The sequence below is a fragment of the Gopherus evgoodei genome, chromosome 17, assembly GCF_007399415.2.
Source record: "Gopherus evgoodei ecotype Sinaloan lineage chromosome 17, rGopEvg1_v1.p, whole genome shotgun sequence".
NCBI lineage: Eukaryota > Metazoa > Chordata > Testudines > Testudinidae > Gopherus > Gopherus evgoodei.
In genome coordinates this window covers 16,099,605-16,328,391 of record NC_044338.1, presented here as the reverse complement: position 1 = coordinate 16,328,391, position 228,787 = coordinate 16,099,605, and the positions used below count along the sequence as shown (strand labels likewise).

Below are 228,787 nucleotides of genomic sequence, written 5' to 3'. Positions count from 1 at the left end.
CTGGCCCAGTCTGGGCAAAGTCACCCACTGGACCTAGAAGCTGGGACTGGCTGATGGGAGGGATCACTCAAAATCGCTCTGTTCTGTTCATTCCCTCTGAAGCATCCGGCACTGGCCGCTCCTGGGCTAGATGGACCATTGGTCTGACCCAGTATGGCCGTTCTTATGACCAATCTATAGTGTGTCTGAGGATTCAGGGTAACTGGCTGCTCCGGAGCCTGAGGATGCCCAGAATGAGGAAGGTTTTCACTCCTGTGTTGGTATCAAGGGTGGGTTCAGTTTATCTCACCTCCAGGCTTGAGTGAAGGCTCTCCCAGTGGCCTCAGCGCTGCTCTGGCTCTGCTGCCCATGGGATGTCCTGGAGGGGGTCAGGGAACTGGAGATTAGAGAATGGTGGCCGGCGTGCGGCATTGTTGGAGCGCTGGTTCAGTAGTGCCCATGTGCTGCTCACCCACAACAGCACTGAGTGAAGTCAGCCAGGCCTCCCCTGCCACCCACAGAAGAAACAAAGGCTCAGCCGTGGCGGGAGGGAAGACTGAGCCCTGCCTTCAGGAGGCTGTTGCTGCCAGGGCTGAAGTAAACCTGGCCGAGGGGGATTTCAAATCCAGTTCTCTCGCAGGAGCGGACACAGCAATCGACTGATGACATTTCCATCACCCCCATTCCCAGAGCAGGTGAGCACCTACCGAGCCTCACCATACCGAGGGATCATATCCTGCTGGGAAACTGAGGCAGAAGTGGAAGTAGGGAGCAAATAATTGCACCTGGGTTTGCCAAGTCTGAGGCTCGAGTGCTGAGCGCTGGACCAGCCTTCCTCCCTCAAACAATACTTGGGTGCTGCCGGCCAGCTCCCCCCTGTTCTAATAATGGGCTGAAGGCCTCTGCCGTGAGCCCCACGGGCACTGCACTGGGCTCGGGGCTGTGTACATCAAGACGGCGCTCGCGGGAATGCCAAGGGCGGGCAAACACCCATGAGCTGTGACAGTCTCTTATGCTCGCTGTGAAGAACAAGCCATTGGCAAAGACCCCCTGGGAGAAAATCTGCTGCGTCCAAACATCAGCCTCCCCCGCCCCCATCTAACCACCGGCCCGTGGGAAAACCAGGCATCCAGCTGTGACTGAACCATGCAGCCTAATGCGCCGTTTATAAACTTCGGTTTGCCAATGCTCTGAAGAGCCACTGGGGGGCGCTGTGGCCCTTCATAAAATAGAACTCTTGTTTTCTTAGGGAGAACAGGGCAGCCCCTTAGGTGTCTTTCAGGCCACGTTCAGACTAGGAATTAAAATCGATTTTAGATACGCAACTTCAGCTACGAGAATAACGTAGCTGAAGTCGAATTTCTAAAATCGAGGTACTCACCAGTCTGGACGGGGCTCCATCGATGTCCGCGGCTCTCCGTGTCGATTCCGGAACTCCGTTCGGATTGATGGAGTTCCGGAATCGATGTAAGCGCGCTCGGGGATCGATACACCGCGTCCAGACTAGACGCGATATATCGATCCCCGAGCAATCGATTTTAACCCGCCGATGCCGCGGGTTAGTCTGGACGAGGGCTTAGAGAGTAAGATCTCAGCCCTAGGTGCTGCTACATGCTGCTGTATCCTTAGAAAGAAGCTGATTAAGAAGAACCTTTCCATACACTTCAGTCTGAAAAGACTTGCTCTTCCATTATATTAATCTGGGAAGGATTCTGGAGCATGAAGCCTGGAGCATGAAAACTCTTCGTAAAACAGCTCCAGTATGAGAAGCACGGAGGGGAACTGCTTCTTCGTTACCCTGTCTCTCTGCCTTAACCCGCCTTGGAACAACTGCTGGGGGCACCATGGGTGCTCGCCCTTCAGGCCCTGTTCAGCCACTGGCTTCCCTGCTGGAGCAGGGTTCACAGGAGAACACTGATGGAGATTCTCCATTGTGTGGACAGCTGTCCCCAAGGTAGATGTGACATCACCAGTTAATTTCCCTTTCCCCATCAAGCAACCATCATTGCTCCCCAGAGCAGGGTAGGGCCATTGTGTAACTTCCCCAACATCTCTGGATAGCTAGGTGTGAACAGGTTTGGCAGACCAGCAGCCAGATTTCAGGGGACATGACTACAGGAGGGCAGAATAGCAAAGGACAAGAATCATGAACTCCCTGCTCCGGGGAAGGCGACTTAAAACCTCATCCTTCATTCCACTCCACTTTGCAGTTCATCAAGTGCATATTTACCATCCAGGGCCCCTGCACTGGGCAGTCGTTACGCATAATACTGTGGCACAAGTCCTTGTTCGCAGACATGCATTTTACTGCTGTTCATCGAACAGTGAAGATTAATAAAACACAAAGTTTAAAGATACCTAAATGACAGTGGGGGAGTTGATAAGCTCTCCAAACAAAAGTATTTCATTTTATTTCCATCCTAGCATCAAGTCGAGCTCGAGCCATCTGCCTATTAGGATGAGTATGGCATTAGGGACATTCAGTTTAGCGATGCAGGACCCAACTGCATGTGAACAATGGCGCATTCCCATGGCTAAAGAGGCTGCAGGATCAGATACCAAGCTGCTGGGCAGCAATATGAAACCTTACAGCAGATGATAGGATTGGGTAGGTGTACATGGGATGGCTTTTCGCTAGAGAACTATCCTGCTGCAGTGCCTGTAACCATTCCCAAACCGCCTCTGCTTGGGCACAAGGGTTAGGGTGCAGGGCTGGGCACGAACAGGGCACATTTCATAATCAATGTACCAAACCTCCATAAAGGGGCACCTTTCGAAATCATCCCAGTGCAAAAGTACGGTCCTGCCCCCGGTTAAGCAGCCTTTGCAGGATCGGGCCCCTCTGCACCCCCTGGATCAATCATGCTGGGGAAGGTCAATGGGCCCTCGGACTCTGCTTGGGAATGAGTTTATCACTCTACTAGGATCAGGCTGTAAAGCAACTGGATCAGGAGCTCAGTTTGTTGTTGAATAGAAGATACGGCTGCTATGGGGGTAGAGAGACATCCTGTGCCTTCGCAGGGGCATGAACTCCATAAGCCACTCCTCTGCATGGTACCATGAACAAGGAGAGCCTCTAGCCCATAGTCGGATGAAAACAAGAAGTCCGATCTGTCCCAGCCCTCACTGGCAGTCCCACTGGGTAAGGGTTGGCGGCTCTGTGCAAAGGCCAACTCTGGGATTTGCAGGTCCGTGGATTCCCATTGTCCCCGTTGCAGGGTGAAACGGCCCACGCCCTGCCTGCTCAGCTGCCGCCCACCAGGACCAAACCACCCCAGGTTGACCTCTGTAGTGAGACATTGTTCGGCCCAGGGGGGTGTACAGGAGAGTGTAGGTAAGAGCTGAACTATTGTTACATTAAATAAGGAGCATTAGACCAGAGAGCCGCTAGAGTCCATGAGCTTTTTATGTAACCCCTTTGGGGTTTAGAGAGCATGGCCCCTTTAAATCTTTTTTCCTGAGTAGGGGGCAATGCTGATTGTTACAGAAGCAGGAAGTGCTGGCCAGAGTGGGGGAAGACAGAGAGAGACGGGGGAGCAGCAGGGTGTGTGGCTGGAGCTGCAGACAGAAGGGCTGCAGCAAGCAGGGCCTCACAGAGTGAAGCAGCGAGAACCTGCCCAAAGCCTGGGAGGGACAGAGCGGTTGCCAGGAGGGGCACCATGCCAGAGAGGATTCACCTGAGTAGGACAAACCGGAGCTGGACCCAGTATCATGGCTGCCCAGAGATGCATGGGGCTGGGAGTCGTGGCACTTTTGACTTTGCATTGGGAATAAGGAGGGAGACTGCTAGCTAGTTAAGTGGGGAGGTGGTCGCTCTGTGTGGCTTTGCAGAGAGCAGCAGAAGAGGGCACCGGAGGGGTTTGTTGGGGGAAAGTTCACTGGTGCTGAAGATGACCAGGAGCATGCAAGACTCATCACTGGACTGGAACTCTGCCCAGGACTCCTGAACTCTGTGTACATGCACATTGCTCAGTGTCTGCCCTTCCAGCCTGGGCTACCACAGGGCCCGTGGGGTCTTGGTTTGGATGCAACCCTGTTTTACTGCTCCCCCTAGATTCCCCCTGCTGTTTTTCCCTCTGTGAATAAATAGAGAGAGAGAGAGTGTGTGCATGTGTGTGTGTGCGTGCGTGCGCACGTGCTCGTTCATTTGTTCTGAGGGGTTTGGAACAGGTGCCCCTGGAGTGGAAGGGACTTTCACTGCTGCATTCCTGCGCACACCTTTTCTTGGCCAGAGCTGCCTGCTGATCAGACTCCATCTTGGCCACATAGGCGCTAAAGTTACAGTTAAAATACATAGCTTGAAGCACATGAATTTTACAGCAAAAATACTATTAATAAAGAGGAAGAGTGATCGCAGGACCAGTCCCCATGAAGTCCTGAGTTCTAATCCCAGCTCTGCTGCTCACTCACTGGGTGGCATTTAGGAGTTTAAATCCCATTGGCAGCCAATGGGACTTTGGCTCTTAAGTCCTGAAATCCCTTTGGAAAAATGAGATTTAGGCTCCTAAATCAGGTGTTGCAATGTTGAGTGAAGCAACCCCTAAACACAGATCCAGGCCTTAATCCCTCTTTGAAATGGGGATGATGAGCCTGCGCTGGGTTTGTTCTCCTTCCCTAGCAGTGTTGCAGATAGGTGGCACTAGAGAGAAGATAAAAAGGCAGGTGTGAGAAGTTGCTACTGTGCCAGTAGTTGGAGCTATAGCTGCCTTATGGCTTGGTGGGCATAAAGACATGGTCTCACCATGTTGGTTCTTATATCTGTGATGATGCATCAGAACTTGTCTGCTGTGCCTGGGCATTATTACTGTGCTTTATTATTTGTGTTGTGGTAGCTTCTAGGAGCCGCAACATGGCCCAGGACCCTGTTGCGCTAGGTGCTGTACAAATACAGAACAAAAAGATGGTGCCTGCCCCAAACAGCTTCCACTCTACGTAAATTGTGAGGGTAGCTCATGTTTCTGCAGCAGTTTGGGGGTAAGGCGCAACTATTACTATTATTAAAATAGTTTAAAGGGGCACCCCGAACAAAAAGGGATGATTTGCTGCATCTAAAAGCAATGGGCCTAATTCTGATCTCACCAACGCTGGCTTCCCTAGTGTAACTCTACTGACTGGTGAAGTTACTCCTGATTTATACTGGGGTATGTGGGATTAGAATGAGGCCCGGTGTTTCCAATGAGATTAAACTGGTCCAGTCCCGTTCCAGATTCATTAACGGGGGATAGCAGCTGCTGTCCATTCTAACCTGAACTGCCCAGCGCCTGCTAGCTGAAAAGCTGTGCCTGTAAAAGATTGGTGCCTCATAGCTGACAGGGTGAAGTCCTGTTCTGGATGCGAGTTCTATGTAGGGTGACCAGATGTCCCGAGTTTATAGGGATAATCCTGATTTTTGGGTCTTTTTCTTATATAGGCTCCTATTATCCCCTCACCCCCGTCCTGATTTTTCACATTTGCTGTTTGGGTGCCCTAGCTCTATCTGCGTGGAGGTGTTGGCATTCCTCTGAGCCATAAGGCTGGCTTAGCCAAAGTGCCAGGGGCTGCCCTGCCTTCTCTTTCCAGGATACCACTTGGTGACCAAGAGCTGGCTGGCTCATGACATGGCAGCAACTCGGACACTGTTAAACGCACCCCAAGCTATGCTCACCCGGCAAGCCAGGCTGTCAGTCCGCATCCGCATTCACTCAGAGCACAAGGTTCAGGTCGGGACAAGAGGTGGATGTGGAAGCAGAGTGTGAGGTGAATTGGCCATTTGGGGGTGGCTGCACCTGCCTAGAGAGAGATCTGTTGGGAAGGGGTCGAGAGCATGGACACAGCAGAGTGTGAGGCACCGCCCTGGGGAGGTGGCAGAGTGTAGAGTGATCACTGGCAGCGGTCTTCTGGCAGAGGCACAGCACAAGTGTGTACAAGCAGGAGATGTATCCAGACCAACCCAAGAGCTGTTTCCCGCCTGAAACACACACATGACCCATTGGCGGTGCCCTACCTGTGCACTACAGTGCCGGTGCAAGTGGCATCACATTGTGGAAAGCAGGGAATTTAGAGGAGAATATGCCAGGGCGGGGTGGCAATGGCGTACTCCTTTCTCCATTCTGAAAGCGCTGCCTCAAGCTGAGCTGCTGCCACCTCTCAGAGGTCCCTGATACCCTGGCCAGGTCTGTGCCTCTGGAGCCTGAGTCTGTATCAGGGTATCAAACATCAGCCTAGCTGACCCACTGATGTGGCCCTCATAAGCCAGCTAGATTCTGCAGAATCGATTTTCAGGGTTGCCAAGAAAACTTTCCAAATGTGACCCAGGCCTAACTGATGCAGTGAGGCCCTACCTACCCAGGGAATTTTTCCACTGATGTAGCTATGCCAAGCTAGCTGCACTAGTGAAACTCCTAGTGTAGAGGCCCTGCACTCTGCAAAAAGTGGCTTGCACAAGTGCCATTTATGTGAGCCACACTGATAATGGTGCTGGTCACTTCTTATACCTGCACTAGGGGTTTGCACTGGTGTAGCTACGCCAGGGCAAAGAGCCCCTGGATAGGACCAGGCTTGAGTCTGCAGGCAGCCTGAAGCAATGATTTGCTGAGGTATGAACTCCCCCCACTACTGTTTATCTCACTAGGGTGTTAAGTCTAATAACAGATAAAACACAGATGTAGTGACCACAGAAAGACCATATTCTCCCCTTGAGCAACGCTTTGTTTGGTGTGGATGGAGAGTTGTGTAGAGCCCTAAACATAGGGCCATGGACCAGCTTTAAAAGTATAGTTCAGCTCTCTCCACAGACTGAGTTTGACATCCCCTGGCTATATATTGAAAACCCAGGGGCTGAGGAGTTTGGCTTGATTAAGCAGAGCAGAATTTAGGGCCTAATACTTAAATCACAGAGCGAAAAGCTGCCCTCACCCTTGTGAGTATATTTCTTCCCCCCTTCTCTGCTCTCTAATGAGCATCTGTGCCAAAAGAGCTAATTTCCTTGCAGAACAAAAAAGTCGCCTGAATACATTTGGAAGCTGTGTTACACTATCAGAGTAATCAGAATTTAATTTGATGCAGTCAGGGCTCCAAAAGATGTTATCAAGGGGAACATCAAAGCTAGATTCCTGTGCTTGGAAGTGCTGCTGGAATACTTAGTCCGGATATCTCATTGTATGGTGGACTTCTAAAATATCACTCTGAATAACTAAAAAAATGAATATTAAGTGTGTTGGCAAATTAATGCCTTTTGTAGCTGAACAAAAGCCACTGTCAAACTACCTGTTTTACATGTCTGGGACTTTCTCTAATTAAACCATAATTATAGAGTTTTGTTGTGTCGCCTCATTTCTGCACTGGGAAGAATTAAAACCGAGATTCATTTCCATACATGTTGCACAACATCAGGCTGGAGGTCTCTGAGCCTGCAACGAGAACCTGAGCCCATTTAAGTCATTGGGGCTCGGGGGGTATGCAGGGATCTGCCCGGGCTGAATTCATTGTGGGAGTGGGGCTGATATTTTTATCTGACATCTAGTTTCTGTGTCATGTCATAGAATCATGGCAATGTAGAGCTGGAAGGGACCTCAAGAGGTCAGCAAGTCTCTCCACATGTGCTGAAGCTGGATTAAGTATACCTACACCAGGGGATCTCAAATTCCTTGCACCATGACACCCTTCTGACAACAAAAGTTACTACACAATCCCAGGAGGGGTGACTGAAGCCTGACCCTGCCTGAGCCCCGCTGCCCAAATCCAAAGCCCCAGCATCACCGCCCTAGGTGGGGAGGTTCAAAGCTGAAACCTAAGGGCTTCAGCCCCAGGCGGAAGGTCTGTAATCTGAGCCTCATCACCCAAAGCTGAAACACTTGGTCTTCGGCCCAGGGCGGTGGGTTTGGGCTTCGGCCCCAGCAAGTCTAACACCAGCCCTGGTGACCCCATTCAAATGAGGTCATGACCAACTTTGGAGTCCCAACCCACAGTTTGAGAATCGCTGATCTAGACCATCCCTGACAGGAGTTTGTCTAATCTGCTCTTCAAAACCTCCCCTGGCGGGGATTTCACGACCTTTCTAGGTTGCCTCTTTTAGTGTGTAACTCTCCTTGTAGCTAGAAAGCGTCTCCTCATATCCAGCCTAAATCTGCCTTATTGCAAACGGAGCCCATTACCTCCTTGCTACTCTACACCATTGACAGCTCTCATGATATTGGCAGTGAAGCCTTAGGTCCCCTGGACAAACGATTTGATCAGAATCTCAACTTTCATTTTTTGAAAAAGTAAGTTTCTAGCCCTGGTGGTTTCAGAGAGAGGCCTGGAAGCACGACCCAAGTGCACTCTAATGGCTCAACCTTTTGTTATATCTAGTCACTGTTTTGTATTATCCTACAGCAATAAAAATATAATTGAAAAGAAAAACCAGGCAGGAAATAAAAGGAGCCCTACATTTATTTATTTACTTAGTGTAAATATCAGGGTTTTTAAGCCAATCTTGTGGCTTCTCTGTAGCCCATCTTCTGACTGTTCAACACTGAAATGCAGTTTATGATCTTTTTTTAAAGTGCAGTTCTGCCCTGAAAAGTGAGTAGGTGAAAATGGCATCGGATTAGCTCCCTTTATTTGCAAAAACAAATCTGGTTAGAGCTTTTATCCCTTTCAGCAACAGTTAGCCCTGCAAAGCTGACCCAGCTCTGGGCAGCAGAGCTGAGCTACGTGTCTCCTTGTGCCTTATCAGCAGAGCTGTTTTATTAATTCCTATCAGTGACAACTGTGCGACCCCCAACAGATGGATTGCATGTGTGTCAATCAGGGCATCACTGGAAGATAATGGAGCCCAGGGCAACTGGGGGCCTGGTTTGGCACTCGCAATCTTTAGAAGCAGTTCTGAGGCAGCAAAAGCAAAGAGCCCAGTTTGACTACTAGCACCCAGGCTGAGTTTGTAGGCCAGGCCCCTTGTAAAACAGCAACACCCAGGTCCTTCGCTTGCAAACAGAGAGCACTTGATAAACAGGGAACGTTCTAGAACATTTTCTCAGAGCAGAACCGGGCTTGACCCCCAGCCTTGGTTGTCCCAAACAGACAGTTCTCAGCTGCCACGTGAGGCCCCTTCAAACTGCTACTTTCCCCCAGCTGCCTGGCGCTACGGGTGTTGTGTGTCAAGCTGGCAATGGAAGGGGAGGCTCTGTCCGCTGTGAGGGAAGAGCTGCATAGGCGGCAGGCAGCTTCTGCTCTCCTGGGAGCCTGCCGCGGCCGCCCTCTTCCGCGCTCCGTAGGGGTGCCGCAGCCCCCTGGTACAAGGGACGACCCTGATTTTTTTATGCCTGTATAACAAGAGTGGGAGTTGCTGCAAAAAGCACCAGGGAACCCCCTTGGCGCCCATAGGTGAGTATGGCTTGTTGTTGTTGATAATATAATAGCAGGAGGAGGCGTGGGGCGGGGGTGCTAAGAAAAGTCCCGTAGTTTTTAAATACAGACTTGGCAACTGTACCAGTGCCAGGGCGCAGGACGTGTGGGGCCGGCCAGTCAGCTGCCGGTGCAGGTGTGCCACGCTGTGTCCCTTGCCCTCCAACTTCTCAGCCCTCCCTCCAGCCTCCTCTGCCCCTGAACCGTCGCCAGCAGTTAGTGGGTTAGCTGGGCAATCAGCAGCGCTTTGGCTCCCGGTCGCCTATGGATTTAAACCGTTTCCCCACCGATACGAACTCAGTAAAACTGTGGCAATAGAGAATGGGGCTGGACAGGCACCGGGGCTTGTGCTTGCTCTCCAGCGGGTCTCAGCTGTGTGGTATTCCGCTTACCAGGCAGGAGTCAGGAAGGGTTGATGTCTAGTGGTGGGGGAAGCTCAGTCTGCTCAGGGGTTGGGTGTCCTCCTCTGTCAGCACACTTTATTATTTGTCTTCTGGTGGCACCGAGGAGCCTTAATCATGCCCCCACCCCCAGGCCTCCATTTGTCTAGGCCCTGTGCAAACCTAGAACACAAAGATGGCCACCGCCCTGAGGCGCTTTAGCTTGAGCTGCTTATTCAGGGCCTGAGTCACAGCCCCTGGGGGTCAATGTTAACAAGCCTGTTCACGTCAGTGAGCTTTGCCTCAAGCCCCTGGTGAGGCGCTTCACTGGCACAGGGACCGTCGGGGTCAGATTTTAAAGGCATTTAGGCACCTAAAGACGAACAGGTGCCCAGGCGCTTTTGAAAATCCTCTGCGGTGTCTAACTCCTGGTGAAACCCACCTGCTTCCCGCCCCAGCCAGATGCAGTAGGGCAGGCGCAAATACTCTGGAAAACGTTCCCTCAACACTTTTTGTTTAAAGCAAACTTCTTGTTTTTAAAGTTTGGTTCCAGGTTCAGTTTGAGATCAGATTTGAGTGACAGTTCAGGGTAGGCAAGTAATGCTTTTGAAACAGATCTCCACTCCCCAGCTGGGATTTCTATGAGCAGGGCCAGCTCCAGGCACCAGCCGAGCACGGTCGTACTTGGGGCGGCAGATTCTAAGGGGTGGCTTCCCTCCAATCCTTTTTTTTTTTTTTGCTTCGCCACTCTGGCTGCCCTGTAGGGGGTGGCGGTGCGGAGGAGGGGAGCGCCCTGTTGAGAGCGGGCTGCGCACTCCGTCTGCAGGCGGAGCGGCAGGAGGGGCGATGTGGCGAGAGCCCTGACTGAAGAAAGCTCTGGCCGACCCCTGTTCTCTCACCCCCTTCTTCCCAGCTAGCTGGGGCGTGCATCCCTGCCCACTGGCTCTGGCTGCCTCGCAGTTATTTCAGTTTTTTGTTTGTTTTTTTTTTGCTTGGGTTGGCAAAAAAGCCAGAGCTAGCCCTGTCTATGAGGTAAGAAGTACGTCTAATAGTTTAATTAGGAGAGGAACAGACCAGAGATGCACAGTCTGTTTCTGGCTCTGCCACAAACCTGATGTGTAACCTGGAATAAGTCTTTTGCCCACCTTGTACCTCAGTTTCCCCACTCCGTTATGGGGGTGACAGTTCCGTGGGTCCACAGGCATGTTTGAGAGGTTTACAGAGTTAATATTTGTAGCGAAGCGTGAAATCTTTTGCTGTGAGTTGCTAGAAGAGTGTGACTCATTGCTAAACATTACTACCAATGTCTATCATAATTCATTCCCCACCTTCTGTGTTAACCCGAGGGCTGCTGCTTCTCCACTGTAAACTGAGGCTCGAGCATTTTATCTTGGGATAGATATTACTGTATATTATTTCATTGGGCCCTTCATGGAATTACTGCCTTGGTTGTGAACTACTGAATAAACATAGACTCTGCTCCTTGGAAGGACCTAGTTCCTTTTCCTAAAGCAAAACCTGTAGCGCAGTAGCGAACCCAATGAAACAATTCTTAACAGGAGTTTGGCTAAGTGCAAGTTAGGAGCTTAAATAGTTTTGTCCAGCTGGGCCCATCACCCTGCATTCAGGAGTCAGGAGAGCTGGGTTCAATTTTTGGTTTTGCTACAGAATCACTGTATCACCTCATGTTTGCTGCCTAGTGCCTCAGTTTCCCCACCTCCTAAAACAGGAATATTGATACTAACCTTGTTTTGTAAAGAGCTTAGTGAGCTGTGGATGAAAGCACTATGCATGTGCCAAGTATTTGGTCAGATGTTAGCCTCTTCTAATTACCTCCTCCCCTTCCCAAGGTGAATAGATAATGAACTGCTCCTAATTCTGGCTCTTCTGCAATCTCTGAACATATGTGGGAGTGGGTAATAGTCTAGCTTCTCCATGTCTGAAGACAAGAAACATTCCTGATGATACCATTCTGAGTGTTTATATATATATAATGGAGAGAGAGAGAGAGAGAGAGAGAGAGAGAGAGAGGGACAACTGAGCTTTGCTAAATATGACAAGCTCTGTTCACACAAAGAGATTTTTCACACCTCTTGCTTTGTATTGTCATGCTATTGACTTGCTGATTGTCAAGAGAAGTGTAAAATCCAGATCAGACCGTGTACAGTGTGTGCGCACACGAGTGCTTGTGTGGGGAGGGTGTTGCAAGACACTTGTGTTGCTCTAGCCCCCAAAACTGTAGAGGGGAAGCTTTGGGGTAAGTGAGGTTCAGTAGAACTTCCTTAGGGAAATAACACAGATCTTGTATTTAAACCTTTGAAGTGTTAATTAAAAAGAATTATGCAAAGAAGTCAGGATTTGAAACATTCATTTGAATCTCAATAAGGCATCTATTAAAATAGCAATGGGATCAACTAGAGATATAGCCATTTTATAATAAAATAAAAACATGGAAAGTAGTTTCTCTCTCCATTTGATATAATATACAAAGCTGGTGTAGGTAGACTGCCATGTGCAAGGGAACCCAGGTAGACTGGCCATACTACATTTTGCCCTCTCCTTTGTGAGGCACACAACACAGTTGAAAGTTTTGAAATACAGCATATTGAGGGTCTGAAAAGACCCCCCACTATTTGTCCCTATATTTAAATAACTTGACAGCGGTTCATTTAAAAGACCCTAGGGGACTGGAGATGGGTCATGGAATTAATAGACAGCTGCAAAGGGCCTGGCTTTCTATTCATCACACCCTCTTAGACTAGTGTGTAGCTCTAGTGACTCCAGTGGAATGACCCTTGATTCACAGGAGTGTGAGTGGGGGGAGCTTGGGGCCTGTAGCCTCTCCTCTATAGGTCGAAGGTTCAAATCTAGCAGAGGTAGAGGCCATTGAGTGGCCTATGTGAAGTGAGTGGTTGACCTCTAGGAATCGGGCTGAGATCTAGGCCCTGCTTCTCTGAGCTGCTTCGTGCCCGTGGAGTCTGGTTTACCCACAGAACCCTGCTGAACTCAGTGGGACTCTGCCCGCACAGAGGAGCATGCAGTCAGGGAGCCAGTCTTATCCCTGTTCCTTGGGGACACCAGTTTATTTTACATAGGCTGCTCCATGGCGTCTGTGTCACAGCTGGCCTTCTCCTTGGGACTGCATGGAGAATGAACTACCTGCTGGCCCCTGAGGTGTCCTTCCAAAGCAAGGCTGAGGTTCATTAGCAGGGCATTGTGAGTGAAGTTCATCAGCTTTTCCACTGGCCTGTGCAAATGGCTCCATCCAAACTTACTGCTCTCAATAACTGTGGGGAGAAGACCCAGTCCGTGACTTTCGTTGTTTCAAAGAAACCTCAGTATCTAGAGAGCTCCTCTTTGTGAAGGCGCCTGCTGACTGCACATGGACTGCACTGGTTGCTTCCCCACCCGTGTGCGGCCGTGCAGATGTGCTTGCACAGGGTTAGCTGCAGTCTCGCACCAGATGCTCTTTAAGCACGTGCTCTCTGTAGCCAGTGTATTCCTGCACGCTGATGGGGCTGGCTATTCATTAAAACCCAAGGCATGCCCTGGTCCCATCTCACACTAATAAAAAGCATCCAGGGTATTAATGACCAGACAGAGCTGATATAGACATGATGTTTACTTTTGGTATTGTGAAGATCTGATCGGAATATCAATGTGTTGCTTTCGAACCGTGGCAGCTCAGTCCTTACCTCTTTGCAAGGGCGCAAGCAGGGATGGAAATGTCCTTCGGAAGACTTCAAGCAGCTCTTGGTTGGCTGCACAAAGGCTAGTGAAGCCTTTCACGTTGGAGTCACCAGTTCAAGTCCGGCCTAGACCATCACCACCTGACAGGCACTTGGTGATCAGTAAGGTATACAATGAATCTAGGCACGAGTGTCCAGAAATAATGGACATCCTTGCTGGCAGTCACAATGCAGAGACCAAAAATTAAACGGGCCACAGACAGTGAGCAGTGGGGGCAGGACAAAATAGGGCTTGAGGCATATTGGTGGAGCAATGTGGGGGAAGCCTGTATTGCATGGCCTGTTCTGTCCCTGCTAGGTGAATAAGAAGGAAACCCTGGGAGCTGATCTTCACTGGTGGTGAGTGTCCACAACTCCAGGAGAAGCCAATGGCGCTGCCAGGGCTCAGCATCTCTGAAAACTTGGCTATTGTTGTCTAAGACGGTTTCTTTCACCAGCACCTAGGGACAGATTTTTTAAAGGTATTTAGGTGCCTAACTCCCATTGAAATCAATGGGCATTTAGTGTCTAAATATCTTTAAAAGTCTGGCCCAGACTTGCTGCCTTTGGTTTCATTCATGTTGGGTTAGACCCTGATAACTCAGTCCTTTATTCCTGCTATGAACAAGGACCCACAAAATAGAACCTGGTAATTGAAGCTCCAAGAAGGGAATTGTTCTCAAGAAAGCTACTGGGGGAAGGAGTAGGAAAGCAGAAGAAATGTTAGGGGGAGCCCTTCCCATCCTTCTCTGGTACCACAGTATACAGGGTCCTTCTGTATCTTCCCTATCCAATCTCTAGCCCTTTGTGGCAGCTTTAAATAGCACAGAGTCATAAGGAGGCATGTGAATTGTACCTTCATAAATTGCTCCAGTCAGTAGGAAGGGAGGGGAAAGCCTCTGTCTCATTTACGGTCAATTTTGGCAAATCTCCTGCCTTCCCTCTAGGATATGGCTGTTAATTACATGGAGATTTTAAAGGAGTGAAGGAAACTTCAGCTGTAACCTTAACCGCAGGCTTTATTAAAAATGTATCAATATCATGCCGACCTTGGGTGCTTTTTTTTTTGCTTTCTTTTTTTTTTTTTAATTCCAGAGCCTCATCATCAAGGCTTTTCCATCTGGAAGTAAAAGCCACCTTCAGCAAACACTCGGAGTCCTTGCTCAAACCGCCATTTTGAGAAAAATCCCAGCTGCAGCTTCATTCTCTGTTGTATTTCAAAAGAAGCCTACTTCCAAGCTGGGTTTGTGGAGCTGGAATCTCCCCTGCCCCGTCTCCCTTCCCCCAGCTTGCCTGGGTTTTTCTAAGTGGGGAGATGAGGTAAAGTCTCTGTCTTTAGCCCACATGCTTCCTTCCTCTCTCCCACTTCCTGTTGAAAGACAGCACTGCCCTTGGAATAGCCTCCCGTCCCCACCAGAGCTTGGTGGCCTTCTCTACTTCAAGAGTGCCAAGCTCAATTTCTGCTTCCTCAGGATGCCTTCCTCAGGATGGCTAAAGGAGTCCTGAAGGGGAAGGTTCCATCAGCAATCCTGGTCTTAGGTCACCTGGAGAACTCGGTGGCGGCTGGAGAACAGGACAAATCAACACTGCTAGTGACTGTAAGCCAAATGATGGACAGGTTTGTCAGACCGTTTAAAACTCTTGTGGTTCCTGGCTAATAATGATAGTATTTAACTCTCCCTTTACCACAAATGTGGGAGAAAGGAGAGCCTTTGTTAAAGAGTCAAGCCTCCCCCCACCCTGTCCTTTCAATAATGGTGTGAGAGCTTACAAGACACATGCTCTGAAACATCCACGGAAATCTTCCAGCAAAAGTAGGACAAAGCAGACATGATGTTCCTGATACTTAAAGGGAAATGACCCCCATGCATTCATATCACAAAGAAGCAGAAAAAAACATAGCTCCTCTATCCCATTCCCCAATACTTGCCCTACGTAGACAAACCCAGTAAGCTACCTGCAGTTAAGCCCAAGTTTACAAAATGCCCCCTGAGATGGAGTGTCTCGGTTCTGTGCACGTTCAGTTTGAGATACTCTGGGGCTTATCGTTCAGAAGAACTGAATCCCTGCAGCAGCTAAGGACTGGAGCTGAAGTCGTGGGGGTCAGCACTTCTGGAAATAAGGCTCAAGTGTCTCAAGTTGGGCACCCAAAATCTGAAGCATTCAAAATTAGAGGCCACTTGGCTCTGCCTCTCCATGTTTTGCTTTCCCTTGGGAACTGTATCCCTCATGCAAGGGGAGATGTGACTCCTGATGGCAGAGCCACGCAAGGGGAGGCGTGACTCCTGATGACTGAGCCCTTGTAAACTGCTCAGAGAGTCTCAGGCGGAAGGTGCTTTAGGAATGTGCAAAGTATTGTACGTTTGTCAATGCCAAGACTGCTTCCCCCATTGTCTGGCTTTCAGTTTGCCTCTTTCATCTCACACTGGTATCCCAGTTACAGAGTTAGCATCAGGCACCTAATCTGCTCTCCTGCCTTATCCCGTGGAATTACTCTTGTATCTGGGGGATTTAAAGATGGGTAATGATCAATTGCCTTGGTTGTAAGCTGATGTTGCAAAGCATCTCAGGATGCGACTCCCGTGACACCCGGGGCTGGCTCATAAGGCAAAGTAGCACATTTTTGGCAGGGCCTTGGCAGCTTTTCCTGCAAGTTTATCTGCTTATGTTGAGAAATGGCTCACTCTGAATTATTCACCAGTCTATTTCAATATGCGGCTAAGTCATTGCTGCACCTCACATGGCTCAGGACCATTTTAGATTTTTTTTTTCTCTCTCTCTGTGAGAGAAATGGGCTGCATACAAATGGGTCCTTTGCAGAAGTCAAAGCAAGAAGAATGGGAGCCTAGTTACCTGGCAGGATAGACAGAGGTCTGCACAGGTAAAGTGAGGACTCATAGACTCATAGACTCTAGGACTGGAAGGGACCTCGAGAGGTCATCGAGTCCAGTGCCCTGCCCTCATGGCAGGACCAAACTCTGTCTAGACCATCCCTAATAGACGAATACCTTTCTTTAAAATAATTGCTCATGAGGGGGTGACGGCATGAGTGCTGCCTGCTTTCCAAGTCCCTGGCCAGCAAACAGAGAGAGAATCCTCTTGCTTAGAACAGAAGACACCCTCTCTAGTGCCAGATGATGAGAATCTCGCTGCATTCCAAAGGTAATCTCCAAAGGATGGCAACTTTTAAAAAAATCAGAACACACCCCCCCTCGCCCCGAAATCTGACTGCTAATGCATCAGTCTCCATGAATCTATCTTCCTAGGTGTCCTAAAGCTGCCGTGTTGTTTCTGTAGGGACCTCATTAGCATGGAAATAATTCAGCCAAGTTAATGCAGCACAGTGTGGAAGAAAATATGTATCCATAGGACTAAAGCAAACGAACTTTGCACGGTAGTGTTCAAACAGCTGAGCACTGCAACAGGTGGCGATGCAGATAGGGATGCCAAGGATTAAATGGAGGCAGCCCAGGAAGGCAGCGGGCAGTGGAATTGAGGGGCCTTCTGATCCCTTATTTCCCCAAATGCCCAGTGTGTTCAAGAGTGAAGAGCTGTTCTGTTGGGGAGATTTTTCTTGCTAATTTTGCTTGATTGCATTTAAAAAAAAAATTCAGCCCCAAATTATTCTCCTTTTGCTGGAGTTATAAATCACAGAAGTAAGGAACCCCTATGGGAGGTGTTGACAGCAAACAGAAAGCATTTCAAATGCGATGCTGGAAAGAAATATATCTTATCATCTTGACAGATTCCATGCGGTGCATCCAAGCACTCTTTCTTTGTGGACAAGTGCCAAAGAGAAAGCACATGTAACATCAACCCCTGTTCTGACCTCAGCCCATATCTAAGGCGTAGCATGTATCTGTATAGCGTTCCACTGTAAGAGAGGGAAGAAATCTTCATGACGTTACTTTGACCCCTTCATTAGGGTGACTAGATGTTCTGATTTTATAGGGACAGTCCTGATTTGGGGGTCTTTTTCTTCTATAGGCTCCTATTACTTCCCAGTGCCCACCCACTGTACTGATTTTTCCCACTTGCTGTCTGGTCACCCTACCATTTCATTGACACACTAAGGCCTCTAGAAAAGCAATGGATAAGATGAGCAAGCTGTGAACTGACATTCCAATGCAGGAAGCTAGAGTCACCTCTTCAAATGCAGATGGTATTAACCTGTCTTTGAGCTTTTAAGGGGTTGCCAGCCCAATCATCTCACCTTTCTGCATGTACACCCAGCCCCCTGTCTTGAAATGGGACAGGCACATGGTATGAGCCAGCTGCAGAGGAAAGCCAGTGTCCGGACTCTGAATTAGAACCCGGATAACAAGAAGCTTTGCCATTGAGTTGAACGCAGTAGGGTCAGGGCACCAAATGGGAAGAACCTCCATCCCCTCTCCTTCCGGCTGCCTCTTGGCTTGGGCATGCACCCTTGGGGCTTCTAGAGGGGAGGAGCATTCTGCAGTGCATAGGCAGCATAACTATAGCCATCTTGGGCTTAAGCCAACACGGCAGTTTTGCCGTGTTGTTTTCACTCTCCAGCAGCATCCACTGTGACTGGGAGCTAGAGGACAGGGAGAGTGAAGAGGCGGATGAAAGAAGCTGCCCAAGGCTGGCTGAGTCCTGACCTTGCTGTGATTAAAGTCAGCATCCCTGTCCTAAGCTGCAGGTGTGGAATGGCTGATCCACTCCATTCGGGTGGGAGTAAAAGATTGCACTGAGCTTCCTCGGTAAGGAGACGACTGGTGCTGGACTGCTCTTCAGTGGTATTTCTTAGGAGAGCCTGTCTCCAGCAGTGACTTAAACTGCAGCCAGTGTCCCACCCAACTTCCCTTTAGCTTGAGCATCTCCGTTCCCAGGAACGGGCCCCGCTCCTCCAGCGAGATGGATTCTCTAGCCTGCCAGTGTGACAGCTGCAATCTGCATTCTGATATAATCAATGCGACTGGCAGGGATGGCTCGGAGGGCCCTTGCAGGGTTTTTAAGCATCCTAAGTGCATTAAGAAAAAAACACAAAAGCATTTCCCTGCATCCACAAACCAAGCTTTGGGAAAGAGACCAAACTCCCTTTTACAAGCGTACTGTCTGCCAACCTGTGCACCTCACTGGATCTGGCTGAGGGTTCTTCCTGGCTGGTGGTTCAGTTGTAGCCTGGACCAGCAGTGACCCAAGTCGCTTTCACCACAAAGATCAGTTCTATTTTTTTTTCTTCTTTTTATGAAAAAGCAAATCAGCCAACACCACACTGCAAAGCTCTGCTAATCCTGTGTGAAAGTTACAGATTGCTGATCAGATCCCAGTGCCAGCTGGCTGCTTTGTTAATGCAGAAAACTCCCTGAGGCAGAAGTGGGCGGGGCAGGGGAGGGCAGGGCAAGTCTCTAGCTTGGTATCGAAATACTATTTTGGGAGGTTGGGGCTATGCTGTCTTACCATTACTCTGAACTCCTGAGCATGGACAAGTTGAAACCAGATATGCAGGCTTCTGACTGCAGCTCCCTTGATGACGACAATGGTTGGAGCCACCGTTGTGACTTTCCTTGTCTAGCATAAGGATTGTGGGAAGCTGAGTTGCCTGTGGAGTTGAGCGTGCAGCAGGAGCCATGCCCCAACTAGCCAGCGTTACCAGGCAAGTCAAGGAATGGGATGATTGGGAGGCAAGCCAGCAACAGTGTCAACACAGTGTGATGCTCAACAGTGAATTTGGCAGGTGCCTTGGTCTTAAACTGTCCTGTGTATTCAAACCCAGCACAGCCAATTGGTTATAGCCAGGCCAACCGGCTGAGACCAATGAGGATCCTCGGCTGTGACTGAGCAGAGAATCTGGCCCCAAGATGCAGCAGAGGAGAGTATATCAGCCCAAAGTAGGAATTGTTTGGCTATTGGTGATTTGCATCTTGGCAAGAGAGACTGGAAAAGCCAAACTGGAGCTTCTCCTAAACCCAGTTGGGTTTAGAGCCAAGGTTTATTGCTGGGTCTATCTCTAGGCAAATTTCTGCCTCTGGGCCTCAGGCCAGATGCCTTTTGGTGTGACACAATGCGATAGCCGTATGGCAACGATTAAGAGATCTCTGTCTGGAGGCTAGGGAGAAACTGATTTTCAGAGATACAGAAAAGATGCAGCCATTTTGAAGGAAGACATTTCTTCATGGAATCATCTGAAGAACATGATTCTGCTGAAGGATAAACTTTCAGTTATGGAGAATAACTGAAAAAAGTCCATTAATAAAAATAAAACAAAACAAAACAAAAATCAAATGTAGCCTATGCAGAAGATTTCAGTGGCTTTTAACTGGCTGGGGAGTTTGAAGAGATTATTCTTTTATTAAGCTCATTAGAGATAAAAAAAGAGTGGACACAGTTGCTAAATTTCATAAAGGAGCTAATTTTTAATTTTAACTAATAAACTAGCAGCTGTCCTTGTTCATTTTTCAGACAATTCATTCTGTACTCAGCAACTGCTCTAACTTGGGGGGGTGGAGGGGATACATGCATTTTTTCATATGTAACAAGGAGGCTGAATGCAACACTCAAGTAAGCTTCAGCTATGGAACTGCAACTGGTGCCTCTGTAATTAACCTACTACTGCTACCTGCTAAGGGAGTTATTCCTTTTAGCTCAAGCAATAGCAAAAACACAGCTGTATCACTGCAACAAGATGGGAGCTATTTTCTACTTGTCCCCTTGCTTCTTAGGAATGAAGGTCCTGGGTTCTAACCTCACTGACAGCCGAAGTGGGGTCAGCTATGTATAGGTAGGAATGGCACTTGCAGAAGTTCTGTATGTTAAACTGGCTCACCAGGGAGTGGGGTGGCAGGAAGAGATTATATGAAAGGCTCAGCCATTCCCACCCTTGCCTCCAGGAGGGGTGTGGTCCCTAGAGAGCACTCTGACCCTTTGCAGATGCACATACCCAGCTAAAATGCTTTCCATCTCGCAAAAACCACTGAGTGCAGCTTCCTTGAGTAGCTCAAGAGAAGCAGGTAGAAAATAGCACCTGCCTCCTTGCACCGTCACAACAGGGTTTTTGCATCCTTCAATGCCCTGGGCAGGGATTTGTAAAGTGACTGACTTAAAATCACGTGTCCTCCATTTTTCATTCCACTCTGGCATGGTTTGTTCCATAAAAACACAGCATTGCTGCTGGGCAACAGGCCACTGGCCAATCCTGCCTAGTGTCTTGAGTCTGAAGGGACTGGCTGCTTCAGAAAATCTTCCAACAGATCTCCTATCGAGCACTTATCTGTGCTACTGACTAATCCTCACACCTGGGGAGCTAGGTACTCTCTCCAGTAGAAAGGCAGGGAAATGCAGGCAGTGTAACTTGGCCAAGGCCGCAGGGTTGGTTTGTCTCAGAGCCTGGTGGCTCCTGGTTCTAAACTGTGAATCATTTTGCAGTTACTGTTGATGGAGAGTGAATCCTTTCCCTGCTTGAGCTCAGCATGTCCTGAACTAGGAGGATTGATAGCCCTGGGAATGTAATCCCCTTCACAAGGAGTAACTACACACCTTGTTCCTAGTCTCAGAGAGCCTGATATTCAAAGGGGCCAAGCAGCCAGCCGTTCCCACTATGATGGCTCTGGCTAGACCTTAAAAAGAGCGAGGCCACAGCAGCAAGTCTCAGTCTGCATCAGTTGACTTGGGCTTGAGCTCCGGAGCTAAACTACCAGTGTAGATTTTCCCATTTGGGCTGGACCTCGAGCTCAGAGACCCTTTCCCCCCACACGGGCTCTGCCCCGTGCCTGAATGTCTATGTGGCTAGTTTTAGCCTCATCGCATGAGCCCCGCAAGCCTGGGTCGCCCCGAGCTCTGAGGCTTGCTGCTGTGGGTCTTTTTTTGGAGTGTAGCTGTCCCCTATGGGTTTTATTCTGCTGCCTCTGAGCCTCTTCCCTGTGAAAATGGCAGCAACAGCAAAGTCTGCTGAGCTTTAGTGAAAATGTGGCCTTGATCCTGTCTACTGAGCTCTTTTGAAAATGGACCCCACACTGCAGATCTTGCCTCCTCCTTTAAAACTATTTGCCTCACTAGTATCCAGTCTGGTGAGGTCCACAGGTCTTTTTAGAAAGGCCTTAATGAGTTCAGTGTATAACTGAGACACCATTTTCTTTCAGGCTGACGATGTTGGCCAGCAACCTGCTATAGAAAAAGAACACTGCTCCCTTTTCTAGACAAATAAAAACCTCACTATTTTAATTAAATTCCTCATGAACCTACTAAAACTTTTTTCCCTATTCCCTGTTCTAAAGAAGCAGCTTTCTTATGATCTCAGATTCCACTGAGAGAGAGAATAAATCAGCATATCAGAGAAAACAACTATGCTTGTGATGCCCAGCAGTCACTAATTAACAAATTGTTTAAAAAAAATCTTCATGCAGATATAATTGTTTTCTGGCTATGTTGCCTTTTGTCAGCATTGTGACAAGGACATTCTTTAATTTTACAGATAGACCAGATTAAGACAGCACTCTCAATTAGAATTTGTCTCGTTCAATGTTTTTGTACCGCTCATTGTTTCAGACCCTAAATAAAAGCTCCTGCCCACACCCTTTTGTCTCACTACTTTTGGCAACACTTTGGTACGTCCCTCTTAGATAGTAGAATTGCAAGAGACTGCCTGAGCCACCTAGCACATCCTCCTGGTGTATTGGTTACAAACAGAGGAAAGATGCTCTTGTGGTTGAGACACTGGCCTGGGACTCAGGACCAGAGTGAAGTTTCAGGGGGGATACAGTTTATTAGCTGAAAAATGCAGCTATTTGCAAATAGTTTCAACCAAATAAATAAATAAAAAAATTGGGGGACTCGGGCGCTATTCGCAAAATGGTTGGAAGAAGAGGAAGTAGTGGTGCATCTGCCCCCAAATGTTCAATTCACTGGCATTTTTGTTGAGGAGGAGGGGATATTTGGAATCGGCTCAGCGCAAAATGAATTTTTTTTCTTTTACCCAAACTGCCAGCAAACTGAAAAATTAGCTGTTTGCCCAGCTCTGGGTTAAACTCTCAGCTCTGCTACATAGCTCCTGTCTGATCTTGGCCAAGTCACTTAATTTCACAGGGCCTCAGTTCCAGGGTAATAATACTTCCCAACTAACTTATCTATTTAAATTGTTCATTCTGCAGGGCAGGGACAGTTTCTTACTATGTGTGTATAAAGAGCTTAGCACAACAGGGCCCTGATCTTGGCTGAGGCCTCCAGGTTCCATTGTGATATATAAATAACAAACAATAATAAGGATGTTTTTAATGTCTACTTGTTGTATATAGCACCAGAATCATGATAAGGCATTTAATGTAATGAATGATTTCAGCACAGCCCTGGGAACAACATCTGCATATTAGTGTCTGTAGCAGAACCACCAATGGCAGAAAAAAAAGCACTGACTTCTTTATTTTGTATGGTTTCCACGACTAGTGGTTTCTTTTCATGTCATAAATGTAAAGAGGTTCATTATTAAATATTTATATTAGAGTAGTGCCTAATATCATCTAGCTCTGCTACTGCACTTTTCATCCATGGAGCTCAAAGCACTTTACAAAGGAGGTCAAGATCATTATCCCCATTCTATAGGTGGGGAAACTGAGGCACAGAGCAGAAAGGGACTTGCCCAAGGTCACCCAGTAGACCAGTGGGAAAGCCTGACAAAAAAGTCCTGTCTCCTGCATGCTAGTCCAGTACACTATTCACTAGGCCACACCAAGAGGTGTCAGTCAGGCTCAGGGACTCCTTTTGAACAATGGTGACAAATACATCAGATGACATGGGCCCTGCCCCAAGGCGCTCACAGACTAAGGCCTTAATTCTGCAATGAGTTCATTGGGTCTCTGCAAAATCAGGGCATAAGAGGAGTCCCCACTGCAGAACAGAACAATTTTAAAGGTAGGTCAAATTTTGGTCTAGTGGCTAAAGTACTGGTAATGTGCCTTTCTAAATGCTAGTGTTCTTAAAAGAACCTCAGAAAAAGTGTTGATGCTGCAGGATATTTACACTGATGATGAATCAAATATATATGAGAGTTTGTTTAATAATAAGAATATTGATACCTTCTTGTTTGTTTAACTAGTATGTAAATGTTTGCTTAGAAATATTTATCTCCTATTGCTAAATGTTCTAGCAATGCTGTTAATACTAGTGGAGCTAAACTGCCATTTGGAAGCAAAGGTCATGCAAACCCATGATGGGGACCCAGCAGCACAGTTTAAAATGATGGGTCAGGTTTTTCAAAAGCACCTCTACCACTTTCAATATGACTCGTGCTCTTAACATTACTTCAAGGTGCTTGTGACAATAGCACCTTGTCCATAACAAAACAGCCCCCTGTGATGCAGCCCCTTCCAGGGTGCTGAAGAGCAGTCAATTAGCACCTGGTACATTATACAACTGTGGGTGGTGGGGAATGGGAATTTCAACTAAGGACACGGGGATAAATCCCTGCAGTGATCAAAAAATAAAAATTGACATGAGTTCCCCAATGTCCATGAAACACAAGGCTGGTTTTCAGAAGTGCTGAGTACCCACCAACCCAACTGATGTCCTTGGGTTGTCAACTCTTTGCCTGGCTCCTTACTGTGTTAGCACCTCACACGATGGGGTCCTAGGCCGTGTCTGGGGCTCCCAGGTGCTGCAAGGCAAACAGTAAATAAACTAGCTCTGCACTCTGAAAGTCGGGCTCTCCGTTTTCACTGTCTCCTCTGAAAGATGTGCTCTGGCAAAGTGAAATTGTCCAACTATTGTCTTGGCACTGTTGTTCCCTGCAGCAGACTTCCCTGGCCAACTGCTTTTTGTTTTAGGCAGATAGAGTTAAGATGGGACCATTAAGTCACACCAATGTGCTAAGGAGTGTGAATCTCTGAAGCAGTTGAAGAATATTAAAGGAATTAATGGCGGAAGTCCAAGAAAGGAACAGCTTTGAAGCCCTTTGCAGATGTCTCTCTGTGTTGTTAGACTCCCGTGTTCAGATGACCTAATTAAATTAAATTTGTTTTTTTGCTCTCGCTTTAAGATAATTACTCCAAAAGATGCCCTGGTTTCTTCCTTCTGAGTAAGATCTTTCATTTCATTATGCAGACACTCGCCTTTCCACTTCATATTGTAATTAGAGCTTATGGGTAACAACCATCTTTGTACTGTACTGTGTTAATCTCTACCCATGACAATGACTGGGTTTCCTCATGGCTTTCTAGCTGACTTGCTATGTCTTTGAAAGACATGTGAGCCATCAGATGGGATGGAAATGTCACCCATGAAAAGGTTTCTGACCTTGTAGTTTCAACCTGTGCATTATCTTTATCTGAGCTGTGAATGAAAATCTACGCTTTTAAACTAATGCTGCTGATCTGAAGAGAGTGGAAGGTTTTGGCTATGACTGTAGGAGAGCTGAAGATGTGTTCTGATGAAGAATTGCTACCTGTTCTCTGTCTCTTTCACAGCTCCTTCTGAAGCAGGACTCACGTTAACTCACCCATGTGTCTAGAGAAAATGAACACAGGATTATAGGTCAGAATCTCCTACATCAGAGGGGTAGCCGTGTTAGTCTGGATCTGTAAAAGCAGCAAAGAATCCTGTGGCACCTTATAGACTAACAGACATTTTGGAGCATGAGCATGAATACCCACTTCGTCAGATGCCACAGGATTCTTTGCTGCTTTTACAATCTCCTACATTATGATCCTGCCTTTGCCACTGACTTGCTGCATGACCTCAAGCAAGTTCCTTAACCTCTCTGCTCCTTACTTTTCTAATACTGTATGCAAAATAATAATACTGGCTCTGCCAGTGATTTGCTATATGACCCTGGGAAAATTACCATCAGTAGCACCAGTTGTATGTATGGCGCTCTGCTGACAAATCAGTGGGTGAGCACTCAGAACCCAGTCTCTTGCAATCTAACCTAGGAAGAGAACTTCCCGAGAAAATACAACAGACCAGGAATGCAGGAAAGATGGCAAGAAAGCAAGGAAAAGTGCTTTTGTGAAGGAAATGAATTCCAGTCTCTTAACTGGCGTCTGTTTCATGCTGTCATTGTTTGTGCTTGATTTGTTTATTTTTTTTACATAATGAGGGAGGAAGATGATCCTGAAGCAGAGGTTAGTGATGGAAAGCAAGACGAAAGGAGCAAGAGTTTAGGAGAACATGAAAGAGTTGAAAGGAGAAGGTAACAGGTGCGGAGGGTGGTGCGGAAAAGGCCACTCAAGGAGACTAGCCACATGTGGGCACCAAAGCTGAAAACCCCTTGTATTTATTTATTATTCTTAACACAGCATCCACTTGAGAATCCCATTTCCATCTGAAAATGTTGCATCTGCTACACACAACCCCTAAAAATTACCAGAATGGACAGAAATGAGAGAAAAGTAGATTTGCTCTTTCCCAATTTCATCTGAGTAGCAGACAGCACTCTGGGAACCATCAGTTTCCTGATGATCGATTGTGTTGTTTGTGGGTTGCCCAGGACTCCCGTGGAGAACAAGAAGCAGTACCAGCAGCAACAAAGCTGACGCTGAGGAGGCAGCAGGCAGGCATGTGCAAAGAGAGGAAAAGAAGGAGCCTAGACCTGAGCGTGTTTGGTAGTGGTGATTGAGCGCACAATCAGAAAGTCTGAACAACAGCAGGGGAGCAGAAAATCCGTTACCTTTTTTGTAAGGAATAAAAACCAAGTGGGACATAAGGTTTAAACAATGCTTCCCCAGAAGATTGGGTCAGTCAGTATCAGGGCCCTGTTCTGCCTGGGACTGTCCAAACAAAGGTACAGTTGTTGCCTCAGAGCACTTACAGTCTAAGGCCAGGTCTACGCTACAAACCTAGATTAGTATAACTACATGGCTCAGATGTGAAAAATCCACACCTCTAAGCGACATAGTTATGATCAAAGCTCCCGTGCAGATAGTGTCATGTTGATGGGAGAGCATCTCCCATGGATGTAACTATTGCCTCTTGGGGAGGTGGATTAACTATCTCGACGGGAGACGCTCTCCTATCAGCACAGGAGCGTCTTCACTTAAGCGCTACAGCGGCGCATCGGTGCAGCGTTTTCAGTGTAACCTGCCCTAAGAAAAGTGACGTGAAATGCTGTGGAGGGAGGGATATAATCAAATGGATACAATTCTCAATTACATTTACTTTCTTAAAAAAAGAATTGTAACCCGTAGCGCTTTTCACCCACACATCTCAAGTCACTTTATAAATGAGGGCAAGTATCACTATCTTCCCTTTACAGAAGACGGCAAAGCGACTTGCTGAAGGTAACACAGCAAAGTGTGGCAGAACCCAGGTCTCCTGAGTTATAGTTCATCACTCTATCTGCTACGCCACATGGCCTCTCATACAGAGACTTTCTCCTATTTTCTTCTCTTATATCCATACTTTCCCTGACAACTCTCTTCTTCCTGTCCTGTTTCTCGATGGGCGTAAGTTACCATTTCAGGTTTACAATCGTTCTTCATTACTAGGTTGTCCTTGTCTCTGGCCTAGTCCTGCCTAGACACCATTGTCTTTTTTAAAATGTTATCGATGCTTTCGTGGCCAAATGGCATAACTTACCCCGACAGCATTAATGGCCACAGTTACCACTGAAATAGTATGAAATAAGAGCTGGAATGTCAGGATGGAACCTCATCTTATTTCTGCAGAGACAGAGAGAAGCTCATTTGTGCCAGGCAGGAGACTTATGCAAGAGCTATTGAGCTAGGAAGAATTTGGCTGTCTGGTCCATCTGACAGTACCTCTTAATGACCCACTTCTGCTGTGCTGCTCATGGTGAATCCAGTTTCATAAGGTGACTACCATTCCCCAGCCACCTACCTTTTGCCTTCGTGTCTATCTTTAAGGATCTGAGCTCTTTAGTGTGGGGAAAGCACCACCCCTCCCGAATGCATGGAAAACACCTAGCATGTAGCCGCTTGTACTGTAAATAACTGGCCATCAGATGGAGCATTAATGAAATGGTGCACCTGTGTGCAGGATTTTCCTGTTTGAATGGTGATTGTAATGGTTTTTTTTGGTAATAGAGAAGCAATTAGCTAAACCATAAGCAACAGAGAAGAGATCAAGCAGCGTGTGTTTCAAAAAAATGGAAAAGACTGTGTACGATAAAACAGTGGCAAATGATCCATTCTATCTGATCGCCGCTGCCTATGTCTAGAGCACCTTTCATCCTGAAGGATCCCAGTGAGTGTATCTAGCGAGACAGCTTCCCACCTGCCACTGAAATGCAGCCATCTCTGGGCAGATTGTCACCAAGTGATCTCTAAAATGGAGCCAACCCAGCAGGAACTTATGGCTGCTTTGTTCCTCAGCTGTCGTCATGCTTCTGTCATGAGTCAGAGGTGATCCTGTACAACCTTTGAAAGGGAGCAGCACATATTTTCCCTTGTCTGATGCCAAGAAATAGGGGAGCAATCGCTCCTCCTTATGAGCTTTGGAGAAGTTATTCCCCATGGTGGCCCTTGAGCGCTTGGAGTGCAAGGACCACAGTACCTTTATCTGTGGAGGCAGAAATGAGGCTTTCCCTCATATCAGGTATGCTCTATGTCTTTATACATGTAGAGTTAGTTAACAGATCAAGCACCATCTACTGGCATCTTATGTGGAGCACAGTCCCTAGCATTTGTAGGACCAGTAGATGGCTTCCTTAATGCAGCTCTTAACACTATGCGCTGGGCCTGAGAGCCGTGTGTGCATGACCCTTGCTAGCTTGTCCTGCTGTTTCTATCGGCATGTTGGTCACCCTGTGTGAATGGCAGTTTACTGGTATGTGGTTTTATTCCAAATGACACACAACACCTTTAAAAACCGCCTGTTCCTTGGGCATTTTGGGCAAATGTCTCAATCATGGTCTTTGTGAACAGCTGTGAATCCCAGTGCCTGGATTCCCCCTTGGAGCCACAATGAACCAAGCAGGGAGTTGAAAATAACAAAACCCACCCTAGCCCACATCTCTTCCTGTCATCACTCTCCCACACTCAGGAACTATACAGGCATTGCAGCGTGTCCTCAGGGTCAATACATAGGGGCTTGTTCAGACTGAGGCAGTGGTAGTGGGCAGGTGAATTCAAGGCCAGGGGCCTCGAAAATGCCCTTGCATGAGCCACCTTCCTCTGATCCCAAGGGCAGCTGCAGCTCAAGAGCTTCTGTGACCACAGCTCTGGCAGCATGGCATGGGGGGAAGGGTGGTTGTTCTGGTAGGTGAGTCCCAGGTCAGGCAGGGCCTACAGTGCACAAAGCAAACACCAGCACTGCCAACTCTCATGACTTAAAGCCCCCACCCTTTGAAGGGCTGGGCCTAGGTGAGAATTGCAGCTCTCACTTCAAGTTTCTAGACCTCCTGGCTGCAGAGAGAAGTTTGAAATTGTCACCCTCAAGTGTCCTCTGTAGGCTCCAAAACCCCAAAGGCAAATCAAAAGGACCAAATGTCTATTTTTATTTTAATCTCATGATTTTCAAACACTTGGACTGACAAAACTGCAATCCGACAAACACCCTCCTGTAGGCTGCTGGGGTGGATAAGGGACCTGATGCGCCTGGTGTCTACACCTGTGCAAAGTGTTGGGGCTTTACACTCTGCGCGGCTCGCAGTGAGAAGAATGTATTGCAGTAGCTTAATGTCAACTTCCTGGCCAGCTGTAGATGGGGATGGCAAAGGGAAAGCTACCCTGGCTGCTGCTGTACATCAAACGACTGTAACAGGTAACACACACTCCTCTATACAAGGGCCAGAGATAATCCTCTCCCTGGCTCTAGGCTGCTCTCCACAAGACAGCAACATCCCTTCCATCTTATCCCACTTTAGATGGACCCTCTACTGGCTCCTCTTGGTGGGAGAGGCTGCTTACTTAATGGCAAAAAACTCTTGAGCATGTTCTGGTAAGTTGCAGAAAGATTGGATTGCACTGTGCCCCTCGACCCTGCAACTCTTGAGGGTTCCTGGTGAAAAATCTTGTCTCACTGGGTTTGCACAGCAAAGCTGTTTGCGTATTCTAGTTGGGTTTGCACAGGGCGAGTGGGATTGGATTGCTGGAGTATTTCTCTGCGCTGATGGAACTGCACTTCAGGCAGTGTTGTTAACAGCGTGGTGGAGACTAAAAATCCTTCTGTGCTCCAGAAACTTAAATTCATTTCTCTTAAAATGTTTTTTTCCCCTCCCTTTGGCCCTGGAGCAGTAATAAATCATCACGTATTTAAAACAAAATCCAGCTAATGGAGCAGCTGCATAATATATGGTTGGAAGAAAAAAAAGTCAGCAGTTTTTAAACTTTAGAGGTTAAAACGCTGTTGAGTTATTTTTTTAAAATAGTTTTTGATTTGTTGTAACTTCCCATCACTTAATACCCAGTGAGAAGCTTGAAAATAGTAATTTTTCCCCAGTAATTTTTCCCCCAACAGAGAGTCCTTTCCCATTTGGCAAACACTGACTTATTTTTTCTTGTGGGTTTTTTTTTCTTCAAAAGGAACATGGCATTGGATCAGAGAGGAAGTCCGAGGCTCTCCCTAGGGCATTACAAAACAAATCACACCTTCCCACTCCTCGCTGATCTGAATAAGCATTGCTTAATAAGAATGAGCAGCTTCCATCCCAAGCCTCTCAATATTTGCACTGCAGTAGCACTCCCAGGCCCCATAGTGCTAGGCTCTGTACACACACACAGTAAGAAGGAGTCCCTGCCTGGAAGACCATGTATTTGAATAGACAAGACAAACAAAAAGTGGGAGGGGAACAGAGGTGCAGAGAGGGGATGAGACTTGTCCAGGGTCATCCAGCAGGTCAGTGGTAGAGGCAGGTACAGATTCCTAGATTTTAAGGTCAGGAGGGACGATTATGTTCCTACAGCCCAGGCCAAAGGACCTCATTCAGTAACTTCTCTAACAAGCCAGTAACTTCCATAGTGTCTCCTTTAGAAATCTATCCAGGCTTGATGTAAAGACTGCAAGTGATGGAGACTTCATCACAGCTCTGAATCAGTTGTTCCCATGGCTGATTTCACCTCATGTTAAAAATGTCCAGACTTCCTGTCCTGTGCCCTATCCACTCCCTCCCTAATATGTCACGCTACCCTGGCGGCGGTCATTTTTCACTTCAAGGAGTCACTTCTTGTCCAGTCTTAACCTCTTCCAGCTCCTACTTCCCACAAAGAAGTGACTAGTTGGCATTTTGTTTTCATCTCCACCATCCCAGCTACTCCACGTCTCCGCTAGCTGTGTTCCCCTCTGGCACCATAGGATGGTCACGTTTGTGTAATATGACTTCTTATTAGTAGATGGACGCCAGGAACAGACTCACTCAGGGGGTCCCCAACGTGGCGCCCGTGTCCTTGCCAGTGCTCGAGCATCTGCCAAAATGCCACTGAAATTTGCCGGCGATGCCTCTCGACGATGTCGCTTGCCGCCAACAAGCGACGTCATCGAGAGGTGTCGCTGCCGAAATGCCGCTGAAATTCGGCAGCATTTTGGCGGATGCTCGACTGCCGCCACGGTCCTTCTTCTGGTGTCCGCCAGACGAAAATGTTGGGGATCACTGGCCCAACTAATATTGGCCCCCTGCAAAGAGACCTGTAGTGACTACATGGAGAAATTCGTTCTCTGCCTCCCAGCTGCTGGTCCTACCCATGCTGCTCTTGAGGGTTTCACTGTGTCATTATTGTCTCTCTCTCTCCAATGCTAATGATGGGGGTAGTTTCAGGTTAGGGCTCAGTTACATTTCCTTCCCCTTGGGTTTTCTGGAGCTCTGTGTGCAACTGCTTCCTGATCTGGTGGTGTCTCTTTTCTAGGTAATGATACTCTGTCAGCAAACCCCCTAACCTTGGTGGAAGGAACCTGTTTAAGACACAGGTTTACAGACCCCTCTCCAATTTAACTGGGTAAAAGTGAGGGCTGTATCTGAGCAAGATCTCTAGTTACCCACCTTGCTGAAAATGCCTTATTGCTGATTGGCCAAGGGAAAGATCTGTCATTTGAGATAGAATCCAAGACATCCCAAGGGAGTCAGTGGTTATGCCTATTCTGATTTGGACTTATGATCCCATGGTCCCTGAGCTGCAAGAAGGCTAATATCATCCAGGGCACATGGAAGCAGAGAAATGTAAGCATGTGGAGCTGGAGAACGGCTGGTTTGACTTGCTGTAAATATACAAATGGAAATGTTCCAGGTTGCTTACAGCGTCGCATCGGGGAGCTGTAAGGAGCTGGTGGTGTTTCATGATCTGGCATCTTACCTACAGGCTTTCAGGCCTTTGCATGTTGGATAATGACATTATAGACTTGGAGTGGACTGTTGTGGTCATCCCTTTGAGCTGCAGCGACTAAGAAATGCTACCTTTCCTGTGACTGGGAAGCACAGAGGCATCTCTGCCCAACATGGCTGCCTGGGGGGGGGGCAAGTGGGGCAATTTGCTCCAGGCCCTGGGCCCCGCGAGCTTCTCTGGGTTTTTGGCGGCACTTCGGTGGCGGGTCCTTCAGTGCAGCGGAAGGCTCAGAGCGAGTGAAGGACCTGCCGCTGAAGTGCTGCCAAAGCCTCGGAGCGCCGCCCAGTGAGTACAAGCACTGCAAGCGGCAGGGAGGTGAGTGGGAAGCCACGAGCAGCGGCACTTAGGCTGTTCTACTGCCACCGCTTCATTCTTTGGCGGCAAGTCCTTCCCTCCAAGAGGAACCTGCTGCTGAATTACCACCAAAGACCTGGCCCTGCCCCAGGCCCCCTGGATTCTCTGGGTGGCCCTGCTGCCCAGCCTGAGGAGCTGGTATACAGATAATCTTAGGATTAGTTGTGATGTAATGTTCATGAGAAACTTGTACTAGCTTTGAAACCAGCAAAAGTTTGCCCATGGCCACAGTGTCGACAAGAATAATTCCCTGTAAGGTGTAGAGTTGTTTCCAAGACATATACCGGCAGTCAAATATATTTGCACTAGAGTAAATCTTAGATGGTTGCTTGACCTCCTCTCTGAGTGTGGATCATGTGGGAGTTATTCAAGACTTTGCTGTAATCCATTCCTAAAATAATACCAAACAGGACTATCCTTCAAGACAACTTGGAAGTTAGTACAGAATGTGGCAGCTTGCTTGCTCCAAGGTGTTCCTGGCACCTCTGTGTTTTAGCACGCACTGGCTACTAGGTGTAATAGATAGTGGTGTCTTGGATCTCAAACATCAAACAACTTTAAGCCCAGGCTACCTGAAATACCTGTCTATCCTCCTTTTCCAGCTGTGATCAGTTGACTTGTTGCTAATGGTTCCTTTTGATACCCCAGTATTGGAGCTGTAGGGCATTTGGTGGGAGAGCAGGAGCCTCTGGACTTGAAATTGTTTCCTGTGTTAGCCTGGTAGAGCCTGATTTCATTTGTCTTCCAGAACTGTTCCAGACTTTCATGTTGACTTTTTCACTCCCTGTTGGCTGGAGAAGGCTGTTTGCAGGAGGGATGAAGTACTGAGTGTGTGAGTTTGTGGGGCGATTGCTTCCTGAGGTCTTGAGATGAGTTGCTGTGTCAAGCTAGGTGTCTTATGTGATTTTTAAGGACTGTGTAAATGCACCGAGAGGTGGCGATAGACACACTGTGAAACAATAAATAGATACTGTGCACTTGCACCAAAGCTCTCTAGCTATCCTACTGCCCATCACTTCACAGACATCTGCTTTCCCTGCACAGGCAGAGTTGGCGCACAGCTGCTTCAGCCCATCGGTGCTGTAGAAACCCAGGGCCGTGCCCTCTGTGGTCACTGCTTGGATTCCAATGCAGGCAGAAACGCTCCCCTGGGAAAGGGAGGCAAGATCTGGAGCCACTCCCTGTGCCCATACCCTGCAATCTGGGGAAGGGTTGATATGGTCCCTAGGCGCTGCCTTGTAATCTCTAAGCTGGAGAGGCAGCCCTGTTCCCAGTGGAGGTGCAAGAAGTGCAGGCATAACAGCTGTGGCCATGACAGTGCCCCTCCAGGCACTCTCCCAAGTTCCTTTTATACCGACTGACTCCTTTTCCAGAGGTTAAAGCAGCCTGACTAAGGAGATGGTGGACACACTCCAGCTGCAGGGGAGCCCTGCTCCCCCAGGCCAGGGAGAGGAGAGGAGCCTGCAATGTAAATCCCTCCCCTCCCGCTGTTGCGTCTCCCTGTTTTCAGGGCCAGCTGGGGATCCCTGTCGGAGTTACAAGCCACTACTGCAGAACACCTGACTGCTGGCAGGAAGGGGTGGTCAGCTGGACTGTTGGCAGTGGCAAGAGGCTGACTGAGGGCACAGACACCTCAGGGATCCCTGCCAGCCCCCCCAAAGCACATCCTTCCCCCCTAAAACAGCAAGGTGACCCTATGCCCAGGAAAACTGGTAGTCCCTATAGCTGAGCCTGCTTCAGGCTTATACCCAAAGCACCCCCCTCATGTCCCTGTTTCTCTTTGCAAGTCGGTGCACCCCCATGCCGCCAGGCTGGGCAAGGGGGAAGAGGCAGGGAGACCAGCAGGCACCCCTCCAAGGTGCCAAATGCCACCTGCAGCCTTCTGACACCCCACCCTGGACTCACAGCTCCCACCTCCACCCCGTGACCTGTCCTCCCGGCTTTTCTCAAGGCGTCCCTCCCACTCCCCTCAGTGCCTCTGCTCCTCTTCTCCCCCAGGTGTCCCACCCTCGCCCCACTACACCCCTTCCAGGGGTCCCTCAAATGGGGTGTCATAAGATTATTAGGTGGGGCTCACGTAGGGTGACCAGGTATCCCGATTTTATAGGGACAGTCCTGATTTTTGGGTCTTTTTCTTCTATAGGCTCCTATTACTCCCCACCCCCATCCTGATTTTTCATACTTGCTGTCTGGTCACCCTAAACTGTCGGCCTCCAAACCCCACTTCACCTCCAACATTTATAATCGTGTTAAATATTTTTTCTAAAAAATGGGGTTTTAATCTAGAAGGGGGGGTCGCACTCCGAGGCTTGCTGGGAGCAAGGGGACACCGGTACAAAAGTTTGAGAACCACTGACCCACTCTGCCAAGCCCCCCGTGCTCCCTGTTCCTCCTCCCCGGCCCCCCCGGCGGCCGCCCCTCCCCGTGGCGCCGGGCCATGCGCAGGCCCCCCCGCCGGGCTGCGGGCTGGCTAATCCTGTATGTAAATGGCAGCCAATGGATGCTGCTGTTGAGCGGGGCTGGGATTAGCGCCGGGGCGAATGGCTGGCAATCTTACTGGGATTACAGAACAAAGAGCCTCTCTCGGCAACCCCCCGGAGCAGGGGGCCCCGGCCGGCCAGCCCTGCCCAGCCAGGCCGGGAGGGAATTATCCCGCTTCCTCCGCGGCTCGCAGCTTAATCCAGGGGCGGCCGGATCCGGGCGGGAGCAGCCGGGCGGCGGGCGAGGCTGAGCCCTGCGGTAAGAGGGAAACTTTCGCCCCTCCCCCTCTTTTCCCGCCCCGCGTGGGTCGCGCGTGGGCGCTGGCTACATTGTATCGGGGCGCGCGGGGGAGGCACGTGAACCGGGGCAGGTGGGATTAGGGTTCGCGGCGGGGAGGGGTCGTGCACCCCCGGAACGGGACCTGCCGCTGCCGGGAATGAGGTCAGTGACCGGGAGGAAAGCGGGGAGCGGGGGGTTTGCTGGTCCCGCTGCAGATCACTCGCCATCCCCCCCGGCTCTTTGCAGCGCCTGCTTCCTTCCCCCTTCCTTTCTCCCTCTGCTGGGGGGGGGGTCTCGCAGGGACCCCTCCCCTTCCTCCCATCCCCTTGGATGGCCGGAGTTGAGGACACAGAATCTCTTGGGGGATCGGTTTTATTTTTTGTTGGGTGGGGAAATGGCTTTGCTCCCGTCTGCTTCGAACTGACGTTTACACTGGCTGGATTGGCGTCTGTCAGATCTGGGCCTTTGAAGCCGGAGTTCTCGCCCGGTGAGGGGTCCTTGGGCAGAAAGATGTGTAGATGCTGATGGGACGTCACCTGCCCCCAGGTAGGTTTGGCCTGCTGGGAGGTGGCTGGGGCTGCTGCGCTTGGCAAGGAAGGAAGCTGTTAAATATGGACTCACCAGCCAGCCGAGGGTGGCATTTTCCCAAGCTCGGTGCTGTGAAAGGCAGCAGCACAGTTTAAAATAGAACCCCCCCCCCCCGCCCGGGTTACCTGGAACTGCCAAGCTTTGGCAAAACCAGCAACCAAATGCTGATACACATATGGAAGAGGCTTTTACCCTTTGCACGTGAAATGACCAGTGAGCTCTCTTGGCCCTGCTGCATGAAGCAGGGGGGAAGGTTCTCTCTCTCTGCATGTGCAGGTGGAAAGGTGCGGGATAGAGTGTTTTCTCTTGGGGAGACTGGTGCCCTATCCCTCCAGTTTGTGGGGATAGTGAGGAATCTACTCCGGATAAGCTATACATCTGAGTGGTCCTATTGATTGGTCTTGTGCTGGAGCCGGCTGGCTTCATGTGTTCATGGAGGTGACTCTTGCTGGTGTTGGAAGTCTCCCCAGCAATTCCCCCTCTGGGTCGAGTTGTTTATTGGTGGACAGTGGACTTGCAGTTGGGAAGCATGGAGGTGGCATTTCTCTGTGGCCTGAAGGCAGGAGTGACTGGAAGATCCAGGCACTGAATGCAAGGTGGATGCATTGTAGAATTGAGAATCAGTGTTGGAGAGGCAGTGTGGTCTGGGGGAGAGGACACTGGATCGGTAATCAGGAGACCTGAAGTCTCTTTTTGGCTCTGATACTGACCTGCTGCATGACCTCAGATAAGTCCCCTCATCTCTCTGTTCCTTCCTCCTCCATCCCTTGTCTGTCTTTGTCTGTTTAGAAAATAAGCTCTATTTCCTCTTAAGATGTCTATACGGTGCCTCATACAACAGGGTTCTTGAGCTTGGTTGGGGCTTCTAGGTGTGACCCTTCTACTACCAATAATAACTGATGAACCAAATGTAAGTACTCCAGGTGAAACTGACACTTTCTGGGGGAAACTGACATCTTATTGTATATCAGACCTTTAATCTGGAAGGATCCCAAAACTTTAGAATCTGACCTGTTGTTGCTGGGCCAGTTCGGACAGCTTTGACTCATCAAGGCTCCATGTACTCCATAGCCCTGTGAAATCTGCGGCAACGTTTGCCTTTTGCTATAGAACTGTGCTCCAGTTTCTTAGTTTCCATTTTAAAAATGATCCAGAGCCTAATCCTAATTTATGGTTGGGAAGGAGACATTCCAGATGAGATCAGGATGTCAGATGATGTAGTCTTGTCTTGATGAGTATTCAGAGACCCTGAAACAATAGCTCTGAGAGTCATGAACTGTCCTATTTATATCTGTAACGTGCGAACGCTGAAGCCTAACGATGTCAACACTGTTACTTATTTCACTGATGAATCTTTTAGCAAAAACTCGGTTAATGTGTTTATCCCACAATGTCAGATGACTTCCCATTCCTCTCCAGTGTCTGAAAGCCCTAGCTGTCCCTTATCCAGCTGCCAAAATGTCAAGCATCTGCTCCTGATAATGTCTGTAATACAGTTATGCAGGACATTGACAATTGCCTCATTGGGGACAATGCAAAGTAAACTTAATATGAAATTTAACACAAGGCATAATGTATGGATTACATTACTGATTCATAGTTCATTCCCAGAGAACCTCAATTTTAAAAACCTTACATAAACCTGCCACAGTGTTTCCTGCATGTCGCCTCGGTTTACCATGGAATACCACTGAGAAGGGGGAATTTGCCACAGAAAGCTGGCCAAGAGTGCCACACAGTGTGTGGGGCTGTAGCTGTACATGTTACCTATTACTTTTCTTTTCCTTTTTCCCTAAGATACTCGTTGCTTGGGTCTCAATCCTGCTAAGACTGAGTGTGAGTGTTACTGTATGCCTTGACTTCAGTGAGGCTACTTGTGTGTCAAGTGCGTCTGACGAAGTGGGAATTCACCCACGAAAGCTCATACGTCTGTTAGTCTATAAGGTGCCACAGGACTCTTCGTTGCTTTTTACAGATCCAGACTAACATGGCTACCCCTCTGATATGTGTGTAAAGTTGTTTGTGGACTTAAGTCTTTGCCAGCTTGGGGGCTTTACTGAGAAAATAACTTCTTGGGAGAGGCCAAAAGTGTTTGAGACTTGTCACAGGCTCACTTCATATTTATAATTTGGCTAAGTCCTTGCTTATCTGCGGGGTTGAGCCTTTAGTTCTGTTGGTGCAAGGATTCCAGGTGAAATTTAGCCGTGAGGCATTGCTGGGAAGTCTCAGAGGTAGTGAGCACCAAGACTGACTTTTCCTGTGTATTTACGCATGACAGGAGCTGCTGGGATGCTCAGCCTACCTGGGTGAAATTTTCCTGGAGACTCCTAGTGGAACTAGGGTATCCATCTCCAGTTTCAGATGTTCTGTTTCTGGAGTATTGTTTGGTTGTTGATGGGGGGGAGTGTGGGTAGCCTACTGCTTCATCTTACTATTGATTAAAGCAGGAAAGGCTGCAATGGAGTGATACTCATCCTTGTGAGCAGCAGAATCAATCCCAGAACATTGTTCAGTGGGGCTATCGTTGAGACCTCAGGGCTGTTGTCTGGGGAGATTGAGGCACGTAAGAATTGTACCTTTCCTTTCTGTGGGACCTGCCATGTCATATCAGTCAGTGGTCCGGGTAGTCCCCGTGCCAGCTGCTCTAGAGCAGTGGTTCTTGATCTTTTTTCCCCAACTCCATCTAGCTAGGATCCTCCTCCATTTAGCACTATTGGAAGGACTCTGCACCTACAGGATGCTGTAAAACTTTCCTGCTTTGAGCTGGGCATTGGCTTCCTAGGGGCTAGCACTTCTGGGTTCGTTGTGTAAGTAGAAATCCTTACCCCTTGCAGTTAGACTCCCTAGTAGAATCATTTATGGGTCTTCTGCCCTCTTTCAGCTTGATACAGTTTGCTAATGTTTTTAAATGTATTGTAGCCTATTTAATACAGTTGAAAATTGTGATATTACACAGGTTGCATCCCAAGGTTGGAAGATCTGCAACCCTACTTGAGCCTACTGAGGTTAATGGAAAAAATGGAATATTTAAATAAAGCACATACCACTTCCAGACTGCCCTCTACCAGAACACTTGACCAAGTTTCCCCACAAGATGACAAGGCTAGGTGCATTTGTGGATGCAATCCTTGTCCCATGGATTCTCATCTTCTCCTCCCCATTCCTCATATTGCCTTTGGTGCCAGCTTGTCCCTAGGAATAGAGTCCTGTGCTTGTGCCTCCTCTTTCGTCTTCTTTGCTGCAGTCTTCCCTGCTAGGGTTTACCTCCAATTCAGAGGATCTCATGCCCTTCTTCAGTTAGATTGGCTTAGACCAGAGTCAGAGTAGGAGGGAGGAAACCTTTTTAACTCATCTCCTGGATTTGGAGAAATAAAGAGCTCTGTATGAGTGGAGCTTGATGAAATCATAGAGGCTCACCCATGTGCAGCTCCTTGCGTGACTGCTGCTGGTCTATATGATCATGCAATCATCCACTAGAAATAGCTCTGTCACCCCGTCTCCCAGTTGGTTTAATCCGAATTCATGCAGGCTCTCGACTGCTCAAGCATGCAGTCCAGCTATGGCTCAAGAAGAGTGAGACTACACAGGGCTTCTGCAAAAGTGTTTCTGTGTTTCTCTGCTTGTAAGGAATATGCTTGCTGCCTGGCCCATAGGACAGGCTTGTGTGTTGCCTCACTATTGTGGAAAGTTGCTCTTCCAGTGGAAATTTTTGTCAGATTACACAGAGAACTTGCGCTTAGAAATTTTTTTGAAGCCAGCTGCTTATCCTTGAAAGCATCCTATATATATTCAGCATATGCAATTAAATCTTTTCAAAAGGAGCTGGGGCAAAAATACTATTGTCTTACCCCCTCCTCACTCTGCACCTTCTCTCTGACGATATTGTTAATTCTGCACTCTTCACTAGTGCCAGACTGACTTGGAAATTTCCTTTCGGCTGGGGTAATAGTCCAGTTTAGAGGCTTCCAAACATTTATAGCTACAAAATTGCATTGTCCAGGCTGAACTCTGCATCTGAAGGGGAAGAATTCTTTGATGCTGGGCTAAACAATGGTAGCATGAATCCAGATTGAAAGTTTAGTCTAAAACTGTTTGATTCTTGTGTTCCTATTCACAAGGCAAAGTTTTTTTTTTTTTATTCCACCTGTTTTGCAGCACTGAAAAGCCACAGGCCTAGGATCACTCCTGCATCGACCCCCTCAGCCAAATTTCTCATTAAATGTCATTGTTAATATAGCTGCTGTTCATTTAAATCTAAACGCCACTGCTCCAAAAAAGAAAAAAGTGTTGTTGTTGGAGCTAATGGGGATTTTCTCCATAATCCAACATGCTGTTCCCACAGGAAATGGCTGGAATTCTTTTATACCCTTATCAATACAGTGTATTTCCTTTGGGAATCTTGTCAGTTGAATCCAGAGGGACACATTCTGCTCTATGACACTGTAGTAAAATCTGTAGTAACTTCATCAAAACCAGTGGATTTACACCAGTGAAATTGAGTACAGAATTTGGCCCAAAGCGTTCACAAAAATCTTAGTGCTAGCAGTGGACTGCTTGGAGGTCAGTAGCCAGGGTGGAAAGCAGACACCAAGGTTTTCCATGTCTAAATGAGTTGATTCCCCTTGCTTAGGGAAGACGGTATCCAATCAAATGGTGTGTGGAAATATTGTTGTTACATTTCTTTCTGCAAAGCTGATTGATTATGGGTGTGGAGAAATGCTGATTGCTGTTAGCACAGCTAATGAGGCCACTGGCCAAGTGTCTCGTGCTACCTTCTGGGAAAGGTTCAACCTATAGGTCAGTTGGTTACACTCACGCATGCTGCAGTTTAGAAATATGTCATAACAGTTGCTACAAGGCCCTATGTGTGGGGTGTGTGTGTGTGTGATTCCTTAAGCACCTCTATGTATTAGTGTCCTTTTCTAGTGCTAACCCACTTTCTGAAACTTCAAGGAGAATGTTCTCCTTTAGGTGAAAAATAGTGCAGAGGTTGGGTTTTCAAGCTACCAGAATTGTTGATGTGACAGATTGCACCAGGCAGGATTGTAAGGGAGGGGTGCAGGGACATGCTTACAAAGGGCTATCTGTGTTGGAAGTCTCCGTGTCGAGAACGTGAAGGATGGGGTTTTCAGAAGCACTCTGTGTTGGCCTCACTGTACTCGATTGAAATCAGCTGGAGTTTTACCACTCAGTGGGAGCAAAGGGAAGCCAGTGCTTGAAAAACCCCAACTGAAAGCTGTAGAATGACTGTTGGCTGTTCTTAATGGGCACCAAGTAGTTCATGACCCTGAACATCAGGAGCCCATGCCACCCCACAAGGGGGTGTTGGGAAGGGCAGGAAGTGTAAATGCTCTTATAAGCTAGACAAAGCGTGACCTGAACTCTGTCTTGACTCCAGATACCACAGTGGTGGACACAATATAAATAGCTGGATGAAATTTATAGACTGTGGTTTTTCCCTAGTTTCTTTCTCCACACCACCCAACATATGGGCTCCTTCTGGGTGTCTCTGCTTGCTTGCAGCCTCAAAAGAGAATTCCAAGCTATTGCACGTGCACCATGTTCAAAGTCTGGGCTGTGTCATGCAGAACCTGCTGAGGTTCTGATCTTTCCTACATTTTACCGTCTCATGCCTGCTCCCAAGCCCGCAAAAGCTCCCATTGACTTCGTGAGGCATTGGCTCAGACTCCTCTTCCTCGACCTGAGAGCTAGCATTTTCAGAAGGGCTCATCACCTGCAGTCAGGTCCAGATTTTTCAGAAAATCTCTGCCTATTGGATGCTGAGCTCTTTGATGATCTGGCGGTAGGAGTAATTCAGAAAATCAAGCAGGTTGCCCTGGATCATCCGGCAGTGCCCAAGTACATTGTGGGCACTACTGGAAACAATCCATTAGGCCACAGCTTTCTTGATGACCAATGGAAGAGCAGGTTTAAACCGCTCATGTGCCTTTTAAAGCAAGTGTCACTTGCTTCTGCTCCTCCCTCATGTCTTACAGTAGGATCCACTCCATCCCATCAGCCCTAAGACTTTGCAGCATGGTGACTGGTTAGGCCATGTGAAACCGGGATAATTCTCATAAGCTATATATTGTGGTTCTCATTCAGTGGGATACTTAGGCATGTGCATAGCTTTGACTGTGCGAATAGTCCCATTGACTGGCGTTGGGCCAGTCACAAGGTTGAAGCAGGGTCACTTGCTTAAGTAGCTTGCTAAAGCGCAAATGGAGAGAGAAATTTATAGGTTACGGTTTGGAAAGTCTTTGCATCAGGGTTGTTCTAAGGCGGTAGGTCTCCACTCCCTTGCGAGAGTCATTGCAGCCATATTTTGAAGAGGACATCCAGATGCTGCAGCCATTTCCAAGGGATCTTACAAACTCCACCAATAAAGATATATTTTCCTTCAGTAAAAATATCACTAGTGCAGGAAACATCTTTCCAAAAGCTGGCTGCATCATACTTGGATTTACAGTTATTTCTACAAGCAGCCACTGATCAAACTTTCTAATATTCTATTGTGTTGTCTCTGCTTGGGGCTAAAATCCTACGATGCCCATTTTAAAAAGAAAATTAACTTCAGCCAGATGAATAGGGGACCACAGGGCACTAAGCACCATCTCCTACCTGTGCTAATTCACGAAGGTAAAGTGGTCATTTACCCAGGACTCGCTTCATCAAGGTAATCTGTGCCCTTCACTTGAGTCATGAGGCTACTTTATCTTTATTTTCTCCAGGTTCGCAACATCATAAGGAGAAAATATCTCTTCAGTCCCAGGCTTATAAAAACCAGGCAGGGACTGAGTGAGATGTCATTTTTTAGAAATAAATATTTAATGAAGACCCCTCTGCAATTTTCAGTCTCTTTGGTCTTCACAATAGCCTCTTCACGCTTTCCCACAGAAGTTTATGAAGTACAAAATCAGCCTCCCTTTATTTCTCTCTCTCCCCCTACCTCCTTAGCCTCTGGGTCTTTGTCGAGTTGGGTCGGCTAGTGGAATTGGTATCCTGGGTCAGATTTGCAGAAGAGCTCAGTTCCCATTTAGGCCAGATTTTTTTAAGAAAAGCTCTCTGTGTTGGGTGCATGGGCTCTTCTGAAAATCGGGCCCTTGTTTAGGACAGCCAGAGCTACATTAGCAAGGATTAAAACAAACAAACCCCAAACACCCCCACTCCCCACCAGAAAAAAAAATATTTAGAAGGGTTACCAAGCCTGATTCTTCAGGGCATAAATCAATCTATAGCAGATGAAGGTTAGGAAGACACTTTCCCTATGGGCCAGTTATTCCATAATTACGTTTATAGAGTGTTCCCTGTGCCTTTCTCGGCAGCATCTGGTACCAGCTGCTGTCAGAGGCTAGATTGGCCACTGGACTGTTGTGGTCCTGTCTTTCTAGGAAAATAATGCTCCCACTGAAATGCTTGGGAGCAGGGACTTTTAAAATTGCAAGATAATTTCTTTTGGGTGGGTACCATCTTTCTGTTCTGTGGTTGTACACTCCCTAATGCAGGGTCTGGGGCTCCTAGGTACTACAGCAGTAGAAATCGCTAGCTGTGTTAATTTTAACAAATGGGTTCATTTTAAAGAGGCTGAGTTCTATCTCTGAAACAGAAAAGAGAGATTTGGAGACTATTTATTCAGCTCCCTACGAAAGGGAGGCGAGAAGAATTTTTTTCCCTTATCTCCAAGAGACTTCCTCCAACAGAGAGAGGGGCAGAGTGGATCTGATTGTAACAGCAAACGTCTATTGAAAAACAAAGCAGCACCACACTTCCTTATTCCATCTCCCAAATAACACTATGACAAAGAGTGGCGTCCCGAAATGCTAAACTCCATTGCAAACTATTTCCACTTAAAAAAACTCAACCCTACACAAACCCAAACTATTAGTCTATTAATAATCCTCTGATACCACACCCACACACGTGCTCTAAAAATCTACCCCTGCCTTACACATTTGTTCACAAACCACAATCTACAACTTGTTCATGTTGTTTAAAACATCCACTTCTAACCGCTCCACACGGTCAGAGTTAAAGGTTGTATGTTTTGTGTGGAGAGGAAGGGAAGTGTGGCAGGGTGTGTGTGTTTGGGGGTGACATTATCTGGGGAAGACAATATCCTGGTGGTTGTAGATTACAAGGGATAGGTGAGGACTTTCTGGTTTTGTGGTGGTTGCACTGGGTTTATATGCCAGGGGTGGCCAAATTTACTAATCCTCCAAGCCGCGTACGATAATCTTCAGAAGTTCAGGAGCTGGGCGCACCTACTGGTGCTCAGGGCTTCAGCCCTGCAGGGTGCACCTGCCGGGGCTTTGACCCCACTCTGGCTGAAGCTCCGAGTCCCAGCAGATACCTCCCGCAGGGCTGAAGCCCCAAAACCAGGGCGGGGGGGTGGGATAGCTCAGTGGTTTGAGCATTGGCCTGCTAAACCCGGCATTGTGAGTTCAGTCCTTGAGAGGGCCATATAGGGATCTGGGGCAAAAATCTATCTGGGGATTGGTCCTGCTTTGAGCAGGGTGTTAGACTAGATAACCTCCTGAGGTCCCTTCCAACCCTGATATTCTATGATTCTGTGACCTCCCTTCCTGCAGGGCGGAAACCCCAGCCTCACCACTCTGCCACAGGGCAGAAGTCCTGAGCTCTTACCCCCCTTCCCCCAGTCTTGTAGGTGGAGGCATGGGGACCTCCGTGAGCCACACTTCAATTGTAAAAGAGCCACATGTGGCTCTCAGGCTGTGGTTTGGCCACCCCTGGTATATGCCCTTGAACAATCCCAATAGGGGTGTTGCATGTGTCATGGAAAAGCTTTCTTTTAATTAGAGGTATCTCTGACCTTACCCAGTGAATTAGCTCTTATGCCACAATCCATTCATGTTTTTACTGTTTAGCGACCCAGTCCTTCCATTACGTGGAAGACTCGCATTGTGATCCCGTACGAGTGAACAATCAGTCACTTGTTTGTGGTATCAAAGCTAGTCATTGTCGCATTTAAGGAGTGGCCCTTTCAGCCTTCTCCTCGCTGGTGAGCGCCAAAGTCTGTAACTCAGGAAAGGCTCTGCGCTGTTCGCTGTGTGGGAAGATGATTTATGGAAGGGGCCAAAGGTGAGCTTTTTAGGGCAGTCGAAGGAATGCTGATTGTGGCTGGGTTTGAATATTTGTGCAAAGGTATGCACAGATGTAAGATGCAAACAAGGTTTTGTTTCTAATTAATTGTAGCCCTGGATGTTGAAATTATGCCCAGCCAGATATTAAAGTCCCGTACAAATATCAGGATATGTAAGGTCCCTACACCCAGAGACTTCTAAAGTCTTGAGAGCCCATGACACACAGCATTGATGGCTGCATTTAGGAGCATTGATTCCCATCCACTGGCTCACAAATTTACGTCTTCTCTGTTCCCTCTCCCTGCCTTTTAAAGGCCGTAATACAATGACTTCTGGAGTCCATGGAAAACCTCCAGTTCACTTTAATAGGTTTTGGATCAGGCCCCAAATTAGCTTCTGTGCTGAGCTCTTGCATCATAAATACCATCTGGAAATTGCATGGTGGTGGGAAGGAATACATATTAAATAGTGTGTGTTAGTATTAATACACAGGTCTTACAGTGGAATTGAAAAACTTAAGCACAATTTCAATTTGGTAGTGGTCAACTAAGTTCTAACTTGACCTGGGTAAATGGCATCTATTATTTGTATTACAGGAGCAGAGAACCCAACTGAGACCTGGGCCTTGCTGTGCTAGGGGCTTTACATACAGATAGTAAGAGACAGTCCTTGCCCTAAAAAGCTTACAATCTATATAATCGAGAGAGAAAGGCTGGGAGGGAGAAACAGACAGAGGGGAGAACAAATTAGGTGCTAGTCCTGCAAAAATTTGCACATGTTTGGTGTGTGAGTAGTCCCACTGAAGTCTATGGCACTACTTGTGAGTGTGAAGTTAAACATGTGCACAAGGTTAACATGTATTTTGTAACACCCTGGGGCAGGAGCTTTGTCCTTTTTTATGCACAGTTCCCACCAGTGGTGTTACTTGAATAACAGTGCAATCTAATGCCATTTTTAATGCAGGATTCTCCAGCCCAGGCACAGAATCGACCAGCCTGCCCTACTGCTATGATGGAATAAGTAATATTTTACATACTTGTCAAAGAAAATTCCTTACCCTGGGCAAGCAGGTGGACAGAATTTTGCGAGGTGATTATAATATTCTGTGGTAAATAACTGGGCAGGGTGGGGGCGGTCTCAGGGATGGCAGTGAGTGTAGAAAATAAAAGATGACATTTCTCCATCTAATTGCTAAGCGCCTGATCCTCATTTACAGTATGAAGTCCCTTTATGCTGTTCTGGCAGTGTAACATGGCCTTTCAAGGGTGTGGATATTACACACCTTATTGCAGCTCTTCCTGCGATCCCCAGTCAGGAATCAGGACCCCACTGTACAAGCACAGAACAAAAAGGCAGTCTCTGCTTCCAAGATCTTACAGTCAAAATGCACCCACACTAAGGCCCTGGCCGCTGTAATGGAGAAACTGTGTTCATACCATGCTCATCGCTATGTTAGCTGACTTACAGCCTTCTGTGTTTTAGGGCTTATCAGTGAATGAGGATATATGTAGACCTTCAGGGATGTGTGTAATTCACATGATTTTTAAAGTTTTTTAAAAAAAATTAGCTGCGTTAACGTGGTCTATACAAGTATAAACTTAAAATCATCCCTCTCCTGCTGCATGTCGTTTGATTTTTGACTCCTGGATTGTTGAAGCACAGGAAGTGGCTACTGTCTTTGGAGTACTGTCTCTTTACTGTTAGTGGGATACTTGCAAGGTACATTATAAATAATGACACTATAATATACCACCTGTTAAGGCGCTCCTGAATGCAGAGTTAATACAATCCGTGCACTGAGTGATGGTGATTGGCTCGGCTGTGCCATTTCTCAGTAACTGCTTTGTTTATGCTAATAGAAAAGTAACCAAACTCACTGGGGTGGTCTGGAGACATGGTGCCTGATCTTGCTTTTACTGGTGTACACTGAGCCTGACTCCGTGGAGGTGAGTGGAGTGAAACCAGCGTACAAATTCTGTAAGAAAAATACCCAGGCCCGTGGACTTGGGCCCACCCAGCTGGCTGTCCAGGATACTTGTTTGATCACATGTGCTGGGGTAGAACTGGCCTTTTCCTGTGGCCATCAGTGAGAACACAGAGGCCTTGTCTACACTACAGAGTTGCAGCGCTGGTGAGGGGGTTACAGCGCTGCAACATAGGTGGTGTACACACATGCACAGCACGGCCAGTGCTGCAACTCCCTGGTTGCAGCGCTGGCTGTACACCCGGTCGAGCCTCGGGTGTAGAGGATCCAGCGCTGGTGATCCAGCGCTGGTCAGCAAGTGTAGACACCTACCAGCGTTTTTATTGACCTCCGTGGCATAAGCAGGTATCCCAGCATACCTTGGAAGCCTCTCTGGTAATCATGCAAACTCCACTGCCCTGGGCTCACCTGACCCCTCCTTTAAATGCCCCGGGAATTTTAAAAATCCCCTTCCTGTTTGCTCAGCCAGGTGTGGAGTGCAATTAATCAATCAATCACTCAGCAACCATGCCTCCACGCACCAAACGAGCCCCAGCATGGACCAATGCAGAGCTGCAGGACCTCATAAGTGTTTGGGGAGAGGAGGCTGTGCAAGCACAGCTGCGCTCCAGAAGGAGAAATTATGATACCTATGGGCAGATATCGCAGTCCTTGATGAGAAGGGGCCATGAACGGGACGCGTTGCAGTGCAGGGTCAAAATTAAAGAGCTGAGGAGTGCTTACTGCAAAGCTCGTGAGGGAAATCGCCGCTCAGGAGCTGCCCACACGACCTGCCATTTTTACCAGGAGCTGGATGCCATACTTGGGTGTGACCCCACTGCCAATCCTAGGAGCACGATGGAGAGTTCAGAGCAGGGAGAAGTGGGGGAGGTTGTAGAGGACGGCGACAGTGAGGCTACTGGCGTGGAGGGAGACACCCCAGAGTCCCAGTACACATGCAGCCAGGAGTTCTTCTCAAGCTAGGAGGAGGCTAGCCAGTTGCAGCAGCTGGAAGTTGATGGTGAGGAAGAAACTGAGGATCGTGCTCAGGGTAAGTAGATTTTTATGTTTTGGGAGAGGAGGGTTTGGGTTATGGCTGCCTGCATGCATGCCTAAACGTGGAATAGCCCATTGATTTGCTCTATCACGTCTCTGTCATCTGCCTCGGTAATCTCTTGAAAAGTTGCAGCAAGAGCGTTTGCAATTTGCTTTCTCAAGTTGAGCGGGAGAGCCACTGTGGTCTCTGTCCCGGTCAGGCTAACTCGTCCGATCCACTGTGCAGCGAGGGGTGGGGGGACCATGACTGCACACAGGCAAGCTGCATAGGGGCCAGGGCGGTATCCACATTCCTGTAGAAGACCCTCCCTCTCTTCCCAGGTAACACGCAGCAGTGATATGTCTGGCAGTAGGAAACCCTGTTGAGAGTTTAGGGATACTTGAGTGCAGGGCGCCTGGTTCGCGTTTCCCCAGCCCATGGCGCTCTGTTGTTAACCCCCCCGCTCCCAGCACGTAGCCAGCCACGCCATGTGCTCCGGTGTTCCCCACCCCCCGTCCCAGCACGTAAGCATCCACGTGGTGTGCTCTGGTGTTATGCACCCCCCTCCAAGCAGGCATCCAGCACCGCAGTGTGCTCCGGTGTTCCCCACCCCCCCTCCAAGCAGACATCCAGCACCGCAGTGCGCTCCGGTGTTCCCCACCCCCCCTCCAAGCAGGCATCCAGCACCGCGGTGCTTCCCCCCCCCACCAGCAGGACGGCGTGAACGCGGACCAAAGAACAACCCCTCCCCCCAAGCAGCTCACCACCTTCCTGTTCACTACTGTCCCCTCTTCAGGACACCAGCTACCTCCTGTACCCATTGCTGATAAACCCCAGTGACCCATTGGTCAATTCCCACTCCCAAGGGGAAATCGGGGCAAAACCACTCACCCCGTTGCTCGCCATGACTTAGCTTCCCTGCCCTCTCTGTGTTAAGCGAGGTATGTGAGAAGGATGCTACCAAAAGTCTAAGAAGTTCTTCAATGTGTGATAATAAACAACGTAGCCTCTGTGTATTACATGGTTCTATCTCTCTTTTTTCTAGTGACCTTGACTACTGCAGCCGGATCACCGGCCTCACGTAGGTTGCAGAACTTGAGACGGAATCCTAGAAAATCAAAAGAGGAATTGATCAAATCTGTTATGAGCCACTACAACAGAGAAAGTAGGAAGACACAGGAATGGAGAGAGAAGATGTATGAATGGAGACAGAGTGTACATGAATGGAGGCAAACAGAAAGCAGGAGAAAGGAATTGTCTGCCAAAAAAACCACAAAGCAGATGATAAGCCTCCTGGCTCGCCAAACTGAGTCTTTCGAGTCTCTTGTAGCCATGCAGACAAATATGTACCGTTGTAACCCACAGCCCTCCCAAAGCTCTTTTCCTTGTTCCCCAGTATTTCCACAAAACAACTTTCTCCAGCAGCCAGTTCCTTATTATCCCCAGCTGCCCCCAACACCGGTACGATCACCTACCAGCCCTGATAACTACAATTCTTACCCTGTTCACTCCACCCCCATTATTCTGCAGCATAGTAATCCTGAAGTGCAGCAGACATTGAATAGTGATCAAAATAGGACATATTCAAACCTGTGAATGTACAGTCCACCACCCCAACCCCCTTGCCTGTTACGTACTGTATGTTGAATAAAGGTTTTTTTTTCTTTTTCACTACGTTATATTATTGCTGGAAGTGGTAAATATTATACACCAAGGTAAAGCAAAGCACATCAAATGCATCAAACATTACTGTTGGCTCTCAGCATCAAATTGCTCCCTTAAGGCATCCCTAATCCTTGAAGCCCTTTCCTGGGCCTCCCTATTAGCCCTGCTCTCTGGCTGAGCAAACTCATCCTCTAGGCGTCGAACCTCGGAGGTCCATTCCTCACTGAATCTTTCACCCTTCCCTTCACAAATATTATGGAGGGTACAGCACGCGGATATAACAGCGGTGATGCTGCTTTCCACCAAATCTAGCTTCCCATAAAGACAGTGCCAGTGGGCTTTCAAACGGCCAAAAGCACATTCCACAGTCATTCTGCACCGGCTCAGCCTGTAGTTGAACCGGTCCTTGCTCCTGTCAAGCTTCCCTGTATATGGTTTCATGAGCCAGGGCATTAAGGGGTAAGCGGGGTCTCCAAGGATCACAGTGGGCATTTCGACATCCCCTAGTGTGATCTTGCGGTCTGGGAAAAAAGTCCCGGCCCTCAGCCTCCTGAACAGGGAACTGTTCCTAAAGATGCGTGCATCGTGCACCTTTCCAGGCCATCCTGAGTAAATGTCAGTGAAATGCCCACGGTGATCCACAAGCGCTTGCAGAACCACGGAGAAATACCCCTTGCGATTAATGTACTCTGATGCCAGGTGGGGTGGTGACAGAATAGGAATATGCGTCCCATCTATTGCCCCTCCACAGTTAGGGAACCCCATTTCTGCAAAGCCATCCACAATGTCCTGCACGTTCCCCAGAGTCACGGTTCTTCTTAGCAGGATGCGATTAATGGCTGTGCAAACTTGCATCAGCACCATTCCAACGGTAGACTTTCCCACTCCAAACTGGTTCACCACCCATCTGAAGCAGTCTGGAGTTGCCAGCTTCCAGATTGCAATAGCCACCCGCTTCTCCACTGGCAGGGCAGCTCTCAATCTCGTGTCCCTGCACCGCAGGGTCGGGGCGAGCTCAGCACACAGTGCCATGAAAGTGGCTTTTCTCATCCGAAAGTTCTGCAGCCACTGCTCGTCATCCCAGGATTGCAGGATGATGTGATCCCACCACTGAGTGCTGGTTTCCCGAGCCCAAACGCGCCAGTCCACGGAGCTGAGCAGGTCTGTTACTGCCACAAGCAATTTACTGTCTTCACAGTGAGGCGATTCAATATCATCGTCTGACTCCTCACTGTCACTGTCACGCTCACTTTGCAGCTGAAGGAATAGCTCCACTGCCATGCGTGATGTGCTGGCGACATTCATCAATAAGGTTGTCAGCTGCTCAGGCTCCATTTATAACAAACATTGCAGAAAAAGCGCTGTAGAATCACAATGCCGCCAAACTGCTAGGAATGTGTAGCAAAGCACCACGGGGCGTTGGAACAGGAAGCGGAAAGACACTCTCACTTCCTTCCCCTTCCCACAAGCCACAGCGCCGAAGTGGGACGAGGTGCTCTGTGGGATAGCTGCCCACAATGCACCACTCCCAACAGCACTGCAAGTGCTGTAAATGTGGCCACACTGCAGCGCTGGTAGCTGTAAGTGTGGCCACTCTGCAGTGCTGGCCCTATACAGCTGTACTAACAGCTGTAACTACCAGCGCTGCAAAACTGTAAGTGTAGACATGGCCAGAGTGTGACAGGAATGCGACTTGTGGCACCTTAGAGACTAACAAATTTATTTGAGCATAAGCTTTCGTGGGCTAAAACCCGTGTTTCATCAGATGCATGCAGTGGAAAATACCGTAGGAAGATATAGATACGCAGAGAACATGGAAAAAAATGGGTGTTGCCTATTAACTCTAACGAGACTAATCAATTAATTAATTTTTTCGTGTTCTCTGTGTGTATCTGTATCTTCCTACTGTGTTTTCCACTGCATGCATCCAGTGAAGCGGGTTTTAGCCCACGGAAGCTTATGCCCAAATAAATTTGTTAGTCTCTAAGGTGCCACAAAGGCTCCTCATTCTTTTTGCTGATACAGACTAACACAGCTACCACTCTGAAACCTGTCAGGAATGCTACTGTCCTGTGTGCTGTCATAGAATTTCAGGTCAGAAGGGACCTGCAGTTCATCTAGTCTGGACTTCTGCCTATCACAGTCCATTAAACCCCACGCAGTTACCCCCTTTCGCAGCTATTATACCACCTGCTGGCGTTGATGATAGGCAGACCTGCAAGTTTTTATTCCTTTACCTTAGCTACCAATTAAGGGCTTTTGTCTGCACTTAAAACACTAGAGAAGCACATCTGTAGTGCTTTTGTGTAGACCGGATGGGGAGGTATTTTCTTGTCACTGTGGTAGGTAATCCACCTCTCTGTGGACGTGACACTGTCTACATGGGGGAATTAGGTCATCTTAACTACATCACGGAGTGTGTGTGTGTGGATTTTTCACACCCCTGACAGATGTTAAACTGACCCAATTTTCTAGTGTGGACCAGGCCTAAGTCCTGGTGATCACTGGGTAGCAGACGCAGAGGAGAGCTACACCTGATTTGTTTTGTGGGACAGATAAATCCACTGCTTTACTTATTTATGGACATGTCCGGCAGAAATCACAATGCAGCAGTGGCCTGGGGTATGTGCAAGAGGCGCTTATTGATGACAAGTTGAGATGTACTGTTCTGTACACAAAATCCAGTAGTACAGGGTGCACTCTTACAATGCTGAGAGCCAAGGAACTGAAAGATCCTTTTGTGCATTAATTAATGAAGCCTTACAAGCTCCCTTGATGCAGAGAAGTGGCATTATCCTCATTATATAGAAGAGGAAACTGAGGCACAGCAGCTGTGTCAGAACCTCTGAGCAACTATAACTCCAACAGAAGTCAACGGTGCTCAGTTCCTCTGCAAATCAGGCCCCAAGTGACTTGTCAAAAGTCAGAGTGAGTCAGTGGCAAAGCCTGGAGTAAAATCCAGAGAGGCTGACTCAGGTGTAACCATAAGTCCATACTCCCTCCCCTACAATTTTGGGTTTGTTCCTGTATGTGCTATAATGTAACGTTAACCCTTTGTAAACCGGTACTCATGTAGGGCCTGAATCAACTTGCATTGTAGTCTTTGAAATGACCTGGGAGCTGGGTTGCACCCATTTGGTAAATTCTTCTAAGACAGTGCATATGATGGATGGTGTAGCCAAGAGAGGCTCACAGGACGAGAGGGTTGGAAGGGACCCCGAGGGTCATCTGGTCTAACCCACCTGCCAAGATGGAGGGTTTGTTGTGTCTAAACTTTAACTGTCCCAGACAGATGGCTCTCCAGCAGCTTTCTGAATGCTTCCCGTGAAGGAGCTTCCACGACTTCCCCAGGCAGTTTTTCATTGTCTTGCTGTTCGTACAGTTAAGAAGTTTTCCCTAAGATTTAATCTAAAACCGCTAGGCTGTAGTTTGAAACCACTGCCTCTTGTCCTATCCACTGTGGTGAGAGACAACAATTTTTCTCCCTCTTATGGCATCCTTTCAAGTATTTTGAAGACTGCTATCATATTCCCCCCCCCCACTTAATCTCCTCTTTTCCAAACTAAACATACCCAGTTCCTTCAGCCTCTGCTCACATGGTGTGCATTCCATCCCGTTGATCATCTCTGTCACACGTCTCTGGATCCTTTCCAGTTTTTCTGCATCTTTTTTAGAGAGCGGTTACCAAAATTGGACACAGTGGTCGCTTCTCCTTTCCCCATCTTTACCTGGCAGCCCTCACCCCAGAGGGCTGTCAGATGTGTGGATTTCAGTTTCTAGCAATCAGAGTTTCTAGTAAAGCACAGCAGGGCTGTTTTCAAACTCTGCTTTGTCAGCCCTTCTCTTCAGGTTCTGCCTTAGGTTTGGAGATGAGTCTCTCTCCCGGTCTCCCGATTGGGCCCTTTGTGGTGCTCTTGCATGGTGTACTGAAAATGGGAGCCCCTCTGAGCAAGAGGACAAGGGACTGCATGCAGGACCAGCTGCATCCCAGCATAAGGGAGTGGTTCTGAAGGAATCCATCCCTCTTCGAGATAATTAATTACATCGAGTGATGAGCATGGAAGGAAAGACAGGAGGGGAGCCAGTCTGGCGGAAATCAGGAGCTCTGCTTCCCTACCCTGCCTGAGGCAGATGCTGTATCCTGCCGAAAGGGCCCTGTTAGAAGCCTGTGTGCCATCACCGAGAAGGAAAAATGGCCTTTCAGTTTGTAAAATATGGTAGGAACTTTCAGGAGCCTTCTGGCATTGGGCCTTTAAATAAACATCCTTATTGGGGCCTGGGCTTTGCATCCGGCACAACGCAGATTTGGGACGTGAGTGTATTGGTGCCCTGAGAAGTGCGCACATTGACAAGGTTACAGATTAGCTTCATCATAGGAGGCTTGCTGAAAATAAATTGCTCTGCACCCTTTAGGGGTATCACAAGCTGTAATTTCATCTTGAGTTTCTGGGGCTGAACACTTAGAAAACCCCCTGGATGAAATTACCTTCAACATCCAGCCTTCCTGAAGGGGGTGTTTTGTTTTGATGTATATTTTATTATTACTATCCAGTTTTAGCTTTTATATAAAACAAGTTGGTTACAGGAATTGGTAGGCACTTGCTATGGCAGTGTTAAAACCACTGTGTAAACTGTGATGCTAAAAGCAGGATTAGTTTGGATTTATTGCTGTTTTTTTTAGTAAGAATCTGTATGGGCTTATTAACTTTCTAATGCATGCACCAAATAGTCCATCTTTTTTCTTTGTGTCCGTGTTAATCTGTGTGTTTCCCCTGCCGTTGCGCTAACTGGCTGTTTGCCATTGTTCTGCTTGACAGTTTATTATGTAGTGCATTGTGTGTTTCTTCTTTAAATACATCACTTGGGAGAAGTGTCTGCCAAACATTTGAAATCCTGATGAAACAACACAGTTAAAACCAAGTGGCCCATGTGCTATTAATACAAATCTGCAGTGAGAACAGTAGGCGGGCGACCTTTAACGACATTAAACATTTATTAAAACCATTAGAATTAGTGTCAGGTTGTATTTATTTAAAAAAGTCGACTCAGCTAGCACAGAAACATGAGTGTGAAATGACAGCCTTGAAAGATGCTTGAACTGGTTTAGTTTATTTGGCCGCCCGTGTCCTAGGCACACAGCCGGCACGGGAACCTGCCAATCTCCAATGGGTAAATTGGCACAGTGCTCGATGGCTTCTCGTTAATAACAGGCCCAGTCTTAGAAGAAGCCGAGCGCCTCATGAAGATGGCTGAGCGTCTCACTGAAATGAGCAGGGACTCAGCAGCATTTCACAAGACTGGGCCCTGCAATTCCAAAGGAAAGTGCCATGGCATCAGACCCAGACTGGAGGCAATTCTCTTGCGCCTGTCTTCTGACTTTGGAGCGTGACTGTCAGAAGTGTAGAGAATCCAAACTCCAGCAGCTGTCAGGGGTATTAACAAGAACTCAGCACCCCTGAAACTTAGCTCTGCAGAAGCTGAAGTTTGATATTGTTTTCCCCCTCTTGCCCCACCCCCGATTATATTTGCAGAAGGAACATACTTCTCAGGTGCTGCAGCTTTTCAGTGGAAAGGCATGATGGGAAAACACAACTGAGCTCTGTGAGTAGCATCCTCTTCACCCCCCCTCTGTTGTACAACATTGTTGGCAGTTGGGAGAACTTCCTTCTGGTCTCGACATGGGAGGAGAAAATGCATCAGAACACCCGTTGCAGGGAATGGGTTTTTCCTGGCAGGGTGGGGATAGATTTGAAGATGAAGTAGGCCGTTTCCAGCTCTGGGTTTTGTGTCGGTGCACAGACGTGCTGTAGGAAACACTGGGCGTAACCTGGAATAGCTGAAGGATGCTCAAATCCACTGATCTAGGGCTTGGATTGCTAAAAAACTGCTGCCTGCAGGTCACTGCTGCAGCAACCGAAGCTGCTGTTTGCTTAGTGCAGCCGCTGGCTCTGCAGGCCTCCCTGTCTGAGATCTCTTGAGTGGGGCTGGGCAGTGTTCCTCTCAGCTGGGGGCTGGCCTCGCCTGTTAGATAAGCCCTGTGCAAATAACACCTGACTTGGTCCCTGCACAATAATGTTGAATACTAAAAAATAAACAGCGCCAGTTTAAAATGGCCACATCCATTAAGGGAATAAATAACACCCTGGAGGCGGAGGTGTTCTGAAAAGCATGGCTCATTAACCCACTGTGCTTTGATAGATAAGGAAAATCGTATCTCCTGCACTGAATCTGAGCATGTGGTGCGACAAAATGTGCTGGGGGGGAGGCAGGCAGACATCATTCCTCCTGGGTACTCCATGGCCTTCGCTGCATCCTCAGCGATGCAGCCAGACTCCACTTGTGCCACAGCCCTCCAGAGGGAGGAGGAGTTAGTGGATTCACTCACCTGGCCACACCTTGAAGCTCTTCTCTGGGGTGTGGCTGTGGGCTCATAAGAGGCAGTGTGGCCTAGTGGATAGAGGACTATGACTCAGGAGACCTGGGTTCTGCTACTGGTCTGCTGGGTGACCTTGGGCAAGTCATTTCACCTTGCTGTGCTTCAGGCTCAGTCTGCACTGAGAAGTTATGTCGACATAGCTACTCATGTCAGGGGTATGGAAAAAAATACACCCCTGACTGTCATACTGTGCTGACAGAACCCCAGTGTAGATGCAGCTGTGTTGATGGAAGAGGGCTTCCATCTACATAGCTAATCTCGTTGAGGGAGAGGATGTTCCCACCCTGACAGAGTAGGCTGTGTCTACACTAGGGGGCTCTGCTGGCAGAGCTATGCCACTATAATCTCTGTAGTGTAGACATACTCCGCTATCCCATCTATGAAATGGGGATAATAATGACCTCTTTTTGAGACCTATTGATGAAAAGTGCTCTGTAAGTGCTAGGGAAGGTTGTTATATTCAATGCTGGCCTCCCACCTGTGCTTTCCTCACCCACACCGTGGCATTCAGGGCCCCTGTTGTGTCCAGGAGAACAGGAGTTCTTCATAAATTAAGCTGTCTTCTCTGTATGGGAAAAGGTCTAATCCATAGTGTCCTCAGCCCTACACCAAGGGTCTCTTTGCTCTTTCTAGCAACCATCTCCATGTTGCCCATGCCCTTGTGAGTTTGTCACGGTACTTGGAGGTTTCTCATCAAGCCCTAGCTTCAGGAGTCCCGTGAATACGTGACAATCTTGGCTTGCTTTTGTTTTGTTAAGTTTTCTAGTTTTGTGGTTGCAGAGAAAAGCTTGATAACATGATGTGAGTGCCCCCTAAAGGCTCAGAAACTCCTATAAAAAGCAAATAAAAATCCAAAATTTATTGTTTGTTTGTTTGTAAAATCTCAGGGTTTTTAAGCCCGCTCCTAAGATTTGACTCCAAACTGCATTTTGATCGCTTGGGGTTGGCAATGCTGCACCTGCTGGCCAGGCTGTTGTTACAAACCAGTCCCTTGGCTTGTAGGGTACAGCTAAACTGCAAAAAAAAACAACAAAACCCAACCCTACGACTGGCTGCGAGTCTCTGAGCCCGGGTCTACAGATGCAGGCTTGTGCTTCAGTGCTAAAACTGTCCGTGTAGACGTTCCTGCTTGGGTTCTGAGACCCACCTCCCTCACCGGGTTTCAGAGCGTCAGTAGGAATGTCCATACTGCTGTGTTGAGCACCACAGCTCAAGCCCTACATGCCCAAGTCTGTAGGCTCAGGTTATGAGACTTGCTGCCATGTGGGAGTTTATTTTAACCTGCAGCTTGTGTAGATGTACTGAGCTAGCTTGAATCTTCCTGCCTTGGGTACAGCGGCAGTGCACCTGCGGCAGTGCGAGCTACTCGCCCAAGTAATTACCCAGGGTAATTATCCGGCCCACGCTGAAACCCATGATTCTCTGGCTTCACTGTTCTAGTACCCCAGCCAGCTGGATTAAAGCTAGCTTGGGTCAGTCTCCACTAGCCACAATCACAGCCTGTGATCGCTGCGTAGGCATACCCATAGTGAGCAGCACTCAGAGGCTGTCTGCATACACTGCTCCTATGAGGTCAGAGGAAATGAGTCTGGACCAAGCAGTGCTTCTGACGCTCTGTGGTCTCTAGAGAACTTCCACACTGCCCATGGAGAAATGGCTGGCCACGTGGTGCTGGTTCCTTCTTGCTCCCTGCGGTACAGTCACATTAAATGCAGCTGAAATGACATGCAGCACTTTGCGCATGGTACTTTTGCCTCACGTAACCAATGGCTGTTGGTGCAACAGGGTTGTTGGTGCGATGGGGCTGTGGTACGATTGGTGCAAACTCACTAAAGGAGAGGGGAAGTGGTTTGCATAAGCCCCAATGGGAGCTGAGTTGTCCAGCAGACAATCTGTCCGGGAGCCTGTGTTTCCACACTGTGAGAGAGCGTGTGAAGCCCTGCACTACGGGGAGACTGGGCTGCTCTGGTGCTCTCCTGTTATAGGTTGGGCCCAGGTAAGCAGACATGAATTGTATTTGGTTGACCCTGCTGCTGCCCCCTTTGCGGATCCCAGATGGAGCTGAAATCCAGCTCTGAGGGATGACCACTTCACCCCATGCATTGGCTAGACTTTGAGTTGGGGTTCCTACCTCTTAACCCTCTCCTCCTGTGCTGGAAATGAAGAGGGAGAAAAGCAGAAGGCAGCACACGAGTAGAGAGATCAGGCACAATGTATGAGTCTGTTCAGGAAATCAGAATTCCATGGCTCTGCCTTTGAAAAGCAGAGTGAGTCTGCCCTCCTCCTCTGAAGGGCAGCAGACTGGGAAATGGCCCAGGAAAGTCATGTAGAGCAAGAAACAACCATGACGTGCTGTAAAATAACAAGCAGGGATTGAAACAACTTTCGACTTTATGGGGCTTGTGAGATGCAAAATTCTGAGCCATTTCCCCGGGCCCCTCAAATGCATGTTGTGTCTACCCCAGCAATAGTTTTCCAACCCTAGGATTGTGTACAAGAGGGGGAAGATTTGAGAGCATTCCCTGGTCATAGGCAAACTGCCTGCTACCTTTCAGTGTTCCCTGCCATCAGCTTCCTCACAGTCAGTGCTGCGTTTGAGGTTCTGATTTGCCAGGCAGCTACCCCAAGGATTAAGCACTTTCTCGAAAATGTCTTTGTTTTCTGATGTTTGCTATTGTAATGTAGGTATGATGTTGCTGCTTGTTTGAAAAACAAGGTCTTTATCTCTGTGGGAATTACACCTGCCTAAATACAGAGGTATCAATGGATACACGCATAAGGCACTTCACGATAAAAGCAGCCTTCGCTGCCGTTGCAGTGATACAAAAGTTTATTTTGCCTTAGCTGCCAGCTAGACTGGAGATCTCCTCTGCTCCATGCTTTGGAGTATACAAATACCTGGTCCCAAGGGCTCTTTGAAAGCAGATGGGGAGCCTTTGTTATCTCAGTGCAGTTAAGATGTTTTTATTTTTTGTTTCCCCCACAAGGTCGTCATTGTTGTTACGACTAGTCAATATTTTGTTACCAGTTGATTTTATGATTATTTTTTTTTCCCCGTGAGTTTGGTGACCTTCCAGGCACACTGCAGAAGACCTTGTTTGATACGACTTTTGGTGAGCGCTGAGGATATGCATCCCGTAACAATGAAGGGGAGGAGAGGAGTGTATTTGTACTCAAAGAAATACAATCCCAGCAACATTCATCAGTGATGTGTTAGTGCACCTAGAACCCTGGCTAGGTATCTATTTTAAATTTCAGTAAATAAATAGAAAATAAATAACCTGATGATCTTAGATCTTTTGGGTGGTCATTGTTTTGATGTGATGGCAGGCCAATTTTCCAAAGAACTTGGACCCAGATCTTAGGTTCCGAACTGCCACTGAAATCCAATGGGTGTTAGGAGCCTACGTCCCTTTGAGGATCTGAGATTCAGCTCCCATTTAGGCATAAGTGTCTGGTTTTCCAAAGCATCCACCATCCAGCAGCTCCCTCTGGGAACGCAGGGTATGTCTACACTGCCTGACCCATGCTTGTACTCTCTGTGCTTGAGTGTCCACACTGCATCCTGCGTCCATGCTCCACCAGGCAGACCTTCTGACTTGGATCTGCAGCTTGATCTGCATCCACACCACAGAATGGCAGGGCTTGCACCCTGTTCACCGTGGGACTTGAGCTCTGACCCATCTCCCTAGCAGGGTCATACAAGGCAAGTCCTGAGTGCTTGCTGATCTTAGACAGGTTTGCGTGTGGACATACGGAAGAAGCTCAAACCTGAGTCAGAGCCCATGCTTTGTGCGCAGAGTAGACACAATCTTATGGGGCAGATTCTCAGAAGAGCTCTGCACCCAATGTTTTGTACGTTCAGCACTGGGAGCTCTTTTGAAAATCTAACTCAGTGGTTCTCAGCCTGCGGCCCCATCAGCATATTGCTGCAGCCCATGTGACATCCACAGGGCCAAACAGGTAGTGTGTCTATTGTGTGGATGCAGCCCATGTAACAGAGAGAGTTGCATATGCGTCCCACAATGGTAACTACTGTGTATCCTGTCTTTTGTCAGACGAAAAAAAATTTCCCTGAAGCCTAATCCTAACTCCCCTGCCCCATTTACATTAGTTCTTGTGGGGAAATTGGATTCGCTCAACATTGTTTCACTTCAAGTCGCATTTTTCGGGAACATAGCTACAGCGTTAAGCGAGGAGTTACTGTAGGTTGAGAACCACTAGGGTGACCAGATGTTCTGATTTTATAGGGACAGTCCTGATTTTTGGGTCTTTTTCCTATATAGGCTCCTATTACTCCCCCACTCCAGTTCAGATTTTTCACACTTGCTCTCTGGTCACCCTAAGAACAGCTGACCTAGCCCCATTTGTAGCCTTTTTTTCACAATTCTGGCCATAATGGCTCAAGCCGTCCTCTCCTTTTTAAACTCCATCCCTTTTCCTTTGCCATCAGGGCAAGTGCTTTCACTGGTTTGCCCTGCTGCCGTTCTGTATTTGCTGCTCTACCGTGGAGCAAAGCCCAGTTATTTTGCTAGGCAGGAAACACTGTACTCGTGTAGCCAGTTATTCGAGCAGCCATGCCAGTGTCCATCAGCAATTGGAGGGAGTCGTTTAAGGACGTTAAAAGATGCAGTGGGGGGTGGGGGAGATTAGAGGAACAGGAAAGAAAATATCTACCGGATGGCGGGCACAGACAGCGGGGGTTGGGTGTGGAAAGGGGGTGGGAATCTCCCCTCCTGAAGATCTTGCTGCTGGGAGCAGTGGGGTGGGTGCATCTGGTTCATGAGCACAGAAGTGAGCATGAGCGGAAACAAAGAACATGCTTGCCTGGCTCCCTGCTTCCCCTGTAGCTAATCAGTAATGACTGTATCGCATTCAGAAGGGAATGGCAAGACATTCGGAGACTTTGAATGACAAATGTGCGGAGTGTCTGAAGTTACCTTCCTGTTCCTAGGCGGTAAATTTTGTAGCTATATCTCTGAAGAGCCAAACAGCAAATGCAGTTCTTCTTGAACTGCAGTGTGTTGTGGGTGGGTCCTCCCCCCCCCCATGCACTAACCTGCTCTTAGCTAGCGATGTTCCAAAAAGCATTTAAGGCCAGAACGTTCACTCTGGGTATTGATTTTTCTGTCTGGCTTGAATTTGTTGCCCTCGCTCTTCTGCATGTGTTTGAAAAGGGAATGGGGAGGACTAGACTTTAATGGGTGCTTCTGTATGAGCTGAGTGTTGCTGGCCTGTGTGTGGTGCTGTCCGGAGCTGTGGCTTAGTTCTTTGGTTAACTCTGAGAGTTAGTAGTTGGAGCCAGATGTACAAAAAAGCTCAGGGTTAGATATTCCAAGGCTCAGCACCCATAACGGTGGCTAAACGTTTCCAAAATGCTCAGCAACAGCTACCGTTGTGACTCCTACGGCCGGATTTTCAGAAGAGCTGGTCACGCAATTTTGGTGACCTTTTATTTATTTATTTTTTTGTTTAAAACAAAAAAAACCCTGCCACTTACTTTGGTTCCTAAATGGGAATGGAGATGGCTTGAAAATCAGCCCCTACATGTGCTTAATTCTTAGTATGGTGTTGTCAGCAACTGATGCTTGTGGAGGGCAAAGAGAATGGAGGAGGACTGGTCACTGGGGCAGCTTGTGTTTTAGGTGTTGATACTTGCGATGTGCAATAGTGTCCTGTCGTCTCTGCTGCAGAGGGAAGGGGAAGCCAAAACTCATTTTGTAAGAGCAGAAAAAATAGGACTCTGGAGATCTCTATCTCTCCTCTCCCTACCTTCCGAGATAGATAAGGGGAATGTAACAGAATTAAATTAAACGAAGGAAAATTTAGCCTGAATATCAGGGAAGAACTACTCACAATGACCTCTCTTGGATTGCAGTGGTCCTCCAAGAAAAGTGATGGAGGCCCTATCACTTGGTCATTTAAAATTGTGCTGCAGGTAACAAACCTTCACTAGCAGTGGGATCTTATGCATCTATCCCATCAGTCCCTAGAGCACCTGTTGCATTAGTAATTAGCAGGGTCCTGCTCTCATATCTGTGAGAATATATTTTAGTAATAAGTCCTAATCACTGTATCTTGGACTCAATTCAATTCCAGATCTCTGCTTGGATGCCTGTCCTCTGCCACTATGGAGAGCCTTGGTCTGATCCTTCTTAGGGCAGGGACCCTCCCAACAAAGCACTGACCTGAAAAATACTGAGCTCACATCTGCATGGGTTAGGCTACTTGTTTAAAGGTGCTTTGGTCGTAATTTGGTTTTGGAGCTGCTCCCTTATCTCCTCGTCTCTGTCTTTCCAAGGTCAGATTGTTTTACCTAAGAACAGCCATACTGGGTTAGACCGAAGATCCATCTAGCCCAGTATCCCATCTTCTGACAATGGCCAATGTCTGGTGCTTCAGAGGAAATTAACAAAACAGGCAACAATCTAGTGAGCCATCATCCGCGATCACCCATTCCCAGCTTCTGGCAAACAGAGGCTAGGGACACCATGCCTGCCCAGCCTGGCTAATAGCCATTGATGGACCAGGTCAGGTTGTTAAAACTTGAACTGACAAACGCCAGAGTTGCAAACTATGAAGTGATGATGCACGAATGCCAGCCCGTGTGGGTTTTCACTGAAGGCAGATAATAGCAGGACAGCTTGTCGGCTGCCTTGCCTGCTCCTGAGGTTTCTAAAGAGGTTAAGGTGTTGCAGCTGAGTAGATGAAATAAATGACTCTTTAAATATTTACTTTTACATTATAAAGTAGCTTTGTGTTTACCCACTTTGAGGCTCTGTATTGTGTGTGAAGAGCTTAGCAAAGAGCTCTCTAGCTTCCTTTAGAATGACTCCCTGAGGCTCCCGCTGCCATATTTGGGCTTGAAAGCAGATTGGCAACATCGCTGGTGGGTGACTTGCTCAGATTACCTAATTGCTTGCAACCCATTTAAAGGGAACTGATTAAGAAATTAATTCACAATCTTAGGCTACGTAGATCCAGATTTCAATGCTTTGATCACAGTGGAATAGGAAGAGATACAGGCAAACGTCACTTTCCATCCGTTGGAAGCAAGGGTAGTTAAGGTGCTTCTAATGTTCTGATGATCAAGATTCTAATGTTCAGTTTTACATACATAGAGGCAGATTAGATTTACATTTAGGTTATCCCTTTTGGACTGGATTCCCTCTAGAAATGGATTCAATTCTAGTTTAGGTGAGCCCTGCCACAGTATCTCTGTTCTCCCATCCATGGCAGCTGTGATTCTTGCCCAAGGTTCAAATGTGATCAGACCGGTGTTGGAGGACATTCTTGGTTCAGGAATGCCTTCTCTGATGATATTTTCCAGGTCCTCCTCATTGTGTTAGAGCCTTTGGGCAATGTCTTTTCCTTCAGCTCATTGAATCTAACCTAATATGTCTAATTCCATGCTCTTCGCACAGCGGCTGAGTGCCTAACAAAATTTTCATTGCCACGACATAAAGGCCCAAATGTTTGTGCCCTTACAGGTCCTGTAGAATTTGATAGAAAGAGATCACCTGACTATAGAGCTTTGTACTATTCTGCAGTTTTAGCAGAGTTACAGCCGTGCTCTAGAATTCTACTAGGGATCTTAAAAACTCTATGGAAAAGATCTCTATTTTCTATAAATTCTGTAGGTTTTTGAATAATTTATATGGAGCCATATCCAAATTTCTCTAGAATGCTACCGGTTTCATCTCTCTCAAGATTCTGTAGAACTTTCCCCTAGGGCTGCTCGTGAATGGCCAGAGCCTTGTTTTCTCTAGGACTATTATTTGTATTACAGAAATCCCTCTGTGTACAGAGGGACTTACTGAGACTAGACCCCTGCGGTGCTAGGTGTGCACATATGCATAATAGTGTCAAAGAGCGTAAAATCTAAATAGAGGAGACCGAGAACGGGGAAACAGAGGCATTGGGAGGTGAAGTGAGTTGACCTGGATCACCCAGCAGGTTGGTGTCAGAGCCAGGAATAAAACCCAGGTCTCTGGAGTCCCACTTCAGTGCCCTGTCAGAATGCTGCCGGTGAATGTAGCACGTGTGCGTGCACGCGCACACACAGTACAAATTGAGTATCCCATCGTTCTGTGATTTCTTTGTTGTTACCTTTGGCAAAACTCAGCCTAAGCTTGATCAAGAATATCGTTTACAAGTCTGTCATTTATGTCAAATGTTCACTGTCTTTTTTTTTTTTTTAAACTCTGCCCTTCTGCTGACAAGAATGAGGTAGTTCTGCACAAAGAAGCTGTAGACATCCCAGCAAATTCAGAATTAAGATTAACACAGGAAGAAACCCAAACATTAGACAAGATGGAAATGCACAGTGCAGGCCCCCAGTCCACCTGAACTCTGCTCCTCTAGTGAGGCACTGAAGGCAAAACAAACAATGACAGGTCCATTGCAAACAGTGTGATCTCAGCTGCGACCATGAACACTTGAATGTCTGCTCTTAATCTCAGCAGTTGAACAAACACTAGTCTTTGGTGCACTGGGATTCTGTGGGTTGAAAGGCGCTATATGCTCAGCGGTCGCATTCTACCCCAATATTGGTTTTGTGCCCTTGTGTTCAAAAGGAAGTAAAATGGACGTACTCTTAGTTTACAGGGATGGGGGGCAGTAAATGGAAGAAGCAATCAGGCTTCCTTTTTCTTTTCTATTCCATTCTGCTTCTGGGTACCAACATAATAAGGCAAAATGTTGGAAAGGCCTGCCTCCCTTGGCCGTGCAATATGTGGTGGGAATGTTTGCACTTGCCTTTTTTGCAGGGTGCATATCAGGTTGTTAGAGATCCAAGTACTCTGGTTTGCATCTGAGAGGTAATGTTGCTCATTCAGTGTATCTGTACCAAATAGGGTGGGGAGGCCTCAGATTGAAAGGTTACCTGCTGATCTAAGATGCCCATTTCTTTTCCCTTTTTTCGCTTTTTGGAAATAACCAAGTAACAGTAAAACAGTGAAAATAAGAGTCCTGGTAGTGTGACAATACAATGAATGGAGGGTCCAAATCTGAATAGTTTACTAGCAATACAGCTTGATGGTTATTTTGACTGAATTATGATGTCATTGAATGCTCTGTTTACATCTCTTAGTAGATGAGGCAATGTCAGTTTCTTTTGTTTAACATGGCAAGCACATATGTGTAAAATACCCTGTCTAATAGAATTTTTCAGCACTAGATCTCAAAGCACTTCACAAAGGAGGTTAGTATCATTATCCTCATTTTCATATGAGGAAACAGGCATAGAGAGGGAAAGCACCTTACCCAAGGTCACCTAGCAGTCCAGCAACAGAGCTGGGAAGAGAATGCAGGTCTCCTGAGTCCCAGTCCAGTGCTCTGTCCATTCAGCCACACTGCTTCTCTTTAATCGCAGTCTGTTTCTTTGAGATGGTGACATACCGTAGTCTTTTCAGGTTAGCAGCAGTCTCATTTCTCAAGCACCGCTGGGAAATGTAGGCACGGAATAACTGATAAGGAATTGGGTCATTACTCTGTTCCTTTCTTGGTCAATGCAAAATAGAATGAAGTTACTTGTAGTTCTTCGTGCCTGGTTATTCAACATGGGGAGAGCCATTTATGTTCTGGTAACTGTTCAAGGCCCCATGTGTTAGGCATGTGCATGCATGCAGGCGCAGAGTAAGAGACAGTCCCTGCCCAGAAGATCTTATGGTCTAAACATATGAGACACAAATGGTGGGGGGGAGAAACAGAGGCAAAGTGATGTGCCCAAGGTCACTCAGCAGGACAGTGACAGAGCCAGAAACAGAGCCTAGGACTCCTGCCTCCCAGTTCAGTGCTCTGTCCACTAGACCATGCTGCACCCCTATTTTCAGCATGCGCTATTCAATATACAGTAACGGGTACTAGTCTGCAATTGATCTGATCTCACCCTTCCCCCTTAAGGAGGCACTGAATGTGAGATGCCATTTCTGTTTTCACTTTGTCAGAGCCTAAAATGCCCGATTAAAGCTGTGCAGTTGCTGTCTAAAAAGAAACGTGCCACAAGGCAGGTTTGCTTTGCAGGATTAAAAGCAAATAAATATTTATACAATATGCAAATCAGACTCAATAAGATATGCATATTATTGAGATTTTGAAGTGGTTTAGTTTTGAGTCCAAGATTAGGGTGTGTTTGCATAAGTCCATTATACAGTTTTAAAGTAATGTTTTGCTCCCAAAGCAAAACCTAATCAGTCATTTGCTGCTTGAACAGCTCTGGTTTTAGGTTTCATGATTTATATACTCCCCCATATCTTGGAACAGTGACCTTGATGGATTGATTGGATGGAAAAAAGAAGCTACAGAGGGAGTAACATAGGCTGCATTTCTTATACAAATGAGACATTGGTGCAGCTCCTAATATTCTGCGTGTTTACACTTAAGTGCAGCAGGCCTAGTGCTCAGGCTGCAGCCAAACAGTCTCTCCGAGCCTTGACATGGCTCTTTTGGGCAGTCTGGGGGCCTGGCAACCGAACCACTGTGCATTCCAGCTCCCACCCTGCAGCCCTGAGTCCCCTTGGATCTCTCAGGCAGCAAGGGGGAAGAGGGATGGATAGCACGATCCAGGCCCTCCCTCTCTTCCCTTGGGCCCTGAGCAGGACCTGGTGGAGAGACAAGACGTGGCTCAGTCCCTTTTGGCTTCTCCAGGTCAGCCTCCCCTGGGGTGCTTCCTGCCTTGCCTTTGGAGTACGGCCTCAGCCCACTGCTGACAGTCTTGGTAGTTCAGGACTTCAGCTGGGTGTGTGTGGGGGGAGCACTTCCCTGCTTATGCTCAGAGTCCAGTTCCCCACTTCTTGCTCGCATTCCCTGTATTTCGCCTGTGCAGTGGTTCTGCCTCCGCGGCTGCAGTCTGTCTATCTTCTTGCCCTCCATGCATCCTTTGCCAGACTGCCAGACCTCTCTTCTATACAGGGAGCATGCCCGGCAGCTGCTGAGGGATGGGGCCTTCCTCGCCCAACAGTTTTCCACCACTCCTTATACCTCAGTGTGGGGTCTGCAAACCCCATCAAACACGCTCAGAGCTAAGCATATGCTTGAGAGCGCTGTTGGATCGGAGTGCTCGGCACCATGCAAGACTGAACTCGTACCAAGGTTCCCAGTAGACTGCATGGAAACTTGAGCTCTTCCTCCTCTCCGGGTTTAGGGGGCTTGGCTTGGCTTCAGGCTTTGGGGTGAGTTGTAGACATTTATTGTCCGCCTCTGGGGCATAGCCCTGGCAAAGCATGTTGCTTTTAAATGTGTCCTTTGCGTTACGGTTATGCTGGTGGCCATGTGTGGGAGTCATGGAGCTGTTCAGCTTTGTTTAATTGCTTTGAAAATCTTTGGATAGAGGACTTCACTTGGGCTCGAAACAGTCACAGTTCAGGTCAATGAATAGCGCTTACTCTAACGTAGTGATGTCCCAGTATCACATATCTACTGTGCTGAGACCAGACAGATGTTAGAGAGACGATTAAACCATAGTAAAAACATTAAGTTGTGGTTTCTTTTTGTTTAGAGACCTCATTATGCAGCTCTGATTTACCTGGAGAGCACTTGATGATTGTTTGTTTATATTGCAGTAGTGCCCAGGAACTCCTGTCATGGACCAGGACCGTATTATGCTAGGTGCGGTACAAACACAGACCAAAAAGATTATTCCTGCCCTTAAGAGTTTGCGATAAGTGCTGTCCTGAGTAGGGATGCTCTCCTGAACCAGGTCCTACGCTGCTACACTCATGGTGCTATTCAGAAAAATCCCTGAGAGGGCTGACTAGATGGAAGTGCAGTCCCGGTGCTGAGTGCAGCATTGTATTTCAAATATAAGGGACTCTTTTCTTAGCACTCCTATCCTATTCCACCGCCCAATATTATTATCAAGTAGTACTCACCTATGTTCACTGTGAGATTTCTTGCTGCTTTTTGCATCATTCAGCAACTCTTGATCTTGTTGTGCAGAGATGAAGCACAGGACAGGCACTTTCCTATTTAAATAAGGGACAGCCCTTGTAATACAGGATTGGTGGCAGCCCTAGCTTAGTGGATATAATTATCTAAGGACCAGACTATCCCACCCACACTTGTACCCTATTTTCCTATTGATTTCAGTCTGAGAACTGGCCCACGACCAATGAGAATTAGGGAGTAAAAAGTCTGGTCTTAATTTGGGACCCGATTCTGCTCTCCATGTTGACTTTGCGTGAATGAAGATTGCAGGATCGAGCCTTAAGAATTAAATAAAACTAGGTGAAGAGAGAAATGCTTATAAACTACTGTACTGCATCACACCCAATGCAGTGCAGTGGCTGGAGAACTGTACTGAGAGGACTATCAGCATGGAAAAGGAAGAGAGATGATGAGGCGGAAGGATGCAGGAAGGATGCTCAGGGAGCAGCAGCTGCAGAGAAAAAGGGATTTGTGCCAGTTGTATGAATGAATGGAGCAGGGACTGGGAGAGGGGTGGCAAGAGAGAGAAAGAGTGGGGGTCTGTATTACTTTTCTGTATACAGTTGAGAATTGTTTTCAGGGTGTCTCCAGTCCCCTGACACCTCTCCAGTAACATACAAGCATCATTTTTTTTCTTTGTAAATGTAAAGTTTTAAGTCTCTCTCTCTCTCTCTCTCTCTCTCTCTCTTTTTTTTTTTTTAAACTAAACTCTGTCCTGATGAAACTAGAGATGCAATGCAGGTAGGGGCTGGTTGGAGGGAAGGCCCCCCGCTTCAGTCTTTGCTTTGGAAGCCGTCTTGATTTCTTTTTTTTTCAATTTTTTTTTTGAAAGGAGGGACAGTTGTACTGGGGTGCCCAGTACACGGAATTAGAGGTGCATCCATAGCAGAGAAGAGGGATGAACGGCTGGGGAACGGAGTCAATGATTTGTTGGGGGGGGGTTTCCCCCAAAGGGAAGATATACATGTTTGTCTTCATCGATGAAAGAAATTCTCCTTTTCATGCACTTGCTGCTCTTTATGTCATCCCTAAGTCTATCCATTCATCCTAGCAGTGTTCAGCTGGAGTAATCGGCGGAGGAGGATCTGGGCATCTTCTCTAGGAAATTAAAAAAAAAAACAAACCCATGCCATCTGATGCAATACAAAGGCATAGGTTTGTGCCTCAGAAAACATCTTTGTGAGCTGGGGATGACTCTGGAGTTTTCAGAGTGGCTGAATTCCTTTAGGGGCCGAGAGTCCTGGCACCCGCTCCCTAACCCCGCAGATCAGTTCGAACGGGATACACAGAATTTTCAATCCAGGAGACTGTTGCTTCTGTCCCCGTGTTCTGCACACCCCCAGGGAATGGGGTATGTAGCCTAGCTTCAGTTAGAGCGGATCAGAAAATGAACATTTCATAGAATCTCAGAAATGGAGGGCTGGAAGACCTCTGTGTTCTCTAATCCATCTCCCTCCCCCCGCCCCCCCCCCCCCGGCTGATTAGAGGTTTCATTCTACCTAGACCATCCCTGACTGGGTTTATTTAACTTGCTCTTAAACCTTCAATGACAGGGATTCCAGAACCTTCTCAGGTAACCTATTCCAGTGCTTAATTATCCTTATGGTTAGAATGTTTTTCCTAATATCTATCCTGAATCTCCCTTGCTGCAAATGAAGTCAATTATTTCTTGTCCTACCCTTGGTGGTCATGGAGAACAATTCATCACCGCCTTCTTAACAGTTTTCAAATTTGTAAAAGGTTGTAGTAATGACCCTCCTCAGCCTTCTCTTCTGTAGACTGCACATGCCCACTTGGGTGGCTAGCCCATGCTGAAACCCATGCCACCACGTGTATGCTGCTATTGTTAGTCACGCTGGCTAGATGAAAGCTCACAGGGGTATGCCCACCTGTGCTGCAAACACACCTTCCCTGGCAGCGTAGACCTGGCCTGAGAGACAAGACTCCTGGGTTCTGTTCCCTTTTCTGAGTTACTATGGGGGAAGTCACTTAATTACTCTGTGTGTTGGTTTCCCCTACTTTAAAACGAGGCTAGTCCTACCATACCTGCTGGCTCAGGGGTTGGGAGGTTCAACCCATTAGTATCTGTAGGGAGAGACCTGAGAGATCCTGGGCTGGAAGGTGCTAAGCAAGGTAAGTGCTAAGCCGTAGCATTATTTCATTATTTTGTTATGATCTGATAAAACCCCACTGCTGAACAACACCGTACAATGTCAGGCAGTGTCAGAGCTAATGCTTCTTTGAAACATCTCTAAGCTCTGACTAGTAACAATGTTCCCTCCCTCCCTACCCCCCATAGCTACTGTATTATGGTTTCCCAGTAACATTGAGATCTGATACAGTTTATTCATTCGTAATGCTAGTCACGCTGCAACATGCAAAATATCTTTCCCTTTTTCTCTGCTAATAGCTTTTGATTGAGTTTTGGATGCAGTTTATAAACCAGTTACTGGTGATTATTTTCTGCCAATTCTACTGAGAAACCTATTTTAAACTGTCCAGTGCAGCTGTCTGATGTCAATTTCAGGGTGCAAAAGGATGAGGGCAGAACATGCCAGGCTCTGTGGCCTTGGGACACCAGGAAACCAACCTGCTTTGTTGATTTGGATCAGGCACAAAAGCATTTCTGCTCAACAGACTTGTTTTTAGCGAGCCGATATTACAGATGTAGCCATCCCTTGTGTGGCTTTTTTGGGGGATGAGGTGGGTGATGGATGTATCTCTCTTCCTTTCATCTGGGTGAAAAAGCTTTGTCTGTAATTGTCAGTGTGCGTTCTCCATGCCTGAGGAACAGATTCTTAAGTTATGTGAAGCATGAGTAATTATTTACCTGTAGGGCTCCTGAACACAAGAGACATAGACCCCCTTTTAATTTAAAGAAGTGTGTGTATGTGTAATAGAAAAATGCAGTTAGGATCTCCCTAACTACGCAGAAAACAAGAAGCTTTTTATGTTGGCTATTCTGGTACTAGAAAAGCAGGCTAGAATAAAGATTTACAGTGTTTGGGAGATTAAAGGCCTGTGTTACATTGTTCAAATACCATGAGATTAGTTTCCAAGGAGACAGCTAGCAGTTGTCATAGGCACCAGGGGGCCAGGAATTAGGATTGCGATTTTTTTTTTTATCCTGATCACGCAAACAGTAGCTGAACGCTGTTAAAACTCTGGCTTTAAATAACATGAGTATTAGCTTATATACCAAGAAACTAGACTCTGGAAACGGTCTCTTTTTCCCCTCCTACTCCCCTGGTTTCTTTTTTGAGGAGTCTTGGCTTGAACTCTGCTCCACAAATGTAGTAAATCAACATTTTAAAATAAAAATAGCCCCCTTTCCCCATGCCACTGAGAGTGTTAATTTCCTGTTTGGGTCCCTGTTGCCGGAAGAGTCACTCACCTTGCTTTCTTGGTGAGGCTTCCTTTTCCCTCCTGCCTTGGTAAATTAAGAAATACAGCTCCATTTCTGAGCTAAAACACTCCTGATCCCCCTGACCTCCTTGCCCTTGCTCTGTGAACATGAAGTTAAATAAATAGCGGAGGGGTCACCCCTGAGGCATTTTCATTTTGTTTATCAATATGGGGGATGTGGGCTGGCAAAGAACTTGAATTTCAAAACTGCACCCTACCTCTGAGCCATTAGCCAGTGTCTGGCTGTAGCGCAGCAGAGAGCGGACGGAGGCTTTTATTTTTTAAGCCCTGGAAAGCCCTTTGACTGATACAGATGCTTGATACATTTTAATGTGGGACTTTATCCCAAAGGGGAAATAAACTAGAACAAGAGTTGTCAGTCTCGTCTATGACCTCCCATGTAGGCAGGATCTATCTAGGAACTCCTTCCCATTCAGAAATATGAGAAGGGCAGAGGGGTGCTCACCTCCAGTTTGAGAACCCCTGAACCAGAAGCATTCGGTCCCAGTCCCATAAGGTGCTGGACAGCATCTCAACCCTGACTTGAGTGGGAGTTGAAGGCATTCCATTTTGCAAGCAGTTTCCAGCTGGATCAACCCTGGTCTGTCTTACACAAAAATTGGTTGTAACAGTTGATGGAAAAATAAGGGCTGTTCTTGGCCCTGGTAAAATATGGCACCTGTTTATTACTTAGGGGAGAAATTGTTATTTCCAAGTGCCGTGGCAGGGTCTTTGTGCTCCTGTTAAATATATTATATTACAAACTTTATGTGAGGGATATGATTTGCTGCATCACTAATACAGAAGCACATTTCTCTGTAACCCACAGCGCAATGGATCAAATTCTGTTTTCATTTACACAAATGTTGAATCCATGTCATTAGCTGAAGCCAGTGGGGTATTCGGGGATAACGCACGTGCAGAATTTGGCACTATATTTCTCAAAAAGATCTTTGTTTGAAAATTCCTTTTTTGGGAACACATGGCTAACAAAAGCTTTTCCCAAATGCCATGCAATGAGCTGTTTGATCTGTCTGTGTTTCTGTTGCTGGTCTGTCTAGTTGTGCCTACACAAAACTGAAATACCTACCACTGTTGGTACCCCCGAAAGAGTCCCGTGACTTCTGAAGGTAACTTTTTTTTTTTTTTTTTTCATGATAGGTAGGTAATCATAAACATTCCTGATTCGTGATCAGAATGGTACAGGGAAAGGCAGCAAAGCACAGGGAGATCAGATTAGTCACTTAACACACGCTACTAATTTTAGTCTTCTGGACCCTTGGGTTCTGAGAAGAGCAATTTGAGTCCTTCCAAATGGTCTGCAAACATTTATAGTAGCTCCTGATAACCATCTTTTTAAACCCTCCCTCACGACATACATAAATAGGGGCCCAATTTTCAAACCAATCCCAGCCAACAAGAAAGCTCAGCTCCCATTTCTAGGTACCAAAATAAATGGCTGGATTGTCAACTTTTTTTTTTTATAAACCTGGCCACAAGGGCCTCGATGGAGCTGCTGGCTGCTGCATATTTTTGAAATCTGCCCCTTATATAGGTGCTTAAATGGAAGCTGAACTATTTTTGAAAATCAGGCCCCAATTGTGACTGCTGAGCCCTTGAAAATCAGACTGTGAGCTCTTTGGAAAATCTGGCACTTAGGCCCTGATTACTTGCAATAGAGTCTAATGACCTGGCTATCATGCTGTTGTGTCCTGACCCGGTTACAACACTGTGAAAGCTGGTAGTATAGATGGTTATTCTTTCAAGCTGTTTGCAGACTGAAGCAGACAAAACCGCATTGGTATATGGTAATTTGATATTTTGAAGGTGGTTTTTTTTTTTTTTCTTTAAATCAGAGGGATGAAGTCTGCCTTTTTCAAAATGAAGGTTTATAGTCTGGAGTACAAGAGATGGTCACCCAGGAAAAGTGATGACTCGCTGAGCTGCTGTTGGCTGGCTGGATTTGGTCCTGAGTCAGCCTCAGCTGCTTCATGCTCTGGGAGGGTGTAGCACATCATGTATATGGATCATCTCACTTCCATTTTGAAACCCTGCTACTTCAAGGCAGAGTGGATCAAAGGTGTTGAGGGATTGAGTGTCAGGTGTCTCTATTATCTGTTTGAGCTACTAATGTCTTAGCTTTTTTGGATTAATCAGACCTGTAATGTTCCTTTTGATTATGGGTGTTTTTTGGTGTTTTTTGTAGTGGATCTTCTGTTGGGCTTTTTGTAATAAATGTGTAACAGGTGTTTTTGTGGGTGATTAAACCTGCACATTTGTGCTTCATTAAAAAGCAGTGTTTTCTGTGATTGGCATTTCCAAGTATTCCCCAGGTCAGTTCTTTTCCCCAACCTGTGCAATTATCTTTCAATTTACCTTAACAGATATGCCTTGGTTTTTTTAAGAAGTACAATCTATAAACCAGCAGATTCTTACTCATACACAAATGAAAGATCAGTTTGCAAGTAGCACAGCAAAGCACTTAAGCATGTACTTACCTTGAAGTATGTGAGGATGAGAGGTTAGCCACGTGCTTAAAGGCTTTGATGGGTTGGACAATTATTCCATTGATGACAACAGGGAATCTACAGGGTTCTGTCCCCTCCAAACAAAATGAGGCCTCACTCATGCTAGACGACTGAACAAAGGGTCTGGGCAAATGCTGATTGTCAGATTTTACAGTGTGAAGGTTAAGAGTTTTTGCCTTGGTGTCTTGCCTTGCTCACACCACGTTGGGCTAGACTTTTCTGTGGGGCAGGGAGAAGGAATTTTCCTTTGTTATGGTTGCATATATTAATGGGTTTAGACCCCTCCCTTTTTTTTTCAAGATAATTTTTTGGAGGAGAGTGGGGGTATAGAGGTAGGAAATGGAAGAGAGTTGATTTATATTTGAGTCTGTGGGTGATGGCTCCTCTCCCTCTCTCTCGATCCGGTCCCCCCTCCCCCAGCAGACTCACTCCCACCAGAACAATGGCATCCTCCCTTCCTCTGCACTGACAGGTGTCTCACAGGTACATGTGTGACAAGTTTCAGAGTGGTAGCCGACTACAAAAGTAATTTCCACCCCTTCTTGTCAACTGTTGAGAATAGCCCACTTCCACCTCAGTTGAACTGCCTCGTTAGCACTGACACCGTCCCCCCCACTGGTAAGGCAACTCCCATCTTTTCATATGCTGTGTATTTGTACCTCCCGACTGTATTTCCCACTCCATGCGTCTGATGAAGTGGGCTGTAGCCCACCAAAGCTTATACCCAAATAAATATGTTAGTCTCTAAGGTGCCACAAGGACTCCTTGTTGTTTTTGCAGGTACATGGCTGACAGCAGCATGAAGTGAGTTGAGGTCAGTCTGTTTGCAAGCCAGTTGGTGTCTTCACTCTGCCCTCAGTTCTGCCAAAGAACTTAAGCAAGTTGCATGAAAGTCAATGGGACTCAAGGACATGCTGAAAGTGGAGCTCAGTCCAGGCCTCTGTAGTTACATCTACACTGCAGTTAAACACCCATGGCTGGCCCGTGTCAGAGGACAAGGTCTTGCAGGGCTCAGGCTGTGGGGCTATAAAATTAGGATGTAGACATTTGTGCTCAGACTGGGACCTTGCAAGGGAGAAAGGTCTCGGAAGCCCAGGCTCCATCCCAAGCTGGAATGCCTACAACACAGTTTTACAGCCCCACAGCCTAAGCCCTGCGAGCCTGATTCAGCTGACATGGGCTAGCTGTAGGTGTTTAATTGCAATGTAGACACACCCAGTGAGGAGGAAAGGTAGGTTGGCTGATCTGCAGGGTGTGCACAGGGCTCCCTCCCATTGAGCACAGGTGCAGCACGTGGCCTCTATCAGGGCCAGCACTAGACCAAATGGCACCCCAGATGAGCAATGTCTTTGGTGCCCCCTCTCCATTTGTTAAACTTTTCAATGCCTTATTTTTATTGGATTCGGAGCCCATTTCGTGACTTTGGTGCACGATTTGCATGCATGATTTATCCTCGTCATATAAGATGATTAATTTGTCCACTAGGATCTGTCAAGCAGTATTTACAGAAAATCTCAAAGTCTGGAAGGTTCTACAAGATTCTACAGAGGTCCAGAACATTCTAGGAGGTTAATGAAAAATGAATCCACCTACGCAATACTGAAAACGTGTTATTTCAAGCATTCTATTTTCCCTTTTGCTGCTAACAACAAAAACAGCACCCCAAGCCCAGCGCCCCTCAAGGCCAGCAGCCCTGCTGGTCACCTGCCCGTAAATCTGGCACTTGTCTGTTAAACAACGAGACAAAGAGTGATGAGGTGTGCGCTGCTGTGTAGTCTACACAGCAAAAACAGAACCCGCAACAAGTCTCAGAGCCCAGCTCGACAGACTCAGGCTTGCGGGGTTTGTGCTACGGTGCTAAAAATATCTGTGTAGATGTTACAGCTCAGGCCAGAGCTTGGGCTCTGAGCACCCTCCCCTCCCCTCGGGCTTCACAAGTGAGCTCCGGCCTGAGCTGGAAAGGCACTACAGCACTAAAAATTTCTGTGTAGAAAGCCCAAGTCTGTAGGCGTGGACTCTGGGACTCACTGCCGGGAGTGGGTTTTTTTTTTAAAGCTGTATAGATGTACCCAGGTTACTCTGGCCTGACAGTTAGATTGAAGCCTAAGTAGAGAGCAGCTAGTTAAGCGCCTGTTTTACGTGTCCATTCTCCAGCCCTACCTGGGCTTCTTTTAAACCCTGAGCATTGGTGAGCAAGGGAATGGGCTTTACTTTCCTAGGTTTCTCTCTGTGGACCCCCATCACGACAGTATCTGAAGACCTAAGCCATTAGGCTAGACCTCCATGTTTCCAGCTATGGCGGGGCACAATGGATCTAGCCTCCTGCCTATGCATTGCTTAGACATGGCTGTGTATCATAAATCCCAGTGTGTTCTTGGGATGTACTACAGGTATGCTAGGAGTGCCACACTTTTTATGCACCATCCAACAATCCTAGATGCCATCTGCACTCCCCCAAACTCAGGTGTGTGCCCAGAACTTACTAATATACCGCAAAGTTGCCCTTTCCGGACTTATACCCAGGCTTAAGTGCTTGGATTCTGTTGTGATAAGGATGTTAGAAATACCCGGGCTCAGTGGTGTGCCTAGTTTAAAACAAGTGTTCTTAGAAGAAATTGGAGCATTTTGGTTACTTTTTAGTTTGGGTTCCCCTGGGCAAAGATGTTTGGTGTGGCTGGTCTGTTGGCTGGGGGAGGTCCATTACAGCTTTGTTGGGTCTGTAGCTCCTAATGGTGAGACGATACGTAAGGACGAGAAATACAGAGGCATGGCTCATAAGTGACTGGTGTCTGCAGCTTTATTGGACAAGAAACTCTTCCTCTGTGACAGGAGTTTCCTGTCTGGGATATTCAGAGTACCTTTCTCTGTGGTAGTGGTACTTGGTTCCCTATTTTCTTTAACAGTTAAAACCTAGTTAGTGGTTGTGTTAACTATCCAGTGTTGCAGTGTTAGGCCTTGTTTACACTAGAAAGTTGTCCTGCTTTAACTGCCCTTGTAGTATTAAAGCAAGTTGTTAAGTTCTTTGCAACAGGGCCTGACCTTTTGTTCTGTGTCTGGTTGGCGCTTAGCACAGTGGGGTCCTGGTCCATGACCTGAGCTCCCAGGTGCTAAGGTAATACAAATAATAAATCATCATAGCTGGACAACTCCCCCAATATGGATGCAGTTATACCAGTACAGCTAGCTGATATAAGGCATCTCAGTACAATTTTACTGGTAAAAAAGCAGATCCCCTAGCCAAAATAGTTGCACCAGTACAACTGTCAAGTGTAGAGCAGGCTTTAAAAAATGTGGGTAACAAAAGAATATAAAGTGCAAATGTCATCTGAGTTGAAAGGTCCATGGAGTGCTGGGAATTTTTCATCTTACACAAATGGGGCAGGGTACGGTGAGACTTTTACCTTTTGCAAGAGAACCTGGTTTGTTCTTTACTTGTTCTCTAAGTGGAACTAAACTGTGCTGAGTGAGGTTTGAAATGGATTATCTGGAAAAGCAGGACTCTGGCTATAGTGCCTATGGATATTTTCGTTTTCTCACCAGCGTGTATGTGAGGAGCTTTTCAACAGGTGCTTAGGTTTCGTTTGTGCTGCCTGTAAAAGACAACAAGGATAGGTTCCTTGCAGTATGAACCTGTTCCACTGAATATTACCCAGTGAAAAGAACAAAGAGGGGTTGAGGAAAGACAAACAGAGACTTCAAGAGCCACAAGTTCTGTGACTCGGATTGGTTAGCTCGTTCAGCGATGAATACTCTGAAATAGGCATAAGGGATTAAGTTTCAGCTGGAACATCCCAGGAAGATTCAAGGATCTTTTTGAATCACTAGGCCATGCCAGACATTGTTATCTTAACTTGTTTGCAAGTCAGCCTATGTGAGACTTGTAATATTTTCGTGTTTTTAAAGTCCTTTTACCACAGTCACCTTTTAAAACAGTTGTTTGGCCCATGTTGTTCCTCCCACAGAGAAATGCAAAGTGCTCAGCAGGAATCCATGCTGCTGCTTCCTTTGCTGGGCAGTGGAGTAATAGCAGCAATCCAGGGCCAGTTATTCGGTTACCACAATGCTATATCGATGGTGTGCCATCAACCAACCAGTAACTAATTTCTGTGGCTTGTCTGGATTGTGGTGTTCCAGCACTTGTTAGTGGAATCAGGTTCAGTTGCATCCGTCAGCTTTACTGATACCCATGTTTGCTTAAGTGATTAGAAAAGCCACAGCTTGAAATTCAAGTCTAGTCTCCAATACTCAGCTTCTTATTGGTCAATTTTATGTGGTTTCCTCAAGAGACCCCAGTTGGTTTGGTGCCTCATTGTTCTATTAGCTAGCTCATCGCAGTATGTGGTCTGTGAAGAATGTACGTTGAAACTTGCAAAGATTGGTAGGTGACCTAAAATACATTCAGAATTAATTTAACCCTAGGGGCTAAATTCTTCCCTCTGGGCTTGTGTTCACTGCAGTGTTCACTCAAGGTATAACCTTGCATCCATAGATGCACACATCTGTGGCTCAGCACAAGTGGTGCTTTCAACTCCAGCTAGCTGGCCCCTGAGTGGGTATGAGTTTGAAGCACCACTACTCTGAGCACACTTAAACTGGTACTGCAGTGAGGAAGCAGCTAATCTGTGCTGCTAATACAAGCGCATTGTGCAGCTCCACTGTTGTTCTCCAGTGTGGGTGCTCTCGCTGGAGCTCGGCTAACTCAAGAGGAGTTAACTGAAGCGTAGGGAACTCAAGACAACTCTGTAGTGAAGACATAGCCCCAGAAGCAAAAAGAATTCAAAATGTTATTTTTTAAAAGTGCCTTGATGATGATGATGATTTTTTAAGTCAGCCCCAAAGACCTGGCTCAGGACTTTGGAACACTTGAAGTTGGCAATACAGCAGTTACCCGGTATGGGGCTGACAAGCTGGAAAGCGGTTGAGGGCCATAAATGATCAGGATCTCCTTTGAAACAAACTGTAAGGCAGGGCTAGTTTTAGGGACAGGTGACTGAGGCGGCCACCTGGGGGCTACTGGGCTTGGGGTGCTGTTTTTGTCATTACCATGAATAAGTACAGATTTACAGATTCCACCGTGCAAATGTATCGTGTTATGAGATGGGGATAATTCATGCATACAAATCATTCATCAGAGTTGTGAAATGGGCTTCAAATGCAATAAAAAAATAAGGTATTCACGAGTTTAACAAGTGGAGTTGGAGGTGCTGAAGATGCTCGTCTCCTGGGGTGCCATTTGGTCTAAGGCAGGCCCTGCTTTGAGGGCTTGGGAGTTGGCACTGTCTCTGTTAGATCAGTGGTTCTCAAACTTGGGCCGCCACTTGTTCAGGGAAAGCCCCTGGCAGGCCGTGCTAGTTTGTTTACCTGGCGTGTCCACAGGTTCAGCCGATTTGCGGCTCCCACTGGCTGCGGTTCGCTGCTCCAGCCAATGGGGAATGCAGGAAGGGCGGCCAGCACGTCTCTTGGCCCGCGCTGCTTCCCGCAGCGCCCATTGGCCTGGAGCAGCGAACCGCGGCCAGTGGGAGCTGCAATTGGCTGAACCTGTGGACACGGTAGGTAAACAAACTAGCACGGCCTGCCAGGGGCTTTCCCTGAACAAGCGGCGGCCCGAGTTTGAGAACCACTGTGTTTGATCACTAAGAAAAGGCCTTAAAACTAGGACGTGCAGATGAGGCATCAGGGCATGGAACCCTTTGCTGTAGCCAAAGGAGCGCTTTTACCCACCCCTATCAAGAACTGCTCTCCAAGAACTTGTGAGAGAGGCACGCAGGGCTCCCAGCTGGCAGGCGCGCCTCTCTGCGCTGCATAACATGGGTGCCCCTACCAGGGCTCAGAGTGGTGGTGGTGGCAAAGCTTGTTTCCAGAAATGGCTTTGAGCTGCACGTTGAGCAACAAAAACTACTGAAAATGGGACTGGATGGGAGCCCAAATAGATGTATGTGTACACCCCCCATCCCCTGTTTTTGTGCTTTGCTGTTCTTTGTCTGTGGCTTGTGGGTCCCCACCCTTTATACATCAACATGAGCAGTAATTAACCCCATCATTTGGAGAGGAAGGGCGTGGTCCTGTTTTTTCTTTTCAAGCCTCCATCCTGACTCTTCCTTCCTCAGCTGCTCTCACCACTGCAACAGTTGCTGTGTGGGGCAGGGGGGTAAAACACATCAGAATGGCCACACTGGGTTAGACCAGTGGTCCTTCTAGCCTAGTATCCTGTCTTCCAACAGTGGCCAGTGCCAGAGGTTTCAGAGGGAATGAACTGAACAGGTAAGCATCAAGTCATCCATCCACTGTCATCTAGTCCCAGCTGTTGGCAGTTAGAAGCTTAGGGACATCTGGAGCATCGGGCTGCATCTTTGATGATCTTGGCGAAGAGCCATTAATAAGTCTATCATCCATGAACTTATCTAATTCTTTTTTAATCCAGTTATAGTTTTTGATCTTGACCGTATCCCCTGGCAATGAGTTCCACAGGTTGACTGCGTTGTGTGAAGCAGTACTTCTTTTGTTTATTTTAAACCTGCTGCTGCCTATTAATTTCATTGGATGACCCATGGTTCTTGTGTTATGTGAAGGGATAAAAAACACTTGCTTATTCAGTTTCTTGACATTGTGCATGATTTTATTCACCTCCATCATATCCCCCTTAGTAGGGTGACCAGATGTCCCGTTTTTAAAGGGACAGTCCCATTTTTTGGAACTTTTTCTTATATAGGCACCTATTTTCCCCCTCCCCCTCCCATCCCATTTTTTTCACAGTTGCTATCTGGTCAGCCTACCCTTAGTCGTCTCTTTTCCAAGCTGAAAACACAAAGGGCCAAGTCAAGGCTGCCTTGGTGTGCAAGTGTATATAGAAAATGAGGTAGCCCAATGGAGCATGTTCCCGAGAACCTCCAGAGCTGAAGCTGCTGGTGGCACATTCAAGGGTGGAGCTTGTGGTTAGTGCTGTGGTTAGCACTTCTTCATAAGCACTCTACCTGACCCAGTTGTCTCACTCTTCTTGGGGCCTCATGCCAAATCCACTGAAGTCAATGGAAAGACTCCCATTAACATCAGTGGATTTTGGATCGGGTTTTGTAGATTGCACCTATTCTTGGTAGGAATAATCTATGCAGGGCCTACATTAGCATGCTCCTTTGATATATTATTTTTTGCATGCTCTCCCCCCCTCGTCCCCCCAGGCTCAAGTTCCTCTTGAATGTGACCCAAAGCTTCCTTTATGGCTGAAGGCAGCCAGCTTCAAGTTGCACTAAAGGAGGGTTAGAATGTAGTGGGGAAACTGGTAAGAAGTAAAGAAATCTGTTAAGTGAAGCCCAATATTTTTCATACAACAGGTGCCACTTAAAAGCACAGCTGCAGTGTTCCCAATTCGAACGATTGGTGCGTTGCTTGAAGTCCCAGCTCCTGGAGGCATGTGATTAGGTGAGAATCTCAGCTTTCATTTTTAAAAAAAGTTTCTAGCCCTCATTGGGAAGAAAAGCTTAAAAATGTGACTCAAGTGCCTCTTGAAGGCTCAGAAACCAAAGGCAAATAGAAAGAGCCCAGTGTTTATTATATTTTTAAAAATCCCATGATTTCTAAGGCAATCTCAATATTTTATGTGGCCTAACTTGTGATGATTATTTTTGGCAAGACTACAGTTGTTTACAGGAAGAGACTTGTTAAAATTTAGTACCAGACAGTTACCCGTTCAAGAGTTCGTCATGCCTGAGAATATATTAGAGCTGGAAAAAAGTGAGCAATTTTTCACAGTAAAATTGATATTTGGTAAATTTCAAGCAACTCAGCTCTCCAGAGAGAGAGTAATCAGCTTAGTGTCTGCTTTTCAGAAGTGCTGAGCACCCACAGCTCTCCTTAACTGCAAATCAGGCTCTTATGGTTTAGAGTCCTGGTTAGTTAAACTTCAGAAGATTCCATGTTTTGAATGCATCCCCACGGTTCTGCGCTGTACAGCAAAGGACTGGGATCTGGAACTCCTGGCTGTGGAGCTGACTCGCTTAGTCGCTTCACTTCTCTATGCTGCCTCTGTTTGCCCGCCTTCCATACTCTGTCTTGCCTGTTCAGATTGCAAACTCTTTGGGGCAGGGACTGTCTCTCACTATATACCTGCACAGGTACCACATTATAAGTCATTTTTGTCCATTGTCTTTTTCCTCTCTCCTCTGTTCGCTGCTTGTCCTTTTACCTTCCCTCTTCCTGATCCAATCCTATCACACAGCCTCTCCCTCCTTCCTGTCACAAACCTCTTACTTTTGTTGACAAGCCCAACTCAAGGTCTCTTCCAGCTTGATGGCTGCTCTGTTCAAATCACACTTTCCTTGAGGAGGGCTGGGCTGGATCAGAGGTGCTCTGGCATGCATTGCCTGCTGCTGAACCAAGGCACGCCTCTGAGCATTGTGGGATTTGAACTTGAAAGTGCAGCTGTGATGCCTTTTCAGCACTGACAACTATATGAAGCAAGTTCCCAAGCTACTCTGTAGTGCTGCTTTTTTCTAAGTGTCCTGTCACGAAGACCCCAGTCCAGCAAGCTACCTAAGCGCATATCTAACTTTCTAGCATGTGAGCAGTCTCATTGAATTCAGTGCTCTCACATGAACTGTCGAATGTGCCACTCAGAGACCACAGTGATGAGTGCAGTGTAGGAACCTGAGTAGATAGATGGTTGTGCCTAAAGCTTTTTAAATCTACAGGGTTGTAATATTGTGGGCTGTGTAGTAACTGAAACCTGGGCGTGTCAACCAGTTTAATTTGTGAACAATGCAGTGACTATGGAAAAGAGGACAAACAAACAAAAAAGGAAATCGAGAATGTAAAGTACCCACATGCACTGCATATCTGTTCCCACTCTGACTCTCAGGCTGTTCTGAGAGGTAATTTGATTGCTTCATGATGTGAATTTGTGTAAGTATATGTACTCAGAGCTAAGCATACATCTATATTATATGCTGGTATGAGAGTTAATTGCATGTTAGCCATAAATGTGTGCCATTTTGTGGTGGTGATGTGGTGACTGTTCAAAATGGTGGCAACTGCATGTTACTGCTCTCGCAGCTCTCAACAGCTATGTGGTGAGGGCCAGTTTCTGGTCTCATTGAAATGGATAGGAGTTTTGCTACTGACTCCAGCGGGCCCAGGATTTGGCCTTGAACTGCTGCCTTGCTGTACTTCAAAGTTCAAAGGAGACCTTTGTGATAAGATTTCCATTGTTACTAAATAGAGAATAGACCATTTTTTAAAGCTTGTTTGAAATTGATTTTTTTCCCCTTATTTGATTAACCAGCAACTTGAGCATGATTTTTAAGACGGAGTTAGAACGTGTGGTCTTGTTCTGATTCAGTCTGGTCTCTCACCTGAGCTGTCTCTCCGGAGCTTTCATGGGCTAACGAGCATGAGAGACTAGTTCACTTCCTGTAGAAATATTTCAAAGGGGTCTGCTTTGTATTAGCATTAGAGAAGATCCTTAATGCAGTTAAAATTCCCAGGCAAAAAATGTTAAGATGCAGTTGAATTGGCAAATAGATATCAATTAAATTAAAAACGGCATTGCAGTGGGGTGGACTGCCCCACTCCCTGGGAGGATGGGCTGTGGCAGGCCAGGGAGCCTGAGCAGCCCGGGAGCCAATCAGAAAAGTGCTTATGGGGAGCCAGTCAGGGCCCAGATTGGAGGGAACCAATCGGGGCCAGGCTCAGCCATATATAAAGGCTGCCCAGAGCAGGAGCGGTCAGTCTGTCCCAGCCTTTCGACAGGGGAAGGTCAGTCTCCAAGGGGGAGACTAGCACCGTGGACAGCGCAGTGCTGGGCAGGCTCAGGGAGGCTGGAAGGCTCTAGCCCATAGCCGCCAGGCTGCAGGCCCTGAAGGGAAGGGCCTAGCGGGTGCAAGGGGCTGTAGGGGAAGTGGCCCAGGGGAACAGACAGAGGAGGGGAAAGAAAGAGGACAACAAGGCTGATGCCAAAGGGTCCCTGATCCGGGACTCAGAGTAGAGGGTGGGCCTGGATTCCCCTCTTCCTCCTTGCAGTACACTCAGCCATTAGCCGTAGGGAGTGGCCATTATAGACTACACCCGATCCCTGACAAGAGGGATTAGACTTTGGGGTGTGTGGTTGCATATGGTGGCTGGAATGTCGAACTGCTGATCATCGACCCCCGGAAGGGGGTCCAGATGGACTAAGGGACACTGCCGGAGGGCAGTGGCCTCGAAGAGGACGCCACCGAGCAGGGAGCAACGTGGGTCCAGCGACAGCAGCGGAGAGCAGAGGACAGAACAACGGATGGGACACCACCAGGAGGGGACGCTCCACTGGAATTGAGCTAATTCCCGAAATCACCAGCAGGAGGCGCCATGGGTGGCGAGTCCCAACCCGTTTACAGGCATTATTAAAATTTTAGTGACAGCAAAAAAAAAAAAAGAAAAGAACTGCAAATTCACCCTTTCATAAAGGTTTCACCCTGCCTATACCCTCCTTTTCCTGTGGTATGTAAGTGAGATCTGGACCTTGTAGACGCATGGTGTACATTGAATATCTTTATATATTTTGGAGAGCGTGTATCTTAGGTACCAACATGGCCCCCACCATCACAGTGTCTGAGAGCCTTGAAATCATTACTGGCTTTATTATCACAAAACCCCTTTCTGGTAGGGCAGGGCTATTCTCCCTTTTTAACAGATGGAAACTGAGGCCCATGTTGGAGATAGCAACAAGGGATCACTGTTTGGCAGTGTGGTGTTTGGCTTTACAGGGAAAGAAGTTTGACGTTATAGCTGAGTAACAGTTCAGGTTATTTGACTTCTGAATTTCTTGCTTTTCAGATATTTGTTTATATAACTCTAACTTTGTTTTGGAGCATGAGCTTTCGTGGGTGAATACCCACTTCTTCAGATGCATCTGAAGAGGAGGGTATTCACCCACGAAAGCTCATGCTCCAAAACGTCTGTTAGTCTATAAGGTGCCACAGGATTCTTTGCTGCTTTTACAGATCCAGACTAACACAGCTACCCCTCTGATACTCTAACTTTGTTGTAATTTAATGGATATCTGTTTACCATCCTAACTGTATCTTCAAGGAAGTTTTGGGGAATTTTTGTTGTTTTCTGTTATTGGTTCTAAATGTTCTAAAATATTGACTGTGTGTGAGAAAACGCGTAGATGGTTATTTCTGCGAGCAATGCTAGTATGCTATAATTATACCTGTGGTGTACAGATGATGCATACTGTTTGATGAAATGCTAGACTTATCACTATTCAAATCATCTTGCAGAATTTGTAACTTTAATAATCTGGAGAAGTTTGGACTTTACAAACTCTGAGTGAAATTAACCAGCACTAAGGCCCTCAATATAGGATGTAAGTGGTGACTAATTGCTGCATAGCTGTTATGTTGGCTCTCTGCTTGGGATGGTTTTCATTCTCTGTGACCACAACAGTTCACCAGTGTAACTTTGAAGTGCCACCAGGCCATGAGCCAAGTTTATAATACTTGCCAGACTTGATCAAGTCAGGTGACAAGAGACTGTCTGTTATAGGCTGAAACATCTGTAAGGGATAGGCTCCTAACATGCACCTTGCCTTCAGAAAAGGACTACGACAGAATTCACTGGATCTGGTTTAGGATGCAGGAATGCAACTAACCATAGGCTTCTAGCCCAGGTCATTTCTGAGGGATCGCTTTGGGGGTGGGGACTAAGACTTTTTTCCAAAATAAAATTACCACGTTTTCAAAGTCCTGTATTTCCAAAATGCCTTGTCTGATCAATCTCTAACTTCTCTTTTTTAAAAGAGGGAACAGAGAAAATCTGCTTTCGCTAGATTAACACTTGACCAACATAAGGCAGAGAAGACCCCTCTGCCTTGGAAAGTTGGGATATGGGAATGGAGCGGCTACTCTCAGGCTGAGTGGAAATCCAAACTGCTGCTATTCATTGTCTTCAGTAGTACCGAGGAGTCCCGGTCATGGACCAGGCACTGTTGTGCTAGGTGCTGTACAAACGCAGAGCAAAGAGATGGCTCCTCCCCCAATCTAAGCACGACACTTTGTACTGCTTCACTGAAGACGCTGTACAGTTGTAAGCTGCAGCCTTAACAATGGAGGGACAGATTCATTGTTGCTCTGTTACCTTCTTTGACCCATCTAAGTGAGTGGGAGGAGGCCTCTATGCCAGGAGCAGAGGCAGCTCCACATCACTCTTGCAGGAGCCTCCAGCACAGGGGATGTTTTAAGGTGAGGGGTGGGGATGGGAAAAGGCATGGCTGGGGTGTTCTCATGCCCCTACAGAGCTTATAGGGGCCATTGCAACAGTGTGAAAGTAGAGTAGCTGTTAGGCTGCCCTAGTCTGTGCTGGGGTCAGATCCACCTCCCAGCATCCCTTGGCGTGAGAATGCACAAACCTCTTGTCACTGCTGTGGGGCCATTGCCAGCACAGGGATGAGTTATGGTGCCATGATAATATACTACTTACTTGGTATCTATGCAGTGCCAGCTGCTACCATCTAGAAGATGGGGAATAAAAGAGTAATAGTGTAGATCAAAGTAACAGAGAGAGAGTCTGAACTGCATCCTAGGAAGGACTGGGCTTCTTTGTACATGGCTGCTTTTTGGACTAAATGATGAGTGGAAGGTGACCTCCTGTGGTTTAGGCCACTGCTGGCCAGAATCTCTCACCTGGCAAGACAAGACCTGCCAGGAATACGGAAGAAATACCCAAGCTCCAAAATGAAAAGGCCCATTTCAGTGCTTTGAGGTCACCATTCCCTATGCTGGTAGTGGATCATTATGGCAAGCTTCATTTATTGCCTAGAAGTCACAAGGCAAAAAAAAAAAAAATCATAGTTGACGAGAGATCTAGGAAAATATTTTTGGCCAGAGTGTGGATGCAACAGAACCTTTCTGGAAAACTCTGTTCTTAGCTGTTTTTGCTTTCAAACACTTTCAAATCCTCAGCTGCTGCTGATCTGGGAGGGAAAAGCTGTCTGGAAGGGATGGGGGTTTTAAGAGTAGTACAGTACCACTCATTATACTCCACACCTGAACATAGCCATCATATGAACAATATATCCCGTAACCGCTGCACACCATGTTATAACTTTAGTCCCAGATTTGGACCTTAGCGTCCAAATTATGGGGGTTAGCATGAAAACCTCCAAGCTTAGTTACCAGCTTGGACCTGGTACTTGCTGCCACCACCCAAAAAATTAGAGTGTTTTGGGGCACTCTGGTCCCCCTGAAAAACCTTCCCTGGGGACCCCAAGACCCAAATCCCTTGAGTCTCACAACAAAGGGAGGTAATCCTTTTCCCCTTCCCCCCTCCAGGTGCTCCTGGAGAGATACACAGACACAAGCTCTGTGAATCCAAACAGAGTGACTCCCCCTCTCCGTTTCCAGTCCTGGAAACAAAAGCACTTTCCTCTTCACCCAGAGGGAATGCAAAATCAGGCTAGCAAATTCAACACACACAGATCTCCCCCTGATTTCTTCCTCCCACCAATTCCCTGGTGAGTACAGACTCAATTTCCCTGAAATTTCCCAGAAAAGAAAACTCCAACAGGTCTCAAAAAGAAAAGAAAGAAAATACATACAAATGGTCTCTCTGTACTAAGGTGACAAAATACAGGGTCAATTGCTTAGAAGAAATATGAATAAACAGCCTTATTCAAAAAGAATACAAATTAAAGCACTCCTGCACTTATATTCATGCAAATACCAAAGAAAAGAAACCATATAACTTACTATCTGATCTCTTTGTCCTTACACTTAGAAACAGAAGATTAGAAAGCAGAGACTACTTCTCCAAAGCTTAGAGAAAGCAGGCAGACAGAAAACAAAGATCTCAGACACAAAATTCCTTCCACCCAAAGTTGAAAAAATCCGGTTTCCTGATTGGTCCTCTGGTCAGGTGCTTCAGGTGAAAGAGACATTAACCCTTAGCTATCTGTTTATGACAACCCTCATATCTCAATGTCTGTACTTTGACCCATTAACCTTTTACCCCTAATTGGGGATATTGCAGATTATGTATTCCTTACACCATCTGATGTTAAACTGAACTTCGCACCCCTTGATAAACTGTACGTTATTCCCTGATAACCAGAAACTTCTACCCATAAACTCTGTACCGTTCTCTTCTTCTTCCTCTTTTTTTTTTTTTTTTTAAAAACATCAATAAAATTTTTAAACTTTGTGTGTGCCTGTTCCTGCTTATCAAGTTTCCAGGGCAGAGCAGCTGATGATGAACTGTATACAACTACATCCGTAGGTGGAGGCCACCAAGGATTTTGGGAACTCCTCTCAGCTTATAAGCAGGACTCAAGAGAGATGCAAATAATTCTGAATGGACCCAAAGGGGTTTTCTAGGAAGTTGTTGTTTTGTATAACAGCAGAGGCAGATCATTCAGAATGGCTGAAGCGTGACCCATAAAGCAACACTAGGCTGTTTCTGTTCAGGGGGATACAGCATTAGACCATTTCTATGGATGGGGACACTTATCCCCAGCTTGTTTTCTAGGGCTGCTGGAATTTTCACAGGGAGGAGGGCAGACATGAAGGAAGGGTGTAGGATGAACGACCAGTTTGTTGCCTTGGGTTTATATTGAATGTTTTTATATAGCTGCTGTCATCCAGAAACAATGTACAGACTAGGCACCTACAGCCTAATGTGTGGGATGGATACACCCATGGGTACACCAATTGACTTGTTCCTCCTTCAAAGAGCCTAGGCCCAGCCTTTCAGACTGATTTAGACTCCTAAATGAATGGACGTTAGGATCTGAAATAGCTCTGTAGAGCTGCGCCTGACTCTCTCTCTCTAATATGTGCATGCAGAGCCTAGCCCGGTGTGCCCCGATCCCCAGGCAGGTCTCCTAGCTGCTTCCACAATGGAAACAGCAAAGAACAACCTCTGCGCAGCACCTGTGAAAACCAGGATGCTTGTGTAACTGCGATGCATGGAGTGCGCTGAATCCAACAGAAATGCAAATGGTCTGGTAAGTCCTAGGGATGTTCTTTCACTGCAGAACAGGCCTGGGGGAGGTAACTGGTTAATCAGTGTGGTTTAATTTTGTTTTTATGGCAAACATGCATCCTATTCTTGCAGGGGCAGCAGGCTTGGCAACACCTGGGGAAAGGGGGCGAAATTAAACGGTCTTGGGGTGTTTGGTTATAAATTCCTGCCTTGCAAATGCTGTTTCTCCTTGGAGCCAGTCCTAACTAGTGTAAGAATGGTTTACCCCAGTTTTTCTACAGATTAGTTTCCCTTTGATTAGACAAACAACTTCAAGCTGTAAGTCTTAATTTGATTTGAATAAGCCTATCGCCTGCCAGAAAGTTTTTATTTTTCTTTCTAAATCTGCTGCCAGCGCTATACGTGACCATTCATGATTAAAAGCTTTACGGAGCTAGAATGTTTTTCTTCAGTATTGGAAGTCTGGTTGCATTGCTTGAATCATGTCATGATCTTATTTAAGTTCTACCCCCATGTCCCATTAGGTGGTCAGGTGAAGGGGATTTGCTTTTGGTACGTATCTCTTGTAGAGCCAGAATAGCCAGGGTTCGGCTGCTGAGTCTGTTGCCCATCATACTGCCAAGGTTGTGTCATTGTTTTTCTTGGGCTCCTGTCTGCATTTGCTTGTCTGGATCCTCCTTTTGTCTTTAAACCTATATTGAGAGTGGAAGCTATTTGGTCCAGCAACCATCTTGTTTTGTGTTTGTACAGTACCTATCACCATGGGGTCATGGTCCATGACTGGGCCTCCTGGGAGCTAAAGCAATACAAATAAATTCTCCTCCTCCTCCTCATCACCACCTGGCGGGGGTTCTGTGCATTCTGTGTGAGAAAGAAGGTACAAAATAAAGCCCTGTTTCAAGAAAACAATTCAGCATGCATTTAACTTTGAAGAGGTGCTAAAATCCTTTGGAACAAGTCTATTCCCAAATTGGAGACTTATCTACATGGGGTGGTAGAGCACACCAGAGGGATGTGATTTGTAATGCACACTAACATGTTGCACCCTAACTGCCCCGCATAAACCTTGCTAGTGCGCTCTAAAAGGTACTTAGTTTTACGTTAGAATGCACCAGCAAGGTTCATAAAGGGCAGTTAGACCACAGCACGTTGGCGTGCTTTGCACATCACAGCCATCTGGTGTGCTTTGCCCTGCTGTATAGACAAGTCCATTACTTCTAACTTTTGGAGTCTTGGTCTTGTTCCCATTGAAGTCACTGGCAAAACTCCCATTAACTTCAGTGGGGTAGGATCAGTGCACTGCCCATTATGACCAGGGTTGTAAATCCTCTGGAAAACTAGACAGTCTTGAGTTTTCTACTACTTTGAAATAGAGGAGGCACATGGTGCAGTGAATACAGCCAGGGACTGAGGGGCAAAGCATTTGGACTCAAAATCTAGTTCTGCCATTGTCTTGCTGTAAAGTAGTAGCATCATTATTGATCTATTACCTAACTTGAGCTACAGTCTGGATTTTTTTTTTTTTTTTAATCAACCAGAACAGTGCATCTGAGCTTTGCCCAAGTGGTACCAAAGGCTGTGTCTTAATGACATTGTGGCCTGTATACAATGTTCCCCCTTAATTCAGGGGGGCGCAAGGTAGATGGAGGTGGGATATTGTCTGCTGGGACCTCCTGTTAAAGACAGGGGTGCACAGCAGAGCTGATTTTGCCAGAGATGGATATGAATCATTTTCATCTTTCATCTTTAATGCTGCCTGCCCACATGAAAATGGTTTGACCTTGCAGTTAGGTGCCCTGTGTGGATGTGTTCTGGGAAATGGCAGACTTCATTAAGATCGCTGGTAACCTGTGGTCCCAGAGTGACAATGGGGAATCCTGAACCAAACAACTGGCAAGGTGCTTTGCTAGCCTGGGTCACTGAGATCCCCTGCAGTTCAGCAGCAGAGTCATCACCAAGGAGATATTTATTTTTTTTATTACTCCTGTTTTATTTTACAAAGTCATTGAGCTCATAAGCTGTTTTCCCAGAGCATCCTGGGGAAAAAGAAAACCCAGCCATTGGCTTATGCTGGGCACTCAGCGCTGTTGAGAAATGTCAGATGGTTTTAAGAGGATTTTTCTGGGTCGGGGTTGGCACAGCACAGTAGAGCTGCTGGAGCAGCCATGATGAGAGCTCTGCCTTCCAAAACGAGGGAGGAAGCTCTTTGCCCTTCTGCCTTGTGCCAGAAAGGCACCGTCCCTCTGCCATTCTCTTCACAGGCATTTCTTCTCTCTCCCTCTGCCAGGAAATCCTTTGTAACCTTTCAAATGGGGTCATCAACATTCTGGTCCAATTTCAAGCTGAGCGCAGCTGTTCTTGTGAAACCCAAAGAAAATCTTTGCTACAAGAGAAAGCGATTCCAAGACAATGTTTAATGCTTTCTTTTCCAGGCAACCAGAACAAACAGCTGGCTCTGGAGAGAAAAGGTACCCTTATATTTAACTGTAGCCCTCTTGAGTAGCAGGGAGTAGTGCGAGTTGATTCCCAAGAGAGGGGCAGGGTATAGTAGTGTGTCACCACCCAGCGAGATCAGCCCTGAAGAATAAAGTGATCGTTAAGAGTTTTATGTAGAGAGGGAATTAGAAAGATCGAATGCTCCCCTCTGAGCTATACAGCAGCCGCTTGTGCTGTGGTGGACCTGATCCCAGCTAGTCAAGCTGCTGCCTTTGGGTGGAATGGATTGGCCATTGCTCCAGCTAGCTTCAGACAGAGAATCCCCCAGCCTGGGGTTTTTTATTTTACCGTGACTGCAGTACTGGCAAACAGCCTTGGAGAAGGGGAAAGATTTCCTGTATGCCTCTTTGCAGAGTGTGGTAGAGATACTGTGTGTGCATTAACAATCCACTTATGGGAAGAACTGGCATGGAGGTCTCTGCAACAGAATGCAGATGTAATTCATGAAATGCAGTCATTATCTTTTATCTAATAAAGAATTGCTTCCACCCTCATTAACTTATTTCATGCACAAGTAACAGCCAGCCTCTGCATGGCTGAGTACGCGGGCATCCTTCCTGCTTAGGTGGGATCTTCGGTGACAGAGTAATCCTCCTCCACCACGCAGTATGAATTTTGCACTTAATCACCAGACGACTCGCAGGTGTCAGTAACCTGACCTCCAATGCCAGACTCTGCTTATGGCTACCTGCTTGCAAATCCAGAATCCACGCCTTGACTGCAGTGAGTTCACTTTTGCATTTATACTGGTGTAAATGAGAGTAGAACCTGGACTTCAGTTTTTATCCTCCCTTTCCTGGCCCTTACTTACACTGTGGATGGCTCCTTTCGTAAGCTGCAGCCCCTTCCTTGGAGTCTTGTGTCAGCGTCTGCTCTCTGATCCTCTATGTCCCCAGTCTTCTTCCAGCTGGCCCTCTCCTTTTGGAGATAGCTGCCTCCCTAAGAGTGGGCACTTTCTCACTGGTTCGCATGTGCTTTTTCTTATTCAGACTCTGGATGGATTTGAAATGCAAAGAGCTGGCTGCAGAACTGGGCCAGAGCTCTCTTCAGGGCATGAGATGAAGGCTGGTCTGGTGCCCCCTTGTTTCAGCACCTGAGAATCACAGCCCCTCACAGGCACAAAAGGCCAAATTCATCTCTGTGCCAGTGTGAGGACAGAAAGGAGACACTCTGTTTTAACGCTATGAGAAACCAGTGCAGCCTCTGGCCCAGGCTAACTTGCATCCTTGCTTTCATGCTACCTATGGGCCAGGCGGGGGAACGGTGTTGCTGAGGGGTAAGAGTGCCCTGGCTAGAGCATCCTTCCATCCCCTGTGGCACTCCAGGGGTAGGAGTGCATGGAGAGGCAGCATCGAGTTGGTGGAGTGGGTCCTCTTGCTGGTGGTGGCCCAAGTGCTTGGGAGTGACCAGTATCTCCCTACCATCATTTAGTGGGAAGGACCCTAGCATGACTCTGAATCTGGCCTTATAGCTCTTCCTAGCAGAGGAGTCAGGATTGATTCCGTCACTGCCTGCCAGCCTCCTTTTTCCTTGCACTTTATAGGAAAGGCGTGACGCTGGTCAGCGGGCTTTCTCATGCTCTCCAAAACTCCTGTGCTGCCAGTCCTGCCACGCAGCCACGTTCCAGGGTGAAAGTTGCCTCTTAGCCTTCCTGCTGGCTCAGACGTGGTCAGTGACTGAGGAGAGGAGCATTGGGAGAAAGGATAATGTGGATTGCTGTCCACTAAGGGCCAGTCTGAAGCCACTACACGCCTTTCTCGTGAGTCCTCTCTCAGGGGGTGTCTGAAATACCATTCTAGCAATCAAAGGTGCCTTCTTTACTCACCCCCATCCCAATACTCCAAGCAAGTCTCATTTTTTTGGTCTGTCTTTTCGGTTCCCTTTCAGGGTGAGATTAGTCCCAGGGCCTGCAGGGAAACAGTCAGGTTTCTGCTCTTGGCTGCCCCTGAGTTCCTGCCTTCTGCGGTTATTGTCTGGGTAGCAAATTGAGTTAAGTACAGCTAGCTTCATTCTTATTCCTCAGGCGGGCACGCCGAGGCTCAGCTGGTTTTCTAATCTTGCTTCATTTAGAAATTCTCTGCCCCCCCCTTTTATCTGCTTGCAGCTTCAAGCGCACAATTTACAATCTGGTTTGAATGGCTCAGAATCTTTACTGTCTCTAATTTGCCACTCCTTTATTTGCAAAATTAAAGCCCGGAAGCGTCTGTTGCCCCTTCTGAAAGATTTGGTGGAAGGGCTGTAGCTGACCACACTTCCTCCACAGCCGGTGTTCACCACTCTCTGCAGTGGTTCTTTGACAGTGGGGAAGGGCCAGTGGAGAGGAGGCTGTGCACAGATATACCGGCCTCAGAATCTTGCTGGGTGAGTGAACTGAAGACAAGTTCTCTGACCTTTTATTTTTGTTTAGGAGGGATGGGGGTTGACTCCATTTGGACCAGTGAGGGGGTCAGCTGGGATTGGTATGGACACTGGGAAGACAGAACACCTTGCTTTGTGTGTGAGCCTCACTTTATTCTCATGCGATATGGCCATGGTACTCCAGAGGGGTTCAGTTGATTGCAAAGCACTTGGAGACCCTGGCACAAAAGACACTACTGAAATGCACGGTTCTGCGCTTGGTATCATCTAGAGATTGCTGTGGCCAGCAGCTGGCTCCGGATGCAGCAGGACTCAGTCCAGGATATGGCTGGTAGAGATTGGAAGGAGACAATTGGGGATTTGAGGGGCTGCGTCGGCTCCTGGCTCTGTGCTCGGGAGGTGTACCTCAAGGGAAAAGGGGAAGGTTTACAGCAAAGAGCTCTACAGTTTCCAGCAAGTGATGCTGGAGAGGAAATACTTCAGAAGCGCTGGATGCAGATCCTTTTGCATAGGCAGAAGCGTGGGAGGAGAAGGGGAAAGAAGCACAGAAAGATGGAGCAGAGGACAAGGGAGAGCTGAAGTTTAAAGCAGCGCAGATGCGTGTGGTAAATATTCCAGCGAACGGAGGCAGGGCAAGGGGCGGAGCGGTGGAGTGGTGTTTAGTGTCAATTGTAATTGATCTATTGATGCATTTAAGCAGCGTTTTCATAAATCAGCATGTGTTGTATCCTCTTGACAGGCTAGTTCTCCTGTTTTTGAGCTACAGCTTTCCAGACGGGAGGAAAGGAAATCACTTGTGTTTGGCAAAAACGGATGCTGGCTGAGACGGGCCAAAAGTTTGTGTGCTACTAGGGTAGGACTTCGGCCTAACTCTGCCACAACAGATGTTTTACCATTGACTCCAGGAGGAGCAGAGAGTCCAGCTGCTGAGTGCTTTTTAAAAACTTCATCTAAATTGATGTGTTTTGTATTACAGTGGCACCTGAAGACCCTAGCTGAGATCACTTGCCACTGTACTTTGCCCGGCAGAGCTTACAGCATAAATAGACAAGACAGACAAGTGTTGGGAGAAAAGAGGGTTGTTATATATTGCTCTGCTTTTAAAAAAGCACCTTATGACCTATTTTGTCTGCTCTTCCTGTAAATTGTTAATCAGGTATTCTTTATTTGTATCATGTTGGCATGTGGGATTCCCAGTCATGGCCCAGGACCTCAATGCACTAGGTACTGTACGAACGTAGAACAAAAAGGGGAGACCTGCCCCAAAGAGCTTCCAATCTAAGTGCAAGTCAAGAGACAACAGGTGGCTAAAGGCAGATGGATAAAGGAGCACAGAGTATGGCGTAGATTCTGAAATACAATGAGAGATGATGCAATTTTTATGTATGGGGCCAAATTTTCTGCTGGTATAAATTGGCCCAATTCTATTGACTTCCATGATGCTGGGCCAGTTTACATCAGCAGAGAATAGAGGTAAGATGACTTACTTACAAGTCATTAGTGGCATTTTAAGAGTGAATGAAACACTCTCGCATGGCAGAAGAGGTCTCTAGGCAAATCCTGCCTTCTTCCTGTAATAGCTTCCAAATGCTGACCCCCAGAACACTGGGTTCAGTAGCACCACATTTACAGAGTAATAATAGAAGGGAGCTCATAATAGGCTTATAATCACCAGGAGGCTTTTTTTTTTATTGTTCAGTACTGAAAAGGTAACAAGGGGCCAGGATGAAAAGACGAGGCTTAAAAAAGAAAAGGTTCCTGATGCTGCTTCTCTGATGGCTTTTGGGGAGAGTTAATGGCTTTGAAATGTTAAACAGTTGGGCCATTGAGAGAATGAGAGAAGGCATAGCAGCCTAGCTGCATTACAGCATAACCCAGCCACTGTCAGTGCTGAAGGTTTTCGGAGTGTTTCCCCTAGAGCTGCACTTAATTTTGAAAACCATGTGCTGGGACCATGTGGGTTCAGAAACACACATGGGGCTGAACGGGAGTTGAGGAGGATGTGAGATGTAGAAACATGTAAAGCCAGGCAATCCAGCAGTACTGTGGGGGGAATATAGATTTTATGGTTGTGACTTCATCCTGGGGGCTTGGTGACAGGAGGAAACTGCTCCAGTTTGTGTTCTCCTGATTTTTGTGTTACTGCTTCAGTCTCCCTTCTCCCTCTTAGAACTGCCAGTGGGAACTGCATCTCGAGTAAGGAGTGGGTAAATGTGAGCTGCAGAGCTGAAACTCTGTCTGGGATTTTGCTGTCATGATTTATTATTACACGTTGCCTGAAGCCCCAAAATGGAATTAATACCCAGCAATTCAAAATGTGGTTTCAGTTTTGTATTCATACATGGCTCAGAGCTCCAGATCTGTCCGCTGCCCAGGCCCCTCCATGACGCCTGCCCTCCTTCTTTTCCTGCTGTTACTTTACTTTACTTTTCTTCCTTCCTGTCCCCAGTTCTGCTATCTGCACCTTTTCACCAGTCTATTACAGGTTCACTGTTCCTTTTCTCTCTTTAACATTGAGGTGCAAAAGATCTGGAAACTATCATAACACACGGAAGTGAAGCAGCCTCTTCATGGTTTTCCCAGCTTGGATGTTCTTGAACTTGAAACTACTGGTGGACCAACCACGGAAGCTTGGGAAGTTTTGTTTCTGAAAAACACCCAACGACATCAGCTCTTGGGCTTACATATATAGGCTAGAAGAGCAGGCCTCTCTTGTGATTTCTGGTACCTCCTGCTTTTGGTTGGGCCAGAATGACCCAAGGACTGTCTATCTGTGGAAATGTGTGCATGGTATTTCAGTTCTTCTGATTATAGGCCTATTTATTATCCCAGAAGTGTTTTAGCCACATACCAAATAGGAGACTAATGAAAAGAAGTAACTAAACTTTTCCAAACCCCAAATGGCGGGGAAGGATAGCTTATTGGTTTGAGTATTGGCCTGCTAAACCCAGGATTGTGAGTTCAATCCTTGAGGGGGCCACTTAGGGGTCTGGGGCAAAAATCAGTACTTGGCCCTGCTAGTGAAGGCAGGGGGCTGGACTCAATGACCTTTCAAGGTCCCTTCCAGTTCTAGGAGATTGGTATATCTCTTATTATTAAAAAAAATTTTGATTTGGGTGTGGTGTGAGGTGGAAGCTTAGCAGTGATCTTTTGTTCCCCAAACCGGTGAAGCCACCCGTACTGTACGTGTCAGAGACCTTCCTGAGAAATTGCAGTGCAAATGGTTGACCTGCTTCTTATCTCCCCTTTTCCAGTTTTACACTGATGTTGCTCTAGTGACTCCAGCGAAGTCACTACTGATTTATACCAGTGTAAGGGAGAGGAGAATCAGGCCCAATATACTAAATGCTGGTAGTAGAGAAGCACTTCATCTTTATTTCAACTGCTTCTGGAGAAGGGTGAGTTCTCTACTTTTTAGCTTATTTGTGGTGCTGGAGGTAGTTGTTTTTTAAAGCAGAGTCAGGTGTGTCTGTTTACAGGTTTTGCCTATGTGGGTAAAAATAAATGTGTATTTTCATTTGACTCCTATGCAGACACAGTTTAACAATTTTTGGATGGATTGAGTTGATTTTGTGGTAACTCACTTGGGAGCTTTGATTGCAGAACACATCTGGTTTGCTTGTGTAGTCATGGCCATACGGACTGTATGGAGAGCGTTGCATCTCTCGGTAATGCTGTGCTTATTGCCTCCATGAACTCGTTTGTTTGTATCCTCATGGCACCTAGAAGCTCTAGTCATAGACCAGGACCGCACTGTGCTAGGTGCTGTACAAACACAGAACAAAAAGCCAGTCCCTGTCCCAAAGAACTTCCAGACTAGATCTGACAAGAGACAACGGATGGGTACAGATAGATGGGGGAGTACAAGGAAACAGCGACACATTATTGGTCAGCATGATAGGCAGCGGTCTCTGCACATCATTGGCCCAACTGCTGGTGTGTTTTTGTAGGCATCATTGTCACGGCACATTTCCGAGCAGGATAATGAGATGGCTTCGGGGATGCTGTTGCCGAGCTCCTCCCAAGCATGCAGGGCACCATGGGAGAAAGCATGAAGGTCTTGTTTGAGAATGTTAACAAGTGGGTGACGTGGAGATGAGTGCTGACGTCTGGATAACAAATGAGATGATTGGTAGGGTGGAGCACATAGGTGCTGGAGCTAGGGGTGTGATGGGTGCTGCTGCACCCCCTCGTTTCCAGTACTTACAGGGTTTACACTTTTTGGTTCAATGGCTCTCAGCACTCCCACTTTACAAATTGTTCCAGCCCCCCTGGTGGCGAGAGGCCGTGCTGTCGGATCAGCACTCTACAGCCATGTGGATTTGGATCAAGTGACTTTTGGGTTCACAACTGATATGACTTCATATGGATTTTAATCAAAAGTTTGGAATAAAGAAAATGTACATCCGGATTTGCATAAGTCGGGCTTGTGTAACCTGGGGAGTGTCTGCATTACAGAAGGGCTTTAAAGTAACTTAAAAACCTCATCTCTTTCTGTAGCAAAACCTCACTGCAACTCACACCTGCTTAGGTTGAAAGAGAGAGGTTAAAATTAGATGTCTGGTTGCTACTGTCTCTGATTTTCAGGGCTGGTTTTGCTGAAGTTTACCAAGATGAGGTGGATGTTAAATTTGTCTGTGGCTTTATTTGAATAATATCACACTGATATAACTGGAGTTTCTGTGTAGGAAGCATTATCTAGCAGTTAGTGTGTGACCAACAGACAGGAATTCGGGGTTCTGGACCCCGCTCTACTACTGACCTCTTGGGCAGGTTACTGCACTTCTGCATGTGTTTAATGGAAATACAGTGGTAATGCATCCATACCACCCAGTGGTGGTGTGAGGCCAAGCTGATGAATATTGGCAAAACAGTGAGTCAGAAGGCTGTATAGAACTACAGAGCATTATTATAGCCTGCTAGGTATCTTTTATGGAGCAGGATTTTGTTTCTGCTTCATAAGCTACCTCTGCCTGACTGGAAGGGAGGGCACTGATGATGAGTCTGATAAAGAAAGGACTTGAATTTTTCTTAGCCCCTCTTCACAGCTCGAGGCAGACTATCAAGAATAATCAGCCTACCATAGTCTGTGCTGAATTTTACCGCAGATTTTGCTTCCATTTTAGAGACCCTGATAAGGGTTGGGCCAGATTTTCCAGAGTGCTCAGCTCATTGACGGACAGGTTGTCGGAAGTTCTAAGCATCAAGCATGCTGGAAATCCAGCCACTTACTATGGGGCCTAAATAGAAGCCCACCTCTTTTGTAAAATCTGGACCCTCAAGTAATAACTCCCCCAATCTCTGTGCCCTCAGATTAGCTAATGGAACTGAAAGAACCAGCTTGTGCTGCTGCTGAAAAGTCAAGCCTGTGACCCCACTGGTGAGTGTTCCTTTTCCCACTGGGACGGGTGGAGAGTTCTGATCTTATCATCCCTCAGAGTTTACACCTGCTTTGTGTTTTGCTCATGCTGTCATGGAGCTTTCTTGGGGAAAGCAAATTGAATGGAATTCCATTCTAATCAAGTCTTGTCACAATAAAGCCCTATTTTAAGGTGGTGACTCTTAATGGCACTTAAAAAAAATGAGCTTTCTTTTTGCATGTTCCAGCTGTACTTCAGAGCATTGTTGTAATTCCCTTTATCCCCTCTCTAATAATAAAAGAACCTTGTTGTATATTGAAATTTGGCCCTGGCAGTGTGTAATTATTTCACTGCAAAGTCAGTCAGTGTCTGTGTGTGTGTGTCTGTCTGTCTCTCTCTCTCTGTCTCTTTCTCTCTCGCCTCCTTTCTTTGGGAGCAAATGCTGCTAGGACCCTCCTCAGGAAAAGCTTATTACATGATGAAGGCAACAGTAGGAAAGAGAAGCCAAATGGCAGCCCAGTCCCTACAGGAAGATTCTCTCTAATGCTCTCCTCTTGGTGCTAACATTCAGATTTCTTCATGGTTATAAAGAATCCTGTGGCACCTTATAGACTAACAGAGGTTTTTGGAGCATGAGCTTTCGTAGGTGAATACCCACTTCGTCAGATGCATGTAGTGGATATTTCCAGGGGCAGGTATACATATGTGCAAGCAAGCCAACTACAAAACCAGTTTCTCCTCCCTTGGTTTTCACACCTCAACTGCTAGAACAGGGCCTCATCCTCCCTGATTGAACTACCTCATGATCTCTAGCTTGCTTGCACATAAATATACCTGCCCCTGGAAATTTCCACTACATGCATCTGATGAAATAGGTATTCACCTGTGAAAGCTCATGCTCCAAAACCTCTGTTAGTCTATAAGGTGCCACAGGATTCTTTGCTGCTTTTACAGATCCGGACTAACACGGCTACCCCTCTGATACTTCATGGTTATATTTGCCATTATATGTTTATTCTACCCTCTCTTTCCCTTCCTCCCCCGATGAGGTTTTCAGAACTGTGTATTAACCTAATGATTCACAGAAGGGTTCTCTTAGTTCCATAATTCAATATGGTAATCGTGAGTCACGTAGTTAGAAGGATATGTGGGAGGCAACTGTTTGTTCCTTAAATGGATGCAAGAGTTGTGATGTCTAAAACCAAGGCTAGCGAGAAGATCTATCCCTCTTTCTCTTTCATCTGTTTCCATCATGCAGCTTCGTAGCATGGTACATGTTTATCGAGGAATGTTTGGTTAAATGGATCCAAGCCACGATCGTGGGTTCTGTTACGTGTTGTATATGTGAGGCAGGCAAGAAGATGGATGTTCTGCAGCAAGTCCTCTGCACCTTCACCGTTTTTTATGCGCCCGGGCCATGCAAAAGAGAGCTGAGAGTTGCTGTATTTTCCTGTCTGGGGCTTCTACTGAGTGGTGGAGCCCCTGGTAGGTACAGAGCTGGTGTAGCTAGCGATGCACCCAAAGCCCAGGTGCAGAAGGGAGGGAGAGAGAGAGAGAGGAGTGCCGGGAGCATAATGTCCCCGACTATGCTCAGGGAAGAGACTTGCCAGCAGGCAAATGTTAGAGCAGCCCCTAGGTTTCTCTAACCTCCACTGTGGGCTAAGCAGAGAATCCAGGAGCTGTAATCTGGCTTCCAGATATCCATTGTGTTCCACTGCAGCAAGAGTGAACTTGATGAAGCAGAGAACCTGGCCTTGTGATGCTGCATTGAGCAGACAATGCAGCAAGTGATGGGAGGTTTTCTCAGGAACTAAGCTTGGTAATGCTGTGTGCCTAGAGGATGCACCATGTGGGGTCAGGGTTGGATTATGGTTGCAAAGTTCTGTGGTGATTTTGGTTTTCTATCTCTGATAGAAGTAAAATAATTTGCATATGGACATTTTGCCCCACTGGTTGAATTTTCTAATTGTTTCTCTTTTTAGTTTCCCTGCTTACATGCAGTGGTGACTGGAACCGGTTCTCCCCCTGTGCAGTAAAATCAAATATAGGACAGTACAGTAATCCTGGCATGCAGGAAAATAAGACACCAAGTGGGTTTTTAGCAGATGAATGAACTTGTGAGGAGTAGAGATTTGATTGCCTGACACATTGTACCTCGGCGAGGAGTGAGGTGACCCAGTTTTGCTTGGTTTAACTGACTCATTCAGTTCCATCTGACAGTTTGCATCCCACAATAACAGAACTGCTTGCTAATGCTTTCCACTGGAGGTGATCAGCATTTCTCAGTCCAAGTCAGGCTTCTGGATCGCAAATGCTAATCTGCTTTTTCTCTGCCCCCCAGATAACTAGTTCTCATGTGTTCTTGAGTCAGGCAGTGCAGTATTTGCTTTCCCCACTTGTGCTTTCTGTCATGTGCACAGAGATTCCTTGTGTCCCTTTAATAATGGCAAAAGAGCTGTTGAGCACAGCACTGTAATATTCAGGGATTTCAGGTAATCAGGTTTACACTGAAAACGAGCACCCGGCTTTGCTAATTTCCTGCTGCCTCGTTGCAAGCCAGAGTGGCCCAGTGGAGGGGGCACTGGACTTGACTGGGACTCGGAAGACCTGAGTTCTACTCCTAGGCCTGACACTGACCTGCTGGATGACCTTGGGCAAGTCCCTTCCCTTCTCTGTGTTCCTTTCTACTCCGTTTGCCTGTCTCGTCAGTTTAAACTGTAAACTCGTCAGGCCAGCGATTCTCTTGCTATGGGTCTGTTCAGCACCCAGCCCAATTCACAGATTATAAAGCCAGAAGGGACCATTGTGATCATCCAATGGAAACTCCCCCTCCCCCCAGGGGCTGCAGAGATGTGCTGGCAGCCATTCGCTTCCAGGAGTGGCGTGGGGCCACGGCATGCAGGCAGCCTGACTGAGCCCTGCTGCACCGCCAGCCAGGAGCCGCCTGTGGTAAGCGCCTCCCGGTGGAGCCTGCACCTCGCACCCCCTCCTTCACCTCAACCCCCAGCCCCAGATCAGAATCTCCCTCCGGCACCCAAACTCCCTCCCAGACCCCGCACCCCCTCCTGCATACCGACCCCAGCCCTGACCTGCACCAGACTCCCTCCCAGGAAATAGACTTGTATACAGGGGCCCCACAAAATCGTATAGTCCTGGACCCACAGGAGAGTTAATCCAGCCCTGCTGACCAGTATGTGTTACATGTCCCCCTCTGTGCCCCATGACAGTGCTACTCTGCTGATCCTGGCTCTTGTGTCACTCATACTCTTAGCTCTGGAGATCCCTGGGTCAACCTTGGTGTCAGCCAAGCTGGTGCAACTGCGTCTGCATAAGTAGTGGGTACGGTACACATTTGTCTTGTTTTTATTGTTTCAGGTGAATATGGCACTGATGGGCAAGCCCTCCAATGGGTCCCCCAATAACTCCAGACCTGACCAATGGAATACAGTTTTTCATCAGAAAAATGAAATCATCACCAGTTTAGTTTCTGCCTTAGATTCAATGGTGAGTGAGGCTGCTTGCAAAGGTGATTTTTTTTCGGGGGGGTGGGTGGGTGGGTTGCGGGGGCTCTGTGTGTATTGCGGCTACACACCCATAAGGAACTGTTCACGGTTCAGGGTAACATTGAAGGATAGGTTCTGAAATCAGCTGAGTTAGAGTCATCTCCAAAGGGGCCACAGGGACCCAAATATGAAACCCAATACTTTAGCTAAACAAATGGGGCATATTCGTTTGAAGTGATGATTAACAATGATGTTGCAGCAACCTGAGAGGGTTTGACAGCCCCTGAAATCACAGGAGAGGCTCCGGATCTGAAAGCTTCGCAAGACCATTCTGCCACCCAGCAGCTCATTTTACATTAGGTTAATTGGGTTGAATAAGAGCTGGATTTAGATGGGAAGGATATTGAGTTGATCAAATTGTACTCTGCTGCAGTAAAGCCCATCAAGCTGTTTGAGCTGTGAAATGAAAATCACATGTCCATTCTGACAATCAGAGCGGCCAGAAAGTCAGCTCCAGTTAATCTTGTGATGTGTATTGTTTTCCTATTAATATTTATATTGGTACCAACTGGATTTATTTTTCTTGATGTTTTACCACTGTTGTGAACTTTAATGCAACAAGGGAATGATAACAATGGCTTTGATCTCCAAGAACAAAGAAAATAACTTTCATGTCTATTGACGTAAAACTCTCGGGAGAAATCTTGCACAAGTGAAGTCTTGCTTACATAAACAAGATAACTGTCTGGATAAGTTTCTTGGACCAGAGCTAATTTTATTTTTAACTGAAAAGTGTGTGTGTGTTTACCCACTCATATCGTAAAATGTGATGAATTAAATATCCCTCTCATCTAAATCCAACTACAGTTAATTTTTATATAACTATGATTGTGTATGTGTGTTTCCCTCCGGAAAATGCTAAACATCCACCTAAAGGCCCCATTAAGATACCTGAAAACCAAGGCACTCAAAATCACTAGTCATTTTTGAAGAGTGTAGCCATTTATATATATTACACAAACAACTATACCTCCTTGTGCATATGCGTTAGGCTATTGTCATTCATTACATGATCACGCGTGTGCAGTGCTTGCACATGCAACCTTAGTTCTGGCATTTCCTAACTTTTTTGAATGCTTGGCTTTGGAATCTTAATAGTGGTGTTTTGAACGTAGGCTTTTGAGTGCGATTCTATGTTTGTTTCATATAACAATTTAAAAAAGAACTTGGAGTTAATTATTATTTGAATTATTTGTTCATACATACCCTTCCCACTCATTATTGCATTTTATATATTTTTTTTCCTTGACTGTTTAGCTCATTAAATCAACTAAACTAATGTGCCTCTTGCTGTTTTCATGGAAGGGATTTTTTTTCCGACTAAGCTTTTTCTAGTTTACTGATGGTAAATCATTATCCTACCTTCCTCACGTCTCCCCCAAAAGGAATTCTTTCCCATTGGGATCCATACACTTTTCGAGAACCAGGTCCAGAGGTGATGAAGAAGGGAATCTATGTTGCACGTTGATAAGTGGCTGTGTGACTAAGTGTACAAGATTTGTGTTGGGTCTCAGAGTATCTAACCTTGCATAGTTACATTCTGAGGAGCTGGAAGAAGGTGTTAATTACACTGGGCTTTAGCTTCCTTCTAGTTCCTTGTCCTGCTACATCCATGTCTTCTAGCAGTTGAGCATGTCAATTCTCTTGTCTAAAAAATTCCCTAGCCTTGGGCCAAATTCAGAGATGGTGTGAAAGGAGGTTTAAGTGGGTGAGAGTCTCAGGGAGTCTAAATTTGTGTAAATGCTGAGGAAGGAAGAAAGAATGGGTAACCCATGCATTATTGATATTGCTTGAATGTCTACGGATGCCAGTCAAAGATGAAAGCCGTGGTGCTAGGTGCTGTATAGATGCTCAGTGAAAAAGACTGTATCTGTCCCCTATAAGTTTACAGTCTGTATTATGATAAGATGCAGGGTGAGGAGGGAAGGAGTAGGACGAGGCAATGGTAAAGCAATCAAGTTATTGTACTGTAAACTGGGGGTCTTGGCTCACCATCTGCCTAGCCATTGTCAGTGTCAGATGTAAGGATCCCAAGACCAAAAGCAAAATCTCTAATGGAAACTCCTTTGTGTTCAGTGAGTACTTCACTGGATTGTGTTTTATCCCCTTAAACTTCCCTCCGAGGAGGGTCTCTCTTCCCAGTGGTGGGGCCTCTTAGCTTCTCACATTGGGTTTAGGCTTGATTGTAATAAAGATTTCTTCAAGAGTGTGGGCTCACTCTAGGAGATAGTGTGACGGAGCATACGTGGGCCATAACTGGCACTAAATAGAGTCAGAAAAGCCCCAGATGTGTTCCCCATGCACACCTAAAGTTTGTGCAGTTCAAAGGGTCATGGACATGAGCATGACCCCAGCATTCCACGGAGGTGTACCGTTCAGAGGAAGCCAAGCCAATGTGTGAAATTATTTGTCCTGCCTTTTAGCAGGATTATTAAAAAATTTATTCTAACAAATATTTCCATGTAACTGAACTGGGGCAGTCTAATCGGGAATCCTGAAAGTGCTGTATCTGTTCCACTGGTGCATGGCAACTGCCTTGCAATCTCAGGTACCATTTGAAATCTGTTGTGGCCTGGGTTGTGAGTTTTAAATTTTATAACGAATGGCCTTCTGAAGGAAGTGGTGGAAGCCCCTCCATTCGAGTCACTTCGAAATCCAGTAGAGAGAGGCCTCATTGGATATCCTGGGATGTGGGTGGGCCACCCCTCCAGCCTAGTGGGAGGGACCACTGGACCTGGGTTCCAACTGATTATGTGGGACAACTAATGAGAAAACAGGGTCGGGAGTGATGGTCACAGGTTTAGAGAGGCTGGTGTTGGGGAAAGAACTTGGAAGAGGAGGGCTCAACTTCTGGCCCTACCACAAAATATCCTGCATGGCCTTGAGCGAGTCACTTAGTCTTTCTGTACAACAGTTCCCCTCACTGTCAAATGAGGATAATAAAATTTCGGTTCTTCCGCTCCTTGTCTATTGAAATTGTAAGCTCTTTGGGGGCAGGGGCCATCTATTGCTATGGATTTATGCAGCACAGCGCAATATGATTCTGCTCTCAAATGGGATTTCTAGATGCCACAAGAATACAAATAATTAACAACAACATTGGAAACATATAGTCAGGAAAAATGGGTGGATAATAGCCCATAATTTCTGTTTTGATTGAATACAGTAGGAAAGGGTCTTGACTGATGAAGACTTTGACTGCTAGCCAGCAAATACTTTGTCATTGAACTCAAAGTTCCCTGCAATTCTTTCTTTTTAATTAGAACCGATTTAAAAATGCTAATTATTTTTCACAGGAAATTTTAGCAGATGTGTTTTGTTCTGTTCTTCAAGTGCTTGCTCATGTCCATTCCAGTGGGGGTGTGTGCACCGCGTACACAATCGTCCGAAGGTTTTCCCCAGCGGTACCCATTGGGTTGACTGTGGAGCACCCTGGAGTGGTGCCCTCGCTAGCTACCCTGACCGGGGTATACCTCTGTCTCAGGGGTTTAAATACTGCCAACGCTGCGGGGAGCCTAAGCCCAAGGGCGATCTGCACACATTAAGTGCCTGGGTGAGGGCCAGCAAACAGAGAAGTGCTCCATTTGCAGGAGCTTAAGACCCAGGACAAAGAGAGAGCAGGACTATTACCTCAAGCTCCTTTTAATGGAAGTGGCTCTTCGCCCTCAGCTGGCACTGGAAGCGGCACTAGCGACATCAGTGCACAGCGCACTGGCTTCAGTGCAGGACGCTGCTGCACTGAAACAAGGCTCCTCCAGGGAGCATCAACACCACTCCCCAGCTCACAAAGTGAGTTCGAGCATGCGGCACTGCTCTCAGTCCCCGGTGCCGCATAAGAAGAAGGTGAACAGGGGCTGGTCCCCCTCAGGAAACAGCACAGGGATCCCAGTGGGGTGTATCTTACATCAGGGCACCCACAGCCTGGCCCTCAGATCCCGGCACTGTTGATTCTGGCCCTGCCGGGGCTCCATCAAGTCTGGTGTTTGTGGACTCCCCAACTCGGGAGGAGTTGGTGGACGAGATTGATCTCCCTTCCATGCCAGATACCTTTTGAGACTTGCGGGTATGAGCAGCGGCGCAGGGCCTGGCACTGGCGATGGTGACGACGCAGTCTATGGCACGTTTTGCAGCACCAGTGGCGGCACTGCCACTCATTCAACACCGGGGCAAGCCAACGATGCTACGGCACTGCTCCCCATCACCGCGGTACTGTTCACCGGCACTGTTGGGTTCTGCCCCTCCATGGTCTGGCTCAGACTGTTGGTCGGACTCTGATAATGAGTTGTAGATCTCCCAGCTTAGTTGGTACTGATCTTGGTTCTGGCATCGCGGGACGTGCTGGCGCCAGTAGTATCCTGGCCCCCACAGTGGCAGGGGCTGGTACAGTGGCCCTTTTTGTACTCCTTGGGCCTAGCATCAGCTCAAGGGCAGGGCTCTAGGGCTGCGTCCATGGTGTGTCTGCACCCTGTGCTCCTCCTTCAGCCACGTCGATGCTGCGCTATACTCGCACAGCACCTGAAGACCCCCCAGGTGACAAGGACCTTGAGTCTTCGCAAGTGGGTGCAACTCTTGAGCCCAGCACCCCATGTGGTACCAGCACCACAGTCTGCCCCGAATAGGGCAGACGTACCCGAGCCAGCCTCCAGAGAGCCTGAGGGTCCGGAGGACCCAGTCCTGAGGGTCTCCTCATCCTCTTAGCCAGGTGAGGCGGTGATTGGCATCTCCATTACCACACTCCCAATAGGGTGCACCAGGACCACCTTTGGAGGGTGGCCCAAAACTTGCATCTCCAGGCTGAGGAGGTGCCAGAAGACTCAGACCCAATGGTGCCCTGACATAGGATACACCCCACTGGGATCCCTGTGCTGTTTCCTGAGGGGGACTGGCCCTTGTCCACCTTCTTCTCCTGCAGCACCGGGGACTGAGAGCAGTGCCGCATGCTCGAACCCACGTCGTTGCTTTGGAGGGTCCTTTTAGTGTAGTCTTACCCCTTATAAAGACCATACAAAACACCACAAAGGTGCTATGGCAGACCCTGGCCTCCATACCTCCCACAGCCAAAGGGGCGGAAAAGAGGTATTTTGTGCCGCAGAAGGGGTACGGACACCTTTTTACCCACCCTTAGCCTGGAACATTAGTAGTGGAGGCGCAAACCACAAAAAGCGGCAAGGTGAATTGGGTCCTGTCCGAAAGTCACGGGAAGCTAAGAAGTTGGACCTCTTTCGTCCATAAAGTCGACTTGCTAATCAGCAAGCAGTGCTCAGCCCTATGCCTTCAATTCTTGGAGAGCCCTAGCTCAGTTCCAGGAATTGCTCCCGTCAGACTCATGCCCGGAGTTCGCGGCACTTCTTGAGAAGGGCAAGGTGGTGTCAAGAACCTCCCTCCAGGCTGCCCTAGAATCAGCTGACTTTGTGGCTCGGACCATGGCCACACCAATCACCATGAGACTGAGCACCTGATTACAGGTTTCTGGAATACCCCCGGAGGTCTAGAACACCATTCAGGACCTGCTCTTTGACTGTGCGGACTTGTTTGCCGAGAACACGGGCACCTGCTTGCACAGTCTGAAAGACTTGAGGGTGACATTGAAGCCCCTGGGAATCGACACTTCCACACCCCAGAGGAAGCCCTTCAAACACCAGCCCTCCCCCCTCTTTTCTGCTTCTACCCCAGACCCCTGAGGCAGGACTCAGACAGGAGAAGGCGCAGTAATAATAGGAGGTGCCGGACACAGTTCTTCACAGTCCAAGGTCAGGGCTCATCCAAACAGCCCCTGGGGCCAATACCTAACTTTTGAAGGTGTGCACGAGGACAGAGCACCAGGACTCAGTCTGGATCCTTGCCCTCCCTTTGTAAACTGGCTATCCCACTTCTACCATGCTTGGTCCCAGATCACAACAGATTGCTGGGTTCTGAGCATGATGGGGTGAGATATTCTATCCAGTTCTGTTCCCACCTACCTTCCCTGTCCCTCTTCAGGAACCCTTCTCATGAGCAACTCCTTCTCCAGAAAGTGCCTGGAGTTCAGGGGCAAGGGATTTTATTCCCAATATTTCCTTATCCCCAAGGCCAAGGGTGGACTGTGACCTATTCTGGATCTGCGAGACCTCCGTATATTCATCAATAAAGCCAGGTTTCGCATGGTCTCCCTAGCCTCTATCATTCCTTCCCTGGATGCGGGGAACTGGTACACTGCCCTTGACATGCAGGATGCTGACTTCCATATCTCCATTATCCCGCTCAACAGATGGTTTCTTTGCTTTGCGGCCGGTGCTACCAGTTCATGGGGCTCCCGTTTGGGCTCTCAGCAGCCCCCAGGGTGTTCACAAAGTGCATGGCACTTGTGGCAGCCTTCCTCCATACCTGGACGACTGGCTCATCAAGGCTAAGTTGCAGGCACAAGCAGAAGTTCATCTGGCCTTGGCCCGCACCACGTTCATCAGGCTGGACGTGCCAGCAGTTCTGCTCCTTTCTGAACCACAGCCTGGGCTCCATTGTGGACGCTTTTCACCTCACGTGGATGAGTCACATGCTCCATGCATTCCCGCCCTTCCCTGTCATACACAGAGTCCTCCTCAAGGTCCACCAGGACAGGGCTTCGTTGATCCTCATAGCACCAGTGTGGTCCCACCGACACTGGCTCACCACGCTGTTAAGCCTATCAGTCCACAGACCAGTAACCCTTCCCTTATGCTCGGACCTCATCACAGCAAGCTCCAGCAGCCCAACCTGGAGTCCCTCCACCTCACAGCATGGAAACTCCATGGTTGAACCCGTTGAAGCTCCAATGTTTGGACTCAGTGAGAGAAGTTCTCCTGTGAAGTAGGAAACCTTCCACTCAAGCCACATATCTGGCAAAGTGGAAGTGGTTTTCTATTCGGTCCCTGCAGAAGGGTATCCCACCGCAGCAAGCACCAGTTCCCCTCATTTTGGACTACTTACTGGACCTGAAGCAACAAGGGCTAGCAATATCATCTATAAAAGTGCGCGTGAGCGCCATCTCAGACTTCCACCCAGGGGCAACAGGTAGATCAGTCTTCAGAAACCCCATAGCGGACCGATTCCTCAAGGGCTTGGACAGGCTTTACTCCCACGTGTGGCGTCCCGTTCCCCAGTGGGACCTCAACCTGGTCCTGTCCATGTTCATGGGCCCTCCATTTGAGCTTCCGGCCCTCTGCCCTCTCTCCTACCTCTCTTGGAAGGTTGCCTTTTTGGTGGCTATAACATTGGCCAGAAGGGTCTCTGAGCGCTTATGTCTGAACCCCCCTGTACTTTTACAAAGACAAGGTTCAGCTGCATCCTCACCATGCTTTTCTGATCCAAGGTGGTCTCCGGGTTTCATGTGAATCAGGACATCTTTTTACTGGTCATCTTCTCTAATCCTTATGCCACTGGCAGAGAGCAGATGTTCCATGCCTTGGAAGTCAGGCATGCCCTCGCCTTCCATATTGAACGCACAAAGCCATTTCATAAGTCACCACAGCTCTTTATTGCAATCGCCAAAAGGATGAGAGGGCTTCCCATCTCATCCCAGCACATTTCGTTGTGGATCTCATCCTGCATTAGAATGTGCTACGCCCTGGCCAAGGTTCCATCCCCGCCATTGACAGTACACTCCACAAGAGCTCAGGCTTCATCTGCAGCTTTCCTCACACACGTCCTTGTTCAAGACATGTGCAAGGCAGTAATGTGGTCTTCCATCCACAGCTTCACATCGCACTATACCATCGCGCTACAAGCGAGGGCTGACGCAGCATTCAGCAGGGCAGTCCTACAATCAGCCAAGTGTTACGCCCTCCGATGAACTCCGACCCCTCCTCCAGAGAAGCTGCTTGGGAGTCACCTACTGGAATGGAAATGAGCAAGCACTCGAACAAAAAATGGTTACCTACCTCTCGTAACTGTTGTTCTTTTAAAATCCCACCTGCCTCCCCTCTGTCAGAGTCTTCTGGCAAGAAGAAACTGAGCAGGCAGCAGGTCGACAGCGTGCTATATACACTGCCATGAGGGCACCACTCCAGGGGGCTCCACTGCCAACCCAACGGGTACCGCTAGGGGAAAACCTTGCGATGATCGTGCATGCGGCGTGCACACACACCTATTGAAATGGACATGAGCAACACATCTCGAAGAGCAACAGTTACGAGAGGTAGGTAACTGGTTTTTTTTTTGTTTGTTTGTTTTTCCCCATTGACATTTTTAGTTTAAAAAAAAAAAAAAGTATGGTGTTTGGTTAAAGAAAAATTTAAGTCCAAACTGAAAATTGTTGCCAAATTGTTTCTAGGGGTTTGCTGAAAAAACAAAGTTTTACACTAAAATGAAAATGTTCGTTTTGATAGAAAAGTAATTCTGCATCAAAAAAAAAGGTTCATGGAAGAAGTGACGTGCGGCTCTACTTACAATGTGTATATGGAATACAAATAATTGTGTAAATACACATTAAATTGATAGATGACCATGTGAGAACATGAGATGCTTTTCCATTTTCCCTCTTCTAACCCAACTGCTTTTCCCACCTCCCCAGTGTTCCGCACTTTCCAAACTAAACGCCGAGGTAGCCTGCATTGCAGTTCACGATGAAAGTACCTTTGTGGTTGGGACAGAGAAGGGGAGAATCTTTATGAACACAAGGAAAGAACTGCAAATGGATTTTCACAAGTTCTGCAGTAAGTACCCTCCTGGTCCGGGTTAGAATCCAGGTCCATGCTTGGTAACCAAGAGTGCATTTCACGTGATGCTCAGGTGAATGTAGAATGCTAGTGGCAAATTCAAATGAAATGTTTGGTTTCCTTGCTACTTTATTGTATGACGTTCATCTTCCATGTGGCAAGGCCACTGCTGGATAGCTAGGGCCCCTTTTCTGTAGTCAGCAGAGGCGGACTCTGCTCTTGGTCACGACTTGCCTTCCTCCGTTGGTGACTGTAGTGCAGGACTGTAACTTGCCTTGGCTCCCTGCGTGCTGGATTCTTACAAATACTTCTTTGTGCCACGCTGGCCGTGTAAAGAGGCCTTCAAATTGATGCCAGTTACATTCGCTCTCTCTTTGAGGCCCATTTTCACTGCCACAAAGGGCCCTTCGTGTACAGGAGAATTAGGCCCAGGGTGTTCATTGGTTAGGGGCACTGGCAAAACACTTCCCTGCAGGGCATGAGAAGAAATGTTTGTTCTCTTCTCTTTCGGTCCCCACCATGACCCCCTGCAAGTCGGCCTGTGGAGTGGCGAGGTCCCCGGGCGTCGGGTGGAATGACGATGCAGGCGCTCTTGGCTGTGCTTTCTTGGTCCCCATCCGAGAGGCTTAGAAAGACACTAGCATCGGTGAGGGGAAACATGCAGGCAAATGGAGAACCAGGCGAAGAGAGTGGGAGATAAGTGTTACGCCATCCTCCTCTGTCTGTGTTATCTGTGCGAATGCCCAGCATGTCCTTGTGAAGAGGTGACATGGACACTGGGAAAGCAGGTTACCCCTCCCAGTCCTGAGCCAGCAGACCCAGCCACAGCCATCTCTCCTCCCCCAAGGTCACTAAAGACTCAAATCCTTCCACAGTCCTCTCTTGCAGGGTGTAGGTAGCGCTCCTGATGTGTTGTGATTCAGCTGAGGCCCAGCTAAGATGGAACTACAGTTTAGGGTGGCCTGAGGTTTCCTGTAAGCCTCTTGCCTTGTCTCCCTGTGTTTCAAGAGCTGCGCTCACAAGGTGCAAAGACTTTAGGGAAAGGCACTGTCCTAAGGATCAGAAAAAAGTATCCTCCTTTGAATGCTGTAAGGTTTTGGGCTAGACTGTGGCTGTTAATTGCATGTATAGCCCTGGTCTTGCAAAGCCAGCACACGGGCAAAACAGTTGGTGGCACTAGCCCATTTCAAGAATGACTAGGAATAGCTTGCAGTGAGACTGGCAACTTAAATTCATAACTTTTGCTAGATACTAGAATCATGGTCTCAACAGAGATGCTGGTTTTATGTCTCATTAAAAACAATTTGTAACCTCCTAATCCTCTTTTGTCCTCTGGTTGCAGAGGTGTTAATTGCCCACTTGATTTGAATTGGTTTCTTGTAACATGTTAACCCCTTCTGTGTAACATTCTGTCTCATGTTCTGTATAGCTGTGACACTCTGGTTACCTTTCTGAGAGACCTGAAGAATAGCTCTGTGAATCTAAAGCTTTTCTTCCACCAACAGAAGGTAGTCCAGGACTCCAGTAAGAGAGATTCCCTCACCGTCCTTGTCTCTAAGTTTTGTCCTGAGCTACTTGAGCTAGGAGAATTTCTGGGCTAGGTGCCGTATCTGTCACAAAGCAATTCTGCGCTTTTCATTCAGACAAAGTAGTATTGAGGACATCCCCTGTGCTCGCACCAAAGCTGAGCTCACTGAATCAGAGAATTGTTCTCCTTTCCTTTTTTCTGCTCCATGCTAATACAAGTGAAGAGAAAACCTGGCATAAATGACAGCCCTGAAGATCTACCCAAATTGGACCAGAGAATTCAGCAAACCAAACTCCCTATTTGCTATCACAAGTTGGAGGGGGAAAATTATTCAAAGATTTCACAGCATGATTCTCAGCAGCTGCTTTCTTAGAATGTTATAAGGCAAAGACATTTGCAGTTGGGAACCTTGAGAGCCACAGTATGGTGGCCACAGTCTGCTGATGGTAACTTTGATCCATCAGACGCAGCCTTCAGGAGGTGTGTGTGACCTGTTCTGGTGCATGAATGGACTCACTCCTGTGGAGACGTGAGAACAGAATTACACTCTCTCACTATTATCTTCTTCCTTCCAGAATTTTCTTTGCCACTGGTCACATCCCATCAGTGCCAGGTCAGTGGGCATGTCTTAAATCCAAGAAAAAAATTTCTCTTATCAGTCAATTTCTTTTCTCCGAGATTTCAAGTCCACTAATCTGGATCCACCCTCAGTTTCAGATTTTGGGTGTTGGCCTCTCTAATTGGACTAAATTGGACATCATATTTTCAGTTGTGTGCCTGCTTTATTACTTTAGAGTTTCACAGTTAATGTTATGATCAGTACTTTGGCTTTTGGAGGACTCTGGCAAACAGGAAGTGGGCAGGCCAGTAGCAAAGGGCAGCTCATGACTGACGGCTCTGTACGCCTCTGCACACTGCAGGGAAGGGACTGAACCTATCTGTGCCAGGTTGGTGGATTTACAGTTTCTTAGAAAATAAATTGACAGGAAAGACACAATCCTTTTCTCTTGCAATGCCAGAGAGAAGATGAAATTGCAATGCACTGCTGGGCAGTGTCAGTAAAGGAGCAAGGTCAATGCTTTCCTTTCTCAAGCCAGTGGAGTGCAAGCATATTGCAGAGGCAATGCAGTTTATTGCAGTTTGCCAGCTGATCAATTCCCCACACCCTGCCCTCTTTCTCGGGCCATTTCCTGCAGGGGCCTTTTTCAGAATGTGGCTGCTCTCCTGCTCTGTCTTTTACCTATAGGTGAAATGCTGCTGCAGATGATGCAAAGGGCAAGGATTGTGGAGGGAAGGCAATTTAAAAGAATGTACTGGTGGCCAGCATCTGCTGCTAGGAAGGAAGGCCTATGAACAGGAAACCTAAATCTCCTGTCTCTGAGCCCATGATCACTGTGGCGGAGGATGTCTTTGGCTCTCAAGCTAGGGCTTTGCTCTCACTTTCTCATGTCTTTGCAAGAACAAGGGAAATGCCTGGCAGAAAGAGTTCATTTAGTTTGTGTCTCCTCGGGACACAGGGTAAATAATTGTAAGAGAACAGGCTTCTGTTCTGTATGATGCACACCTTGTTAGCCACTGAGGGAACCCCTCTGGTTGCTAGTAGGGTGGTTTGAGGGTGCTTGTTAGGTATATCTCCATATGTTAATGACTTTCTATCTCATAGAACTGGAAGGGACCTTGAAGGTCATTGAGTCCAGTCCCCTGCTTTCACTAGCAGGACCAAGTACTAATTTTTTGCCCCAGATCCCTAAATGGCCGCCTCAGGGATTGAGCTTCCAACCCTGGGTTTAGCAGGCCAATGCTCAAACCATTGAGCAATCCTTTCCCCCTGTTCAGTCAGTCAGTCCCTCTTCCTCTCCCACAGCTGTGAGATGCCACCACCCACGGTGAATGTTCCAACCCAAGACTGAGACCAGTCATTCCCTCTTGGCTTTTGATGGCTCAAGGCACAGCCCCATCCTGTTGCCTATCTCCTGTTCCTATGATGGTGCTACTCTCAGTTGCGCTACTTCTGTGATGCATCCAAAGCCTGATGCTGCCGTGTCCTGCCCTGACGTGATGCTCTGCTCCCAGTGCTCCTTCGGTAATCTTGAGTGGTGAGGCAAGGAAGGAGCTTGAAATGTGAGGAAATCTGTTCCTACCATCAGCACACAGCTGCTAAACTCAAACCATTTGTCCTTCTGCTGCTGGATTTTTGAAGTAGGACATATCCTGCCTGGGTCTGGAATGAGCGTCTGTGCCCCATCACGACTAATGATGGTTCCAGAGGGAGATAGGAAGTCAGACACAAATGGAGAGCAGATTTTTTTTGCACGTGCTGGCTGCGCTAAATGCTAAAATCTCGTGTAATAGAAATTAGGTGGCAAAAATAAAGTGTGTGTGTGTGCACGTGTGTGCCTGGCATTGATGGAAACAATATTTGTGCTTAATCCGCTGAAGAAATTGCTCAAGAACAGTTCATGCTCGGGAAAATATTAGCCTTATAAAGCTGCCAGGGTCAGTGTCTGCTTGGATTATTCCCTGCATCTGTGCCGACTGTACCAGCAAAGCGTGCCTGGGGTCTAATCTAACTTGTGCACTTGACTTTGTGGAAGATTTCTCCCTTCCTCTATTGGTATTCTCTCATTCTGGGGTGGGGAGGCTGAGATCTTTCACTCTGGTTTATTGTAATCTGAGAAATCCACCCTTTGATAACTATCAGTCTCAAGCTTTTTAATTTTGCAAGTGAGCCTTCGCCTGGCATGAGGCATTTTAAAAGGGTTGCAGGTGTCTACATCCCATTCACACCAAGTATGTGGACCGATTCAGAGGTGAAGCGTGATGTAGAAGGTGTAAAAAATAGGATGGTCTGGGGTAGGAAGCTAAATGTTGTATATTAAAAGACCAAATAGGTCGTTCTGTGGTTCCCATTGCCTGAAGGCTGCCAGTGAATCTATCAATCATAGATAATAAACTACTCTTATATTAGGTCAAACTGAAATCTACCTTTTATAGAGGCAGCCCAAGGCACCTGAAATTTAATCTAAGCTCTTTCGCCCTTCAGTTAAATTTCCTGTGTTGTAAAAATGGAACCATAACAACTGGTACGAAATACCAAGTTTTGATGATGGGGTTCTGACTGCACAGCAGATGCTTGAGATGGGGTGAAATCTGATAACTGCCTTGAATTTTAAAGGGCCAAGCTTTTCTCCACTAGAGAAGGGCTCTTCCAGCTGGCGTGCATTGTAAAGCATCCCTGAAAATGCCTCTGATTTATAGTCTAGTTGCCCCATTAGAAAGGATCTAAAATAATCTAAAGCAGATATCACTGAAAGAGATAATAAGCCTATTATCTACTGAGCAGCATTTCTGAGCACAGAAACCTCACTTGAGCATGCTCATTTAGCGCAGCCTTTCCTGAAATATTAAGGGGAATTGGCAATTATAAAGAAGAATGTCAATAAAAGAGAATTGATGATGTCTAGTCGGGAGGGGAGAGCCTTAGAAGGGTCTGATCTTTAAATGACTGCTTAGCAGAAAGAACTGAAAACTTTTTTCAAGTGAGCATCTCCCCCCACATCCTTCCTCGCCCTAATGAGAAACTGTCTAGAACATATTGTAAACAAAATGTGTTTCTTGTGTCTTGAGGAGAGCTTCAGGCTGCCAACCCCTTCCATCATTGCAGGGTGTGATGTCCAGGGGCACTGACAGATTCTCTTCCTTATTTCCCATTCTCTCTGCCCTTCAAGATTCTCCATTGTTCTCTCTCCTGCTGAACGCAGACTAAGGGTATGGCTACACTTGCACTTCAAAGTGCTGCTGCGGCAGCGCTTTGAAGTTTTGAGTGTGGTCGCAGCGCCAGCGCTGGGAGAGAGCTCTCCCAGCACTGCACGTAAACCACATCCCTTACGGGTGTAGCTCCCAGCGCTGGGAGCCGCGCTCCCAGCGCTGCAGCACTGTTTACACTGAGGCTTTACAGCACTGTATCTTGCAGCGCTCAGGGGGGTGTTTTTTTCATACCCCTGAGCGCGAAAGTTGCAGTGCTGTAAAGCGACAGTGTAGCCATGGCCTAAGGTTGTTCATTCCTCAGTATTTGTAAATTGAGTGGGAAATGTTGCTGTGGCTATCAGAGGTGCCAGCACTTGCTAGTGGGTGCTCAACACTGCCCAGCAAGGGGCCCATTGTTTGCCATGGTATTGGATGGTCGGATTTGCATTCCCCACTTATATCACACCAGCATCACTTTACTTTAAAGTGCAGAACAGTTAATGAAAGGCAAATTCCTGTTGAAAAATCAGACAAATGCTTCAGAGACCAAAGGAGTTTGTGAGAAATGTTGCTGGAAGACACACAACAAGCGAGGGGCCAGTTCTGCTCTTGTGTACAGCAGTAGAAGCAGGGAATAATCAGTGGGACTACATGCTGGTGAGACCAGAATCCGTCCCATGGATGAGGCCCTCCCCACTGGGGACTCGGACATGGCCCGTTGCTCTGGGCCTAGCGCATGGAAGGGGCACTCATTAGCAGGAGGAAAACTTTAGGAGGGCCTTGCTTTGTTCATTATCCGCTTTTCTGGCCTGATGGTAACTCTGGCCTGAACCTTCTAGAGCAGAGCTGATGGTCTTCAGAGAAGCTGCCTCTATCCCCCTGCCCACATCCTGGTTGCAAGGAGAGCTATTGTGATGCAGGATCTTGAGTGTGAAGGTAAAGTTCTGGGGCTCAGAGAAGCCCCTTCCCCACCTATTTTCATATAGCTCTACTATCCAAGTCTTAGTTTTATGCAGGCCTTGCACCTGCACTTTTGAAGTCAAGGGGAGTCTTTCCGCTGACTTAGTTGGGGCACAAGCAAGGCTGTATTACCACATTCCCCTGGTTAGGGGCTCCTTGTGTCACTGCTGAAAACTGGCCAAACTCCACTGCGGTCAAAAGAGAAACACACTGATTTACACCAGCTGAGGATTGGGCCCCGGGTCTTCTGCTTGGCCTGGGATGAGATGGCTGGTCGTGCAAACTGAATTTCTGGAGCAGTTTTGAGCTGAGGACTGCAGGGGAAAAAGAAACAGCCGTGCTTTTGTGGGTGGGGACATTGTCTATTCAGTCTGTATGGTGTGCATGTGCCTCCTGGATTTGTACAGCCGCATTTCTGTCTGACGGCTTTCTCGTGTCAGAAGTTCCTCTGACAGCTAAAAACTGAAGCAGGTTTATTAGGGACAGCAGATAAGACTCCAAAATCTCCTGATTCGTCTGTTCCAAATCCCAGTGTGGAATGTGGAAGCCCAGCCTCCATTCTGTGCTTGCTTTTGATGGTGCAGCTGTTAACCCTGGGACTTCAACACCATTTGAAGTCACTGACTTCAGCCTAAAAGAAGAGAAGGGCATAAAAGGAGAGAACCTTTAATCCAGTTTGTGATGAGCAGCTGGGGCATTCTTAGTAGTTAAGCAGGTGCAGTATTTGCCAGCAAAGAAAGGACAGCCAGGGCCTCAGACAAAAAACCACTCAAGGTTGCAGCAAAATGCTCACTGAGCTCAGGAAGGCGGAAGAGATCTGGGTGGACAGTGCAAACACAACTAGCAGGCACTGACCTGAGGAGCTAGTCTTCCCGTGCGTGTCACTGAGGTACTTTCTGTTGGATTACTGTGGAATTGTGTTAGGCTTCTACAAAGTGTTTTGAGGCTTGGTACAGCTTGATCGGAGAGATAACAGACAACTTGAGAGAGCTGTAAAATGCAGCTGGAAACATTAAAGTCTGTTCTAAGTTAACTTCATGAAAAGCTTCTTTTTCTGAAACAAAGGCTTGAACATCAAGTACTGAGGAATACATGAAAAGGTCCTGCTGTCTGTTGGCTTTCTCCCCACGTATAGCTTCATGTTTTTCCCCCCTCCCCCACTTCCTATTCTAGTATCTTCTAGGAAGATGGAAAATTACATTTCTTTTCCTACTGGCTTCATCCTTTTCCCACTTGACAAGTATTGAGTCCTTCTAGGGTGTGCAGATTTATATGCATGCACCTCTGGTGTTTTTAGGGGAGCAGAGACACTTAATAGAATAGAATATCAGGGTTGGAAGGGACCTCAGGAGGTCATCTAGTCCAACCCCCTGCCCAAAGCAGGACCAATCCACAACTAAATTATGCCAGCCAGGGCTTTGTCAAGCCTGACCTTAAAGACCGCTAAGGAAGGAGATTCCACCACCTTCCAAGGTAACCCATTCCAGTGCTTCACCACCCTCCTAGTGAAAAAGTTTTTCCTAATATCCAACCTAAACCTCCTCCAATGCAACTTGAGACCGTTACTCATCTGCTACCATTGAGAGCAGTCTAGATCCATCCTCTTTGGAACCCCCTTTCAGGTAGTTGAAAGCAGCTATCAAAACCCCCCTCATTCTTCTCTTCTGCAGACTAAACAATTCCAGTTCCCTCAGCCTTTCCTCATAAGTCATGTGCTCCAGTCCCCTAATCATTTTTGTTGCCCTCTGCTGGAGTCTTTCCAATTTTTCCATATCCTTCTTGTAGTGTGAGGCCCAAAACTGGACACAGTACTCCAGGTGAGGCCTCACCGATTGTGCCAGGTGCACACACGCATAGTAAGAGATGGTCCCAACCCCGAAGAGCTTGCCTAAGACAAAACATAATGAAAGGGTGGGTGAAAGGAGATGTGGAACTGAGGGATGGACAAATCAAGTGACTTGTCCAGGCTCGCAGAGGAATGAACCCAGGTGTCTCGAGTCCTAGGGCTTGTCTACATGACCACGTAGTTAGTGGCAAGCTGTGATGTGAATCTACCCCATGCTAGCCTGGTGTGCGCTAAATGCCCATGCGGACCCTGTTGCTGTGAAACAAGAGTAGATCCGAGTACACTAGGGAACTGGGTGATAGAGTCCCATAGATGGGTTGGGTAGATTTATACCCCGGCTTGCCACAGACTTTTGTGTGGACAAGCCCCTTATCTAATAATTTGATCGTCCTTCCGCTCCATGGAACAGTTCTGCTTTGGCTGAGGAGTGGATTAAGTGAGTGTAGAGAGGTTTTTTCCCTCCAGTATCTCTTATTTCCGATCCTGTGTCTGCAGGAATGTGCTCACCTCTCAGGCTTAGGTTACCCTAACGCCCGCTGCAGAGCCGAATGGTGCTCGGATGTGTGTGTGAACCTCTCATTGGTTTTGGTGCACTAAACAAAATGGCAACCGCCTCTTATCATTGTTTGTTATAGTCTCGTTGCCAGACTGGCACCTTAATTAGTTTGGATTTATTTAGATTCAAATCAGCAAGATCCCCAGACCCACCACTCCAGGCACCCGGCCGCTTTGGCTAGAATCAGTCTACAGCCAGCAGCACAGTGCTCCTTGTCCCAGCTCATGTAATGGAGAAAAGGTGGTGTTCTGAGAGTCCGATGTCTGCTCTGACGTTGGTTACTGAAATGAGGGGGTGGTGAGTCCCTTATTCTGCCTGGCTTTGTCTGCACGAGCAATCTCCTCCTGTACTGTTACCAGCCTGGTGATGAGCAACGGGGTGAGTATTAGTGCAGTCAGTACTTCAGTGTTCAGTGGCCTTTTTCTGCCTGTGTTGTCCCGACCTTGCTGCGCCCACTCTCTGTTACTGCGTCCTCTCTTGTTTCCAGCATTGGAGCTGCACTGGGATAATTCATTAGCAGGAGATTGCCCAAAAGTGCAGACACTGCTGAAGTCTCAGTGCTTTCCCGCCCCCCCAATCCTTCCCAGGGTGTTGCAAGGATTATTAAACGTGTCCGACGTGCTTTGAAATCCTCAAATGAAGAAGTGTTGTATTAGGCCCTTGTCTGCATGTGGAAGTTACGCCGGGGGTTTAAAACCCAATTTAGTTAAATCGGCGCAAACCTTGTGTGGACAGATTTATGTTGGGTTGTTATGTCCTTCTACCTGTACTGATGCTCGAAAAACCTATGTAATCCAGGCTTAAATCAATTGGTGAGTGGTTCTGGACCAATTTAATTGTGTCAATTTAGAATCTCACTTGTTAAACTGGTGAAACTTTTTGTGTGTTGACTAGGCTAAAGTGTAAATGTATTATTATTGTTAATGATCCATAGGAAAGCAGAACCTCATATGTTGAGAAGAGTCCCTCTCTCTGTTATAGGGATGTTCATTGTGTTTACATGGGTCTGCTCTCTCTCTCTGTCCCATACTCTGACTGTTTGTACTTTGTCACTTGCGTTGCCTTCCATGTTACTGAGCATCTGGGACTCTTGGCTCGGAAGCAGGTCACTATAACTCCAGCTTCAGTTACCAACATATATTCTGGTTATTGCCCTGCTGCATTATCTGGCTGGTGTTTAACCACAGCTGGCTTTAAAAAGCAATAGCTCAGTTTCCTATTTGCATAGAGGATTGTTTCAGACAAAAGCAGAAGGGACCCATCAGTTCCTCCTTAAGCAATCAAACAGCATCCGGGCAGATCACTGGCAAGAGTGTGCAGAGTATGATGAAAGAATTAGTCCTTTGCCACCGAAAATCCCTTGTGAATAGGTTTAGAACGAATGGCAATAATGTACTTGTGGTGGTTTAATTTTCTGTGCGTTTAGAGATGCAAGGAAATTGTTGCTGGAGATACGCTTTAGCTGAGGTTTAATGGGGGAAATTAGCAGGGAATCACTGGTATTACAGAGCTGTGCAACACTGAGGAGTAAGAAAGCCCTCAAGCAAGGGGGGATTTGCTTTTCAGAAAAACTGAGGGCTAAGCAGATTGAACCCAGTGAAAGGAAGTACACTGGCCGATTAATCACAATAGTTTCAATGAAACTGTGTGTGAAATCAGGAAAAGGGGCTGGCATATCCGGGATTGGTGCTGGGCGGGTGAGGTCTGGCTCCTTCACGGTTGGAAGGGGAGAAGACTGAAGTTGTGAACCTTGCTCTGTCCTACAGTGGTGGCTGGACTCTTTTTTTTTTTTTTTTTCTTTTTGGCCTTCTGCCTAGAGTGTGAGGAGGGAGGACATGGGATAGAGAATGGATGTAGCAGGGGCGTGGGAGCTGTTTAATATTTGTATGGTGTAAAGTATTATTTAAATCAGTGGCACTGAGAGGGTCTCTGTCTTCTATGTATTGGAGTTTCTTTGCCTGGCTTCCCATGCTCTTGTAACTTCTCCGTGGCTTTTTGGAATTCTGCAGGATTTTCTGTCATTTACAAAAACCCAAACCAACCCGTTGGGAGAGAAAATCATTTAAACAAAACTTGAATGCAATAAATGAAGGGGGCTGTATGGTCTCTGTGATGTAGAAAGTGACATTGCAGGTGCCTTCTTGAGTCCTGCTTCAAAGTGCCATGTTACTGACTGACTGACTGCTGCTGCTTTGGTGGTTTGCAAGGCCTTGTCTACACTCTGATGACGAGGGTCTCTAATTGTCCATTGGTGGGTGGCCTACCGCAGCTAGGACTTAGGTGACCTTACCAGTGTGTCCTCTAGACCTGCTCTGAGCAAGGTTATCGAAAGCCTGTGTGGTACTGTGACACTTTCTTGGGGCTCCCAGGAGTGCGGGTCACCTTGTTAAACCCCTGCTTCAGTGAGAGAGAGGTGCTGATACTAAACTGGGGGATGGCTCCCTGTCTCCCCAGTCTGTGAGCTACCTCTGACAGACTTCTCAGAACTCTGCCAGCATTTACTTTTGCCTTGCAGGTAACACTTGGTGCACCCCAGTCCTGGAGCCCCTGGAAGAGCGGTACCTTGCGGTATCCAGTCCCTGGATACACGTTAATTACCAAGTCTGCTGCCTCCAACGAGACACTGTACTCACCAGCTTCCTTGCTTCCACTAAGAATTCACACTTTGTGATTAAAACAAAGAGAAGTTTATTTACAAAGAGAGAGGTTCAAGTGACACTGAGTAAAAACAACAAGGAGTCCTTGTGGCACCTTAGAGACTAACCAGTTTATTTGGGCATAAGCTTTCGTGGGCTATAAGCATTCTAGTCCATGAAAGCGTATGCCCAAATAAATTGGTTAGTGTCTAAGGTGCCACAAGGACTCCTCGTTGTTTCTGCTGATACAGACTAACACGGCTTCCACTCCGAAACCTGAGAGAGAGTAGTAGAAACAGGTATGATTACAACTAAAGCAAAAGTTATAACATGCTTCTAAGAGAATAAACACCACTTTAGCAGGATGCAATCTTTGTCTAAGTTACATCTCTCATCTAAAGTGATCTCTCAGCGTCTCCAGTCCCCTGGGCCAGGATCCAGCTTTCCAGGATCCAAAATGCACTGTCTGTTTTGTTCCCTCCATCATGGACCACCAAGGGGTTCCCTTTCCTCTTCCTTATAGTCCAGGCAATCTTTGAAAAGTATCCCTTTTGCCGTGTACCCCTAGACAAAGTTCTTTTCTCCTGCTCTATGTTCTTTGGGGTGCTGATGCCAGATGGTCTTTCTCATTCTCCTTTTAACTTCCTTTCCCTTTTGAGTTGAATATGTGATTGAAGTTTGCTTTGTGTTGAGTTACACAATGTCTGATTTACATTGGAGAACGAGGCAGACGGGTAAATCGACATTCCTTTGTCTGGGGAAAAAATGTGTTTATTTGTCCTGCCTGGTCACATAGTTTGAGGGTATTTTTAGTAAGTACCTATTTCGTGAATAACATGCATATGCGCATCCCGCAATGCTTATGGTGGCAGTTAGGGGATAAGCTTTTGACCCTCTACATGACATTGTTTATGGATAAATACTGTGACAGCAGTGTGTTAGGTGTACAGGGCTGATAGGAGTTGCTGTTTAGGGGGGAGGGATAGCTCAGTGGTTTGAGCATTGGCCTGCTAAACCCTGGGTTGTGAGTTCAATCCTTGAGGGGGCCATTTAGGGAACTGGGGCAAAAATCTGTCTGGGGATTGGTCCTGCTTTGAGCAGGGGATTAGGACTAGATGACCTCCTGAGGTCCCTTCCAACCCTGATATTTTATGTCTGTGACAGTAAACCCTTTGTCACTGGGCATTGAGAGGCTGTTATGATCTTATATTTCCACCATAGCTACCGCCAGCCAGCACTCATAGTGCAAAGATTGGGAAATTTCCACAAAGCTGCTGGATGCACAATTGTCATTAATTTACAATGGGAACTGGGTGTCCAAATCCCCTAGGCAGATGGGAAAATCCCACCCTTCATGGGTAACTTGTTGTGCTCAGATAGAAGTAACGTGATGCATCTTCATTTTGCTGTCCTTCTGCTCAGGGATGGATTTAAACCCAGCATTAGTGGTCCAGTGGTGTGTAGGGTCTTGAGCAGCCCTTCTGGACTGGGGACACTGTGGGGCTAAACATCTGGGGAGCTGAGCAGCTGCAGCCATCGCAATTTTTACTGGAATTGTGGGCACTCTGAGCTTTTGAAAACCAGGCCCTTGTTGTTTTAAACCGGAGTCATTTGGGAGCTCGCTCCAGAATGCTTGACAACCAAACTCCCAGTGACCTTGAATCCAGGTCAACTGAGGGTGATGGGGGGAACCACCGTGACCAAAACCCTCCCCTTCCTCCAGGCACTTCCACTTTCTCTTTCTTTTCTCTTTTCCTGCAGGAGGTCAGCAGAGGAAAGAGCAGGATGCAGATTTCCAGAAGAAGGCAAAGGACTGTGGCCGGAGCATCCCGAGGGTCTCCCCACATCAAGGATCAGACGTTTACCTACTCAGGAAGATGGTAGAGGAAGTGTTTGATGTGCTTTATAGTAAGAATCTTCACCGTTCCATTTGGGTTGTTTTTGAAGGGACTGGTCTCTCCAACAGCTGAAGGCCTGTTATCACACTGACACTCTGAGAAACTGGGCCTGTACGTACTTGTAGCTACATCTTTCAACCCTGCTCTAATCTAGCCATTTCATCGTGATCCCTCTTGGCCTCAATTCAGCACAGCACTTAGCACATGCTTCTCTTTAACTTAAGCATGTGCTTTAAGTCTGTCCTTGTTTAGCAGAGCACTGACTAATCCCTTTAGAAATCTGCCTCTGTAAGCACTTGCTTAAGTCCAATTGACTTAAGTGCTGGGAAGAGTAGGGATAGATTTAAACATGTGCTTGGGTGCTTTACTGAAGCTGGCTCTCAGAGCCCAATCCTGCACCCCACTGAAGTCAGTAGCCCTTTTGTCAATGGGTGAGTGCAGGATCAGGCCCTTAAGAGATTATGAAGGGAACTTTATAGCCTTATAGACACAGAGTGTACATCATATTGACTCCATTGAAATCAACGGGCCTAACTGTTAACGTTTTCCTCTGCAGAAAGGCCCTAGAGGAGGCTATTCCATGGCTCGTTACCTAAATGTGCCAATGAATAAATTAGTGTGTGTATGTGTGGGGAGACGTCCTTAGAAATGCTGTCCCTACAGCATTCTCAGACCAATGCTGTGCTCTCAGCAGATTTTGTAAAATGTGGCTTTATCCCTAATGTGGCTTTTAAGGTGGTTTTAGTGCCAAATTTGACTTTCGAAGGAAAAAGATGATTTTCCTTAGAGCCCTGCAACCTGAGCTCCGAGACGCAAGCTAGTTTCATTCCAGCTCATAAATCTTCCCCGGTAATAAAGACGCCGCAGTTAAAATGTAGCTGACCACAGTGTTTCTGATGTAACCTACCGATGACTGACTGTGTGTGACAGGTCTCTCGCTGTGCCTGATCCACAGAGGATAGGAGTTGTTACAGCCCCAGCTAGGGAGATTTAGCTCATGCTGTAGCTGTATAGGCGTTTAGCTCTGGAAGTCTTGGGTTCAAATCCTATTGTTGGCCAAGATGGCGGCAGTTGCCCATGCATAAAATGAGACAGGCTTCCAGCTCACCTTTCAATAATCCGGGCTGGACCAACAGTAGTGAAAACACATTTATTAGCAAAATGAGAATGCACCCCAGGATATTCCCACAGAGTGAAATTTGCTCCTTGCCGAGAGCCAATGCAAGGGCTTACATCACTTTCGTCCCACTTAAATCCTCAGTCAGGTTGAAATATTGCCTAGACAGTGTGGTGGCCTTCTGCACAGTGGCAAATTAGATCCACTGAGAAATAGTTGTCTTCCTGGCTGTAGTCTCAGGTTCGAAAGTTCTGGCCCCAGGGGTGCATAGGCAGCCACGGCCCAAGCAGGGTTAAATGGAAGTTGGTTACTGCACAGGGGATTACAAATATTGCCCAAGTATATGTTGGAAACTAGTCCCAACTCAGCTGAGAGTTTGCAGGGGAGTCCACTAAGTCTTGGAAGAACAACAATAATCCATTGACTGACTTTGTGTCACTTCACATGTCTTTGAATGCTTGTTTTCCAAAGAAAATGCATTGCTTGCCTGAAGATAGACTGAATCTCAGCACTTAACAGTGAAGGTCAGATTTGTTTTTGTGTTTATAATTTGACATTGCGATGGTGGTTTTGCAGTCCGTTATCTAGAATCAGTAAAGTCTTGTTATTAGTTTCTGTGTAGTACCCAGAGTGCTAAGTGCTTTGTAGCCAAGTAAAGAGACAAGTTATCTGGGTTCTGTTCCTGGTTCTGCCACTGGTCTGCTGGGGTGACCTTGGGCAAGTCGTTGTATTGCTCTGTGGCCTATCATAAGAAGTCAGGGTTTTAGAAATCACTTAATGGGGATTTGGATACCATGTCCCATTACAGTGGGTGTTCAGATCCTCCCCACGTCTTTCAGATCACAGCCCAAATGGATGCTGTAGGGAAGGGCAAGTGAACAAGCAGTGAAAGTTAGCACTCACTCGCCTTGTTAAATTTCCAGGTAAGAGAGGGGGAGGGGAAGAGAGAGAATATGAATGTACGTAATAAACTGTACCTGTTTGAGGGTCAGTTTGGAGGAAATGGATTGAAAATGTAAAATAGAATCCATGGTGGTGCACGTACACATTTTTAAGACTTAATGGGGAACGGAGTATGGCCTAGTGCGAAGGGCACTAGACTGGTATTCTAGAGACCTGGGTTCTATTCCTCCCACCAGTCGTCTGGTGTGACCTTGGCCAAATCATCTAATAGTAAACTGGAGGTACAGAGCAATCTGTAGAAATGGGATAATGATAGTGACCTCCTTGTGTGAAGTGCGTAGAGATGTACTGGTGCAAAGCACTATGTTAAAGCTAGTTGCTATGATTAATTTTATGTATTGGTGTCTAGGGCAATGGACTGGAAGACTTGGGTTTGATTCCTGGCTCGGTCACTGACCTGCTGTGTCACTTGGGCAAGTCACTTCCCCTCTCTGTGCCTGTTTCTCTCCCCCACACAACCTTTTGCCTGTCTTGTTTCTTTAGATTGCAAGATCTTTGGGGCAGGGACTGTCCCTTTCCGTGTGGTTTTACAGAGCTTAGCACAATGAGGTACCAATATTAATTGGGGTCTCTACGTGCTACCTTAATGCAAATAATGTTAGGCTGACTGTTTAGAAGTGCGGTGCATCAGTAATTTACAATATCTTCAGTGGCAACAAGGGCTAGTCTGAAAATCAAGCTGCAGATTTTTGTGCGCATCTCTGGTGCACAGCTGTCTTGTCTGCTAATCTTCATGCCCCATGTGAATGTCCCTTTCTCCAGAATATAATCAGGATGTGTCCAGTTCCATATTGACTACAGCAAACTGTGCTTAAGATGGATGCAGAACCTAGTCCTGTGTCTTATATCTAGAGGTCTGTTTGAAATTAACAATTCTTTCTTCCATTTTTATCCTTTAAAGAAAGTTGCCTCCTATCAGTGAGGATGAAAAATAACAGAAAACGCTCACTCAAAAGAATCCCAAATTCCCCTCTGGAGCCCAGTAATCTCTTCACCAACAGAATGACTGACTGATTATCATGGCGTTCTATTAAACAGACGTTAATGATTATTATTCTCTCTCTTTAGTTAAAGTGTGAGCCTCTGCTGGGTTTGCTGAAGGTCACTTTGAAGGTAGCACATTCCCCACGAAAACTTGTCTAGGCACCTGCAAGCATCTAGCCTATAATTGGTTGCTATCAACATTATTTGCTTCTTTCTTTCTGTCCTGGGGAAGGAGAGGGGGCGATACTGGAAATGAAAATCTGCTGCAGCCAGTGTCCTGAGGCAAGGAATCAATTAGTACTTTCCAAGCGAGCAGAGAGTGTGCTCACAATGTTGTGGTTCAAAGGTTTGTTTTGAAACTTCTGTTTATGGAGTTAATTAAAATGTTATCCATCCAAGCTGTAAGGAACACTGATTGCTTGAGCAAGTCACACATCATTGGTTGTGTTCTTTGAAGCAATGCTCTGTGTTGAAGAAATTACTTTTAATAAGGCCTCGTTGACAGTGCCATGAGGTTTCCAGGATTTTGTAAAATCAGCTACAGGTTAAAAAAATTATTTAAATGGAAATATATTACATGCAATCCCGCGACTAATTACAGACCTCTTAATCAGGGTTTCCCCTGCATCAGTGCAGTGACGTGGATCGAAATACCACAAAGAAGGATGATGAACGAATGTACTGCTAGGCCTTACAGCCATATGTGCTGCACTTTTACATGCATCTGGATGCTGAGTCACTGAGTAATTCATGGTTTCAGAGTAGCAGCCGTGTTAGTCTGTATCCACAGAAAGAACAGGAGTACTTGTGGCACCTTAGAGACTAACAAATTTATTTGAGCATAAGCTTTTATGGGCTACCGCCCGCTTCATCAGATACATAGAATGGAACATAAAGGAAGAATTATATATACATACAGAGAACATAAAATGGTGGAAGTAGCCATATCAACAGGAAGAGGTTAATTAATTCAGATGAGGTATTACAACAGGAGAAAAAAAAACTTAGTCCATTTTAGACAGTTGACAAGAAGGTGTGAGGATACTTAACATGGGGAAATAGATTCAATATGTGTAATGACCCAGCCAGTCTGACCTCTATACTTACCTACATGCCTCCAGCTTCCATCCAGGACACACCACATGACCCATTGTCTACAGCCAAGCTCTAAGATACAACCACATTTGCTCCAATCCCTCAGACAGAGACAAACACCTACAAGATCTCTATCAAGCCCCTGGAAGGCATCTCAGATTGGGCTCCTAGACTCGCTCGTCATTTCTGAACATCTTCTTCAAGTTGTCTAAGTTGTCCCTGGTTCTCAGCCTTTCCAGGCCACTGTATCCCTTTCAGGAGTCTGATTGGTCTTGCATATCCCCAAGTTACACCTCACTTAAAATCGACTTGCTTACAAAATCAAACATTAAAAAAAAAAGTGTCTCAGCACACTAGTACTGAAAAATTGCTCACTTTCTTATTTTACCATATATTATCAAAAAAACCAATTGGAATATAAATATTGAACTTACATTTCTGTGTATCGTATGTAGAACAGTATAAACAAGTCAGTGTGTGTATGCAATTTTAGTTTGTACTGACTTCGCTTGTGCTTTTTATGTAGCCTGTTGTAAAACTAAGCAAATACCTAGATGAGTTGATGTACCTTCTGGAAGACCTGTTGTGCACCCAGGGGTATGTGTACCCCTGGCTGAGCATCTCTGGCCCTTGTAACAATGGTCGTTTTCCACTGCCAGGGAAAGACAGAAGCAATTTGTTCCCTGCTCCCCACTGAGGTATTGCTGGAAGAGGTGCAGGGATATTTTTGTGCAATTCTCTTATTTTGACATTGGCTATTGAAGCAGGAGTAGTGTTGTGGGTAAAGCATGGGACCAGGATAAACAGGTTCCATGTCCACTGCTAATTTGCAAGTCAATGAACCCTTCTGGGCTTACCTGTAAAATGGCGATAACAGTATTTCCTTATGTCACAAGCGGTATTCTGAGGCTCACTGCATTGACATTTGTAAAACACGTTAAGATTGTTGAGAGAAAGGGGCTACTTTTTTGATTATTCTTTTTAAATGAGAAACTAAGGCACAAAATGGTGTTAGGCAAAAGAGACACTTTCCTTTTTCAGGCAGCTGAAGTATGAATAAACATTGAGCCAAAAAGTAATGCTGGGAGTACTTTAATGAATATGCAAATGAAAATAAGTGCAGGTCTTCAGTCCCCTGGTCAGATCTTCTCCTCCGTCTTCTAACAAGGTAGAAGTTACTATGGGCCAGAAGCTGAGCTGGTGTAAAGGAGCATAGCTCTGCTGAAATCTGGAGTTTCGTTGAGTTACACCAGATCATAGAATCAAAGAAATTTAGGGCTAGACGGACGATCTCTGGAGACCGTCAAGTCCCAGCCCCCAGCTCTGAGGCAGGGCCAGATAAACCAAGACCATTCCTGTGGGAGGTTGGGAGGTTTTTAAGAACCTATGGGACAATTATGGGGATTCCACAACCTCCCTTGCAAGCCTATTCCACAATTTAATTTAGGAGAGTTTTTCTGAATATCTAGTGTAAATGTCCCTTGCTGCAGATTAAGCCGAACACTTGATCAGCATTCTCTTTATAACAGCCTTTAGCATATTAGCAGACTGTTAGCAAGACTCCCTAAGTCCTCTTTTCTCAAGACTAAAGATGACCAGTTTTTTTAATCATTCCTCATAAGGTTTCTAAACCTTTTATCATTTTTTTGCTCTCCTTTTGGATTTTCTCCAATTTATCCACCTCTCTTGTAAAGTGTGGCACCCAGAGTTAGACACAATTCTCCAACTGAGGCCTCACCCTTGCTGAGTAAAGCAGGAGAAATACCTCCCTATGTCTTAGATATGACACTCCCGTTAATATACTCCAGAATGATTTGAGCCTTTTTAGCAACTGCATCATACTGTTGACTCATTCAATCTGTGATGCACTATAATACCCAGATCCTTTTCAGCAATACTACCGCATAGCCAGTTATAGGCATTAAGCACCTCAGCCTTCTTGTTGTCATCAGTTATTAGCTCTCCTTCCTCACTAAGTAGATGATCTACAGTTTTCTTCATCATTCTCTTGTTCCCAATGTATGTAAAGAACCTCTTCTAACTGCATTTTATGTCCCTTGCTAGGTGTAAGTCATTTTGTGCCTTAACCTTTCTGATTTTGTCCCTAGATGCCTGTGCTCTCTTCTTTTGTATGCCTCCTTAGCAATTTGTCCGTGTTTCCGCTTTTTGTAAGATTCATTTTTGATTTTCAGGTCATTAAAGAGCTCCTGATGGAGTCTTCCTATCTTTCCTTCTCACTGGAGTAGTTGGCAGTTATGCCTTTAATATTGTGTCCTTGACTAACTGCCAGCTCTCCTGAGCTCCTCCCTTAGATTGTCTTCCCATGGGACCTTACCTACCAGTTGTAAGTTTCTTAGTCTGCTTTTTTTAAAGTGCCTTGTCCTTATTCTGCTGGTCTCACTCCCTTTCCTTACAATCATGAAATCTATCATTTCATGATAGCTTTCGCCCAAATTGCCTTCCACCTTCAGATTCACAACCAGTTGCTCATAATGAAGTCTAAAGTGTGTGTCCCCTTGTTCCTTCATCCGTTTTCTGAAACAAAAAGTTGTCCTCAGTACCTTCCAAGAATTTTTGTGTTTTGCCACATCACAGTTCCTGCTCCTCTTCATTGGGGTTTTGTGAGACTTTATTAATTAATGTTTGTGAAGTGACTGAAGAGCCATATTATGGGTGGGAAGAATTATCCTGACCAGTTTGCACTGGTGTCTGCAGTCTCAGTCCTGCTCCTCATCTCTCTGCTAAAGCCCTGACCAGCTGCAATTGTGAGCAAATTCTGCCTGGAGAAGCCAGTGACTTTATCCAATGTGTAATTGTGCCTGTTTCCCAGGTGAAGCCATAGGGAAGAACAGCGTGGTGCCCTTGCCCTACGAGAAGCTGATAAAAGAGCCAGGATTGCTCGCAGTTGCCGGCTTGCCTGAGGGACTTGTCTTCCGGAAGCCCACGGAATACGATGTGAAATCCTTGATGGCGATTTTGGAGCACAGCCACAGTATCCGGTTCAGGCTAAAAAGGTAACTTCATAAATCCTGAGAGGGTGGGAGCAGGGAGTCTTCGTTTCTTGTTCACACTGAGCCAAGTCCAGGGAAGGACACTCCCCTTTGAGTTCAGCAAGCTCTGAACCAGGCCTCTGAAGGGTTTTGTGTGGCAACTGCATCACGTGAGGAGGGATGCTGCAGAGCATGGTGCCATTTGTCTCATTACACACGGGCTTAGCTGCTTTATGGGGCTCTCTGACAGCCACATAAAAAGCTGCCCTGGTTGAGTTAATTAATAGCTCGACACCAATGCTAATAATCACGTGCTGCCGTTTTCCACTCGTCTGCGAGGTGCAGATGTTCATTAAATACAGTGTGCTGCCCTCAGCACTGGTTTCTCTTGTGAACCTTGAAATGTAGGTGCAACCATATTAAATCATGGCGTACAAAGACTCGGTGCGTGTGTGAGAGACTAATTTATCACGGTCTGAGGGGCCGTGGGATCTTTCCTTAATTATTGAAAGTGAAAACAATATCAAAGTGTTCCTAAGCGTACAAGGTTAATTACGTTCTTCTACGTGTCATTACATAGGAATTGTATGTATGATGAGCAGGATGCTCTTACCTCACCAAAGGGAGTTCCAGTGTAAACCTCCTAAATCTCTTTTCCAGTCTTGAGAGAGTATTATAGTGTGCTAGATGGTCAGGATTTTTGCACGAGGGAGCGATATAGGGGTGAGGCACCCTCCATGCTATTATAGCCACATTTCCAAAAATGACCTCTAATTTTGGTCATGTTAATTTTTGGCCCTGCCAAATTTGAGGCACGTTGGGCCTGATTCTAATGAATGCCCAGCGCCTACAGTTTCCAATTTGAAACGAGTTAGACCTGGGGGTGCTCAGCATCTCTGAAATCACTTGGTATGTCCAGTTGGACATGTAAAATCAGAGGCCACTTTTGGAAATGGGCAGTTATCTTCTGAAGCGTGTGTAAAATTCACCACGTTCAGATGGTCAGTACAAGGTCTTATGCACCATCTGAGTTCGCCTGAAGCCGTATTTTGAGTAGAATCTAAGTGATGCTTTATCCTTGACCCTGCACAATTCTAGCCATAGTTTCACTCCTAAAGTTTGCACTGAGCTGTCTAATTCCTCTCCCCTGCTTGCAATATGGAACTAGGCCAGTTTTCACCAGCTGTGGATCTGGCTCATAAAACGTATTGTAAAGACTGACGTACCCTTCTGAAGAGAGGAGGAGGAACTTGGGGCAGGGTTACAGCTCCTTTGACAGCTGCCGTAGAGCGGAAATGATAAGCAGGGAAGAAGCTGGGCCAGTCATCAGAGCAGAGTGGAGATCGTACTTTTCCATCCTGCTGGACTGTCTTGAAACGATTTGTTTGGAAGCTGTCCTCTCCCTTTCCTCCTCATTGCTTTTTAGCTTGTTCTCCTCAGTGCGCGCCATTAAGACATGTAACATGGACAGCTTGGGCACAGGCCCACCCGGGCAGCTTGAAAGCTGTTGCAAACTGCTCTCCCCCCTTGGCTGTATGAGCAAAACCATTCTCCCTTGCTCCAGGAACCCTCGTGCCCCTGACCTGTAGGGCTGATTCAGCAGACATTTAATATCAAATGAGACTGAGATTGCATTCAGTGCTGCTGAGCCAAGCGGTGGTTCTTGTTGCTGATGATGTTAGCAGTACGCAGGCTGTAGTGCGCAGTTCCTAAGTCAGATGCCATACGATGGATCTTGAAAGTACCTGTGTTTTCCTCTTCTTTGTTTTTTCCCATTCAGGCCAGCAGACGAGCCCAGCAGAGAGGCGAACCCTAATGTAGAGTTGAATTGTACCTCCCTAGCATCCAAGGGCAGTCGGGATTCTGGTCCAAATAACCAGATCACTAAACCAGCCAGTCAAGACACTCCATCCACTGTAGCCATGACCAATTTCTTATACGGTGTCTCGCTGCCTACGCAGATTGCCACGGACCTAAAGCAGGAGATGTCTGCCAGTCTGCACGTGGTGAATGCAGCCAGTGAGATGCTGATGCCCAGGCCCTCAGGAGAGCTGAAGGTGCCTTCCTCACAGGAGTACAGCGACTGCTGTGGTAATAGCCTTGCGTTTGCTCTCAAAGGAGGGCCTGGCCTAAAGGCCATTGAAGTCGATGGAGAGGCTCTCATTGACTTTGGGCTTTGGGTCAGGCCCAAGATCTGTCTCAAAGAGACAAGGAGTAGTGTTTGGGAGTTAACGCAGTTATTTCAGGTTCCTGTAGGCCTGCCTCAGGTGGCCTGTAGAATTTCACTGCACTCCCTGTCACCGTTGGGTACGTTTTAGCCTTGGGAGTGGGGGACCATTTTGTGTCATGCCAGTGCCTTTAGTTTAGAGCATCTGGTGAATCGTTGGAGTATAACTGAGGAGAAGTCGTTCACTGGTGGGAGGAGGTGATTCCATCTTTGCCACTAGAAAGGCCCCAGTTGATCTCAGAAGACTTTGGATCGGCTAGCCACTTGGTAGCTGCTAGTTCTGAAATCCTCAGCACCACAAAGCGCTTTCAGTGGGGGCCATTGTGGCTTTCTAATGAAAGCCCACTGTATTCCTGTGGGTGTCGGGCGGCGGAATCAGAATCTGGATTTGGGCCTCACCCTCATTCTCTGGGACAACAAAGACTTGCCATGTCCCACCTCCCCACGCACTCCTGTGTGTGCATTTAGAGTTGTACAATCTGTCTGAGATGAGGCTTCTCTGCAACTGCTCCAGTGATGCGCTCTCTCTGAAGGTGCAGACCCCAACCATCTCAGGAAGCAGAGCGGACAGAACTAACGAACAACATGTGGGTTTTTTTCCCCTTTAAAATAACTGATGCAGAGCCTTACGTACCTAAGATGGGGGAGAGCCCAGGTTTGAGGGGTCAGAGACTCAGCTGAGGATTTGAAAGGAATTCAAGGGCTCTTTTTCCTTTTGCATGGCTCTGTATTCAAAAGCTCTGAATGTGACTCTGTGGGCCCATCTTAGAGTAGTAGCAGTGTAGTGTACATGGGCCACAAGTGGCTTTTTAATCCCCACGTTTTCTAGGCCTGCTCTGATCAGGGTCAGGTGACGTGATGGCTGCAGCACCAGCAGCCAGTCTTCACCAGATCACCCCTCCTCTTGCTGCCACAAGCATAAAGGGCCCCCTGCATTTCGGGATTATACAAATCCCTACAACTCACCTCCAGTCTAGGGTGTCCAGACAGCAAATGTGAAAAATAGGGACAGGCTGTGGGGGGGGTAATAGGAGCCTATATAAGAAAAAGACCCCGAAGTCGGGACTGTCCCTATAAAATCAGGACATCTGGTCACCCTACCCCAGTCCCTCTCTTGCTCAGGGATGAATATTCCCCAGAGAAGGGTTCAGTGACTGGCCCAATGCCATGCACCAAATCAGTGCCCAAGCTGGGAATAGAATGCAGGAGTTCCTGCTTCCCAGGCCTGTGCTTAGTCTGGCAGAGTCGAGGCCATGGGTACCCTTCTGTGCCCGCTGGGTGGGCCTCTTGCCCCTGCTTTTGTATTAGGTGATAGGGCTCTTATAGTTCCTTTCACCTTGTATTTCCTTGTGTCCAGGACAGAAATCTGCAGTCTCTGGTGGTCCGCTCATCCAGAATGTGCATTCGTCAAAGCGTATTCTCTTCTCCATCGTCCACGACAAAACAGGTGTGATGCTCACTGGGTCTGGGGGGCGAGGGGTGCACTGCCAGAAAGAGACAAGGGAAGGGAATGGCTTCTGGCAAAAGATCCAGCCCCTGGCCACTTCTGCTGTTTCCCCACTGCTCAGCATGGCTGTCGAAGTATTTGGCTCACGTTGGTCGGTGCCATGCTCAATGCTCTGTCTGTCCCCAAATGCTTCTGGCTCATCCTCCATGAGGAGCTGCTGGGACGTTTGTCCTCTTCTGCCTCCTGAAGCTGGCTCCATAAGAGAGCGAGCACCTCCTTTAACAGAATTTAGTCCTAGCTCCGTTGAGCCTAGTTGCAGTGTGTCAGCGTAGCAGCTGGGACCTCTCTCTGTACCTGTCTGTACCCACCCCTCCCTCCCTGCCTCCTCACCCTTGTACCTGAGTGCAGCACAGTCAGGAATTCCTCAGAACATCCCCTGTGAAGTGGGGAGACAGGCTGCCCATGTTATAAATGGGGGAATTGAGGCACAGTGTAGATTAAATAACTTGCCCAAAGGCTGTGGCTGTCCATCCTTCCTGCCGTGCCTGGCTTTGCAAACAAAAAGAACAGACGGAAATTAAACAATCTTCAGAACAGAATGCACCCAACCATAAGTCAACCTTTAAAAATCATTACAAGAAGTTTTAAAATCTTGTATTAACTTCCCTTTCCCTTCCACCTATTGAAAATCTAGGAGAGTGAATGCCTAATTGTTTGTTACACTGCATGTTACCCAAGCCAGGGATGGTATCTTCCTCTGCATTTGGGGCACCCACTGTGTGGAAGAGAGAGCCACAGAACCGTTGTGTTTTCATTATTTGAAAATCACATGGGAATTTCAATGTTCAAAATGTAGAGTCATTTCCTTAGAGGTCCTTTTTACGCATGCGCAGCTGCAGAGGAGTACCCCGCAGGATGATGGAAGAAGCCTAGACCTTGTCAACCAGGCTGGCAGCACTTGCTCAGGAAGGGGAAATAACTGTTTATAAGGCAGCTGAGCCTTGTTCCTGATTCCTAACACCTCGCAAGCGAAAAGTGCATCTGCTGTCTGTGTACCATATGGAAGTTCCTTATTTCTTATATTTTGTTTTGATAGATAAATGGGACAGTTTTATAAAAGAAACTGAAGATATCAACACCCTTAGGGAGTGCGTGCAAATTCTGTTTAACAGTAGATATGGTGAGTAGGAGTTAAAATTCCATTATGCATCTGCAGTGCTTGTGGTTTGCATAACATTATGTAGCAATCATTTTTGTTCCCTAACACAGCAGCAGAAGCCATATGCTAAACTCCCTTCTCTTTTTAACACTCCTCGCATGGCAGCTCCTAGGCTCGTGGCTTCTATTTAAGGTTATGTCAATATTTCCATTCCGAATCCCCCATATCAAAGCATTTGTAGCTTAGCTGCAAAGTGGCCCCAGTCGGAAACTTAATGCACAGGTTCTGAGCTTGAAAGCACGTCTTACGGACCTTCAGCAAAGTTATAGGAGGAACAACCGAACCAAGACTATTTGAAAACGAACGTAGGACAGAAATAAAGATACTGGTTATTCCAGCTGCTTTTAACATCCTTGGAGCTCATAAATGGCTTTGTTTTGTGGTGTTAAATTATGAATCGCCCTTTTTATGTACAGTCCCATAGGTTTATTTTCCTTAATCTCCTGGCCAGGTGAGCATCTGTAAGCAAACTAAATCAGTCGTGAATGGAATCAATGCAATAGCCCCTGTTCATGAAGAGCGAGGGTGCTTTCTATGGTTCTTTCCAATGAAGAACAGGGTTGTTATACACCTCTACCCCTATATAACGCTGTCATCGGGAGCCAAAAAATCTTACTGCGTTATAGGTGAAACCACGTTATACTGAACTTGGTTTGATCCACCAGAGCGTGCAGCCCCACTGGCCCGGAGCACTACCGAACTGCGTTCTATCCGAATTTGTGTTGTATCGGGTCAAGTTATATCGGGGTAGAGGTGTTTTTATACCCTATTGTACTGTGGGCTTGTCAGATCTCTCAAGTTAAGCCGGCTTGGCCTTGGTCAGTACTGAAGTGACTGACCTCCAGAGAAAAGCTGGCTGCGCTGAAGCTTGCATGAGGCATCTCTGATTTCTGGATCTTGATCCAAGTTGTCACAGGGTCCATCTAGCTCTATACATTCCATTAGAATACTGCATAGGTTTCTCCTGGGTGGTGGTTGCTGTTTCAAGGTAACGCTGTACATCACCTGATTTAAGTAGCGTGAGATGTACCTCAGAATTTTTAAAGTTTAGTTTAGGTTTTGTTTGTCCTTTGCTTTATTTCTCTGTTTAACTTCTCCCTTAAGAGTAACTTTGGGCAGTGACGAGGGATAAGTTAAACTTGGAGCCCGTGGCTCTGTTGCTGGGGGAAAAGGAGGATAGTAGGACAGCAGACATGTACCTGTTTTGTAGATCTACTTGAATCTGTTGAATTATGTTGTCTTCACCTTCTCTTTGTCGTCTTTAATAATAATAATAATAATAATCCAGTTGGAAATTAAAGCTATCTGTTAACCTTTCAGCTGAAGCTTTGGGTTTGGACCACATGGTTCCCGTGCCATACCGGAAGATTGCCTGCGACCCAGAGGCAGTAGAAATAATTGGGATTCCTGACAAAATACCGTTCAAACGTCCCTGTACCTATGGTGTCCCCAAGCTCAAACGAATTCTGGAGGAAAGACACAACATCCACTTTGTCATTAGAAGGTACACAGCTCATCAGAGAGATTTCAAAGAGCTGACATGGATGACATTTTAGTCTACCTATTTTGTGTGAGCATGTAGGTAGTGTTCTGTTCTAAATTTAGTTCCTAAATAGTAACCAGAAAATTGTATTTTGTTGGTTTGGTTTTTTTGTTAAATTACATAATGGCAGCAAATATTCGATCACTTTTTCTGTTGAAACAAACTTCCACACAGAAGTACAGCCATATGTGCAGCTGAGGTACCTTAGGAATATTTCCACTGGAGGCAGAGAGATGGATTCCCCTTGAATCAGTTTGGGAATGCAAGAATAATAAGCACATTGGGCAGATTCAACACCTAGGAAAAGATTTTTCCAGTATGGTTTTACAAAGGAGGCTTTACAAAGGTTTTTTTTTTTTTTTTAAACTAACTATGATGATTAATAGACCTAAAAATTGACTTACCATGTGTTATATAAATAATCATTTTGTTTTTTGCAAACAGATATATGGGTTTTGATATTTTCCCCCCAATTCACTGTTTTTCCAGCTCTCTAAATTTTTTTTGCTTTTAACAAAAACCAAATCAATCCCAGTTGCCCAGTATTTATAATCATCCCTACAATAACAAACCACGAATGTTATGTCACAAATGCTTCAGTGACAATGGCTCTAGATTAGCCTAAGCATTGCAAGAGTTTTATCTGCCTGCACATTAAGTAGACTGTCAAAATGACACGACAAATTCAAATTGTGCCAGCTGAGTGCGTATTGAGATAGTTATAGATATAAATTAAAAAATGGTAATATTCCCCCTACCTGTTTGCCTGATAACCACAGGTATGTTGTTGTTTTTTAATAGTAGTTTCTACTTTTTGCACTAGAATAGGAATAGGGTGGAAAGCTGCACAATTATTTTGTCGTTCTCGGTGTATATAATCCCTCCTCATCTCTCCAGCAGGGACACCAAGGTTTCCTGTCTAGCTCGGTCAGCTGATCACCATAGTACTCAGCACCTCGGAGTCATTATGTGTATCATGCCTGTGAGGCAGGGCAGTGCTGTTCTCCCCATTGTACATATGGGAAACTGAGGCACAGCGGGGTTTGCTCAAGGTTTATGGTGGAGCAAGTTTCAGGCTGATGCCCTAACAATCCATCCTCTCCTCACCATTTTGTGAGGTTCCCTCCCTGATGTGCCTTTTTTTGTTTCCTTCTTTTTGGGCTCATCTGAAACAGACAGAATTCTTAACATAATTTTCATCCTTACTTACAGCTGTTGGTTTGTGTTGTCAACAAACACTCCCTTTATTTGGGGGGAGAGGCAAAAAACACACCTTTAATTATAAGACCTTTAGAGAAAACTCAATAATTCCCTTAGTAAAGTCTTTGCTAGCACCTACAAAATGCAGTGTTATTACATTAGTGTTCTTTATTGTGTCCAAAGGCACCTATCAGGGATGCAATCCCTTGGTGCTAGGGCTATAAAAACATAGAAGAAATAGCACATCAGTGCCAGATCTGAATTTCTAGACACCTAGTACCACTCAATTTCCAGCTGAAAAAATCAGTGATTCCAGTCATGAATTCTCCACTTTCTCTTTAATCAGCTGGTACGATGACTGCTGTTTTTTATGTCACGGGAAATTGTTCTTGTGTAGGAGGAGAGGGTGTAGATGAGGCAAGATTAGTCCCTTGTAGAGAGAGGCTTCGTGCCAACTCTTCTAGAAAAATCCACATCTGAATTATGCAGCTTGGACTCCTCCCTAGTTCTTTTGCAGTGCCCATAGCATTAGTTGATTAATCTCATGGCCCATTGTGATTCCTTTAGAAAATATACACTCCAGTGCACTGGCTCTCCCCCTATCAATAGACGCAGTGAATAATGACACTCCACTTTAAAGCAGTATGTCCACTCGTTTCTCACTAGACCTGTGCTGAGGATAGAGGTTCTGTTTCACTACGGACTTTTAGATTCCAAAATTTGGCTTCATGCTGAAGTGGAATGGAAGCTGAAAATTGTGATATGCTTCCAAAGAAAAATTCAGAAAATATTTTTGTTTCAAGTCAATTGGAACATTTTTGGTTTTTGACAAAATTTTAATGTTCAGTTTTAATTTTTTTTAAATTCTGTATTGTGTAATATACCAAATTTCAAAAAAATAAACCAAGTTGGAGTGTTTCATTCTGAAAATATCAGAATGAGACATTTCAACATGCTTGGAAGTTTTTCCCTTTTTCCTTTTAAAACAAAATCTCAGGGGAAAAGAGCTGATTTTGCACAGTGTTTTGGTGTTGATGAATCTGCATATTCTGATAAAATAAGATTCCATGGAAGTTTCTCCAACCAGCTCTAATCGTAACACTTCATTATGAACGAAGGCTGGAAGTTTCCAGTGCATTGGTAGAAGGTTGACAGAATGACGGAAAGTGAAGCCAAGGCTATTGAAAATTGGAGCAAGAAGGGAAAAAAAACCCAACCTGTCCCTGACTTAACGAAGCACTTAAACACGTGCCTAACTTTGTGTGTGTGTAATCCCATGGAGCCAAGAGGCTTGGTTCTCCATTGCCTTGCACCTCATAGTCATCTATACCAATGCAAAATATGTGCAAATGGGGTGTGAAACACTGCTAAGTCCGGCCCCAGTCCAGCCAGACTGCTGCTATTATGATTTATTTGTACTGCAATAGTGCCTGGGAACCCCAGTCAGGAACAGGACCCCACTGTGCAAGGTGCTGTACAAACAGAATAAAAAGACAGTTCCTGCCCCAAAGAGTTTCCTATCTAAGACAGGAGGCAGCAGATGGTTACAGATGGATGGGAGAGTGCAAGGAAAAGATGGCACCATATTAGTCAGCATGCTAGGTAGTGCTCCCAGCGCACCAGTGGTCTAACCTTTTGTTAGGTTTTATTGTAGGAGAGTTCTAAAGAGGGATTTGAAGGAGTATTGGGAAGTGGCTTTGCAGATGTTTCTGGGGAGCTGCTCCGAAGTGTGAGCGGGTAGCACGGGACGAAGCGTGAAGGTGCTTGTTGGAAAACAGAACAGGTGGGCAATGGAGGCCGGCAGTGTTGGCTTAAAGTTAGGCACATGCTTAGGTACTTGGTTGGATCAGAGCCTTAGAACAAAGAATCAGGCCCCATGCAACTACTCACGTGCTTAAAGTTTTATGCACGATCTTAAATGGTTTGCTAGGTCAGCATCTTTGTGTTCAGAGAGAAACCTAAATTCTTTTAGGTTGTGGGCATGAGATGAATTGCAGATAGTGAGAAACATTCTTCAGTCCTAAATTTAGCCATTTGGTGCCCTATTGATAGCTGCTCCTGTGCAAGTCTCATTCTTTCTGCTCACACAAGAGCTGCTGGGCTGAGCAGCTCACTGAACGCTTCCTTAAGATGAGGTTTTTATAGGAAATTTAACAATGGTCCCAAAATTGCATATTTACAAAAGCTGGACAAGATTGCAAATGTTCCTGCCATAATGGTAAATGGGCTGGACTGAATAGCAGAATTAAAAGCCGTCTTGAACCGTCTTGGCCCCATAGCCTTCTGCTAAAGCCAGAAAGTAACAGCTTTATTTAATACAGTTAATTAAATGGAGAACATGACTTAGAAGCAGATGTTCAGGTGCTTTAGATGAAAGACACATGTTAGTTGTTGGATTTGCACAAGAAAATACGAGGGGGATTCCAGGGAAAGGAATGAATAAACGCAGCACAATTCTTACTCAATATATCGTTAATAAACGATATCTGAAATTCATTCACTAGATGCTCCTGTTTCTTTTCTTTTCCCCCTTCTAGGATGTTTGATGAGAGAATTTTTACAGGTACGTTAATAACATTCTTTGATTTATTGTCTGTGAAGTGAAAGAGAAATAGAGTTAAAATGATGTAATATATAAATAGCCATAAGTGAAGGGCATATGTAGTTGTGTTCACCAAGGATAAAACCTTATCTACATAATATACACAAGTAGAAGAAAATTCACTCCATGCACAGGACCTATGCACCACTGAAGTCTGAGTTTAACCCTTCAAATAGGTCTGAAGTGAGACTTAAGTCGTGCATAGGCCTTGAGCTGGCTTTGTGCTCAAGGTAAATTTCACCCCTAGAAAGCCATGGAATAGCTGAACTGTACTTAGAAGGCAGGAGATGCACACTGTGGATTCCCATTTATAAGTTATTCTCTCTCCCTTGCGTATAAAAACCCAACTACTTCAATTTAACTGCTTGGCTTTGTCTTTTGCTCCTTTTTACTTGTACTTTGAACAGTGTAATATGAAAGATACACCATTTCAAGCAACTTTGAACAAATAAAATGAGGCATATATTAGCAAGATCTGAGCACTCCTTTCAAAATAGTATGAAAAGACACCCAAAAGATTTCTCTGGTGGCTTTTTCCTATCTTAACCTGATATATATCTGAAAAGTTGGTGTAAAAATGGCACCATCTGGTCATGTGTTCGTCTGCCAATGATTACAGACCCAGTGGGCTCAGTTTACAAGTGAAAGCTTATTTTCTCTAACTAAGTGCTTTGCAAACTTAGGCTGGGGTCTGAGAGTCAAGCTGGATGCTTTTATCGCCAGTTATAAAGGTTCTACGAGCCACATTAATGCTTCAGTGGCACTTGTACAACCTTGTTATGTTGCTGGTAAGCCGTCCCTAACATCCACGAAACCCCTTTGCCTACAGTGGGGTTTGTGCAAGTGTAACTGACTGGAAATTAGGAAACAATTCTGTTGTTGCACAGGATTTGAACACATTCCAGCTTACTCCCTCCTAGCTGTGTGGTCTCTGCAGGGCTAACAGAAGCAAAAAGTAAGCAGATCTGAATACACAAAAGAACTGGGTCTGCTCAGTAAGGAGGTGCCATTTTTACTTTACACTTTGTCCAAGTGGAGCTGCACTTTAAGTTGTCTACAAAGTATCCCAAGGTTTCCATTGCAGTTTTGCTCAACATTTAATTCAAAACCCACCGCTCCTGGGAAGCCTATTTTTGCTGCTCCCTGGGTGGCTTCATTGTTGCAAGAGCAAGATTTTGGTACATGGGAAGGATCCAGTTGAACTGTGGAAAGATAAATAGCATCTTTAATGCTCCATGCTGTTCCCATTGCGAAGCCTTGCCCTCCTTTATGTACCAGAGCCTAAAAGAAAAGGGGCTTTACATTGCCATAGATTGTATGTGCTTCAAAAGGAGGTAGCTGCAATGTGACTTAGAGTTGAGTAAAGTTCAATTATTACAGATGATAATGAGACACCTGCCTGGTTTGTGCAGCTTGTCAGAATAATTCTGCTCCCTCCTTGCCCCAGTTCTAGCTAATCCTTCAGTCTCCATTCACCTGCTCTCTAGCACCTGATTTTCATTTCATCTCTAAGATCATTGCTGAGCTTGATTACTGAGGAGCAGGGGAAGGGCAAAGAGAAGGTTTTCATGGCAGCTAAATGCTTATTCTTCTCCTTGTCTCAATTTGTCACACCCCTTCTCTCTCACGCACAAGGGGCAGATTTTATATGCTCAGGCCATGGTGCTGATCCCCGCCGCCTCTTTCCTCACCATGTACAGATTAGAAAACACTTTTATTCAAAGTAGAATGTGATGCCTTTGGCCAAGTAGCAGCCTACAGGATAGCACTGGCCTGTAGGTCGCTTTGTGTGGAGGGTGGTTGCTCTGTGCCTTGCCTCCCTACAGGGCGCCCGCTTGTATCTGTGCTAAGCTCTGAATTGGACGTACTGTGTCAGATTGTTCAATGCAATGCACACTGGGCCCCTCCCAACCTGACTCCCATGCTCAGGAATTCAGGCCACCTGAGGCTACACAACAATAATATCAAACAGTTCACCGGGAAGGGAAGAGGGTGGAGCCCAGCATACTGGCACCTGGGAACTGAATTCATCTTCTAGGTACTTGCCTCTGGAGAAGTGAGGAATCACGGTGTATTGAAAGAGGAGACTTGGAGGACCAAAAACAGTAGGAAGGTGTGGTAAAAGAAGATACATCGAGAGAGGCATGTGTAAATGACAGTCATCCTCAATGCAGTCCCCTGCCTCCCCACCACCGGAACTCTCCTGCTTCCGGCCAACACCAGTGAAACTGCCTCCGTAACACGTTTCCTGAGGATTTTTTCCCCCTTCAGTAGTATTACCCTAAGTAGCCGTCCGTGTGCGAGGAGGTCTGGCTCAAATGCAAAGGTGCCCGTCTCCCAGGAGGTCCTGCATCTCTTCTTGCTGGAAGGACCTTGCTCCTAGAATGGCGTGAAGGCAATTTCCAAGCAGAATTTCCTGTGCTAGATCATACAAATGCTACAGTGTAACTAAGAGAAGGTGTCCCCATATCTCTGGGTTGTCTGTACTGCAGTCACAGGGCGACTGCTGCTTGAGCAGACCTACCCGAGCTCACTTTAATTGGGCCCGCTTGGGATGCCCGAGCAGCACTTGCTTTGATGCAGGCTAGCCCTGTTGAGTAATTTCTCAGGGTTCCAGACAGGCTTGTTCAGCCTACACTGACGTGCCCTCTGGTCCAGGACCGAAGCTAGCTTAAAGCTAGCTCGTTATGTCTGAGTCACACCCTCTGATTGCTGTATTGACAGACCCTTTTATGTGTAACCCAGACTCTCACGCTTTATGCATCACAAGCTGCTGACTAGCTTTGTAAATCCAGGAGAACAACAACATGTAGTCTTGTGAGCTGTGCTGCTAGCATTCATATTCTTCTGTGGTTAATTCTGGTTGTGCTTCTCATTATGAAACCTTGCTGCGGAACTGGGACCAGGAAGTAAATTTACCAAAGATCCTACCAAGCTGGAGCCCTCCAGCCCATCAGGGGAAATCTCTCCAGAACCACACAGAATGGCAGTGCCAGACCTGGCAGGGACTTCTCAGGCTAATAACAGGTATGTGGCTTTCATCTCCACCTAAGCAGTTTCCTCCGTAATGACTAGAAGCTAGAGTGTGACCCCCCGCAGCCCCCATGCAGCCCCACTGGAGTCCACTGAACCGCTGGGGGAGTGAGGTTCTGCTCACAAGGAGTGTGCGAGTCTTGCTCTTTGGAAACTCTGATCATAGTGCCTCTCTGACATATATACTGTGTGTGACTTTCATTGGTTTCAAATGCTATGCAGCAATGGAGCTGGAAACCTTCCCATTTCAAATGCGTAGGATTTTTTTTTTTTAACTTGGCACAGTAGGGTTGACGTTACTAGTAAAGCTGTAAGCGAGAAAGTCTAATAGGCCTTCATTTGTCAGGCTTTAATGCATGAGGCTAGTGAGGGAGTGCCTGCTAGTCACAGCAATGCTGGGAAATCCAGGGGAGAGGAGAATGTTAAAACAAAAAGTGAGAAGTATGTGCTCAGTTAGCCCAAGCTCTTCCGTGCATGCGTGTCTGTGTAAGAGAGATGGTTTAATATCACTTACTGTACACTCTCAGGACCAGAGTAGAAGGAAGTGAGTTTTTTGCCTGAGTGAAAACTGAATAAGAACTTCAGGATTTGTCCCAAATTAGGTCCTTGTCTGAGCCTTTCAGTGTGGTGATGTGTCCAGTTTTTGCTGCCTGTCTGTTTAGATTGCAAACTTCTCAGGGTAAGGACTGTATCCTCTTTTGTCACTTGTGCAGTGCTGCACACACTGACATTGGAAAGATTATTTCCAGAGACGCGATTGCTGCAAGCGGAAGCAATTTCCACAGAGAGGTGTGTGTGTGTGTGTGTGTGTGTGTGTGTGTGTGTGTGTGTGTGTGTGTGTGTGTGTGTGTGTGTGTGTGTGTGTTGTTGTTGTTGTTGTTGTTTGTTTTTTTCTTTTTTGGTCATGCTGTGACAATCCTCTGTTGGCAGCTGTCTGAAATCAGGAGAGCACATGAGGAAGGAGAGAGAGAGGTAGAAGGCACTGAATGCCGTTGCTGATAGTGTGGTAACTGCAAGAGCTTTGTTTTAGCACAACAATGAAAACCAAGGGGCTCATTTTTCACTTTTGATGGTGTGCCCACCCTTGCTGCCGTTAGCAAACCACTAGAGAAATCAGATCATCCCGATATTGTGAGCTGATACCAAAAAAAAGAGATCAAAACCACTGAGTTTGAACAAAAGAGGTCAGATCACTATTGTGTGCAAACAAGCTAGAAGAAGATTTCCTTCCTGAATTATCTGAGATGCCTAAAGTAGGTCTAACAATTCACCATCAGACTGCAGTCTTACAGGTCACACTTTGTAAGAAGGGTACTTTCATAACTGATTGATAGGTGTTTTGACATTTGTCTCATCAGATTCATAGAGGCCAACAGGTGATGGGACACTGGATGAGGAGGGGTCTGAGAATTCTTTCCCAAGTGTCTGGCTGGCTGGCTGAGTCTTGCCCACATACTCAGGATCCAACTGATTGCCATATTGGGGGTCGGGAAGGAAATTTCCCCCCAAGTCAGATTGGCAGAGACCCTGGGGATTTTTTGCCTTCCTCTGCAGCCTGGGGCATGGGTCACTTGCAAGTTTAAACTAGTGTAAACGGCGGATTCTCTGTGGCTTGAAGTCTTTTTAAATCATGATTTGAGGGCTTGTAACTCAGCCAGAGGCCAGGAGTCTATTACAGGAGTGAGTGGGCAAGCATCTGTGGTCTGCAATGGGCAGGAGGTCAGACTAGATGATCATGGTGGTTCATTGGTTCATGGAGGTTCATTTTGTCCTTTTAAAGTCTGTGAGGTCAATAGTTTATATCCATCTATCAAGCCTTCAAGTGATGCATGTATAACCACATGTAACACACATTACATATGCCTGTGATGTTCTTGTAACACCTATTGATAAAGTATTAACTCTGTATGAACTATATGTAAAAGTAGTGACATGTGACTACTGACAGCAAGAGGAGAGATGTTCTGGTGTGTGACCAGCTTAATGTTGCTGAGAGCCAAGGTACATGGCGGTATGTGGCTGCAGCCCTGAGTGAAGAGCAGCGCTGTGGGTGCTGGTGTTACCCCAGAGGGGTGTGATTCCTTCCGCAGCCCCCAGGGTGTTCCAGGGGATAGGGAGTATTCTGTGATACCCCGTTTGGGGGCTCCGCCTACTCCTACGTGTCCAACCAGCTTTGCCGGGTAAAATCCTGGTCCCAGTGAAGCCCAGGGTAAAACTCCCATGGTGCTCTGGGGCTAACCTCAGGTCTGTGGGAGCTGGGGCTGGTGGACGTGGTGTTTCCAGCTACACTGTAAACCTGGATTTACAGTTGGTCGACCCAAGTCTCAGAGCTGTGCCAACATGTCCATATTTGACCACACAGACCTCCTGACTTGGGTCTGCAGCTTGAGCTGCATCCGCATTGCAAAATAAGGCTTGGACCCCAGTCTCAGTGGAATAGGGGCTCTGCTGTCTTCCCCACCGCTACCTCCACCCCTCAGCAAAGCTCTAGGACAAGGCCCTGAGTGCTTTTTGACCTGAGTCAGACTGATTTGTATGTAGACATGGGAGAGGCGCTTGGGGGTCAAACCTGAGCTTAGTGTGTGATGTAGACGTACCCACTGAGGTGAATAACATTCTAGCCCTAAAGGCCTTGTGGTGTTTAGCACTGGTTGCAACGTTCTGTTTAATTTTGTGATAGCGAATCCCACAGGAAAAAGGTCTTTACAGGTATCCTGAGATGACCATGGCTGAGGGCAGGGACTGGCTCTGCCTGTGAATTGCTGTGTCACAAGTAACGACGATGATGCCCTGTACAGGACACACATGCTTGACTAGTGAGTGCTGCTTGGTGTACTTAGGGCATGCTGAGTTGATCCAGTTTAACTGAAGGTGGGATTTTAAAATCAAATTCACTTAAACTGTCCCCAAAGACTGTTGTGTCCATTCTTATTTTCGCTTAAACCAGGCTTATTTAAATACAAGAGCTAGGTGGTATTACGTTTTATTTGCTGAAGCTGATTGGGAGCAGATGAAAGCTAAACCTAATTAAGATGCTCTTAAAACAGAGAAGAGACAAGGCCTTTGCATTGTTTTTACTAAACTGTGTGATGTGCCCCACCCGCTTGTATTTGTTAGATTCATAAATAATGAGTCTGTTACAGCCCCTAGCTACAGACCCTTGGCTTTTTAACTTGGTCAATTGCAGCTCATGCGTTGGCCTGGCGGGTTCAGCCCCTGGTGCATGGGTCAAGCTGACAGCCATTGCTTGTGGACGAGGCTGTATTTTCCAAGAATGGATAAACTTGTTGCTTTGATGAGGGTCTACTGGGGAAATAAGTAAACATGTGGAACACGTGACCAAAAAGGCTGCTGTTGAATCAATTCCTCTTTGTCCAGAGCTTGCCGTCACATGCTGAGCGCTGAACTATCACCGAGTATTTTAGCACAAGGAATGTATTGATCCAAAAGTCTTAACACCTGACAGTCACATTCTCAGTATTCTTCGGTGCCCGAGACCAGGAGTAGATTTGTGAGATGATATTGACTTCAAGGCAACAAGTGCTGGGAAGCAGACAGAGCTCAGAGTGGAATTTGGCTCATGCTCTGTATCCTGCCATTTCGCATACATTTGTGGGGTGGATACTCTTGCACTGGTCTCATCCAAGCAAGAAACTTGGGAAAATGTCTCTGGAGCAAAAGGGAGTCTTCAAAAACTGTGAAAATTGTCAGGCCTTTGCTCTTCTTGTTCAAGTGCTAGGGCTTGCAAAGGAGTCCACTTCTTTGACTGCTGCCCCAGGTTTAAGAAATGTGACTCAGGCAAAGGTTGCCTCTTACAAGCAGAATCCAGCATCACAATGTCACAGTGCTTTGGCAAGTATTCATCAAAGTGTATAGACACACCCTGAACTTTAAGCTTGGGAGCAATCCATGTTCCTCTTCAGCAGAACACCTAAACATATGCTTCAGAAGCGCTCTGCTGAATCAGGCCTCATATGAACAATTGCAACTGGGAAGTCTGTAATTTCAAGTGTGGTATTGGATTGCACAATGTATGTATATGGCTAAAGGAAGTGATACACTGTATGAATTGATTATACTGGTAGTAAGTTGTTGAAATTAAGAATTGAAATATAAATACAGGGCTCACTCATTAAAGTCCATGAAAGCGTTTTATTGACTTCAGTGGGCACTGGATTGGGCCTTTCCTTATATTGGTATGCTAGTATATAGATATATTGCATAGATGGAAAAGCTCTATTGTCTGCTTGACTATGCATAATCTTTGCTAAATGAGAGCATAATGGGTAGTGCAAATTAGGACCTGATCTTGCACCGCTGCTGTTAATCAGGGTTTTGCTGTTCTGTCTAGATAGATACTTATGCAGCCCTCATTACGATAGTACCTGAAATTATTACTGTTCATTTTCACAACACCCGAGGGAGGCAAGATAGTGCTGCTATCCCCATTTTACAGATGGGGAACTGAGACACAGAGGCACTGAGTGATTTGACAGAGGTCACATAGGGAGTCTGTTACAGAGCAGGAACTGAACCCAGGTTTCTGGAATCCCAAGCAAGTGCCTTAACTACAAAAATATACTTCAGTTCACATACCCATTGAAGTCAATGGCTGGTTGGCTATCAGGCTTCAGGTGGTTAGGCTAAATCTCCAAAGCTGCTGAGTGCCCACTGTTCCTGTTGACTTCACAAGGGGCTTTTAAGTGCTCAGCACCCCTGAAAATCAACCTTTGTATGTCAATAGCTGAAAACATATCCCTCCCTCTTGTTTAATTTTTCTCTGCAATTAATATACTCCTCCCACCCCCAATATAAAAATACAGTTAAATCGACCTGAAGGCAAACAGGCAGGCAGAACAGTGACAAGATGATAGGGATGTGGAGCTAGTTTGCTAATCTGCCTCTAAGACATTTTGCTAAGCAAATCTACCACTGAATATTCTATCAGGCTGTGCAACAGTAGCCGAGTCAGTAAAAGGCCTGGAATTGGCCATTCTCAATGTGCAAGCGAATCTGGGGGCTTACGGTCTATGTTGAACACCTGCTAATATTGAATTGTCTTCACCTTCATCCCTACTGTATCCTGACTGATTCTAGTAGTGAGTCAGTCAGGGATTTGCACATTTTGGTAAAATAGCTTTAGAAAATCTTGGAGAAAAATGATGTTTTTTCTGGAGCAGAGTTTTTGGTGGTGGTTCTAAGCTGAATTTAATGATTGTGAGGGATACTAAGCAGAGCAGGGTTTCGAGTTTTGAGTTTGTTTTCATTGCGGCATAATCATTAGGCTATTTGTATTGAGCATTATTCTGATCTGACGTCCTTTGGTTTTGTCCAAATATAAATCTCAAATCTATTGAACCAGATTCAGCACTCAGTTATATTGGTGGAATCAGGGGGTCACTCTGGGGGATCTAACTGACTAGCCCATTGAGTTCAGCTGGGTTACTGCTGACTTACACTGGTCTAAGTGAGAACATAATCAGGCCATGTATGTTGAATTCACAGGCTGTGTGAATTGTAGCCCACTTGGGTTAATTCAACATATTGTATAGGAAATCTTAAATTACAGTGGAGATGCAAAACTTGCCTTGATCATACATCTCCCCTCCCCCATCCCCCACATAATGTATATTTCTAAATAAAATACACATTTATTTTTTTTTTAAGAAAAAATCCGTATCTGTGTGTAGTGTATGTACAGAAACTTGTGCTCCCCTGTTAGGACATAGACTAGTCATCCAGCTAGTCCAGTACCACGTCTCTGACATTTGTTAACCCCAGATGCTGTAGAGGAAGGTGCAAAAAAACCCCCCTGCACTGGACAATTATGGGATCATCTGCCCCAGTGAAGGTTTCCTCCTAAGCACCATTAGTTACAAGTTGCCTAATGCCCTGAAGCACAGGAGTTCACATCCCTTCCAAAAACTCTTGCTTTTTCTAATATTTGGCATGTATTCTAATAGCTGTGGGTAGCCTTGCTCTCCATGTAAATCCTTACATCTTTAGAGAGGGATTTTCAAAAGCACTCCTGGCTGGCTTAACTCTGTTCCCTTGGAAGTCAATGGTACAACTCTCATTTTCTTTGGTGGGGGCAGATTGAGCCAAACAATGAGTCCTTGGCAGAAGACACAGCACTCTCTCCTATCAGCTTAAAGCAGGGGTCCCCAACATGGCACCCATGGGGGCATCTAAATGCGCCTGCGTCCTGGCCGGTGGTCGAGCATCCACAGAAATTTGTCATCAAAAGGCATCGCTGCTGAATTTTGGCAGCATTTCGGCAGATGCTCAACCGCCCGCCAGACGAAAAAGTTGGGGACCACTGGCTTAAAGCATCTTCACCAGAAGCACTAACAGGGACAGCTGCACTGATGCAAGTTTGTGGTGTAGACCTGAAGTTTGTTAAAACTCAGTGAGATTCTCCTCTTTCTTTACATGGATGTTACTTAATTGATGTTTATGGATTTACTCCTGGTTTGCACTGATGTAACTGAGTGGGGACTCAGAACCCAATGGGCTTGGTTACAGGAGTGCTCTGCTGCTAGGATAGTCAGTGTGGGATCTTTATTTTTCCTTATGCCGAGGAAGTATTGAAGTTGGAGCTAGTTTTTTCTCAGTCCCTTGAAAATGCCCCTCTCTTTTGTCTATTTACTGCACTGTACATAAGGATGGAATTTTTTTTTTAAAGCTATCCATTGATAGTTTCTTTACCATGTCTCACGTCTGCTTCTCCTTGTCAGGTCTGAGAAGAGTAGTGTTTCTGAAGACTGTGAACCAGGTGAGCAAGAAATAATTGCTGCTTTCTACTGAAAAAGTGTAATGGTGAGGGACCAAAAAAAAGGCCTAGATACCTTCTAATAAATATCAGATTTCCCCGGGAAGTAGATAAACTCTCCAGTTCTTTGGCTGAGATGATGACATGCCACATGAAATGCATTTGCTGAGCGCACACTCTCCCAGCAATGTGCTGCAGTTATGGCTGTTGTAATGAAACCTTTCAATACAAATGACAAAGGTGTAGCAAACATTACTGCCTATCACGGCTCCCCGTAGTGTATTATGCTTTCCATGGTGTGGGGCTTGGAATCTCTGAATGCTTCCATTGAATAGCTTATAGGAAGAGAGATGACATGGAGAGGACAGTGCCTTCTATATTGTGTATTTTGATGGGCAATAAACAATTCTGTGAATCTCTGTATGAGGGATGTTGTGTGTGTCTTATGTGCACACACGCATGCACACATGCTCCCTCTTTAAAATGAGCCCATCTGAGTGGGAATGCATCGTTATTTAAAAACAAATACAAAAGAGAACAGCAAGAATACCTACCCAGGAGAGTAAGCTGAAGAATGGTGGGAAAAAGCCTTAGAAAATAGACCCGACTCATTCTGTGCCCTGGCGGCCTACAGACTGTGGCTCTGTCCCATACTAGTGGGAAGAGTGAAATACAGTCAAAGATCCTTTCTAGAGAGCTTCCTTTACGCATCCCTGAAACCTTTCTGACATGAATTGATGCTCACGGTACGCCTTGGAAGCAGATAAATGAGTAGGTATTTTTCCCCCTTTCACAGGCAGGGATTCAGAGATACTTGTCCTATGGCCTTTTGGGCAGGCCCTAATGCAACAGAACACTTTGACGATAATGGGTCTTAAACATGTGCTTAAATGTACTGCTGAATTGGAGCCGTATTTACTGAGGCTTCTCTACCAGAAGTTTCCCTAGTTTGTTTCCGATAGAATTTTAAGCCAGAATAGTTAAACTGGCGCAACAGGCTTTGAGCACTCTCTTATTGTGGTTTTAAACCAGGCTTACTTCAGTGTGGTTTGAATTGGTTTAAGATGAAATGAAATAAGCCATTCTTAAACTGAAATAAGAAAATCTGCATAGGGGTTTGATCATTTAACTAAATCAATTTATAAAGTGATTTAAATTAAACTGGTGCAGTTTTTTTTCATATAGACAAAACCTTAGCCTTTCTCTGCCTCAGTTTTCCTATCTGTACAATGGGATTAGTGATGGTTACCTACATGTGCAATGTGCTTTGAGACCTATGGGTGAAGTGCTAAGCACAGTTATTAGAATAGGTTACTGCCTAGAATCTAACATGTGGACAATGAGGATTTTTCCTTCCTGCGCACTGATTTTTCTGGGGCAAAAATCAGTACTTGGTACTGCTAGGGAAGGCAGGGGGCTGGACTCAATGACCTTTTGAGGTCCCTTCCAGTTCTAGGAGATTGGTATATCTCCATTTAATTAAAAATAATTAGTGGCCAATTGTTGTATTTCATGCGCCGATTATTTTTTTCCTCTTGCCAGGTACCTCAGCAGAACTGAGTGGGATCAGACATATCAAAATTGAGCCAGATGAGCTGGATATCATTCAAATCACCGTTCCAGGTAAAATCTAAAACTTTTGAATTGCTCAAAATAACTAGGCAAAGAACATTGGCCTTAGATTGCACTGCGTGAAGGTTTTGCTTTGGGAAAGGCAGGTTGCAGGAAATTGGGATGTCTCCTCATCTCACTGTCTTTTAGGATGAACTTCGCCTCCAAATCCCTTTCTCTTTTGAAAATCAAGTTCCAACTGTGCATCAGAAGTTAGCAGATTTCTTGGGAAGGCCTTTGGGGTAACACAGGGCTTTGCTTTTTCAAGAGTTTGTTCTGTGTCAGTTCATTTTATGCCTTTCACCCTGTCCCTGTCCCACCTCTGGCCAGGCAGGCTGGGAGCAGACTCCTCTGGAGCAGATGCTAACACTGTTCTTTAGGTGATAAGCAAGAAGCACTGAGGTAGAAGGTGACCATTGCCTTCCTCTGTCCCAGTGCTCTCCACCTGAGCCCCAATGAGTATCCCTGTCCCTGTTCACAAAGGTGGGAACTGAGACGCAGAAAGCTAAATTCTTTGTCCCAGGTCACGTATCAAATCCACGCCAGGACTGAGAGTAGAATCCAGATTTTCTGACTCCCAGCCCTGTGCAAAGAAAGCCATAGACTTTCTTGCTTTTAGAGGGAACAAATTGGAAACAGTGGTTGCAGCCTGTTGGGGAAGAATATGGAGTGGGTCTGGAAGGAATTTTAAAGTGACCTCACTTTAAATTGTCTCTCTCGATTTTATTCTGGAGATGAGCACCTTTGGGGTGGATGCACCAGTGTGAAAAAAATGCTGTGCTAGGCTGATCCCTTTAAATTGTGGCCTCCACGTTTCTATAGCACTGTGCATTGGCTCCTGAAGGTGTAATTGGATCATGAGCCTATTAAAAGCTGGTGATCTATCATTGCTTCTGTCTCTCATTAGCTGATAGGCCCTGTAGAACCACTAGTGACGTCTCTGTAGCCTGCATCTGGCTAGGGCTTGTCATTGTACAAGTGAATAAAGAATAGCTCCAAGCAACCAGCTCTAAGGCTACCAAGCTGCCAGTGAGCAATCAGTGATGCACATATGCTAGATAGTCCTCACACACACACACACACACACACACACACACACACACACACACACACACACACACACACACACACACACACGACGTAGCAGGGGCTAGAATTGTTCTCAGTCACACTGGTAGGGTGGGCCACACATTTGCTGCCCCTTGTCTTGGCCTGACCCACCCTAAGAAGGTGTCCTGCTGGAGGGAAGAGCAAAGACTTCAGATCTCTAGGGATTACCTACAATGGGTTCCGCAGGCAGAGCCAGTGAGACTTAATCCTCTGGAACTTAGCGGGGCTGGCAGAAGGCTGAGGTCAGTGAGGGCCCATCAGGCCCGATAAAAAAAAGCTGGCAGCTTTTACAAGGGGCCAGTTCTGGATGAAGCCCGGGACAGGGAAGGCTCACTTGCCTTGTCCTAACCCAAGTAACCTGGCCTGACCAGGCCTCTCACCTTGCTAGGATTTGCTTTGGCTCTCTGTGAAGATATAGTTATGGTCTTTAATGCCCAAGTGGCTATTTTGAGTTTAGATGTAGCTTGTTTTCTGTTAATGCCGGCAGGGGACTAGATGGAGAGCTGATCTGGCCAGAGGGCTAGGCCACAGACGTGCCAGACCATTGTGGTGCTAGAAGGGAAGAACCCCTGAAAAACTGTGTCCTGACACAAGGGGGCAATCTGGTACACTGATGTAATTCCAGATTAACCCCTTTGGCTTTATGGGGGTTACCATGGATTTATAGCTGTGGAACTGAGAGCAGAATTTGATCTCCCATTTTTTCTTTAGCCCTGGTGTTTGGCTATCCCAGCCTATTGAGTGTTGTTTTGGGAAACGTGTGCATGAGTGAATTAGATTGATCAGTTGGGAAAGGGGACAGATAGACAACGCAAGCTGAGTCAGGTGTCATCCAGCACAATAAGCATGTTGTTTTGGAGTAGACAGTGGAGAATGGGCCGAAAGGAGACATGTTGGATTGGACTCAAAGTGGATTCCCTTTGGGGGAGATGATCACCCTGAAAAGCTGCTGGGCTCACAGTCCCTGTTGGGATCCTCTGAAGCATAATGGGTAAATAGTTTCTGAAGGCAGGACCACAAAAATCATCTGATCTGTTTCCTGTTTGTTGTATAAGGTTGGAAGATCTCAAACCTCAAATATTTATATTCCGGACCAGGGCACCAGTGCAGAAAAGCATCCCTGTTCAGGAGGGGTGGCTAAGCACATGCTTGAATCCCATTGAAATCACTGGGACCTAAGCACTTGCTCAAGGTCCAGATCCTGGGCACCTAACACAGATTAATTTCAGTGGAAGATAGGCACCTAAATACCTTTAGAGGATCTGGGCCCAAGTGCTTCTTGCGTTGGGTCCTAGAGTTGTTGAGGAGCCAGTGGTCACAGGCCCTAACGGGGAACAGCAGCGCTGAAAACACTGGGCTCTGGAGAGTAAAGAGGAGCTTCCCTGAGGAAGGCTGTTCCTTGGGCTGGTATTTATAGAGCTGTTATCTTAGCTAGGTAATGCACCAAATGGTAGGAACATCTTAAGGGGTGATTAGTAAGGTGGATTTTCAATGTGTGTTTTACAAGCATTAACTACATAGTAACCTGGAGGGAATTAGAGCAAGAGCATGACTTTGAATGTGTCCAACTGGGAGGTGACGCTCTTGGGTAGAAATAATGCCCATGCTAACCATAGTTCAGATGGTTCTGAATTAGAGCCACATGTGTTAATCTGATGCAACTCCACTGAAGTTAGTGGAGTCACTCTGGATTTTACACCAGTTTAATGAGAGCGGACTCTATCCCATAGTTAATAGAGAGGAAGGAAAAGGATCCGGGTATATTATTAGCTCAAACGTTTTCATTTTCAGCTTGCCATGTAACAGGAGAAAATGCGGCTAATGGCTGCATTAATAGGTGTATTTTATATAAATTTAAGGAAACTGAGTTATTCTACTTTTTGGACACAGATTAGCTGACACTTGGAGTTCAGAGTCCACATAAGATAATAAAAATAGAAGGTAAGCGTAGTTAAATTGGAGGGAGTATTGTTTAGGGCAAGGAAGATGATGAATAAAATGGTGGTGCTCACATAAGAGGAAACATTGATGAAATTTGGATTATTTATCCTTAGAGGAGGTGATTAAGTAGTGACCTGATGGACATATTTAAAGTAGCTAAAGGTTTATTTTAAAATTACATTTGGAGATCTCTTAGAGGGCATTGGAGAGGCCAACACTAGAGGAGATAGGCTTAAATTAAGAGGGCATACATCTAAGAAAAATTTAAGGAGGCATTATTTTTGGAGTGAAGCAGCGAGTTGGCAGAATGGTCTTCCTGAGTAGCAGGTGGTGGAGTCAAGCAGCATTAATTTTTAAGCCAGAATTGGATGTCTAGATACTAAATCAGTATGAAGCCATTGTTGGTCTTCATCCTTTGTGAGGCATATGAAGAAACTTTTTTGCAGATGATGCTATTTTCCCCAATTTGGGAAGGTGGAGTGGGTTTTATAGATGGGTTTCTGATGTCCTCTTACAAGTGTTAAAGTGTATAGGAGAAAGAGAGCAGAGTTGCCATCAAAATGTTCCAGACACAGTGGCCCAGATCCTCAAAGATATTTAGGTGCTTAACTTCCATTTCAATGGGCATTAGATGCCTAAATACTTTTTGAGCATGTGGACCAGTGTGAGTAGTCCTGCTTCTGGTCCTACGTGCCCTTGTGACTGTGTAAGTGCATCCTTTATCAAAGCAACATGCAGAGGCTCATGTTGGGTAGGTTAGTTTTTCATGAATTCTTGTGAATGGACCATAAAGCTCTGAAGTCTGCTTCCAGGGAGAGTGCCTGGGCTGTCAGAACTGTCTTTGGTGCTTTGTTCACAGACCGATCCCCTGGTTCCGATGAAATGCACGACCCAGTGACCAGCCGCATGACTTCAGACAATTCCAACTACATGCTAGAAACAGTAACAGGTAATTAAAAATAAAAAAAATTGCTTGGAATTAGAAAGCTCGGAAATCCTACAAACACCAAAAAGAAATGGACTATAAATTTCAGGCCAAGCTTTACAATAATCAGAGCCTAAAGTCAGGATGCTAATACCACAATTTTACACATCAGTAAGTGTTCTGACCTTTCAAAATTCCCAAGCACCCAGCAGCTCCTATTGACCAGTAAGAACTGCTGGGTGATCAGCACTACTGAAATTGGGTCACTCATTCGGGAGCACAAATACGGAAATAGGAGCCTAAGAGGCTTCTGTCACTAAAAGTCTTGGCCTAAACATGTAGCCTTGTTGCTCTGAAGCCGCCTTAACTGTGTCCAGTAGAAAACACGTTTGAGAATCCAAAGGCGAAGTGTGTCAAATATTTGTTTGTTTTTTTCCCCATGGCATATTTAGATATTGTCATTGTTATTTGCATTACAATAGTGCCAAGACTGGGATCCCACTGTGCTAGGTGCTGCACAGAGTAAGGGACAGTTCGCTTGGACTCATCTAAAAATAGATGTAAGCTCTTTGAGGCAGGGAGTATGGTTTTTTTGGTGTTTCTGTACAGCGCCAAGCACCGTGGAGCTCCTAGGTGCTGCAATAATACCAATAATAAATAACCGTAATAACGAAATAGGCAACAGGTGGAGGGGAATCGGAGGGACTGAGGGGAACATTCCACAGGGGCGAAATGGATGCAAGATATCATGCCCTAAGCCCCATTAGGTGGAGAAGACATACTGCTGGGAGGGAAGGCCCCCTAGTTTTCATGGCATATGTGTCTGGCAATTTGCAGAAACCAGAAGGAATTGTAATGAGCACTGTGTGAAAGGCAGAATAAGATGGGGGTGGGGGGAAGCCGTTGAATCAAAAGCACAGTCAGCAAGGGCCTTTCCTTGAGGGTTCTGTTTGTAACAAGAAAGCAGAACCATTTAATGTCACCGAGAGAGACTAACGAGAAAAGGTTGTTGCCTGGACTCAACCTAGACCTCTTCTGACCTTCCCCAAAGGCAGCTCCCTACAGCCTAGGTAGCCCCTCTTATAGCCTTTGCTCTGGGGACCTGTGAAAGGGGATGTGAATCTGAACCGAGATAAACCCCTTGCTTGCTGGGGACCAGACAGTGCTCTAACAGACTGTCGGAAAGGTGGATCAGAAGGCATGTCCTGTGTCACTCAGCTTTGTGCTCTGTTGGCTGAAGTGGGGGTGGGAAGGCAGTCCCCAAACTTCTCTGCTTAGTGTTGTTCTGTTCTCTGGGAAATGCTGGCTATTCACTGGACTGTTTTTCCCAGCATAGGAGGAATATACTCCGCTTAGCTAGCTAGCGCATCTGGCTGTATCTTCATCCTTCATTCTAGCCTCAAGCAAATTCTCATGCCTGCTCTTTGAAGTGTCTTGGGGAACGTTGACCAATTTATGCAAGAGAAACTGCTAAACCTTTGCTTTCCTTCCAGTTTCAGATAAAGAGCCCAGCCAGGACTTAAGACACGAAGAAAAACCGATGGAAGGTAAGAGTGAATTTGTAATAAAAACAGGCCAGCTTATCCTCTGATAATCTCAGGTTTGTTTAAAGCCTGATGAAAACAGCTGTATTTTATTTTATTATTGATTTGTGTGATCAAAGGGCCCAGTCAGGGACCAGGGCTCTCTTTTGCTAGTGCTGTACAAACAGAGAACAAAAAGACAGTCCCTGTCCCAGTGAGCTCCCAATCTGAGTATAACACAAGAGAAAACCAGTGGCTGTAGACAGACTGCATTGGGTGGACCTTCTAAATTCTTGGCAAGGTAATTAGCTTCCCAGCCACCCTGTTCAGAAGCGCATCTCTGTATTTCAATGACTAGATCGTCAGATTGATCCTGATTTGGTTGTATATCAGTGTCACTCCATTGACATTAGTGAAATCACTCCAGTTTCTACCAGCTGAGAATTGATCCCAGCAAACTTACTTGCCACAACAGTGGTATCAGCCATAGGCACCAACTTTCTCTGGCACCGGTGGGTGCCTGCATCCCCTCCACCTTTTCACTACCCCTGGCCCTGCCCTGACTCGACCCCATCACCGCCCCTGGCCCCACCACCATTCCAACCCCATCTTCAAAGTCCCTGCCCTAACTCCGCCACCTCCCTGCCCCTATTAGATCCCTTTTCCAAATCCCCACCCCAACCCTGCCTCTTCCTCCAGAGCGCTGCGTTCCCCCTCCCTCTCTGCCCCATGAATCAGCTGTTTTGCGGTGCAGGCACTGTGAGTGGGGGAGAGAGAAGCAGGATGCAGCAGTGCGCTCATGGAGGAGGCGGAGGTAAGCTGGAGCCGGGGGGGGGCGGAGGGCCATGGAGAGCAGCACCCACCAATTTTTTTCCGTGGGTGCTCCAGCCCCAGAGCACCCACAGAGTCAGCACCTATGGTATCAGCTGCAGGTTTGGGGGTTATTTTTTAATTATAAATTGCAGTGATGCACTGTCTGATTAAATCCTTTACTGTTGGTAGTCTGTCACAAGTCATGTCACTAAGAGCTGATTGTGTGCTCACTGAGGTTAGTAGCAAAGCTCCCATTGACTTAACTGATGCAGGAGCAAGCCCTGAATTAGCAGAGGCTGTACAGCTCCCCAAAGTGAGAAGTGTTGGCCAACCCAGTCAGCTGTTCATCTGGCCACAGAGTAGCATGGAGGTTAGTAGTGAAGGCGAGGCGTGCCTTCCTGAGTGCCGCTGGACCAGAGACTAAATGCAACAAAAATGGAAACAACTCTTCAGAGTTTGGAGCACATCTTCTCTGTGTTGTTTCAGTGTTGTGTCATAGGCCTGTTTAAATCTACGTGGTCCAAACATGAAGTTTTCTGGCTTGGAAAATGAGTCATGTGTTGGTGTGAAGGGAAAGAGATTGAAAAATGGAGAGATTACGGAACAATGTGAGAATGGTGTGAACTTTGATTCAGGTCACGTGTGCCTTGTATCGAACATCACCCCTTTTTATTTTCCTGAATATGGCGGAGTTAATTCTTGAGGACTTGATAATTATCCATACAGTTTATTCCAGTCTATGTAATAATATTATTTGTCAGAGAAGCAGCATGGTCTAGTAGGTACAGCACCGATGAGTGAGTCAAGAGACCTGTGTTCTAGTCCCAGGTTGGCCCAGACCTACTGTGTAACTTTGGGCAAACCACTTCCCCTCTGTACTTCTGCTTCACCTCCCACCCTTTGTAGGTCTTGTCTATTTAGATTGTAAACATTCTGGGACAGAGATTGTGTCTTCTCTGTGTATGTACGGCACCAGCACAGTGGTGCCCTGATCTCAGTTGGGACCTGTAATACAAACTAGAATAATAAATATATGGCATTGCATCTTTTTGAGTGGGTTCATTTTGATCCCATTGTTCCTTTCTAATTATCTCCAAAACTGATGTTTTCCTGCATAAGAACTGCCATACTGGGTCAGACCAATGGTCCGTCTAGTCCAGTAGCCTATCTTTTGACAGTGGCCTGTAACAGATGCTTCAGAGGGAATGAACAGAATAGGACAATTTCGAGTGGTCCATCCCCTGTTGTCCAGTCACTGCTTCTGTAAGTTGGAGGTTTAGGGGCACCTGGAGCATAGGGTTGCATCCCTGACCATTTTGGCTAATAGCCACTGATGTATCTATCCTCTATGAGCTTATCTAATTCTTTTTTTAACCCAGTTATGCTTTTCATCCCATGGGAATGAGTGCCATAGGTTGACTGTATGGACTTTATGGCTAAAAAGGAAAGGACGGAGCCATCTTTTAACCCCTCTTAAATAGTTAAATTGTTGGTAAATTGACTTTTTTATCTGAATTTTTAACCTGATACTCTGTGGATGAGATATTTTTAAACCATTACCTGTGTTTGTGCCTGAGCTTATGGTACTTTTGTTCTGCTGCCATTAGTCAGCAAGAGGAACTCAGCTGAACCAACAGTATTGGGCTGAGTGAATAATAACAGCAAGAAATCCTGCTGCCGTAAATCTGACGAAATCGACTAGTAGCATGTCCGGAAAGAAACAAGCCATTTTAAAATAACAAGATACTTGTGAAAGTAGAGAGCTGATAGGAATGAAAACCACGACACTTCCCACCAGGTGTGACAATGTCCTACAGTTTAACAGAGAGATGAAAGGATATCAATAGATATTCATCAGTAGAAAAATAAAACCACATGGGAGAAATAAATTATATCGCCATCAAGAAAGAGACAGATGCAAAACCATGTGATTGAGGAATCCTTCCTACCCCTCTGTGATTCCATTCACATCCCGCAGTGCTATGATCTGACGCAGTACTGCCGCCTCTGAAAAACACCTGGCCTGTCAATTTGTAGCACTGAGTCCCTGATGTTGCCCTAGGGCTGAAGGTGACTGGGAAAACTCATCTTGCCTGGGAGCTGAGAGGAGCTTCACTGGTCACAAGAGCCACTCGATCTTTTCTCACCTGTGAGGCTTGCCAGTGACTCTTCATGATGTCACTCCCCTATTCCTGGTGCGGATGGAGTTGGGTGGCAGCTGCTGCAAGGAATGGCACTGGCTTTAAAGGAGCAGAGGGTTCAGAGGGCCTCTCCGGGTCAGTGGAGAATAGGGCTGTCCCAACAGCTTGATTGTACGTCCCTGGGGTTAAAGGCGGTTTATTTGTCCGTGTGTTTCTCTTGTTTTCCAGATGGCCTAGGTGACGTGTTAGGTCATTTGAGGAAACAAGTTGAAACTTTGTTCAACACGCGATATGGTAAGATGTTCATTAACCATCGTTCTTATTGCTGAGCGCCAGTGTCTGCCTTAGGGAGCTCAGAACGTAGCTAATTGTTCAGAGCTGTCACCTACTATTTCCAAACCGATTGTTGACTGAACGTGAAGTCTAATTGGTTCATTTGCTGTCTGCTGGGCTTACAAATGCATTGGGATTCTCACTGGACCTTGCTATTGCAACTCTTCCTCTTGATTTCCTGAAAAAAACCTCTCTAGCTGGCTACTACCTGCCTATGAGTTGCCTCAGTGACCCACAAACTTTCTACCATAGTGGAGAAGAGCTGGAGTATTTTCCTTTTTCTCTTGTTTGAAAATGTCACGAAGCCTTTTCAGTAAGATTGCCCTGGAGTGTGCCAAGGTATTGTGGGGGTTGGAAAAGGTTATCAGTGGCGTACTGCAGGATGGTCCAGTGGATAGAGCACTGGATTGGGAGCTAGGAAACCTGGGTTCTGTTCCTACACAGTGTATCCTTGAGAAACTCATTTGAGTCCAGATTTTCTAAAGTGCTTCCTACTTCTCCTGGGAGAATGCCATTCACTTCCACAGTGTCCCTCACTCAGTAAAATAGGGCTCTGCTCTGCCCATTTTAACAAACTGTGTGGAGATCTCTGGGTAAAAAGACCAATGAAAAGCTGCGAAGCATTTTTGTGTGTTTTTATTTCCGTGCAGAAGTTTGTAGCAGATCTTGATTGAGTTTCGGGTGAACTTGGGGCACACTTTTTGTGAGAGCTGAAATGTACTTAAAAACTAAATAAACACAGAGAGAGAGGGAGAGAGAGAGTGTTAACCACTGAACAGAAAACAAGAGACATGGAAAATTTACAAGAACCTTTTGAGAATAAACCAAGTTTTCTGGGCCTGTCACAACCAGAATTCAAGGTTCTGTGTTTCTTGCACAAGGGCTGATGTCACAAACACCAGAAGCAGAGCAGGGGAGCTGTATCCCTTAAGCTGCTATGGGCAAGTTTTGCTGGAGAAACACCCTCCATTGAGCTGAGGTCTTGTCAGTTAAAAGAAAGAGGAAATGGGATTCCAGATGTGTTTAAAAGTGTACTTATTTATTATGTTAAAGCTATGTATTTAGAAAGTTCCACGTTAAGTGTGGGCAGCTTTAGATCAGAAGGAATCTTTCAAACAGGAAGAGCTTTCTAGGATGGTTGAAACAAATTGGTTTGCCATTGTTCTGTAAGACTGAAATGATCTGTAGAGAAGTTCTGTTCCTGGTGACACTAGTTTATTAAAGAGCTTTAGTCTTAACAATAGGTTTCCAGTGGGAACTGGATTACTCCGAGGTTTGGCAGTCAGTAGAGCCTGTCAACTTCAAATCTTTAGCTCATGTTCAGCCCAAGGTTTGTGGGGTTTTTGTTTTTGTTTTTTTGTGGTTTTTTTTTTGTTTTTTTATTTTTGTTTTTTGACAAAAGCTGTTGCTCTGTGATGGCTGTTCAGCCTATTGGCTGGATTTTCAAGAGAGCTGAGCTCCCAATGAATACAATGGAGAAATCCCCACTTTCTCCGCAGAGAAGGATGAGGGGGAGCTGCTGTGAGGCAAGCGCTTTTGAATCTTGAGCCATGTGTGCAATGAGCTTGTGTCTTCAGTCCGGTTCCTAGTGGACGAGTGTCCTCATCACAAAAGCACTGCAAGCGTTGTCACTAACTATCACCCTTGGCACTTGCCTCAGTGGAGTTGCCGAGAGCTGCACTCTTGACCTTCAAAGTTGTCTCTCCCCATCAAAGTTAAGGCATCTTGGTGGGGCATATTAAAGATACACGGAGGATTCCAGTCACCAGGCCTGTCAGTCCAGTGCCTTTCACCAGCATTAAGTTCTCCCAGACCACCTCTATAACAGTAGAAAGTTACCTAAGACCACTCTAGAACTTAGATCTTGGCTGTGTATAGCCATGGCTTGGCCTGTGTAACCCGATGGTGAGTGCATGTGATATAGTCAGTTCTGTGCTGGTCTGCAGAGGATAGGAGTCTGAGACAGCCCCAGGTGGGCAGCCTGGGCTCTTGAGCTCAAGTTGTGGCAGGTTGTGCATTTAGCTGTAGAGGTCCCCAGTTCAAAAGCTGGTGTGTTGTTCAAGATGGCCCAGGGGGAGGCCTGTAACACACCCCTCCAGAGGATTAAATTTGCACAGCACTGTCAGAACTGTCACAGTATGGTGATTCTGTGTGCAGTTCCTCCTTCTGTTTCAGAAATTGAGCAATTGCAGAGAGAGGGAAAGCTGTGTGGATACAGACATGGGGGTCCCTGTTGCTTTAAGAGAGTATTTCCCAACGTTTTCAGGAACAAGTACATTGTTGAGAGGCCGGTTACACGTTACGTTTAACAAGCAAATTCAGAAGACAATCCAGGATCGTTAGTAGACTTTTCTCTTCTTTCCATAGGGTGCTCTACAGTCTGTATGACTCAGGTTCATAAAGACACTCCCATGAGAAGTGTGTGTGTGTGTGTGTGTGTGTGTGTGTGTAAACCTCCCCCCAAAACATAGGGTGTGATGTCAGTTTTACTTGGGCCCAACTTGAAGGCCAAATGAACTAATGAGATTTGATCCTTACTCAGCTAAAGCCATGGGAATTTCGGAGCCTGTGAAAGTCCCCTACGCCAAGTTCCTGATGTACCCAGAAGACCTGTTTGTGGTGGGTTTGCCTGAAGGCATCTTACTCAGGCGTCCTAATTGCTTTGGGATAGCAAAGCTGAAAAAGATACTGCAAGCTAGCAACAGCATCCAGTTTGTCATTAAGAGGTAAGGCAAGGCTGGTTAACCTCTTATTGGTACAGTATCTGCAAATCTCTCGGGGAGGCTGCACCTTATGCTACTGTTTGTGCTTTTACTTCTAAAGAAGAGTCCTGTGTCTCGGGGGGGGGGGGGGGGGGAAGGAGGAGTGGCACTGCCTGGCTCAGAGGATTTGTAATAGAATACAAAGCCTATCACCTTCAAGTGCCACTTAGGTCATTGCTATTGGAGTCCAAAGTCATTGCCTGGAGGGAAGAGCTGACTGCAGAACTTCCCTGGAAGTGTGGATCGATGCACTTGAATTTGCAGGGTGTGAGCTATGTGGCAGTCTTGTGTTTATATAAGGCCTTTCCTCCAGAGTTACAACAAAGCCATGTACAGACTTATCGTATAAAACTATTTGTATATACGTATAACCTGCTGGCTGAGTATGTTAGGTCTCCATCTACTGGCTGGTGCATAGAGGATAAAGGCCTGCTGTTGCTGCCAACTGATGGATTGTTTCTTTGGCTCTGACACTAGACAACTGTGCTTTTAGTGCTGAACATCCCAGGGTCCAGCTCCACTAGTAACAAGGATGTGTTTGAGGGTGGGGGGACTGTGACACACATACACATCGGTTTTCAGTCGCAGCTAAAATAGAGCAACTGTTAAAGCAGCCAACAGCAACATAACACAGCAACATAACACAACAACGTAGGCCAGGAAGGAGAGAATAATCTTGTACCCAGTAGAAACTGCAGTTATAATTTGTCCATAAATGCTGAGGTCAATGCTGAGGAAAGCACCACAGGATCATCTTTGACCACAAATGGGCAGAGGGTTGGTTTTACATCTCATGACAGGCTGCACCTCCAGCAATTGAATGCTCCATAACACTATGCCAGGACATTACGGCAGTGTGGAATTACATGGAGGAAATCACTTTACTGCATCAGCAGCAAAACTTCTGCAGCACCTAAGATTTTCAGAACTACCCAGGGGAATTAGATTTTATAACCCCCATTAATTTCAATGGCAGGCTGGCATCTAACTCCCCTAGGTGGATGTCTCCCATCTAATTGCTAATCCAGCCTAGCTCTTCTTATTTTAGATTACCTGATTTAATCACAGCTGTAGGTGGTATAATTGCAGGCCTTTAGCTTTATAGAAATCCAATTTAAGATTGTTTTATTTCCCCAACCAGATGAAATAAATTGATAAGATATCTAAGCTTGACTGGATGAGAGGGGCACAGAGGAGATGTTGGAACACATTCTCTGGTCCTGCCCAGTTACAGGTTTTTAGGGTCAGAGTTCAAGAGATGTCTGGTATTTATGCCTCAAACATCTTTTACTGTCTCTCTCGGAATGATTCCAAACTCTGGATCCTCTGGCTTGCCAAGAAAGTGGTATTAGTGCTTATGTTCTGGCTGCTAGACATATGTTAATCTGCTCTTGGGCACAACCTCTCCCTTGAAGATGAGGGGACTAATGGGGGCAAGGCTGGATGACAGCTGACATGGAAAATGAAAGTTGGGCATCCAACCAATACTTGATCTGCAAACTGACAGCAGGTTTGAGATTTGGGATTTGTCTTATTACCTGTCCCACTCCTTCAAATCTACTTCTCTGTAGTATAACTCTAAACACCTATATGTGGCGTTTGTAACAGATACCAGTGTCCTATCCTGGTTCATTTTTATCATACATAAAATTTTCTGCACTGCATTGTCTGTGGAAAGGAACTCGCATGCAATGTAAGATGCTCAGCAGCTCTGAACTTAATCTTATCCTATAGGGTTTTACACTGGCTCTCTGAAGATTCTTCTGGCATGAAAATGAGTTTCAAGCTTACCCTGTTGTACTGCAAGAGGTTTAAAATTGCATTAGGCAGATGTGTGTGTTGGGTTCGTGGGCACATGAGTGGTATCCTAGGTGACAGATTGTAGTAATAAGAACTTGAAGGTTTACAGGAATGGCTCTTCACTCACTCTTCGTCTTGTTTTTTCAATGTTTTCCAGACCAGAGCTTCTTGCTGAGGGAGTAAAGGAGACAACCACTGACAGCCCAGGAGCTAAGGGTAGGATTCTGAAACTTAGAGCTAACATGGGCATCAGTAATGAAGCGTGAAAGGAATCGAAACGGTTTCCAAAGCATTGCATCCCTTCCCCTACCTCTGTCATCTTTTAGCTTGACTTTTCAGAGTGCTGTGAACAAATTCAGTGCACTGGGAGCTGCGGATGCCCAGCAGCTCTGAAAATTAGAGCCTGGTTTATTATTGCTTCAGTTGCACAGGTAGTCCTAACGCTTCCTGCTGTGTCCCTTGTCTTTGCAGCCAGCGAGAGAGACTCCAGTGACTCTCTGGTCGAGGAAGCTGTGAAGAGACAGGGCTTTCAAGGTAAGAGCGGTCAGTGTCTGGAAAGATCTTTGGAGTCTGAAGTGCATTTAAAGAGCTTTTCCATGCCAGTCTTCTATAAAACTACAGGGGGGTTGGAATGTACTTGGCTATGGCCATGGGGAGATGAGAGGGCAGTACTGCACTTGTTGTTAATGTATCTTTATATAGTTGCATTTACAGCATGGAGCCAATGCCTGTCTGTCTGGGTACTAGTATGGCCCCCATCAGCGCAGTTATGGGGCATGCCACAGTCACTAAGGTGTATATGTCTGCACAGCACTGCTAGGAGGGAGGGAAGTGTTATCACCCCATTTCCCAGATGTGGAAAATTTAGCCCAGACATAACAATGACTTGTCAGACATGCAGCCTGCAGTGAAGCAGAGAACTGAATCCCAGGGTGGTATCTTCCTCCTGCCCCGGTGGGCGCTAGCGATCTGTCACGCAGAAGACAGGACACACGGTTCATGTAATGGCATGGAAATGTTGGCGTTGAGGAGATGAATGTAGTAAAGGTCCCAGACAGCCATGTGGTTTAAAGGCTTGGCAGGCAGGTGAGTGAAGGGCCCACAGCTGAGGCTAGAGGGAAAAGACAAAGGAAGCAGTATGGCGGCAGGACAGGAAGGATCGAAAGGAGGGAAGAGACAAAGTTTGGGCAGGCTCTGGGCACAGAGGGTTTGAGAGGCATTCAGGAATATGCCATAATTGGATGACTTAATTATTGCTCGATCTGACCTTGCAAGGCACAAAATTAAATACTCTGAGACCTGGGGTTTGCATTTTTTCTTTTGGCTTTTCAACCCTGCTGATGTTTGTGTACATGCTGTTCAGCTCTACAGTGCTTGCTGCCAGGTCTTATGCACACAGGTGTTGTCACAGACCAGAGTCAGCTTTTTCTTCCCAGTATGTCCAGCCTCCGAGGCCATTGTCATGGCGTCCCCTACACTACAAAGGAGAAAGAACTGTGCTTGTAAAACCACACCATATAGACAGAGCCTTCAGAAAGGCCAGCACTGAGAGCTATTCAAGTGCCACTCTCTATAAGTTATTTCTTGGCAAAGCTCACAGACCTTCACAGGTGAAGGGCCTGACCCAGGGGTTGTTGAAATCAGTGGAAACCCCCCACCCCCCATTGACTGTGGAGTGGTCCTAGAATGAAAAATGACTTGGAATTAGATACACACGCAGCCAAATTTAGACCCAGTGTAAGCAACCAGTGCATCCATTTGCCTTTCCTAGAAGAAGTGGCAAACATTCGTGCCCTCTAACGTGCTGTCTGAATCTTTCGTGCCACTCTGAACTCAGAAATGGTATAAGTAGGCGGATGCATTAGTGGGGTAGTCGGAGTATGAATGGAGCTAATACTATACCTTACGGTGGTCTGGTTTGGCACTTGGACACCCAAGGGGCTCATCGAGTTAGCGTGAGTATAAATAGCTGCTGGGATAAGCTGGGTAGTGGTGGTGAAGGCATTGCTTCTCTACATACCTAAGCCATGCCGCAGCAGCTGCTACTTGTGTTATCATGGACACATGCTCTTTATAGCTGCATTAGGTTGATGAGAGCCAGCGCAAGTCTGTGTGTGTGAGAGCAGGAGAATCATGCCTCTCGCTCATAGTGTAGATGAAGCCTGAGCAGTCCTCACAAAGGAACTGTTTGCGTTGGTGCTGGGACTTTGTTTTCCCGTGGCTAACTTATCACTGCTCTGGTCTAAACAGAGTCAGGATAAACTCTTCTCCTGTTAGCTAGTGTAGAAGGTGACAACGTGTCTAAGATATTGCTGACAATATTGGTTCATTTCCCTTGCCAGTACAAGGGAGTGCGGGTAAATCCGCACAGTGGTCTGCTAGAGGTTTAGGGAGCAGTCCATGGGGACTCTTGCATCAGCAATAGCTGTTATCTACATGGCTGCTTCCCTGGACAACAGATCTCCACCAGTGCCTGTTCAGCTGTAATGAAAGGGTCCCCATCAGTTTGCACATCATCACAACAGTTGCATATGGCCTGAATGGGAGACTCATTTAGGTCTTAATGTAAAGATTTCGATGCATCCTAATTCTCCTATGGACGTGTCAGGCCTTCCCGAATGGCACATAAAGGATGAGTAAGAAGCAGTACCGAGGGCCAGACCCTCATTTGGAGTAAATTAGTGTAACCCATGATCCAAATTTTCTACAGCTCCGTCTTCTTCATGGGAGACATCTGTCAGAGTTGTCCACAACATCCCTCCCTCTTGGGTTAGCTAATTCCTGAGCACCATGGCTGACTGCAGTAACCAGGTCCCTGACTTTTTCAGGATCTCTTCTGCAGAATGCATCCTCTTAGAGCACCAGTTCGGAATGCTCCCTGCCTCTTGCAGAACATGGCTTGAGGGTTATGTTGTTTTGTGTAATGTCAGTAATTTCGATGATTGAATCTCAGATTTAATGCATCTCTTACTCAGCATTCTTAGACAACAGGAGAAAAATATCTATTTCTGTTGAAACTGTTTTGGTTTTTAAGGACTTTGAATGGCCTACTCTAGGGACTGGTTAATTGCTAGATGAGGACTTTCCTATAATTAGAAAATTGTATTACTTAAAAGTCACAGAGTGCCTTTTAATTGAACAGCCAAAGTCCATAATTGTTTCTTTACTTTACAGAAAATTATGACGCCAGGCTTTCGAGAATAGATATCGCTAACACTCTAAGGGAGCAAGTCCAAGATCTGTTCAACAAGAAATATGGTGAGAGATCAGGGTGATTTTCTTTTTTCCCTGAATCTTTTTCCCTTCTCTGTGTCTTCTCCCTTTTTATCTCCCTGTTCCTCTGAATTTCTGTTTTGATAACCTCTCCCTGGGTAGGTTCATATGTCATTTCGAGCAGTTGTTCTGAGGATCAAATGTGGGACGTGGCACTTGAGGATGGATTAAGACAGAATGGTGGCTCTGTTCTCTGAGGGGGGGAAATAAGTGGCTTTTGTTGAAGGCTTGGTAGTGTGGGTGGCTCTTACTAAGCAGGACAGATTCTTGTGATAGGAGCATGCATCATTTGTTAATGCTGCTTGCAGTTCCTAGACAGATTCAGCCCCTGCTTCCCTCCACCTTGAAGGATGAAGATGGTACAGAGCGTTGTAGAGCAAGGAAGATGCATCTGAACTCCTGATGCTGGGGTGGAGGGAAGGAATTTGTAGGGGAGGGGAGGACTGGAACGAGTATAAACAAAGAGTATTAGCCACTGAGTAGGGCATTTCGGAGGCAGGTCCTTTCTGTCTACCTGTGTTTTTCCTTGGAGATGTGTCTGTGATGCTTACTTGGCCCCCATCACTAGACTGACTGAGCACCACCCCCAACACCTCTGTGCTATTATCTGTAGATTGGGATCTGAGACAGATAAGTAAGTGATTGCCAAGCTCACCCAGGAGGTCTGTGGTGGAGCAGAGACCTGAATGGAGGTCCCCCAAGTGGCAAGCAAGTGCCCTAATAATTGAACCTTCCTTCCTCCTTTGGAGCATAGTCCAAGGAGTCTACCCAATGTAGCCGCTCTCTCCCATCCAACATGTGATCGCAGTTTCTTGGGAGGAAGCTGCTGGCCTTACTCCAGCGGATGGTCATGGGAGTAGGAAAATGGAATGGAAATTGCCCCAAATAATGTCCCCGAGTGACTTACACTTACCTTTCCATCCTTCCTACTGTACTGTCTGATCACCAGCTTAGGATGCGCTTTATCTTTTTTCCTTTTCTTCTTAATGTAGCTTTAGCTTCCTAATTGTCTTAGCTTCCTAATTAGCTTCATCAGCTCTTCACTGTGGCTCTGTGCATTCACTACTTGCCTCAGGACCATTCCATTCTGATCGTCCCCATGGTGATGGCCCTGAAAATGTTGGTCCTTGATCTAAAGATTGACATGCTCCATTAAGCAGCTCACACATTTGGTTCTGTATTCGATTATGCACTTTGGTTGGGGGGAGATGGGGAGATTTTGCACTTGTGTGGAATAACAGGAATTGAGGCCGGACCTGATGTCTGAAATCCTGCTTGAATCCTAAATATGAGATGCATCTATGGTTTGTTGTTCTTCCAGGCGAGGCCTTGGGAATCAAGTATCCAGTGCAAGTGCCATACAAACGGATTAAAAGCAACCCAGGGTCCGTGATTATAGAGGGGCTGCCCCCTGGAATTCCGTTCAGGAAACCATGCACTTTTGGCTCTCAGAACCTGGAGAGAATATTAGCCGTGGCTGACAAAATCAAGTTCACAGTAACAAGGTATGTTTCCCTAAGGGCTGTTTGCGATGCAGCCTGGGGGCGGAAAAACCCACAACATGGTCCCAGTGCCCATGACCACTGCATGTGCCTGAGCTTGAGTCTCTGAGGTTAAATCCATCACATGTGCTGCCAGTCCCCCTCGAGGAAAAGGCTATAAATACACTCTAATGACACAGGCTTCCATCCTGCTGAGAGACAACAGTTAAGCTGGCAGTTAACAATTTGAGGGAAAAAAGTGGGCTATAAAAGATAGGTTTCCCCTCCTTTTCCTCTTCCTTTCTGTTCAGTTGCTGCCTGCCGCGGGGGTGGGGGTCAGATCATATTAAAAATAAGTACCTGGATGTAAATATCACAGGAATGAAAAAGTCACCCTGTGTCTCCTGTCACCGCAGGGTGCCAAGTCTCTGATGAGAAGGCACTGAGGGGTGCCCCCTGCTAAATGTTGTGATGTGGGGGGGCGTTATTACAACAAGCTGTGCTGGGTCAGTTGGGCTGTGTTGCTCCAGCTGTGTGGCTTCCAGGAAATCAGCCAATCAGCAGTGGCTGGGGTTAGTGGCAGCTTCGGGAAGGGTATAACTGAATTTGTTTGTTACTTAAAAAAAACAAACAAACAAAACAAAAAACCCGCTCAGATGAGTTGCTATGGTCAGACGCTGTGCAACAAGGGCCTGATTCAAAGCCTGCAGAAAACAATGGCAAGATGAACATTGACTTCAGTGGGCTGTGGCTCAGAACCTCGCTAACTCCTGAGAGTGCAGGGAGGGTGGCTTAATGGCAAGGGCACTGGACTGGGACTGGGGAGACATGGGTTCTTTTCCCAGCTCTGTCACTGGGTGACCTTGCATAAGTTGGTTCACCTCCCTTTGTCTCAATTTCCCCATCTGCAAAGTGGAGATAATGATGCTGACCTCCCTTGTGAAGCTCTTCGAGATCTCTGAGTGTAGTGCCCAGAAGCCCAACTGAGATACCAGGGTCCCATTGTGCTAGGTCCTGCACATACACATAATGAGAGACGGTCCTGGCCCTGATGAGCTCACTGTCTAAAAAGACAAGAGAGATGAAGGGAGGGAGTGGAAAGAGAGACGGGAAGCAGCTTGTCCAGTGTGTCACAGTGCGTCGGTAACAGAACTGGGAAGAGCACCCAACCTCCTGAAGCCCAGTCCAGAGCTTTTTTCCCATCGGCCCACACTGCCTCTCTTGCATTGTGTTTCAGATTCAGTATGAAGATATGGTCCCTGCTCTGATGAGCTTATATGTTTGTACATCATCCATCACAACGGGGTCCTGATCCTGATGGGGGCCTTGTCAAAACTCACAAATAACGACTAACAAGTATAATTGCTGTTCACAACAATGGCCAGTGTGGGCGTGCGTGCTTTCTGCCTTGGCTTTATTCTGAGTATTCTTTTCTCCTTATATTTTCCAGGCCTTTTCAAGGACTCATCCCCAAACCTGGTAAGAGGAGATGCCTATTTACCTAAGCAGTGAGAGTGTATTGTCAGTTCGGGGGGTCACATGGCTCTAATGATGCACTCCCTTCAGCAGTGTGAGGAAAGTTGCCGTTGCCCTCATTTCTCTTTGAATGTGGTCCGAGCCTTGCTTGTTCGGTGAATCTGCTGGTGTTCATGTCACCCAAGTGAGGACAGCTGGCTCCCAATTGCCACATTTATGTTGGTGGTATTTCCATGAAACTTCCCGCATTTTTAAAATGCTAATCTAGGACTCTCTTAAATATCTGTTACTATTAGCTAGCAGTAGAGACCGTTTCTTGGGTGGGAGTGAACGATCATTGCTACTTGATAAACATAGGATCTGTCATAAAAACAAGAGTCATAGATTGATCTGTGGGTTGCTTGCACGTTCTGAAGGACCATTATCTACTTGCATGAAGTATTAAGCAGCCAAAAGGAAATGGAGCATCCCCCATTCATGGACACACACACATGGAGTAACTGTGTGTATGGTGGAGGAAGACCGCAAAAGACTGGAACTTAATATAATGAGTATTGCCCAGAGTTCCAGTTTCTCCCCCTGTAATCATTAAAGGAATGAACTGCGCTGCAATTAAACACCTGCGTCTGGCTCGTGCCAGCCGATTCGGGTGCACAGAGCTTGGGCTAAGGAGCTGTTCAGGCTCTGGCTGGAGCCCAGGCTCTAGAACCCTGCAAGGTGGGTCGATCTCGGACCCCAAATGGCTACTTTGCAATTAAACAGCTTCTTAGCCCCGTGAGCCTGAATCGCTGGCCCAGGCCAGCCACAGGTGTCTAATTGCAGGACAGATGTACGCTACGTCATGCTGTACTGGCTGAACAGAAAGTGCAACTCTTCTAGTGTGATAAAATAGTAGCTGGTTTAACAAGTCTAGAGAGGATGTCATAGCAGCAGAAAGAGCTTACTTCTCACCCACCACTTTGTGTCCATTATTTCTTTTATTTGGCATGCAACTGGAAAGGAAAAATAGAAACAAGCAGGCCACAGGAAATCCCATGTGAAGGGATTGTTAAACTTGGAAACCAAGTTCATTCCTCTGTACACGTCGTTAAAAAAATTCCTAGGCACCCTTGATGGAAAGTGTTCGAGGGGCTTTGAACCTCAAAACAAGAGACTATCTGTCAGGAATGGAGCAGGTTTCTATGGCAGATCTAGTCCTTGCTCCAGCTGTAAGTCTGAATGAGTGCAGCAGGGGTATTTCACTCTTTATCACCTGACTCCTCAATAGGTCTGTGTACTATCTCTTTTTTTTTTTTTTTTTTTTTTTTTTTAAATAGCATTTAAAAATACAAGCTCTACCTTCAAGACGGCCCCTCTGTTTCTTTTCAGTTGTTCTCCTGGAACAACTGGGTATTGTTCTCTCAAGGGTGGCACTTGTCTAGCCTCCCATCTGTGACAAGGCCCAGTTGGTGACTATTAACCCCTGCTTGGGATCTAGTTCTGGTCCTCTTTTAAGTTTCCCTCAGAGCCTTTTTACAAACTGTAAGGTTTTTTCTGTACTTGGCATCCACTCTGATTCAGCCATTGATGTCCAGCAACTGGGATAATCTGTACTAGTGAGAGAACCCCAAGTGTACAGAAGGAAAGCTGCAGTTTGTACTAGTTGAGCTTACACTGACTTCAAGCAGCCGTGAGCCCAGTTGGTGCAAAATAGGACTTTCCAAGCCTGCACTTGCGGATTGGTGTGACTGCATTGCAGGCCATCATTTGCTAAATCCTAGCATAGACAAGACCTTGCCTAAGGAGCGATCGGCCCATTACTTCTCCGAAAAGAGAAACATTTGGGGATTCTTGGTTCCAAACTTCTGTCTTTACTGAAGTGAAACCTTTTACTCTGCCCAAAAAATCTGGGCTGAATTTGGTAACAAACATCCAGCATTCACTGCAGATGTCTTTCATTTTTGGCTACCAACTTACTCCCTCCTTTGCAGTACATAGTCACAACTCTTCTTTACACTGGGGTGGGAAATAGATGAATGCAAAGCATTGAGTGGGTAGTTCAAACATCCTGGAGTCAGTGTTCCAATTAGAATGACGTCCAGCTAGGGGAATTATATACTGAAGAACGTGTTGGTGTTTTTCCTCCATGAAGCTGTTTTTGTAAGTAGCTAGAATGTGTCAAAGGGAAGTATGGACAGACATCAAACTATATATTTGAAGGAGACTAAAGAGGTGAGATTTGTTTTGCTGTATGTGCAATTAAAGATCCTCTGGAACTCTATCTGGGAGTCATCTCAGTTGCTTCCTCTAACACAGAGATTACGCTTTATTGATTTTAAGTCATCAGCTGTATTCTGTCTTTCAGAATTTAATCCACCACCCCAAACAAAGTTCGTTGCTTTTCTCTATTTGAACCTGTAATGAATTAATACTCACATGGGCCCGCCTGTGAAGTTCCCATCTCAGCTTTGCCCCATCTTGATTTAGAACTAGTTGATTTCCTGTCCTCCTGTCTTGTCAAGGTCAGCCTTTTATTTCTCCTCCAGCCCTTCATCTCTGGTGTCAACACCTGCTAATAGTGGCGTAGGAAATATCGTAGCTTCTTGGCCATAGGTGGGCCCATTGAGGACCAGCTTTGTTTTAGTTGTGACAAACTTTCAGAAGACAAAGGCAACATGTAAAAGCTTTTGGAAGGTGGCATCACAGAAAATATCTTGCAGGGATTTCTCCCAATCCTTTCCTGTTCGCTATTAGAATAGTTCAGTCTCCTGTCCAGTTTTTAAACTATCTGCAGTTCAGAGAAGTAGGAGAAAGACATAGTTTGCAGTTTAAACACCCAGTTACTTTATTTATAATTGCTGATTGGCCATGCATGGAAATGGCAAAATGTTGCCTCCTTTGTTGACTGCTTTCTGTCTGCCTGGCCAGCATTGCTTGCAGATGGCAAGTGCAGTAGAGAGGAAAACATGTAGGAACTCTTGATGGGAGTGGCAAGGAGGTGAGAGACATGAGTTTAACCATCGATGTAGCTGGGTGAAATACTCCCTTGTACAGAGGTCAAGCACAAGGCTTGTGCAATACTTAAGACTCTCTTAATCCTATGGTACCAAAGCTATGGCCCATTTAAGTCAATGGAAAGGCTACAATTGACTTCCATAGCCTTTCCATCAGGTCTTAAATGAATTGAAAAGTGTGTCACTTATAAAGCACTCCCTCCACCGCAGTAACAGGTTCCTCGGTCGGTCACATGGCCGGATCTGGTGAAACAGGCCTTAATTTTAATGAAGTTGCATGGACATAATATTGGAGTGACACTGGGGGTGAATCCTGGCCCAATATTGCTTTACACTGTAAATTAATGGAAAACCTATGTATTTACATTTAGGTGAACAGCTCTGACTCAAATCAAATCAGAGCATTAGTGGGGAGCAGATCAGAGCTCAAGTATTAACAGTTCAACCTGCCGGAAGCATTGGAAATGCTATGTACTCTGTAGAGGTTGTGGGGGGCAGGGGGAAGAAAGTGTTAGTTTCCCTGAACAACACTTGTAATTATTGTCTGACTTTGTAATAGAAGGTTTTGTGTTTTTGTCAAAGACACGGAGAGGGGAACCTGGTTATTTCAACAACCTGAAAATTTTTAACCAAAATGCAAGTTTTCTCACTAAAATAGCTCTTCAATAAAAAAGGGCATTTTTAATAAAGAAAAATGTATTTTTGCACTAACAGTAATAATCTTTATTTTGTTATCGCTTTTATTACACATACATACATATTTGCATATTCATTGCTTTTGCTTTAATCATCTTTCATCTGTCATAATAAAATTGGAAACTTTTTTTTTAAAAAAGTGAAAGAAAAAATTAAAATTCAAGGGATACTGTCATGTTCATTTAACCCCATCTTCTTGTACAAAAAAAACCAGGTTTTATTAAAAGCTAAGAACAACAGACTGGTTCCTTGACATTTAAAAAAAAAATCAAAATCAGTTTTTCTTTTGCTTTTATTTAAAAATCCTTTTTCAGTGTTTGTTTGTTCCCCAAACACAGCAGCATTGGGGAAGTGCCTGAAAGCTAGGAAGTCTAGTGAAACTGTCTCTAAACAGAAGTGAAACTGTGGGCTTGTCCTCACTATAGGAGGATCAACGCTGCTTCGATGCAACAGGTGTGGATTTAGCGGGTCTAGTGAGGACCCGCTAAATCAACAGCAGAGCACTCTCCAGTTGACCCCACTACTCCAACCATCCGAGAAGAGTAAAGGAAGTTGACTGGAGAGCGTCTCCCGTCGATGCAATGCAGTGAAGACACCGGGATAAGTTGACCTAAAATACATAACTTAGGTCGACTTACCCCAGTAGTGAAGACAACCCCTGAGTAGCCTGTTTTCATCATCCATCTGAGATGAAGGGCATAAATTAAACCAATACTATAAATGGTTGGTGTAAACCAATATCTAAAATTATTCCTTTATTGAATAGTTTCGGGTGATGATAGTAACAGGAGATAAAATTTCTAGACAGCATAAATGTCTGCTTCTTGGAGCAGTTAGTTCTGCAATCCACAAGGGGAGAGGCAATTCTTGATTTAGTCCTAAGTGGGGCATAGGATCTGATCCTAGATGTGAATATAACTGAATTGCTCAGTAACAGCAAGCATAATGTAATTAAATTTAACATCTTTGTGGGCGGGGTGGGAGGGAGAACATCAAAGAAATACATCATAGTAGTTAAATGAAAATTAAAAGGAACAGTCACAAGCGTGAAATGCCTGCAAGCTGCATGGAAACTATTTTAGAACACCATAACGGAGGTGCAAACTAAATGTATATTCCCAAATTAGAAAGAACAAACAAGAACAATAAGAGGACCCCAAAATGCCTCTATCTAAACAACAGAGTAAGCATAGTTAGAGGCAAAAAGGCATCCTTTAAAAATTGGAAGACAAATCCTACCGAGGAAACAGAAAGGAGCATAAACTCAGACAAGTCAAATGTAAAAGTATAATTAGGCGGGTCAAAAAAGAATTTGGAGACAAACTAGCAAAAGAGAGACAAACTAACAGCAAATTTTTTTTTAAGTAACTCAGACGCAAGAAGTCTGCCAAACAATCATTGGCACCACTGTATGATCAAGGTGCTAATGGAGCACTCAAGGAAGACTAGGCTGTTGCAGAGAAGCTAAATTAAATCTTTGCATTCATCTTCACTGCACAGGAGGTGAGGGAGATTGCCACACTTAAGCCATTCTCTTTAGGTGATAGATCTGAGGAAATGTCCCAGATTGAGCTGTGATTAGGAGAGGTTTTGGCAGAAATTGATACATGATACATAAGTCATAGGACCAAATGATCTTCTACTAAGAATTCTGAAGAAACTCCAATATGAAGAATGACTATTAGCCAAGAGGGTCAGAGATGCAGCCCTGTGCTCTGTGTTCTTAAGCCTCTGGCTGTCAAAAGCTGGGACTGGATGATATAGAATGGATCCCTTGATGATTGCCCTGTTCTGTTCATTTCCTCTATAGCATCTGACACTAGCCGCTGTTAGAAACAGGGCACTGGGCTAGATGGATCATTGGTCTGACCCAGTTAGGCCATTCTTATGTACTGAATGGGACTAAGTCACCTTGGCACTTATGAACAAATGTTAATTATTGTTGTTCCTGCAGCAAACTTGTGATCAAAGAGTGGGATTTTCAAATGGACCAAAGGTTGGACAGATGGTCCAGTCATTAGAATACCAGCCTGGGATTGGGAGACCTGGATTCAATTCTTTGCTCTGCCCCAGAGTCCTGTGTTACCTTGGCAAGTCGCTTTGCCTCAGTTCCACATCTATACACTGGGGGTACTAGCACTGCCCTGCCTACAGAGTTGTGTAAAGATAAATACATTCAAGTTTTGGGGGTGCTCAACTACTCCGGTAATGGGTCAAAGAAGTATTGTAGCTAGACTGGCCTCTCTCTGCTCCCCTGGAGATCACTGAGAGTTTTACCTGCTGGAGCAAAGTCAGACCAGCTCTTCTGAAATTCTCTCCTCCAAAATAGTGAAGACTTCTACAGCCACTGAGCTAGAGAGACACCTGCTGAGTCTGTGTCCTTACTTTTAACTATAGGTCTGCACAAATCTTATATATGCTACTTAACTCTCAAGTAAGCCATCAAAATAGGGCTTCAGTATCAGCAGTAGGCTTTGGTACCTCCATAGTTACCCTGGAAAGGAATCCCATCTAGCTGGATATAGCCCTATGGGCAGCACCTCAAAATAAGTCTTTAATAACAAACTTTACTTTCAGGTTTTTTAATTGTAATTTTCTGATTAATTTTCAATCCGCTGATGTTATCTGTTCAGAGAAAAGTCCTTCGGAATCCTTTTTAGACTGGAATGATCTTTCAGTATTGAAATCAAAGGAGATGGAAGAGGTGGGAGTTGAAATTCCAGCACTATAAACACTATAAATTGTCTTTCTTTTCTTCTTTCCTGAGGCACAGAGATACAAAACAGGCTTAATTCGAGCCTTTGAAAAAAAATATCAAGCATAAATAATCGAGCGCAAAAAAAAAAAACTTTCTGTATGTTAATTTTTACGTGCTTTGATTGAAAATGCACACCAGCCCCATCTGTCCTATTCCCCAAACTCTGCACCACACTGACAGATTATTTCCCATATTCCAATTAATAAAGTAGGGCAGGCGGTGTTCTTTAATTAAAAAAACACACTTTTTTTTTTTGCAGTCCTTCACCAGACTTTGATGTGGCACATCTCCCATTCGAAACTCCTAACGAACAGGGAAAAGCACTTGATCTCACATTGAGCCAACCATAACATACTTAAGGGACATTTATTTCTATTTCTCCTCTTGCTTTCTGAAGTTCAGACCCAAGTGCTCTATTTTACCCTCCCAGTCCTGGTACCGAATAGGAAGAGAAGCAGGAGTGGAAGGATTCTTTCTTATCTTAACTTCCCCCCCGCCCCTCAAGATGAAATATAAAATGTTAAAGCTATTACTGATGTAGTCTGAAGGTGGAAAATCAAACAGATCATGTAAATTTTTGTGCAACTTCAAAGCCTTTTTTAAACAGTGAGTCTTCATCCCAGCCAGTTGAACTTGTCTTTTCTTTTGCTTTTGTTGTTTTTCCTTTTCTCTTTCACCTGCATGTGCAGTGGCCTCACAAGTATTGGAAGGTAATAACGTGATTACCAGCTAACTCACTCCGTCAATTTTTTTCTTTCGTCTTGTTTCAATGATCACCTCCCCTTTTCCTTGCCAGAATCTCATATTCTGCATGTTCTTCAGAGAATACAAATCCTCCAATTATTTCCAGTGACAGCATTATCACTGGTCACCCCACAGCAACTATTCTTTTGCCTAGGTCCCAGTCTTGCAAGCATTTACACACGTGCTTACCTTCAAATAACCAAGGGGGTAAAGCATGAAAAGGGAGAGGAGCTTGCTAAAGGACAGTGTTGGCACAAGACGAAATGGATATGAACTGGTCATGAATAAATTCAGGCTGGAAATTAGAAGAAGGTTTCCAACCATCAGAGGAATGAGGTTCTGAAACTGCCTGCCATTAGAAGTAGTGGGGCTATACTTAATTTTAAGAAGCAGTTTGATTAAATTTATGAATCAGATTGTATAATGGGATTGCCTGCAACAAGAGCGGGCTGGATTTGATGAGCCAGGAGATCCCTTTGGGTTGTATGTTCATGTGTTTAAGAGCAATTGTATTGACTTCAGGGAGCTGACTAAAACACTTGAAGTTCAGCACATGTGTTTGTAGGACGGGGACCTTAATTATCTTCCTTTTCTATTTTAATTAAGCTTTCAGATAAAACAAACAAAAAATGAAGGGTTGGAAGTGTCGTTGGCTGGTTTTCTTTCCATCAAAACAAATACTTCCTCCTTTTTGTATTTCTTTGAAATCACTGCTCCAGCAAAGCTGGATACTTGCAGAGTCCATGTCACATTCTCTGAATAACATGCATTAAATGTTTCCCCGAAATGTAACTTGCCAGTTTGCATTGCTGTGACATTGAACTTTGGAATATTATGTCCGTCTGCTCATACAGTGCCAGCTTATTCTGCTGTCCGTTGTAGAATACATGCTCTTCCCTTTCTCAGGTAGATGTTGCTACCTAATCAGCAGGGGTGAGAATGTCCCAGTGATACATTCCACCATGGTAAGATGATTGATATTATATTGGTTAAGTACTTATGGTGTCCCTGATGCTATGCAAGATAAAGATGAAGTCACGATCCTAAAGGAGCTTACAGTCTATGCAGATGTACAATTGAGAAAAAGGATCTACTGTGGAGCTTTAAGACCTGGTCTTGAAAGGGTCTTCCCTTTTGTGCCTGCAAATAACTGTGAGCACAGAGGAGGGTATGTAGACATCCAGCTACCTGTCTTGTGGGCATAGTCATGTAGCTGGACGGCTGCATACCAGTATGCAGAGTCAAAATTCACTGCCTTTCTGGAGTTTTGATTTGTTAATGGAAGATTTCAGCAATAAGCAAAAGTTTAGCTCAAGGCTTCTCACCGGGGTTGGCTGCTCTTACAGGCTCCTCCCTCAGAAGTGTTCAGTCCACGCCCTAGATCCTCTCTCCCTCCAAAAGTCACTCCCAGCTACCTTACATGCAAGTGGACTAGTGAGTCATCTGCCTTGTTCAGTCAGCAGAACCCACATAACACTTTGTCAGCTGGCTGAAGATCTGCTAACAGATTTCAGGCAACACTTCTAGCCTATTATAGGCCCTCACTTGTGCCCGTAAATTCACAGCAGAGAATGAAACTGTGAGGCTGTCTTTTAGATTATGATGGGTGACATTTTTGTAGCCTCTGGCACATGAGGATCTTCCTTGAGTTAGTGGAGTGAGGAAAGCTTAACAGGCAGAAAATCATAACCAAGGGGCAAACCAAATTTGTAACTGTTCAGAAACCAAGTGTTAATGGGCAAGGAATAATTAACATTCTGCACTCACCTTTCAAATGGGCTGGGAGCATTAGCCAGGGAGCCATTGCTTAGTTTCCAAGGCTGACCATTAGCTGGTCATTATTAAGTGTCTCAATCATAACTTTCATGCTTGAATGGTTTACGTGAATTGTTGAATTGGGATTCAGTGCTCAGAGCAGCTAAACCCATTTCGATTTGCATCTATGTAGCCCTTCCCTAAGTTTATTGAAAGTGGGGATGTTCTGCTCCCTTGATGAGGGGCCACTGTGAGGTAGGGTATCCATTCACGTCTAAGGTGGGAAAACACTGTTGTATATTTCTCCATATTAGCTCCTATCTAAACTGCCTGTGATCCAAATGACTGGTTACCTTCAAGTAGGAGGTTAAGCCTGGTCCCTTGGCCCATTACCTTGATAGATTGTCAGTTGCACAAGTAACTTGGCCTGTACCATGTTCATTCCCCTCTTTTATGTTTCCGTTCTTGGTAGAATTTGAAAGCTCTATCCCCTCTTTTTCTCATTGCTCTGCTTATTTGCACTCTAATTCTTGCAAAGTTTTCTCACTGTCACCTCTCTACACATACTAGGCCAAATGCAGCCCTGGTATAAGCAGATCAAACTCCCATGGAAACCTCTGGGCCACATTCAGTGGTGAAGTTAGACTGTGGTATGAGCTGGTCTGAAAGTCATGTAAATTGGGTGTGCAGACCGACTGTGATGATTCTGCTGAGCAGGAGGAAAGAGGGTGCAGCAGGAATAGCAGGATGGTTGAAGATAAAGATGTGTAGGAGGGACTGCTTAATCTTCCACCTTTTGTTGTTCTCCTTGTGCCTCAGTTCCCATCTGTAAATGGGAGTGCAGATCCTCCCTTCCATCCACACTTTGTCTTGTGTCCTTACACAGTATGATCTTCGGAGCAGGGACTTGTCTCTTATTTTCCTGCATGCACACACCTGGCACCATAAAAACAGTGGTGCACCAATCTCATCTGGGCCCTCAAAGTGTGGTTGTGATGCCGTTAATAAACAACGGCCAGTAGTAATACTGAGAAGGCTCGGGGGGGGGGGGGTGATCAGTAGCAAATTATATTGGAGATCATTAAGTGGTGGTGTTGGACTATAAATAGGAATCTCACAGGTAAGAACAGGGGGTTAATTGCTCTTCATATGACCCCGGGTAAGCCACACTTTGAGCTGTGTCAATTGGGGGCCTGTCAGTATTAGAAAATAGGGAGTCCAAATAAGATATCAGGAGTATAATTCGTAAAAAGAAGTTATGTGACATAAACCATGTACAGCCTAGAGAAAATATATAAACAAGGAGTATAGGGTCAGTGACTTGAATTCTGTTCTTGGTTACACCGGTGAAAATGTTGGATAACTTCAGTGCAGTTACTTCAGATTTACACTGAGGTCACTGAGATCAGAATCTGGCCTTGCCCATACAAATGCAATGTAGGGCACAGGAAGCATCGTTCATAGAGGAGAAGTGAAAAGGGAATTTGTTGGCTGGAACCCCATTTAGTTCAAATGAGTTATTCTGCTGAGTAACAAAAATGAGTAAAGGTCTAGAAAACATGACCTATGAGGGAAGATTTAAAAAATTGGGTTTATTTAATTTGGAGAAGAGAAGACTGAGAGGGGACATAACAATTTTCAAGTACATAAAAGGTTGTCACAAAGAGGAGGGAGAAAAATTATTCTCAAACTCTGAGGCTAGAACAAGAAGCAACAGGCTTAAATTGCAGCAAGGGAGGTTTAGGTTGGACATTAGAAAAAACTTCTTAACTGTCAGAGTGGTTAAGCACTGGAATAAATTGCCTAGGGAGGTTGTGGAATCTCCAACACGGGATTTTCAAGAGCAGGTTAGACAAATACCTGTGAGGGATGGTCTAGATCAGTGGTTCTCGAACTTTTGTACTGGTCGCCCCTTTCATGTATCAAGTCTCTGAGTGCAATATGCCCCCTCCCTACAAATTAAAACACTTTTTAGTATATTTAACGCCATTATAAATGCTGGAAGCAAAGCAGAGTTTGGGGTGGAGGCTGAAAGGTCACGACCCCCATGTAATAACCTTGTGACCCCCTCAGGGGTCCTGACCCCCAGTTTGAGAACCCCATGTCTAGATAAATACTTAGTCCTGCCATGCTTGCAGGGGACTAGACTAGATGACCTCTCGAGGTCGTTTCCAGCCCTACATTCTATGATGTAATGCCACTGTTTACACATACATGATAGGGGGAGCAGCAACAAGGAGTCATTTAAACTTGGTAATTGAGCAGAACACTAAGTAATTTTTAGAATTTAGAATTAAGACGGGTGACAAAATGAAGGGCCAGAGTGTGAACCCATTATTTACACTGAGGAGTAGCACCTTGCTCCTCAGTGTATAGCACCAGGCAACAAAAACACAGATAGTAGTAGGGGATAAATGATCTTAGGCCCCAGCTATGCCACCCTTACTACACGGACTACTACACACAGAGTAAGGGTTTCACAATTTGGGAGTTTGCCAAAGGAGGAGATGGGGGAGGAGGCAACACAAGAGGTGCTGAAGAGCAGACTAGGTTAAACTTTTAGGAGCTTGGTACATAGAAGCCAGATCCTCAGTTGGTGTAAATCGTCACAGCTCCATTGAGTTCAGCTAAGCGATGACAGTTTACACATGGTGAGGATTTGACCCTCAGAGAGTCTGGGTGCTGGTGCATGGTCATGGATGACAGGACCCTAGAGAGCCTTTCTGACCCCCTCCTCTGTAATTCTAGGGTGGTGGAGTTTATTGCTTTTCAGCTCGCTCCCTGCCAGCAGGAAGCTTTTTCTGCTGTCTCAGGCATCTTTGGCAGAACTCTGTCTGGTTCCAGGATGGTAAATAACAGGACTGTAGTAACCGATGCAAATCGCAATACCATAACCATACTTACAGACACAAAAGCATCGGCAAAAGTGAACATGGAGTCCCCTGCTTCACGTCAAACTGAGACATTCTGCACAGAAATGTTGTGATTTGCACCGGCTAGTTACAAAGCCTGAGCTGCTTCTTCGAGTGATTGCTCATATCCATTCCAATTAGGCGTGTGCGCGCTGTGTGCAGTCGTTGGAAAGTTTTCCCTTAGCAGCATCCGTCAGGTTGGTTGTGGAGCCACCTAGAGTGGTGCCTCCATAGCGCTCTGTATATGACCCTGCCGACCTAACGCCTCCTCAGTTCCTTCTTACTGCCCAGCATTACACACCTCCGATACAGGTGCCTGTCCCACTCATCCTAGACTACCTCCTGCACCTAAATCAACAAGGCCTGGCAGCATCATCCATCGAGGGACACCTCGCTGCTATTTCAGCCTTCCACCCAGGAGCATCAGGACACTCTGTATCTGCCAACCCTAAGGTGGGACATTTTCTCAAGGGCCTGGAACCAGGGGCGGCTCCAGGCCCAAGCATGCCAAGCACGTGCTTGGGGCAGCATGTCACAGGGCGCGCTCTGCCGGTCGCCAGGAGGGCAGCAGGCAGCTCCGGTGGACCTCCCGCAGATGTGCCTGCAGAGGGTCCGCTGGTCCCGCGGCTTCAGTGGAGCCGTGGGACCAGTGGACCCTCCACAGGCACGCCTACGGGAGGTCCACCGGAGCCGTGGAACCGGCTACCGGCAGAGCGCCCCCGCGGCATGCCGCCGTGCTTGGGGCAGCAAAATGTTTAGAGCCGCCCCTGCCTGGAACATCTCCATCCCCAGATTAGACAGCCAAGGACTAATCTAATCTAAATTTGGTCCTTTCCAATCTAATGGGGCCCCTGTTTGAACAGCAAGCGACTTGTTCCCTCCTCTGTCTATTGTACAAGGTAGCTCTTCTGGTCGCCATTACCTCAGCACGCAGGGTGTCTGAGTTGAAGGCCCTCACCTCTGACTCACCTTACACAGTCGTCCACAAGGATAAGGTGCAACTTAAGCCTCACCCAGCCTTTCTTCCTAAGGTTGTGTCACTTCTTCACACGAGTCAAGATATATACCTGCCCGTTTTTCTTTCCTAAGCCTCATGCCGGTAACGTGAGCAGAGGCTGCACTCCCTGGATGTTCGGCGGTCACTCGCCTTCTACATTGAGTGCACTAAGCCATTCAGGAGGTCGAACCAGTTGTTCATAGCAGTGGCAGACTGGATGAAAGGCCTCACAGTCTCATCGCAAAGAATATCTTTCTGGATCACATCCTGCATCTGCACATCTGCACATGCTGCGAGATAGTTCAGAATCCTAGCTCTGGCACTTAGGGCACACTCCACGAGGGTTCAGGCCTCATCGGCGGCGTTCCTGGCCCAGGTCCCGATACAAGAAATCTGGAGGGCAGCAATTTGGTCCTCGGTGCATACATTCACCTCTCATTACGCCATCGTCCAGCACGCCAGAGATGATGCAGCTTTCGGCAGAGCAGTGCTCTAATCAGCAATTGCATAACTTGGACCCCACCACCTAGGTAAGACTTGGGAGTCACCTAGTTGGAATCAGTATGAGCAATCACTCGAAGAAGAAAGAACAGTAACTCACCTTCTTGTAACTGTTGTTCTTCGAGATCTGTTGCTCATATCCATTCCAAACCTGCTCACCTTCCCCTCTATTGGAGTAGCTGGCAAGAAGGAACTGAGGATGCACCAGGTTGGCTGGGTCATATATTGAGCACCATGAAGGTGCCGCTCCAGCTGACCCGACGGGTGCTGCTGGGGGGGAAAACTTTTCCGATGACTGTGCACACAGCACGCACACTCCTAGTTGGAATGGACGTGAGCAACACATCTCGAACAACAGTTACGAGAAGGTGAGTAACCATTCTTTTTCTGTTTGATTTGACGCCACTGAGCTAAATAAGTCTGTACTGCAAGTGGCCGGGCACGAGATTATAGAGACTTATGCATTCAGTATGAGGAATATAAAAATATTATTGTTCTGTTTTATCTCATTTATTTCAATGCAGGTTCTCTTAAGCTTTTGTTTGAAATGTTTGCTTTTATGTAGAACCTAACAGACTATTTGTAGCTCCACTTAGTGAATTCTCTCTCTCTCTGTGTGTCTCTCCTCCCTTCAGTGCCCAGAATGCTGCTCTTTCTCTGTAACCGTATTCCTGCTGCGTACTTTTCTATCCATCTCCAGTCACCATCACCTCCAGCCTCAGTCATTACCATAGCTTGCTCAGACTTTCCTCCTCATTAGCTTGTTTGCCACGGCACCTCACATTCCTCTCCCCATGGAACTGTCAGCTTTATCATAATGATCTGCTTCATTTTTGTTCGGACCGTAATGCAAATTCTTGTCCTCGCTCTATTACTGTTGGTTTTCCCCAGGAAATTCATTCCTTTTTTATATCACTTGTCATTGCATAGTTTGTGACTAGAGCCAGCATCTCCTTAGGGGTCCCTTTTTCTCTGTTTTCCTCCCCATTGCTACAGAACTAACACAATTATCCTGTTTACTTTTCATCTGCTTTAGCCGTAGAATTTTCCTCGCTGCAACCTCCACTGCCTTGTCAGTAGTCAGCTTCAGGTCTCGCTCTCACCCTGCCACCTACTAAATGCACTGCAGAGTCCCTTTTCTCTAGCAAGGTTCAACGTTTGCCCCTTTATCCTGCTCTTTTCTCCCCACTGCAGCCTAGAAGCTGAGTCTGGCAGGAAATCTAAGCTCATGCAGGACTCTAATCTCTCTATTATACTCTTCAGAGCACTGGCTAAGACAGGCAGTTCTCAGAATATTCCTTTCACCCTTCATCCTTTGCCGACATAAGTTCCCCCTATGACTTTATTCTCCTTTTTTAGCTATATTTACATTTAAGGACTTCAGACATTCAGCTCCCCATATGGGGAGATTTTGGTTTCCTCATGTATGTTTCACATATATTTCAGAGGTGATTATGTGGCATGTTTGCAGGTGATTGAGTGGTTTGCGATATCTCCCCTGAATGCCTCTGGCAGGCTTCCCTGGAATATAAATGAGTCCTTCCATCCTGGCTAAACTTGGAAAGAGAACAAGCAAATAAGGGTGCTGTGCACCCAATGTGTAATTCAGCCCTGTGCAGCTCTCGGCACCATTTCTCACCCAAGACCAAAAGCTAAGGTTGAAGAGCATAACCCTTGGGGTGGCCCTCCGCACAGGGTCAGCTTCACTCCTTGCGTATTCAGGATAATGAATATATGTTTAATGTTAAAGTTAATTGCATCCCGGGTTAGAGGGCTTCTTCCTTCAGCAGGACCTGCAATGTATCGAAACAACTGAAACATGTAATCAACAAAGCCCAAATTCCAACAATGCCTTTAAGAATGCGCTTAGCTTCACGCAGTTGGGTAGTTCTGTTGAAGTCAATGGGACTATTCACGTGCTTAAATACTGAGCTGAACTGGGCCTGTTTTATGCCACCTGATCATGTTTATGAAGTTCTCATAGCAATATTTATCTGCTGATGAGATCTTTCCACCAATGAGATTAGAGACCAGAGAAGGTTCATATTGTCATTTATAATGCAGTACTGGGATTTGTGCTGTTTTTGAATATTGTGCAAAGGAACTAATGAGAAACAGCACTCATTGCTCTCTCTCTCTCTCTCTCTCTCTCCTTTTAACTTGTACTGTAGCCCCTAGACGGATAACATCACTGGAAAAAGCTTACGCTGCTTTGAATGGTACGTAGCTCAGTTGATGCACTGTAGATGGTAGCAGACAAAAATTGTATTTGTGGTGTTAATAAGGGATTGAAACTGTGAAAACACCCCAAAGTTGCAGGTGGTTTTTTTTTCCCTCCCTTGCATAGTTTCCCCCATGGCACCAAGAGCTGAATGAATACAAGATGCATTTAACAAACATTTTGTAATTATGATATGCATTTTCAAGCACCAATTATTGTAGTTTCTAGGTATCGGTGCCAGTTCTGCTCTAGGCAAACTGACCTGGCGTATCTATGCTTAGTTCATTGATGCTGTCCAAGTGATTAATTACTGAGAAGTCTTATTGTGCAGTTCATGCAAATTATGCTAGTACTTAAATTATTGCATGTGCTGGGCCATATCCTCAGCTGGTTTAAATTGGCATAGCTCCATTGACTTAATGTATGTGATAATGTGCTAACACAAATGAGCTTGCATAATTTGTGTGTATTATACAGTAAGGCATTTCTCAATGGGCATCAGTGGAGCTCCATTTATTTCCCAAATGGGAATCTGGCCCCATGCCTCTACATGTTAATTACATGCTCCTACATATTTATAATTACACTCAGGAAACATATGTTGAGCCTTTTAAGTACCATTGGTTTGTTAATTTGGGCCTAATGAAGTTTGCCAGCAGATTCCATTTACCCTGGTGGTATTGTGTTGATAATTCATAGAATCATAGAATATCGGGGCTGGAAGGGACCTCAGGAGGTCATCTAGTCCAACCCCCTGCTCAAAGCAGGACCAATCCCCGGGCAGATTTTTTCCCCAGTTCCCTAAATGGCCCCCTCAAGGATTGAACTCACAACCCTGGGTTTAGTAGGCCAAGGCTCAAACCATAATTGACTCAGTTCCCATAGGTATTCTTTGTGTTCTAGACTTTCTTCCCTTCCTTTTTTGGGTGCATTTAGTGCAGGATACTCATTGTGGGGGTGTTCATTTGTAAATAACACGGACATTTGCACATGAGGAACTGGACCAGAACTGATCGACTCACTTTATGTAGGGCACCTAACAACCATTCAGTGGTACTCACTGCTGGGTGGAATTCAAGTCAAGTGGAGGCGAAAGACTCCCTCACATGTTACTTTACCCTCCCCCGAGCTACTCTATCCAGTCGGCAAAACTAAAACTAAAATTAGACTCTCCATGTCCGCACATGGGCCAAATCAACAACGCATCATGAAGCTGGATAACCTTTTTATTTCCATGCCTACCTGTAGATGTGGAATCCTAACCTTAGGCACCCACTCGAGAAATGAAATATTTTGGCCACCATCTTTCTTTTTTTTATTTTTAAAAAGTCTATTAAAAATGATAGTACAGCGCTGTGCCATGAAGGTTTGTATAACAATGCTTTGCTGTACAGGATTGGTACGCTAGAGTGTAATGCAAGTGGTTTTCTTGAATCAATTATATTACAATATCAAATAAGTAAAAACCCAAATCAAGTTCTCTCCTGCCCAATCACACCTAGAGCATGAACATTGTGCCCTGAAAAATGTCTGGTTAGAGCCGTCTGCAGACCTGAATGAGAAATAGTGATTGCTTCGAAGCCCAGTACTGGTGACTGTGTTGTAAAAAGAAGCTTTACAAGAAGACTGAGGGGAAAAACAGCTGAGGAAAGTTGGCAGTTTTTCAAAGGGACGCTATTAAGGGCCCAAAAGCAAGTTATTCCGATGGTTAGGAAAGATAGAAAATGTGGCAAAAGACCACCTTGGCTTACCCTTGAGATCTTGCGTGACCTACAAAATAAAAAGGCTTCATATAAAAAATGGAAACTAGGTCAGATCACGAAGGATGAATATAGGCAAATAACACAGGAATGCAGAGGCAAGATTAGACAAGCAAAGGCACAAAATGAACTCAAACTAGCTATGGGAATAAAGGGAAACAAGAAGACTTTTTATCAATACATTAGAAGCAAGAGGAAGACTAAGGACAGGGTAGGCCCACTGCTCAATGAGGAGGTGGTAACAGTAACGGGAGACTTGGAAATGGCAGAGATGCTTAATGACTTCTTTGTTTCGGTCTTCACTGAGAAGTCTGAAGGAATGTCTAGTATAGTGAATGCTTACGGGAAGAGGGTAGGTTTAGAAGAGAAAATAAGGAAAGAGCAAGTAAAAAATCACTTAGAAAAGTTAGATGCCTGCAAGTCACCAGGGCCTGATGAAATGCATCCTAGAATACTCAAGGAGTTAATGGAAGAGGTATCTGAGCCTCTAGCTATTATCTTTGGGAAATCATGGGAGACGGGGGAGATTCCAGAATACTGGAAGGGAACAAATATAGTGCCCATCTATAAAAAGGGAAATAAAAACAACCCAGGAAATTACAGACCAATTAGTTTAACTTCTGTGCCAGGGAAGATAATGGAGCAGGTAATCAAAGAAATCATCTGCAAACACTTGGAAGGTGGTAAGGTGATAGGGAATAGCCAGCATGGATTTGTAAAGAACAAATAGTGTCAAACTAATCTGATAGCATTCTTCGATAGGATAACGAGCCTTGTGGATAAGGGAGAAGCGGTGGATGTGATATACCTAGACTTTAGTTAGGCATTTGATACGGTCTCGCATGATATTCTTATAGATAAGCTAGGAAAGTACAATTTAGATGGGGCTACTATAAGGTGGGTGCATAACTGGCTGGATAACCGTACTCAGAGAGTAGTTGTTAATGGCTCCCAATCCTGCTGGAAAGATATAACAAGTGGGGTTCCGCAGGGGTCTGTTTTGGGACCGGTTCTGTTCAATATCTTCATCAACGATTTAGATGTTGGCATAGAAAGTGCGCTTATTAAGTTTGCGGACAATACCAAACTGGGAGGGATTGCAACTGCTTTGGAGGACAGGGTCAAAATTCAAAATGATCTGGACAAGTTGGAGAAATGGTCTGAGGTAAACAGAATGAAGTTCAATAAAGATAAATGCAAAATGTTCCACTTAGGAAGGAACAATCAGTTTCACACATACAGAATGGGAAGAGACTGTCTAGGAAGGAGTATGGCAGAAAGAGATCTAGGAGTCATAGTGGACCACAAGCTTAATATGAGTCAACAGTGTGATACTGTTGCAAAAAAAGCAAACGTGATTCTGGGATGCATTAACAGGTGTGTTGTAAACAAGACACGAGAAGTCATTCTTCCGCTTTACTCTGCGCTGGTTAGGCCTCAACTGGAGTATTGTGTCCAGTTCTGGGCACCGCATTTCAAGAAAGATGTGGAGAAATTGGAGAGGGTCCAGAGAAGAGCAACAAGAATGATGAAAGGTCTTGAGAACATGACCTATGAAGGAAGGCTGAAGGAATTGAGTTTGTTTAGTTTGGAAAAGAGAAGACTGAGAGGGGACATGATAGCAGTTTTCAGGTATCTAAAGGGTGTCATCAGGAGGAGGGAGAAAACTTGTTCACCTTAGCCTCCAATGATAGAACAAGAAGCAATGGGCTTAAACTGCAGCAAGGGAGATTTAGGTTGGACATTAGGAAAAAGTTCCTAACTGTCAGGGTAGTTAAACACTGGAATAGATTGCCTAGGGAAGTTGTGGAATCTCCATCTCTGGAGATATTTAAGAGTAGGTTAGATAAATGTCTGTTAGGGATGGTCTAGACAGTATTTGGTCCTGCCATGAGGGCAGGGGACTGGACTCGATGACCTCTCGAGGTCCCTTCCAGTCCTAGAGTCTGAGTCTATAAGAAAGCACAGTTTAGTGAAAGCCCTGCATTCTTCTGTACTTCCTCTCTGGCTTTTCTGTTGTGCATGCTCAGTTTGAATTTCCCCCACTTGTGGTAGTCTAGTTTGAGTCACCTGGTACCAACTTAGGAGCCTCACACCATCACCAAAGCAACCCCAGGATAGACAACACGTTCAGATCTTTTTCCTTTGATAGTCACTTGGAGGATTAGAGAGAGGGCAAAAGCTTCACCTTTTTAAATCCCAGAGAAATCAAAATGCTGTAAAGTTAGACAACAAAAAACCACTTGATTTTGATATTTCTTTCTTTGTCTGCTACCATCTATACATCTGTATGCCCAGGAAACAGCATAAATAACAGGAAAGTCACAGAGGGAGTAGAAAGGGCAGTGCAGGTGTTATAGTTGAAGAGCCTACTATAGCCCTGGCTAAAACACATGCCTACTGTAATTGGAGAGCAAAAGAGAAATTCTTATTTTTCTTTCTTGAAATCAGTTCCTTGTGGCCAATTTTTGGCATGTTCCTTTCAAGCTTCTTCATTGTGGTCGCTGAATAGGAGCTGCTACTTGTCCTTGTCCTTGTCCTTCTTCAGCTTCTTTTAAAACAAACTCCTGCTTTCTGAGTTCAGTGTCTGGCATATAGAGCTATTGTCTTCTAATCTCAGCAGCTCAGAGGAGAAGCTTTTATGAGGCTGTGCCCTGAGGCTTCAGGTTACGCACATGAGGTAGTCAGGAATCATAGAATATCAGGTTGGAAGGGACCTCAGGAGGTCATCTAGTCCAACCCCCTGCTCAAAGCAGGACCAATCCCCAGACAGAACTTTACTCCAGTTCCCTAAATGGCCCCCTTTAAGGATTGAACTCACAACCTTGGGTTTAGCAGGCCAGTGCTCAAACCACTGAGCTGTCCCTCCCGCTTGAGGATGCTGTGTTGCTAACTCTTGAGATTCTGTTGTGAATCTCACGCTACTTTCTATTTTACTTAAAGCCCCAACTCCTGGAGGCATGGGAATCTCGGCTTTCTTTTTAAAAGTACATTTCTAACCCTCCTGGTTTTAGAGAGAACCTTGGAAATGTGACCTGAGTGAAGTGCATCCTAAAGCTGCAGAAACTGAAGACAAAGAAAAAGACACCCTCCACCCCAAAATAATTTAAAAACATAATCTCTCAGTTGTTAAGTGAATCTCATGACTTTGGGGGCCTAACTTGGGATTTTTGAATGTCTGGTATTGGCCGTATTGAAGACACCAACTCTGAGGTGGTTGGCAAACAAACTGTGAAAAAGCCAAGCACACTGGACAATAATTCTACAAGAATAAAACCCAGCGCTCTGAAGATGATGCTGAATCAACTCAGGCCCTGGCTCAACAAAGAACTTCAATGTGTGCTGAAATGCTTTCCTGAATTGAGGCTGCGAGCATATTGCTGCTGAAGTTAAACAAACGGCAGTGATCAAATAAACTGTCAATATCTGTGCCCCATGGCTGTGTAGTCAGATGAATATGTCCAGTATGAAACCTGGCTATGTACATGTGCAGGACACAATATGCTTTCCTTTCAATACTGTATTTTTTTCCTACCAGAATATCCAATCTTTTAGACACTAACTGGAAGCATATTATTGGAGGTAGGTAACGGGGAACGGGGTCCTCTGATATTGTTCCCTTCCCTGCAGCCCCACATTCAGCTGGATTAGCCAGAAAGGGCTGCTTGAGAAGAGTACTTCAAAAGAGCTTCATTCCCGGACCCTCACAACGCCATTTCTGCAGGCTGGGGAAATCAAGGGTTGAGCAAACTCTGACCACTCTTTTTGTAACAGTTGGCCGTTGGGCTGCTCCTGTACCTCAGGGTCAGCCCAGAATGTATTCTAGTCCTATTTGCAAGTGTACTGTTTCTCTTTGGATATCACTGATAGACCCTGTCCCAACTTATCAACCCTAGACAAACACAGCCTTGTGTAAAGTACCATAACAAACATATTTTACAATCTAGTAATGAGCCTAAAATGTGTGTTAACTCTTACCTCAGACAGAACAAGGCACTTGGGGAGAGGGGATATGAAGATGGCCCTGTGGCCCTTCCTGTGCTAACACAGTGTCTATATTACTGTTTTTGAAATACGTCCCCTTCCTACTTCAGCTCCCTGGACCACTTGGCTCTATCACATGCCCAGATCACCATATCCTACCCTGAACTGTTAACCGTGTTAGAAACAGAAAGGATGGTTCATACATCAGCAGGCTTTGTGCGTGGAAATGTATGTGCCACTGATCCACATTCATCTAGCCTTGTGATCCCCAGCCATCCTCCCCTCAGATTCTGCACTTGTCAAGACAGCAAATGTCTTCCAGGAGTAATTTAACTGTGGACAGATAGAGAAGTTAATTTCAAGAGGATGATTCTCTATTAGGAATACTGGACTATGCTTTCCACTAGGTATCCAGCAAGTATGCAGCTGAAGTAAATGACAATGTAATCTTAAAAGATACCATACCCAGTTCATTGATCATCTGGGTTTTATAGATGCAAGAACTATCTTCTGATTTTGGAGTTGGGGTGAGGAGGGGGGAGAGAGAGAGAGAGAGAGTGTGTGTGTGTAACCATTGTTTGTATGAATTAGAGAGAGGAATGGAAAAGACAGCTGATTTATAACCAGGACCTGTCAGTCTCAGGGCTGGGAAAGCATTGCAAAGATCACATTCTGGATTCAATTGTGTTTCTCTGAACCTCCCTAAGGATGCTGAATAGCAGCAAAAAGTCTAAGTGACTGTGTCAATAAAATGAAAGAATAAAGAAAAATGAAGTTTGGCATGATGAGGATAATTCAAAAAGGCTAGAAAGGCCAGGTTGATCATGTGATGTATTTATAAAACAACCCTGTACTTAGGAGTCTGGTTATCAAAGTGCACTCACTCTTTTATCACTTGTAGGAGTACTCAGGACTCCAAGGGCCTGCATCTCTGTTGCTTTGTTTACTGTATTGTCATTTACAGCCTTGCAAAATGGATGTAAAATGCTATTGTTCATGTAAGTGCGTGGCAAATGCAGATTTGACAGCATTTTATACCCACTCTGCACAGGTATGAAAGAGAACACAAGGTGCAAGAGAAGAAACAGTGCAGTTTGAAATCTGTTACGTCTTGGATGTAGCAGCTGTGTGGCAATGAGATTACACGTTCTCTGGACCTTGCTTTGTTATTGATTATGCTGGCAGGGGGAACTAAGTGGGCTACTTGATCCCTGTATGTTCTCTTTGCAGACGAGGACGATGCAAACAGGCTTGGAGAAAAAGTGATTCTCCGAGAGCAAGTGAAAGAGCTTTTCAATGAAAAATACGGTGAGTTGCCTCTTCGCAGTTTCTTACTGAGAGCAGCTAGAGTTGAAATTAATTATGCTGAAGTGCTCTATTTATGGACCGAGCACATGGCAGCTTGCTGGGGCACAGGTTTCTTCTCACTGCCCCATGTTTCAGCTCATCTCTAGAGACATTCCTCGTTTCACCAGTGACAGAGCTGGGACTGGGACCTTTTTGTCTACATCTCGGTCTTTTGGGCGGGGGTGTGTGTGCGGAGAAACATGTCCAGGTAATAGAACCTCTTTAGTATTACATCAGCCGCTGATGCATTTTTAAGATGTGACAAACTGGAATAAACAATGGTGTGCTCAGCAAACAGGGCTGGCTCTATGAACAATGAGGCCTGATTCGAATACCAGGCGGCGGTCCGGGACTTCAGTGGCAGGGGGTCCTTCACTCGCTCTGGGTCTTCCGTGGCACCGAAGGACCCCCGACCGTTGAAATGCTGCCGAAGCCAGGACCAGACACATACACACATGCACCCGCCACCAAAATGCCACCAAAGCCCTGGACCGGACCACTCCCCCGGCAAGTAAAAATTTTTTTTTTTTAAATTAAAGACACTTAAGGTGCAGGGCCCTCTTAGGCGCAGGCGTGGGGCCCAATTCTGGGGAATTGGGCGAATCGGTTTAAAGCTGGCCCTGTCAGCAAATGCACTTGCCTCTTAACTCCTGGGAGCATGACATGCACCCCACCTCTGCCTCCTCTTTGCTGCACATCAAGGCTCAAACACGATGTGCCAAAACTCCAGACACAAGGCACGTTTTGGGAAAACATGCGTGGAACAGTGGCAAAGAAGTAGGCCAGGGAGCTGAAGGAAGACGGTATTTGAAAATACACTTTGCAGGCGCTGTCTATGTCCTATAATTCATGTACTTCCACCTCAATCCCTTGCAAACATGCAGTAGCAATAAAAAAACAAAAAACCCTGCAGCTTTCTGTACAACAGTCAGCAGTGTAATTGTCTCAGAGCAGGGATGTAGTACAGTTACTGGCGCATAACTGTGAATAGCTGTTTTCCCCCCCCCTTGTGGTTCTGGGTGTCTGATTTGCATAACCACTCTACAGTTATTTCTCAAACATCATGCAAGTCCCTGTACGCTGTATTGAGTGTCAACTATTAGCCCATCCGAGTGCAGGGGTTTACGGAATCGCACTATGGTGATTTCTCAATTCCCATGCTGTGATCAAGCAAACAGATCTACTCTGGCTGCTCTGAGAGCTTGAAAATGATCTACTCTGGCTGCTCTGAGAGCTTGAAAATGCTCAGTCCAGGAGCCTATATGCCAGCAACAAAAATGCTGCTTCAACCTCCTGCTCTGGAGCAGAACTTCCCCCTGCCTCCCTTCCCCCCCCCCCTCCCCACCAGAGAGAAACAAAAGTAACAGCAGCAATACCAAGGAAGTCAGAGTGCCAAGCAGTAGAAAGGGCAAGGGCTAATCGCCTGAAACACATTTCCCTCTTTTGATGCTCTCATTCCTGCCCTACAGAACTATCCAGTGTTTGGGTTTACATGGGGAATACCCCGGCTCCTCCCTTCCCATTTGGTTTTGACATTCAGTGTAAACAAAAATTCAGTCCAGATGTTCAGAGAAGAAATCTGCAGATCCATACGAGGGGGCCAAAAGAGCCTTCAAGTTTGATAGAACAATGTGTCTTGCAGCAGCCGAACAGCCCATGTAGTTGGATTGTTTCATTTAAAATTTCAGTAGGACGTGTGTCACAGCCCTGATCATGCGCCCCCTGGTGGGCACTTACCAGGTTGCTGTGTTGGGTCAATGTGTTTTTGAGCATCCTTTTGTCCCTGGATAAGCTTCAGACACAGGCTCTGGTTCCCGTCTCTCTGGTATGCTCCCTCGGGACAGACTCTCAGAGATCCCTCCTGGAAGAGGGATCCTGTGACCTAGCTGTGACCCCCAGGACAAGTGCTGACCTCCAGATCTCCACTCTTGTGAGCATTCTGGTGGTTGATTATCCCTCCAGGGACATACAATAGTTGAAAAAACAATGAGGAGTCCTTGTGGCACCTTAGAGACTAACAAATGTATTTGGGCATAAGCTTTCGTGGGCTAAAACCCACTTCATCAGATGCACTGGATCAGGTTTTAGCCCACGAAAGCTTATGCGCAAATAAATTAGTTAGTCTCTAAGGTGCCATAAGGACTCTTCGTTGCTTTTACTGATACAGACTAACACAGCTACCACTCTGAAACCTGTCTCAATAGTTGAAGCAAACAGGCACGGGCTTGGCAAAGGGCTTACTAAAGAAACAATCACTGTTCCAAGAGATACACAGATCTAAGACCTGTAATTCCGAGCCTGAGTTTCCTCAACACTCTTCAGTGTTCTTTGAGATTTGGTCAATCCCCTCTCCTGGACTAAACTCCTCTACTCCCTGCTTCTTTTGCTAATCTGGTCAGTGAGAGAAAGGTGCTGCCTCCAACTTAGCAGACCTGCTTCTTTTATAACTTACGGTCTCCTTTTCCATGTGACCCTCTGGTTAGCCGCAACCCCTCATTCCCCCCCTCTCCTCCTCTTCTGGAGCCAAGACTTGAAAAACTGGTTTGCCCTGGGTGGTAGTCAACTCTTTGTCCAAGAGTGCTTCCATTTGAATAGGACATTATCAAGGTTTAACGACCCTCCATTGTTAGCCCCCTGTCACCACCCCTTGAAGTTAGAGGTGGCACAGAAGGCACACAGCAGCCTTACAGTCCAAATGGAGTTTGTAGTTTGACATAGGCCATGTCTACATCTAAAATTTTGCAGCGCTGGTTGTTACAGCTGTATTAGTACAGCTGTATAGGGCCAGCGCTGCAGAGTGGCCACACTTACAGCAACTAGCGCTGCAAGTGGTGTTAGATGTGGCCACACTGCAGCGCTGTTGGGCGGCTTCAAGGGGGGTTCCGGGAACGCGAGAGCAAACCGGGAAAGGAGACCAGCTTCGCCGCGGTTTGCTCTCGCGTTCCCCGAACCACCCTGCAAACCGCAGGGAAGGAGACCTGCTTGCTCGGGGTTCCGGGAACGCGAGAGCAAACCGGGAAAGGAGACCAGCTTCGCCGCGGTTTGCTCTCGCGTTCCCCGAACCACCCTGCAAACCGCAGAGAAGGAGACCTGCTTGCTCGGGGTTCCGGGAACGAGAGAGCAAACCGGAAAAGGAGACCAGCTTCGCCGCGGTTTGCTCTCGCGTTCCCGGAGCCACCCAGCAAACCGCAGAGAAGGAGACCTGCTTGCTCGGGGTTCCGGGAACGAGAGAGCAAACCGGGAAAGGAGACCAGCTTCGCCGCGGTTTGCTCTCGCGTTCCCGGAGCCACCCAGCAAACCGCAGGGAAGGAGACCTGCTTGCTCGGGGTTCCGGGAACGAGAGAGCAAACCGGGAAAGGAGACCAGCTTCGCCGCGGTTTGCTCTCGCGTTCCCGGAGCCACCCAGCAAACCGCAGGGAAGGAGACCTGCTTGCTCGGGGTTCCGGGAACGAGAGAGCAAACCGGGAAAGGAGACCAGCTTCGCCGTGGTTTGCTCTCGCGTTCCCGGAGCCACCCAGCAAACCGCAGGGAAGGAGACCTGCTTGCTCGGGGTTCCGGGAACGAGAGAGCAAACCGGGAAAGGAGACCAGCTTCGCCGCGGTTTGCTCTCGCGTTCCCGGAGCCACCCAGCAAACCGCAGGGAAGGAGACCTGCTTGCTCGGGGTTCCGGGAACGAGAGAGCAAACCGGGAAAGGAGACCAGCTTCGCCGCGGTTTGCTCTCGCGTTCCCGGAGCCACCCTGCAAACCGCAGGGAAGGAGACCTGCTTGCTCGGGGTTCCGGGAACGAGAGAGCAAACCGGGAAAGGAGACCAGCTTCGCCGCAGTTTGCTCTCGCGTTCCCGGAGCCACCCTGCAAACCGCAGGGAAGGAGACCTGCTTGCTCGGGGTTCCGGGAACGAGAGAGCAAACGGGGAAAGGAGACCAGCTTGATTACCAGAGGCTTCCTCCTTCCACGGAGGTCAAGAAAAGCGCTGGTAAGTGTCTACATTGGATTACCAGCGCTGGATCACCAGCGCTGGATCCTCTACACCCGAGACAAAACGGGAGTACGGCCAGCGCTGCAAACAGGGAGTTGCAGCGCTGGTGATGCCCTGCAGATGTGTACACCTTCAAAGTTGCAGCGCTGTAACTCCCTCACCAGCGCTGCAACTTTCTGATGTAGACAAGCCCATAGGTATATACAAAGAGAGTTCATAGAATCCATAAATTGCACATAGACAGATTCCTTGGTCATCACAATGTGACAAACTGACAGTGCAACCAATTAACGCCATAGGAATGGGCTACGGTCATGCCCCTGTCCTCAGCAGAGCACATGTGCTCAGGTCTCAAAGGTATTTAGGCTCCTAAATTCAGGAACCTCTGAGGATCTGGGTCACACATCGTAGTTTCCAAGACTCACCTCTTACCTGGTGATTGCCCTCATGGCCAACTTGAATATAACACAACATAAACCTCAGCCTGAGTTTGGCTGGCTCCGAACGTTCCCTCTAGCACCTCCATTGTATGAGATGGCTTGTTTTCTTGGGCTTAACAAAATACTCCCCCACATCCCTTATCCCCGTTTGTAGCCTGGTTAATGCTGATTGGATCCACCTGCTGGCATGACTCAGCAGTAATCACTGACTATGAAGGCAGGATGTTAGCACCTGTGTCTAGGGTGACTCAACGGAAGAGCCCTGTATTTCTGTACAGAGCCTTAGGGTATGGCTACACTTGAAACTTCAAAGCACTGCTGCGGCAGCACTTTGAAGTGCGAGTGTGGTCACAGCGCCAGCACTGGGAAAGAGCTTTCCCAGCGCTGCACGTACTCCACATCCTCATGGGGTTTAGCTTGCAGCGCTGGGAGCCACGCTTCCAGCGCTGCAGCACTGTTTACACTGGCGCTTTACAGCGCTGTATCTTGCAGTGCTCAGGGGGGTGTTTTTTTCACACCCCTTAGCGAGAAATTGCAGCGCTGTAAAGCACCAGTGTAGCCAAGGCTTTTGAGTTATACTTGGTAATAACCAGGGCCTGGGCTACACGTTCCTTGACTTTCAGACTGTTTATCTTCTGTAAATATGTAGACGTGACTTGACTTTCAGTGGGGCTCGGGATCCTAAACCTCTTAGACACTTCTGATAATTGCATCCCCTTTGTCTGTTAGCCTCAACATGTATTCAGTCCAGGCTGTGGTTATTAGGAGTAATTATAATACTTTCATCTTGTTATATTTATTCCTTATGCATGAAACAACAAGTGTTGCAGGCACAAAGCAGTTTGGAAAAACCACATTGCCTTGTGCCATGCTCTGGGGTAGCTCTCAATCTGCAGGATCCACAGATGGACTCAGCCGGCAGAGCTAATGATCACGTCTGCTTTAGGTGTCGGGTTCCTGAATGTAACGGTTATGCACCCAAGTGACCAAGTTGTATAGGTCGTTCACCGGATGTGGAATTGTAGCTTGGCCAATGGTATGAAGGCAGAGTGCTTCATCTGCCACTCTGCAAACTGCTCAACATCAAGCTCGGAAGCTTACTAATCCAGGCAAGGAATAAAGAACCTGTGGCAGATGTTCCATGTAGAGGAAAATATTAGGTTACTAAGTCAGTCTGTTGGTTTCCAGCAAGAAGAGCCAGCTATTGAACAACAGCTGCATAGAAGGGTGAGGGGGAAAATGTGATCCTTACTGAGTCATGGGAGGGAGAGGGAGCATAGAGGTTACTGTTACAAATGCTTCAGCCGCCTATGAAAAAGAGAATGCAAGGGGGACTCTTCTCTCATTGCAATAGCTGAGGGTGATCCCCCATTCCACTCCCTCCCTCCCTCTCTCTCATGCACACACAGTCTGGCTCTTGCTGGATAAGTTCCAGATGTAAAACTAACACCTGTTTGCTAAATAAGTATTGTTCCATTCTATAGCCAGGGTGCTGGAACAATTTTTATAGTCAGGATGCTGAGAGCCATTGAGCCAAACAATCAACCCTGTATATAATGGAAACCACTTCAAGCCAGGGGGTGCAGTAGCATCCCAGTTTCCAGGACTTATGCTGTATAGTTTATTGCTCCTTATCCATTTGTGTAATATTGCATGACATAGATTGAGAGACAAGGGGCTTGACTCGGCTCAGCTGTATAAAGTGTAGATCCATGAGTAACTCCACAAGAGTCGGTGGGAATATGCTGGTGCACCACTGTTGTATGTGGGATCAGAATCAGGGCCAAAGAGTCCAAAGTCCGGTTTTGGTTTGTATTACCCAGTTCCAGCCACAAAACGGTGCATACCCCCAGCATACCAGGTTATTCCATAGCTGTCCACTCTGGTGTTCTACATCTTCCTCTAACGCATCCTGGACAAAACTCTCTACTGGATGGACCTTGGGTCTGAGCTGGTGTAACAGAGTCCCTTCGATACAGGAGCTAAAAAATGAGCAGTGCATTCCCTGAACAGGTTTTACCCAACAGCAAATGTCCGGTGGGACCTGGAACAGCTGGTAAAGATGATCTTCATGAAAAGAAAACAAAACTTTAATCTGCAGCGCTTGCATCGTCAAAGTGTAGCCTTGGGGTTTTTAACACCCAGTGCTCCCCTCTGATCTCTTTGTGTCTCTGGAAATGGAGAAGGTATAAGAGAGATTATCAGTAAATGCTGATGAGGTGGCATATATTGCAACTGTGGGCTGTCATTTTTCACATAATTTGATCAGGAACAGAACACCTTACTCATGTTCTTTGAAGGTGTGGGCATCCCTGGTGCATCAGGTTATGTTATGACAGTGAGTATTTAGATACCACCTACGGATACAGATATGGGATGTGTATGTAAATGCTTTATTACATGTATTTCATAATAGCCCCAACTGTGCCTAATAGCAAGATTGCTTAACAGGGACCATGGAAACTGACAATAAATAGGACAGACATAAAGCAATTTCATCATCTCGTAAGGAATTAGTATCCCTTACTAGGACAGGCTAGTGAAAAGCAAAGAGGGGTTGTAACTTAATCTGATAGAGCCGATAAATGTTCTTTTTCTCTTCTTGCAAGACGTTTGAGTGCAGATATTCAGAAGTATAACTTATCCAAGAACTCATTTAAAGCAATATCCCAGTAATGTTGAAATCCCATAGTGAAGCCAATCTTCTTGACTTCCAAAACTCTAGGCACTGCCATTACAATGTGCCTCTGACTCTTAAACCTGCAACTGATTGGCTTGGCCAGTGAGCCCTAAAAAGGCCCTGGGTGTATTTTCCTCGTGTGAATTCCTGACTTCTAGAGAAGAAACTGAGACATCGGTACGCTTGCAAAGATTTGATTTTTATCAGTAAACGTTGATTTCATTACACACAGAAGAAAAAATATTTCCATCAATAATAATCAAAATGTACAGCTAGGCAAAGTAAGAACAAGGTTGCTTGAGAACTTATTGGAGTTTGATTGAAGGATATTTATTTTGTATGTTTTGACATGATATTGACAATTGGTGTTTTAATGGTTATAAAACTTTAACCTTTTGAATCTCAGTATTTACTGTCATTAAAAATTGTTGTCTGATACCCACCATAATTTCAAACAGCTGAACATCTAAATCAGTAAAAATCTTTAAAACACTTAAACATTTCTATTATCCATCAAATTATGAAAAATAAAAATCGAATTCTGCCAATCCTAGACATTGGAAAGCTTTCAAAATTCCCTGAGGGGGGATGTCTTTTCCTTCCTTGAATAGCAAATCCATTCTCTTCAATAAGTGGTTTGGTATTTACACTTTGAAAACAGTTTAAGCAAAATATGAAATATCTAGGAAAATTGCATTGAGTCCAGTGAAAATCCATAATTTTGCTTTTGAAATACTACTTCAGGGTTCAAAGGCTTCCACTTAATGTTCACTTGTCACATTGGCCTGTATTCTGCTGTTGCAGGAGAGGCTTTGGGATTGAACCAGCCAGTCTTGGTGCCATACAAATTGATCAGGGATAGTCCTGATGCTGTTGAAGTTACTGGTCTGCCAGATGATATCCCTTTTAGAAACCCCAACACCTATGACATCCACCGACTGGAGAAGATCCTGAAAGCACGAGAGCACATCCAGATGGTGATTATAAACCAACTCCAGTAAGTCTCAATAGCTCCTGTACTTCCGGGGTCTTTTCTAAACATGTAAGTCCAAAATCCCCATCTAGTGTAAACTGGCATAGTTCCATGGGGTGCAATGGGGCTGCAACAGTTTACACTGGCTGAGGATCTGGTCCATAGTATCTTCTGGTTTACATTTATCAGACTGTTCAGGTCTCTCAGCCAGGCTATGGCCAGGAATCCTGCCAGGCTATGGAGTGGTTGGGGTCCAATTCATATTCTTAGGAAACAAGATAAGGTAGTGTGTCCTTATCTCTAGCAAACAACTGGCTAAATTTCAGGGGAGCAATGCTGATTAAAACGAACTGATGATCTGGCCCAGTGAACGTATTGCTGATGTTTTCATTAGGCAGTTGATCACATTGTAATGTATAAAGAACACTTTGTTAACGAAAAGCTTTGTTAGCGTGATATGGCCCCTCTGCACTGAGCTAGAGGGATGCTTCTGAAGGGTTGTGAGGCCTCTCACCACCCCCTGCCCTTAGTGTGAGGAGGTGTTGTCAGTGCCTGCCTGGGGTCAGCACAGGCCTCGCCCTCTCTGGTTAGCAATAGGCACATGCCAACCCCTGAGTCCTCTGAGCATCCCTCTGGAGTGTTCAACCCCATTCCCCTGAACTCTCACAGAACTCTGATTCGCTACTCCCAAAGGAAGAGCACACACCAGCTTCTCAGGATCACCCTCTACTTAAAACACAGTGCTTAGTTATACAGAAAGCGATAACCAGAATAAATTGATGAATAAAGAACAGAGATACAAATGAGAGAGAGTGAGACTGTTGGAAACAAGTGGTTATAGATAAAACAAAATCATAACCTGCTTTCTAGAGCCTTGACTTACCTATCAAGGCATTCCACTGTCTCTTAGAAGACCGCTTGCTTCAAGTCCTTTTCCCAGTGTTTTCAACCAGTCTGGCTGAGATCCCATCTCAGAAGACCAAGCCCGTTAATGAGTTATCCGGACAGACCGAAGGAATTCCTGGGGTTCAGCTGCACCCCAAATTGTCTTACTCCAGAAGAGGATAAATCCTGCTGGTTTTGGTTTTGCCTCCTGTCCCCTCTACCTATTGATTAGCATTTTGCCCAGATGGTAAATGGGCATCCATTATGAACCACACAATATTCAATTTGCATATGACCAGCCAGAGTGAGATACGCATCTCTTTCCCCCCTGCTTGCCTGGAGTATGTGGACCACCCTTTGGTGACCTATCTTAACTCACAAACCTACAGAATCTAATTTTTACTATATACTGTATATAACTGCTCACATATTTCCCATACATACATCTCACAATGATTATGATGACCAGTGTAACGCAGAATTTCATGACATATTATATGACCCCTTTGGGTGAACCCAGGGGATCCCTGTGCCCTGCCAGTTAGCATCAAGAGGTCTTGGGTCACAGAAAGAAGATGGGGGTTATATTTTGCTTGTGTCCTCGTAGCTAAAGATTGTCCGAGGCACTGAAAATGCTTTGGGCTGGTCCATTTAGAATCCGCTGGTATTGTCTCAGCAAGTCTCAGATTTGCAGCCCTACCAAAGAACAGTGTGCCAAAGTTGCAATTTTACTCAGTCGTTAAAGTGGATCCTTATTCTTATCAACCGTTTGATGTACAATCTCTGCTAAATGTACCATAGGTTGAGCACCACTGGTCTAAGTGAATTACATATCCTGGAGGAATTTTGGAGCCTGTTTCTAATATGTCTCTATATTTTATCTGCCAATTTCCTTTCTTGAACCCTTCAAGTCCAACGTTCTTGCAGTGAACTTTGCTTTGTCTTTGTGGTGCTTGGGAGGCATGCCAAACCTTGGACTTAGACCTCAGACGTTTCTGACTGTCTCTGGTTCTGGAGTGGTTTCAGGCTGGATGTGTAGAGTACTAACTTCTCTCTTTAACACTATATTGAATAGGTGAGGTGTGTAAACAGTCATTTATGTATCTCCTCTTCTGGTTGCCCTGGTTTCACCCATGAAGGTTCTCCTGCCTTGGTGAGCTGGGTGGGAAAGATGATCTATTCCTCCTCTCTTTCGTTGCTGGATTTGTGGGTGGATGATCCAAAGAGGATTGATCCTGGGTAGTCTGGGTGTCTGAGTTATGGAGTATTTTGGTCTGTGCTGGCCTTCTGGGTTTTTTCTGTGGCAACCTGTAGCAATCAGAATGGGCTTGCCTGGTGTTTTTCACAGAGGCTGAGAAGAGTCTTTCTTAGGGGGATGCTATAGTCAGTGTCAGATGCTCAAGGCACTGTTGGGGAACTCCTGCTCGGAGAGGAGTCCTCTGAGATTCAGCTGTTGGTACCTGTGTGGGATGGGGAAGGACTCTGAGTTGGAGATTAGAATGTGTTCTGCTTATCTTCCCTGAGAAGCCACCTTAGAGCTATGTGGAGGGACCTGATGCCTGTGGGGCTGCATGGAAAGGATGCTGAAGGATCTGGTTTCTGCCAGTTTATTGTTGGAGGCTCCTGGCCAGCTGAAAGCTGTATCCACACACTGTTAGCAGTGGGTCTGAAGTCCTGCTGGTACCAAGAGAGCCATTCTGTATAGTGCGTTTTGCAGTCTGACTCCTCTCCTGCCTGCTGTTCCAAAGGGGAAGGGGAGGGATTCAAAGTCAGGGGCTTGCTCAGCCCACTTGGCCAGGAGCTTACCCATATGCCAGGAGGGCGCATGCCCCAGAAATACTGCCGAGGGAGCCAGTCTTCTCTCTTGGACTCTGCTCCTTCATCCCGATGCTGCTTGCAAAAATGTCAGGCATCTGCTCCAGTGCAGGGCTGGAGGGAGCATGACCAGGAAATACACATTCTCTGGCCTTGACATTTGATCTCTTCTCTTTATCCCCTCTGGTGGCCACTGGGAAGATAAGTGCCCAAGAGGTTGCGGTGTGATCCCGGAGCCCAACAAGGAGCAAAGCAAAGAATTGCTTAGCTGTCCAGATGAGCAATTTTCAGGTCATTTTCTTAAGGCAAATAACGTTCTGTGCAGAGGACTCGGTCTGCTGTGTGCTCCGCCCTAGGTGGGGAGTATTCTGGGCAGGCTGCCAGAGGAGACAGTCCCATGACCTTGTACAGCCTCAAAGATCTGGTCTGCCTCCAAATACATGTGAGACAGAGGAAACCCCACTGGGAGATGGTTAAAAATGCAAGGGATAAAGAACATCTGTGCTCTAACTGTTCACAATCGCTAATCTCCACCTTGTTTCTTACACAGACCATTTGCTGAAATATGCACTGAGGCCAAACAAACAGGTAAGCTCCATGCTAAAGCTCTCCTTCCAGTGTAGCAAACTGCAAAGCAAAACATACAGATTGCAGCACAAAATTCACAGGAGGCCAGACTCCGGGATTCAAAAGAAAATAGAGCAAGCTAGTTAGGTTGATGTTTGTCTTCTTAATCCTCTCCATCTCCTCATCCAGCTGGGGCCTGAGACAAAGTCTGGGGTTTACCCAGGAAGGAAAACTTGCAGGTTTGGCTTCTCTTCAGCGGCTTTCCTGAGGCTGTGTGTGAAAGGGAAACGGGGGCTGTAGTTTTAGACTTAAGATTTTCAGTCGCCCAGGGGATTTGAATGCCTTTCTCATTAATTTTAATGGCTGTTGCTGAATAAATCCCTCAAGATGGCTTTGAAAATCTGAGCCCTAGTACTGTTTTTACTATGCAAAGATGAAATCACGTACTGTGCTTGAGGAGTCCGTGCTCTCAATGCAAGTCCTACTGGATGCGGCTCCGTTTCACTAAAGTCTCACCAACGCGACTGGCACTCGTTAGCTTCCAGGTTGGCAATCTCTCAGCAGGAAGGAGATGGATCAGAGGGCACAGTGACCTAAATGACCTCTAATGCCCTAAGAAATATCCTGTGAATAGAGAACTCAAGTCTGACCATGACAAGGTGAAGCAGCAGCCTGGAAAGGGTTACAGGTCCGTGCCTATCACAGGGCTGAGTAGGATATATAAGAAAGAGGAAGCTAGGCCCGAGGGGCAGAGGGAAGGGGTGTGTTCTCTTTTTCCTGGCTGGTGGAGGCAAGGGGAAAGCCTCTGGAGATATGTCTTTTGTGTGAAACCAGTATGTCCTTTGCCCTGGGCCTTGAAAGGGTCTGAGTGTAGTGTTTGCTTCCATTCCTAAGCTGGAGAAACAGCCATTCAGATAACCCATTTCTTTCCCATCCTCCCCTTCAGAAAAAGACAACAGTGTTCCCAAACGAAAGCGGAAGAGGATCTCTGAAGGGAACTTGATATCATCCTCATCATCATCTTCCTCTTCTTCCTCTTCCAATATGGAGTCCACATCGTCAACAAATCAGATCTCACTTGTGGTAAAGCTTTCTAAACGTCAGCCAAGTTATTGCAGCTCTGTCTAGCTCAGGGTTCTTCCCCTACCACTCTTCATCGCTTTCCTTCGCTGGCCCTAGAAATGCTATAAACCCCTAATTTAGCATGGCGACGCCCAGTCTCATAAAGAAGGGGAACGCTCGCTTTGCCTCTGGGAAGAGCTGGCTCATCAGCAGAGCAGAGAGGCCACTTGGCATCTCCCCTCCACCAGTTCAGCATGCTCTGCAGGGCTGCCATGGGCTGGCCTCTGCCAGTGTCCATCAGTGAAGCCTTCTTCACGATATACCGATGTTGCCAAGGGGAAGGCAGTGGTGGCCAGGGAATGATTTGAAAGGCGAACACACCACAGAGAGCAGCCATTCCAATGCCTGACCCTCGTAACCGCATGGCGCTCTCTTATGGCATTGCCATGTCAGTGACTCAATTCTGCAAAGTGCAGAGCACTCTCAGCCCTTTCAGCTCCAATAGACTTGATGGCAGCACTTTCCAGGATCTGCCGCTGGGAGAAGCAAGTTATAATGTAGTCCCCTTTCTCCCTTGCACGCGCCCCACATCCTTCTGCTCCTGTCAGCACTATGCAAGGAGCACTTTGTGACAAGGGTTATGTCATGGAGTGCAGGGTTCTCAGCCTGTGAAGATACTTCACAGGTTCCAGACACATGTCTGAAGGATCTAAAAAAGTCCCCAACTCATAGCCAGCTGCATTATTTCATAAACCAGCCCTGTCAAACTCAGGGAAGCACTGTTAATGTGCTACAGCTTTCCACGTGCTTTGGCCATTATGTTGTATGATGGCGCTTTATTTTGTTTTTTATATGTATGAAAAGGTGAATATTTTGGGAGTGGTGTGAAGCTAAAATTTCCTTGAAGTAGAAACTCAGATGTAAAAACAAGAACTGACATCAGTGGAGATTCATGGATCTATTCTAGCTAAGGAACTGGCCTTAGTTATTATCAATTATTATTTCAAGCATCATTTTTTTTTAAAAGGCAAAAATATTGATCGATTTTAGAAGTTATTTTGAGTAGGTTTTATGGTGGTTTATTTTCTTATTTAAAAAAAAATCTTACTTGGAAATTGGAAGTCTTGCCTGTGTGTGAGCGTGACAGAAACTTGATCATTGCACGTTTTTGCAGAGTATTTTGTCCTAACAGCATTTTTCTCTCTCTCTCTTTCTTTCAGCAATGGCCCATGTACATGTTAGACTATGGTGGTCTAAATGTCCAGATTCCAGGACCTATTAATTATTAGACCTCAATACTGAATCAGAACCTCAAATGACAGAATAAATAAATAAATGTAATTTATGTAAAAAGTGTATATTCTAATATGTATCAATGCCTTTTAGTTTTTCCAATGATTTTTACACTATATTCCTGCCATCAAGGCCTTTTTAAATAAAAATAAAAAGTGTTGCCTTGCTCTTAACAGTATTTATTTTATTATTTGTACTATTGATGAAATCCATGATAGGTAAAAGTAAATACAGAAGAGCACCTTCTGATAGACAGCTGCATACCTCATCATGCCTTACCTCCAAAATAAAATGGGTGGTGTCTAGAGTTTGAACCCCTGATTTTTGACACATGGTTGTCATGCTTCATTTGCCACTGGTGTCTTCAGACTTCAATCTACAGTTTAAAACAAAAAAACCTTTTCTTGATATTGAAATAGCGCCACAAAATTACACCATGAAGTATGGATGAATAAACACTACACAGAAACAAAGAACGGGGCCTGGATTCCCATGTATGCTCAGGCTCATTTACACCACTCTAGCAGCATACAGGGGCTTTAAGGTGAGTAGAAGATTACGTGTAAGCCCAGTTTAAGGAGTCTTTAGCCCACCAGGGCAGGTTAAGGGGGTCTTACTTTGTATGACCATCGATTCCTGGATTACTACCTCAGCAACACTTCCTCAGTTGTCTCACGTGCCTGTCATTTGCACATGGCTATTGTCCCTTAAATCAGAGAGAAATTCTTCCGAGAACTCACAGAATTCCTCAATTTAATCATCCTGGATGAAATGCATCTCTGGGCAGAAAGCATGTATGTGGCCCAAGCATTACTTACATCCCATTAAGCCCAATTTTGGGATTTGAGAGGTGCGTAGGATTGATGCTGGCCCTCTGCAACAAGGGTGAATTCTACCCTCAGCTCACAAATAAGATGAAGCCATTCTGCTGTATAAATTGACCAGTCTTTTAAAACCATAAGAGCTTATTCATTTCCTAAGCATCAATTTTTTAACCAAGGTGATTTTAAAAAATGGATTACAAGCTTTGGAGTCTCATGGCTTGAAGAAAACTCAGGTAGGTAACTATTGTTCTGCCTCACGTAGTGACACATGATACTAGACCCTTTCTATAACCTTTGAATAAAAAGTTCTACCATTAGGACATTTCAAGTAACGTCTCAGATTACTACCTTCATTTCCATTCTTTCAGCACATGTCATTGTCCAGTTGGCAGTAAACTCCAGCAAATCATTTTAAATTGCTGCAATTTCATTTGTAGATTATTGTTGTACAGTCTAATATAGCTGACCAATGTATCTCATCAAAGCGCTTGCACTGACGTAGGCAAGAGTTTGAAAAGCCCAAGTAGGATATGATAGTCAAGGTAGGTCAGGTGCTCAGATAATACAGCAATGAGGACTGTATAATAACCTGAATAGACTAGAATAATTATTTATGGCTTTGAGACTAGCCAAGAGGAAGAGGCAAGGTGTAATACTAAAAGAAGATGGTTTAAGTGCTGTAGTTGAACATGAATGCAGATAACTTGATGCTCTGTGAAATCTCGGCTGTTGATTGCTTCTCAAGTTAAAAACCGCTTGGCAACAATGATGGCAGGTCCTTCAGATATAAATCCGCCACGGACACATTCCCATTCCTCCCAATAAAGGAAGCTAACCCCCAGTTTGGTTTAGTATAGTTCCAGACTGAAGAAAGATGGGTTAATTTTGGAAAACCATTGTACCCAGACATCCTTGCTATACTTTGCTATTGGGTTAGCCAGCGTTTTCCACTGGTGCATTTCTAGAGCTTCTAAATGTATCTTAAGAAGGAAGGAAGGTACAGATCCAAGAAGAAGCCAGTTGTGAATACTCTTTTACAATATAATATGCTGCTGTATTTGGAAGACCTAAGCCACTTCACATCTTCCTCCTTTAATACTGGTCTTTTCACTTCCCACAGAAGCATTTTTGATCATACCTTGAATTGTCTGAAAGCGCTTGGGATTTCCTTGACCTCCAGTCACTGCTGAGTTAGACGCAAATTATAACAAAAAACCACCTCCTCCACCACCAGCTCAAGAAAAGGCACAAAGCCAACAACGAAAGGAAGGGCAAAGAGCTGTATCACTGAGCCCAAATAGAAGCTCAGCTTCACATCAGAAGAGCCGACACCTACATTCCAAGTCTTCCATCTGGCTGCCACCCAAACCCACAATATCGCCAATTAGAAAAAATAATTTCACACACAAAATTAATTTGCTTTTCTGAAATGTATTGTTGAATCAAAGCAAGCCATCTAGGTGCCTGCTAATAAAGATGGATTAATGACATTGTGACTGTTTCATTTTAAAAATTCAGCTTAGTAAAACTGAAGATTACTGCATCTTTATAATAAAGTAAGCTTTACTGCATCATTCCAAGTTTTTTCCACAGATTTCCTTGCTGTTCTTTGCATACGTGGGGTGGTGCTGTTTGCAGAATTTAGGTCTAGTGTACCGCATAGTTCATGGGGCCTTAATTACTTGTATTAAAAGGCAAGGGTTAAATTGAATCAGTGGAGTTAATTAGGATAAACAGATGTCAGAGTTATACTAGAGATGAATTTGGTCCAAAAACTATAATGGAATCATAAAGGTTTCCCCTTTCAAGCCTTTCTTGATTACCAGGGAGGAATCACATAGGGAATCAGGAAATGGCCGTGTCATGGGCTGATCTCCAGTCAACCTTATGGCCATACCTCGCTTCCGTGTCTGTTCAGAATTACAGTGCTTCTGCAAAGGGACCCCTCAACCCAGGGCCATGATTCAAATACTCCTTTGTCCCCGGAGGGCTAACATCCACCAGAATGGATGCACTTCCCATGCATGCAATTACTGTAATTGCGTGCCTGAGGTGAAATGGGAAGAGGATGACAATAAAGATTCTGTGTTACCTTTTTTACCTGGGCTACAAGGAAGGAACAAAATAATTTTACTAGTAATTTCTGCCTAGGACCCAAGGGCCTCATCCTGGGATGTTCTTAGTCATATACTCAATGTACACTTATCCTGTCATAGATTATTCAGAAGCTGAAAAGCTGGTGGTGAAGCTGCTGCTCTCTTTCTGCTTCCAAGCTGTATCCTTTTGGAATTGCTCGCAATGGAAGTGCCTCTCAGAGGGAGTTCTTCACGTTAAATACATTTTAAATGAACAATTCCTACCTTCTTTTTTTATCTCCACCAACATTTCTTTTCCCCTGTTACTTCCTCCTTCATTTGATTAGACAGAAGGAAATACAAGAATATCACAGGTATGCAGCAGTAGGCTAGTGGACCAATAATTTATCACTTGGGTACCAGAAACTGGGTTCCTGAGGCTTAGGAAGCTCTAAATAAAAGTGGCTTGCTGGGAGGAAGGATGGTCTTGTGGTTCAGGCACTGGATTGGGAGTCAGGAGGTCTGGACTCAGTTTCATGATATTTCACAATTTCCTTTGTGATCCTGGCCACACCATTTGCTCTTTCTCAGCCTCAATTCCTGGTCTTTAAAATGAGGATGGTATGAGAATGTCTGTCTTGTCTATTTAGATTGTAGATCCTTTGGAACAAAGACTGTTGTCTTACTATGAGTATGTACAGCTCCCAGTGTAATGAGGTCCTGATCTTGGCTGAGGCTTATTAGCTGCTACTGCGATATACTACTACTAACAATTTTTAGAAGTGACGAACACCAATAATTTCCAATGAAGTCTACAGGATCTCAGTCCCCACTGAAAATATGCCTTACTTAGAAAATGTCCATCATTATGCTTTGTGTTATTCTGGAACGTGGAGGCATTTGAAAAGTGAATTCTAACCTTTCCCCTTTGGAAAAGTGGTGATGATTGCTTTATTGGTGTTTACAATCAGATATAATTCCAGCAGTTTCCATAATCTTGATCTTTTCATTTGTGGTGTATTTTTACACACGGCTTTTGTCTATACGTGATGACATATCGAGTGGAATCTCTTCCATTGCAATTAGAACACTGAAGATGCGGATCCTAACACTTCAGCCACATTTCTCATTCATTACTTTTGAAAGAGTTTGATGTTGTTGTTGTGTATGTGTGTCTACAAATCCAATAACAATCCTCATTAAGAGTTGCAAAACATGAAACCATTTTAATCTCCGACAGATGGCAGCTAAATGAAGTTTAATTAAAGAATGAGAGCTTTGATTCAAATCATTTTTAAAATATAGCATACTGAGACACTGGAGAAACAGCATAAACAGCATCTGGGCTTTTATTCAGAACCCAGAATCCATTTGTGAGAAAACACTTTGCAAAACATTTCAGTGAAATGAGTTTGTCAACAACCTCTTGAGAGACTCAAGCTGCTGGCTGGATACAGCAAAGAAATCTTGCTTTCTCGCTGAGATAATATGGCAAATACCTAGGAAACTGCTAAGAAACCAAAGAGAATTTTCAGTTGGTTAGGTTATTAGAACCGAATAGTCTTGTTCCTTCAGTTTTCTTGAAGAATGAAACAAAATCAAAAGAGAGTAAGGTTTGATTTAAGTCACAATTGCAGTCAAAATCTATTCTGTTCTGCATAGGTTCTTATATAAGTGGTATCTGGGCACCTTCCAGTGGCATATTAAGCAAAGTGACGAACATCTGTTGCATGTTACTCAATAGCATGTAGATTCTAACGTAGATTCTAACATGGGCTAAACTGGGCCAAGTTGAAGGCTACGTTTTAACTCAGCCATGTTAGCGCAGGTTCAAGACAGTGTGCCTTGTCTACACTGAGCTGCTGGAAGGTGTTGGTTAGCTCATGTCAGCTAACACATAGTTACATCACCCATTAAACCCTCATCCGGACCCGGCTTGAAGCACAAACTGCTGCATTGGGGAAGCCTTGCTTAAAAGCATACCACTCCTTGCTTAAGGCTATGCTTAAAGTCAGAATCTAACCAGTTATTTCCACAGCAACCAATAGCGCTAGTGTAAAACAGAGGTTTGTGAGTTCAAGTGATCAGGAGCAGGGACCGGTGAATGATTATGAAATATAGGTCCAGATCCTGAAAGGTATTTAGGTGCCTAACACCGATTGATTGCAATGGGAGTTATGTGCCTAATACCAGTGAGGATCTGGACCATAGAGTCTGATTCTCCATTTATGCCAGGTTGTGTGGCCATTTAAACCAGCACCAATTGGGTGTAAATTGCTCCCATTCTGAGCTGGTAATATTTTGCCCCATTTTGCACTGGTGTAAATGACTGCACAGCGGCAGAGCAATGGAGTCTTGGGCCCAGGGATCTTTTGTCATACAAGGGAATCCACTAATAATAATTGAAAGAAGAGAAATACAGAAATTATTGCTTGTGTACTGACTTTTTCCCTCTTTCTCAGCAGACCAGACTACTTTTCAAAGGGTTTCCATGAGGTGGCAGCAGCTGGTCAGCACAGTTTTTAGATAGTCCATGTTCAGGTTTTAAGTATTTCACAATTTCTAAAAGTTGTGTGGTCTTCAAAACCATCCATTTCTTTTTTCTCAGCTGGTGAAGATTGGCCCATCTCCTACGACCCCACTGGAGCTACACCAATTTATACTAGCTGAGGATCTAGCCCAAGAAATGGAATTTAAAATATTAAGGATATTTTATCACATATTTCATAGAATATCAGAGTTGGAAGGGACCTCAAGAGATCATCTAGTCCAACCCCCTGCTCAAAGCAGGACCAATCCCCAAATGGCCCCCTTAAGGATTGAACTCACAACCCTGAGTTTAGCGGGCCATTTTGAAGCCGCATATCTTCCTTGAGGCTGATTCTCCATTGCTTTGCACCTTGTGTGCAATCACTGGCGTGTAAAATGCTGCTTCTCTGATTGGGTGATGACGTTTTCCACCCACGCTGCCCAGATGCAAATACTGCACACTGTGGAAGACTTTGGGGAGCCAGGCAGCTTGTTTTCCTCTCTTGGGTGAGTTGTCTCAGTGATGAACCTAATGATGAACATGCCCATTAAATATCATCTGTAGCAAGATACCAGTGGAGAACACTGTGAATTACAAGTGACTGGCATCCCCATGCTGAACTTTGAGGTGTGTGTGTGTGTGTGTGTGTGTGTGTGTGTGTGTGTGTGTGTGTGTGTGTGTGTACACCCACATCTCCATTTTATGTTAACGGGTGTGTGTGTGTATATATATATATATATATATATATATATATATATATATATATATATATATACACATATATATATATATATATATATATATGTGTGTGTATATATATACACACATCTCCATTTTATGTTAATAGGCTGTATCGTACAGCAAGAAGAGTGGAGAAGAGCCCTTCTGCAGAGACCAGCATGACATTAACATATATGTGGTGTTCCTAGTTCTACCCCTTTTCTTTGGTTCCTCAGCATTGCATTGTATTAAGGGTTCACAGTTCACTTTGTTTAAATCATCTGAGAAAATGGTTTCAGCAGCAAACCTGGTTTGACTGCAGCAGGTGATGTACATATGTAATCAGACGGGGTTTTCTTTTCTAGTGTCCCATGAGGACACTACCAGTGGAGCGTCTAAATCGTTTAAGTGAATATATTAAACAGCTGCCTCCATTCAAATTAACAGATCCATGGGGTACGAAGGCAGATTGATGTAGCTGAATTAAACTGTCGCACTTTAATACCAACCTTCTAACACCATTTGCGCAGGTATTTTTTGTGACATTGAACAATGGGATGGATCTGTGTGACCCATCATTGAAGTATTTTGGATGGGGTTTATTAAAACGATGAGATTGACACGCCTCCAAAAGGCAGGCAACAACCCAGAGGGGGTTATTTGTTACAGTCAAATGATTTCATGATCCCTAGAGACTAGATTTTAAAGCTGCTGGGGGCAGGGGAGGGCTGGATACCCAGTTCCCAAGGGTGTCCTGATTAGAGGTCTGCTCAGGCCTACTTTTTAGGCCCGACCCAGATCTGAACTGGGCCCGAGCTCGCCCAGCTGGAGCCAAGTCCAAGAAAACCAAGTAGTTTTCCAACCCAACCCTCCTTACTGAACTTAAGTCCGCACCAGTGCTGCCACCTCCTGCCTGGGGGGTAGGCTGTTCTAGCCTTGGGGTCGGCACAGAAGTGGCTGTGTGTGACGGTGGATGGGTACCCTGCTCCTGCCAGCCTCTGCCCTGTGCTTTGCTCTGTGTGCACTGCAGAGTGAGAGACCCTGTGAGTCCTCGGGACGCTCACTCCACAGTGCAATGAGGCGGTGGCCAGCAGGAGCAGGGCACCCAGCCGCTGTAGTATGGTGGACCCTATGGGCAGGAGCAGAAGAGCTGACTGAGCCCAATGGGGTCCCATTTTTTTTGCCACCCGCCACTTCTAGTTGGGTTGCACGGTTCTAGCCTATGTGTCCCAGGCTTTGGAGAACCTAGGCCAGATTTTTAAAAAGGGCTCCCTCCCCAGGCGGTCAGTTATTGGGCCTGCAATGGATGTTACTTGGATAGCTAGGTGCCTAATTAGCTTGAAAGCTTGTCTGTCTCACGAACAGAAGGTGGCCAATGAAAGATTACCTCACCTGGCTTGTCTCTCTAGGTGCCTGATTGGCAGGCAGCACAACCCTTAAGCTAGGCCTGCAGTAATAGAAGGGAATAATTCCCCGTCTGTGCTGGATTTTTAGTAGCACTGATCTATCTGTCTTAGATATATATCTAGAAAATCACGGGAACACCACTGTGACCCCTATAGGTTGAGCAAGGTGCCTAGGCTCCCTGTACAATGAATGGGGCGAGAGAGACGCAAGCTGCCAAAGCCAGCATGCTAGGTGGGGAGCTGCCTAAGCTAGCCAATGGGAGCTGCCGAGAACGGGGGTGTCTGCTAAGCTCTGCTCATCTCTGAGATAGGTGCGTAAGACCCGGCTGCAGAGAGGCGCGTAGCTCTGCTGGAGATCCACGAACAGGAATGATGTAGGTTTTTATCCACAGTGGAACAGTCACTGGGGCAGAGAGAGGAGAGTGAGTGACTGTGAGAGTAAGAATGACTGGGGTCAGTGATTAGGGTGCCCACCTGGGAGGTGGAAGACCCAGGGTCCAGTCCTCCGGCTCTAGTCACTCTGTCATTATTTCTCCACAGTGGAACAGCTTCAATAGGAGGGACTGAGGGAGACCTCTGCATCAGAAATCCAATCCAGGGACTGGGGAGAGCATGCTCCTGAGAGGTGGAAGACCTTGGTTTAAATCCCAGCTCCCGCTCTCGCAGAGAGGGAGGAACTGAAGCTGGGTCTCCCCCATCCCAGGTGAGTGCTCTAACTCTTGGGGTAAAATACTCAACTAATAATACGGTGTTTATACTAGAGTGAAATGAGACACGTCACAAATACATGAGTTTTTAACTGACACTCCCTTAATACAGTGCAATGCTGAGGAACCAAAGAAAAAGGATAGAACTAAGAACTGTGGTGTGGTAGTTCTACCACTGGCTCCAGCCGGCAGATTTGGAATGGGATCCGGTCCAGCAGGCTGCCCCTTAACAAAGCCTACCCCATTGAGCTCCGCACGTGACTTAGGCAGCCTAACATCTGTCTTCCCTGGTTTGTGGATCGCTCGGGGGCTTCGGTGAGGGATAAGTGCCCAGACACCTAGAGCAACATAGCGGTGCGCAGGCTCAGTGGCAGAAACTTAGGTGCCAAGGGAATTTTTACCCTGAAAATTTAGGCATGGAGTGAAGTTAGGCACTTAGTGTTCATAAGGAATTTTGTAGATCACAATGTAGCCAAAACTGGGTCTTATGCACCTAAATCTGTGGTTTAGATACCTAATTACCTGAGCCAAAGAAGCTAAAGCCTAGAGTGAAATCAGTAGTTTGGCACCTAAATACATTGACGATCTGGGGTAAGTGACTTGTCTGTGTTTATGCAAGAAGTCTGTGGTAGAGCAAGGAATTGAACCTGCATCTCCCAAGTTCCAGCTATCACCTTAACAGGACCGTCTATTAATAGCATGGAAAACCACGACAGGTGAAATTCACCCCTCCTCCCACAAAGCCTGAGTAATTGGGACTCCTCCAGAGGCCAAAGGGGATGGAGTTCACCCTCTGTGGCAGCTATTCTAGCTTATGGGATGGACTGTATGCCTCATTAGGGGCTGAAATAGCAGGGTCAGCCCTTTCACAATTCCTACCCTTAACAGCAACCCTTGCCAGTCTGTTCAGAGCTAACACTGAGCCCCACTCTGCAGAGCAATGGGGTATGTGAAGGGACTCCACGCTGCCCACCTCATGCCCATCCTTATGGAGGGCGGGAGTGGCAGTACTGCACTGCCTTGTACAGGTCATCTCTAAACAAGTGAATTACATCCCACCTCTTGGGTGCAGATTGTAATGGTTTTACTATGTTGGGGGAAAGCAGTGAGTTTTGGAAATGTATAAAAACACTCAACTAATAATACAGTGTTTATACTGGAGTGAAATGAGACACGTCACAAATACGTGAGTTTTTAACTGGCACTCCCAGAGCATTTTCCCTCCAAGAATGTCAGAGCACTTTGAAAAGCCTAACACCCTAAGGCTCTGAACATTCCTGGGAGCTGAAGTATTATTTATTATTACCCTTTAAGAGAAGAGGAAACTGAGGCATGGGGCATGTAACTGCCTACCCCACGGCTACAAACTAAGCTCATGGCAGACATGGGAATACAACCCGTCTCTTGACTCCCAGGCCCACTCCCTTTCTCTATATGTCTCATTGATTTACAGACCCAAAGACCTTCAGGAAATAAGCAAAAGCTTCACATCTCCAACTGCTAGATTTAACCGAAAGATGTATAAAAGAAATCCTTTAGCTAAACAGTTCCCTACTGGCTTTACAGCTGAGAAGGCTCAGGAGTACTAATTAGTAGGGCTGTTGTTGGTGTTTTTTTTTAAAGGCAATTACAAAAATTGTGATTTAAAAAAGTAATCGGACAATTAATCGCACATATCTATTTACATATTTGTAGATGTTTTCTACATTTTCAAGTATATTGATTTCAATTATAACACAGAATGCAAAGTGTACAGTGCTCACTTTATATTTATTTTTATTACAAATATTTGCACTGTAAAAATGAGAAAAGAAACAGTATTTTTCAATTCACATCATACAAGTATTCTAGGGCAATCTCTTTACATTTGTAAGTTGCCCTTTCACAATAGATATTTTGGTTACATAACTGCACTAAAAAACAAACCCATGCAAAACTACAAGTCCACTGAGTCCTACTTCTTGTTCAGCCAATTGCTCAGACAAACAAGTTTGTTTACATTTGCAGGAGATAATGCTGTGCCTGCCACAGGTGCTGACTTTTCAAAGTGCCGGGGGGGGGGGCGTGCTTAACCCCCGGCTCCACCCTAGGCCCAACCCACACCCTGCCTCTTCCTGCCCCTGGTCTGCCTCTTCCCACGCAGTTCTTCCCCCTCCCCTGAGTGCACTGAGTCCTCACTCCTCCCCCTTCCACCCAGTCCGGCCTCCTGCATGCCACAAAACAGCTGTTCATGGTGGATGGGCGGCACTGGAGGTTGGGGGGGGGAGCTGCTAGAGGGGCTGCCAGTGGGTGCTCATCACCCACCATCTTTTTCCCCCATGGGTGCTCCAGCCCCGGAGCACCTATGGAGTCAGCGTCTATGGTGTTCACAATGTCACCTGAAAGTGAGAACAGGTGTTCTCAAAGCACTGTTGTAGCTGGCGTCACAAGATATTTACATGCCAGATGCACTAAAGATTCATATGTCCCTCCATGCCTCAACTACTATTCCAGAGGACATGCATCCATGCTATTGATGGGTTCTGCTCAATAACAATCCAAAGCAGTGCAGACCGATGCATGTTCATTTTCATCGTCCGAGTCAGATGCCACCAGCAGACGACTGATTTTCTTTTTTAGTGGTTCGGGTTCTGTAGTTTCAGTCTCAGAGTGTTCCTATTTTAAGCCTTCTGAAAGCATGCTCCACACCTCATCCCTCTCAGATTTTGGATGGCACTTCAGATTCTTAGACCTTGAGTCAAGTGCTATAGCTATCTTTAGAAATCTCATATTGGTACCTTCTTTGTGTTTTGTCAAATATGCAGCAAAAATGTTCTTAAAACAAACAAACATATGCTGAGTCATCATCCAGAGACATACAATTTTTCCCAAAGAGTTGAGTCACAAATTTAATTAATGCACTATTTTTTTAACACGTGTCATCAGCATGGAAGCATGTCCTATGGAATGGTGGCCAAAGCATGAAGGGGCATACAAATGTTTAGCATATCTGGCACGTAAATACCTTGTAATGTCAGCTGCAAAAGTCCCATGTGAATGCCTGTTCTCACTTTCTGGTGATATTGTAAATCAATGGGCGGCATTATCCCCTGTAAATGTAAACAAACTTATTTGTCTTAATGATTGGCTGAACAAGAAGTAGGACTGAGTGGACTTGTAGGCGCTAAAGTTTTGTATTGTTTTGTTTTTGAGTGCAGTTATGTAACCAAAAAATCTACATTAGTAAGTTGCACTTTCACGATAAAGAGATTGCCGTACAGTACTTGTATGAAGTGAATTGAAAAATACTTTTTTTCTCATTTTGACTGCAAATATTTGCAATCAAAAATAGTAATATAAAGTGAGCACTGCACACTTTATTCTGTTGTAGTTTAAATCAATATATTTGAAAATATAGAAAAACATCCAAAATATTTAATAAATTTCAATTGATATTCTATTTAACAATGCGATTAAAACTGCAATCGTGATTAATTTTTTTATCGCAATTTTTTTGAGTTAATTGTCTGAGTTAACTGTGATTAATCAACAGTCCTACTAATTAGTTAAGGAAGTGAAAGGAATAAAACAATACTCATGAAATTTGCTCCTGATACTCCCATTTCAGATGCCATAATAGGAATAATTGTGTGGAGGGCTGAAGGCTCCAACACTGAGGATCATTGAGTATGAACACATCAGCCATGGGTCCAGCTTCACACACTGTTGAGAAGGAAGGCAGAGGCCTGTTGGGGTAACAGTTTTGCCGCAAAGACTGTCTCATTTTTTGATGATAATGGACACATGGATCTGAGTATGCAGTGGTATTGTAGCTGGGTCTGTCCCTTGAATCCCATGGATCTGAGGGCAGAATCAAGCTTCCTGTTTGTAGTGAAGCTCTTGGCCTCTTCTTGTTCAAATCTCCCCCTGTGAGGATGATCTGTGAAAACCTCCTACCCTAAAGCACCACAATCCTTTAAAAAACACTGTAGAATAATGAAGAAAACAACCTCCCCCCCCCGCCTCCCCTTCCAGCTAAGTCAATGCTCCACTACGTGATCACCTGCATACTTTTTTTTTTTAAAGATGTTGGCTCAGATTTTTAAAAGTTGTTAGGCATTGCTCTTATCAGAACTGCAACGCATAACTGAATTAGAAGCCTAAAGTCTTGTCTACATGAATAATTAGTCTGTGGCAAACTGGGGTGTGAATCTATCTGGCACTAACCTGCTGCGATCTAAGTGTCCGTGTGCATTCTGCTGATGCGTTTTAACAGTTTAGGCGCTTTGATTTAGTCCTGTTTCAAAGATGAATAAATGCATTAAAGAGGGTCAAAGCACATTAACACTTGGGAATGAAAAATTAAATGCACAACTACAAAATGGGGAATAACTGGGTAGGCAGCAGTACCACTGGAAAGGATCTGGGGTTTAAAGTGGATCATAAATGGAATCTGAATCAACAGTGTGATGCAGTTGCTAGAAACGCTATTATCAGGAGTGTCTTCTGTAAGATTACAATCACCCTGCTCTACTCAGGACTGGTGAAGCCTCATCTGGAGTACTGTGTCCAGTTTTGGGTGCTGTACTTTAGGAAATATGTGGACAGACTGGAGAGTCCAGAGGCAAGCAACGATAATTATAAAAGGTTTAGAAAACGTGACCTATGAGGAAAGGTTAAAAAGACTGGACATGTTTAGTCTTGAGAACTGGTGACTGTGTGGAGACCTGATAAGTCTTCAAATATGTTAAGGGCTTATATAAAGAGGATGGTGATCAATTGTTCACCATGTCCACTGAAGGTATCACAAAAAATAATCAGCTTAATATGCAGCAAGGGAGAATTAGGTTAGATATTGGGGAAAACATTCTAACTGTAAGGGTACTTAAGCTCCGGAACAGGCTTCCGAGGGAGGTTGTGGAATCCCATCACTGAAGGTTTTTAAGCAAAGGTTAGACACATACCTGTCAGGGATGGTCTAGGTTTACTTGGTCCTGCTTAGTGCAGGTGGTGGACTAGATGACCTCTCAAGCTCCCTTCCAGCCCTGCATTTCAACGACCCTATGAAAGATAAAACACCCTCAGGGCCAGGAGTATCTGAAAATTGTGAATCTGTCCAGAAAAGGGTAGATGGACTTCTCACTAGATGAGTACTTCCAGCCCTCACTTATTCTAGTTCATCACCTCTGCCAACCTGCATCACCTTTGCCTTTTCTGAGCTGAATTTCTGCCCCAATCTCAACCGGCATTGGTAAGGCAAGGAAACTGCAGTTTTGGGTAGGATTTGATTTAAAAAATGCCTTAACACATTTGATTGCTTAGTGACATACAATTGGTTCTTAATCTTAATAGTTAAAACAGTTGTATTTTTTCCTCAACCAAATTAAGTAATCCCAGATTAGTAAAAGAGATGAGTAACAATGTTGTTTGCTTTAGAATAAACACATTTTTAATTTTAATATCTACTAAAACAATCCTCTAATGAATATTATGTAAAATATTTCCCCCTAGAATGTAGAGGGATTTTAATGGTAAGGAAGGAAATAACCATGATAGCCTGGATAAAGTTGTGGGCCAATGTGGCAGGGGTTTGGAGCTGAACCAAAACAATGACTGGTTGGTAGAAATTTGCAGTATGAATAACCTAATGATAGGTGGAACAATATTTCCTCATAAAGAAATCTGTAGTGACATAGAACTCCCCAGATGGTATTACAAAGAACCATATGGATCTCACTTCTGCATTTCAAGAATGTTTTGCAGCTTGTTGGCAGATGTACGTGGGTACAGGGAAGCAGATGTTAGCAAATGACCATAATCTTTGTATTGCTCAACTGATGATCAAGTTAAAGAGGATGAAAAAGGTTAAAAGACCATGCACAAACCGCGCACACTTAAGAGCACTAAAACAAACATGCATTTCACAGGTTCAATGTTCTTCAGTTAATGCCATTAGAAAACCAAGACATTGATACTCTGTGGGAAAACATCAGAAAGTGCTATCAAAAAAGTGCAAAGACAGTTCTAATAACAAGAAATATCTAAAAGGAAAGAATGGATTAGTGATGTTACTTGTGAGGTAATGAAAAAGAGAAAGTGTAAAGCAAAAGCACATGAATGCTAAGACATGAAGAGACAAACAAGTGGCAAGAGGAATACAGAGCTCTAGACAGAGAGGTAAAAGAAAGTGCTAGAAGAGAGAAAAGGAGATATATTGATAAAAATGCTAGCCAAAAAGGGGACTTTGCAAACTTGTATGAGACAATCAAACAGCTAACAGGAGACTTCAGCAGTACAGGAGGCCCAATTAAAGAGGCAATGGAAAAACTTAGTATAGAAGAACAACATAGGAAAAGACTGACAGAATGTTTTCGGGCTGTTCTAAATAGACCAAGCCCAAGTGAACTACTAGAACTATGTGATGAAGACGTATCGATTGATATTGATTTAGGAGCTATTACAATGGAAGAAGTTAGAAAATCCATCGGTAAAATAAAAAATTGGAAGGCAGCTGCAGAGGATAACTTTATTGGGGAGCTGCTTGAAGCAAGTAACGAAACAGCCTTCCAGCCTTTTCTTGTGTTTTTGGATAGAATATGGAATGAAGAAGACAACCCAGCACAGTGCAATAGAAGCATTAGAGTCAACCTGCCAAAGGAGGGTGCCCTTTCCAACTGCAATAATTGGAAAAGAATCACATTACTCTGTGTCTGGAACAAGCACATGCAGCAGCATCCTAGAACATATCAAAAAACAAACAGACCTTCAACTTAGAACTAAGCAGGTTTTAGACCACTGAGATAATGTACAGACAAAATTGTTGTTCTCATACATATTAAATAACAAAGTGTGGAGTGGCAAGCAACTCTTGTGATAAATGTTACAGACTTCTAGAAGGGTTCTGACAGTGTACACAGAGACAGTCTTTGGAAAATTATGGCATATTATGGAATACCAGCAAAAATAATTAGAATAATCAACAATCTGTATGATGTCCCAGGTCTTGAACCTGGCCAGTGAGTTCCTAGATAGCCTTTATATCCTGGCCTCCACCCACTGTCTGTTGAAACCAGGGCGGGCTGAGAAGCTAGTAGGACTATAGCCTGAGCCAAGGCATTGCCCAGGGGAGCAATCAGAAGAAGGCTGCAGCAAGTTGTCTGAGCAACGAGATGATCCCCTGTTGTGGCTGCATTGGATCCTGCTTCTTGCACCCAACTCTGTTCTTCTCTGCTCCTTGCTGCTGTGTCAACCCTGCCTTCGCTCCTGTTCCCACTGTGTTCCTGCTCTGCACCTGATTCTTGCCTCTCCTCCAGTTCCTCTACCGCCAACCATTAGTTACCAGTCCTGGCTCCAGCCCCAGCCTCTGTCTTCTGACTCTGGCTTGATCCCCTATTGGCAGTTGACTGTGGTGCTAATCCTCAGCTTCATTCCCCAACTTGGATACCTGCTCTGCCCACTAGATCTGACTCCCATTCTGATCACTAGGCAAGATTGCCTACAATCTGGTCCATAAGAAATAATGCTGAACGTGCCATCGGAGATGGTGATAACATCACCAGTGGGTTTGCAGTGACAACTAGAATAAGGCCAGGGTATATTATGTCCCCACTATTGTTTGTGTTGGCTACTGACTACATCATGAGGAAACTAATCGCAGAAGGCAATCTAAGCATTTTATGGGCAAATGATAAAGCACAATTGGGTGACCTTGTCTGACAACACATCATTTAGTGGAAAAAAAGACCCAGCTTTTGGCAGATACAGCAAAACAAATTTGGTTTGTTCATCAACAAGGGGAAGACAAAAATATATAGCTATCAATATCCCCAAAGTTATCATTAGAATGGACAAAGAAACTCTAAAAGAAATAAGTCATTTTACCTAACCCAGGAGTCAATATGCAGTGAAGATGGTGACATCAAGCTAGATGTCAAGCAACACATATCAAAAGCAGCAAACAGCTTTCATAAACTTGAAAAGATTTGGAAAAGTACCATGATTGGCTGTGACACAAATACGAATTCATAACACCAGCATCATGTCTGTCCTCTTTTATGGGGCAGAGATATGGAAATCTACAAAAATTTATAAGAAAATCAACTCGTTCCAAAGTAAATGCCCGCAGAAGATCTTCAGAGTCCATTGGAAAAAGTTTCTTGCAACATCACAAATTCTAAATAGACCAAACCAATCAAAAGCATCAAATATAGTAAGATGACGACAATGGACGTATTTAGGACATGCTTTATGGATGCCACCAACATGACGTCCACAGCAAGACATCACCTGGGAAGAGAAAAAGAGGGCGATCTAGAAAAAACATTATGAAGAACAGTAAAGAAGCCTAAGCCTGAACAGACTAACACAAGATCGAAATAAATGGTGGAAACTGGTAGATGTCCTATGCCCTAGAGAGCATGGAAAGATGAGGAAGAAAAAAGCTACGTAGTGAGTACTGCAGCCAAACCACCAAGAAAAATAGGAGGCAACATTTAGCAAAACCCTCTGGACTTGACTGAAGACAAGGCCATAACAGGAAAAGACTACTCAACAAGTATTATTAAGATCTGGTGAAGTCTGGAGCAATGGCCAATGAAGCACAATGTTCTACAGGAAGCGCCTTCTCCAATCACAGTTAAGAAGGAATTAACTGGAACATTGAGAGGGGAGCATTTATATCAATAAGGGGTCTGGTTGCATTCTACCCAGGAATGCAATCTTTAAGCATAACTCATCTCTTCTCCCATACCCTTTCTGAAATAACCCTCCCCAACAAAACCCTTAAGATCTTGGGGAGTTGAGTCAGCCCTGCGCTAAAGAGATAAGAACCAGAAGTGAAAATTCTACACAGATAGTGTATTGAGATTTACTTGGAGAAAATCTAAGTACAATGTTAATTACACATACCCTAATTATATTTAGTTTTGTGGTTCTTAAATATATGACTCATCACATGTATTGATACAAAGCTTTCTAGTAAAGTCACCCTAACATTTACACAATTCCAAGGCAAATATTACATATTTTTGAGAAGAAAGTAATATAATTTTACTGTTCAAAAGTCTGGTGAGTAAGTGAAAAAAGGGAAGTATTTTCAAATATGTTTTTAAAATTGTTTTCAAAGACACATCATCAACTTGAAATCTAGTCAGTTTAAAAAGTAGTTTATTATAGCAATGTAGGGCTGGAAGTGTCCTTGCGAGATCAAGCCCAGCTCCCTGCAGTGAGGCAGGGCCAAATAAACCTAGACCATGCCTGACCAGTGTTTGTCTAACATGTTCTTAAAAACCTTCAATGATTGGAATTCCAAAACCTCCCTTGGAAGTCTGTTACAGCACTTAACTATCCTTACAGTTAGGAAGTTTTTCCTAATATCTAACTTAAATCTTCCTTGCTGCAGATTAAGCCCATTACTACTTGTGCTACCTTCAAGGGACATGGTGAACAAGTGGTCCCCGTCATCTTTAGAACAGCCCTTCACATATTAAAAGCAGATGATCATGCCCCCTATGTGTTGATGTGCAAGAAGCGGCCAGGGTTTTCAGCTAGCATCCCCTTGCTTCCACCATGCTGTGCAGCAAAAGCATCCCAGTTTTGCTGCCAGAGGCACTTCATATCTACAGAGGCAAGGTGCAGGATATACCTGGTAAGGATTCTGAAACACAGTTAGATAATTAATGGGACTGATCTTCCATTTCTTGCTCAGGTGAAAAAAATCCTGTTGACTTCAATAGGCATTTAACGTGAGTAAGGAATGCAGGTTTGTGCACAGTGCACATGGAACAGATGAAGCCATGTAAAAGTGCCAATATCGATTTATTTTAAAATATTTTCAGTGGTTATTGACAACTCATTGTTGGTACAAATATCTAACAACATACAGAATTATAGGTAAAGCTACCAAAAAAGGGTAGCGAAAAACTGACTACTGCTGAGGTTAGAAAGTATTTGTCTTAGCTGTATCTGTACGTTTCTTTCCACATTTTCAGTTTAATTTTATTTAAGAAAAAAAGTAGAGGTGGATAAAAAAAACTTCAACAGATGAGGTTTTCCGTAAATAAATGCTATGTTTATCAAAATTTAAATGTTTTGTGGGACCATGACACACAATTTTTGACAGGGGAAAATTGAAATTGTTTTGATTTTTTTTATTTTGATGTTGAAACATTTATATAAGGTAAAACATTTAATTTGTACTTTATCATTTCAGTTAATTTTGTTTTTACTTTTATATGAAAATATTCATTTTATTTAGATCTAATCGTATATAACATGTATTATAGTTAACGTTTTCATATAAAAGTCTAAACATGTCTTTACTTTATGAAATGTTTTGACTTTTTTTTTTTAATGAACATTAGCAACATGAAATGTCAGAAGGTCCCAAATTATTTAATTTTGCTTGAAATTTTCATTCTGATTCTGTACAAAAACAAATTTTGAAATGTCAGAATTTCCTGTGGAATGGAAATTCCACTTTCCAAGCAGTTCTAACTGAAGAGTAATAAGATGATGAGTAAAAACTGGCCTTACCATGATCAGCTAAACTGGCCTAATATATGGCTTCATTATAGTGAGCACAAGTGGGGAAATGTAATATGTGCGTAGATTATTACAGCAAGGAAAGGAACTATTTTTATACTAGTTGTTTATTGTGCTTATATAAGTCTAGATAAGCAGACTGTAAAGCTGTTAATTTTAACAAAAAACATGATCATTTATTGGCATGAAATTATTTTCACCTTCCACTGTGGCTTTTGAGGAACACTGACACTGTAGGCTGTTTGCTGAAAATAAACAATGTAAGCTAATGTTTGTTGATTTTCCAGAATAACTTTGCAATCCAATGGCACCTTGGGCAGCTAGGAGGGTCGGTCAGCATGGATGAGCGAGCAAGATTCTGTTCTGTTTTACAACACATGCATAGCCAAGATAGGTATTAGAGAGCAAACAGTAGCCTATGTGTTTAAATGTGTACATAGGGCCCCAAATTTCTCTCAACAGGCCTATCTCATTTTCCCCCCAAGATGTTTTGGGATTGGCCTGAGCCTGGGATCCCAGTTTAGTTATCCCTCTGTACACATCTCATTTTTTGGGTTGGAAGGTAGTGAAATTAGCTGATAAAAGTAACAATACGTAATTTGTCTTTTGTCATACAACATCAGAGTACACCGTTCCAGTGATCCACCGTTACATACTCAAGACAACATATGGCTCATGTAGCAAGTGGCACTGTGGGTCTGTATCTTTCCCTATTACTTTCTGCAGAAGTGGAATTCAGCTGATCCATGCACCAATGTGTAATTTGTCTGTTGTTATGTGAAAGTAGAGGAGCCACCCTGTCAGTGATGCAAAAGCAGGTGTCTCCATGGACCAGGTACTGGCCAGCTGTGCGTCATGGGCCTCTTTCCCCTTTCCTGTGTCTGTTTGAGGAGTGTGTGAGGGTGCCTGTGGGGGGGTGGGGGTGCGGCTGGAATCCCGAGGAGAACCCGAGCAGCTGATTTGGTTTTCACCCCGAAGAGCATGTCCAGTGGGAGGCCTGAGGAAATGGAGGGCGGCCAGGGCCTGCTCTGAGGCCTAGTCTTGCCCAGCCTCCTGCTCCCGCGCTGGTTTTCCCGCAGGGGCTCCCAGGCTCCAGGAGCGCGGTGGGGGAGGGGGCCGCACAGAGCCGTTTAACGTCTCCCGCGCCTTTCCTGAGGGGCGCTCGCTCCCTCGCGCAGCTGCCACCCGGCGCCGGCGGGGCCCGCAGCTTCGCCGAGCGCCCAGGCTGGCCGCACAGCCATGTTCCTCCTCGCCGCCTGCC

The 228,787-nt window shown here is 45.8% G+C and overlaps 1 protein-coding gene across 7 annotated transcripts; it reads left to right on the top strand.

Annotated features, from left to right (window-relative positions):
* Nucleotides 1-34,532: 34,532 nt before the first annotated feature.
* Nucleotides 34,533-208,916, top strand: GTF2IRD1 (GTF2I repeat domain containing 1). 7 transcript variants are annotated; one of them, XM_030536777.1, is made up of 30 exons: nucleotides 34,533-34,767; nucleotides 80,764-80,851; nucleotides 98,552-98,618; nucleotides 101,974-102,102; nucleotides 110,686-110,827; nucleotides 123,865-124,011; nucleotides 130,991-131,174; nucleotides 132,931-133,241; nucleotides 134,735-134,824; nucleotides 135,921-136,004; nucleotides 137,364-137,547; nucleotides 141,324-141,349; nucleotides 144,295-144,415; nucleotides 151,159-151,196; nucleotides 152,736-152,816; nucleotides 156,715-156,804; nucleotides 158,274-158,327; nucleotides 161,489-161,551; nucleotides 164,133-164,316; nucleotides 166,310-166,368; nucleotides 166,624-166,686; nucleotides 169,327-169,410; nucleotides 170,747-170,930; nucleotides 172,357-172,385; nucleotides 187,910-187,957; nucleotides 194,934-195,011; nucleotides 202,953-203,145; nucleotides 206,372-206,409; nucleotides 207,335-207,471; nucleotides 208,671-208,916. In XM_030536777.1, the coding sequence occupies exons 4-30, from the start codon at nucleotides 101,980-101,982 to the stop codon at nucleotides 208,737-208,739; spliced, it is 2,904 nt and encodes a 967-aa protein (XP_030392637.1). In that variant the 5' UTR covers nucleotides 34,533-34,767; nucleotides 80,764-80,851; nucleotides 98,552-98,618; nucleotides 101,974-101,979; the 3' UTR covers nucleotides 208,740-208,916. The 7 variants fall into 7 exon arrangements, with proteins under 7 accessions (XP_030392637.1, XP_030392633.1, XP_030392635.1 ...); XM_030536773.1 differs by having other exon boundaries at nucleotides 34,534-34,767; nucleotides 161,486-161,551; XM_030536775.1 differs by lacking the exon at nucleotides 98,552-98,618 and having other exon boundaries at nucleotides 34,534-34,767; nucleotides 161,486-161,551.
* Nucleotides 208,917-228,787: the final 19,871 nt, after the last annotated feature.

Bases quoted from the DNA above. Each gene is read 5' to 3' on its own strand.
- GTF2IRD1 (XM_030536774.1), top strand. From the start codon at position 101,980: ATGGCACTGATGGGCAAGCCCTCCAATGGGTCCCCCAATAACTCCAGA. The intron at 151,197-152,735 runs GTGAGCAAGAAA...TCCTCTTGCCAG, and splicing joins TTCTGAAGACTGTGAACCAG to GTACCTCAGCAGAACTGAGT. The intron at 187,958-194,933 runs GTACGTAGCTCA...TTCTCTTTGCAG, and splicing joins AGCTTACGCTGCTTTGAATG to ACGAGGACGATGCAAACAGG.